Genomic DNA, 232,242 nt, shown 5'->3' with positions numbered 1-232,242 from the left:
TAAAGCTCACTAGAATGCTTACCACAAGTATATATGTTCATACATATATGTATATGTACATAGATATGCATATTGTAATATCAATATAGAAATATAATATTGTTTCGTTTCTGAATATTATAATAACATTGCCGCTGAATGGCCAGCCGGGAAAGCTTTAAGCTGCAGAGCGGACGAAAGCTTCGAGTGACTGGCAGCAACAAGTGGAATGAATCTCCAGCAGCTCATTTGGAAACCGAAGCTCGCGGTGCACGAATCTGCGGAATCCGGGTCCGCGAGTTGAACGCGGATTTTGATTTGTCGCCGTTGTCGTGGCTCTTTAATTCAATTGACGATTTCGAGCTGCGAGCTCTGAGCTACGAACTGCGATCTCCTCCGGGCGGCTGGTGTGTGTTTTTTTACTTTCAAGTATACATTTCTCTGCTAATAAATTATAATTAACGAATGGGTAAAATTATAATTAAAGGCTAAATTTCAACGAAAATCACAATAAGCAGATAATAACAGCCAAGAAGATGAGAGCCGCCAGTTGTGAGGCAAACAAAATAAACGAAAATAAAAAAGTGCAAAAACAAAACAGAATCAAAAACACGTTAAACAAGAAATTGGTTTAAAAAACCTATATAAATTTTAGTATATATGTGCAGAAGTAGGTAAATGATTGAATGTCGGTGCGTAAATGTAAATGTAAATACAATATCTATGTAGCCAAACTTTATGTCGAAGGCGGTCTGGATTTGGATTGGAAACTTTTAGAAACCGATTACACAGATCGTGACATTATTTAATGCATTTGTCCGCCCGATTGACTGCGACTCGCATCTGTGTGGGTGAGCAAGTGCGTGCGTGCGTAAACATGAATGCTCAATAATTGAATATCGAATCAAGTTTAAACTCGACAGCGTTCTTTTCGATGACTGGTTTTCCGCTGAGGCCGCTTTTATCGCCTTACGTTTGTAATTTTAGCACACTTTCAATATTTATTGTCGGTTTCTGCTCCCCTTTTGATAATTGCGAAAAACAAACTAAGTAAACAAGATTCAGCAACGATTTTTCTGCTCTCCGCGCTATGCAAATAATAATAACCACGAAGCGATAATGACAACACACAGAGGCAAACAACGCCAACCAAAAGCTCATCTGCAGTTGCCATTATACGGCTGATAGTTCCTCCTTCGGCGGCGTCTACGTACAGCAGCAGCATTGCAGCCCAGCAGCAACCTGCAACCCCAACAACGGCAGCAACAGCCACGGAGCGAAAGTTTCGCCAAGTCGCACGCCGGTTATGTTAACAAGTGTGGGTTGTTGTTTTTCCCCTTGCTTTTTCATTCATCATCCGCACTGTGTGTCAAGGCACTGCGAATCTGAATGCGAATCCGAATCTATAAATCTGTGAACGTCTTTTCGGCGACACAGTGACCTGCAGGCTAAACAAGCGATTTAAATGCTCCCACTCACACGTCGCAAGGTTTCCCACAAGCACAGAGGTGGACAAATTAGTAGCACTATAAGTTGCCTTTTTTCATCGTTTAAAAATCTGCAAAATTCAGAAGAAAAACATTTTAAAAGAGATTCCGATATTTTAAGTTTATTTTTTCTAGCGGCCAAAGGCTGAACGATTTATTTTAACTATTTTTAAATGTTTCAGTTTGTAATGGCAAAGTTTATTTTAAAATTAACAAAAAGTAACATATGAACGTAAAGACAATATTGAGCTGTGGGCGCTATTGTTTTGACCGCTACTGTACACAAGTGTACAGTGCGAGACCCCTAAGAAAGCCGAATGAAAATCAAGATAGGAGTTATCTACATTAGATGGCCTTTCACAGCCGGGGGAATGTGAAACATTGAAATGCAAATACGCCGCCTTGCCAGATTTGGTTTGTCAAACCATTGCGGGGGATGTAGACGTAGTCTACTGGATTAGGGCAAAGTCTGGAACTGATCGATCGGTGTGTAAACAATGGCTCGAACTAAGTACTTACCACTTTCCCACACTTTTTAATCGCTTCCAGCCCAGTGTCACAGCTGTGCGAGCTTGGGCAACCGAAAATTTGACGACGACCGTCTATGAATACATAAGGAAATGTTGCATAAATAATAGCTAGTCCCGATCGCGTGAAAAGGGAAAACAGAGTTCCAGCTGACTTTTCAGTCTTAAGGCAGCTCACGTCGATACAAAGTCTACATGTGTCACAACAGCAACATCGGCCAATAATTTAAATGCTCCGCGGCGGCAATTGAAGGGGCAGCAATTAACAAAGACCACTGCAACTTAGAGGAATAGAGGAAAATCACTTATAAGCATATAGATATTTAGCTCCTGCAACAAAATGAAGAATCGCCAGCGGCCGCGCCGAATATCGCTAAATGAAAACCACAACAAATACTTGGGCAGCGGCAACATCGATGTACAAATATTTACCAATACAAAAGAGCCCAATCAAGTCAATTTAAATTCATCGTCAAAGCTGCTGACAACTACAGTAACGACGACCTCAGCGGAGAGGCTGCTCTTCCCGCTTCGCTTCCAGCTGCCCAGATAGCGCAGCAGCAACCTCTGAAAGCACAACAGCAACATCTACAGCAGCAGCAGCAGCAACAACAGCTGATTGTGCCGCCCACAACGATGACGGGCAAGTATTTTCCATCGCACGCCAAACTGCGAAAATGCAAATCGACACCGAGTCTCATTTTTGATGGCTTGGAGCCCATGAAGGAGGACCCCCACTGTCATAGCATTTCCCCATTTCCACGGAACCCCGTCTCGGAGGCTAAACAAATGCAGCAAAATGAACAATTATCACGCATCACCAACAACGATTGCTGCTGCAACGGCATCAATGGCAACATCGGCAACAGCAACAAGTGCAACAGCAATGCGACGCCAACGACACCGGAGTCATTGCGCTTTGGATGCGCTCACTACAAGCGACGGGCTATGTTTGTGGTAAGTGCAATAAGTAGTAACTATATATATGACTTGCCTATCAATCGAAGGTTCTGCGGAAGTTTTCCTGAGCAATAAGTGAAAATAAAAGTTTCAGATACAACAGTGGTTTAGTGTAGAAATCTTACTGTTTTGTCTGACCCAACTTCGTATCATATATGAATACAAGCTTAAGGAAGCGAGGCGGGCGCGCTAGTATATAAATAAAGATTAATTTAAATTAAGAAAGGGCCTATTGATAAAGGTAGTTGTTAGATGTTAGCAATGCGCTTTACAGATTCCATTTGAAGGACATATGGCCTTTTAGGTGGAAAACAAGAAACAGTTCTGACATTTTAAGATACGTACTGGCAATTTCAATAAATACATTAGGCTTATTAGTTTGCTTAGAATTTTTATTGCTAATTATAAATTTGTTATTTAATATTAATAAATATTTTATTCAATAGGTGTGGTTCTTACGTTTAATGAATGTTAATCAGTTGGTCAGTTTCTAATAACTGCAGCGCATTCTGCATCTCTGATTAACATTTTTTCTTTACAGTTAAATATTATCTCAATTTATATAGCTAATAAAAAATACCATCTGAAGTTACATGATTAATAGGAAATGCCTTCAAATGTAAATTAACACGCATCATGTTAACGAAGGCAATTTCTCAATTGTGTGAGATATGATGCGGGTGTACATATTGCATTATCTTAGGTCAGGCATAGAAATTCAAAGGGTTCGAAATTATTTTTTATGAAAGTGAGCCCTTATATCTCAATTAATTCTTTCAGAAATAATAATTCAGTCGAAGGGTACCAATAATTACTTATAAAAGTGATATAGTGAATGAAGTTGGGGTTCAGAAAGTGTCTATTGTCTACTTTTCATTGAATCATAACAAATTAGAAATATATAAAGTTTGAAAATCGAATGAATCTTATAACAGCTTTAGGCATTAGGTCGATAAGATCCATTAAGCTTTATTTATTAACTTTGTTTATGACATTACAATAATATATTTTGAGTTTTATCAAGATATTTTCACTATATGGTTAATGTTTAAAGTTTCTTAAACAAAATGGCATTTCAAGCTACTTACATAAGGAGAATGTTTGGAAAGGGTTTGTAAGGCTAATTCATTTTATGATTTTTTTTTTTATGATTAATTTTTAATTTTAAAACTATATTTCCTTATATTCTATTACTTTTAGACTCAAGAATATTTCAATACCTATTCAAGTTTTTGGAATTTTTCAAGAACGTTATGATGGCGCCTTCAGAAGCCATCTGTGCTTTCTGCACATTCAGTGGTGGCTTTATTTGGTCGGCGTCTATCCACCGCCGCTGGAATGGGCATTTAACTTTTATTTATTCGTTTCTAAACAAACAGCCCAAATAAAGTGTCTGAAGTCTAAACAGACACCTTTGGCAATGATTCTTTTGTGCACGGTGTAATTTTAATTCAATTGAAGGGAATCACTAGTTGCACGGCAATTGTTTGGATTGTGTGGACACCATCACTGTGATGGGGTGACTCTGGTGAGGCACACATACGAGTCTGCTAACCAATTAAACCGGATCGGTCTGCTCCAGTTCCGATTCACGGCACAGGAATTCTCGGTGGGCAGTTGCCCGGAGGCGAGTGGCCATTTAACACCTCCATTCTCCATTCATCTGGGCAAACAATGCGTTTATCTTCACCGATCGGTCGGGTTTGAATAAGAAATTACGAAGGAACGTAAAATTGTGTGTGCATATAAAGCCATCGTTCCAGGTATTTACCTTTCCAATTAGGAGGCAGCAGACATAATTATCGGGAGGTGATAAGTACAGGATGTGATAGTACCAGTATAGAAGTTTAAAGGTGAGAAAAGTGACTCAAAGTAGAGGAAAGTATTAAATTGAGAAACGTTTATTAGTCTGTATTAAATATATTTCTTTTTATAATGCAAAAGGTTATTATGGATATATTTATATGTATATATTTTAATTTGTATTATCTTAATGCCTAAGAAAAATCTTGAGGAAGACAGCAATTTGTGGAAACATATGGACAGGAGGATAAGGATTAGGATTAGTATTCTTTATAGTAGCAAACTAATTCCTTATTTCACATTTATAACTTAAATCGTGTTTCCGTTCATTGTAATACAATCATGAAATAATAACTGAAAGCAACGAACTTGTGTATATTTCATTAGATTTCTTTGAAGTTTCGCGATAGGGTAAACAGAAATCAGAGTTTAAGTGGCAATAATTATAAGAAAACTAAAAGCAATCCGTCAAAGTAACTGACAAACTGAAGCATTCCAATTTCACGATATGAATTAATAATTTGACCAAAATTCATTCTTATGCGGACAGCTATGTATAAAGCTCTCCCAAAAATGTCACGTAAATCCGTCCACGCCCCAATCCGTCCTACATTTTCTATAGTCCGAAGGGTCTTGCGATGTTTCTGGCTTTGTGTATTCACGTTTTACACCGAAAGAAATTCGGAAAAGTAAAAGTTGAACTTATTTGCATTGACGAGGGTCGCATTAATTGTTGAATCAGGTGGGGTATTTCGTACCCAAATATTTATATTCGCATCACAATGCGTGAAATTAATTTATACATACCTGTGGACTTAATCCCAATGTTAAGAGCAGTATGGCAGAGTATGTGCAATCCCAAGTGGAGCAATGCCCGCAATTACTGGCTCCTCAGAAATATCTGAGCTTCACCAGAACTTGTATCAATTTGTCTTAGAACCTTGTATTTGCCCAGGGCTTTGTTTCAGCTAATAAATAAAATTGAGATGTCTGGAATCAGCCAATTGCAGGAACAAAAGCATTATAATACGATCATTAGTGAAGCTCGGCAATAAACGAGGGGAAACACAAAGAAACCGGATTCGAAGATTCTACTCCGCTTCTGCACTTCAAGTCTTATCATCTTCTGGCAGAGTTGAAATAAATACTTGTATACGAAAAAGTGTTGTCAAGCTATAAATAATTCCGAAAGATAGTGGAGATGTATGTGAGGCTGGGTGATATAAATAGTTGGGTGTTGGCTGTAACTAGACTGAAGTCGAGGGCTAACTCTGTTACATAACTGACAAGGGGCATAGAAACAAGTCTATCTGTTTAAGCACACAGATTTTTAACGTTTCTAAATGCATCGGCAAAGTCTAAGATAAACATGAGAAACCGGATCGATCTGAATACAGTTTCTATCGGTCTTTAACCAAATTTTTATAACTCGAGCTATATGGATGCGTAAACTAATTAGCAACAATCTAATGAACCGACTCGAGGGGCTTTCGACATCTTTAGGATCGGATTTATTTTCACCCGTGTTTTGATTAGGTTTTCAATTCGTAGTTCATAAAACCCCGATCTAATTCCAAGTGCAATGTTTATGGAAATGCTAAGTTTCCCAAGGAGTTCAGACGTCACTCGCCAATTTGACCCCCCAATTTTTTCAAGTTTCAGTCACCAGGCAGATTGTGTAAATTAGCAACTCAATTTGGGAATTAGGAACCGTGTCACCGCTGGCTGCTAATGAGTTATGCTGCTAGATGATGGGTTTGCTTGTCCTTGACTGGGGAGATTTCCATCAGAAGAGTGGAGTGGAAATTTGCTAAATTTTAGGTGGAATTTTTTATCCAGCCTTTTCTCTTCAGTACTAATTTTGTTGCTTTGATCTGAATATCTGATTCAGACCCCCTGCTGCAACAAGTTCTACAAGTGCCGCTTCTGCCACGACGAGAACGAAACGCACCACTTCGATCGCAAAACCCTCACCGAGTTGATCTGCTCCGAATGCAACACGCGGCAAACAGTCCGAGAACAGTGCGAGAATTGTGGAGTAAGATTTGGCAAGGTAAGTCCTATCCTTCTTGGGGTATATTTCTAAGGTATTTCTCTACGAAATCAATTTTATATTTACTTCATCAATTACAGTACACCTGTCTGATCTGCAACCTCTTCGACGACGCAGACAAGCAGCAGTACCATTGTCATGGATGTGGAATTTGTAGGATTGGAGGTGCCGAAAACTTCTTCCACTGCGAGGTTTGCAACATGTGTCTACCAATCCAGTTGAAGATCGATGGCCACAGGGTGAGTTGGGATTTGTCTGGGCACCGCATTAGGCCCTGGGATTGTCCACTTGGAAAACATTTGGTCTGTAAGTGCGGATGGTGACCTCCGCGATTTGAAAGCAAGTTAAAGAAATAGCCAGCCGGCAAGCATATTCATTTTGTGTCAATTCACTGCCGAAACCGGTTGCCTAATTGCTTTTTGTGGCGATCCGCGATCTGTGATCTGCGATCCAGTTGAGTGGATATGAATGTCAAAACTGTTCGAGGAATAGCTTAATTAATTGGCCAACATATTGAAAGTGCTGTGCAGACGGGTGACAGGCACCGAAATGGGTCGAAGATCTGGTGTGGATTTGCATAGCTGGTGTTGGGAAATCTTTTTGATTAACGCCCTATTCTTTGTCTATTCCGTTACAGTGCGTGGAGAACATTTCGCGATCCCACTGCCCAGTCTGTCTGGGGGACATCCACACCTCGCGCATTCCCTGCCATATTCCCGATTGCGCCCACCTTCTCCACAAGATGTGCTTTGACCAGCTGCTGGCCTCCGGCCACTACACCTGTCCCACCTGCCAGACCTCTCTCATCGACATGACGGCTCTGTGGGAGTACCTGGACGACCAGGCGGAGCGAATGCCGGTGCCGTTGAAGTACGAGAATCAACGAGTGCACATATTCTGCAACGATTGTCACAAGGTAATGAAACGATTTAACCTTAAACAACATTATGATAAGGTTAAGTAACCTACCATCGTAGTACACAACAGCACATTAAAAGCTTAAATAATAATAGCCGTCTAATTTTCAGACTTCAAAAACCAAATTCCATTTCATCGGGCTCAAGTGCGTGCATTGCGGCGCCTACAATACAACTCAGGATGTGAAGCGTCGCCTGTCCTTGGTCACAGATGAGCCATCCTCGGCCTAATGTCCACTGATTCACCCCACACTACTCCAGTATCAGCCTCCACAACAGCATCAGCAACAGGAAATCTCTTGCCATGCTACCCACATCAGAAGAAACTAATTTGTTAGTTAAACACAAACACAACTGAAATCGAAACGCATTGAATTTAGACCGAATTCGAGCTGGTATCGAATATAAACCATATAAACACAATCAAAAGGCTCCCTAAATCGTTCGAAGCCCCTGGAGGTTTAAAAATCCTAATTAGGGTTACTGGTAATAGTTACTTTGAATATTGTGATAGGCCTATAACAAAAATTGCATCCTAATTAGTTTTCAAACCTCTAGGGAGTTCTGAACCCTTTACATTATGTACACCTTACACATTGGTAACTACTAAATTTCACTCGAATTTTAATTTGTTCTACGTGCAAAACATATTTCCTGTAAAACTCGAATTTCTCAGCTCAAATTTAATTTTAGAAAAGAAAGTTCTGAAGAACCTTTGCAAACTCACAAAATTCCGTTACTATGAATCATAATAAAAAACGTAAAAAAACAATATTTTGTATATTTCTTTTAAATATTTTCATTTTAATTTGCAATTCAGTGATCATAGCAGGAGTTATTGACTCGATTTCTATTTGCTTCGGTTAAAATATATAGTTATAGTTATATAATTATCTTTCTTAGTAACATTTAAGATGCCTAATCTATTTATTATTTATAACAATATCATCACCTTCCCCAGAAGAAGTATGGATGGAAGAGCGTAGAAGGCATAACAAGACCACTTTTGTACATAACTTAATTGGTGATTTATACTGAGAACTATGATCTCTCAGAGGAAAATATCGTTTGATCATCATGATTTACAATAGAATTGAACTATTTTTGAAAAAATTTCCAATTTCTTTGATAGAAAATCTATTGGAACACTTTTAGGAAGTTGTCCACGAATCGAGCTACCAATTATGAAGTAGATCACTAGTAGTATAACTACTGCGCCTTCTCCTTCTCTACAGCAGCAGCGATTCCATCTCCGCCAGCAGCTTTTTCTGCTGCACGATTCTTTCTGCGTTCGGCAGCCTTCTTCTGACTGGTCAAGTATAATCCTAACGCAATCATCACCGCCCAGCTGATGTAACCAATATGATAGACCGAGGTATAGAACCGCCAAATATTGCCAAACGAAGAGAGCAGGAAGGCTTCGCCCAAATAACTAAAGGCGAACCACTTGAAGATCCAGAAAAGGACATCGATTACACTGCGCCGAGTGCCGGTGGCGTTCTTGCGAATCAGCTTATCCCACATGTCCTCCAAGGAGACGTAAAAGGGAGCGCCCATGATGCAGAAGTAGTGTCCCGGCCGGAATCCGTGCCAGTAGGCAGAACACAGCAGAGTGGCGCCAGTCCTAGGAAGGTTTTAAAAGCAAGTTAGTATGGAAACATAAATTTAGGTCTTAACATAAGTAACTACTAGGAATACCTGCCAACTCTGCAATCAGTAGCAAAGGGAAAGAACAACAACAATAGCAATTATACAAGAAACAAGCAATAAAATAATTACAATCTACTACGACATTATGAAATAAGTTAATTGAAAAACTTGAATTTTAAGTTTCCAATATACTTTACTGCAATATAATAATGCCTAAAATATTTAAATTATACCTGTACTTCTTGCTGGGGAAGAGTTTGTACACATTGACAGCCAACCAATACTGGACACAAACATTCCAGTGCTTCATGCCCTCGCGGAAGGTCCAGCACCTCTCCACCTCCAGAACTCTTGTGTTCACAATCGTTGTGAAGTTGTAAGTGTGCTTATCCGCATCTCGTTTCAGATGCTGGTACCGTTTCCGTGGTCCCTCACCATTATTGGGGTCCGACTCATCCGGATAGGCTCCAAAGCCGGCCATTGTGCAGACACATTCGCTGAGGGTCAGTCCGGTGTAGATGCGAGCACGGAATGTAAAGAACGTGGGCCACACGTACAACAAGCGGTAGACGAAGGAGCGGTCGTTGAAGAACTCATCAGTCAACGCATACTAAAATGTAAATTCAAATAAGCAATGTTTCGAAATACGCCATAAAACTCACATCTAGTGGCCAGATATAGTTGGTGGTCAGGTATAGAGCGCAGTAGAAGACGGCATACTTAAGCTTTTCCAGGGTGGCTTCGACACTTGGAGCATGGGTTTTGAAGGGCATCTCAAAGTAGTCTCTGTATGTGCGATACCGATAGTAGGGACCTGTAAATGAATAAACATGAGTGATTACGCTTTAAATGCAGATTTCCAGCAGTATATTATCTACTGCTACCCATGGAAAGCGGAACAAATCGATGATACGCTTGTATGAGTAAAGGCTTACAATCAGTAATTGAAGTGGACTTTGATATCTACATGTGTTCTGCGTAGAGACACGATTCGATTGCTTATCTGGACCTGATCTTCACCTGTTAGAACTCCGATGTAGTTGAAGCTGTAGTGCAGGATCTCTGCGGCAGTCAGGGTCTGCAGCTCCTCATCGTAGTCGGTAACCTCTACAAGACTCTCCTGGTTTACATCCCGCTGGTCGTTCTTTTTCTGCTCGTCGCGTGCCTGAATCCGTTTCCAGGCAGCTGTCTTTTCAAAAGCAATGCCCGAGACCTGCCGATGCAAGAATTGATTGTCAAGTAATTCATGGTTATCATGGTTATGCAACTCACCTTTAACGTCAGTATCATTTGTATCATGTTGGTGTGGCCGGGAATGCCGAGGTAGAAGTCAAACATGCGGAAGAACACTAAGTAGCCGAACATGACCGCAAAGGTGACCAGATGGCCCTTGCTGTAGGTGGAACCATATTGATTATTGACCAGATTGAAAGAATAAGGATGACCCTACTCACCTCGGATGCACCAGAAGCACGGCGGATGTTCCCAAGGCCAAGGAAGCAAAGCAGTGCAGGCTGTGAAGCCCCGACACAATCACAACAACAATCACGCCCAGAGCAGTGGACACCAGCTTTCGCTGACCCTCGTCCGCGATCTTCTTCACATAACTGCCGGCTCCTATGCAGCCCAGCAGGCAGATCACGTAGATCACGTCGTCGATACTCATCGTGCAATGGATACTCCAATCCCGGCTATTGATTTTAGATTTGTTTTGTTTTTCTCTGTGAATGCAGCGCAACCAATGTTACCAGAGGTTTTTGACCATCAGCGAAAAGCCACCTATCGCTTAAAAATGTTACTATGATGATTTTTGAAGTAAGGTTTCAGCGATGTTTTTCGAAGTTAGCTTTCCTCATACATATATGATTTTTAAGCGGGAACAGTTTTATTTTCAACAATGCGGATTTTAACAGATGTTTTCGAAAGATGCTCTAAATATATTCTTACTTTCGTTTAAATTCATTTTGTCAGCAGAACAACTCTGAGGTTGTTGTCTTCGCTAAACATAGCATCAACCCAAATAGTTTGCAAGAAAACAAAAGTTGGCTGATATGAAGCATCAAAACGTTTCCGTTATTTTGAAATGTGGAAAAATAAAGAACATTATTTTTCTTAAATATACATCTCATTTACCTTTTTTTGTGGGATATTTGATTTTAAAAATGTTTTTAAACTTCTGCTTATGTTTATTTTTGATATAAATAAATAAAAAGCCAAATCAGCCCCTGTGCACAGAAGAGAACAGCACGTTCATTAAGACGCCTATGTGCTTGATTTACGAAGCATAACACTCCATATTGGAGCTTTGAGTGTGTCAAAAGTGTGTTAGCTCCGATTCGACTTGATAGTTTTCGGTTGACTTCCTGCCATAATTATCATAGATAAGAATTTTGGACGGCTTTAGATTGGTCACCACAAATGCTCTGTACGCCTCGACAGGAATGCATTTCATTTCATTCTTGGTCAGACTTTTCAAAGTACACCATTACCACGGTTTTTTCATTCTTCGTATCCACAAACTGCAAGGAATGTAGGGGAAATCGTAATTATTTTTTATTTATCCATATTAACTAAAAAATCTCACTCACCCGTACTCGTTCAATATCCAGAATTTGTTTATAGCTGGACTTGTCCGAGATATATCCTGAGGGTAGGGACACCTCTAGAATGGCCATACCGGACTTCTTTAACTTACTCTTCTCCACAAAATCCACGCACACGTTTAGCTCCAGTTTGGATGATGAAGTCCTTGGCTTAATTGTAGTCTGAATCCTATAGCTTGGATTGGCTTCCTTCTCCTCCAAATCATACTGATGGCTTATCTGGATGAGAACAGCACCAGTACCCTTTGCCTGAATCTCAACATACCTAGTGTCAGAAGAGAAGCCGACACTTTGGCTTATCAACTTTGTATCGTGCCTTAAAACCAATTTATTGAATCTAATCTCGTTGCTGATGCTTAGTACCCAACCATCTGCGTTATAGCCAAATTTTTGAGCGAACATAATCAATGCTGTTAGACCCACAACTGTTTGTTGACTGGAGGCAAATTCCCCGTCAGTATTTCTTTGGGCCAACAGCCAACGAACTGTGTTTATGGCGGATTCTGCCAAAATCTGTTCTGATTCCATAAGGGAAAGCAAGGCATAGGATGTGATCTCGATATCTTGATGGCTGGGCTTCTGAACATCCTCAGCCCACCAAATTCGATCTTCCTCCTGTTTGGAAAGGGATTTAAGTTCGGCCGCAAAACGACCTGAGTCTGCGGCCTTTAATTTTTGTATGGCATAAATGGCAATTGACCCTGGCAATTGTAGATTATTTTTTTTGGCCATCTCTGATCTAAGAAAACCCACTGCTTTGTTTATAGCTTCCATGTTGGGATTGTCCTGTGTCTGAAGACCCAGGAGAACACTCGCTGTAAAGAATACGGGCCTGTCGGCCTCTGCAAAATATTCAAAATCATCTGTGAAACTTCCATCATCTTTCTGACGGCTCAGTAAAAATTTGAATCCTGCCGATAAAACATTATCATCTATGTATATGATCTTCTTGATTTCGGTTAAGTAACGGACGACGTAAGAGGTTAACCAAATGGAGCCGTTGCCTGTCGGTGGACCAAAATAACTGAAACTTCCATCCTTGTGGCGATAGTTAAGTATATTCTGATAGCCCTCCCGTAAGTTGTTTTGAATTCGGGTGTCCAAATCATCATCCAATTTTTTGTTTCCCTTGAGGTAGTCCCACACCAGAAAGTTAATAACCATTTTGGACATAGTCAGTTCACCTGAACCACTGGGCAATGAGTTATCCAAATTTGAGAGGATCAGGCCTAATGGATCACCAAATAAACTAAATCCAACGTAGTCTGAATCCAAAATCATTTCCTTGGGAAAATCTATGTGGAACGAACTATTGTATTCCTCATTATCTCTGAGATTGATTAAAATAGCTCGGTTTCTATATTGAGTATTACCTTCTGAAGTAACTCGAAGTGATTTATCCACAGTAGTATTTTTGGCTGAAGAGATTATGGTAAAATCGAGTGGAAAATAACCGACCCATTTTGGAAAAAAATTCGAAATCCACACTTCTTGCTCCAAATTCTTCGATTTCGTATGCGTACGTTTCCTTGTCCATTACTATCTCAATTTTCAGTGGATCAGGAAGATGGTTAACGATCACAACCGGAACATTGATCGATTCGCCGAATTTCACTGAGATGGGCAAAGGCATGGAAACGGAGTAAGGCTGCAGTGCTTTGATTTTGGTAACGTTACTTTGGAAGACACCCAATCCCTTTTCCGGGTGTAAAGAGATACCGGTGATTTCCCAAGTGCCCAAGGAGTCGGGCAACTTCGTTACCAGTTCCGTCATCTCACTGCTTGTCTTTTTAATATCCGTAAATAACCAAATTTCCAAAGGGTCTAATGGGGGACCCAGAGACTTAACATTTCTGACAAATCTCTTGCGAGCGGAAACGTCTCTATCTAAATAAAAATGTTGTATTTTATAAAATGCGTATCAATAATGTAGATTAACTTTTACCTATATCGAACGGTCGAAATTGTCTTCCTTCAATCTTAGCATTAGTCATGGTAATAAGTCCAAGATTCGATCCAGGAACTTGTTTATAGGTATGCAAATGATAATCCCGTAAATGCTCATCGAACCCAGAGATATCTATATGATAATTACTTAAATCAGAAATCTTTTCATTAAGCGCTAAAACACCGACGAAGGAATCGGGTTGTGTTTTAATTTTTAGCTCGATTTCTTCTCCTGGATATCCAGTATTCGGTGCAGATATGCTGATTTCATTTGGAAGGCTAACCGTGACTATATATTGAGTGTTGGTGTACTGAAGGATTCCCTTGTCATCTACATAATACGCATAAATATAAAAATGGGGCGAAAATAGATGCGTAGCCTTCAGGGTGAAGTTGTAGACCATCTTGGGTTCAGGCAACTCAACACGTTCAATGTGCAGTATAAGACCTCGGGCCACTATGTTATATATAAAGTACTTGATCGGTTCTTTGGAGTTAACTGTCACCAGGAACTCATCTCCAACAGACAAAGCAGCTGGTAATCCCTTGCTATCTTTCGGTCCATGGATCTGGAGGTAAGAAATTCACGTCTATCCGGGGCGTGAAATAGGCATTTGCCGCATCTATCATAAAGCCCACGGCTTGCGAGACTGTTTTCTCGAGTTCGTATCTTTCACCTTTGTATTCCGCAAATATATCATAGTATGGCCATTCGTTATCTTTTGTCTGTGGTAAGTCAGAAAGGTTGGCTTTGAAGATGTACAGTCCTGACTTATCCAAATGTCCGACAAATTCATAAACATTTTTTTTAGCATCGTCTTTAACATATTTCCTGAAATAAGGTTGAACTTTTTCCGTTCCCTCGCTGTAAATTAACTAGAAAATATAATCAACAATAGGATAACGAAGGTCTTTCTATGCTTATAACAGTTTATCACCTTAACAACAGACTGAGTATCGTTCACCAGAGATCCATCTAAATTTGCTATTTTTATGAAAACATTATTATCCTTTGCCTTCCAAGGTCTCAGGCATGAATAATCAGCACATGTTATGATATGGCGATGTGAAAGTATGTAAACCTTTGATACTTTTGAGATTTCTTCCCCGGTAATATCATCTTTCACTGTAGCATTTATTGTGGCCAAATAGATCGATTTTATAGGGCTTAAATGTTTGGCAACATCCGTGAAGATTTATATTAAACACCACCTGACCTTTGACTAAGACACCTTTGGCTGTTAACGTCTTATTTAATAAGTGATTCCTTTTCTCATCTGTTTTAAAATTAACATTTATGATACCTTTTCCATTTACGGGGCTGCCATAAGAGTGTCTTAAAAGGGTAAAAGATATTTAAACTAATAATTTTAAAAAAGACTTGCCCTTCAATACTCACTTGGCTATAACCACAATTTTCATTTCGTCATCTTGTATACTGACATACTTTGGAGCATCTAACTGAATAGAGAATCTTGGCACTTCGTCAGGAATTACTTCAAAAAATGTAAATGTACTTGTATCTGCCCTGTATTCTTCTCCTTTGGGAATCTTGGATACTAAACTCCCATTGCCCCAGAGCTGCTTTTTTAGACAACTGGAAGTTACCAGAGTATACTCCGTCTACTACTTTGCTATTTTTAGCTTTATCTACGACGATTCTTTTGGGATCCAGTAGGCAGATAACCAAATCATCGGCGTATAAATCTGGTCGAAGCTGTTCGTTTAATACCAAAACGCGGTAGTTTATTCTATCGCCAGGCCTGTAATGATTCTTGTCTAACAGAATAAAAACGACTGGATCATCGCGTTTGAAATAAAGACCAATTGAGTCCTGAAACTTTAGTCCTGATATGCCATCAGCTGTCAAGCTATAAACGCCCTTGGTAAGATCTGGTACTTGAAAGGTGACGCCTTTAAGTTCTTGGCTTGTTTGGAGTTCCACTTCCTGGGATGCATTGTATGAGGGTCCTGTAATGCCAACCTTTATGGTCACTGGCTCTTGGATCTGATAAACAGCAACTGTTATTTTGAAGTCACGATTGGGCACTATTGCTCCAGGTGCCACTATACTATAAAGTCTGAGTGGAAATAAAGACACGTTAAATATGTATTAACAAAAAGTTTATGTCTTGAGTTCATTTTGTCACTAAAATAATAATTGAATAATTTCAAACTTGCCCATTGCCACATGCGAATCCAAAAAGATGAAACCACAAATAAAAAACAGCAGCAATAACTGTTAAGTTATTTATTAAACTCATTTTGATATACTTTTATAATTGATTAGACATTTTTAATTGATTTCGTAGAAATGAAAAGCAACCTACGGCATACACAGCAGAACTTTGACTGTTCAAATGGGAATGGGAACCCTTCCACTTAGGATGTGGCACCTCCCATCCTCCAATACAAGTCATTCCTGTTCTTCTAGTTTAGACACTCTTTTCTGGATTCCATTGCATTGAACTTTGGCTATACTGCATATTATTATTTGCTAGGGTCTTTTATAAGACGACATCAAAGACTCTGTTTATGTACTTGTTTATATTTAGCAAAATCAATTTATATTTTATTGTTACCTATCAATCAGAAATCTTAATTAATCCCTACAAACTTTATGTTTATTTCGATCTTATTTATTATTTTTATATAAAAGTCTCTTTTGTTAAGTCTGCTTGATATTTGCTTTTGGACTTATGATCTTAAAAAAAGCAAAGAAACTTTTTGATTGATATTAATAATTATTCCGTCTTTCAAGACGGAAACTGATAGGGTTTCGTGGAGGACGGTGGACGTGCAAAAATCAAAGCCTCAAGATATGAAATCACCTTTTATGGTTTTCCCATTAACTAACAACAATTAAATTTCTGATAAGTAACCAAATCGCAAATAAAGTTTTTGGATTTTATTTTTAGATTATTCAGTAATACATTTTTAAATATTCTTGACAAACTTTATATAAGTTTACAAAAATGTGAACTAAGAGAGAAATAAGAAGTATAAAATCTTTTTTCATCAAGAGCCCTGCTGGAAGGTTGTAACCTTGACCATTTCCTTGGCAACACCCAAACCCTTTTCTGGATGCAATGAGAAGACTGTAAATGTCCAGCTACCCAGTTTGTTTGGCAGGGTTATTGGATATTTTGTAACTTCATTTTCCGTTCTCTCGATATCAGCAAATATCAAGGTTTCCGCACTGTTCCAAGGAAGGTCATCTCCAACTGCAGATCTTTTCGGACGAGTTACAGGTTTTAAAGAAGTCTCAATCCGAGATTTTGTTTCTATTTCAAAAAAATGTGTAAAATCAATAGGTATTATGGTAATAATTAGTATAATCTTTCTGGCAACTTACCAGTGTGGATAGAACGGGAACACCTTTTCTTGGTCAAATTGGCATTGGTCATGAGGAATAGACCCGATTTCGAGCCATCAAGAGAGGAGGCAGTGTGGAAATTAATTAATCTTTCATCCAAATCATGGGGTGGAAAATCACCAATTATGTAATTAAAGTTCCTTAACCTTTCATCGACAGCCATAATACCAATAAAAGAGTTCGGTTCTGTTTTAATAAGCAAATCAATCTTTTCCCCGGGAGATCCACTTTCAGGAGCAGATACAGTGATTTCATTTGGTAGGTCAACAAGGACCTGGTAGTTTGTTTCCGCATATTGCATAACTCCTTCCTGATCTACATAAAAGGCATGGATATACACCCTAGGCGATGTTAGATGAGTGGTCTTAATGGTGAAGTTGTATTCCCTTAGAGGTTCAGTAAAGTCGATTCGTTCATTGTGTAAAATGACTCCACCCCGACCAACTAAGTTATAATCAAAGTATTTAAAGGGACGTAGAGAGCTAAGTGTGACTTGATATTCGTTTCCAATTTTCATTGGTACTATTTCGCCTTTGCTGTTCCTGGGTCCATGTATCTGAAGGGTTAACTCTTTCTTATTCTTTACATCATTCTGAGTTTCAGTTGGTGCTGGATCTGGATTTGAGCCTGGATAGTATAACTGCACGGCAAGTTCTTCACCAGCATATTCCAGCCAAATTTTATAGTCTCGTAAATAAAGCTTGTCATTTGGAGCTTCGGGTATCATTACCTTGAAAACAGCTATGCCAGATTCATTCATTTTACCATCGAAATAGAAAGTTCTATTTTCAATCTCTGGAATACGAATACTTCGCTCATACCGATTAGAGAGAATCGTTAGTTTCTCTAAATACTTAAGCTGTAATGTAAGATATTATATTCAAAGTCAAAATCGAAAGTCTAGGTATACGAAAATAACTTACCTTCAGCGGTGCTGCAGTATCATTTACCAGTGTACCGTTCAATGTTGTGATCTTAACAACAACCTCAATTTCTTTATTATACGGAGGTCGAATACAGGAGTTGTTAATACAGGTAGCCTTATTGCGGTTACGAACTAGATGCAACAGTTTCTCCTTAGAAACCTTTGCTCCACCTGGATATTCGTTTATGATGGCCGTTACGTTGGCCATGTAATAGGAGTTTGTAAGATTGAAATGATTGAGTAAGTCTTTAAGGCTGGCGTCAATCTTAGCCTTTCCATCGATCAGGTTGCCACCGTTGATTGTGACTGTTTTCCCTAACGGCTGATAATTGTTAAGTAGTTCAATGACTACCACAACATCGCCATTGACACGAGGTCCATAAATGTATCTAATAAGTATCAACCTTAAAACTAATCAAAGTGTTGCATAAGATAAGGCTACTCACTCTGCATTTATTTCAAATTGCAAATAATCGTTATAGGAGAAATATTCTGGAGGATTCATGGTCACCACAAACTTGGGCAATTTATATGGAATGACATCTACCGAGATGTCTAAATGATCATCACTTTTGTACTCATGTCCTTCAGAGTCCAGGATAATAATTTGCCATCGTCCCAAGTCGGCGTCTTTTGGTATATTAAACTTTCCTGTGTATACTCCAGTTTTTGTTTTTTTCGGTCTAACTACTTCTACATTTTTATAATTGTCGTCCCTTAGAAGTACAACAACTTTTTCCGCATTCAGATTTGGTCGCAGTAGCTCATCTAAGACCAGAACCCGATAATGAATCGTATCACCCGGCTGATAGGTAAACTTATTGGTTTGTACGTATACGATCGGTGTAGGGGACTCCCAAATGATGTCCCTTGTGTCTCGATACTCCAAACCTAATATTCCTTCTGCTCTTAGATTGTATTCACCTTCTTCAAGATCGGGTAGTTTGAAAGTAACTTGTTTGTTATTGTCGACCTTGTCAAGTTTGACCTTTTGGGACACGTTGTACGAAGTACCGGTGATGGAAATCACAAGGTTTATCGGTTCTTTGATGTCGTTCCCGACAACGTTAAGAATATAGTCCCGGTTAGATTGTAGGTAACCGGGTGCCAAAACAGTGAATACACTCCAGGTTAAGAAGAAAATAAATTTTATCAATTTTTCAAATCTCATTTAGGATTTATCGTTACTTACCTTTTGTTTTCCAACGATTTTGCGGTAGGCAAGTAGACACAAAGGAACAAAATCCCCCATATAAGGCAGTCATTTTAAAGTTAGTAAGCTAATAAATCACTTAATAAAAGAACACAACCAAGTGCGCTCAAAGTTGAGCAACGACTGGGACCAAGATTCCTGCGACCTTAACTTAAGGCTCTAGAAAACCATTGTAATTCTTGTTATTCCTGTTTTTGCGTGCTTTGTTAAGGCTGTCCTGATTAAAAAGTAATACATTTTCTAAAAATAAACTGTAGGGCAGAAGCATACTGATTGCCTATTTTTAGAAAGAGATTACATTTTCTTGTGGTTTCTCACTTTTTCAAGGCAACCAAGACTGGGTCTGACTGCATATGTTTATTTTAAAATAAAAATGATAAAATCGCCCTTTTATATACATTATAATCACAATATTTTATTTGATGTTAGACAGAAAGTATTATGGTTTCATTTTGGTTTGGACAATTCAGCACTTAATCTTACAATCCTCTCCTTCGCAAATATCGCAGAGCTTCGAGTCGATGGAGTAGTATTCGGTGGCCTTCTTGTTCGTGTCATAGTAATCGTAGAGGACCACAGAGGATGGCTTCTGGTTGGCCACGGCATGTGTTCTGAAGGCTTCAATGGGAATGCATTTGTTTTCGTTCTTGACCAGATTCTCAAAGTAGACAACCACTACGGAGTCACCGTTCTTGGTCTCAACCAACTGAAAAGGCAGATAAATGCAATGTTATTTATAGAACTTAATCATAAAGAAATATAAAACTTACCCGAACACGTTCGATCTCTCGGATGTCCTTGAAGCTTTCCTCATCGGCAGTATAACCCGAGGGCAGGGAAACCTCCAGGATGGCCATGTTGGATTCCTTGGACTTGCCCTCTTCTACATAGTCCACGCAAACGGAAAGCTCCAGTTTAGCTGGCGTTGTTTCTGACAACACAGTGGTGTCAACTTTGAAACTTTGCTTTGGTTCCTTCTCCACCACGTTGTACTGGTAGCTAATCTGGACTAGAGCAGCGCCAGTGCCCTTGGCCTCGAACTCCAGAGATTTGGTACCTTGCGGGAATTCGACTGTCTGGAGCAGCAAATCATTCTCCTCCGATGTGGTTAACTTTTCGGTCTTTTCCCGTTTGCCCTTATTGGAAACAGTCACGTCCCATTTGGCTGCCTCGTAGCCAGACTTTTCAGCAAACTTGATCAGAGCCGTGAGACCCACAACTGTGTCCTGGGTAGAGGCGAATCCTCCGAAACTATTACGTTGAGCCACCAGCCAGCGAACCGTGTTCAGAACTGTATCAGCCGTCTCCTCGTCGGATTCCAGAAGGGAAAGCAGGGCATAGGAGGTGATCTCCACATCCTGACTCCAAACCCAACACCACCAACGTCCGCAGTTCTTCGAGGTGCGCAGCTTATCCAGATCCTCGGTCCACCAAGTGCGATCATCCTCCTGTTTGGCCAGGGATTTGAGGTTTGCCACCTGCTTGGCAGCTTCTGGGGCCTTTGGCCTTTTGCAGGGCATAGATGGCAATGGATTTGGGCAAAAGTTCCTCCGATTCCGCTGTATTGGAGCTCAGATAGGACACTGCTTTATCAATGGCAGCCTGGTTGGGTTTCTCCTCCTCGAGCAATGCCAACAGGGAGTTTGCGGTGAGGGTCAGTGGAGATCGCTGAGAGCCATAGAAGTACTCTCCCTTCTCCGTAAAGCTTCCATTTTCCGCTTGGCGGCTGAGTAGGAACTCATACCCCTTTGTCAACATCTGTTCATCCAGGTCAACGATATCCTTGATCTTACTAAACGAGCGCAGGACATAGGCAGTCAGCCAGGTGGATCCATTGCGTTCAGGTTCATCATCCCTCCACTTGTAGGGTCCAAAGGAACTGAAGCTTCCGTCCTCATGGCGATAGTGCAGCATGTTCTGATAGCCCTCCTGCAGATTCCTCTTGATGCGGGTGTCCAAGGCAGGTGTAAGTTTCTTGATGCTCTTCAGGTAATCCCTGACCAGATAGTTGGGCACTAACTTGGACATGGTCTGTTCCCCACAACCGCTGGGCAAACGCAGAAGGTTCTCCAAGTTCTTGACCACCGGACCGAGGAGATCGCCTACTACTCCGAATTCGACGCGCTCCGAATCGGGAACCACGTCCTCTGGTACTTGTAACTCAAAGCTGTTCTTGAACTCACCGGTATCCTTGAGATTGATAAAGAATGCCCTATTCTGGTATTGGGTGATACCTTCGGGGATTACCTTGAGTGCCTTGTGCACAGCATCGCCGGCTAAAGGAGAGATCGCCGTGAATTTTAGTAGAATATTGCCAATAACCTTTGGTCTGATCAAGAATGAGGCTCCGGCGGCTTCGTTGGCACCCACACGGATTTTCTGGGATCGCTTTTGATCACCAATTACCTCATTTGAGGCATCAACGAAGTCGTATTCAGCATCCTCGTTATCCAGAGTGAGTTCCACATCCAGGGTCTTGGGCAGATAGTTGAAGACCAAAGCTGGCACATTGATCACCTCACCTCGTTTCACGGAGAAGGGCAACCGAACGGAGACGAAGAACGGCTGGAATGTCTTGATGTTGAGTTTATCATCTGTCACACCTAATCCCTTGACCGGATTTAGCGAAAAGCCGGTGACCACCCAGTTGGTGATAGTATCGGGAATTGTCTTCACCCACTTAAAGACCTCCTCCTCCGTGCTCTCAATGTCGGCGAAAATCCAGGTCTCTGCAAAATTCTTTCGTACAGTTGGAGCTGCTGATGCTCCCGCGCCAGAGAATCCCACGGCTTCAGGTGCAGCAGCTCCTAGGGCGGCGGTTGTAGAATGCAACACTGCAGTATCTTGTTGAACTGATGTTTTCCTCATGGCGAACACGCGCCTCCAGAATCCAGCGACTTCTAAAAAATGGATTTAATAATTATATAGGGGTTTTCCATAATACCTTGTGTACTTACGTAAGTGATGGACGGGTGCGGTGCGATTATAGAAGAAATTGGCATTGGTCATAGTCACCACACCGCTTCGTTCCCCAGGGAAGTAGGAGTAACCACCCTGCCAGGGAGTGGTGGTGTCATAACCGTTCAGACGCCAGTTAAAGGAGTCCTTGTTCAAGTCGTTATTGTTGCCCAGCAGGAGCACACTCTGATCGACGGCCAGCAGTCCAACGAAGGACTTTGGTGGCGTCTTGATCTGGAGTTCAACTTCCGCACCCGGTTTCACCTCCTCAGGACCCGTGATTTCGATCTTGTTCTGCAATTCCACCTCCACGCTGAACGTTTCCTCGGCGTATCGGAATTCTCCAGTCTCATCCACGTAGTAGAAGTAAACACGACCATTAGGAGCTGTTAGGAAAGTGGGCTTCAAGGTGACGTTGATGGTGTTTTTAGGTTCAGACAAGTCGACGCGCTTCGTTTCCAGGATGTTACCGCGTCCAACGATGTTGTAAACAAAATATTTAAGTGGACGACTGGAGTTGAGAGTCACTTGATACTCCTGACCGATCTTTAGGCTGTTAAAGTTAAAAAGTTCTCATTGATTAAGGTTTTTAAAAAACAGAAAAATGACGTGCACTCACTTCCAGCTGTCCTTCGGCCTCTGTACTTCGGCCTTAAACCACTCCTTTTCTTCCTCGTCAGTGCTGGGATTTTCGATCTTCTTTGGCTCCCTATAGGGATAGGTAGTGTAGAGTTCGCGCTTCTCGTCAACGAACTCCAACTCAATGCTGTAGAAACGGGTGAAGTTTTCGATGTCCGGCAAGTCGGGAAGAGTCACCTTGAAAGGCGCCACACTGGACTCATTCAAATGGCTTTCAAACACGAAAGTTTTATTTTCAATCTTTGGCAGTTCCAGATGCGGTGGCTCATTTCCATAGCCGTAAAAGCCGTAATTGCGCCGGATTCCCTCAGTGAACTTGGCCTATAGTTAGGAATTATGTATTGATAAGTAATAGATATTAAGAGGTTAGAATAGTTAACCCACCTTCACCACAGACTTGGTGTCTGTGACCAGGGTTCCGTCGACAAATGTTATCTTAAAGGATATATCCTGTTCCTGGTCGGGCTTGAAAGAGAAGCAAGTGGAATAGTCTGTGCAGGACATCTCATAACGATATGGATACAGTTGGACACCGCCCGTTTCGTTGAGTTTCACGCCGGTGAAATCTTCCTCCACGGTTGCCGTTATCTGGGCATATGAAGATGATGTCTTGTGTGGCAGATAACCAGCGAAATCCTTGAGATCCAGGGTTAGTTTAGCCTTTCCACCGACCATGTCAGCGGTTCCAATAACCGCATGTCCGGGGAAGTCTGTACGAACGGTCTTGCCATCAACATTCTCCCAAGTGCTCGTCTCATCCAGATGAACATTTACCAAAACTTTACCATTTACTGGCTTGCCATAAGTGTAGCTGCGGGATAGTCTTAGTATTAGAAACTGATATTGGAAAACTAAATAAGCGGAATACTTACTTGGCCTTAAGGACAACATTAAATTCACCATCTCGCACTGAGACCTGCTGCGTGGCATCCATTTTAACGGAGTACTTGGGCAGTACGTACTTCTCCACCTCGAAGTTGACGCGTTCATCCGACTGACGCCAGAAATGACCAAATCTTCCGAAGGGCCTACGACCGCCATTGCCTGTCTTCTGCTCACCATTCTGAACCTGTAGGGACCACGAGCCCAATGTGGCGAACTCAGAAAGCTCAAACTTGCCAGAGTAAACACCACCGGTGATCTTGATGTGCTTCTCCTGCTTAATGCGATTCCTCTTGGAGTCCTCAAACCACACCACAACCTCATCCTCCGCCGTATCTGGCAGCAAATTCTCGTTGAGGAAGATCACACGGTAATTGATCGTATCGCCGGGCTTGTACTTGCCCTTGTCGGTCTGGATCTTAATGTACGGCTTGAAATTCTCCCATGACAGTTTGGTGGAGTTCTTGAATTCCAGTCCCTTGACGCCCTCGGCCGTAAGATTGTAGTCACCCGACTCCAGGGGAGGCAATTTAAAGGTGATCTGTTTGAACTCATCGGAATTGACAAACTCTAAGGTCTGGGTTTCGTTGTAGGAGGGTCCAGTGATGCCCACTTTCAGGGTGACAGGCTCCTTGGTCTGGTGAACAGCCACAGCCACATTGTAATCACGGTGGGAGTGGATAGTTCCGGGACCCACAATGGTGTATTTACTGTAATTGGAATTGGAAATAAGGTTATTTCAAATTGAAATATAAAATTCGACCCAAATAAAGGTTATCAATGTTTAATATATAAAACTATTTTCCCCATTTTTAATTACTTTCAATTTTATAAATTTCTTCTAATCTCAAGGCAAAACCCACACATATATAAATATGCCCTAATATTTGGTTTACGTTTAAGTGACCTTTAACCTGGTAAAGATAATGAAGCTTCTTTTTATGATTAAAAACAAAAAACTGTTATTTGTTCTTTGGCAGCAGTTTGTATGTACTTAAACATGAATTTATAAAAGTCCACAAAGCGAGATAACGGTACACCTTCCAGGAACCTGATGTGCTTGAGAAATGTTTGAAACCGGCTCAGAAATTATATAAGCCGCGTTTTTTGTTAACGAGCAGCCATTTTTCTCGCACTTACAGTCCTCGATCACGTACACAAATGTTTTTAACTCAATCATTCATCATTCATTTGTTTATGATGACTTTGCTTCGCTTCAGGCCTCAACTGGTATTATTCTAGCTTTTGAATTGTTTAATTCTATTCAATAATCCAACTTTATATTCGTTTCTAATTACTGATAATTACCTACAGTGTAAAAAGTACAGATACCAGATGGTGTCACGGTATTAATGAGGTAAATTCATCAACAAAAAAAAGCATTAAATCAAGCAAAATATGTGACGCGTTAACTTGTTTAATTAAGAAATATAGAAATCTGTGTATAAACGGTTTACTTTGAAATTCAATTAGCATCAAAAGTTCATCTGAACAACAAATTCAACTTAGCGAAGTGATAAAGAAAACGTAATTGATTTCCATGTAAATCGTTTGATAAGTACGTCTAGCAAGGCTTAATTTTACTTGAAAATATGTAAGGTTTTTAAATAAAAATTTCTATATATTATATGTAAACTAGAGCAATCACTTAATTCTGATCTCGGCAAATAAAATATTTATAAACCCTCCAACGAAACCCCAAGGGCAATAAAGATGAAGTAAAATTAAATTAATAAACGATTAGGCATTTAAAAAAAGGGAACACAAAAATACAATTTTATTACCTCGACATTCATTAAAAAACGGACCTATCTGCCTATATACATATGCATAATAAGTATGCCTTAATTATTTAAAATATACACCGAAAGCCATACAGTTACTGCTGACCTAATAGTAGCCATAAAAATAAAATGTAGGAATTATGGTTTCCATTTCAGTAATTTGTGGGATTTTTAAATATGCCATTTAAGAGACATTTAAGATTTTACTTTTAGGTAAAAATGGAAATAATATCTAATGTTACTTACTGATTTATTTTTAATTATCAACCCGTTTGATATTAACCATAAAAATATATAATTTTAATTCTTAAATTTCGACCAACTTTCTTAAGAATTTTTCAACACACTAATCTGATTTTGATTATCACCTATGTGTTCTACTATTATTTTTACCGCAGCTGTGTTTTTCAACCGATTCGATCACATAGTATATTAGAAGTTGACTTACCCCTCGGCCTTTACCGGTTCCATCATCTGCAGCAGGGCCAAAATCGCACAAACCGTGACAGCAAAAGCGTCTGCGCGACGCATTTTGTTTACGTTGTTGGTCCAAGGAGGGCAGGAAGAGAAATATACAAAAAAAATACAAATCAAATCAAATTAGGTGTGTGTTGCGGAAAATATGGTAAGCGCGGCTACAACCGACGGGGCTCAGAGCCGAGCTGAGACTGGTTCGAGTTGATGCCCCACGGATTTGTTATAGCATCGAGACTCTACAATCGCAAGCCGGGCGGGCGAAGCCGACTTCCCATGAGTTGAGCAATGTCGTAAAAAAAAAAAAACTGATAAAAATTAAAGTAAATAAACCTGGGAGTGAGAGCGGTGTATATAATCGTTTATGTGCCCACTGAAATCGATGACGAGTTGGGCAAACAAAACCAAAACAATAACACTGACCACAAAAAAGCCGGCATTCGGCACTTGAATATCAATATTGGTGGTATGTACTACGAGTATATATTCTTGGGCCACCTCCAAAAATATATCATTCATAATTGGTTCTGAGAAGATTTTCGTTTTCATGTTTTTATGAAACTGATCTTGAAATTGCGTAATAATACAAGAAACTTTTATAAAACAAATTGAAAATTAATAAACATTCTTTGCAGCAGAATAAAAATGTTGAAGATGGTGAAATATTTCAGAATAAAGTAAAACTTATCAAAAGAAATCATATTCAAGTCATATGTATTTATTTATTTTTAAATCCATTGACAAATTTCTTATTTCGTCACATCTGGAAATGGAATATAATGTAAAAAAAAAAACTGACGTGCTGATCGAAAATGTTTACATAGAACAAAAGAATATAGGTAACGCCCCATGGGCTTAACTGATTACCCATGAATGATATTTGTCACAGAACTACAGTCATGCAATAATGAAATTATACTGGGGTTTTTCAATAATTAACACTTTAATTGTCACTAATAACTGTCGCTTCGTGTTTTCCGCAATAGTTTAAAATTTAGATTTTTCGGCCATTTAAATGATTTACGTACATGAGCAGGCAGGCTTCTTGAAAAACCCAAAATCAGTTTACCAACAATTTATAATACTCGCGAGAAATCCGAATGTATTTTTATTGGAATACAAATATTTTTGTTATTTTTTGGGTGTCAGTAAGAAGGGGTTGGGTTTTTTTCTTTGGACTTGTTGATTAGCAGTGCCAACAGAACTGGCGTCTGAATCGGAATACTGTGGCAAACTGACTAGGCGTTATATATAACAAAACTCTCTCCCACTTTCAGAGTCAGCTGTTGTTGTTTTGGTTGCTTACCTCAGTGGGACGCTATTTGTGGCTCTCTCTTGTCTTGCCAAAGAATGACGTCACTTGCCTGTATTTCACATCGTATTGCAAATGAAGGAGGGTAAATAATATACAAATGACTAATGCCAGAGAGATATGTATCTTCCGTATATATAAGAGAGCTTCGCCGAACTGGATTTCTGCTTGGTGATTCCCCTTGTACTCTCTCTCTATCTTCTGCGGTACATTTCCTAGTAATATATGTATGTATGTGTAGGCATTGCGTTTCTGTGAATACCCTGCATTCTGGAAAAGATCACTTCAGGTCGTAAGAATTATGAATATATTATGATTACAAGAACTTCGCCTTGAAATATTTACATACCCAGTTTGAATCGAAGAAAACATATTATATGTGATAATAGGTTGTAGAAATGAATAAATTTTTTCAACGGAAAAAACGATGCTCCATTTACATTCTTAAGAAGTTTATTTTTGTGTGAAAAAGCTATACAAACAGAAAAGATAATATACATATTTATGCAAAAATAAAAAAAGAAAGCCTTTAGCATAAAAGGAATAGTTTGCATAATAACACAACGGAGTGGACCAATGATAAATTTTAAAATTTCTAACACAATTATTTATTTAATACAAAATGAACCTAATCTTGTGTTTATGATTAAATTAAGCCTGCATCAGAATTCCGTGTAATCACCTTTATAAATATAATATAACCTAATCAATCATTGAGTTCACAGAATTATCTGTATTTACTTTTCATTATTATCTATGAAGATTACAAAAATACGATAGAGCTCTTATAGCACAAACATTCATAATACCCTAACTTGAAAAATATAAAGCATACGACATGTTGACAACTGTGACCTTTTCATCTTTTTGGTCTCGCTTAAGTTATTATTATTATGTATGCAGGTACAATGCTATGTACATATCCTTTGTAAGAAGTTCGAAATCTTGGTAGGGGAGTGTTATTATTGGATTTCCCCACACAAACATTTCTCGTTCCTTATCTATTTCTCTTCGCTTGCCTTTAGCTGTATATTTATTAGGCATTTGCTTTTGTTCGACATTTCACAACATCGAACACCAACTTTGTGTTTGGGGTGGACCAAAGAATTAATAGGGAAACTGAATATAATACTACTATTATATATTATATATTATTTTTTTTTTTTTTGGATATTTAAAATGCCTTGACACTGATTTTGGGAATCACTCACGGTTATAATCATGATTAATTCCGGACACTTGGCACGGGCCACTTATCCAAACTGGTTTTAGAATGCTCCAAAAATAACAATAATCACAGTCCGTCCAGCTGGAGAGCAATGGCAATCAATACCACCTGTGGCTGCTGCCGCCTTTCCCGCCCCAAGGTAAAAACACGTGAACGGGGGCGCTCCGCTTAGTCACCTTTTTGCAAACGCCGCGCTCCAATGGCTTTGAAAGTGTGATTTTTTCGGAACGGACTACGCTGGCAGAATTCACCGGCGAGAGCGAATCATGAGCTTTCGATGGCTTTTTTCCAGCTGTTCCATGCCGTCAGGCCGTCAAAAGCGTTCTAACAGTCGCTCCGAGCGGTCGCGATCTTCGGTTTTTAGAGTGCCAACAACTAGCTTATCGCTTTTACGTGCGCATCTCACGTAGCAGATAAGGGGATTTTACCATAACATCCAATACATAATGATAAGTGCCGAATTACAAGGCTCCTACGGATGGTTCTACTTTGGCTTTTGCACGTGGATATCCCACATTCTTCTGGCGGGGATCACCATAGCCATTGTTTACAAGTGTCTGGTGCTCAAGCTGGTACACACAGCCGGCCATGCGTTTTATTGTACGATCGCCGTGAGTACTCCAGTTTATATTCGCAATTAGATATTAATAAGTTATTTATGAAAGTCACTTTAAAAGGGAAAGGTGGAGGTCACATGTATAAACTTTTCCTTTATAAACAAATAATGCTTCTAAATATTTCAAACCACGTTATGCGGTTGTTGTAGGAACGATTTTGAATAGATAAACTTCGACTCTCCGAAGTTTAGTTCCTTTCTTTTTTAGCTGAATCACGATTACAAACATCATCTAAATTCTCTGTTATATCTCCATCACAGTTTGTTTTCTTCATGGGCGAGGCGCTGCTTGTGCGGAATAGCACATATCTGGAGTCCTGGTTGGGTCCTCTGAACCTTAACCGCCTGCATGCAGCTTTGGGGCTTTTGGCTTTCGTGGTCGGAGTCGGTGGGATTGGGATCAAGACATGGCAGAAGCTGGAGCGCAAATGGGAAGATCCCAATGCCAATGTCAGGCACTTTAAGAGCAACCACGCGTTTTACGGTGAGTTTTGCCTGATATTTCTCCAAAAACCATGATAATTTATTCCTCCATCTCTTCACATCAGGTATTGTCGGCTGTGGTCTTCTGCTAGGCAGCGTTCTAAGCGGTCTTCCGCTGTATTTCATCAACGGTGGCTTCACCTTGAAACTGCTTCATCGATTTTTCGGATTGTCTGGATTCATAGCCCTAATGGTATCCCAAATGTTTGGCTACAACTCCGGATTTGGTCGGCGACAGTGGAAGGCCCATCACCAGAAGCTCTTTAAGTTTTTCACATTTATCGCTACCATAACGACTGCCAATTACGAGTTTCGGAGATTTGTTCGGGATGTTGCTGGAGTGGCCACCAATTACTTCATTGGATCAGATGTAGCTGGTGCTAGAGAAGATCTTTGAGGCTATATCAGGGTATGAGTATTTTGACTCTGGATCCTCATTACTTCTGGGCAACTTGGATATCGAATTCCGCAACCAAGTATTGTAGATTTATCAGTCACTCAAAAATAGTTTATGCATAACGCGGAACTGATAAATATCCCAACACATAAACATTCTTCATTGTGAATTGTGAAAAATGTTAATATTAAGTTCGCAAATGATTTGCACATTTTGTTATCTAGTTTGAGAGGGCTTTGGTTGTCAATCGTTCTCTACTTAACCATATCATTAGCTAACGAAAAACTAGCCAAGAACATGACTCATTTTGACTTTGTGCCTTTATTGTAATTTCACATACATATGATATTTTGTTGATTATTTAAAACATAAAATACACACATTTTCACTTTTTTTTTTTGGTACGATTATTATCAAGCACCATAGACAAAAAACTAAAGCTACTTAGTAAACAGATACGATAAAATAAAATCCCTTTTTCTTTGGGTCCTATAAATATTGAAGATACATAATAGATATATGGATATTGAATATGCATATTTAGTTGCGGTTCTGCGAGACATGCATGATGTCCAATGCGGCTGGAATATTGCCTTGAACCGACTCCAGAAGCTGGGTGAGCCAGGCGCCCTCGTTGCTGAAACCCATTGCCATCATGGCATGGATTGATTGATTGATGCGTTCATCTAAAAGTAAAAAAAAGATAATTAATAATAAGCTTACAAGGCATCATATTGCGAACTTACCAGTATGGTAGACGGGGATGCCGCGCTTTCCCTCGGGAGCTGCTGGAGAAGTGCCGACGCTATTGGTGGACACCGATGTGGTCGAAGTCGACGTACTCACCGTATCTACTTGAGAAGTCTGGGTGTTGGCTGTTGCTTGCTCCACACGAGCCTCCTCATTAATGTGCTGACGCAGAAGTTCGCCCAGTTGACCAAAGTCACGCACCGGCTGCTGTGGAGCAGCTGTGGGATTGGTTGTGTCCAGATTGATCAAGTTGCTGTTGTTTGCAGAGTAAGCATTGTCGATAACCTGCCAGTCCGGGTCCAAGCTGTCTGAATGGCGCCTTTCTTCCTCCGGCTTGCTGGTCGAAACCGAAACTGATTCAGCCTCAGCTGGCTTGGGAATTAATGGCTCTGTCTCAAGAGGAGCATCAGAAATGGATCCAGAAATAGATGGATTAGCAGAGGGAGCAGCTGAGGCAGCAGCTGAGGGAGCAGCTGAGGGAGCAGCTGAGGCAGCAGCTGAGGGAGCACCTGATGGGGCAGCTGAGGGAGCAACTGATGGAGCAGCTGATGAAGCAGCCGAGGGAGCAGCCGACTGACTGGCCGAAGTTGATGGTGATTGAGCCTTCTCCTCCGGTTGCTTGGTCTCAGTATTAGGAGTCATTGAGGGAGCAAATATTCCCGAATCACCTGCCTCTGTGGGATCGATCATCTTGGCAAACATTTCGCTGAAATTGTTTAGGATTTCGATACCAGCGCGCATGTACTCGGGTGGCACGATCTGCGACAGGTTCTCTAGATTGATCACTGGAGTAGTTGGCTCTGTGGAGCGTGGAGTAGTCACTGGGTCCTCGGAGGAGGGATCAGTTGGAGCGGTGTTCTTCTTCGGCTCAGTTGGTTTGGCCTCGGTTTCGGCTGACTTTTGAGCAGTTACAGTTGGCTCAGCTTGGGGAGCACTTGGTGATGGTTCTGGAGCCTTGGGCTTTTCCGGTACAGCTGGTTTTGCCTGTGCAGTGGCCGCAGTTTCGTTTAGCGGTAAGTTAGTCATCATCTCCATAAATTGAGACAAGACACCACCATGGCGACGGTGGTGACGACGTTCTCGACGACTGTCTTTGGAGGACTCACCAGTTGGTGTTGCCTGGGCTGCCTCCTGGAATACACAATGACCTCTGGAACGGCGACTACAGCGTCGACCCAACGGATTCGACCCGGTTATCCAGGCATCGATTGTACTGGGACCATTGTTCGTCGGCATGCGAATCATCAAGTGCTCAGGATGCTTGTGGGCCGCCTCGCATTTCTGGCAAAGATCAAAGTTGCTGCATTGGATGCACTTGTAGCGAAATCCAATCAACGGAGCCAATCCGCAGCCATCGCACTCGACGGAGTCATGGATAGTAAAATTACTCGGATCATCGACGGACGGAGCCGAAGAATTGCTTGTCCTGCTTGGTGGCATTCGGCTCCTCTTCAACGGGCATTAAAGGCGCCACCTGTACATGCATATTGTTCTCGCATTTGGCCAGGAAAATCTCATAGTCATTTTGGTTGACAATTTCGATTTCATCCTGATCGTTATCTGAAAAGTTGAAGGAAAAATATATGAAACAATCATGAGTCATGAGTACGTTTGTTATCACAGGTGAATCATAGAGGGGTTAAGCTAGAAAAATTAGCTATAGTTGTTGTTATACCGGCATAACGAATTTAATATATTTGTTTCCAACGATGTATATATATAATATGATATACATTTTGTCCACGCCGATAATGAATAAGTAGTTTTAAAAACGGAAATAATATACCGTCATTGCTGAGTGCAACTGATATAAGAGTCTATAAAAACATTTATCAGTTAATCAAATGTGTCAACGCATTTCTGCCATAGATAAGAAAGTATAATATTATTTATGTGAATCCCACACTATTGTGTAAAAACGCAATTAATTTGGCTACTTTAATAAAAGAAAACAGCTATATTTAAAAGCCGAATTGTCAGCACAGTTGGATGCAGTTACATTTGTACATATGTACACACACATACATATATGTATAAAAGGTGTTGCAATATTTGAGACCCAAATGAAATTGTCTACCTGAATGCTTATATATGCAGTTATTTTCAAAAGAGTTTTCATTTTAAAACTTACCAATCCAGAAGGTCCTAATATCGCATCTTGGCAACTGACGTTCTTGGAAAAGATAGAGCTCTATTTCGCGGCGCAGTATGGTGTAATTCTGAGAGGGCATACGCAAGTATGCATTAATTTTCTTCGGAGGACCAGTGATAGCGGCTCCCTGATAGGTGATTTTCAAGAGCTTTTCCGGCATTTTCGCAATATCTTCAATAGTTTCTGTCGATTTTTCTTTAATATATTTCGTTTCACTAACGCGTTATATTTCTCGTTTAACTTGTTGCTGCGAATTTTTGTGATAGTTTATAAAAATTTGGAGCTCTCGACTACTGCGTCGTAGTTCGTCGGGTGTTCGGTTCTGTATACAAACACGGCTGCAGCGACAGCAAGTTTATATGCTGTTCGAACTAGTTACTGGAAGGTTCTTGAACGGACTGACTCTGAATTATTGCAAATCACGGTCCTATTTGCTAGGCCCACTGGGTTGATCTGTCCCGAAATTTTGTATAGTAATGCCAAAGCTGGTCTTTGACAAAGAATAATAATATTTTGGTTATCGATAATTTGAATATTTTTATTTTTATTCGAGTCACTACTTTTGGTATTCACGTCTTCGTTCGCCTGAAACAGCTGTTATTGAATTCGCCATCTCGCACCTGACTATTCTTTACACAAGGGTTTCCCAGTTGGCCAAAGTGGCGCTTTGATCGAAAACTTTTTAACAGGGGCAGATCACAGGACATTGTATCTTAACATTTCACTTTGTTGAATTCGCCGAGAATTAAAAGTTGATTTGCAATGTGAAAAAAAATCGTAATACTATTATATTGAAATCATTTATAAGGTATTTTCCATTTTTTTTTGCTTTTTTACAAATTAATTGCCGATGGTAGTATTTACATATCCCATGTAAAAATTTGCTGATTCAATTCAGTAGAGTCACCCAGTTTTTTATTTTAAAAATACCGTTATTTGGGATGCAACGGATATTTAAATTTGTAATCGATTTTTTATTCAAAATAAATCATCTAATCAACTTTTAAACATACGTATTTTTTCAAGATATCAGTTTCGGCTCTAGAATTTTCAACATTTCGAGTAATACAAGCAGTTGAGATGGAGTCCTGAAATGGCAATTAAATAAATTGCAGTTTTAATGACAGGTTTAGTTTAATACTAACCGAATATAACTTTTGATATCCTTTTTGGATTGCTCTGGAAATTTAGTAACACTTTCGGGAGGAACAGACTCTGGATCTATAACCGGATCCTTCTTCGAACATTTGTGTTGCTGAACCCTGTTGCCGTAACATCAGTTCACCTAAAGGAGAAGATAGTTTACATAGAGAATTGGCCTTTCTTCACCAAGTATTCACTTAAGTAATATTCGGCAATGAACATAAAGTTGGAACCCAATTGCGGAGCCACTCCAATGACCATCCCATCAACTTTTAGCTGATAGTTCTCATCGCCCTTTTGCCTTTGATCGTACAGAATATCCTCCCGTTGGAAACCATCCTCGGAATAATTATCCAGGAAGTCGCTGATTACGTTTTTCGAATTCCCCGCTCTAATCTTACCACCAAAGGGCTTGGTCTGTATTTCAGCAAATGGCAGAAGCAACAGGGCAAAGACAAACAACCGATTGGTGAACTTGCACATTTTTCCCCAAGCGAAAACAAGGCAGGACCGATGTGCTTGAAATGCGTGCGGTGAATGATTCCAGGTTCTTAGCTGTAGTTAAGACGAGCCCACCTGGACCAGAAGAAGAGAAAAAACCATGAAAACCCGATTTCTGGACACAGTTCAATGGCCACCTATAGTCCCAAAGACTTCCGCATTGCCATGCTGCTATGGGAATCTGCAGCTGAGCGCATTTCTAATACTTCCCAGCAGGCAGCCATATAAGTTAAAAGTTCCATTCGAGAGGTGCTATCTGCAGAGCAGATCTGTGTTTGGCCATCTTTTATTCCAAATTCCTTTCTAATAATTAAACAGTTTTATTTTCTTAAGAGTTTTTATTTGTTTCCTTTAGAAATTAAAGAGTTCTCTACTATCAGCTAAAGAAATTTTGTAGTGAGCTTGATACCGAAAAATATTAACCCAATAACCTCGATTCAAGCCAAGACCAAAAAGAAATAGAAAATCTTCATAACTATACTAATTTTCCCGCTTGCAACATACATACGAGGTGTGTTCAAAAAGTAAGGTGACTCTTCAAATTTCAAATTTTCAATTTTCATTATCTTCAGTTTGGAAGAAAAGTCACATGGGCAAATGGTGAATATGGTGGCTGAGGCATTATTGTGGTGTTGTTTTGGCCAAAAATCCAAATCCTTTGATCCATATTTTCGATAGAAAAATCCCGAGCTCGCAAAATAACTTGACTTTACGCCTCTCACAACCAAACAAAAGAGGATGTTCCATGAAACTTGAGATGTTAGGAAGAGTGTACCAATATAACAAAACAAAAAAATCGATAATCGAAAAATTTGAAATTCGCAAGTCACCTACTTTTGAAACCCCTATGCGTCAATTTAATGACTTGACCGCAGGAAGAGGCTGGTCTGGTGCGCCCACCTGCAAACTGGTTGAGCGTAGAAAACATGCTCATCGCAAATTACGGAGCAGATGACCTTTATCTCTGGAGCGCACAGGGGTTCCCAGTTGGTCAAACTGGCGCTTTGATCGGAAAAATTTGTAACAGTGGCAGATCACAGGACATTGTATCTTAACATTTCAGTTTTTGAATGTCACTGAAAATTTAAACCTGATTTACTATGTGAACATTTTTACTTTTATATGAGCTAAAGTCGTTTCCCAACTTTTGGTATTTTGTAATATGTTTAGTACGAATGTTCACACTAAGCCTCCACTATATGGTATTATACATTTTTAAAATGTTCCTTTAATAAATATATCGAAAATCGTAATACTATTTTATTAATATCATTAATAAGATATTTTGCAGTTTTTTTTACTTTCTACATATTAATTGCCGATGGTGGTATTTACATATCCCATGTAAAAATTTGTTGATTCAATTCAGTAGTCACCCAGTTTTTTATTTTAAAAATACCGTTAAATGGGATCCAACGGATATTTAAATTTGTAATCGATTTTTTATTCAAAATCTAATCAACTTTTTAACATATGTTTTCAAGGTATTATTTTAGGCTTTAGAACTTTTATCATTTTGAGTAACTGAAGCAGTTGCGATGGAGACCTGAAATGACAATTAAATAAATTGTAGTTTTAGTGACAGGTTTAGTTTAAGACTAACCGTTTAGAACTTTCCATATCAGTTTTGGATAGCTCTGGAAAATCAGTAACACCTTCGGGACCAACAGACTCTGGATCTATAACCGGATCCTTTTCGAACATTTGTGTTGCTGAACCCTGTTTCCGCAACATCAGTTCACCTGAAGGAGAAGATAGTTTACATAGAGAATTTGCCTTCCTTCACCAAGTACTCACTTAAATAATATTCGGCCAACGAGTACATCAAGTTGGAACCCAATTGCGGAGCCACTCCGATGACCATCCCATCAACTTTTAACTGATAGTTCTCATCGCCCTTTTGCCTTTGATCGTACAGAATGTCCTCCCGCTGGAAACCATCCTCAGAATAGTCATCATATAAGACATCCAGAAAGTCGCTGATCACGTTTTTCGAATTCCCCGCTCTAATCTTACCACCAAAGGGCTTGGCCTGTATTTCAGCAAATGGCAGAAGCAAAAGGGCAAAGACAAACAACCGATTGGTGAACTTGCACATTTTTCCCAAGCGAAAACACAGCAGGACCGATGAGCTTCAAATGCGTGCGGTGAATGATTCCTGGTTCTTAGCTGTAGTTAAGGCGAGCCCACCTGGACCAGAAGAAGACCATGAAAACTCGATTTCTGGACACAGTTCAATGTCCGCCTATAGGCCCAAAGACTTCCGCATTGCCAGGCTGCTATGGGAATCTGCAACTGAGCGCATTTCTAATACTTCCCAGCAGGCAGCCATATTAAGTTAGAAGATCCATTCGAGGGGAGCTATCTGCAGAGCAGATCTGTGTTTGGCCATCTCTTATTTCAAATGCCTTTCTAATAATTAAACAGTTTTATTTTCTTAACAATATTTATTTGTTTACTTTATAAATTAAAGACTTTTTTACCGAAAAATATTAACCCAATAACCTCGATTCAAGGCAAAGACCAAATAAAATAGGGAATCTTCATAACTATACTAATTTCCCCGCTTGCAACATATGTGTGTCCGAAATCTATTGACTTTTCCAGTTATCTCGTCTGGGTGCAGTTCTGGGCGCAGGTTCAATGACTTGACCACAGGAAGAGGCTGGTCTGGTGCGCCCACCTGCAAACTGGTTTAGCGTAGAAAACTTGCAACATCGAAAATTATGGAGCAGATGGCCTTTATCTCTCTGGATAGTAATTGCTTGGCCCCCTAGCTGTCAAGATTGTAGCCTTATCCTTCAGCGCATTATTAACGTAGTCTAACCGTTAGATCCAATGCCCACTTCCGCTTTTAGCCTAAGGTCAACCTCCAATTTGTGATTGGCTGGTACAAAGGAATATGATTTTAACTATTAAATGATCATAGTCCACTTTCTAATTAACGAATAAAATTGTTAGAGATTTTCTACATTGGCGAATATGTTTTTGTATTTATTGGTAAGACGATTTCGTCGGCTTAATTCTAGATTTTTCAAAGTATGAAACTAACATTTAGGCTGGCAGTCTGGCGGTTCTCACTCCTCCTCCTAGTAGCCCTCGATCTGGCGACAGGCTCCATAGCTATCCCGCCGCTCTCCACGGGCACAGCGAGCCAATCCGTCTCGGAGAAGGGTTCGGGATTCGGCCAGATCGTCATCGGCCAACAGGTCAAAGCTAACTATCTCCGGTTCCATGGCTTGTGCCCTGGTGGGCTCCTCGTCCAGCTGCCAGGAGCGAGAATGATCCGAAAAGTAGGATGGAACATCTATTGGTGGGTAAATACCACTAGCGCTTCCAAGATCGCTGCGGTATATTGGAGCACTTATGGATCTCGGGCTGGGAAAGTCACCACCTGTCAGACGATTGGTATCCAGATAGGTATCACCTCTTAGAGAGCGGGAATTACGGAAATATTGTGTTCCACGATGATTGTAACTCTCCAGAAGATTAGAGCCTGCACTGCTGCTGGCTGATACGGGTGGCAAGGCCTGAATTAGCTCTGGTTCCGCTTCCAAATGAAAAGGTTTTATCAACTGCGGCATGGGAATCAATTGGGGAGGTAATACGTCTACTTGCTGACGCTGCAGACGTTGTGCCGGCTCGGAATCGCTGGCTGAGATATCAACGTGATACGGCGAGCGACCCTCAATAAATCCTGGTAGAGCTGCCGCTGGTAAGGATTGTTGATGATTCTGTTGCTCTTGCAGCTTTTGGAGCTGGCTCTTTTGGTAGAAGGACTTTAGGGAGTTGCTCCTTAGGGGATGTTTGCGCTTGAGCGATCCACTGCCCTTAGTGTTCCCGCGACCTAGCAGTCCCAGAAGGTTAAGGCCCTCCTGTGGTCCTGGTGGGATCAGTAAGATCATAAAGTTCTCAAGATCAGCGCGAATGTTGTACTGTCCCTCCTGGCGTTGATCATATGTGATAGTTCGGCGTCTCAGCGCATCCTCATCTCCGTTTGGAGGAATCGGTGGAGGTTGCAGTAATATTGGTTGGCCATTGGAACCGCTGGCCTCGATAGCCTGAGGCGGAGCCATTGCCGGAAAGTGTTCCTCCTTGATATCTTGAATCTGCTCGTTATTCAAAGCTGGTTGAGTAGCTGGCTCCGTTGTAGTACTCAAGGGATTGGCCAGAGCAGCTGCCCATATCAGGGGTAAAAGCGTGAAAGTCTTCCAGGCCATCTTTTTTAGTTGATCTCAGGTCTCCTGGTCAGGTTGCTCCGCTCGGCGTTCTTGACTCGCGCGCTTCTGCCTCGCAACTGATTCCCAATCCGATGGGAGAGTTCCGATGTCAGCGCAGGCGCAACTTTCATATTCTGGCGCTGCCGTCGTCGGTGCACTGAGAAAAATTACATTAAAATAAGTATAAGTAAAATCGTTGATTAAATACTTAAGAAAAATAATAGTTATTTAGAATTAACTTTTTTTTTAATATATCAAACATATTTGTTTAAAATCTATATTTAAAGAGTTCTTCTCATCTTTTCCGTACACACTTTTCTTACAATGTAACTCCTCTGCTACGGCGGCTTTCTTCTCTCTTCTCGATTCTCGTTCTGGTTTTGCTTTTATTTATGCCATTTACTTTCTGACCGTCTCTTTTTGTTCGACCGTGCCCATTTCGACGGCGTGACTTGGTAGCCGGTGTCCATCTCCATCTCCGTTTATTGATATTACCCAGCCGTTAGGCGGGGTGTGGCGGAGGCGGGTCTGGCGCTGTCACCGCGGTTCCCATCGCCCGGCACAGTGGGGTTAGTAGTTGCTTTTCACGCCAATTAGCTAATGAGGAAGCGTTTTGTTCGTCCATTGACTGGGCTAACAGCCACCTCACGTACGCATGCCAGAACAAAATCACCTGAGCAAACGATATCAATCCGATCATGAGGGTTCTATTAAATTGATTTATGCCTTGGCCAAACATAGGCGCAGCATTTATGTACTTACAGGTGTGGTCATAAATAGAGTACAGATTCTGACAATAAGTTAAGATGATCAACAGAAGAATTCTAACAAATTCAAAATCAGTCGCAGTTAGCCTTAGCCAATTTTCATCCTTAAAAATTAAATATTTTAAGTGCTTCGATAGATACACATCACGTACAACTTTTTAAATAGATGTTAAGTAAATCCAACAATCTAAATGTTGTTTTAAACATTTAATCTGATTTTAAAATGAAATCCAAATGAAATTAGGGACTTTCAGCTGTCATCATGGCCTAAAAATGTATTTATAAGCAGGCAGAATGTTCACTTTGAGATCTGAAATCTCGATGAATGCGGTCAGCTTATAATCATAAATCAAATGACGAACTCATCTCAAAACTCGGCGTGATCATTTTAAAATATTTTATTTTTATTTGTATACTGTCTTGACTTTTACACATGGTAAGGGGCGAGATAGCCCGGTTTTCGGGGGGCACATGAATAGATTTAATACAATAAAGCGTGCAGTGGCGCTATGGACGACGTCACATTTCAGTTGAATGACATTGGGGTTTGCTTTAAAAATAATGAATATGTTTATGTGTTTAAATAATTAGAGGTCTTTGCGGTTATTTTAGTTAGAAATGTTGCTGTGGTGAGTGTATTTGTTTTTGATATTTTTTGTTTTTTTTTTTTTTGGAACAGTTAAAAGTAATACAATGGAAATAAATTAAGCATAACGCATGGAAATTATTCGATTATGTCTAGACGAATATAAAACATTGAAATATCGATTGACATTTTAAGGTCAGCGGAAGCGAGCGGTATTTTTGTTTTAGTTTAAGGATTATGCGTAACCACTGCAATAAAATTGGGAAGCTAAAGGCTACAATAAGTAGTAGTAAACTGCACTGTTCTTGCATAATTGAGTTCATGGACTGGAACTTGTCTGGCCTCTATTATAACCTATTAACTAATACTTATTTGATATCTTAGCAGCCGATCAAATCACTTGTCATGCTTACTTGTTCATAAAATTGATCTATTATGGGTCATCAATGTTTAAATACAATACAGATAACGTCAAGTTGGGATTTAAAAATTATCATTGGAAGAGAGCATTACGTAAATAGTCATTGGGAATATGCCGAAACAAGCTCCAATATTACTGTAGCACTAGGATAAAGTCCATTTTTAAGTATATTCTAACTAAGACAAATTATACATAATCTCACAAGAATTGTTTAACTAAACAGCCTCCTTGATACACAAAAAACTTGCAAAATAAATCGCAACTAAATAATAATCGCGCAATCAGATGCCCTAATCCGTTTTTTTCAATAACTCTTCGTTTTGATTTTCTGACTGACCGATATCCTCTGCCAGCAGAGTCTCCTTTTTAGAATGCTCCTCCTGCGGCACACGCTTGTGGACAGTGAAACAGATCCGGTTAAAGTGCTTACACATCTGGTTAACAACGCTGGATCCATATTGCCAATGACTTAAGGTAGTCACAATCAGGAGCATGTACAGCAAAGGCCTCTCCAGCAGCGGCAACCACAGGCTGAATAGGAAGGAAATGACAAACATGGGGGTCTGCCAGTGAAACGCCTCACATCTCGTCACGGACATTTGAGAGACAATCAAACGGCACTGCAATAAAAAATTAAACAAATATATTACTAGATGTGCTAATGGAGGTCGGTCAAAACAACAACTTTTTACACATTTTTAAAGCCATAGAAAAACTCATTAAAGGTATGCTTCAATCTGTCGAATCGGAATTATATTTCTATTAACAAACTAAAATTTTAAACACGGCTAAATCTTTAAGAGCGTTTGAGCTTGTTTCTTAAAATTTGTTCAATCATTGGATCATTCTCGTGGGGAAACACGAATGTTCCCCGATCACATTTAAGATAGCGGGGAGCTCTATCCGAGTACCATCCGTAGATCTGATTGACTGTCATTGGCTGCGGCGTCAAATGCTTCAATTCGTATGCCTCCTCAATACCCTCATCGTGGCTGGCTATTTTTTGGCTATTCTTCAGTGACCCCGGGTCAAGTTTCTCCCGTAAGTGCCGCACCTCTTGGCTGGTGCAATTGAAATATGGCCAGTCGTGGCGGGCGTAAAACTTAAGGGCCAGCGGACGTTCATATTCCGCAGTCGTAGTGTATATAGTTTCCCTAAGTGATTCGCGACCACCTTCATTTAGTTCTTCCCTTTCCAGATCCTTCGCACAGCGTCTGCCACCACAACAAAAGGGTGGCATTTTGGTGTTTTTTTCTCAGGTGTACGTTTTATCAAAGTCAAATGCCGATATGGGGCAGCCAAGTCAAATGACTCATTTTAAGTGGTTTGTAGCTGTTTGGCAGTAAACTCTGTGCCAAGGGGCCAGGAAAAGATGTAGACACACCCGCTCCTTATCTTGATTGCGTATGATTCAATACACACGCGACACGGTTTGATAAGTGGAGTGGAACACCAGGGTGACTGATTACATTTCGAACAATAATCATAAACAATTTATACGAAATATATCCAAAAATATATCAGAATATCTAACAGATACAAAAAACAAATATGCAATAAATGAAGGTTTAAAACGGAAAACTAAAGAATTTAAATACTTGCTATCAAATTTAAAACAAGGAAACCAATAAATCCACATTTATACTTTTATCTGTTCAAAAATCTAATATCTATTCATTAACTTTATCATCATATCATATCAAATGTTTTTTTTATACCTACAGCTTTTATCCCCATATTAAGTTTGAAGTACTTACGCTGACATTGGAGAATATGGTGCCGCTGAGCATGAATATGGCGCGTGGATCCTTTTCCATGATATCGTTTGGCGAGACATATGGCCAGACCAGCAGGATGACGAAGTAGGTGAGGAAGGGCCACATCGGCCGAATAGCCTCCCAAAAGGGCAGCAGGCGTCCAGTGCGATGCGCATATGAACTAAAAATGTTAATAAGTAAATAATAAAATAAATCTGTAACTAATTAATATGCAAAATAAGTAGTCTTACTTGTAAACATTAAGGATGACTAGTGGAAGATTCGCCATAGCACTGACATGCAGCACCGCCTCCATGACGTTGCCCAAAGGCAGGGTTCCATAGGATCCCAGTGGCAGCTCAAACTTCCAGCGTTCGAAGCCCATATACCAGGTGACCAGGTACATGGCCGTGCTGCCCCACATACTGAGATCGTAGCCCCAAGGCAGATATAAAATGCCGGTGTTGTATTTTTCCCAGTGGGAAACGAAGAAGTTAAAGTACACTGTCAGGCAGACATAGTACATCCTCATTGGCCGCACAGAATACACCCGGCTTCTGCCAAAAATGCTGTACAAGCACGTGGGTATCAGCATGGCGGTGTATGAATCCAATCCGTGATCGAAGAGCTCCCCCAGCGGGCCAGACAAGCCAATTCGACGTGCCTGTTTGCCATCAATCCCATCCAGCGTGTAGGCCACAAAGATATTGATGCCGGTGCACAGCCAGACCCATGAGGGAATTGGCGTAGTACCCTCCTCCCCGGAACTGGCCTCGAAGTTCCAGTCATAGTACGAGAGCAGCACCAAGTTCATGGCGCTGAACAGGAAGCCCAGGAAGGTCATCAGGTTGGGTGCAAACCAGCGCGGGAAGAACTGCAGTGGGTGGATTGTTTGGTGGGTTGATTAGTTGGCAGCTCCCTTATGAATATTGATTTTTGCATGATATAATTCTGCGTGGCACTCACCTTGACTAGCCAGTCCCAAAAGGGATGCATCACATATTGACTCAGCGGCGAGGTATCAATGGCACTGTACTGTAAGTAAAAATTTCTGATTAAAGTGGTGAAAACTCATCATCATCATCCGTTTAACGACTATTTCAATGGCTTTCTTTTTTTTTTTTTGCTGTTTTGCTTTGTCCGGTCTGCTGGCTTTCTATAAAAAGAATTTTAATTGAAAACAAGTACGGTGTACCGAGAACAGGTTCTGATTTCTCGGCCTTAAGAAGGTCACCCCCTCTCGAAGGAAAGTACAGCCGCCCACGGAAATCCTTCTTCTTTGAATCCTTTTGCCCACCTTGTAGTTGTCGAATCCATTGATCTGGTCCCGCGTCAGATATTGGTGGTCCATCAATCGTCTGAATAGTTTCTGCATTTCGACAGGGTTCTTTATAGAGTACCAAAATGAAATCGGAATTTCAAGTATTTTAATCTAAGCGGAAAAACACGCGACGGTTTTAAAAGGAGAACGACGGTGGCGGGGGTTTCTTTTGATAAAAGCAACACCTAAGGCCAAAACGCTTTAGTCGTTAATTAAACATGATGACAGAATGGTAACCAAACTTGAAGCGAAAATGCTGGGCACGATTTTCAGCTCTCGGCTCGCGTTTATTTTTATTGCGAAAACTGTTTCTTTTCTGTTTTCTGCCGCTCTGCTGTTGTTACCGCCGCTGCTGCCGGCTGTTATTTTTTTCACGCTCGCACACGCACAACCACCAACACTGATGCACACCACTTGACTGGGGATGTTTTGCAACACTGAAACAGCAGTGCGCGCAAAATTAGCAGTGCTGCAATTCATCACATTTAAATGTGGGTTTCTAACGGTTTTCCCTAGTAAATTAAATGTTAAAGCTTTAATGAGGCATTTTATTCCATTTGATATTTCTTGCAAGAAAATTAAATAAAAAATAGAACTGTTATATTTGTATGTACGCAGGTAGTATATAATGTATATTTTGAATTTCGAAACATGTATATTGTACCTATTTGTGAAAGACAAATGAAAAAAAACTTCTAATGCTATGAGCTGCAGCTTTTCTATTTCCATGGCCGCACTTGTTCGCAAATAGCCATCATTTTTTAATCAATCATGCAATTGTGTTGCATATGCCTTATATGAAAAGCAATTAAAAATTTATTAACGACTGCGGGTTCAGCATATAGATGCGCTTTAAACTGGCACGTTGGAGAGAATAAAGTAATTGTTTATTTTTGATTAAAACAAATTGAAATCTATGTTTAAAACTGTATGGATGGGCTTTATTTATTGTAAGGACGTTTCGAAAATTCGTGTTACAGTTAACAAATCACATTGCTTACAAAAAATACAAAAGAATGCATATAATAAACCTAACTAATTGGCTTAACAAAATGTCACTAAATGAAATGTTGAAACAGTGAATGTGAAACAAATTGATTTAATTAACTAAATGATTAGGTCTACTGCGGCTGCATTGATTTAGCTCATTAAAGTAGGCCTCCTGACTAGTATAGTTGCTCTAATAAATTCGCTACGCATGCCAATAGATCGGTTAATTTTAAGATGCCTAATTTGACTTTTTGAGATTCTTTTTGCGTATGTTCCCGGGACAACCGCCGGCGCTGAGGAGATGCAGTTTCCAGCCGCCATCCTGGGGCAGATGTACATCGTCATGACAGAGGGGACATCTAGCCGCTCCCGTTTTCAGTTCTGGAAAGGAACAATTATTAAAATATAATCCTTTAGAATGGATCAAAATTTTCAGATCCTACCTCGACAATAGTCCTCCATCTGGTGCAGTTCATATAACTGCTTGTGCACAGATTCAGTGCAGCGGGCACACACCACATAGCTCTCCTTGGCATCGCATTCCGCTGTGGAAGATAACATTATATACATAAGTTATATTCCAAAGGGAAAGATCAAACTTACTAGTTAGGTGATAGTTTAGGGCAGCCACCTCCAGCACTTGACTACATTGTGGGCACTTGGTGAGGAATGGGCAGGCCTTCCAGTAGTGTCGGTCCAACTGACTAGCATCACTGCCAACACAAGACCAGTCACAAAAGGGACAACGTCTAAAAAATAATTATTATTATAATTTACTATAAAAGGGATTGGGTGACCCTCACATTTTGGGTGTGTTATCTTCGGTGGACTCCGAGTTTGAAGCGGACCCCTTGCGCGAGTTGGAGACAGAAAGCATGGATCGCTTCAGCTGCTCGTTGTACTGCTGTTTTCCATTGCAGCTCGCATATCCATTATTGGAGCTTGTCGCTGGGACCAAACCATGTGCACTGCGGCTGTTCATCAACCGAGGCGCATCCGAGCTGGTTGACGCCGCTGGCGGCGTGGCTGCATCTCCCGAGCTGTGACCACCTCCGTATTTATTGGCCTCTAGCAACTCCTGCTTGCGGTCCAGATCCAACTTATCGAACTCGGTGAAGAGTTGACGGTACAAGAGATTGCGGCGAGTAATGTCGTCATCTGGAGGCAGCTGTTTACGCACCAGTCGAGGATTAACCTTGTAGACAAGTAAAAGAATACGTTCAGCGACCTTTCGCACAGGCTCTGCGGGATGATGGATGCCAGAGCAGCCACACTCGGATAACGCCCTGCAGGTGAGTCCACTATGCTTGTCCGTGCTGATTCCCTGAGTGTGTACCAGCTGCTCCAGCATCTGCAGCCGGCTCATGGCCAATCGCTGGTGCGTTCCAGATCCAACGCTTCGCGATAGTGCCGGGGCAACCAGATGTTGTTCTGCCACCTCTGGACAAGCGGCGATGCTGAGGATCGTGTGTTGAGCCAGAGTATGCAATCGAGCAGATGGATCGCCGGACTTAGCCAGCAATTCAGGCAGAAGGCGATCCACACAACGTGCCACCTCGTTGGGTGAAACGCGTCCGGGCACGTACTCCAGGAACAGCATGCGCACTGTCTCCGTGGCCTGCCCAAACACGGAATAAACAGCGTCCCTCACAGCACGATGAAGCAACAGAGCTGCGCTGCGTGCCACTTTGTTGGGACTGGCGGCGTGTTCGTTACCCGAACCCTCTGCCAAGTCATGCTCCTTTAGGAAGTTGCGCAGACGCAGCAGGCCGTCCTCTCGATCCTGAAACTGACGGGAATAGAACTGCTCCACCTGATGGATGAAGTCAAAAATTAGCAAGGGAGAGCTACTATATTATTTTTTGGAGGACTCACCAGCTCACTGCCAAAGACCAGTATGGGTAGGGCTGCCTGGCGACGTTCGCGATCATTCAGACGCGAGCGTCCCCGGTTTGGATCTGCTTCCAGTAGGGCGTTGCCTTGGCATTCCCTTAAAAATTCATTAGTATTTGAACTGTGAGCGGTTTGTGTTTGGATGTTTCGGAATGTCAACGTTTACGGATGCGGTTACAATATATAGAAGTAGAAAAGTAAACACACTTTAAGATAAATCAACCAAAACAGTATTAATAATTGCAGTTACAAAATTAAACCTTTAAAAATATACTAAATTTAACTATTTTCGGAAGATAAGTTAGTTCCTAAATGCTGAATCTATAAACTTCATATAGAAATAAAACAAAATTATAAGCTAAGATAAAAGAATATTGGCCATTTACCTAAGACTAAGCTACTAAACATAATCTTCTTGAGGTTTTTAATTCAAAATTTGAAAAAATTGACGGTTAGTGTTGATCTATTCGATTGACTGAAAGTAGCCAGTGTTGACAAATAATCATACTAAGGCTACGAGTATCGGAGTCGTCATGCAACCATTAATCGTCAGCAATGCTGCGTAAACAAAACAAAGTAATTACTGTTCCACAATTGTATACCTATTTACTAGACAACCAGACAACGACTAGGCCTCACTCTACGCTTGGTACTCACTGTCGCAACGTGGGAATAGCCCGCTCCTCGTAATCCTCGTAGGAATTTCGCGGAACGCTTTTGTTGCGCCTGCGCAGCGACCCCTGTCGGCTGGACATGGGTGAACTGTGTCTGGAGGGCAGCCGCGGCGACTGGGGCAGCTCATCGTGGGACTTGCGCCAACCACCAAGTGTGGGGGTAGGCGTGGCCTGCAGGGAAGAGGGCGCGGGCGCCGTTGTGGGAGCTGTCACCACATTATCATTACCAGGTTGTCCCTGGGAGCCATCTGTAGAGGATTTGTCATCCAAGCTTAGACTGGTCAGACTCTTAGGACTAAAAGTGGCTTCAGCTAGTGCCTGGGCCACATCCTGCAAGCTTGGGGCCGCCGGCAAACTAGGCTTACCACCAGCATAGATCTCGCAACTCTGGTCATTGGAAATCAAAGCCACGCCTTGCGGTTCCAGCAACTGATGAACCTGCAATTGTCGAAGAACTGCCGCGCGGTACATTTCGATCTGCTCCTTTCGCAGTCTTGCCGTGGTAAAATCTTCCTGCTGGACAGCTTGTCGCTTGGCAAGAGCATAGCGTCCCAAACGCTCACCGGCAGTCCTTAAAGCCGTCATGCAAAGTTTTAGCTTGCGGGCGTACTCGAATCGCTCTGCGCTCACGGCCAAAACCTTTCGTTGCTCCAGCTCCCGGATGGACTGTACAATGGACTCCTCAACGTACATTGAGAAAAGCAGGTCGTCGCAGATTGACGCAAGGGCCAGTTCACCAGTGGCTGTGTCCAGTGGTGGGGCTTCGCTGACCAAGTGTTCCTCACCGTTTCCATTGTTTGGCCCTACTTCTAATTCCTCACCCAGGACATTCACTGCTAAAAGGGATATCTGACCGGTACCATTGTAGTCATTGCCTTGTACTCCAATAAGACGCAATTTAAGATGTGTGCCACGGCGGGGACACACGGTAACGCTCTGCAGCTCCCGGGACTTATAGTTTGTGTTTGCATTGTCCGCCAAAGCAACGAAACCCAAAAAGTCAAAGTATTGCGAGGAAGGAGTGCTGGGCAGGGATTTTGGCGAGTAATGCAGCCAGAGCTCTACTTTCTCAGCTGTGAAAGAAAGAAAACATCTTATTTGGGAATCTTTAACATCACACTAGCCTATCTACAATTTTTTGGGAATCTTTGTCCCTCTACGTTTATTTAAATGGTATCTATTATTTATAGTAGATTAACTTACGTATTAGATACTGGTGGGCCAGAAGTTGGATTCGATAGATCTTGGCGGGCTGCTGGAAACGGAGGATAATGTCATGTGAGGTGAGGCTGCCGTCCGGAGCACTCCGCCATCCGTGAACAGTAGGTCCGTGATTGTTAAGCTCGCTAGCCGGAAAGTTAACATCCTCGTCTGAAAGGCAACAAAATAATAAAATCATCATTACTTGCATTCGATATTTAATAATGTGGGCAGGTGACAAACATTCTCTTACGTGGCCTCTTTTTAGCACACTCAGCCTTAGCTTTTTTCTAACGATATTGATAATACACTCTTTTCTTTTCTCTTTCACACTTAATAACAACTGCGGTCAACACAAGAGAAATAAAACGATGATAAGTCAGTAAAAAATTAAAAGTTTATACACATATAATTTTTAAAAGACACAGAAAATATTTAAAAAATTATTAAAGTAAAACTACGAATGCTAATTGAATATTCGAAGAAGAAAAATATAACTTAGAGTATGTTTGCTGGAGCTATTATATCGACCCTATCTGTTCAGCCATATCTCACATGTTTTTCTCTCTTTCTCTCTATCTCCAGGTCTCACGTTCTCTGTTTTGTATTTAAGCGATGGCGAGCAACATGTTAGTTTAGTCGTTCCGTGCTCTGTGTATGTGATACTTCAATTACCTACGCTATCTTTAGTATAAATAACTGACTTAAAATCTATTAAAAAACTGAAAATGCCGGAAGGTTATACGAAAGCCACTGCGTGGCTGCAAATCCAGAGCCTGCTGAGCAGCGTGAATCACATGCTGATCTTCCTGGTGGCTGCCTTCTTTTTCGTCCTAGCTCGAAGTCTGGAGTTCAAGGATACGGCCATGCATATGTTTATGACGGGAATCGGAGTAAGAACCGCACGATAAGCATTTGACAACATAATCAATAGTATTAGATTGACCTGGATAACGTTCTTATACACATGCAACGTCACTTGTTATCTTATCTGTTAGATTTAAAAGGCTTTCCCTGCTCTCCACAGTTCCACGTCCTAATCGCCCAGGCCATGATGTCACACTCTAAAGTGAATCCGCTTACCCGCTGGATGTCACACCGCAACAAGTCGCGTTTCCACGCCATCCTGCAAATTGTGGGTGGCTCTATGGTTCTGTTGGGCTCTCTGGGCAAGTTTTCCAGCAAGGAAGTGCACTTTAACACCTGGCACGGTCGAGTGGGTGAGTATATAATTGAGTTGTACTCTTCTGGGAAATTAATTAACGTTGTATTTAATAGGAGGAGCTGCTGCTTTTGGCTGTGCGGCCAGTATTGTTGGCGGATTCGTGAACTATTTCCAGCCTAAGGTCGTCCTGAAGGTGATGCCTCCTTCGGAGCTTCGTTTCCGCCATAATCTATTTGGCTTGGTCACCTTCAGTCTGGGCATGGGTGCCATCTACCTGGGCTACTACTCCAAATTCTTTACCAAGCACGTGGATAACGATTTTATTCCCGGCATGATGCTGGTCACATCGCTGGTTTACGGACTTACCATTCTTGCGCCGGTGTTGTCTCTCATAACTAAACTTAAATATAGATCCAAAAAGAAGGCAGAGCAGAGCCAGTAAGAAAAGCTGGGAAGGATAAGGCCATTGAGGCTAACAGGAATTTGTCAGGTCCTAGTAAATAAATAAAGAGCTTGGCATTTAGCCAAATTGAAATCTCTTGCTGCCACACAAATTGCATATGCAGACGCAAAAAGAGTCGACAACCGGCAATCTGTCAATATTATAATGAAATATTATGGTCATCGTGGTTGCAGTGGTTTAAGACCGTGGTAAATTGGCCGAGAATATGGTAAATTGATTCTGCGACAGACAATATGGAGAAGTAAATACTGCCAGCAGATTAGCTGCAATTAAAAGGGCAGCGCAATTGTATTTTGAATCCCAACGTCCTGGCGCACTAGGCGTATGCGTGTTTTATCGATTTCTCAAGTGCAGTGGGCTTAAGAGGGAAATGGGAAAGTAGAGAAACTTCAGCTTTCAGCCCAATCCAGTCGCAACTAAAACATAATTAAAAACGTAAAAAAACTATAAAATACGGAAAACAAACAAACAAACTATAAAAAGCAAATAAAGGTGTATTTGCTGTGTTTGTGTTCGAAAATACACCAACGTTCTTTTACCTGACGCAAACACCACGTTAAAAGGAATTTTTTTGGCCATGCTGACGACGTCAAATGCGCAAAACTTTGCCTATTTCTTTAATCGCGAACATAAAGAGAACAATTTCTTTTAGCGGCCGTTAGCGAACTGAACTATCAGCAAGCTACAGGAAATTCCTTCACAAAATCGCACAGCCCGCATTGCCAACTAGCTGATAGTTATCGATGGGTCATTGTTATCGTAGACAGCTGTTTTATAATTTGGCTTTAACCAACACTTCTCTAATTCTAATTAGAATTATTTACACGGTTCAAAGAAATAATTAGCCATGCCAACAAATGGCCATAAATACAGCATACTGCTGCCCACCTACAATGAAAAGGATAATTTGCCCATTATAATATGGCTAATTGTGAAATACATGAAGGCCAGGTAAGTGGCGGTTTTATAATGGCAGAAAAAGATGATTTAAATATATACCCTATTGCAGTGGCTTGGAATACGAGGTGATTGTTATTGATGATGGCAGTCCGGACGGAACCCTGGATGTGGCTAAGGATCTTCAAAATATTTATGGTGAGGATAAGATTGTCCTAAGGCCTCGGGGCTCTAAGCTGGGCCTAGGGACGGCATATATACATGGCATAAAACATGCCACCGGTGATTTTATAGTTATCATAGATGCGGATTTGAGTCATCATGTGAGTATTGATAACAGGGTAAACATTATGGAAGAGCTGAATCTAATGATTGTTTATCGTTCTTTAGCCCAAATTCATTCCGGAGTTTATCAAGCTGCAAAAGGAGGGAGACTACGATATTGTATCAGGCACTCGGTATGCCGGTGATGGCGGCGTCTTTGGCTGGGACTTTAAGCGCAAGCTCATCTCGCGCGGTGCAAACTTCTTGTCGCAGGTTCTTCTCCGTCCTGATGCTAGTGATTTGACCGGATCCTTCCGACTCTATAAAAAGGATGTCTTAGAGAAATGCATCGCAAGCTGCGTCTCTAAGGGTTATGTTTTCCAAATGGAGATGCTGGTCCGGGCAAGACAGCACGGCTATACTATCGCCGAGGTACCCATCACCTTCGTGGACCGCATTTATGGCACATCCAAGCTCGGTGGTACTGAGATAATCCAGTTTGCCAAGAACCTGCTGTATTTGTTTGCAACCACATAAAGAACACCCACCATCAACTGAGTAGATTTTTAAATTTTTAATTTTCTTTGGATTTCCTTTGCTTTGTACATTTGGTAAGATTTGCTCAAAGAATTTTACATACATCTAATGAATTATGCATGAGAAATTTGTTTGCCATATTTATAATAATTCAGAGTTCGACTTTTCTTGGGCTCTCCCCCTGATAGGTTTCATTTATAATTTGAATAATGATAACTAGCGTTAATTGATTTAATTACTCAAGTCGAAAACTTTGTGCTGGTTGTCCGGATTGCCGTAAAGAGTGCCGCAGTCATCGTCTAGGGCGTCAACTGATCCCCCGCCATAATTCTTCAAAGCTAAGGTCAACAAGGAGTTGCGATCCTTGAGTGCCAGAACCACGTAGGCACCGTTTGGAAGGATCTCACAGGTGCTGACCTGTGCCGGCGGCTTGAACACGGCTAGGGATTTGGCTGGAAGAAAGAAGTGACTATGTTTATGCAGTTAATTGTGAAGAATCAGGAACGTACCCGAGTTCAACTCCCACATGCGAACGGCAGAGTCTCGGCCCTCTTTGTCATAGGACAGCAGCACCTTGCCCAGTGGATCCAGCTTCAAGAATGTCACGGGAGCGTTGTGGCCGATCAATGTGCTCTTGCAGTTGCCCGTTACGAGATCCCAGATCAGGATCTTGGCATCTTCTAAGCCGGCAATTACACAGGCGTTAACCTGGGAGATGGCCAGGGAGACGGTATTGCAGGCCGGCTTCCACTTCTTGAACAGAGTGCCGCTTTGCAAATCGTATACCACAATAAAGTTGGGCGTTGTTGGCTCATTTAGCTCCTTGGCCACAACGCAAACGTAGGAGCCCTCGTGGGTAATCGCCGACAGAGAGGTGATAAAGTCATGATGGGGGATTCGGAGGTCATAGAGCAACTTGCGCTGCGAAAGATGCCAGACGAGCAGCGGGAAGGGTTTTTGGGTCTCATCACCGCAAACCAATATCCTGAAAGTGAAACCGGAAATAGGAAATTTATTAAATATAAAATATTTTCATTAAATACCGTCCGTCTCCAGAGACCAAAAGGGAATTGAGGAAGCGGTCTTCGCCCGCCTTGAAAGTTGTCACACAGTCTCCCGATTCCAGATTCATGAGATTAACATACATCCGGTTCCGAGACAAGCAAACCAAGTGGTTCTGATCGTGCAAACCGAAATATGGCATCTTTTGGTTCATTACGCCTTTGAGAGTTACCTGTAATCGAAAGGAAAACCGTATTTTATGCCAAATTTATATTTTAAAGACTTAATTTAGGTATCAAGCAGCACTCACCTTAAACTTTCCTTCGTCCAAATTGATGACACGGATCTCGCGACGGCAAAGAACTGCAGCCTCGTAGTTGCCCACAGGACACATCGCCGTTGGCTGTTGAATACCCTGAAGTTCCCGAATACGGCAGCAGTTCTTAACATCCCAGATGCAGATCTCAGCGCGCTCTGTGCACATGGAAGCTACATAGCATCCTGGCTGGGGTAAATTCATTAGGACATCATAACCCTTTACCGGTGTCGAGGACGGAGCATCGTCCTCTGACGGCTTCTCCTGCCCCTGATTGCCATTCTCTGCATCCAGATCGGCGTTCAGAATCTCCAAAAATGCAAACTCCAGCTCGTTGGTATACTCCCACCAGGAACGTATCTTCTCGTCATCCTTGAGCTCTGGTGCCTCCCTGAAGCGTGTCTTTAGATAGTACTTCATCAATGTGTAGAACTGCTGGCCATCGTAGCTCAGCTCATGAAGATACTGCTCGAGGAATTGCTTCAGGAAGTGGATGTGAACGTAGCCGGTGGGGCAATTGTCGCCGCCGGACTTGGCTAGCCACTCTGCCTGCAGAATGTCGTGAAGCAGGTGCTCTGGTCCTGTAGCATGTACCTTGTTGGCGATCCACTGCAGGTCCGTAAAGTAAAAGCAGTTGAAGAGTATGTCGATCTTGTGCGGTGCCGGATTATCTTCGATCACGGCACAGAAGTGATGATAAGGCAGTTTTAAGTACTTTTGGTAATTGTAGCTGTCGAAAGAAAAACTTTTGTTTAGTAAGTTATCTAAAAGCTGTTAACTATGTTGTATTAATTACTAAATTAAAGTGATACTTACGTGTTGGCACCCTGGCTACCCTTGAACTCGCTGTCCTGCCGGTCGAAGTAGTCCCGCAGCGCTTCATGTACCAGCCACTGCTTCTGCGCGTACCTCGCCAGGACCGCTCGTCCAAAGCTCCTGTCCGCTATCCTAATATTCTTAAGACCTAACAACATTGGTCCCATCAGCCAGCAAAACTTGGACCATACCTTGAAGGCGACCTGCGCCTCCAACTGGGTCATTTTCTGGAACACGCCCAGGCAGTCGCTCTCACGGATTCCCCAAGGTGACAGTCGGACGATAAGCAGCAGGAGTTCCACCTGATCAGCGGCGAACTTAGACTCCAGGACCTGTAGTATCCGTCCGGAGATGTCTCCGATTTCGCTTATGGGCTGGGCTACATGACCAAGCCAGGCGAGCCACCACAAGGACTTGGCGTGGTAGGGAGTCTTTCCGTGCAGCGTTTTCCATTCGTCTGGTAGTTTGAGAGCCCCATTGGCCGCATAGAAATCACCGCCACCAGAGCTAAGGATGTCGTGCCATTGGCGTTCCGTGAATTGTCGCAGTCGTAGGAAGCACCTCTGTGGTATGCCCAACTGCGCCAGCGCAGCGAGCATATCAAAGGAATCCTCAGATTCCGTTCCTTCCCCGATCCTCGCACTCATCCTCGCTGATGGTGAGAATCAGTTTGGCACTGCCCAGCTGCTGCGGAATCCAGTCGAGAAGTTCATCCCGTTGCAATTCATCCACTCCGTCGATGATCAATACAAAGAAGCGCTGCTGTCGGTCCAGAATCTCTCGAATCACTCGAGAATAGGCCTCTAGTTTCTAATTTGGAAGAGATCGATGATCATTTTGTCTGTGACTAAAGATTGATATCCTTACGTGTGGTACTTGGCATTGATGACCTGTCTCCAGGACCGACATCTGATTTGCCATTGAACCTAACAGTGAAGTGAGATCCGAGGAGCGGGCACTGAGATTGGCATATCTGAAGCGGTAAGGATTAAGATTAGAAATGATAACAGCGTTATGAAATCGATAACTAACCTTAGTATGAGCTGGGCCTCCGGCTTCCAGCGGTGCACGTTCTCCATAATTTTGGAGACCAGGACGCTTTTGCCACTACCCCGGGCGCCGGATACGACCAGAGGTTGGGCGGTGTTGTCCCGAATATAGCGTTTCACGTCGTTCATAATGTCGAAGTTAGCAGAGTTCTGGGCAAGCAACTTCGAGTAGTGGCCCACTAGGCGGAGCTCCTCGAGCAGCACACGATCCACGCCCAGCGTGTTGTAAGGGATGCTGCTCTTCTGCTGGTGCTCCTCGAAGATTCCAGCTAGCGCCTTGTCCAGTAGGCTCTCAATTACCGCCGACAACTCCTCATCCAAAATGCTCATCGTGGGCAGCAGCCGGATTAGGTTCTTCTCGCTCAACTGGCTCTTGAGACCGGAGTAAACATGGCTGATCCTCCTCTGCACCTCAAGTTCTAATTGGCTAGCATTCTCTGCCGGCCGAGCCATCTGACTGCCCGTCTGAATCCAGATGCAGCGCTTCGCGAGCTCCTGGCTCATCAGCACCGTATTGTTGATCTCCTGCTCCACCACGGTGGTCAGATAAGAGTCCTTAACGTCATCGGAGAATAGACGCAACAGGACGGCCAACAGTTCATTTAGTTCACCGTTCGCCTGGCCGGAGTACGGATCCACCTGCTGGGCATGAAGACGATGGCACATTGGCTGGTATGAGTTGTCAATGGTGTACCATTTCTCAAGAAGCAGTCGCTCTGCCTCACTGGCGGTGCCCAGCACTGAGGTGAAATCCTGGCTCTCTATGGTCAGCGGCAGCATCGGAGTTCCTAGGGTGGCACCCAGGAATAGAACCGGCACAACATACGCTCCAGCCGAATGACGCGTGATCTCGCACAGACAGTTGGCCGCCTCCTCGTGACCACCCTGCGCCTCCAGAGGTGTTTGGGTCCAGCGTTTAACCTCCTGCAGGCGCGAGAAATCCTTTCGGGCATTGCCATTGCCTGGCTCAGTTTCCGGCTCGCTGTCGTGGACATCGGCGATAATGAAGTCGAAGCCACGACTTTGGCACTTGCTTTTGAAGTGTTTGTAAAGGCTGTGGACGACTCGCTTGTGCTTCTTGTACTCGGTGCTGTTGTCGGCCAATATATAGACCACGATCTTTTTGTCCCGCTCAATCTTGCGGCCGGGTGGCGGCTTACCCTGCAGCACGCTCAGGTTTCCGGCTCCGGGATTGGCATTGGCCACGTCACTGGGCGCCTGCGCCCCCTGCGGTGTTGTGCTATTTGAATCTGTTTATGAAATTTAAATAAGTATTTAGGATTAACAAATACATATACTAAACATATGTTAGTGATGAGTCTTAATACCATAATCCATGTAAGTATAAGAAACATCATTTGTATGGACAATGTATCTTACCCTTGTCAGCTCCGCCCGTCTTGCCCGAGGCCGAGGGTTGCTGCTGCTTCTGCGGCTGGTTGCCATTGGCCTCCGGCAGTGGAGTCACCTCTGGCAGTGCCTCCACAGCCGCCAAGGGAGCCCGCTTCTCGTCGCCAGCACTTGAGTCGGTGGATATTAGGTTGTCCTTCTGCTCCGCCTCCTGGTATGGAGGCGAGCTGTAATTCCAATCAAAATTAGTTTGATTTATATGATTATTTCCTTGAGCCAAGCTAACTTACTCATCTGACTTCTCGGAGGCACTGTCCTTGTCCTTCTTCTTCTTCTGGCCGGAACTGCACACGTTGCCCATTGCGGTCCTTTGATTCCCTACTCTTTAAATTACAATTGACTATTGATGACCTGGAAAGGGTAATAAAAGATATTTATGTTTTAAAGTTGAATCAGGAGTAAGTAGAAGCAATAATGATTAAATTCAGTGTCAGGTTTTATCCTTTGAAAAATGTAAGTCCAAGAAAACCAACGTCATAGTTATCTTTTTCAATCAATGGATGAAATCCTTATAGATGTACATATGTTGTTTGGTTTTCCAACTGTTTATCAAGCTCTTTATTAATTATCCCGTTTATTTGCTGAACATTAATTAGGTCCCACAATTAATGTTCAATATCTGTGTAATATATGTGGGAATCCCCAAGCTGTTTACATTATCTCCTCCCCATATCGATAAGGGAATAACTTTTTTAATCACTTTCTGAAATTGTTTTAGAATCGCAGTATTAAATTGTTAGCTACTGCTATCAGTTTTGGGCATATCACTAAGCTCTTAGTAATTGCTCACAGCTGTTGCAGGATACCGCAAGCCCATATCGATTTAGAAACACTTAAGGGGGCAGATTTCAGAGATAAATCCTTCTAAAAAGATGAATCCTTATTTTGCCAGTATAGAGCCTTTAATGCTTTTTAATGGTTTGGTTTGGTTGGTTGGTTTGGTAATCATGGTCGTGAATAGTTGATAAACCTGCCATATATAATTTTTTTCACAACAGGTCAATGACAAAAACAAAGTGCTTGGGGGATAACGGGGCACATCCTGTGCGAGTGAGAGAATGCGACACGGGGTAGAAAGAGAGGTGGCTAGATGAGAGAAAAGCTTTTCTCTGAAGAAGCGAACGCATGCTCTCTGCGGGAACTTTTATAGAGATTTTCTGCGTTGAATTGGCATTGGCGTTAATCAAGTGGTCGAGTGAACTGGCCCAAGTGGGTGGTGGTGGGTGGTTGTGGGCGTCGGGTGGTGGGTACTGTTGGGTCTGGGTCTGGGTCTCGTCTCGGATTTATTGCGGGCAATGCGCTTGGCTGGATTTTTGTGTACGCGCTTGAAAATTGTTGACGCGCGAGCCCCTCTTTGCCCATCGATAGCACCTATGGATGCTCGACCATTTCCCCCCCTTTAGTTAATCATTTATTGGATATTAAAATATTTTCGATCGCCCGACCCACAAGACACATAGCATTTGTGTTTCGCGACCGATTTAAATTCTTTTCAGGGGGGTATGGGGGTGTAAAAAAACGCTAAAAATAAATTCCCCCCTATATACACAGAATATATGTTTTTGAATCTGTTAGTTCGACATTTTGTCGCAGCGGAATTTCGAAATGGTTCAATATCAATTAATTTGTCAAAGATGCCGTGCATTTTTCGCTGGCAGTCTCATTTTTTTCGCATATGCCATTTGCAGAGCACTTAGCTTGGTTCGGTGTGTATGCATCGTTTAGTTGGTTATTTGATTTATTTTAATACACAAATTTCCGTCACTTACTTTTCTTTACGCGCTTTTCACATGCGCCCCCGGAACACCCGCCGCACCCGACCCCGTCGTAATCTGGCGAAACGAACCGAGTCTAAAACATTTTCCACCCACTGCACTTGCACTTTGCTCAATTAATTGCCTAATCAAAATGTTTGTTACACACACGCCGCGAAGACATTTCGTCCGAAAAGTGTATCTTTCGAGTGCGTTTTTCGTTTTTTCCGCTCGATTCTTTATCGTTTTTTTCCTTTTATATTTCCTTTTTTTTGGATGGCAGTGCGCGCCTCGGCTAGTTTTTCCTTGTCCCGCCGCTGTGCGTCGACGTAGTGCTCGGCGCTCTGAGTTTTCACTGCTTTTGATTCCGTTGGAAAATCGGTCGCCAGCGAGTGCGTATTGCGGAAAGCTTCGGAGCTTTTCCGACCTTCTCTCTCGAAGCTCAATTAAGACGAGGGCTGCATTTAGTTCAAAGAAGTGGCTATAATGGGCTTCCCGCGAATATCCGTTAAGCGGTACGATGCAAACAATGGGTTTTTAAAGAACTAATATCCTTATTTAAACGTATTTTAAGGGTTAAATCTATCTAAGATATTTTCATTTAAAAGCTTTATTTAAAAAACCTTAAAAATATTGTATATGTGTTGTTGCTGAAATTCATATAAGCAATAATTTTTATGAATTCTTTCTTAAAAAAAACGAAAATTAGCATTTTAAACACCATCAATTCAAAATACAACTCATTTCCTATATCATCGATAGCTTTATTCGGTGTAAAGAGCAATTTAGGCCCCACTAAGTATGCTTACGTTTTGAAAGCATTCGAAACCTTCTCCAGATTTCCTTTCGTCCACTTACCTTTACCGTTAGAATGACCAACCACCATCATGAGCTGTCAAATCGGTGCTTCTCGCTTGATCTGTCAAAAGGCCAGAGCCAAAAAGGGGAGAAAGCAGCTGGCGTGGCTGCATTTCGTTTCTTTGCCTCAAAGTGAGAAGTTTCGGGGCGCCGAACTTGTCGGAAAAGTGTCCAAGAAATTGGCATAGCAGAGAAATTTTCCCAAATTGAAAGCTAAAATGCTATAAATGCAAAGCCGATTAGGCAAAAATAGTTAAATCAAAAAAGAAAAACCCATTCAAATATAATCAAAATGAATCGTCTACTGCTGCAGTGTCTTGTGACAACCATTCTGGTCTACAAAGGTCAATAAGTAAACCTAAAAAAGAATAATGCATCCATTACTTTAGTCCTAGTGGAGTAGTTAAGAGGATAATCCAACTAATAGCAGGGTTAACTTGTTTTAAATTTTTGGTAATCCTCGAAAATGCCAAGATGAAAAATGTATATGCTACTGGATTATATAAGCTGGTGTCCAATGCGCAGACTCCAAAAGAGTCTGGGACCGAGCCATCAGACATCTGGACCAGTCATCAGGGGAAATAGGTCAATGTTTTTGCCCGCACGCAAGGCGGAGCAAAATAGACGCGAATCCGTAACCAAAACAGAAGCCTTGATAAGGGGTGGATTTCTTCTATTTGTGGTCATAGGGTTTATTTTCCCAGATGACTGACAGCTGTGGTTTCTATGCTTACAGTGATTTCGGTTCCAACCAGCACGATGAGTACTAGTATCCAGACTACTTCGGAGATTCCGCAACAGGATGACGATGATGACGACTGGGAGGAGGATGATGACTCCTTGGAATCAGACGACGATGGACGAGTCTATAAAAATCCACGCAATTCGCCCTCAACCGAGTGCCCGCGGGATGAAGAGCAGGCCACTCTTCTTGGCCAGAAGTGCTTGAGGAAATGCTCCTCGGACGAGGACTGCAAGAGCAAGAAGAAGAAGTGCTTGTGCGATGGTGTCTGCGGCAACTCTTGCATTAAACCAGGTGAGATTAATATCTTCTTTAATCCTTAGATCACAGGAGAAATGTATAAATATATATTTTCTCCAGATCGCGAATGTCCTGAGCTAGCCCAGCCCAGTTTGGGTCAGGTTACAGTCGCTGGACGCCACTTTGGAGCTCGGGCCTCCTATGCCTGTCCACATGGATATCATGTTGTGGGTCTCCAGAGTCGTCTCTGTCAGGCCGATGGCAATTGGGCCGGTGCTGAGCCAGCATGCAAGCAGAACAGTGAGTAAACTAATTTTAAGCTCTTAAAAAATGAATTTAAAACATTTAAAAACTTTTTAGTTTACTGCTTGAAGCCGCCGCAAATAGAGCATGCCCGAAATTCAGCGTTGCCGGAACAGGAAACGTTTGATCTGGACTCTACGGTGCAGTATCATTGTCACACCGGCTATGTGACCAATGGATTTCCTCGAGCCAAATGCCTGGCCATTGATAACCTGGCCAGTTGGTATGGACCGGATATTCAATGCGAACGTGAGTAAAAAAGTTACTTTAGGAAGGAATCCTTAATACAACCTGTATAACCATAACCAATTTCAGCTCGATCCTGTGGTCAGCCACCGGATCCGGCCTATGGATGGCATGCCGGCGAGTGTTATACCTATGGATGCAAGATTACCTACAATTGCGGAACCGGATATGAACTGGTGGGCAAACATGAGCGATATTGCCAGTCGGATGGATCATGGACGCCCAAGGAGCTGCCCACGTGTGTCTGTGAGTATTGCGATGGCGCCTGTAGAGTTTGTAACCGAACCTATTTGACCTCTGACCTTTAAAGCGGATAGCGCAAATGTAACCACCACCCAAGCGTCGTTGTCCTAGGCGAGGCGACCCTTTGAGTTTCGTTACCGACTCCTTGGAGCTGGCAATGGCACAGATCCCCAATATCCGTATCCGAAAAGAATATATATTAAGCGTACTTTGGTCAGGGCTCAAGTTCTCCAGTCGGAGTTCTCCGATCCTGTTAACCACACACATTCTCTCTCTATCTCTGATTTGATCTAGCGTTACAAACCGATTGTTCAAATTTTATGCAATACCTTGTTGTTGTTGTTGGCCTATTAATGTTGAATGAATAAATAAAAGTTACCGCAAATCTTGAGCAAAAACAAAATGAACAAAAAATAAGAAATTTATTCAAATCGAAACCGTAACCATGAAGTTGTTTTATTTGGTGGATCAATCACGAGCTTCTTCTTAAAGATTTGTGGTAACTTTTAGCGTACCCCCCGTCCATCCATCCCCAATGCTAATCAACATTCTTCCGCTTCACGCACAGTGGTCACCTCGGTTGTTTGTCCGACTCCAGAGAATCCTAAGAACGGTAAGGCCACCTACACTACCCTGGCCTACAACTCGGTGGTCAGTTACGAATGCCGATATGGATATACGTTGATGGGCGAAAGTTCCAGTCGCTGCGGTGCAGATCGAAAATGGAGCGGCACATTGCCCACCTGCAAGGGTAAGTAGGCTCAAGATCCTTCCTCTTTCTTAACTCCACATGGATCAATGAACTAATATCCTAACACCTTCAACAGAGATCAACTGTGGCCATCCCGGAGTGCTTTACAATGGCTGGATAGAAAACATAGAGGCGGGTACTGGACTGGGTGCTAGTATTATTTTCCGATGCCAGCCGGAGATGATGATCAATGGACTGGGTTCCAGTGTCTGCCAAATCGACGGTAGATGGCGAAATGCTCTGCCCGAGTGTTTGGCGCCTTGTGTGGTGCCCACCATTTCGCAGGGTAATGTCTATCCTATTGAAATAACCACGGATGAAAACGGGACGACGATCATCCACCCGCCTACCACAACGACGCAGTCACCCATTCATACGCAAAGCATTGGCGGAGTGGAGAAAGTAAAGCATGGAACGGCATTGGAAGTTAAGTGTGATGAAAACTATGAGTTCCCAGTCTCACTGCTCAGTCCGCCCACGTGCAATAATGGCACATGGAGTATCATTCCACGCTGTGTGCCCGCCAGGTGCAAAAGTATGCCAAGGCCACCTAAGCACGGAATGGTGATGGCACCCAAAACAGAGCACGGCATGAAGGCACGGTTCAAATGCAAGGATGGTTTTAAATTAGTTAGTCCGGAGGGCAAGGATGTCACCGATCCGCATGACTATGTTCTAACCTGTTCCTTTGGCAACTGGACCGGAGAAACACCAAAATGTGACGAGGTTTTCTGCTCCTTTCCCGGCTACATACCCAATGGAAAGGTACTGCTCGTGGGCAACATGGGACTGTACGACTACCGACCCTATGTGAAGAAGATTGTGAACAATAAGCAGATCATGTACGATTGCGACAAAGGATACGTCCTGGAGGTATCTTAAATGGAAAACCTTATAAAGTATAAGATTTTAATCTTTCCTCCCTTAGGTTGGTCCTCCCGGGTGCCACCTGTGTAGGTGGGAAATGGCGACCCTTAGATTTGCCACAATGCCTTCTGGGTCAGCATCCTCGACTCCGATGGAATCGTCGCAGACGTCGTTCTTTACAGATTCGCCAGTTGAGATCTATGTATCTCCTGCGTCGCCAGAGACAGCTTCAAAGGCAACTGGCGGAAAACCAAAACTATATCAATGCAGGTAAGTAATATACTTTGAAACTGGTAGGATAGGAGCTTATATTGTCTTCCAGTTATAAATACAGTTCAGACTCCAGTCCACCGGGTAAAACGTAGTGCCAGTCCCGACCCGAATGCGCAGCCCTATCACTTCGGATATGGATCAGGCCTACTCTAAGTACATCCAAAAAATCAAGGAGCGATATCAGCGTTACGTGCGGAAGATGTTGGGTCATGACCGGATCTACCAAAAGCTCCACGCCCAGGACAACGTTGGTAGAGTGGGAAACAACCTTAACTCACACGATGGGGGACAGGTTACGATGCGTGGCAAGTCCAACTTTAGGGAATTCGAAAATGGAAACAATTACCTGGGTGGCGGTGGTATTGGATCAGGAGGAGGAGTCGTTGCCTTACCTAACATCAACCAGGCATCTCGGAATCATAAACTTCACATAAACCGCACTCCCAAGGACGAGCTACTGTCCAACGGATCTCCGCCGGTAGCATCGCGTAGCTTTCACTTAAATGCCACCAGGTCTTACATGGATCAATTAAAGTCCCAAATAGTTCGTCGGAGGCGCAAGAGGAGCTCCAGCATTGGACAGGCACCTCCTTCGGCAGCAACTATTCCGGATGCAGAGGTTGACATTAGTGATGGAGGAGAGGCCGGAAAGGGTGGTGGCAAACGGTTACGAGGACCTTGCGAGGATCTTGACTGGGATTCGTTCGGAAACGTGACCACTGTTCGACCCGGTAAAGTTCCGGGCAGAAATGCCGTTGGCATCATGCTGCATCTTGAGTGCAACGCTGGATTCAAACTGAACATCAAGGGGGAAAATGCCACGGCACGCTGCATCCGAGGAATCTGGAAGCCGGAGACACCCAAGTGCCTATCTGCTCCTTGTTTGGTTCCTGCCGTTGAGCATGGGCAGTATTACAAGGTGGAACCTCACACAAAGCAGTTAAGCGATAAACCTTCGCTGACGCCGCTCTCCACTTACGAGGAAATCCAGTCAAACGAATTCATTACCCTGGAGTGCGAGGATGGCTTTAATATCCAGGTGGGACAGCTTTAATCTTATGAGACAATGTAACATAGTTTACATATATAAATTCCAGGGCTCGGCTCAACTGCGTTGTGCCCATGGATCTTGGTCGGTGAACGCCTTCTCCGAGTGCACATCCGTACCCTGCACGCTGCCCAATATTCCAGGAGTAATCTATGATGTAAGGATTCATAAGGATTTATCTTTTGATCACATTTACATATTATTTTTTTTTAGGGAGGTTATCGGGCAGGGCTTACCATTGGACATGGAAGCAGTGTCAGCGTGCGCTGTGAACTTTCTACGAACGCCAATCCTATAGAGATGTCATGTCACAAGGGCATCCTCACTCCTCCCAGTATACCATGCGAGTCCGGATTAAGAAAGTCTCGACAGGAAGTAGAGCACGTCACACCCACTTCACATTCCAAAGTAGAGCACAACGAACTGGACAATGATCATGATCACCATGACAATACTACCGATGAACACGACGATATGAAGATGTGCGGTTCACCCATGCTATTGGAAGGCGCCCTGGTTTACAAGTTAGTTTTTATATATTTTGGTCATGATGTCTTATCAGTCTTTAATCCCTGAAGGAATGCCGATCATCCAGAGCTGGATGGGGCCTACGAGAGTGGCACGGAGATCTTCTTTAACTGCATCCCAAATGCAGCCGGCGATCGGCAGACATGGCGCATCATTTGCGACAACGGGCTGTGGATAGGACGATCCTATAATTGCGGTGAATTTCAAGAACTATTGAAATATTTTCCAAATTTATGAATTATTTGTATCCCCAGAAAACGGAACGTGTGTTTTCAGAAACAACGAAGCTAATGTAGTTAGTTTTTATAACGACCTGGAGATTAGGGAAGACGTTGTGGACTTCCCTCCAGGAGCCACAATCATATCTAGGTAAGTTTTAAGTATAAATATTGATTTATAAATTATTATTATTATATAAACTTCTTTCCTTTCAGATGTATGGACATTGGAAAATTTTCGATGACGGGGAGCCACGAGAGGACCTGCATCCACTCGGAATGGACCAACACAAAGCCCGTGTGCTCCGGCCTAAACCAGGAAAACGACTATGCAAGTAGGTATTATAAGTTTATAGAAAGGATAAGTAAATCTGACCAGTCCTAAAATACAGTGGAGAAGGCCCCGACAATCCTGTTCCGACACCAAAACGGACCCATCGCCCAGAGCAATGATGGCAAACTGATTGTCTATCCAGGAACAACTCTCCACATGGAGTGCCTGTGGATGCGACGCTTCGGAAATCCAAAGTGGAACGTCAGTCATACGCACAAGTGGGTATCGGGGGTTTTGGTATACTTACTCCTAAAGATATATATTATGCCTTTTTTTTTACTGACTATTTAATTTTTCTTAAAAATGCTGGACCAACTAATTTTTAGTCGTATTAGGTACTCAAATTATTTTAGATCCTTTTTGATTTAATGGAATTTTTAGAACTTTTAGAGAATATAAAAAAGTTTTTATTAGCAACATCTACTTTAGGAAACCAAGGTCTATGTGAAAGACTAATCGACTTTCGTGATTTGCAGAAACTACACGGAGGGCTGGGTGACTGAGGCAGATGAGGGCCGCGACTCGACGCTGGAATATCGCTTGAGCATTGTGGATGCGGCCAGTGACGACTCTGGGTTCTACTCGTGCATGACTCCGGCTCGCCATGAGCACGCAGTAGAGGTGGTGGTGCGGGCTATTAACTGCCCGGAGATACCGATGCGGCGTGGCCTGATCGTGAACACCAACGATACCAAGCTGAGCACACGGGCGCTGCTGTCCTGCGCGAATGGGAACTCCTTGATTGGCGCCTCGGAGCTATTCTGTCTGCCAAGTGGCAATTGGAGCGCACCGTTGCCAGTTTGCGAGAGCGTTGAGTGCGGCGACATCCCGCTGGGGATGGGCAGCAACGCGAGCTCGCCTCGCGTCTCCGTGCTGTCGCGCGAGGTGGGCGGCCGGGCGGCCTTCTCGTGCTCCTCCGGTTACGGACTGCGCGGACCGGCGGAAGCCATCTGCAATCCCACGGGCGAATGGTCAGCGCCGCTGCCCACCTGCGTCGAGGTGCAGTGCGACAATCCGGGAGCGCCGCAAAATGGTTACGCCCAGGGCTCGGCACCTTATCGTGCCGGCGATGTGGTCCAGTTCAATTGCAATCCGGAGTATATGATGCAGGGCCAACCGATCATTGCCTGTCAGGACAATGCACGTTGGTCGGGCGGCCTGCCCAAGTGCGTACAGGCCTGCTCGTATCCGGGTACCGTCATTAGCGGAAGGATGTCCTCCGTTAAGTTTTACTACGCTATCGGTGAGAGCATCACGTTTACTTGTGATGCCGGATTAGACCTGCGCGGGTCCAAGGTGCTCAAGTGTCTCAAGAACGGCAAGTGGTCAAGCGCCATTCCAACGTGCGTGACCAACGAGGGCCCCGTTGGAGGAGGATCCGTTACCTCTAACAAGCACCTGGCTACCACCATGGGTTAAAGGGATACGAATATAGGTGTCTTTAGCTGAGGTCGAAATTGCACATCGATCAACCGCAAGAATAAGCGTTGCACCAGAGTGATACTAATACATATTACCTACTAACTAATGCACATTCCAGGCGCACAGTCACGCGTTTACTAACTAATAACGACATTCTTGCGATTCAATTGTAACTATAACGTAACTGTAGCCCCGTACTGTATCGCACGGCCATCATTTTACTATAATTAAATGTTCGTCAAATAAACACTTCTTTACACATGTTCTTATTTTTAACTCAGGAGATCTCCACTACTTTGACGACGATAAATATTTAAATTTGAAAATAAATTTAAATATAAATTAGTGTTGATAATGGTTATAATTCCACTTGTACTTTACATTACTCATCATGTTAAGTGCCTTGAAATTTTAACAGTACAGCGATGGTCACACCACCTGTTTGTTCTGGCAACAACGATAGTATCGTAAAAACAACGATTTTTGTTCCAGCACTATCTCAAATCGCATTTAAATTTTAAAACGCTGGCAAAAATCTCACTAGCTTAAGATTCTATTTAGTTTTCGGTTAAGTGCAACGGAATATCCTCCCTCTCCCTGCTCGCAAAACCTTCGTTTGGTTTTATCGTTTTCGATTTCTGCATTCCATCGCCCACGCACTGCTGTTCTTGTTGCTGCTGCTGCGCTGCCTTGTGTTGTTGTTATTGCTGATGTTGTGTGGCTGCTGTTATTGTTGTTGTTGGTGCAAGGACGAGTGACGTCCTTCGAAAAAGGCGCAACAATTTACCCCGCGCAACAAGGTGTTCTCGGGGGGTGGCGGGAAAATCAATAAATAGCAAAGAGCAAGTGCATACACAAGTGCTATTTCGCTGTGTATGTATGTATGTACCTACACAAATATACGTCGCGATTTAGTGTGTGTGCGTTGTATACTAAAACTTTCTTTTTCTAGGCAGCCAGCTGTAAAATAGAACAGCCAGCTAAACAAAGGAAATTTAGCCCAGAAAAGCTAGCCCTATTATGGACAACACGGGCGATGATAGCGACAATGATGTGGTCACCGATTTCCTGAACTCCAACTGCAGCGAATCCTTGGAAGGAGTGGTAAATGGTAGTATTGCTAACCGCAGTGCCTCCATCGAAAGCCAAAACTACTGCATACCCGTGATAAACGCACCAACGCCTGCTCCAGCGCCCGCTGCAGTTGGTCTTCCTTCCACTCCTGCTAGCATTATCAATAACAACATGATACCCACTATCAATGTGACACCACACAGTCCGGCTTTAGCCTCCAAGTACAACAACATATTCGAGGACACGCTCAGCCAACTGCAGAACATTCGTGAGACGGTCGTTCAGATGAAAAATTCCTCCTCAGCGGGTCAACACGTGCACGATGGCAACTTGGCCAACAATGGACTTCTTAACGCCGCTATACTGAGCACCTCGCTGCCCGATCTCACGGGCACTGGAGCAGGACCAGCTACTGGTGGCGCAAACTATGCCATGTGGTCGTCCACGGCACCGCAGCAGTGTTTGCTTCTTCACACAGACCGTAGGAAGTCCTGGACAGCAGTAGACGATGCCAGTGGCGGGGGCTGACTGCACCAACAAAAGTGTAAGCCTATCCAGCCTGGACAGTGAGGAGCAGGAGACCATTCGCGTCACCGAACAGCGACGAAGGTCGGCCAGAAACAGCACTGGAGGTAGATATGCACTAAGGTTTCGGGGGTGGGTTTCTCTAAGCCATAAATATAGAATGACACTATATATTTTAGTTGCATAGATAGTTTGGTGCCCCTAACATGCCAGAAAGAAATCTGTAATTTCTGCAATTATGAGGAAAATTACAAATTTTATCGATTGTTTTTTGGTTTTTTGATGACAAGTGTCGGTTTGAAGTGATTATACACGGAATATTAGATAGCATTGAGTGAATGAAGTTACTTGAAAAGGTATTGTAGCTGCCTTTTATCTTTATACCCCTACTGGGTTTGTTTTTATGAACGCCAGTTAGGTGAAAAAGTAATTATAAAAACTGAAAATATATTTTCAATAGCTATAGGAAAGTTAAAATGCCCTACAGAATTCTATGAAATATTTTAAAACATATTAGATAAGTATTTTGAGGACTTCATAAAAAGATCTTCAAAAACATGATTTTAATATTATGGATAATAGTTATTAAACATTTTTTGTTTGAAAAAGATATGCCTCCGATCCAAAGCGTAGGGGCTGCTACCAAGTTAGTTTCGATTTCGATAAGAAATTCCACAAAAGCCCGTTATCTGGAAGCCCCTATAGAGCTTTGACATTGGTAGCTCCGACCAGAGGCATGAAAATAGAAGCCCCAGCGATTAGTTATTACTAACCAACTCTCTAACTCTGATCATTTGCAGGCATTTCAACGCACTCGCTAAACGAGGCGGAGTTGGCCCGCGACTTTGAGAGGATTGCAGCCAAACGAAGCCTGGCCACAGAAATCATCAGCCGGATTCCATTGCAAAAGAGCATATCGACGAGCTCCATTATCGCAAAGGAGGATATCAAGGCGATCGCCCGTCACCTTACGGATAGCGAGGATGAGAACCAAAGTTTGTTGCGGGCTCATGCAAAGATCGAGGTGTATGATAACGTAGAGAAGCGTCCGAAGCGAGGTTCGATATTCTTCCGAAAGAAGAAGCCAAAGGCAAAAGCGAAATCCTTAGTAGGAGGGCAACTTAGTGCTTGCGACGTTTGTGGGGCTGCCATCACACTGGCGCAGATCAAGGAGCACCACCTGGAGTGCAAGGTGAAGAAAATGGCTGGCGGCCAGGACTTCTATGACGGACCGGATGCCACCACCTTTAGCAACCCAGAGGATCAGCCGCTAATTCGTTCCGACTTGCAGTTCCTCAACGAACCGCCTATCGAAGCGCAGGATTTAGGTGCGGATCCCACTCTGGGCATCGTTCTCAAAGAGCATGACTCCTGGACCCCAAACGTGCCCAGGGAATTACTCAAGACACTAAAGGAACTGCAAATCAAGCGACAGGAACATATCTATGAGTTTATTATGACCGAAAAGCACCACTGCCAGACCCTGATCGTCATGCAGAAAGTGTTCGTGGAAAGTCTGGAAAGGCACTTCCCATCTCTTAATCTTAACAGCATGTTCCCACGCCTACAACAGCTCACTGATCTGCACACCTGTTTTCTGCGTCAGTTGCGTCTTAAGCAACGTGAGCAGCCTATGGTGGACAGCATTGCCGATATTCTGCTGGACTTCTTCTCGTTGGAGCAGGCCCAATGCCTGCGGTTGGCCTATGGAGAGTTTTGCGCAAACCATCGCAGCGCTCTGGACCAGTTTAAGCTGTGCCTAACCGAACCGAGTTTCGCCGAATGGTACAAGCACTGTCTCCAGAATCCGTTGCTCAAAAAAAAGGGCATTCCCGAGTGCATCTTGTTCGTGACCCAACGCCTAACGAAGTATCCTTTGCTTATCGAACCGCTACTAAAGAGTGCCAGGGATAACAAGTTGGAAACAGACAAGCTGCAGCATGCTCTCAATCTGGTCAAATCTCTCCTGGTCGATGTGGATGCATGTGTAGCGGAGAAAGAATTGCGTGAGCGACAGTTGGAGATCTATGGACGTGTGGATGCCAAATCCTTTGCGATTTACAAGAATAAACCCTTCCGTAAAACTGAGCTTGGGGTGGAGTCTCGACGACGTCTTAAATTTGATGGACTAGCGACCCTAATGCAAGGGAGGGCCAAAACCCAGCTAGTTCTAGTGGTGGTCCTCACTGATTGCCTTTGTTTTCTCAGCGAGAACTCAGGTCACAATAAGTACTCCTTCTTTACACCGGAGCATAAGGCTGGAGTTGTTCCACTCCAGAAACTTCTCATTCGCGAGAAAGCGGGCACCGAGTCCAGAGGAATATATATTATTAGCTCCAACCCGGACTTTCCCGAGATGTACGAACTGAAGGTACAGACACCAAAGGACAAAAACACTTGGATTCAGACTATTCGTCAGGCAGTACTCGACTGTCCAGCTACTGATATAATCGAGGCGGAGGATTTGACTGCAGAGGAAAAGCTGCGAATCGGCGTAAATAAGAGGGAAACCATCGAGAAGATGAGACAGAAGGACATTGAACAGGCTCTACTGCTAGAGGAGAAACTAATGCTTCAGTTTAATTTGCTCAAGGAGCAGCAGCCCTTTGGAGATATGCCGGGCTCCAATTCCAATAGCAGTGCAGCCAACTTTCTGGCGGCCTTTGGCTCCTACAAGGATCTCGTAAGCGCTGATTGTGACACGGCGGAACTCTGGCGTAGAGTACTCAACACGGTGCAGGACATCAGCCAGCTAGCGTCGACCGTCTATTCAGCGGCAACAGGCCAACCGGTGTCTAGAACTCTGAGTAGCGTGGGCGAGAAACAAAGTGAGCAGTATGCTTCGCCCACTCTACCGAAACGGGCCGAAACATTTGCGGGCTTTGACGAGAAGCGGGGTAAGCTGGCTTCAAAGCTGGTGCTTACTCCCCGTCTTCAAGAACTGGAAGAAAAGCGAGAACCAAAAAGCGTGACAAGCTCGGTTGCGGAGCAGCCACTAGAAAACAACTATGCTGTGCTACAGGTGTCGCACCATCTGCAGACTTTGCTATGCATTATTTCCCAGCAGATGACAACCATCCATAACTTGCAACTGCAGTTGGCTCTTTACCGGGAGAGTCCTCGCTCAAGTGCTTACACGCACAAAGATCAGCTGGAGGAGTTGCGTAATTTGCAGGACAAACAGCAGGAGGAGAAGACCGCTTGGCAGCGTCAGCAGAAGCAGCAACAAGAAGAACTCGCCGAGATGCGAGCACAGCAGCTGCAGTTACAGAAACAGATTAAAGCCGAACAGGAGGACGTGCGTCAGCAACGTGAACAGTTGTACAAGAAGATGGAACTACTCTCCAGTCAGGGCCTGCTGCTGTCGCCCAGCACTCCGTTACCCCCGGTTAACACCAATCATCATCCTCCACTTGCTACACTATTGGATGATAATCATGAGACGGACAATGGATTTAGTGGAACCGGGAGCAATACTCCCAGTATAGCTGGAACCGTAGATCGACGAAAGGAGAAGTGGCTAAGTGGTTCCTCCAACTGCAAAACTCCACCTGTAAACTTGCTCAGCGCCAACAATGCACCCAAAGCTAACTCCACTCTGGTTAAACAGAAGCTGCCTATGAAACTCTCATCGTTATCGTCCACCGGCAGTTCTAGTTCCCGCGTGGACAAGTCCGCTAGCTTCAACAGTGCCTCGCCGGCACCCTACTCCTCCTCTGGCAGTGTCCAACAGATGTTTCCCCTAAAGTTGGCAGACCGAAGAACTGCCACGCCCTCCAATTGCACCCCGACCCCCATTGGAATAGTTCCGCAGCACTCGCGAACAGGAAGCTCGCCGGCGATCATCCAGCAGACAACGACAACTGCAACACCCACTCAGAACCGCGGTATCAAGAGCAGAATCCGCAGCCCAATATTCAAGGACACCAACGAGCAGCCGGACAGGAATTGCTAGGACGACAGGAATCGGCGTGACCACTGGCACTGCTCCTCGAGCAAAGCCCGAGGAAGAGGAAATCTACTTCTGACGCCAGTTCACGCCGGAAGTTGAAATATAAATGTTGAATCATTTAAAATCAAGCTTTCCTATGTTCGATTTCATTCCGATCGACATAGGAGTTCTTTCAAACCGAAAACCTGAATATCTTAAAACAATAATTCGATCCAAAAGAATGGCAATAGAAAACCATATCTCTTAATCTGTACTTAAACCATTCCAAATCCAACAAAGCATATTTTCATACTGCCCTTTTTAGGCTCAACATCGCATATATTATCATTAATTTAGGCAAAATGTACTGTACTTAATGGTATTTTCACAGACTCGCTACCAATCCAATGCATCTCAAACTGTTCAGTAATTTATTTTAAAATTTATTTATTTAACAATTATTTATTTTAAAGCAATTGAACTTCAGACAAAAGCAAAATTACATTAAGTGTGATTGTTTTCTAACGAATTTTACTTCTTCCAATAAAGAAACCTATTAAATATTTATTATATAACCAAAACGAAAATGTAATGTAAAATGCGTTTAAGCGTTTATCCAAATTAGGTTTAGGAACATACATATATACCTGATGTATATGTTTATATAAAAATATATAATCGCAAGTAATGACATTCCATCGAGATTGCTCCAAACTTTTTATTATTTTAAACCTGTTGTTGCGTATCTCTGATTTTCAAGTTTCGCTTTAACAAAATTATACACTTTGTACATAAGTTTTAATAACTGTGTGTATTTTACATTTCTAATCCTCGCTATAAGTGTTTATGTATTGAGAGGACACTCGAACCTGATCCTAATCCCTCTCATCTACGCAATAATTTAAGCTCGCTCCAATAAATGTTTAAAATTATAAAATCTACAGTTACGTCTTTTTCTTGTCAATGGTAATACGTAAATTACATAATTAATTAAAACAAAACATGGACATTCGATTTCGCTAAAACGGAGGCCATGAGTAAAAGATTCTATTGGCGCAAGATTCATTGCTTGTAGTTTTTGGAAAAGCAATGATTTAATCATATTAAGAAGGGAAAAACAAATTTAAAAAAAAAATCATTTCATAAAAACAACTTACTTTTATATTAACTTTATATACATTGTAGAAGGAAATACACCTCAGGCTGTTCTTGCATTTGTTTCTCAACTACATATCGAAGTCATTCTTGCGTGGACACTTGGCTCTGGTGTGGCCTTCCTTTCGACAAAGTCCACAGCGGCGAGATTTTGGAGCATCTGAAGTAGAAGCCGTGGGTTGACTGCGGCCGGGCGGATTCCGGCTGCCCGATCCCCAAGCGGAACTGGAACCGCTGCTGGAGGCTAAAATAAAAAAGGAATAAGGTTATTCTGTACATTTTCGATTTAAAAATCGTACCTTGGTTCTGGTCCTCATCTCCCCATTTAAAAAAGCCACAGGATTTTTCTCGCGTAGGGCACGCAAAAAAGGGCCTACCCTGGTTGGGTCCATCCTTTCTTACGGTCAAGCTACTGGCCAACTGCCCGCAATTGCACATCACCTCATCACCATCGCCTTCAGACGTGGCCGCGGAACTTTTTGGCGGATTTTTCGTTTTCGTTTGAGTGATGGTAACAGTGCTGCTAGAGTTGGATCGCATTGATGACTGTCCGCGCTGTGAATTGCTCTGGCTAATGCTAGGAAGTGTGACTACACGGTTGGAGCCCCATGAGGAGTTACTAGTTGTGGGGCGAGCGGAGCTACCCCTTGCTGGCTCATCAGCCCACTGGAAAAAGTTGCACTCATCTTGGTTTGGACACTTGTAGAACTGCCTTCCCTGGTTAGGCCCATCCTTACGAACAGTATTATGTCGAGCTGGCTGCTGGCATCCTGTACAAAGTACTGTTTCCGGTTCAGTTGTTGATGATGGTGGTGCATTCCATTCGGCATTGTCCCACCTCGCTCTTTTAGCTGCTGGTTTTGGAGGAGGAGTGGGAGCAGCAGTGCCGAAAGATGCTCGTTCCCGACTTCCCCAAAGCATTGGGCTCTCATCCGCTTGGTCTATCTCCTGTACCCATTCCGACAAACTTTTCTCAAGGGGATCGTTCACATTCCCCCCGTTTACCAGCGCCTCAAATTCAGCATCATCATCTGCGGCAAATGCGGCGGCTATGTCGTCGTCCAGAGGTACCGTGTTAGAAATTTTGGGTTTGTCAGTACTCAATTCCATGGAGTCAGCAGCAGCCAACATAGCATCCTCAAAGTCATCGTTGCTATCGAAGAACCCATCTAGTCCGATGGTAGGAGAATGCGTTGTACTTGAACTGGTAAAGTAGCTGCGAATGCTTCCAGAAGATTTTGTACTTGGATTTTTATTGGCAGTGATTTTCGGGGCTTTTTTGGGCTTTGGCTCACTTGGAGGTTTTTTGCTTGCTGGTTTTAAGGGTCCCTTATCAGGTTTTTTGCCTTTTTCTTTTGGATTTCCGCGATCACCTGCAGAGCTCGAGTTACCACTTGAACCGCTGTGCCACCCTCCAGAACCACCTCCTCCGCCGGAACTGCCTCCTCCTCTCCCGGAACCACCTCCTCCGCTAGGACCTCCACCACCTCCTCCGCTAGGACCTCCACCACCTCCTCCTCTAGGACCTCCACTTCCTCCGCCGCCAGGACCTCCACCACCTCCGCCTCCTCCAGGACCAGGACCCCATCCACCACCTCTTGCTTCGCCCACGATTCCACCCACTCTCTTCACCGAATCCAAATTAATGTTGAAACGTGGTTCGAAAAAGATTATCGCAGGGCAGACATGTTTTGTACCATCCTTGAGGAGTATTAAAAACTCCACGATAGTAAGGTGTGCTTAGGCGGAACTTTAGCATTCGGTGGCCATCGCCACATTTGGGACAACACTCGTCTAGCACGGTAACGTCCTTACACTCCGTTGGGATCCAAACGACGTTTTTGCAGTCAGGAAAGTTGTTGCAGCCAATGAACCAGCCCTGCTGGTTCTTTTTTGGCTTTAGCGCCAAAGGTGCCACATCACATTTTGGACATTGGAAGAGCGTTTGCATCGTGTGTTGACTCTGACTACTTCCATCGGTTCCCTCCTGACCCGAAGGATTCGCTGCAGGCGTTTCATTGATGCGAGCCGATATTTTGGCATCCATAGGCGGTGATCTTGTCGGTTATTTGTTGATAGGACTGCTTGTATTTTGCTATCTGCTCGGTTAAAACCACCTTTGGATCCTTCTGTCCTTGGCAGATTAATTTTAGATCCAACTCAAAATCTGCTCGCAACTGGGGTTTCGCCAAAGCCAGTTCCATAGCATCATATCCCTCGTATAGACCCATTCCAATAACACCGGGCACTAAGAAACCCTTGTCTAACACCCCGATATAACCACGCTCCTTGATCGTATTTATATGTTCGGCGTGCGTGGCGTCCGTGCCAATACCATGCTTTTCCATTAAGGCAATCAGATCAGCTTCCGTCAACAAAGGTGGGGCAGTGGTGGCTCCTTCGTGCAACGACACCTCCGTGGGCTCGAAACGCTGTCCGTTTTCGTAGTGGTGGATCTGCTTGGCACTCCACTTGTCGTATACATAAACGTCAAGGTAGTTGCGCTCGTGAATGACCAGACCATTGGCCGAGAACTTTTCACCGGCAATATCTATGTGAACAACAGTTTCAGATCCGATGCCGTCTTTGCTGACACAGGCTAGAAAATGTCGAACCACCAGTTCATATACTCGAGCCTCGTTTCCCTGCAGATCTATAGAATAATTTATAGTGTTGTTTATTGTTTACTGTTGGTTTACTCACTTTCTGTCATCTTGGTAGGATGAATGGGGGGATGCGCCTGATCCGATTTGTTACCGTTGCGTGGATTGGGTCCCCACTCAATTACTCTCTGGGCAAATGCTCCCCAAACGCTGTGACCTGTGTGCATTTCAACGAGAGGCACCAGATCGAACTCCTTGGAAAACTGATTGGTTTCCGTTCTGGGGTAGCTAATAAAACCCTTGCTATACAGTTTCTCTGCGATGGTCATCGTCTCCTTTGCAGACAGTTTGAGTTTCCTTGAGCCGAGTTTTTCCATTTCCACGGTATCCAGTGGAGTTGGACGCCACTTGTGTTTCGGCTTCACCGTAACGTTTTCGACGAGTGCCCTAGGTTCTGGTTCGGCCAGGCATAGTAGTAGGTAGTTCTCACAAGCCTCTTTATCAAAGAGACGGTTTCGAGACCAATTAAATTCCACCGTTAAGTCATCAATTGTGTGCAGAACTAAAAAGAATAGAAATATAATATAACGTTACAATATTAATACTCTTACCTTTGATCTTCCAAAATGGCTCGGACACAAAGGCCTCAATCTCTTTGTACCGCTCAGCGACGAATCCAAGAGTGGGAATTTGGCAACTTCCATACGAGATGAGTTTGTTTGCAATCTTCTCGGGAAAGAGTCGCTGCAGACGCATGGTCTGAAAGCGGGTGATGGCTGCTCCCGTTCGTAGATCTAGTTCAGTACGGACATCCACAGCATCGCTTTGTCTTTTATCCGGTTGGCCTAGTTGCTGGAGAGCCCGACGCACTGCCACAGAAGTAATCTCCGAAAAGGTTGCACGATACACCGTAAGATTAGGCTTGATAGCACGACATACATTAATAATCTCATAGCCAATGTTTTCTCCCTCGCGATCGCAATCCGTCCAGACAATCAATCCGTGACAGCCGCGCACCTCGCGTTCCAAGGTCCTTTTTATAGGTTCATAGTCCGGACCCACAGCTTTCTTCACCGGTGCGTCGAATAAGGACCGTGGATCCACCACTTTCCAATTTTTATAAGACACCAAAAATTCCAAATGCATTAGATGACCGGATACGGAGGTCATGACCATTTTTGCATTCTGCCCGCGCACAGGGGCCTCGAAATCGAAGACCTTGTTGTAGACCGAGAAGCCCTCGCGCTAAATGCATATAAACAAATAACACATTACTTAATTTTGACCACATTCCATACCCTTCGTGCTGCGCCATTTGACAGCAAGCCGGCAATTGTTTTAGCAGCGTCATTCTTCTCCGCCACGTTGAGGAACTTCATCTCCTGGCCGGGACTAGCGCAGTAGCATCTGTGTACGGCGATGACAGGACGAAAACATTTTAAGACAGCTTTCATTCAAATAAATTCGCAGGAAACCAAACATTAAATCGCGCCATAAGAAAAAGAAATAATATCGATATTTGCATCTGTGTTTTTGGTATAAATATCGATGTTTTGGCAAGTCAGCTGGTCCCACCAAACATCGGCGCTAGTTTTGAAAAAATATAGTAGGAAAAAAGTCATCATCATATCATATGCAGTCCGACGACACATTTAAAATCAAATATGTTCCCCTCTTCTCAACCCAAAAAAAGATTTGTTTTCTCCTGAAATACGAAACTATTTATTTTATTTATTATATCTCTCTATATAACTTGCTGTTTTGCATTCACGTTGATACGTTTTTTTTCTTGTTTTTGACTTCTCATTGCGCTTGTTTTTGGGGATTTTTTCTTTGCAATTTTTTTGTTCTTTTAGTGTTTTATCGTTTTAACTCAACATAAAATCTTAACAATTATATATCTGCATATATATATTTGTATGTAAGAAAAGGATAGATTGAAAAATGTGTAAATACAAAGGTAGTTTACGATTGTTAACCAATGTTTCGTCTCGCGCTTATTTGCATCGAGCCTTGGAGTTGGTTTCATTTCGTTTTTGAAATTGTAGTTTCAGTGTTATTATTTTGGACTTAGACTTAGCTAAACTCATTCGTATTTGTATGCGGTTCATAACTTATGTTCATTAAAATATTAGTAATATTTAGAGCGTTTAATTATGCAGTAAATGTGCAAAGTGCTTTTCTTCTTCTCAGCACTTACCGCACACTCCGCAGTTAGATATAGAATAACAACAAATACATGTTAAGGGTTTCTTAACACTTGTGAGCCAATCGGAGTTTCCCCGGCCGCATCAGCAGCGCAGGGCGATGCATCAACGACGCCAGGAACGATCCTCTGACTCCTCTTCCTCCTCCTCATCTTCCAGACGCAGCTCCGGCAGCGTGTCACTGCCCAACAGACTCTCGCTCTCGCTGACGGACTGAATCAACTGTTTTGGGTTCTCTAGGCTAACGGCCATGGCAACTGGTGCATTGGACTTATCGACCGGTGCCGCCATCGGAACCGGTGCAGGTGTCACAACGGGCGCCCAAGAAATCTAAAGTTTCATTGCGAATAAATAAAATGTTCTGATATGGACAGAACCTTTCCCCCATCATTTACCTGCAGACGCTTGTCTTTGTACATTTTCCCTCGGAGCACGGCCTGTTCGGCGTTTAGACGGGTTGCATACGAAAGAATTAACTGTGGAATCTCACGGTCAACATCATGCTTAGAAATCTCACCAAAGTTCTGTGGATACATACAGAAAAATTGTTATTATTATTTATATTTCTTAACTTTTGATTGTAAACAATGAAGTTAAACTGTTTCGGTATGCTTACTTTGAAGTGCCCCAGGACAAAGTCGGCCTCCTCGGCTGCAAAGCCAGTGACTACAATAGCCTTTGGACGCCTATCGACCCGCGTTGGACCCTCAGGCAGATTCGGGCGTTTTCGACCTCCACCGCCAGGAGCTCCAGATGCTGCTGCAAAGTGAGGAGACTTGTTGTTTGCGGCTGGGCCAACGCCAAGATTGCGCTGTAGCTCTTCGAGCCGTTTTTGTATGGCCGTAGTGTCATTGCCCTCTTGCTGCTGGGCAATCAGCTCCAGCTCCATGTCAAGCAACTCTTTCTTCTGCTGTTCCTTGGTCTTCTTAACGGGCGGCTGTTGCTGCTGCTGTTGTTGTTGAATTTGTGCCTGCAGTTGGTCTTGGTCGGCCTGGATCTCCTTGCCTAGTTTGTCGATTGTCATCTGCAGCACTTTGATTGTCTGCAGGGTGGGGGCCCTCTGGGCATCCTGCTGGTCCATGCGTTCCACGAGTTCTAGGGCAGTTTTCATTTGTTTCATGTAGCTCTGGAGCAATTCCTGTTTGCGCTTGCGGAGTCCATTGGCTAACTGGTGTACCGCCTTTTGCTGCTCCTCCTGTTTCTTACGGATGATGGCGGCATTGGCAGCCGGATTCAAGGGACGTCCCGATGCTGCTCCACCCGCACCAGATCCTCCTACAGGTGCGCCTCCCGCCGTCGTTGTGTTTAGTTTGAGACGCATAGAGGCAGGAGCCGCTGTGCTGGCCTGCTCCGTCGTAGGTAATCCGATGTTTCCTGCTCCCGCCTCGGTCAGAGGGTTGGCGTTACTGATCTTCGCACTATCAGCATTAGGCGTGGGTACTGCAGGAACGTTATGAAGGTGGTACTGACTCGCGTTTTTACGTCCACCACCTCCTCCATTGCCGCCCATTTGATTCATTTGTCCCACATCCGCTCCGTTGCTATCGTTGTGCCAGAATACCTTAATAAATCGATTGTTCAGCACTGCCTCCGTGCTCCTGTAGGCCACATTTGCTTCGGCATGGGTGGAGAAAGTCACAATAGCTGCCTCCGGGTCACCTTCGTATGATACCTGAATATTGACGATCTTACCAAACTTGGCAAAGTGGTTGTTTAAATGAGCGATGGTGTTCAGTCCTCGCGGTACTTTTCTCAGCTCCAGCGAGCTGTTGTGCTGCTGCATGTTTGGATTAACCCGTGGACCAAGGCGACTGTTAATTGGCACTTTACGCTTGGTGGGCACATCGGCAATGGCAACTGTATCCTCTAGTTCGAAACGACGCTTACCAATCTCCGCAACGCCTCCTGAGGGAGCGCCATCAACCACGGGAATGGGTATCAGTTGACGCTGAAGCGGAGTTGTCACCGCAGTGGGATTAAATGGGAATGGCATCATGGCAGGCTGCGGCGGAGCGCCTGGGTTGCGGGCATAGTCAGCGGGATTCGGAACACCCATCGGATTGGGTCCAGAGCCAGTCATTAACGTACTTGGTCGCACATTACCGCTAAATGGATTAATGGTCGTTTGCCCCGGCTGCGCTGGCGGAGGCACTGGTCCTTGGCCAGCACCTGGTGGCGGTGCTCCGCCCCTCGCCCATATTTCAGGGGCATCCGGATTGTACTCACGCATGGACATCATTAGGGCCGAATTGTTGATTCCCTCAAACACTACTGGGTTGATTCCGTGGTCCCAAGGACATGTTTCGCCTCTGACACAGTAGCCCTTTTCGTCAAAGTCCCGACACCGCTGGCGAGGATGAGCAGCGGGGTGCTCTACAGGGAGCAGGCGGAGCCACTGGAGCGGGAACTTGATTAACTTGGGCTGCTTGTACTCGGTCGGGGGAGTTCTGGTTGCGTCGAGCGTTTCGCTCTGGTGACATGGATCGACTATGGGAGCGTCGGCTCTTGTTGTTTCCAAATCGAGGACGTTCATCTGCATTACCACCGATGCGCCGCCTATCAAAGTTGCGGCGGCCATGATGCCGATTGTCGGTCTGAGAGCCTGGTGGGGATTTGTTGCGGAACTGTCGTTGTGTTTTCTCGCGTTCGTTTACCCTTCGGTCACGTGACCTGGATCGTCGGAAGGCTCGCTCGTTAGAACGAGATCGGGAACGAGAACGGGACCGCAGAGAAGCACGTCGCCGACGACTTTCGCGTGGCTGATTTTCCTTGTCAGCATAGCCTGCCGTCAGACCCGCTCCTCCTCCACCAGTCCCACTTGCGCCGCTGCTTCTGCCTGGTGGACTCGCACTGCGCACATGGTGGTGTTGGTAGTTGGAGGCGGACTGTGTATTGTGGGACTCTTTGGTTTTGTGCTGCTGGGGAAATAAGGCAAATTATAAACCATGCCACCACTAAGGTTCATTAAGACTCACATCGAAGGCTGGCTTGGCATCTGTAGAGGCGTGCGAGGCAATGCCTGCCTCCTGGCTGATAAAGGCCAACGCCTCAGCTTCCCTGGCATTGTGGGTGGCCTGCTCCAACTTGCCCTGGTTATCTGGGTTTATCACATTGTCTTTAGGCGGCGGAGGCGGGGAATCGGCGGCCAGAGCGGCCTCGATATCGTCCTGGGCCCCATCGATGGCCAGGGCCAGTTCCTGGTCGAGATCCAGCTCAGCAGCGGAGGCACTGGAGGCCGTTATCAGGGGGGCGGCAGGCACCGTCAGGTACTCCTCGCTGGCAATGGCATCGAAGAGGCGCTCTACAAAGCGCGTCGTTTCCTCGGAAAGGAAGACATCAAGCTGCTCGATCATGATCCGCTTGAGGTCCTTATCCGATTTGTCCTTTTTCAACAGCGCGATGACATAGCGCGCCAGGGCCGAGGAGTCCGCATCGCAGCTGGAAGTAAGATTTTATTGTAAAAATGTTCGCAAAAATCAATGATTGTAAAGACTTACAGTGGCTCCAGGACCACGCTCAGCCAATCCTTGAGCTTGTCCGAATTCTCCAGTATCATGCTGAGGCGGGTTTTTAGTACTCGATGTTGTATTTCTTTTTTTTTTTTGTTGGTTGGGGGCTACTTGCGTTGGTCTGCGTTAATCTGGGTGGGGGTAATCGTGCTCGGGGGGCACACACGCCCGAAAATGTATTTTTAAGATGACCTCTGCCGCTCAGGCTACGATTCTGAGGGGATATGGGTGGATTTTTGACTTCCGTCTAACGTATTTGCTTCTGCTTATATCCTCTGTAATGAGATATAAGGGGTTATTTCAGTTTTTGCCGAAAATTTTCCTGCCCTTTCAAGTAAATGTCAGTGCTGAGCTGCTTCTTCTTCTCCTCGCTCGGCTATCGTCAATAAGAAAGTTTCTCGATTTTGCTACCCGATACTTTTTGCTTGCGTACGAGCACGAACCACACACATACAACCCCACCGCACGTACACACACAGGCACGCAGGCACTCACTCACACACATTCATATCAGCAGCACCCAGTTTTTTGCGCCCAAATTTCATTACTTTTCCCGACGTTTTTTCCCGAACAAACATTAACGGCACATACCTTAAGCCTTAAATATAACTTATTAATACTATTTGTACAACAAATTTAAGTTTAAACAGCTATTTTTGTAATTTTCACTGCACTTTTCCTGTTGCAAGGTTGCTTTTTGACGACTCTAGGCTGCGTAGTCGATATATCGAGAAGCTTATCGATACCCTCAGCGAATGCCCTCGAACCAGTGCAGTCAGCTATCGATAGCTAATAAAGTTTCAAAATCTTAAATATTTTTTTTATATGTATAATTAAGAATGACTTCTAAATATTCAAGATTCATAGAAAAATACGATTAATATCTTAAGTATTTATAAACCATTTAGTATTATAATAAGAGTATTATAATAACATGTATTTATGTCGCTTTGTCAGATTAAAATAGATGTTTTGGCTTTAAAGCAGCTAGATAATCAAAAAGTCTGCATCCCTGGTAATTTCGTTTATCTGTGAAATTAATTTTGTTGATGAACAATAATAGCCATGTGCAGCATTGGCGAGGATGATTTTGGAGACGACGGGGCCACCCATGGAATGGTGGCAGAATCCCTACCTTCGGGGATCGTTCTAAGCCCAGGAGATTGCAACAAATGCGGCGTAACATCCAGCGAACTGTATAAACTCAACTTTCGGACGGCTGAGTGCCGTGACTGCTTTCTGGCATACGCGAGGCACAAATTTCGGGCCGCGTTGGGCGCAGCTAAGATCCTGCCAAGAAACGCCGAGGTGCTGCTTGTTCTAGACGGCTCGGCGGAGTCTCTGGTGCTCCTGGACATGCTTCACTTTGCCCAAACACAAAACACGTTTAAAAGACTCCACTGCAATGCACGTGTAGTCTACGTGGAGGATCAACCAGTGCAGGGCCGTGATCCAGTGGACGTGGATACGCTTAAGACTTTATCCACACAATATACACCTTTTGAGTTCCATGTCATTGAGCTGGGTGCATTTCCGGATTCCCTACGACAGATCCATTACTATAGTCCTAACAACGAATCGAACGAGCTTGCCCAGAAGATCAAAAAATTGCGAAGTCTCACAGCCCGACAGGATTACCTCCAGCAACAGCGCAAGAACCTAATTGCTTCAGTGGCCCAAAAGCTCTCATGCAGTCATGTCTTTGAGCCCAGTATAAGTGTGGATTTGGCGACTCAGCTATTGGCTGCTATAGCGCTGGGACGTGGGGGCAGTGCTGCCTTGGATGTGGCTCTCCTGGACGATCGGTTAACTGGTGATGTCAAATTACTGCGACCCCTTAAAGACCTCAATGAGCAGGAGATTCAATTCTATATACATGCTCAACGACTAAAGCCGCTATTGCAGAGTGGATCACGATATGGCCAGGATAATGGACCGAGTGCCAGCTTACAAAACCTCACATTCGCCTTTGTGGCCAACCTGCAACAGAACTACGCCTCTACCGTGTCCACAGTTTTTCGAACTGGGGACAAGATAGCTGCCAATGGCAATCCAGAGAAAGTCGTTTGTATTCATTGCCAGTCTGCACTGGATTCTCAGCTTTCCGAAACTTTACTGGCCATTGAGTATTCCAGGACCGTTTCGGGGGCTGGAGCTAGTCTGTATAAGAACGGAGATGACCTCGAGGGTTTGGCCAAGCGACGCCTAGAGTTGCAGGATGGGCTGTGCCACGCCTGCCGTGGCATACAGGCGGAATTTGAGAGCGGTTAATTGTTGTAGGTGATCAGAAAATATATATTTTTCACCAGAACCCTACACTTTCATTACAATTTTGCTAGCTTAGTGTTAACAAGTGGCTGCAGTGTAAGATGACCATCACAGGGTGGAACATTGGAGGCCAGCACGACCTGGTGAAAGTCGTAGACTATATAGCGATTGTATTGCTTGGCTTTTCGATTAAGTTGATTCACTGATCCTGGCAAGATGATTGTTTGTGTACAAGTGCCGGGCTGCTTGGGATACAGCTCATCCCCAGGAAGTACTCCAAACATGCCATCATTGCAGCGATAGTAAACGGGCTGAACCATTGTGCCTCCTTGCAAACTTCGTTTGCGGGTAAAGTTGAAGAGCTTCTGCCAGCTATGTAGGTTCATGAGACGAGCAACGTCGTAGAGCAGCATGAATGGAAGCCAAATAGTGCCGTTTTGCGAATTTAACCAAGCCTCTGTTGGACTCATCCAATGAACTGATGCCACCTCGTTCGGTTCCAGAAGCAAACTAATATCCTTAGCCTGCTCATCCAGCGTGGTGACATAATAAACAGTGTCATATTTCCGATTGGCAGTTGCTGCTGTCCTCCAGATAGACCACTCCTGTAGCGTCCAAAGGTTGGGAATGACATTGAGGTGCCTGCAGAGTTCAAGGAACTGTGAGGCATTATTGTGAACTCGATGTTGCCATTCAGAACGCTCGCTTGGCTCGAGGAGGAATGTACAAGGATGACCTGATTTAGAATCCCAGTCCCTAAAGCTATCTTGATTGGTGCAGATAAGAATGCCAACCTCCTCAAAGGTCTCTCTGAGCGCAGTCAGCCGAAGTGCAATGTCCCTCGAAAAGTTCTTTCCATCGCAAAGAAATTGAGGTCTGGGGGATTCCTGCTTCTGACTAAGAATGTTTAGTTGCCCATCGGTCACCCCAAAAGATTTAAAATATGTTATCCATGCTGGAGATTCATCTTCTCTGGGATCGAAGACTCCGCCAGGAAAAACACAGTGATTCAATGCGTAAGAAGTACTCTCAGTTCGCTTAATCAAAAGTAGCTTTAAAGAAAGGATCATATAATATATAGATCATATACATAATTTTAACAGTATTTCACTCACTTTGTAGTCGTACTCATTTAAAGAATCGTCTTTGGCAGCCAGTATTAAGCTAGCTGAAGGTCTATAAGATCCAGTTTGTGTAGTAGCCCCCATAGTTTAGAGTCCAGTGTCATTTAATTCCCTTTTCTACTTCCATAAACCTTTGATCTTAAGACCCATCCAACTTTAGTGACTACGTTGAGAGGTTAGACTAGTCGATACCCCTGTCGATGGATTTACTGATAATATATTTTAAATGTATACAATATGACAAAAGGCTCTTAAAATATTTAATTTGATATAGGCGTTTTATTTAAACCAGAAAGGTCGATTAAACGAATATTTTTTGTAATGAACGCCTGTTAGAATTTAAGCAGCATATTCCCTTCTCCAACAGGTAGTCTGAATTTTATAGATGTAAATAACAACAGCTGGTGAGTAATCGATAACTTTCCACAATGCTATCGATATCGCCGTGTTACCTAAACAAAGATGTCCAAGCTTTTGCCCAAAATTCGTTCCTCCTCCAGCTTGATCCTGCTGTCCAAGAACCAAGCTCCAAAAGCCAAATCATTTGACTACAATGTAAGCTTTAATGTATCTTGAATTTAAACGGTTGTAACAAAATCTATTTTACTACTTAGGCCTTACTTCTCACGCGAACTCAAAAGTCTAGTTTCATGCCGGAGTCTTCTGTATTTCCGGGGGGAGTTTGTGATGCCTCGGACAGTTCTCCCGCCTGGTTAAATCTCTTTCAGAGAAACAAAATCAGTGCCTCCAAACTCCAAAATATTAGCCACATAAAGGGACCACGTCCGGAGATTTTCCAGACCAAAGCAGATAAGGAAGCAATAGAACCGTATGAAAACGAAAGGTTTCCTTAGAAGAGTATCTTGATCTCTGTATGGATGTTTTATAGATCCCTAGCCTTGCGTCTAACTGCTATACGTGAGACCTTTGAAGAGTTGGGCATCCTACTGTGCAGGGACAACAAGTCATTGACCTCCACCAGCGGCTATGGAAAGTTCCACGATCAGTTTGATCGCGTTCACTGGCAGCACACCGTCCACAATGATGCCAGCCAGTTCCTGGAGCTCTGTAAGGAGCTGGAGGTCCTCCCAGATGTTTGGTCACTTCACGAGTGGTCTGCCTGGCGGACACCATCCACTTTTAAGAAACGGTTCGAGACGGCCTTTTTTATGACTGCTCTGGAACAGGAGCCGAGCGTACATATCGAACCCAATGAGGTCAAGGACTGTGCGGTAAATGCAAAGAACACCAAAGAATATTATAATATTTATATAAATAACTATACTAGCTTAACTTTCTAGTGGCGCTCACCATTGGATTACCTTCAAGCGTGCCTGAGAAAGGAGCTTTGGTTGCCGCCTCCACAGTTCTACGAGCTATCACGCTGCCTCAATTTTTCGACCTTAGAAGGTTTGCGTGAGTTCGCCTCGAAACGTGAGGTGAAAGGGATGGGGCTTATTCATCCTGTGATGTACAAATGCAAAAATGGAACTGTACATCTTTTACCAGGAGACGATGCGTATCCTGCAGATCCTGATGCAAGTAGCGATAAAATCGAGACTGGTTTATCTGTAGAGGAATTTCGTTCGCAGTCTAATGGGAAGTTGCATCGATCGGAGCACTGGAATCAGCATCAGTCGCAGCTTCTAATTAACTTTGACAGGGAGGATGGTCAAGTCCATCCCGTTGACCCAACCAAGCTTTAAGGACTTATCATTTTTTTGATATCATGTGCATTTATCTAGGTTTAATATAAAATATAATCTAGGTGAATATAAAAGAATATAAGTGATTTGAAGTTTGAAATTTCGTAAATGAGGTTAAAAAAAAAGAAAGTAGAACTTTGTGTAACATATATATATGAATTGGTTGAATGACTTTACTTTTATTTAGTTTAAATATGCTTTGAAAAATTAAGAATAAGCTAAAGAAAAATGATTTTTAAAGAATACAGAGAAAAGCAGCATTTAAATGCATTTTCTAGGTTTTGACACGGTTATCCTTTTTTACTGCTGCTGGCCCTTGCCGTACCACAGTTTGTAAAGGTATTCAGACTCTTCTTGGGTGGCATAGCTGTTCTCGTATCCCAGTTTATCTTCTGTTTTCGATCTTTAAAAAAGTAAATAGTTAATAGCAGTTTGAGCATCAAGGTTAACTTAGAACTTACTGGTAACTTGGGACATATTCCGGATGGGTCCAGACCTCATGCGGCTTGTGGTTAGGCGGATTTTTACGCTTGCATCCTTCCACCGTCTTTTCAATGCTTTTCTGGTTGTCTAACAGGGCAAGAAGTTTATGATCGATTTGGGAGGTGGCAACCTGCACTCCATGCACAGTGCTTTCGATATTATTGAGGCTTTCAGACTGGGTGCGATTAAGTAACACTAGACCCCACTCCAGTTGATTCACCTTGCGATTGGCCCGATCAGCCAGGACATTTAGTTGTTCAAGATATCCCACTTGACCAATTATATTGCGCTGCTGTTCCTGGAGAACATTGGCTTTGTTGTCCAGACCGATAAGCTCCCCAATGATACCTTGTGCCAGAAGCTGCTGGATCTCCGATAGGTGCGATTCGACGGACAGGGCAACGGCATCCAAATCCTGCTCATATTTGTTTTGGTTAACAGCTACTTGTCCAAGGACACTCCTGATGTCCAGCTCCACTTTGGTCAAGTTCTGAATGGACTGTTCATTTTTGCTTTGAATTGCCGTGACAAGTGCTGTCAAATTTCCTACTCCTGAACCTGTAGCCTCAAAGCTGTTTTGAACCTTTTTTTCCAGCTGAGCTAGAGCAACCTCCAGTCCGGCAATAAGTTGGATCTCATCCCGCTGATGTTTGAACTTCTCTTCGATGCCCTTTTGTACGTTTTTCACTTTCTCCAATCCCAAATTTAGCTCCTCTGTTCCTTTTAACAGCTCTCCGACTTCACTTCGGATTTCGGGAATTAAGTCCAGATCAAGTGCAGTGGCAGTGCCAAGGTACATGCAGATCGTTACAAATATCAGTTGGACATTCATAGTGTTTCTTTGATGGTTGTTCAACGCTGTGTGTCTTCTTTCCATCTGAACCACACCTTAAGTAGCCCAACTTAAGGTCAGAAACGTGTCTTAGACTGGGTTGAGTTATATCAGTTCCAAAACCACCGACTTGCTCTTTAGTGAGTGCAGCTGCAAACGGTACTCTAATCTTCATACTTTCATTTCATACTTTCAACAGATTACTATCTATATTTTTAAGATAAAAACCAAGTTGCAAAGTTGTTTTTTGGCAAACAACCATAAACGAATTATGTTCCATGTTGTTATACTAAATAATGTTAGTTCATCGACATTTTAGCTAATTTAGAGAAAATCTAGGGATTGTCACGTCTTGAAATTCTTCTTTGTTTCCAAACAGTTTTCTTGGTGCAAAGATTGACCTGGTTTTTTGTGTGTAACAGTAGTAATGATACCACCGACAAACGTGCCCCAGCTGCTTCTTGTTATAGTTCATTCAGAAAATAGGTCTTCGTAGGTATGATAGTAATACCAAAATTTTTAAAAAATCTGCGGGTTATCTAGAACATTTTTGAAATGGTCTAAAAGTCTAGAAAAAGAAAATGTTTCTTTGTTCTGTAAACTCTTAAATGGTTTATTAATAACCTAAATATAATAATTTTGGTAAAAACGCCTAAAACTCAATTCTGCCATCTTGTTTTCCGTATTTCTTAAATTATAATTAGAATATTGATTTTAATCATAAGATTTAAAGTTAAGAAAAATAAAGTTCATTTATGCTTCAGAAATATACCGGTAAATTGTCGAACCTTTTCAGAAAACTTAGCTATTAATTTTTAATAATATTGCAATATGCACCAGTTCGTCATAGACTTTCTAAATGTAAAAAATCTCAGATTTTATTAAATATTCGATTTTATTTAGAAATTGAGGAAAAAATGTTGTTAATTTTTTTTAAATTTAATTTTTAATAATTAGTCTTTATAATGCGATTGTATATTCGTTTTCCCCCTTTCCCATTTAAAACTTATACAAATATTTAATCTTTTTTTGCATTATTTTTTATTTATCAAAACATAAAAATGTATTAAATCGGTTATTAAAGTGTTATTTTTGAGAAGTTCTATTAAATTTTACTAAACGTTTCGGGTATCGGTTTCGGGAATACTATTTGTGCCAGTTTGATCTATCCTCAGTATCCTTGCGGTTGTGAACTATCTCCGTACCAAATCCTGTAGGACTCTCCAGGCTGAAGGGGTTCTGGCTTGTAGGTTTCTTCCTGTTGAGGTTTCGGGGATTGGTCGTGGTTTGATTTCGGCTTATATCCAACAGAAGTTGGGTAGTGGTTCGGGGTTAGGAGATGGGTGGACAGGAAGCGGAAGTCCATAGGTTGCTGGAGAAGACTGCTGTCCTTTGGGACATGGTTTTGACTTGTCATTGGAGATGGGTCCGTAGGCAGGAGCTGGTTTCCATGGCTGGTGATGATGAACTGGAGCGGATTGGTATGGAGAGGGATTCTCCCAAGGTACCGATTGCCGCCAGGACACGGCGCTGGAGCTCTGATGATTCTTCTTTGGCTCGGGGGATTGAGCATAGGCAGAGACCCTATGGTTTCCGGAATATTCTCCTGGGAAATGGAAGAGCGTATTATTATTAAACAAATTCAAGGGCTGTTATAACAAACTTACCTTGCTTGGGCTCCTCCTTGATGCTCCACACTTGCTCCAAATCTACCTGCTTGGGCTTGGGCTGGGAGTACTGCGGCTCTGGAATCTCAGCTCCATAGCTAGGGAGATATGACTCATCCTGATGGCCATATTCCGGATATGGCTGGTGCCGACTGCACTCCTCCAAATCCAATTCAATGCGTTTCTGGGATATGATCAATTCACGCAGAGCTGCCTCCACTTTCCAAGAGCTTTGAGGCTGCAGGCGCTTCACAGCGTCGATCAGGGAGTCAAGGCGCTGCTCTTGGGTGCGATTCAACTGCTTCAATTGGAACTCAAGCACGTCCAGCTTGTGGTTAGAGTCCTCGCTAAGTTCCTTGACTCCTGCCAGGTTCTTTAGCTCCACCTCCACGTTGATTTGGGATGTTTCCAGGTTATTAAAGGTGCACTTTAGCCCATTAAGTTGGGGGAGCACAGTCCTAGTGATCAGTTTGGCCAGCCCATCGATGCTTTTGTCAATGTTTCGCGAACTGTTGAGAACATGCCTCTGGTAGGCTTCCATTTTGGCCTCCAGTGCATTGAGCAGCTCCTTGGTGCCTTCCTGGATACGGACCAGTTCCAAAAGCTCTGCCCCTGTGCGATTTCCGTACTCTTCGCCTTGCCGAGAGAGGTTCAATAGGGTAGCCACCAGATTCTGGGAGCTTGTTTCCAAGGACAGAGTCAGTTTGGCCAGCAGACTCTCAACGAGAGTCAGAACTTTCAGAGCCTCCTTTTGCTCGGCCAAGCCAACTTGGGTCTCCTCGCTAACTACTGCGATCCTGGTCAGGAGCGTATTGGCAGCCTCCACGCCTTTAGCATTATCCTTCAGAAGGTCAGCGATGCTTTCCAGCTCGTCCTCCGCTGGGATGCCACTGAAGCACAAGCCCAGAAACAAGAATGTGATTAAAACTTTCATTTCAACTGCAAGTTGCTTTCGATTGGGAACACCAAATGCAAGTGTTTCTTGTTGGTCAAGGGCAGAGCTTAAATATGTTTGCGACGTGTGGAGAGTAGCTAATCTATGTAGGTTTTTTGTTCTTTTACACAATTGTTCTTTGACTGTTCTTTCGTGGTTTAATCTGGTCAAAAGGTAAAAGTTTGAATTTGGCACGAATTCAAATTTCAAATATTGAGCTTACTGATACGCGGTTATCGATCATTTCCTAGAGCAGGAGGCGGAATCGATAGACATTTGGCAATCAGCTGATTGGAGGGAACAACTTTTTGATTTTGTTTTGCGGTTGGAATTAAATAGTTTAGTCCAATATTTAGCTAAATATTCAAGGTCATGAGCCAAGTAGCTTCTGCGACCAAGTGGCGCACTTCGGCCAGTATAATCCTGGTAACTAGGGATGCTGTCAAAAGCGAGGAGTACAAGGTAAGTACGGGAAATCCTTATCGAAAATGGATATATGTTTTAATCCCCATCTTTCAGTTGCTAATGCTAAAAAGAAGCGATGCCACAGCCGTCATGGTCAACCAAACTGTATTTCCCGGTGGCCTTCTGGATACCGAAGCGGATGAGAACGTGGCCTGGCTACAGTACCTCGAAGAGTTTGGTGTCCCGCAGGAGGCACTGCGTCGCCTAGTGCTCATCCGCGACGATCGTCCTGCCATCCTGGCACCACAGGGAACCGGTTGCTACGATCGGTTCTTCAAGCGCTCCCGCATTTGGGCGCGGTAAGTACAAAGGTTGTGGTTAACTCTGTCAGATTAGGAGTTTAATCTTTGACCTTCGTTTTTGTTTAGGGAGATTACGCTACGACTCACTGCCGTGAGGGAGTGTTTCGAGGAGGTCGGACTACTGCTTTGTCGCAGTCGAAGTCAGCTGGATTTCGGTGCAGTTTCTTGCGTGCAGGATGTTCCTGATCTGGAAGCGTGGCAGCGTAGAGTGCACGACAAGCCCAGTGAGTTCTTGACCCTTTGCCGAGAGCTAAAAGTGGTGCCGGATTTGTGGGCACTACACGAGTGGTCTGCTTGGGCGAGTCCGACATTCATGCGGAAGGGGTTTGTATTTGTTTGAAATCTTAAAAAGATTTTAATTTACTACAACTCTTTTATAGAATTTGTGAATATTATTTGAAATTTAACTTCCTACAGCTATGAAACTGTTTTCTTTATGGCTTTTGTGGACAAGCAACCAAAACTACTCGAGGAACCTTCTGAGGTCAAGGAGACGCTAGTAAGTTTAACCTGATAATGATTTTATTTTACTTTTATATAGTTCTTAATTTTAATAGTGGCTGACGCCAGTGGAACTTCTGCGACTGGTTGATCTAGGAGAAGTTTGGTTCCTGCCTCCACAGGTCTATGAATTGTCTCGGTTAATGGGAATCAAGGAATACCAAGGTCTGCTGGATTTTGCCATAAAACGAAGTGCATTAGGCACGACGATGTTCTTGCCAGTCTCTTATGACTGCAAGGGTTCAATGGTTTTTGTCCTACCTGGTAAGGATTAGAAAGGAGTCCCTAAAGCATCCATAAAATACTTTTTACTCTTTTTAGGTGATGACTTCTATGTTCCCAGAACCAAATTTGATTAGTGAAATCATCAGTTTTCCCGGCTCCGAAGATGAGTTTAGATCTCGTTCAAAGCACCTGCATCGCTATACTTATGGGCCTTCAATTCGTAGCCTGGAGTTGAATATTCCTCCGCCCAATGGACACTTGAGACCACTAAAATTCCATCAGGAGCGCCAAAAGCTATAATTACATTCCATAGCTGGCTGGCCTTTCAACGGGAGCGGTGACCGCAGCTGCTAAGCTCTGATAAGATGCTAAATGTGACCTCTGAAATGACTGGGTCACAAATTGTTGTTTTGAAATTATTTTAAGCGGCTTTAGCCGGCCATCAAATTATCAAGACGCTGGCTCTAAAGAGCATTAATTATTATTTTATAGGCGAAATTTTAATTAAAAAATATACAATTTAAGTTAAAGTTGGTCGTAAGTTAGCTAACGAAGATGTTGTCCCCTTTTGGGTTATACTTTCTAGATGGTTAGCACATCAAAAGCGCAAATCTATGCATATTCATGTCCTCCCCTTGAAAACCGCAAATTGGTATGGGCACGGAATTGGAAGAGGAGGAGGAGAATACCACAAGCTCAGACTGTATATAATTTCATCCCATTAGAAATGCATTTAAATCACTTTGTGTCCTGAGACACTCGTCCTCCCACCCACGAACACCACCTGCCGTGTGACTTTGTGCGCTTTACAGCCTTGTCTTGTTTGAATCCCAACCAGTCTGCACTTCCACCCCCCCCGGGTGGGCCGTTTAAAAATCAAAATCTCAACGAGCTTCGTTTCCCCACTTTTGTTTGCTCCGTGCCCGCTCGACTGTTTATTATGCATTGTAAAGGACCCAGCCAGGACAACCCTCCTCAGGGATTTTCGAACAGCTAGAGGGGGTCGAATTTCAACGGCTGAGGCTGTGTAACAATTACTTCGTTTAATTTAACCTTTTGTGGCTGGCTTCCGGCGTTTATTGTTCCTTTGCTGTTCATTTAATATCGATTAATTATGCTATTATGTGGACCAGCGGAAGTAACCATTATGGAGTGTAATTAATAGAGTACCCCCCACGTATTATGGTAGAAAGGAGAGTACTCCCACGCATCAGGAGGAGAGGTTGGATTTTAGAGCTGCGGAAAACAGTTTGTGATGAAGGGAAAAACCAGTTTATTGTTATTAATAAGGTTTTTAATAATAATTGAGTACATTTTTAAGAGTCTGTACTTGCTTTGACACTTTATTTAGCCATTTAGAGTAGTAAATAAATAACATGTTTATAAAATATATTTTTTAAAATTAAATATCTTATACATTTATAAAACTAATTCTTCTACAAAATTGTGCCCTGACAACACTGCTACCAACAGATTTTCTAATTAACAGACATCGCAGGCAAGAAGGTCGACAAATCCGCCCATAAATTACACATTAAATTTAAATGCATAATGTGACAAAGTGTCCGGGTGAGTTATGAGCGGGAAAGCCGCTTAGCATCTACTAAGAAATTTCAGTTCCCGGGTAAATTAGCATCTCAGGCCCACGACTCCAGGCAGCCAGAACTCTTGATTTATGCAAGGGTGAGGAAGAGAGGTCTTACGAAAATGAAGAAGACAAGGCCTGTAATTGAATTTAGAGCTCATTTTCATTGCCCACGACATAATGCTGATTTACGTGGCCAACGATTTGGAATTGCCTTATTAATTGCCTAGAAAGGTGGAAATGCATATCACGTACGTAGCTCACCATGTCTTCTCGGATAGCGACCAATTAGAGTGATTATTCGAGGTGGTCCCGGTAACCTGGCGGTGACATGAATGCCAAAACAAAACTTGGCCAGATCGATTCGCAAGTAATTGACAACTTCTCACCCGGACTTCCCACGGGTGTAACAAAACACACACTTGTTCCATAGAGATTTATTTTTATTGTTTGCATTGTTTGCACTCAACTCGACTCGAGTCGTTTTTTTACCCTGTTCTGGTGTATTCGGGTATGATGTATGGTATAATATATATATCTTATATATGACTATGATTAGTTCATTATTAGATATCCATCAGAAATTCTTGTTTTTATTTTTAATTTAACTTTCCAATATTTTACAAAGTTTTGGCTTAGTTCTTTAACAGAAATGTCTTCAAGATAACCATTGGAGACATTAATGGGAATATCGTTGTCTGATCTCTCGTCTATAAAGTACTTTCTTCTATTTTTTTTTTTTTGGTTCCCCTCGGGGCAGGTCCGCTAAATGAGTATTACCGCAATAAATCGCCGCAATTCATTTAAGGGCGAACCGGCTGGCTGGCAACCCTTAAATCACCAGCAGAAGCTGCTAACTGTTGATGAGAGCAGGCGGTCGGTATCGTCGCCCCCTACCCTTTGGCCCACTTCAGTGTATACCCCGGCACCCCTGCAGGGCACCACCCACTATTCGTCAGACCGTGAACCTGTTACGGCATGTCAGATTGTCACTGGGGAAATTGCCCCTGGCCCAAAACGAACGAAAACTCTCCTCTCTCCGGCTGGTCGGACAAATTGCATCAATTGACTTGCGTGTTCAACATAATGGCAATTGCGGCTGCCCCCGGGTGGGCGGGGGTCTTTGGTGGTGGAGTGGCACATGGAGTGGGGGTGTGGCGACGACAGTTCGACTAATGCACTACATGATTTTCTAATGATGTCTTTATTTTGCTTGTTAAGAATGAGCTGGATCCTTAAAAACTTTACTAAGTCGGAAGCGGATGTAAGGGTGTAGAGTTTTATAAATTTTAAATTAATTTCTTAAGCCTTTTTTGTTCACTTTAATTCCTATAAATTGGTTTTAACAGTAACAGAATGTTAGTTTCGGTTTGTAAACATTTCTCATCCGCCATGTAGGCGATCAACAGTATTCAGTTGGTATTCATCTCTCTCTACCTGATGCCATATTCATAGGTTTATTTAACTTTAATCTTCATATATTTATGAAAATGACAAACGACGTTTCTTAAGAAGAGTATCATTCAAATTTTGGAGACTTTGGAGACTTCATTTAACTAACTAATAGGCTGTAAGATTTACAAAATAACTTAACAAAAAGTGCAATTTTGTAGGTAGCCTTATATCTAAATTTCCTTTAAAAAAATATATGTGGAAACCTTTTAGTAATTTGTTTACTTAATATGTCCAGGGTCCAACGCAATTAGCACTGAAAATACATGGGAACATATGTAGGCATCTCTTTATGTGCAAAGAAATTTACTTCAACATTTACCTGTATTTGTTTAACATTCCCTTAGAAATAATTGAAAAGCACCTGGTGACAGACGCATACACGCACCCTTAAACCTGCAAGCACACAAATGCAAAGTGGGCGTGGGCGTTGCTGGTAAAATATGAATTATGCGCTTGCTCCAATGGGTTTGTTGTTGTTACCGTTAATTCCTATTTAGTCCTTGCTCTCCATCTCTCTCTCTCTCTCTCACACATACTTCTTTAAATGCTCTCCCTCTCTCTTTGGAGATTTCACACCTAAACACGGCCACCATTACAAAAGACACGCACACATACATATACAGACACCTAAAGGAAGGGGATTCCCCTCCCTTCTTGGAGGACACTACGTAATTCATTTTCCAGTTTTGGACCTGCGCAAAGGAAAAGGTTCCGTTGGAAAATTAAGCTGCTGCCTGCATTGGGGTAGGTGTATAGAGCATTATGTTGTCACCGATTTCGATTGCATTCCACACACATATATATATCTACATATATATATATATATACAGACATGTATGCTTGTATAGTTTACAACATAGCGTTGCATTTCGGTACATGTGCATAATTTGCAATTTCGTTAGCGGCGCCACTTTTTGCATTTTTCTGTTATCTGTGCAAAAAACGGGTGACCTTGTAACATTGTTTTAATTGCAATTGGCAATACAAATTGGATACTCGTGGTAATGGCAGCAGCAGGAATATCTATATAGCTCAAATCATATATTTACTTCAAACGAAAAGTTTCTCTTTTGTCTTATCGCTCTACCCAATAAACTTTACCAGCTGTCGAACAATCGAGAAAATAGATTCATCTGACTTTGTCCAAGAAACTCCAGGGACCCTTATCAAAATCGCAGCTACCATCTCATATTTCCATTCCGGGAAGTCCATCAGCGGATGGGGTGGCATTTAAGAAACCATAAATTTGACGGCAATAACGGATAAAGTATGTTTATTTGGATATTAGGCTAAGCAGAAACAACGAAACGGAAAGGGCCCATAAAAGGGGTAGCAGGGCAGGGCCAAAAAGAAATTGCGACACAAGACGCTGTGAAACCAGACGGAGATGTCTCTCAAAAAACTCTTTAACACTTGACTTAACCCGTGTGCGTACAGTGCAAGACATGTATGGAAGTCTAAAATATTCTATTTAAAGTGATCTAAAGGTTGTTGTCTTCTTGAACTGAACAAATCTTTGACTATAATTTTAACTTTCTTTTTCTATTACTTAAATCATAGCTAAATTCAAAGAATATATTTTAAAATCGAACTATGAAAACTACCAGTGAAAACTTATCCCTACGTTCCGCACTGTTTTTCCTTCCGCCAAATAAAAATGTTCCATAGAGGAGGGTGGTTATCAGTGTGCTCGGCATATAAATATGAATTGTAATAGATTTAGATATGAATCAGACATACCATATGTACGGATAGATGGTAACCGAAGGACCTCCAACAAAGGTCTGGTCAGTTGAAAGGACCAGTCCCAGCGTGAAAGCCAAGCAAATTGATTGAAGTAACCGTTTGCTTTGAGGAATTCTAAAAGAAAATTACAAAAATATTCTGTAAAATGGTACAAAGGGAAATATTAATTTTCCATTTGCTGGTGAATGAGGATAATAAACTTTTAAGCCAAATGAAATAGTCGCTTCAGTGGAAAGCTCACAGCGTAAAAACGACAAACGAAAAAGTTTAAAGTTTCCGCCGCTGGAAAAAATTGTGAAAAAATTCTTGTGCAGATTGAGCGTATCGAATTCGACACCCAGCTAAGATTTTGGGGTCTCCTTGGCCCTTTTTTCGCTGTTATAAATTTTATGGCACTTGCCACGTGTCGCTGATTTGTACACGGGCAAAGTGTGAAATATTCCGGAAAGGAGTCTATAATATGGTTTACCTCCCCTTCAATCGTCAAACTGTCGAAGCGTGAAATATTCTTTGCTTCTTCACTTCTCCAGGAAAAAATTTAATTCGTGCGGAAATTCAACCAATTTAAAAGGCGAACACACACACACGACCCCCCTTTTCTTGGTTCTGACTTCATTGTATCCTTTTTTTCTTCCAGCTCGAAGGAACGGAGGGCGAACTGCTTAATCCGTTTTATTGTGGTAATAAAACTACGATACAAATTGTTTGAATGAGATTGAAAAACATTTGAATTGAGCATGCCGGTTGTTTGACTGCTGATGTTGGGTCTTTCTATATCGACTCGACTGCTCGAACGATTCAAAGTTGATATTTATGGATTTTTTGTGGCTCATTTTGAGGGTACATTTGGGCAAAAATGTTAAAGTATTGCCTTGTATTGTTCTTTAAATTGTTTGCCCTTCGATTCTGATTTAGTTGTTTCACTTTGAAGGGGTAAAAATATATGAATGTTATTTAAAGGAATTTTGGAGTCTAAAGGCAAATAGTTTCTTTCTTAAATTTAGTGAAAACACAATTAGTTTTAGCTTGGTTTTCATTAAGGTTTCTTCCAAGTCAACTCCCATAAGTATGCTAGAAAATAAACCTAATAAAATCCCACTTACCCAGAGTTAGTCAAATATTTTCCTTCGACATTATCTTCGATTGCTGTGCATAAACAATCTATAAAACTAGACTTTTAATTACCAGTAGTCGAGAGATTAATATGCAAATATCCGCCTGCCTTGTGGACACCATTAAAGAGTTTATACCCAATAAAACTTCCGGGAGAAACAAGGTCACACGAGGCGATGATGGGACCTGGTCAATGGGGATTTAATCTACATGTTTATGGCTATTTGCGTTTTGACCTCCGCCAAGTCGACACCATCCGAGAGATAAGCAATAATTTGATTAAGCCGGACCAGGCCACCTTCCCACACATACATACATTCATATATATCTTCACCCTTGCACCCCTTTTTTCGTGTTAAGTGAATAAAAATATGTAAAAGCATAATTCAAACAAGGTCTACAAAAAGGGATCCGTGAGATCTGGGACTTAGGAGGCGTCACCAGAAACGGTTCAGGGCCGTAAAACCCCGGGCATAAACTGCGGTCAGCTTGACCAGGCATGTGTGAGCGGTCTTGTTTAACCAACGATTATGGAAATTGTCCGGACCTTGGAGCTAGGAAGAGCGGGCTGTAGCGGAAAGATTTGCTTGACCAGATAGCACAAATGACACGTAGCCGGGGCTGGAAACGAGAACACCAGAGCACCAGAACAGAAAGGACACCAGTAAGGACCCGCATAAAGGGCGGACACCCTCTAAAAAATATTTGTTCACACATGTGGGTGGTAAAGGACAGGAGGGCGTTGGGCGTTGGGCGGTGGTCAGTGGGTGGAGAAAGCAACGTTCACTGCAGTCACGTGTGACTTTCTTTTTTTTTTTTTGTTCTGTTTGTGCTCTTCCCCCAAAACACATAAATTGCATTTTCCGGGAGATGGTCTGAAATGACACTGAAATTTATAAGGATGCTGGAAAGAAGTTTTTCAAGGTAAATTCAATCATTTCGAAAGATGTGTTTAAAAACACATGTGAGAATTACCTTTTCGAGACAAATACAAATTGAAAAACGGGGTTTTATCTTCAAATTTTAGATGTAATTTTTCCGAGTGCAGTTCAGACTATCTCCCTTAGCGCTATTTAAACTAAATCAAGTCCCTGTATATATCAGCGTCAAATTGGCAAGCCAAAGTCGAGTCGAGTCTCGAACGGATGAAACATAAAAATAATCATAAACGTTTATCACATGACCAACGGACAAATGCAAAAGGATAAGGACGACGGGCAGGGCGAGGAGAGATTTGATGAAAAGGATAGGGACAATTTGAGGCCAACAAAAGGAACATGAAAGGAAGTCGAAACGTGATGTTTGGTTTCATGGAGTTAAGGATTCAATGTGGGTCAGTTTCCTAGCAGGATATATCAAAATGGGAAATATTATGTTAGAAAGAAGATGTAATACATATGTTTTGTAATCTGAATAAACCAGCAGTTAAAAACTTTAAAATCAAGTACAGCTAAGATTAAAACAATACTGTTTTTCCTAAGACTTTGATAAGTTTTACATATGTCCATAAAATCACCAACCAACCACCCAATCCAACCACCCAAAAATCTGCAAATTCAAAACCGAAATTGCACTTAAGTGATTTTCAACTGGCAACTTCCGCTTTGCATTCGCCATCGAGACAGTGGCAGTCAGCACATCACATGTGACGAGAGGGGGCCAGTCAACATTGTTGGCGAAACAATGAGCACTTAACAAGCCAGAAGCAACAGTGATTTCACCTTTTCAGACACACCAAGACCAATCTGAGTGCTAACCACATGTGAAAAGTCTCCTTTGACCCGGCAATTAAATTTGGCCAGAACGAGAAAAGGGGACTGGCCACCAAGTTCCAGCAAATGAGGGTCATTACGCTGGCCAGTTCGGTTCGGTTTATCGATGGGTATTGTAGATGTAGTAGGTATTCCGCCCCGGAGACATTGTTGTTCCTGGCCGATGTGTGCTAATCTCTTAATGCGTTTAGCGCACATTTCTATTTGCTTAATGAATTGTTACCAAATACATTCATGGCGAGTTGCCGACTTACTGCTATTCATTTATTCACTGCGCCGGGTCATTTGTCGACGTTTGTCTTTTGATTTAGAACGGTTTTGGTTTGGGTTTGAATGTGGGTGTGGATATGGGTTTGGGTTTGGTTTTAGTTCGATATCGAATGGTAAGGGTGGAGGTGATTTGCTGGGGGAGACAGTCGGTGGCAGAAGTTGGCCAATGGGGCAGCTCAATTAGGTTGATTGCTGAGCGTGCAGCATGGTCATGGTCAAGTTTTCCTTTTCGAGCAAATACCAAATAAGATAAAATATACATAAATATGTTATTTTAATAATAAATAAATGTGATTTATCAAAAACTCTGTTAGTAACTTTTATGCAATGGAAATTGAAGGACATATTCTCATTGTAAGCTTAAGGAACTTAAGGAAAACTTAATTTAAACATTTTCTAGTCAAAACAACTTATAATGAACAGGATGTTATTTGATTATATCCTCTCTCAATTGTCTAAAAGTCAATTTATATATCATAAAATTATATCGTGACCTTCATAAAGCAGACATTTAAGTGGCAGATATCGACTATATAACTCCCAAAGATAAGTTTTAAAACAATACATTGGAAAAACAACATAAATCCACCTCCATACACATATACGGATGTCCTCCTACCCAAAAAGCGATTTCCATTTCAAGATCACGCTCCACTAAACAAGAAGAAAAACAAGAAAAGCCAAATCGAAATCCGTAAGTGACTTAGTTTCCTTTTGGCTTGGCTTAGCTTTTAACTGCAGCCGCAACATCTATCTATAAACAATAATTTTATTACCCCGTCTGTAAAAGGGAAGGGATGGGGGGCATGATGTGAGCGATATGCAGCGATTGGCTACGGCATAAATTACAATCAAAATGAATTGATATGCGTGTTAATAAAGGGGAGCCGGGAGCCGGAGGAGTAACACAGCAGACAGGACAGAAACAGAAACAGTAAGTAGTCAGCTTGGCAGCCACCACGGGGAATGGCGGCATTTCGATTTTACGCTTTTATGATTTCCCGATTTCCGGACGGAGAGATGGCGGGGGGGCATAGCCATGGAGGACATGGAGGAAACTGTGTGTTCGTCTGAGTCTACGGGTCGCTCTCTTAATTAATAAGCCAGGCCAGGCCAAAGTTGTGTGTGTTTGTTGGCTAAATATTTGCCCTGGCATAAATTAAGGCGAACATTCCGGCCAGGTACAGTACCACCCCAACACATTCAGAGAGAGAAAAAGGGTAGACAGAGCTGCTTCCCAGTCCTGTAATCGAATTGCCCGGCTACAGATTGTATAATTATCGGGCCGGTCTTAATGGCAATGTAATTCAATATTAATTAAATCATCAAATTGCATTTACAGCCGTCGACGAGAACAATAAATAAATTAAGCGGCGAATTGACGGAATGCTGATCCCTGCAATCGATTCACTTTTTTTTCTCCTTCTCGACTTTATTGCCAATTCAGCAGTTTGATTTTTTGCGCAAAAGTTGTCTCTTTTTTCTGTGTTGTTTTCAATCATTTTTTTAAGTTGCTTGCTCTGATAACAATATGTTGGCGAAAAACGCAAATTGATTTATTTAAAATAATAAAAAAAAATATACAAATATATTAAATGTTTTGTAACCTCATTATGAGCGCAAGTCGCGCGTGCAATTTGTTGTAGTCTTTTCGCAGAGAAAGAGCTCGACTTGATATTGCTATTTTGCTATTGCAATCACTTTTGTTGTTATTTTTGTTTAACGCTTTTTTTTTTTATTTTAGTTTTCCGCCATTGAGTTCATCGACCGACAGCGTCGACCTCAGAATGCTGACACGAGCGGTTGAAAGTCCCCCCTCATACGCCTCGTTTTGCAAACTCCGGTATGTTTTTTTTTTTTATTTTTTGCCGTTTTTCCTAATCAGCACTAATCGAGCAGCACTAAGGTGATACCTTTTCGTGAGTAAATTAGTCTCAGGAACTAACAATGATTAATTTTAATCGCTTGCTAAAGTATAGCTGTGATTAATCAAGATTTTGGGTGCTATGAATCTAAAGAAAAAACTAGGAAGTTTGTCTGAAACATATCCTTCTTAAAATGTTTTCAGATATTCCAATAAATTCATTCTAAAGTCATCAAAGATCACATGAAAAGAGTCACCTATATAGCAAATGATATCAGAATTTTGGCCATTTGATTTCAGCACCCTGATCGACGATCAGTAAGCTCTAATTGCACTTGTCTGAGTTGTGTAATGTCTTTAGGTTTCATTTATACTCTAAAATATTTATTTATATATATATGTTTATATATATATGCAAACGGAACGTGAGGAAAGCCGCTGTTTATGTTCCCACGGTTGTTCTACACTTTTCGAGGTAACCGAGAGTCTACACAATAATCTGAAAATTATTTTATGATCGTTGTTTACAAAAATGTGGGAGTACTTTAAAAATATTCATTTCTAAGATCTTTTAATATACCTGCAAAATATTTCTTAACTTTCCAAGAATACTAGCTATAAGACACCCATTTTATAAGTTCCTAAATTTCCATTGTCTAGACTCTAAACATTTTCTTATCAACGAAACTTTTTGGCTTATCTGTGAAAGATGGCCTGGCACATTCCACCAGAGTTTCCTAGAACCTTGCTGTCATTATAAACAGCACTCCTAAGATATATATAAATATGCATATCCGATCTTAAGCCATGTTGAAGTGTACTCATTACTCATCTAGCTTTGGCTAGCGGTGGCATTTTGTTTGGCTTTTTGCATAAGCCACTCCAAAGGGGAAAAAAGAACAACAACAGAATAAATCTGCCGAATCGGCGGAAAGAAAACACCCAGCTCGGAGTGAAGAAAAAACAATAATACTAAAAAAGAATATAATACACCGAAATGAAAAGCGAAAAGAAAAACTTAATGGAGGCAAGAAAAAAACAATTTTGATGCACCTGTGTCGCCAGCACTACCTGGTTCTTGCTTTTCGGTTCTAGATTGAGGCTTCGGCGGCGGCGACGGCGGGGCATTTACCAACTGGTTCAACCTTCTGCTAAAATCCACAGCTCGTCGAAGGTTGCCCCAGAATAGTTTCGCCCCATCACCCAACGACCAAGCCACCGAACAGTGGACACCGCAGTTCTCTTTTTCTTTTGGGCCAAAATCAAATTCAACCAATTTGTAATGGCCCGGAGTCGAAGGCAAAGGCAAATGTCTTCATATGCTTTATGCTACGGACTCGCCCTCCACCACTTGCCTCTTTTTATGGGCCACAGCCAATGAACCGGAGAGCCATCATGCAGGGACCCACACACATGGCAGCACACCAAGTGAGCTAAAAAACGGAAGATTTTCTTCTTATGGCGAAGATTTAAGTTCGCTATCTGACTAAAAATTATCAATACACTTACTTACTAATTCTGTGTAAATATGTTTATATAAAATATAACAAATTCTACCTTTTTGACTACCAAACTTCGACTTTTATACTTTCTTTTTGTTATTTTCTTAAATTATTATCAGTTTAAGCGATAATAATCTTGAAAATTGCAAACCCTTAAATCAAATAACTAACAACCCAACCTTTATATAGCTTATGTAACCCACAGTTAGGGTATAACACAAAGAAAAAATTCCGAAATGTGATTTAATTTATTATTACAAACGTTAAAGGAGTCGAAGTCGTCCACGTCCAGGATAACTTGTAACTTGGAGCCTGGGGAAGGGGTGCAAAGCGATTTACGGCAGCGCATCAATACAACAGGGAGCCAGGGAGCTAGCGAGGGGAGGGGGCTACTGGCAAATGAGTTCCATTTATATCATTGGTCATTACGGAAATTATGCGACGCCGAAGGAGTCCATGTCCTGGCCACGGAAGCGGTATAAAACGATAAAGATACATTGCAAACGGATGTCCAAGTATGAAAATCGCCTTGGGGACGACCGATAGAGCTGCACGGCCAAGGAAGTACATGGATGCCTTTGGAAAAGATTGGAACTATGGAGGGGATGACACTGAACACTGAACACTGAACACTGACACTGACCATTCACCACCAGGCCGGGGTGAAGTCGTAAAAAACAGTCAAGGCAGCCCATCAATAAAAAAACGCAAGACAATGGACCCAGTTTGATGATGAGGATGAGGATTCTTTGTGGGAGAGGAAGAACTTTTGGACTCGTACAAGATGCCAGCCCACAGATTAGAAATGGGAGGAATTTAGTGAGGAAAGGAGGTGACAGATGTAGAGATTAAATTTTCCAGATTAACAATGGTTGTAAGGAAATTCTTTGAGGATTTTATGGATTAAAAATAAGAAAGTTCTAGAGTAGATTAAAGTAGGTTTTATTTAGTTATATTTTTGACTTAAATACTTAGCCATTAATAAGCTAAGATACCTAAATAGTTTACCAGCCTCCTTTAGATACTTTTCAATCTTTAAAGGCTTCCCGTATAGTATCAAAAATATCCACACACACATCAATGATTGATAGGCTTTTGGTGGAAAACTTTTTGGCACTTGTCCTTTGGCGAGATAAATTTCCCTTTTTCCTGCCTGCCAAATCGAGATTTACGAGCATATTTTGGTGAAAAACTTTCGAGGACAAAACAATTCGACAGCTAATGAGCTTCTGAAGGACTTGGTCGCCGCTCTTCATTAAGCTAATGAGTCGAGTGACTCGGCAACTAAGGCTGGAAAACTAATGTGTTAACGATTTAAGGTTAAAGTCAGATCAGAGAATAGGAACAAGACATACCCCCAATCCCCACCCATTTCAATGTCAACGCTACGTGTTTGGCATGCAAACCGAAAGAAAAGCGGAAAATCGGGTAGACAAGGAGTAAAAGTAAAATGCAGGAAGAAGCCCCCCAATCATCGGGCCATGCGATTACATGTGTGAACTATCGATTGAATTAAGACCAGTCCACAAGGGAGGGGTGTGGGGCGACGTATGCGAGCCACTTAAGCGTGTCGTTCGACGCTGCTTCATCCTCGTCCACTTGAGGAGCATCATAAAAAAAGCACCACCCCGCAAACCAAGAAGATATTCCCCCTCCAAAAACCATCAGATCTGAAAGCTACACTTAAAGAAATCTGATTTTTTTAATTAATTTGATATTTTTTATGTATTTTTTCGAGATAAAGATTATTAAATATTTATTTTTAAGTTTTTCAAAGAGTTTATTTTAACTGCTTAACTGCTTAATATTAATAAAAGTTTCTTATGGTTTAAAAAAAAATGAACATTTATCATTTCATAACTTGTAAATTTAAGTATCTGATTTCATGTTTAAGCTAAATTATCTTGATTTGTGATGTTTTTACTTTATAGTAAGTTTTTCTCCCAGTGTATGTCTCATCAAAGCCGTCACACGTCGCAGTGCAGGCATAAAAAGAGTGCCCCGAATGCACAGCATAATCAAACGGTGTGTGTGTGTGGACCATAATAATGTTGACAATCATCCCAGTTGTCCGAGATGGTTTTTTGGTTCGGGTTAGAGGTACGATTATGGGTTCGGGTTCTGCCCCTAAGCACTGATTATGCCCAAGATGAACTTAGCCCCATGGCCATGACAATTTACCGATTGTCATTGCCGTGTCTATAAATTTGACAAGATGCCGGCCACTCAAAGCATCTCTCCCCGAAGACCCACTCCTTCTATTCATCCACTCTTGACATCCACTCTGGCTGCCTGCCTTTCTCTCCTCTGGATTTCACTCGTGTCTGGCCTGGGGCTGGAAATATGACAAGAAGTCCATGGTAAGGGAGCCGGGGGCAAGGAGACTTTCTGTCGCCGGCGATTTGCATCAGAATTTCATAATTATTGTTTAATCTGCACTTGAAGTCGATTCACAAAATGTCGCAGACCTCAAGAGGAATAGGAATCCGAGTTGAAATTGCCATCGGATTGGTTCTGAGCCAGAAAGTCTAAGTATGCGATCAATGAAAGTGAAATGTTGAAGGGCGGGGAAAAATTTTGAAATATTTTTGGTTTGTTTAAAAATAAGTAGTCTAATGTACCAAATAGTAAATAAACAAATCTCTAAGTAATTTAAATATTATGTAAATGCTTCAGATATTAGTGTCTCTTAAAAAGAAAACTAAGTTTAATGCCCCAGAAAACTGCAGATAATGAAGGATTTTTAACACCTTAGCCATATTTCTTGATTCTCTGAACTTTATACTAATTTTTAATAAATAACATATTTTCCATACCGTTAAAACTCTTTCCTTGCCTCCCTATCCCTTGATTCCAATTCTGTCTAAAGTTTTTCCATCATTTTTATTGCATGCGCAAAATGAAATCGAAATTTGACACTTCCTGCTGGCAGAGAATTAAGCTAGAAAAAAAATAAATAAAAAGTCCCAAGAAAACAAAGTAAAATGGCCACTTGATGGCGATCGCCATCAGTCGTACCCCAAAAAAAAAAAAAACCAATTTCAACAAAAATTCTTGTGCAACTCTTCGATCGTCTGGTTACATAAACTCCTAAGTCGTGGGCTATCGTTGGGGAGGGAGATTCGAGTTCGAGTTCTTGGTAGGGCAGGAAATTCATATGATCAAAATAAAAATAATAAATTCAAAACCAAAATCTGAAAAGACCGCCGCGAGTGCCGTTCAAAAAAAAAAAAAAACAAACAAGCTGGAAGAACCTAATTTTTGTTAATGAAGATTTACAGGGAAAGGCGGGAAAAGCGGAGGCTAAATGTAGATATGGGCCTCATCTCATTGCCGAATTACGCCGCCTCCATTGAGTCTTGGTGGCATTCAAAGTACCCAGATTGCAGATTGCCTCTGATGTTGATCTCCATGTTGATGATTGTAATTCAATGCTGCAGCTCGGCTCCAGCATCCTCCTCGATTGCTCCTGCATGCGCCGTTACGCGACCAAAGTTTGTTGACAGAACTTATCGGAGGGGCCTCTAGAGAGGGTTCGAGATGTTTGTTTTGATTCTTAAACTGTTGCCCGCGGTGGTCGTCGTCGCCGAAAGCCCATTTATCCATGCCGACAGACCACACAGAAAAGTAATCTTCTTGGAAGTCCAAGAGATCTGAGCCAATCTATGATGGAAACGGAGAACTAATCGGTAGTTTTTAAAGTCTAGATTTGAGTAGAAGAAGATCAAAATCTTTTGTAAAACAAAATTTGATTCCAATTTTATCGCAAACATAAGAAACAACCTACAATTCAAAAACTATAATGATGTTATATCAAAAATTCTTAGTAAACCAACCAAATTATTATTTAATCATCTTCATCTAAGAGTAATATTTTTCAATGTGAAACCTTCAAGCTGAGGTCTTAGCGACCATCCAATCCTGTACCTTTAATGTTAATCAACATTACCATCTCAATAAAATACATCCATTTATTTTATGCTTTAATTTAGATTTATTTATTACTAAATTGTTTTATGCACACTTATCGACTACTCACAATTGTTTTTAGTTATTAAATTATCTTAAATTTTTTGCGTTCAGTATTCGTGTTTTTCTTTTCTAGTTTCACAAAGACAGAAATTTGAATCGTTTCAAAAAATCTTAAAATTTACAAGAATGTCTGGGTGTATTTACATTTTCCATTATCGTTCTCAGTGCTTATTACAATGTATAGGACTTGTTTGTTTAGTTTGCTTCCAGTTGAGTTTTCCTCTTCGTTTCGTTCCAGTTTCACTTTATACAACGTCGGTTAAGTTAAGTTTTTTTCTTTGCGGCATTTAAACGTAATACAACCTTTAGTTTTATTAATTTTATTGCTTACTGAAGGGGTGTGTGGGGTGGTGTGGCGGCTTAAACGGAAACGGAAAGACGGCCTCTAAGAAGAACTATCGCATCTATGATATTATTATTCGCTTCTGCTCTCGCTTAATACTAGTAGAGAAACTAAGGCTAGAACTAATCAACAAATAAGCGTGTGTTACTAACTCGTAATTTGTAATAATGTAGCGATTGTTAATCAGAAGCTGCTAGTTTTAATTTACTCTGTTTTTTTTTGTTCTTTCTTTGTTTTTGTTTCTTTGTTTTATACAATGTTTGTCCTTTATACATACGAGTTCGAATTAGTTTTATTTATAATCGATCTTTGCCTTAGTCAGACTGATAATCAGCAAAAGTTCCATCCAAACATGCACTCTCTCTATCTCTCACTTTTCTCCCTATCTATTTTCAATCTCTGTCGATCACTTTCGAAGTTCTCAAACTGATATTCAATCGGAATTTATTGTCGCAATTAATATAGTAAAGATTTAAACGCTTGAAAAAACCCCATTCAAAAATTTCGTAGTAAAAAAGTTCAACAGAATTCCTTGAAAGAGGTATATTTTCTAGCCCTAATGATTAAACGGAAATGTTTTTAAATTAATGTTTTTCTGCACATGCATTTTAAAGATGAAAAACAAAATGTAATTTAAAGAATTTTTAGTAAAATTATTTATAATTATAAAAACTATTCAAAGAGTTTTTAACATAGCTAAATCGCGTGAATAAATATCAACAGTGGTGGTTATGAGAATGGGTTTTTTTAGTTGAAAAGTTAAAATCAAATTTCAAAGTAAAAACTTAAAGTTAATATGTATTTCCCTATAAAAATTCTAGGCATATTAATTATTTTGAATGTAAAAAAGAAGTTTAATATATTTTTGGAAATAAATACATTTTATTTAAAACTCTTTGATCAAACCCTTTAAATTTTTTAAAAAATATTTTTGAATATCTAAAAATGTACTTTAAAAATTTACTTTAAAACCTAAGAAGAACCTCTAGAAACTCCCAACTCTACTTGGACACAAACTTTAACCCTTTAAAGGAATACCTTAAACCCAAAAAGCTTTTCATTTAGTTAACCAGCTGCTGGGTATTCCATTGCGCACCCCGATGCTGGAGATGGAGTTGCTGGTGGTGCTGCTGCGAGGAGGATGATGATGATGCGGAAGAGCCGCTGGCCGCCGCCAGTTGGCGTCAAAGGTAGAATTCCGGGGAACTTTGGCTATCGCCACCGGTGGATCCACCTGCACCGCCATTTGCAGCGCCCACCCGCTGCAGCCGTTGCATGAGGGCATCTCGCTCCTGACATACCCTCGAGTACTCAACTTTCAGACGGTGCAGATCCTGGTTGAGCACGCGATTGGCCTTCTCCAGTTCGTGGCGCTGATGCAGACGTTTAGATCGGCAATTCTGGGCATAGCCGCGATTCTTTAGGGTGCGCCTTTTCTGCTTCAGACGCACTACCTCCTCGCGTGGGCAGCCATGAAGGCGTTTATTTAGCTCCCTGACCGTCAATGTGGTCAACATGTCGTCATTGAGGCAATCCTCCAGCGTGGCATTGCTGTAGGCACCGGAACAGGTTCTAGGGGACATGTTGTTTGAGGATCTTGTTGAGCTGGCAGAAAGTGGTCGGCAGGGTTGGAGGGCAGCCCGAGTGATTACGCAGGATCCACCACCCACGCTGCCAGGACCTCCGCTGCCACTACCAGTGCCTCCGCCTCCTCCGCTGCTGCCACTCCCATTGCTGGGCACTTGGGGCTGGACGCAGGTGGGTGTGAAAGGGTCCAGGACCACTGCCATATGAATTCGCATGGACATTGATGGGTGTCAGTTCTAGATTGTGGAAGTGGTGGTGATGATGATGCGGATATTTGCCCTGCTGCAGCATCACCTGATGGGGATGTCCGCCGTGGCCATGCGGATGATGTTGTGCTTGCATCAGCGGCTGTCCGTGATGGTGGTGATGAGCCGCCGCATGCAGGGCGTAATCCCGCTGTCTGTCCCACTCTTCTGCCTCCTCCTGGGATCCCGGATAGGGCAAAGGTCTTAGGTCCAGAGGCTGTGGCTCCGCCCGTATCGAATTTGTCAGCCACATCATGTCGTGGCTCAGTCCGGCACTCACCGAAGCAGCTCCGGCGGAAGCGGCAGCTGCTGCGGCGGCTGAGGCAGAAACGGAACTAACCGGGTTCCGGGCATAATGGTGGGCATAAGTCTGTGCCGGACAACTGCTGCTGCCCGTGGGCGAACCCACTACGGGTGGTGTTTCCGGCGGCGTTGAGGGAACTCCGCCCGGTACTCCCGCTGCTCCCGAAGATGTGTTAACCAGGATCGCTTGGCCAGGCAATGGACCATATTGCTCCGGTGGCGGTGATAGTGGTTGCAGGCGCCTCTCGTCCATGTGCCAATTGTGACCGGAAAATGACCTAAGCTTGATGTGCGGCGACGGGGAGACCTCTACGGCTCCGGCGGGTTCTGGTCCAGAAAGTGGCAGCGATTCGGCTTCATCATCCGGATTTGTAGGCTCGCCGTGGATCGTTGTCCACTTAACGGCCACCGGTTGCGGCGGACTGTGATCCTCGCGCTTCACATGACCAATTGTGGTCACTTGGGAGCCCGCCGTGAGCCTGGCCAGCTCCATTTCCGCCCACTTCCAGGTGGTGCAGATCGAACTCCTGCACATACGTGTCGTTTATGGTGGGATCTTCCATTTTCATTGGATCGACCAGGGACCGGAGAGGGTCGATTACGGGTCTCACATGCAAGGGAGTGGCCGTGGTGATTGGTGGGTGGTTTTGAACGTCAACTACGCGATCAGGGCTAACGGCAAATATTTATTGGTTTTTTTTAAGTTTTAATTTGAGTTAATCATAAAAAAGATGATGTTTTTCTTTTTCCTGACTTAATTATTTTTCCGCTCAACAAAGATTTTTCTTAAGATTTCTTTGCTTAATTACTGAAGTTAAGAGTAATATGGATTATTTCTTAGCTTTTTATTATTTAAATTTTATTTTTTTATATTTAAATATCAATTTAAATTGAATTTTTGCGATCACTTTCCACACTTTGGGGCTTTCTTTATAAGCTCGCTCTCTCTCTCTCTCTCTTTCTAACTCGGTCACTAGTTTCCCGAACGCGCTTTTCGCGTCCAATTTGAAAGAGTTAACGGTGGCGACTGAACTCCGGGTCCGGTTCAACTACGGCCGGACTGACTCTGACTGAAGGGTGGCACTGCTCTGGAAGCTCTGCTCTGGATTCTCTGCTCCCTGGATGTTAACTTAGTTAGGAATGGCAGCGAAACGCGCGCACACCCAATCCCACACCCATACACCCACACCCATACCCATAGCCATACCCGAACCCATACTTATACATCCATTCCCATAAAGCCACCAGCCGACAAACAAAACGACTTGCCAAAACCGAAAAGCCGACCAACACAACAAAAACCAAACCGAGCTCGAACGCCATTCGCTGATGGCTTTTTGCTCCGAGGGCTCCTGCTGGAAATGGAACTAGATGTGGAAATGGAAGTGCCATTGGAAGGGAAGGGAAAGCACTTGTCGGCGAGAGAGAGAGAGAGCGAGCAAAAGAGCGGAGAGCTAAGGCACCCTTTCGCGATACAGTTATTGTTGTTGCTGCCTTTGCCGGCTGCTTCTCTCTCACAACAACAAAAGCCAGAGCCAGGAAAGCTTCGTAGATAGAGGGTACTGCACAGTGGGACCAGATGTTATAAATACTTACATTCAATTTGGAATATTCTTATAAATTTAGGATTCGAGCTTAAAAATATGATTTATATATAAGGTAATAAGATAAGATAGTTTTCTATCTGAAAGATATTTTTTGAGTTTAATAATAATTTAATCAAAATATTAAAAAAAACAAATCAATGTTGCCATGACGGATCCACTGTGCAGGAGCACAAATCTATGCTTTGGGGTGGAATTCCATCTGTTGTTGTTGCTGTTTGTGGCTGCTCGGTTCATTTTGGCAGAGCTCTTGAAGTAGGCGTTTTGAATTGCCATGGAGCGCATAAAAAATGGCACACATAGACACACAGACACACCTTATGCTGTGTCGGCTCCGCCCACTTTGCCCTTGTATCTGTGTATCTGTGCGCTCTCCCCAACTGCTTATGTATGGGTGTCTGAATATTTATGAGCAACTACCACGGAAATTCCTACATAGCCCCATTCGCCAATTTCCAGTCTCATTTGGCTGGCCATTGCCATAAGAAGTCGGAGATGGAGATGGAGATGGATATATATCCATATAACGGTATAGGAATGTTTCCGCAGGAATGGGTCGCACAAACACAAACTCAACCAGGAACCATCCACATCCACTGTTCCATTTTCCAGTGCATAAGTCAATGGGAGATGTTTTAGCCGAGATAAGTCGCTCGATTTGTTTTGGCTCGTATATAATACACTCCCTACTCTATATGGTATGTGTGTGTGTGTGCGAGAGTGTGTGTGTGTGTTTGCTTTAGCCAAAGGATTCCATGGTGCACAGGTGCATTTTCTAGCTGAGCCAGCGAAATCGGACATGCAGACCTTACCAGCCTCCAAACAACCCATCTTGGACATAGGATGCTCTTGTTTTACTTTAATTTGGTCTCCTTTTGTTTTTTTTTTCTTTTATTTTTGATTTGAGCAAATGTTTTGGCTTCGTTGGCCAAACAGATTTCTGTGATGTAATATTGTTGTGAGATATGAGCAGAGATTGAGAGGCTCCTGCTTTGTTTGTGCAACAAGTTCTGGGTCGCCAGAAGGTGCGGAATGGAATATGTGCTAGCAAATGCTTTCATTTAGACTAACTTTAAATTATTATAATATTTTGTTATTATTTTTCGTGTTTAGTACTAAGATATGCATTAACCGTTGTGATATTAAAATTAATTAAACTTTAAACATAAAAATTGGACACATATATATTGAACAATTTTCTTTCTTATTTCCTAAATTTTTGCTTTTTAAACACATATTTTCCTCTAAAAATCCGTTGATAATAGTATTACTTTGAAAAGTTGAAGTTATGCCTTCAAATTCAGATTTTTTAGATATATAATATATTAAATTAAGAATGTTTCTTCCAACTTTTGCTAATAAAAATTAAACTATCTTAGTTACAGTTATTAATAATGGAAATCCATTAAATTTAAAGACATTGATATTCAAACCTTTTTTATTCTCCAGTAGAACATTTCAATGAACTACTTCCCCCAGAGAACTATTCCCGTATCTGGCCAGCTTATGAGCCGCAAAAGTGACCACAAAAACTTTGTTCCACTTGCTGCTGCGACAACTGGGCCTTGTAGCCGTGACCCCCACCACCCTCGACATCCCCTGGCACACACCCATTCTCCACGCAATTGTTGTGTCGAAGGGAATTGCGAAAGGGGCGGATGGAGGCATAAAACAGGATTCTTCTTGGCCGCTTTCTGCCAGCAGGAAAAACATAAAACAAAATCAAATCAACGGCTGTGGGAGGGGAAATGCAAAGGAAAATGCTAGGGTGGAAAGGGGGGTACTAGGCTTCATTGAAGCTTGTCAAAATTAAATTGAACACAATCGAATTATCCTCTGTATGCTCCATTTGGTTGTCTGTGTTGATTTCCAGTAGATGCGGGGTTTAAGGGCGCTTAACCAGAGGAAGACAGAAAAGCTGGGATGGAAAACCGAGGAAGAGAGAGATGCATAGTCCGGTCAGACAGGAGCAGCACTTAAGCATATTAAAAAGGGTTAAAGGTGTGCAAATATTTATCTGCGGCCAATTAAAAATATTTTTAATAACCAACTCGAAAAGAGTCAGTTCGGTGGAGTTCAGGGCTTCGGCCACGTGTTAGCAAACTTTTCGATTCTCTTATTTGCACTTAACCCCGTGCCTGAAAGTATGCAATGTTTTTGGTGGAATGAGGGTGCTCAGGGGTTTTGATTTTTGGGTAGAGGATAATCCCTTCAACATCAATGATCTTTAAACCTGAAACATACTTTTATCAAAAATTAATAAATTGTTATATTACGAGATTAAGAGACCTTCAAGTATTTCTTTAATTTGTCACTAATATTGTCATTATAAAATAATCAATAACCTAATGTATTTTTCAGTCGTGTTATCCAGCCAAGATCTAACTCGTTTTTATATCTTCTCATTTGCATCCATTTCGAAGGGCTGGCATTGTCAACCGCCGTTGAATCCGAGTGCAAATATTTGTACGCGATTCCTTTCAATTGCATTTCAATTGTTGACGACGATGATGATGTGTATGTTGATGTCAATAATGATGTCCTCCCGCATCGAGTGAACGCATTTGACAATGTTTATTACGCCGGATTAGGCAGCATTACAACTTACTGCGGGGAAAAAAGGCGCTCAAACGTGGCCGCCATTCTGCCATGTGGTGATGTGATGTGATTGATTGTACCCGGCAGTTCCTCCCCCCGCAGATTCCCACAGATCATCGCCTGAAGTGCACTTTAAGCACGAAGTAAAGTCGTGTTTTATCACAAACAATTTCTGGTAAATCTACAGAAAATCGATTTTGAAAAAAGAGGAAAAAACAAAAAACGTTGACATGCTCATGTCAATTTACCTTCCGTACCCCAGTGAAAAGCCACCGACCTCCTGCTCTTATCCACATGTCTCAGTGCACATCTCGGCGGGAGTGCAACTCGATTGGGGGTCGCCTGTGTGCTAGGCAACAATTTTTTACCCCATTTCGAACCCCACTTCTTTACGACGGGTTTAATGACTTGTAACTAGAAATCGAAGAACAAGAACAACCAAATGTTATTAGGCAATTAATACTGGATAAAAGTTATGAAATTTAAGATTTTTAATATATTAAATATTTAAAATCTTACCTTTTCTTTCTCTAATAAAACAAAAATCTTATTTTTCTCCTTCTTGATGTTTCAATATCACTTAATACGATATAATTTCCATTGGCACACACAGTTGGCACAATCGGTAGTGCAAGGAAAATAAATTTCGCAACCATTTATCACTTGGGTGGTGGTCGGTCGTTCGTTGAGCAAACAGGCTTCGTCCTGCGGCAGGACCTTTGGTAATCGGTGTCTGTGGCAACAGGACCATAACGATCCACCATTTATACAGCTTACACCTTCGCCTCGGGCCCAGAACCATCGTCTTCCGGAGTCAACAAATTGACAGCAAATATTTCAATTATTCTGGTCTGGTCCTTATTTATGGAAATCCCCACCGCCAGAAACAATCTCCATTTCGCGGGGCTGGGGGTATATTGACCCCCGTTTAGACCAGTTGATGTTTGTTTACAAATCGCTGGACATAATTTATTTGTTACCATTGTTTTGCTTTTAGCTTTTGGACCTGCCTGCCAATCGCTGAATGATAAACTGCTTTCGATGATAAGGAAACCCGAAAAGGGTGTGAGTGAGGGGTTGATTTTGGTCGGGGTCACCCTTGCCAGCTCATTAGGAAGCAATTATCCGTTTAGGGTTGCAAACACAGACCCCACCCCTTTCTGGTCTGAGGGAAAAATTGAAGGTCAGGTACACAGTCAACGGATGTCAACGACTGTCAGTTTGACACTGCCTTCGGTTGACAGTTGACAGCCAGAGAAACGCCCCCAAATGTGTCGTCTGGATAATATGGCCAATTTCGGAAGTGAGCTGTAGATGAGTACGGAATAAGGAAGTTCTTAAAGGGATTGGTGTTATATGTCTATAGAATAACAAATCAGAGGCTTAAGTTTGAATGGATATTGAATTTAGAGGTCGCTAATAAGGCAGATGACAACTTTGTATTATAATTAGTAACTCAAAATGGGTGAATCAAAAGATTTATCTATTATAAAAATAGTAATATTAAAGATGAATTTATAACTTGAAAGCCAGTATAGAACCTTAGCTCCTTATAAGCGTGTGCCACATGTTAGAGAAGGCAAATCCTTTGCCCCTTCTGTCCGCCTTCTTCTTTCTTTGTTTTTCAATAAAATTCGAATAAATTCAGTTTGCAAGCCATAAATTATGTCCAGTTCGGTTTCGACTTACACACGTGTTGCCAAAGGCCAGAAGCCAAAAAGCCAAACAGCCAACTAATAACGCGCAACGGTCGTGCCTCCCAAAATGTAGGCTATGCGATATGTGTTTTTTGTCTGAATGTTTTTTCCGTTCGGACTGCCACTGTGTGTTACTGTCCCCCCATAAATATTTGCGCAATAAATTTTTTAATCTTGTCGCTTTAATCGCACAAATGTCGCTGCCTTTTATACGCACTCACACAGAAGCCCAACACGCACACAGATTATGGACAGCCCTCCTCCCCCAATTCAAGCTATAATGCCAACCTCGACCCCCGGTAGCACGAAAATCAATTTCACTATCGTTGACCAAAGGGCAAAGCAAGGCCACAGAAGAGGGAAGCGGAGATCGGATCTAGACTTCGGATACCCTTCACTTAGATGCAAACTATCGCTGGATTAGAAACTATTTTTTACAGAAAATTTAAGTCATTTTTCAAAAATGTATCTTTAAAAGGTGTTTTAAATCAAAAATCATAAGTTATTATTAAAGAATAACAAAACATGAAATTTTATCCAGCTTTAAATTTTATTAATTTTCATAATTCATAGTTATTATAGAGTATCTCATAGTCGCAATCTCAATATTTCCTAGTTGTGTTCTTTACCGTTTTATTTTTTATTGTAAGCTGTTCGCAGACGGCAACGACTTCCGGAGGCCGGGGGATGATGTTGAGACAACGGGATTCAATAAAAAATATCAAACATATTCGTAACGGTCAAATGGAGGAATCTCCACTGTCCATTCCCTTCTGCTTTGATCTCCCCTCTCATTCATATCCGGACATAGGACGAGTGCAAACATATTTATGGCCACCGACTGCATTTTATGCGTTGTCCAACACTCAATTACCATAACGGCAAATGACCGAATGCGGCTAGTTGTCTCGCTCTGGCACCTAACGCACTTTGCATACGAATCTCATAAAACTCGAAGGACCAATATGCTATACTTTCCTGACCGAAACGAATCTTCTGCGGGATTCTTTGGGCCATTTGATTCGGTTAGGACCAAATTTTATTGCCCCGGGACTCGGTCGTCATCGGTCATTGATGTGGCCGGCAAATGTGCGAAGCATTATAATTTATGTAGCTTCTAACCTCAAATGGTTGGGACCTAACCTCGAATAGGGTATGAAATTTGAGGAGACCTAATAAAGATTTGTCCGTCAAGCGGGTACTTGACTTCTTCAAAAGAAATTTTTTTAATTTTTAAAATATAACCTAACATAATAATAGCTTTTATGTTTAATCTTCATAAGAGTAAAAAATTACAAAAATATTATAATTCCCTTTTAATATTTAAAAAATCAATTGAGAGACCATTAGTGCCTGGTGAAGCTCATGCAAGTATATCGAACTAGATTAAGATCAAAGCCTAATCAAAAATAAATCCCAATTGCTCCATATCCTTTTGGACCCCATTACCAGAACATTGCTCCTTCAGCATGTCCAGCCAGAGTGTATAGGAGTAATCCTCGTGCAGACCACCATAACTGGAAAAAGAGTATAAAAGTAAAGTTATTTAAAAAAAAAAAAACACATTAAAACTCACCGCTTTGGCAGATGTTCTGGATTGATGTGCTTGTGGAGAGAAGTCATATCACTGCCATGGATGTAGAGCTTTTCTCGCATGGCCGAGTTGAGGAAGGGCTTAAATATCTTGAATGCCGCATTGAAGACCCAATTCTGGTTCACAATATGGAGGGCGGATGTCCTAATTGGCATGGAAGTCTAAAAGGGTAAATACAATTTTAAGTAACAAATAAATAATCTTATTTACTACACACTTACCACTAGGAGGGCAATCATCTTTTGAGCCACACTGGGACTCAAATGGAGTATGTGTTCCAGACCCAGATCTTTCAGATCAAAGATTCCCACTCCTCCGACGATCTGTGAAATGGGTTCCAAGCTGCCTAACTCCTGTAGGACAATGGTGGCCCGGAAAATATCATCAACTGTCACACGGTTGGGTCGCCACAGGCCGAATCTATAGATGAGTATGCGGTGACCATGTTGATCCCGGTAAGGAGTAACTGTAAGGATATCCGACTGGCCAATGTGACGCAGATCTAGAGGACGAACCTTCTCGTAGAAGTTTTTGTTGTGTTCCCGGAACTTATAGTAACTGCATAGCTGAGAGGAAATAACTTTAGTAAGTCAAAGTAATTGTTTTTAAAATCTTTTCTTACCAATCTGTAACTGTTTTCAATTTTCCAGTAGCGGGCTCTTAAAAATTTTTCCAAATATTTTGCATCGTTACGGTGAGGCTGGCACTCATTGCGTTCTGCAAAGTATTTTTGTTTTTAAAAAAATCAAATTTGCTTTAATAAATAGTAGCAAACCTAAAATGTAGCTGCGGAATTGTTCGATGATCTGATCCCTGGAGCTGGGACACTCGCCCTGCTCCTCAGCAAGTCGACGAATATGCTGTGGAACCTCCTCTTCGGTGATGTTCAACTTGTGCTCGATGGCGGGCATGGTGCGGGATCCACTGAGGGTCGTCTAAAAAGCCAGATAAAGTGGGTGTTAACAAGCCACATTAACCTTAGATACAAAGTGGCTATAAAGTAGACGGCCAAAACGATATTCACACGCGTTTCGCCCCATCACAAAAAGTTCCGAATAAATAGTTAATTAGTAAGTAAACAAAGCACCGGTTGTGAAAAACGCCTATGACTGTTCGCGACCTCTGGGAATCTCAGTGTTAACAACATTTTCCCCCACCGGCTGACATTTCAATTGCAGGTCAGATTGGCATGCTATTGATGGGTGATTTTTCTTTTTACCATTTGATGGGCTGTGCGATCCGCTCGACTTCAAGTGCGAAACTGAGCCCCCGAACGGAATCAGAATCGGGCCAAATGTTCCCAGTCCCATGCAAAATGATGTTTGTCGTTACACATGTATGCGACCATTAAATATATAAATATTAACTAGAAACCGAACAACAATGGACATCAGAGAGCTCAGCGATAGCGGAAAGGAGACAGCTAATCGCCCGATAACAGTATGTCACAGAACTCTAGTTATTTATAGGAAATCCCAAAGCCAATTGATAGGGCTTTAATGAGTGCAATTATTTAAACGAATGTATTATAAACTATTAAGTTAGTTAATTTGTAAACAAAAACTAAAGCAGCTTTCTTGTTGCAAAGTGTATTCCGTCGTGCCCTTGGCCGGGATCCCCGATCCCAATCACAATCCCCGAATCGCAGTTCCAGACCTAGCCTCGCTCCCTCGCGAACCCCGCGATTACGTTATATTGGAGCCCTGATAAGCCACTATCCACAAACTTTGTCAATGGCTAATCAGGTCGCTTGGGGTCCGTTGCAATGTTGTGACTTCGACACATGTATTTATGAGATAATGATGATGCCACCACCGAGATCTCAAAGTGCAGCACACACACAAAATATCACACGTGGTGGATCGTGCAAAGTGCCTAGGCCAATATTTAATCATATTCAACAAATTCCGACTAATTACACACTGCTAGGCGTTATCGAGGGTGTAACCTATTGTAATTTTCTAACTCAACTACTTCGGCACTACTTCGGTTCAAATGTTAATGAACTCTCTATTGTTGTCGTTAATTGTCTTCGCACAACTAACGATAATCACAAGAATAGTGGGCTCAATTAGCGCTTTTGATAATGAGTTATTATATCAGCACCTGCTTGATCACCCCATTAGTTAGAGGTCTCCACTTTCATTACCAGGTAATATCGCTATCCGAGTTGTGGTTACTGTTTCTGGTCACGGTTTTTTGTTAGCTTGTAATACGGGGAATCCGACTCAACAAAGATCGCACACAAGTGGCATCGCAGAAGTTTGCTTTGAAACTGAGCTGCGGATCGTTTAGAACAAAACATTTTATGAACAGAACCCAGAATGGAAAAAGTTGAGAAAAGACGCTGCATTAATGACTACAAACCAGTATGCGAGATCGAGCAACCAGCATCAGAATAGGGAGAAATATTTCACTGAACCGAAGCTGAAAACACCCTTAACTATGGACTTTGGTTAAGTTTTTTATTTGCAAATTTGCTAATTGTAAGGGAAAACAGTTTGGATGGAAGTTTTCTAATAGGTTCGAGCACTCCTAATTAAAATGGGCTCAGGTTATTATTCTCTTTTTATTTATTTCACGATTATATTTAAATTAATTTAAAATCCTAAAGGGTAAGGTTCCATAATATTAGCAACCATGAGTTAATTAGGAAAATTCTATCTCAATGATTTGCCCATACAGAATTTTTGCATATATCAGCTAAAATTCCCAGCTCTGTAGAGTACAAACTGCAATGCGCATATATCGAGATCTCAACTGATGCTTGTCAAACGAGAAATTACTGTGTTTGTGGGGGAGAGAATATTTCTGGGCAAGATTTGATACTGGATGGGTTCAATGAGCTCTGGTGACGTCACATTGTGAAGGGTTCTCCAGTACGTTTCCCAAGTAAATAACAAAGTGAAACGTATCAAGCATAGCTGGGGTCTCCAGATTGTTCTACGCATTTTAAACTTGTGTCTGTTTTGCAGTGAAAATGGCAACGGGATGGTGAGGAACATGCCCCCTTTGTGACGTCTTGTTGGGCAAGGTCAGGCAATAGCAGAAAGAAAACCTGTTCGCTTTTAGCCATGGTCTTGGCAGAAATTGGCTTTGAAATATTCAAACTACCAGGTGGTTAATTGAAAAGCAATCTCCATTTCAACTGCGAGAGAAATAATTGATCAACATTGTATTAAATGCAACTTTATCTCTAATCATTGCTTTTAAACCAATTAGCTATAATTAGAAAGGTAATTTATTTAAGATAGATACGGAAAATGTATAGAACAAATGTGAAAGGAAATTATTTCAGTTACTTTGTTAAGTCACACTTTATACAATTTTTTAGCTTTAACCACCTTCCGTTTATTAATATAAAATTTAAAAAAAAAAAACCGTTTTTTTATCCAATAACTGGGTTTGCGTCCAAACTAAAATTGAATTTCAAATGATCGCCATGCTAGCAAAGTATCTCACCGTACTTAGCCTGCCATAATTTTCGGAGTTGACGATATTACGACGAGTTAATCGATATCGCGGTCACAGGTATTTCTTTGTGCGGTATTTTTTCTCGAAACTGGGGCAGTCACATTAATTTCGTTTTTGTTGTCGGTTGGGTTGTGCAAAGTTGATAATATAAATGTTCTGTGCATATTTTACTAATTAGCAGGGATCTGTAGTACTAAAGTTTTACCGAAAGGAAGAAGACGCGAGGGCGCACATACATTGCAATATTTGTAGTGCGTCGCCTCGTTAATCGCCAACAACAAGTTTGGCCGCGTTTTGATTGCCGGCAAAACCAACAAAAAACAACAAGTACTTTGCAATTGTTTAATCAGGTAAGAAGAAAAAGTTCTTAGGTGTTTATAAAACTCTGTTTAAATAGAAAAAAAACTTAATGTTTGCCAAACACGTCGATATAATGATACTTTATAGTTTTTTTTTTTGCCGACGCTTGCAAATTAAAAATGGCGCTACCGGTATACATAGATAGCAAATTTTTGTGATTTTACGCAGCAGAAGTCTAGACCACGTGCCCTGACCCATCCCAAGCTCAAATTCACAACTAAAACTATAAATATTGAAAGAAAAAGCATTGCAAACTTTAAGGTAGAGATTAAATTTCAACTATTGCCGGCAAAATCCAATAATTCCGCACACACATACGCGCACCAAGGCACACAGACAAGGGAACGCCAAGCGTTGCCGCCAAAAACCAGGGCTGTTATTTTGAAATGAGCCAACAATCTGTTCCCAGTACAGTAACACCAGGAAAAATATAAATAATCTGAATAATTAAATAGTTTCTTGGTTTCGTAGACTCAAAAAGAGTTTTCAATTATCGCATTTAACACGTTGCCGGTTATCCTAGTCCCATTCCCAAGTGTGTCTGGGCAGAATATACCCATTGCGCGTGCGCGCGTTTGTTTTTTATTTTGCTGCGAGTACAGTATGTCTTCCTTAAGGCCGAAGAGGCGGATACAAATAATAGCTCATAGTTCTGTATAATCCTTAAAGTTACATACAAAAATGTTAACAGATCGCGAATTTCAAGCAATTTAGTAATATAGCAACATTTTTCAGCATATCTGAAGTACACTGTATTTAGGTTGTTCTAAACTACAACAAAAAGAAATCGTATACAAAGTGATTAATAGCTGTAGCCGGGGGGAATAGCTATGGGTACAGTTGCTTCATTGAACTAACGATCTTTTTTTCTATCTTTTAAAGACCCAGCTGAGGCACAGCAGCAGTAGAATCATGGAGAACGGAAGCAAGGGAGCCATGTCCATCGAACAGATGTACCAGAAAAAGTCGCAGCTGGAACATATCCTACTGCGACCGGATTCGTACATCGGATCGGTTGAGTTTACCAAGGAACTGATGTGGGTGTACGACAAATCGATCAACCGAATGGTCCAGAAGGAGATCTCTTTTGTGCCCGGCCTTTACAAGATCTTCGACGAGATTCTTGTAAACGCAGCGGACAACAAGCAGCGCGACAAGACCATGAACACTATCAAGATAGACATAGATCCAGAGCGGAATGTGGTTTCCGTTTGGAATAACGGCCAAGGCATTCCGGTGACCATGCATAAGGAACAGAAGATGTACGTGCCCACGATGATCTTTGGACATCTGTTGACGTCGTCAAATTACAACGATGACGAGAAGAAGGTTACTGGCGGCAGGAACGGATACGGAGCAAAACTCTGTAACATTTTCTCAACCAGTTTCACTGTGGAAACTGCCACCAAGGAGTATAAGAGGTCCTTTAAGCAGACCTGGGCGGACAACATGGGAAAGGCGTCTGAAGTCAAGGTAGTTATTTACTATTATTTATACGTCCAGAACATCATCTAATTATCTTAATAAACCCTTAGATCAAGGACTTTAATGGTACCGATTACACTCGCATCACATTTAGTCCCGATCTGGCCAAGTTCAAGATGGAAACTCTAGATGAAGACATTGTGGCTCTAATGTCGCGTCGCGCTTACGATGTCGCAGCCTCATCAAAAGGAGTATCTGTTTTCCTCAACGGTGAAAAGCTGGCGGTGCGAAACTTCAAGGACTACATTGATCTGCACGTCAAAAGCACGGACGAAGACTCTGGCCCACCCATCAAAATTGTCCACGAGGTAGCCAACGAGCGTTGGGAGGTTGCCTGCTGTCCTTCGGATCGCGGGTTCCAACAGGTTTCGTTCGTTAACTCAATAGCCACCTACAAGGGTGGTCGGCATGTGGACCATGTGGTCGACAATCTTATCAAGCAGCTCCTGGAAGTGCTAAAGAAAAAAAACAAAGGTAGGCTTAATAATCATATAATAGAATTCTAAATCGAAATCTAATTATTTCGTTTTCTTCTAGGTGGCATTAACATAAAGCCCTTCCAAGTACGAAACCATTTGTGGGTTTTCGTTAATTGTTTGATTGAAAACCCAACGTTTGACTCGCAAACCAAGGAAAACATGACTCTACAGCAAAAGGGATTCGGTTCCAAATGTACCCTCTCCGAAAAGTTCATTACTAACATGTCCAAGTCGGGCATCGTGGAATCTGTGCTAGCATGGGCAAAATTCAAGGCACAAAATGACATTGCCAAGACGGGCGGTCGCAAATCGAGCAAGATTAAGGGTATTCCCAAGCTGGAGGATGCTAACGAGGCCGGTGGCAAGAACTCGATTAACTGCACTCCTCATTCTCACTGAGGGAGACTCAGCCAAATCTTTGGCTGTCTCTGGTCTGGGCGTCATTGGTCGTAATTTTTACGGAGTTTTCCCGCTTAGGGGTAAACTGTTGAATGTGCGTGAGGCTAATTTCAAGCAGTTGTCGGAGAATGCCGAAATCAACAACTTGTGCAAAATCATCGGGTTGCAGTACAAAAAGAAGTATCTCACTGTTGATGATTTAAAGACGCTGCGCTATGGTAAAGTGATGATCATGACAGATCAGGATCAGGACGGCTCCCACATCAAGGGTCTGTTAATCAACTTTGTACACACCAATTGGCCAGAGCTACTTCGTCTGCCGTTCCTTGAGGAGTTCATTACGCCACTTGTAAAAGCAACCAAAAAGAATGAGGAGCTCTCGTTCTACTCACTGCCCGAATTCGAAGAGTGGAAAAACGATACGGCCAATCACCACACGTATAATATCAAGTACTACAAGGGTTTGGGTACTTCGACCTCTAAGGAGGCGAAAGAGTATTTCCAGGACATGGAACGCCATCGAATCTTGTTCAAGTACGATGGATCTGTGGATGATGAGAGCATTGTGATGGCATTCTCTAAGAAGCATATCGAGTCAAGAAAGGTATGGCTTACCAACCACATGGATGAGGTGAAACGACGGAAGGAGCTGGGATTGCCGGAGCGCTACCTCTACACAAAGGGCACAAAACACATCACCTATGCTGACTTTATTAATCTGGAATTAGTCCTTTTCTCTAATGCCGATAATGAACGTTCTATACCCAGTTTGGTGGATGGCCTGAAACCAGGTCAACGAAAGGTCATGTTTACGTGCTTCAAGAGAAACGACAAGCGGGAGGTGAAGGTGGCCCAGCTTTCCGGTTCAGTGGCCGAGATGTCGGCCTACCACCACGGAGAGGTTTCGTTACAGATGACCATCGTCAATCTGGCCCAGAACTTTGTGGGTGCTAACAATATTAATCTGTTGGAGCCACGCGGTCAGTTCGGTACTCGGTTGACAGGAGGCAAAGATTCCGCCAGTGCTCGTTACATTTTCACCATAATGTCTCCCTTGACTCGACTTATTTACCACCCCTTGGACGATCCCCTGCTGGACTACCAAGTGGATGATGGCCAAAAGATTGAACCTCTGTGGTACCTTCCAATCATACCGATGGTGTTGATAAACGGAGCGGAAGGCATCGGAACTGGTTGGTCAACGAAAATAGCCAATCACAATCCCCGTGAAATAGTCCGAAATATAAAGAGGCTGATCAATGGGGAAGAGCCGGCTGTGATGCATCCGTGGTACAAGAACTTTAACGGTCGAATGGAGTATGTATCGGATGGTCGATATGTCCAAAGCGGAAACATTCAAATTCTGCCAGGCAATCGGGTGGAAATCACTGAACTTCCTGTTGGCGTTTGGACACAGAACTATAAGGAGAACGTACTAGAACCACTAGCGAACGGCACCGAAAAGATTAAGGCAATTGTATCCGACTACAGGGAGTACCACACAGACACTACCGTTCGCTTTGTTATATCCTTTGCGGCTGGGGAGTTTGAACGCATTCAAGCGGAGGATGGTGGCTTCTATAGGGTATTTAAACTTACTACCACGCTGTCCACGAACCAAATGCACGCCTTCGACCAGAACAACTGTCTGCGAAGATTCCCCACCGCGGTCGAAATTCTTAAAGAGTTTTACGTGTTGCGTCGTGAGTACTACGCCCGTCGGAAGGACTTTTTAGTAGGCCAGTTGACGGCCCAGGCTGATCGGCTCAGTGACCAGGCGCGCTTTATTCTCGAAAAGTGCGAGAAAAAGCTGGTTGTGGAGAACAAGCAGCGGAAGGCAATGTGCGATGAGCTGGTGAAGCGTGGTTACCGACCTGATCCCGTCAAGGAGTGGCAACGCCGTATCAAGTTGGAGGATGCTGAACCGGCTAACGAAGAGGATGACGATGAGGAGGAGGAATCAGCTCCCAGCAGTAGCTCAAAGGTTAAAAAAGAGAAGGAAGTCGATCCGGAAAAGGCGTTTAAGAAGCTAACGGATGTCAAAAAGTTCGACTACCTTTTGGGAATGTCCATGTGGATGTTAACGGAGGAAAAGAAGAACGAGTTACTTAAACAGCGTGACGCCAAGCTCGCTGAATTAGAGAATCTTCGGAAGAAGACGCCAGAGCTGCTTTGGCTGGATGATTTGGATGCATTTGAGACAAAGCTAAATGATGTAGAGGAGAAAGAGCGCCTCGAGGAACAGGGCATCAATCTTAAGACAGCGAAGGCGATGAAGGGCCAAAAGGCTACCTCAAGCAAGGGCAGAAAGGTCAAGTCATTAGGCGGTGCACCGGGCACTGGTGACGTTTTCCCCGACCCAGAGGGAGAACATGTAGAGTTTAAGGTCACCGATGACATGATCAAAAAAATGGCACAGGCTGCCAAGATTGCCCAGGCTGCTAAGGAGCCAAAGAAGCCCAAGGAACCAAAGGAGCCCAAGGAACCTAAAGTGAAGAAGGAGCCAAAGGGAAAGCAGATTAAAGCGGATCCCGATGCCAGTGGCGATGAAGTGGACGAGTTTGATGCAATGGTTGATGGCGGCACTAAAGCCTCCCCTAAGGCTAAGAAGGCTGCTGTCAAGAAAGAGCCGGCAGAAAAGAAACCACGTGGCGGTCTCAAGCAGAGCAAGATTGACTTCAGCAAGGCCAAGGTACCTTTTCCTATGAAATTTATTTATTCTCCACATTAAAAACCTTTTTATTACAGAAAAAGAGCGATGACGATGAGGAGATAACCCCACGGGCGGATCGTCCTGGACGTCGGCAGGCCAGCAAGAAGATCGACTACAGTTCGCTGTTTTCGGATGAGGATGGAAACGGTGGCAACGTAGGATCGGATGATGATGCAGGTTCTAGTGATGAAAATTCGCCCAAGCGTCCTGTTAAACGCACTCGAGAAGATGAAAGCAGCGGAGGAGCCAAGAAGAAAGCACCGCCAAAGAAACGGCGCGCTGTCATCGAAAGCGATGATGAGGATTTCGAATCTAATGATGATGATTCTGATTTCGAATATTGAGACTAATTGGCACAAAAGATTTTGGAACGATTTGGCAAGCAAATCCACAATGGAATTTAGCAACCCAACTTGGGAATCTCGGGGAAGAATTTTCATGAGTGGACTTACTCGCTAAGATTGTTTTTAATTTCTTAACCTTTTAAACTTCTCTCTGAGGTTTATGTCGATGTTTTAATTTCCGTGTTTTAATTTAACTTTAGCTAACAACTTCGCTACATTCGTAAGTTGGCAAGTTAAGCCACTAAGAGGAATTCCCAAACATAATATCAACGTATTACTATGTTTCATAAACATAATTTGTAGTCTCATAAAAGTTTTCTTCATGTAAATAAATCAATTTTACCAAATAGCTTGGTTTTCTTTTGATTTAGGGTCGGGTTCACAAAATAAAACTAATTTGTTGAAGTTTAATTAAATATTAAAATATTAATATTCAGTTTTATTTACCAAAGACGAACGCTTTATAATGGAACGTAGGAAATATAAATAATTTGTTAAGTCTACAAGTTTTACACATCGACTGCCTCAAGGTAAGTCTTGAAGGAGTTCTTTATGTTGTCATTGGCGAACTTTGGCTGTTTCAGGGCCTCGCGAAGTGCGAATCGACAACTCTTGATGTCATAGTCCGACTTGAATGGTTCCTCACAGCGTAGCAATCGCAATTGCATCAGGACATAGTTAAGCACACGGGTCTCCTGCTTCGTCTTAATGGCATAATCAAAGGTGGCCTGGTACAGCGAGACAGCCAGATCCAAGGCAGCTTTTGATGATTGCGACAAATGCGCACATTTCAAAGTGGTGAAGACGAGCAGCAACAAATGGTTATCGCCGGTGAATTGCTGTAAAGAATATTAAATATAAGATTAATTATTTATTATTACGCTTACATAATGTCTAACATACGTCTATAATGGATTGTAGAGCCTCGAATTTGTTGTCTTTATCGAGGGATTCAAACTGTTGCTGGGAGCAGGGCGTCTGGCTCAAGCAGAACTCCTCTGGTGTGCAATTTTGGTTGATCGTTTTGTTGGCGACTGCGAAAGTATCGCTGGCCTTCGAGTTGTTGGTGTCGTTGAATAGCTGTGAAATATGTAAATGCATTTAATTGTAATTTCATATTGGCAATTTTTGATTAAATAATTGTAAAAATAATTCAATGAAAATTGGCTCAAAATAAAGGGTTGCGTTTTGTCCGTAATTTACTTTCAATAAATGAAATTTTTGCAAGTAGTTATGCCTAAAAGTTTTCGTAAATTGTAAACTAACTTTGGTTGTGTAGGCATTGGTGGTTACATAGGCAGTCTCCTCGGCCACGTTGTTATACTCCTCGTCATCCTCATCGGCTTCCTCGGTGGTATCGTTAGCATGCCCATGTTCGTTGTCCTCATCGTCATCATACTCCTGGCAACCATCCTCATTCTCATCATCATATTCAGCGTCTTGGTCGCCTGCCTCTTCCTCGTCCTCATCCTCCTCATCCGAAGAACCGTTTTCGGAGTAAACTTCATCAAAATTTTGAAGGGCAGCAGCATTAGGAAACTTATTCATTTCTTCTTTGATCTGTTCGGCTCCTTCTTCACCAAAGTTATTGCCATCGAGGTTGAAGAAGCGCAGCTTGAGCTTGTTTTTCATGGCGGACACCAAGACCATACCTCCGTCGCTGTTAATTTCATTGAAACCCAAGTCGAGCACCTCCAGTTGATCGTTTGAGTTCTCTAGAGCTTCACCAAAATGGTAGGCACCATTTGTACGGACCAGGCAATCGCCACAATTTAATTCCCGCAGCCTGCAAAGTATAAATTCTTAAAGAACATTTTTTTTAGATATTCTTTACAACCGACTCACATGGGCAAGAAGGGCAGAATCTCTGCGATCTTTTCCGCACCCTTAGGCCTTAGAGTATTATCGTTCATGTTTATCACCCGCAAGTGCGGGTTCTCCTTGAAGGATTCGGCGAGGGCAGAGACTCCTTCGAAGTAAATTGAGTTTTGCTGCAAAACAATTTCTTCAAATGTCTTAAGAGTTTTGAACGCTTCGGCCAGGGCTCTGGCACCTGAATTCTCGAGTCGGTTACGCGCACCCACAAATACACGGAGCTGAAGCGGAAATCCTGCCTTCTTGGCATTGGCATGCAAATCTATCAGAGCCTTGGACAGCATACTTCCACCCTCGGGACCCAGACCACAATTGTATAGCAGCAGCTTTTGCAGCGAGTAGCAGACAGGCGATCGCAAGAACTCCTCCAATCCCCGCATGCCGTTCGGTCCCAAAGCATTATCGCTGAGATCTAGGACAGTCAGCTTGGCCCCAGCTACATTTAAAGCGGCTCCGAGGTGTTTTAGAGCTTCTGGAATCTCTGATTTAAGCCGACGCGTAAATAGGTTCTTCCACAACGCCTTCCGGAACTCTGGATGACGCTTTAGGCCCTCGCCAATCGCTTTGGCCGCCTCAACGCCCAGGGTATTTCCGTCCAGATTGAGGTAGTGCACCGTGGTCTGTTTGTTGAGAGCGTCCACAACATCTTGAACTGCAAGGAAAAATTATTCAGCCTTCTTCCGTACAGAACTGATAAAGCGTCTTCCAAACTAACCATCGGCAGCTGTGTCCCAGGTGAGCGCCTTGTCTTGGAATGAAATGCCTTGCTCCTGCCCCAGTTGGGACGCCATACTGGCAAAGTTGAATGTGGACATCGACATATCAAGTTTATTTTTTACACGATTAATAAATTCAACAACTGGCACTGTACTTTGCAATTGCAGCCGGCTCGCAAATTTATTTTAACCTCGCAAAAAATGGGCGCTAGAATATTGGCATTTGTTGGTATTATTAGCCACTAGCTATGGTCACACTATTGATGACAGATGTGCTCAAGGCGCAACAGGGTGACGAATTACAGGAAAAGCACCTAGCTACAGTTCAATTTCTAAATTAAAGCTCACTCAGATTGGTAACATTAAGACAAATATAATAATTTTCTGAATTAAAAATTAAGTTAAAAAATGAATAAGTTTGTTTAAGAAACAAAATATATTGCGATGGAATTCCGCTATTAACTATCAGAAATTACTCATCTCTGATTTGTATCCAACTGTGTATCCAAGCCGCAACTGACCAACACTGTATCAAGTAGGGTTGTCGAATATTTTTAAAATATCGTATCGATGATATTTTTTTTATCAAAAAATATGATGATAATATTTTTAAAAATCACCGAAAAATATCGATATATTTGATATTTTTGATATTTTTTAATGAAACAATTTTTTTTGCATAATAAAAACTAAACAAGTTTTATAAATTTATAAATTTTTTAATTATTATTTTAACTAAAGCAAATTTAACACTAAACCCAATTTGCGGAATTTAAAGAATTTAAAAATACTCTTTGTTTGATGTGTATGTCGGTCATTCTGCTTCTAGCGTCGCTAAAAATTAAAACAAATGAATATATTGTATTTCTTGTATATTTCATTGGAATTGGAATTTCATTGGAACCCATAGACGCACATACTCATACACACACATGCCTTACATACATACATACATACCTTTTTTTGCGCGCATTTTGCAAAAACTTCGCTATGCTTATTGCGCAAGTGCGACGACAGATTCGATGTGTTTCCGCTGGTCTTTATTGCTTTAGTACAATGAATGCACTTGGCGGTGCCGCCTTTTATATTTGTGTAATTTGATTTAACATTCATTTTTCCGTTATCTTTCTATCTAATAAAGTAATCAACGCTTTAAAATGGAAAGGAAAAGGAAAAAATATCAAAATAATATCAAAAAAAAAAATAAAATGATTTCGATATTTGGCCAAAACAAATATCACGATATAAATATATCATTTTTGGAAAAAAATATCGATATATTGATATTTTGATATATTATCAACAACCCTAGTATCAAGTGGATTTTATCGTTCTTCGATATCGGAAGGCGAAAAACAAGCGAAACGCCATGAAATTATGCTGAAATAATTCATCTGTAATGAGCTGCAGTGTTCAGCACTAGGCAAACCGACACGAGGCATGTTTAGGAAACTGCTCAAGATGTGGATTCTGCTGCGACCCACCCACTGGCTAATTTTGATAGCCTTGTGTGTGCTCACTTGTGCGGGGTACTGGTTCCTCTTGTCAGAGATTCGCTTGGAACATGGTAAGTAGAGTCTTGGATATCAGTTACATTTTTATTTAAATAGTTTTTTTTTTTTAAACACAGCCTTCAAGCCACTGTCCAAGCTGGGAGAATCGCTAACCCCCGATCAGCATGCCTCATCTTCCACGGATGACTTTGACTTCGAGGAGCACCTGGTTGTGCTCTACAACCGTGTTCCAAAGACAGGATCCACCAGTTTCGTAAACATTGCATACGATCTCTGCAAGCTGAACAAATTCCACGTGCTGCACATCAACGTGACTGCCAATATGCATGTCCTTTCGCTTCCCAATCAAATCCAATTTGTCCGCAACGTTTCCAGATGGCACGAGATGAAACCAGCCCTTTATCACGGCCACATGGCATTCCTAGACTTCTCCAAGTAAGTACATGCTCTAAACCCGCCATAACCAATTTAACTAAAAAATGTATCTTGCAGATTCCAAATCGCCCACAAACCCATCTATATTAATCTGGTGCGAAAACCATTAGATAGACTTGTTTCCTACTATTATTTTCTACGCTTCGGCGACAACTACCGACCGAATTTAGTGCGCAAGAAGGCTGGAAATAAAATTGTTAGTGTTATTATATTATATATTATTAAGCACTACAATAAATTTAACGAGCTTTTTCGCAGACCTTCGATGAGTGCGTGGTGCAGAAACAACCCGACTGTGATCCCAAGAACATGTGGCTGCAGATTCCTTTCTTTTGTGGCCATGCTGCCGAGTGCTGGGAACCCGGTAGCAGTTGGGCGCTGGAACAGGCCAAGCGCAACCTAGTCAACGAGTACTTCCTAGTCGGAGTCACCGAGCAGATGTATGAGTTTGTTGATCTACTGGAGAGATCACTGCCCAGGTGAGAACAGAACAAAAAATGCATTTCATGCCCATATTAATCGACCTGATTTCTTTTGCAGAATTTTTCACGGCTTTCGCGAGCACTACCATAACTCAAACAAATCTCATCTCCGAGTAACATCTTCTAAGCTGCCACCGAGCGAATCAACAATTAAGGCCATTCAAAAGACAAAAATCTGGCAAATGGAAAACGATCTGTACGAGTTCGCGTTGGCCCAATTTGAGTTCAACAAGAAGAAACTCATGCAGCCGGATAATAAGCACGTGCAAAAGTTCATGTACGAGAAGATTCGGCCCAAATGATTGCAAAGAAGGCGACGCAGTCGCAGAGCAAGAATCCGGCCGACTTCAGTGATCTAGCCAGGAGTCTCCGGATTTTTGTATTGTAAATACGCAAATTCTCCCACTTAGATTTGATCTGTACTTAAGAGTAACTAAATCCGTACACTTAAGCGCTACGAAAGACTTTAGCATTGAATATCGTTGACATATTACTAACCGAACATTTTGTATGTAGTCTAAGCTTTAATCTTAAAAACATGCGAGAACGCTTTTGTAGTTTATCGTAAGCAATATCTAGCAAAAATTGTCTGCACAATATCTCTTCGTTTTAGTCAAATGTACGTTTTATACTCGACAATACAATGGAATGAATGGATGAATTTAGGCCATAGAACGATTTTTGTAGAACTAGTAAGTGTATATTCATACGTTATCGACTCTCATTAATTGTAACTGGCATAGACTAAGCTCTAAATCTGAATTTGACATTCAAATTAAATGCATGTAAATAGTTGATAATTGAGTGTTGTTAAGGCTTTGTGCGTATCAACAGCTGTCGTCTGGGATTGCGTGTTCGTAAATTGATTAATGCCATCAGTGGGTTACTTTTAACTTTCAGCGTTCTGTACTTTGGGTAAGCTAATTGCAATTGCTCAACGAAAATCCGCCGGACTTTAAAGGCTGACGTATCTCCATGGGCGAAGGTGACTGACTGGCGGTCTGTTCGACGTATCGTCGATCCAAGACAGAATGGGCTCAAGCAAGTGCAAGAAAATGAAATTGAAATACATTTGGAAACGGCAAGCAGTGAAATACTTAATTAATTGCTCGTGCTTGAAACTAAAAGCAAATGAGCTCGCAATACCCACAGCCCTCGTCAGTTGATCAGTTGATCGTGAAACGCGGACACGCAAGTCGAAAGTAGCTACTACCTGCCAGAAAATCATTGTGGTTGAAAAAGTGATAACCAAAGTATTAACTACCCGTATATAAATAGCTGACCACATTAACGACCCGTAAGAGAGATTTGAAACAAGTTTTTAGGTTCGTTACAGTGGCGATTAGTCTTTAAACTACTTGTGTACGGAGAGTTCAAAAGTTCAAGTCTAATTACGTTCACGTCGCATAACCATAAGAAAATTTACCGCGATACACTGTGCAAAAACCTAAGAATATTCCACTTATCCCTGCCGAAATGCTATGAATGAGTTTTACAGTCTTGAAAAGCTGTGTTTACGCGATGGACTTTTACTTGGAAAAATAGTATGATTGTGTCGAAACTATAAAAATGTTTCTCGCTTAACTTTCTAGAATAAATAAAGCAAGTGCAATTTCGCATATGTTTGGATCTGTGTTTCTTCGAAAATTGAATATAAATAACCCAGTGAAAATACAAATTTAAGAGTGTGAAATGATCTTCATGGTGAAAAATTCTGCCATTTGTCAGGCAAATATTGCAGAAGAGATTTTTAAGATTTACTGATTCTTCTAACTGAATAAAAAGTGCATAAATTGCAGAATATTAAAAGATTTTATTGTGTTTCAGTGCATTTAATAATGTTAATCGATGTAGGGAATCGATTGAATACGCTACACTGTGAGAAATTGAGTTAATCCGTTATTTTTGTTAAGCGTTATTAAAACAATGGGAAAAGTATACATTTTATGCTGAGTTCACGAAACACTTTTGAACTTGACTTGTGCAAAGAAACCATAAAAAATTCAAAAGATCTCCATAGGCGATTCGCAACGTGATCTTAACGCTCTTTGACTCGGGTCTGGTCGCTTATAATGACCTATTAAATCGCGTTGGCCTTTTATAAATGCCCGACTATTCCGTCCGACATATATTTCTAGATAACTTTGTTATATTTATATATATGTAATGGACGTAGTACATAAAAGGGGCGGCTATAAAACGGTTTGACAAGCAGCTTTATATTTTCAGTCTATAAACGCTACCCGAGCTCAGTATATCAGTGCATGAAAGGAGACCCAAAAAGGATTAACAATATATAACTTTGGATTAGCAGATTTTTTATAAACTAAGGTGAGTGAATGGAAATTAGAATTTATTCCCTATGTATACATGAGAGTGGTTTATTATTTTTAGTATCTTTAAATAATTAATTTGCTTAGAACTATTCTAAAATAATATGAATTGAACATGAGTTTTTTTTTTTTTTTAAAGTCTTATTTTTTTGTCAACTAAAAGCATATAAAATAAAATTTAAGTAAAAATCGAAATTTTGTTACAGCTATATTAACTAGTGCTCTTTACAGAAGTCTTACTGTCTGTCTGCCTGTATTTTTTGCATTGCCTTTTCCTCATTATTTTTTCAAGCATTCCTTTTTTGTGTTCGTCGGTCAAGAATTTCAAGTAAAGTTCAGTAACTCACCGACATTGACCCATTTACCGTGCCGTTCGATCCGATGCTCCCTGCTTGAACAGTTCGAAAAAATATTAATTTATTTGCATTTGCAATACTAATTGTGTTCGGCAGTGTTTTTCTGTAATTTTATTGTGTTTTTGATTTGCATCGTCATGACAATGTTGACCGCTGCATCGGCGATGAGGTGTCTGCCCTCCGAAACGGCCCCCTCTTTTACAGCAAAAAGTGTACGCTTTGGTAAGGCAATAACAAAAGCTTACTAAATCATTTGCATACTTTACATATATGTAATTATATTATTAATTATATATTAATATATTGCCTTAGAATTATCACCAATAAAGTATAAAAGGGAAGCGGGGGCGTAGATAATGCGCGTGCTTGCAGTTAGGGTAAAAAAAATAATCCCAATTGGCCCTTTATATATATGCAAAGTTATCAGAAATTGTTAGTTATCTATTATGATATGGATACAATGTTTAATGTTTTAGAGATCAAAAAATTCGTGTATGTTTTTTATTAATGCTTACTTGTACTTTTTGTTACCTATGGTGTAAGGTCAAAGCACTTTGTACATTGGGCTCGCCTTGCCATTGTCAGGTTTTTCAAAATCAAGTTTCCCATGTAGGGTTTTTTTAACCATTTTTTTTTCGCAAGAAACCGAAGGGCGAAGGTTGACATTGCAATGGGTCTTAACCCCAGAATTACTCATACTTGATGACTTTGCTGTTGACCAAGTCGTTTTACAGCACCCAGTTTTCGTCAGCATCCGCTTCAAGATCGCTAGTAAAAATAGATCAAAACCCCGAACCAGGCCCAAATGAAATCGAGAGTATAACGAAGCGTAAAACCATGAATGGCCGAAGTCTTCGCACGTGCGATGGTGCGATTGAACCGATTTGTCCAAAATCGGGCGGCAAAGCATTTTCTGTCCACAACGAACAGGGTGCTGAGCTTTGATACGTGTTAATTATACCAAATATGTGTGCCTGTTATACACATCGGTCTACAAATGTAGCACCTGTAATAATAGCAAATTTAATTGTTCTAAAAGTTGTTCATTTATTTATTTTTAAGAGTTTTCAGGCTAAAAAATAAACTTGTTTTTGCTAATGTGTTATGTTTTAAGATAATAGAAATATATACTTCTGACTATTAAGTGATTGCAATCCCAAGCATTTGATTTTCTGTCTAATAACTTTGATTGACATTGCTATTAACGTGACCCCAAGTGTACGTTTGGCTGGACAGGTGTAAGCACTAATTGGCGTAGAGCGAGGCAGCATTGAAACCGGATAGCTCAAAGCACGGAGTTTCAGGGTCGCCGTAGGAAATGCCTATACCAAGGGATTTTTGACCGCCCTGTGTACTCTGAGCAATTACACTCGAAGAAAACCCGAATAAATTAGGTAAATCAGTAGTGGCTCTGACAGCGTTGAAGTTGAAAGCGAAACTGAAACCGGCTTGAAGTGGCATCGTTTCCCAATGACGATGCAACCAGATTAAGCTCTCTCTCTCTCTCGGGGTAAACTCTATATATCGCACTTCTCTCCGATCGACACACGTGAATGTCATGCTCAAGTTCAGATTTAAATAGTGTTGTCTACTATCGATGTAATTTAATAGTTTTTTAATGGAAAATAACCTAAAATATTATTATACTGATATTAAAAAATATTTTACTTTTATTCCTAGATAACACGAAAACTTATAATCTTTCAAAAATCCATTTTTTGAAACTTTGTTTTGAAAAATTTCAAATATTATATAAAAATAAAATAAAAAACTGAGTATTTTTGGCAACACTGGGCTCGAGGGGCATCGCTCGTCAACACCCACTCTCTTGGCGCTCTCCTCAGAAATCCAGTTTCGATTCTTGGCCTGGCATAAAATCTCCGGCTCGCGCTTTTGGCCGCAACAGTTTCATCTGGGCTTTCGGCTCCGTTGCACGCGCAACTCTCAGCTGGTTTTTTTAGACCGTCTTCGCGGATTACTGTTAGCCATTAAGCCAAACAAGTTTCGGTTTGTGTTGTGTTGTGTTGTTATCCGCGTGTACTATTTAAGATCTTGTATTTTCCCAGACAAAACACATTAACAATTCAAAAATGTTCACTGTGTCATTTTTGAATGCGAAAATAGTCAAGATCTTTAGCATATCACCTGGCCCATCTACTCCAAAAATATTGGTAGAAATTTTCAATGTCAACTCTTTGGATGCTAATTTCCTATAGTCTTTTGTTTTCGAAAACCTTTGGAGCTGCGCAACAAGATGGAAAATTTATGGCGCTAATTACTAATTTGATTTCATTAAGCAACAAGACTACCTTACTATATACCCAAAGACCCTGGGTACTAGTTTTATTTTATGTAATTTAAAACTTGCCTAACTAGAATTTCGTTCAAGTAGAACGTGTCAAGAGTCTCGAGAATTGAGTTCAAGGTTTCGAAAAATGTATTTTCCAACAGAGATGCTACCATCTTTGCAAAAACAAAAAAATGCATTAGCTATTTATAATATAATAATGGTCATCTTTAAGGGTCAAAGATTGGCGAATTTCATGGCTTCGTCTTCCGTTATACATTAGTTTGCCAATGTCAAGGTGAAGGTTGGTCAGGTGATCAATCGATTTAACCGGATCGTTGGGGAAGTCTAGAAATTCAATGCAGTTTCTCCCTTGAGCCGGTTCAAAGGCACTTGTGTCTCATTAATAAATTAAATCTCTACCCACTTTCCCATACATAGAGTGCACAATTTGTCATTAGGCAAACTGAAACTTGAGATCGCAAATATTAAGAACAGCCAACCGCTTAAAGCGAATAAAACTGAAAATTATCGCAGAATAAATCCAACAAAAATTGCAAAATGAGTAAGTAATTGTGAAGTACCTGCAGGTCATTATATGGGCAACTAATTGGCAATTGTTGTCAGTTAGCTTAAGTTATTTAGTTGGCCGAAGTTCCAAGTGCGCTTATGGCAAAAATAAAACCTGTCGCTCAAGCTCAAAGTACAGAAGCTATCGCTAATTGAATCTAAATTGCTTCCCTTCCAGGAGTACCCACAATGTTGTCGGATATCGACCAGCTGCCCACCCTCCAAGTGGGCGACTATACGCTTCAGTTCGAACTGGGCGAGCCAACGGCCCAGGGAAAGGAGGTGGCCATCAAGGAACTCCGGGAAACCCCTGAGCGTCAAAAGGAGGCCACCAAGGAACTGGCACGCCTCTTAGAGGGTAAGAAATTTTGATTAATTTAATAAGTCATTTCTATTAAAAGGCAAACTAATTAATGTCCATGTCAAAGAATCAACAAATCGGATTATTTAATATATTTTATTGTTTAATACTTTTTTTTTAGTTAATGAAAATTTTTATACTAAATACATCGTGTATAACAAGATATTAGATTATATTTTTTATGTAATCAAAAGTTCAGGGATCTCCACTTTGTCATATAATTCGCAGCGAAAGCGCAATATTAAACAGCAATCTGATTTTGCATATATTAAAAACCGATTTTTCCACTTGTTACTTATCAAGAATAAGCAATGATCTGAGATTAATGGAATCAAAAGTACATTTGAATTATTTACAAGTAAAAAGAAACTAAATATTAGCAGTGACAGTTTTAACTCAATTTATTTGTGTTTCTTTTTTTGAGGAGAACCCAAGTAATTCATCAGCCATAAATTTCATGCACCTCTTAAAGCTGCCTGCAATAACTTAAACGCTCGTTAAATATTGAAAATCCATAACCGAACGAGTAGTTCTATATTATTAGTTTACGATTTCATGTCAATAATAACAAGCTAAGGTTAAAAGTAGCACGCCCTCGAGAGGATTTTATTGCATAACGTAAATCATACGTTAGGGCATACAAACCTTTGCTTCTTAATTGTTAACTTGATCAACTTAATGTCAGTGGACTTATGACTTTTAAGAATAAGAGGCGTGGTCGATTAACCTATTAATATTATTTCAGCGGAGACGGATTTGCTGTACCCCAAGGATAACGAGGAGTGGCTGATTCGATATCTGCGGCCCTGCAAGTATTATCCGGAGAGTGCTCGCGATCTGGTGAGTTAACTGATTGATAGGAAATTAAAATGAAATACTAACTTATATTTTATTTTTCTTTAAAACAGATCAAGCGCTATTACTCCTTCAAGGTGAAACACGCTGATGTGTACAACAATCTGAAGCCGTCGAACGAGGCCAACATTTTTAAGCACAACATACTCACCGTCTTTCCCAATCGAGATCAATGTGGGCGTCGGATTTTGGTTCTGGAGCTGGGAAGTAAGTAAACAAAGGCATATATAAATTAAAATCAAGTTTTTGATGATCAACAAAAGTTAATAAGCGTAGAAATTTTTGTAAATATCCCTAACTAATGACTTATAATCTCTTATTACAGAGCGCTGGAAGCACAAGCAGGTCACCCTGGATGAGGTTTTTAAGGGAGCTGTGCTCTTCTTGGAGGCCGCCATGTTGGAGCCGGAAACGCAGATCTGCGGTGCTGTGGTGATCTTCGACATGGATGGTCTTAGTCTGCAACAAACATGGCAGTTTACACCGCCATTTGCCAAGCGAATTGTGGACTGGTTGCAGGATTCGGTTCCCCTAAGAATCAAGGCCATACACATTGTAAACCAGCCGAAGATCTTCCAAGTGGTGTTTGCTTTGTTCAAGCCCTTCCTCAAGGAGAAACTTCGTAGCAGGATCATATTCCATGGCACTGATCGCGAGTCCCTGCACAAGTACATGTCACCCAAGTGCCTGCCAGCTGCCTATGGAGGAATCCGGGAGGCTAATCGTATTGATAGTGATCAGTGGTACGAGTTGTTGCTGAAGTGCGATACTGAGTTTGATACCATCAACTCGTATGGCTACAAGAAGAAGTGATCCAAGTTTCCAGCTGCTGCAAGTGATAATTAACTTTCCCAAGTTTCAATCTTAAGCATATTCTGTGCTGAAATCAACGCACACGTTATTGTTAAGCACTCGATCTGTCATACGCTTGTCCTGTTAGTGAATAGCGCCTAGAGTTTGCCTTAGTCTTAATCAGAATTGGAGCCTCGATCGCATCCAGATAAAGTGTTATACCTACATATATTTTATACTTAATCCGGGGTAAGCGTATTTATATCATTTTACTATTGTACATTTTTTAAACAAATTGTTGAAATATATAAACAAATTCGTATAGAAAGTGCAATTTTTATTTTCTTTGTAACCCTTCTTTCGGATAAAGAGATCAAGGCACTTTGGAATTTTGTCATATTTTCAGATATTTATTGTACAAAAATGATTTGTGTAGCTAATACATATCCAAAACTAGCGAAACTCTGGTTGCCTTAAATATTGTATAAGTTCATATAAATTCATATGCTATATAAGACACCAAAAGCTTCTTTAAGACACTTTTACTGTTATACAGTATAAGACTATTCAATTGGTAAGTTTTTTATACTGTATAACAGTTACATTGTTCATTACAATTACCAAAAAGGGATGTTGTATAAAACATCTGTATCCAATTTGCCGATATAAATAATAATTTAGTAAGAATATTAGATTCTTTTAGGAAAATATTCGCTAGTATTCGTCTTAAAGCATATGTTATAACTGTTATACAGTGCAGTTAGCTCTTAAGTAGTTCGTTAAAAAAACAAAGTTCCTTTAGAATATCAACTCCAGGCTAATCGCTTCAAATTTTAGCATCAACGATTGATTACTTTTTGGTCTTATGCACTTCCCCCTCTCGGAATGGTCTGGAATGTAACGGAATGAAGGTCAACCCGGTGGGGTAAGTGGTTAAATTAAGCGTAAGTTCCCTGACAGCTCCAATCTGTCTGCTCATAGTCGATAATTGGTGGCTGGCGCCTTGGCGGCGTTGCGTTTTTGTCCGAACATTTTCTTTCCCGGACTTTGCATGGCAGAATCACTGCCATCTACGTCCTGACCCCCGCCTCCGCCTGTGCAACAGATGCGACGCTGCACCAGTCTAATGGGGCGGGTTAGGTCAATAGTGTCGCCATGCTGTCGCAGTTCTGCCTCCGCCACGCACTCCATGTGCCGCCATTGGCGAAGGCCAAGGACGAAGGCATCTGTTACATTGGTGGCCGCCTTTGAGGACGTCTCGATGTGGCAGGCAATCTTCTGCTCCGCACACCACTGCTGCACAACCTCGAAGGTCACTTGCCGTTTCTGAGCTGGAATATCGTTCTGTAAGCCAAAACAAAATATTATTAATAATTATTTGAAAAAAAAACTAACAATATTCCGAAACTAGTACCTTATTTCCTACCACGATGAAGGGAAACTTGTCTTGGTCGACGTCTGCGTAGTTCAGGAACTCATTGCGCCACATACCCAATCCCTTCAAGCTGTCCCGATCGTCGAGGGCATAGCACAGCAGACAGATGTCCGATCCCCTGTAGAAAGGTGTTCGCAAAGCCCGAAATCTCTCCTGTCCAGCAGTATCCCATATCTAAATTCGGGAAAAAGCACATCAAACAAAATGCAACAATTAACTTTAATTGATTCGGTGATTCAATTAGCGTTCTATTGAAATTTGCATTTGATTTGGAACACAACTAACTGAGAAACAGACAAATTCTTAGCTGAAACTTTTTGGCTGTTTGCATGCCTGACTCACTTACATCAGAACTTACTCGCCTTTTTGTTAGCTTAACAAATATTTAGATTAGAGGTACGCAAAACTGCCAGCTGATAAGAAAGTGGTAACACTGATAAGCAACATGCCTTTAGAAATAAATCTTTGATTCTGAACTCAGACAGTAGTTTAAATTCCTTACGAAATTCAAAAATACATTTTTATTGATTTTTATAAATAAATAAATGATAAAGGTATTTATTTTAAGCGACTTTAAAGCAATTTTAGCACTGTTATCACGGGTATACAAATTTTTGACCTTTAAAGCCTTGAACAAATTGACCTTTTTAAACTGTTAGTGCTTTCCATGGTAACATATGTATGTATGTAAGTAAGTATATGGACAATAAAGCCCCCAGGAAATTAACTATTTTTTGCAACACAGCCTGGGGAAGCCCTGCGAATTATTCTTTGGCTCAGCGAACCGTGAAACAGAATAATTTTCTGGAATCCGCCATTTAGGGGAAATCTCACTTCAAGCAATATAAAATTCCTCTAGGATTAGTCATACATCCATCTACATTCCTGCCCTTTCTATATACCCAGTACCATCGGTTCAATTAGAATCATTATTCCGATTCGCGGCACCTTGGCTGGATTTTGCTTACTCACTGAGACGCGCTTGCATATTCATAAGTTTTCCGAGCTTGGCGAACTGTGAACAATATTTTGTTTTGGCTTCGATAATTTAGAAGACAAGAGACACGGTAATTGAAAAACAATTACAAAAACACATGAGATTGAGAACTGAAACTACGGCGGCGGATAAAACAAAGTCTCTAGTACGTTACCGAATACTGAGGTACTGTCATTATTGTTATTATTTAAGTTTTTTTTTTTTGTTTTTGCAATGCCAAGCTCAACGTTAATTGAGTAGAAATTTAATGCCTATATGTGTGTGTTTGCATGGGGGCAGATGGAAGAGATACAGCTATAAATGTAGGTACGGGTACAGTGGTAACTTGTGGTGGTGACTTCATTAGTTTAAGATCCTTAAGCATGATTTAATCTTCCTTTACAAAAGTATATCTTAATAAAATATTATAAATCAGAACGATGATAAATTTGATATTCCAAAAATATATATTAAAAACTATTATCTGATAAGCTTATAATATATTGTTTAACCACTGTACCACGAATGATAGGCAGGGAAAAACAAAGCCAATCGTTGTTGAGTTTTTAAGTGTTTGCATGAACAAAATGCCGGTGGATTGGATCGAGAAACCAAAATTAGATGAGGGGAAATATCAAGTGGGGGAGAGGGTGTTGGAAAATAAAGGAAATACGCTTGGCTTGTCATTATCTTGCCCAACTTGTTGCATTCGAAATAAAAAATTGCAAAAGTTCTTCGGCCCGAAAAGTTACCGTAATATTTTTTATTGATTTATGATATTTACACTAGTATTTACTGGCATTACATAATACCACTATGGAGTACCCAACTTTACCTGCAATGTGTAGTGTTCTCCATCAACTACTATATCCTTATTCATAAACTCCACGCCTATGGTGTGGAAATTGTTTTCCTCGTAGCGATTTGAAACGAAGCGGTTGAGAAGGGCGGATTTTCCAACACCCCCGTCGCCCAATATGACGACCTTCAGCAACTTGGATTTCTGCGGTGGCCGCATGTTTGTCATATTGGATGTGTTTGTTTATTCTTACAATTAAGTCCGGCAACAGTCTGTAGATGTCTTTAGTTTTTTCTACTGCGCAGCTGAAAACTACCACTGGTGATAGTGACTTTTCGATTTAATTTCACTCACGACCTGCCGATCGAATTACTTGAACTTTTACAATTACAATCGCTGTGTTCTTTACAAAAAAACAAAAACTGCTATTAGTGGGATTGTTTGAACAAATGAAAATCGGAAAGCTCAATCGAAATCCGCGCCGTTGAGCAGGTCCAATTGAATGGGCTGTCAGCTGACAACTAACAGACCGGCGCTTAAGGCATAACATTCGGAAGTTAAAAGATAGCTTTGCTGTTAACAGAGCTTCGTTTTAGGGTGACCATTACCTTTAAACTATCACAATTTAAATTGGGTATATAAGGATGAGAATATGTTTAAACATTATTTCAAATCTCTTTATGCATATATTTGGGAATTTGGTCATAGCTGCAGTTTTTTGTGATAGTTCAATTATATTTTTAATATAATTTTGAGGAAATAAATATTTGCTTGATCACATCTTAAATAGAGAAGTCAAACCAGATATTTATAAATCATTATTGAATTAATTACAAAAATTATAAAAAAAAACTAAAATTATCCCTTGATGACCGCAATAGGTCGCATTTTTATGCATTTCTTGCTTATGCCTGCCGCATGGCAGGTGTCTACCACGTCAGTTACGTCCTTATAGGATTCAGGAGCCTCCTCCATAACCAACTTCGGCGAGGCCACACGAATGGCAATACCCAACTGATCCAGTTTGTCCAGTACCTCCTTGTAGTCCAGATTACGACGGGACTTGGCACGAGATAAGGCTCGACCCTAGAGATAAGAAAAAGAAATTAGTTTAGGGATAAATCAGGTGTTTGACTTTAACTTCATCTCTTGATCTTCTTGGTCTTTATCAAATTGCATATACACAATAAGTTCACAACAAAGAATCAAATGATAACGAAAAGCACTATAAATTACGATTTCTATTGAGTGCTTTTACCATTAAGCTTTTTTATTATGCAGGATAGGAGAAGTGAGTCAATATTATTTTTGTACTTTTAAATATAGAATGTGGTCAGGAAATTGATAACAGAAATGATAGGTTTTAAATTGACAAAAAAGATATGTAGATACATATTAAAACTTACCGCTCCATGGCAAGTGCTGCCGAATGTCTCCTGCATTCCTTGCTCCGTTCCAGTCAGCACATAACTGCAGGTGCCCATTGTTCCACCCACCAGAACAGGCTGTCCTGTTAGCTGATAATCTACTGGTATGAGAGGATGGTGTGGAGGAAATGCACGCGTAGATCCCTTTCGGTGGACCAACAACTTCCGCTCCTTGCCGTCCACAATGTGGTTCTCCACCTTGGCAATATTGTGCGAAACATCGTAAATAACGTGCATGTCGAGATCATCTGGGGTCGTGTTAAACATCTTGGCGAATGCCTGGCGGGTGAGGAAAGTCATAGAGCTGCGATTGACCCAGGCAAAATTTGCAGCCGCTGCCATGGCCTTTAGGTAATCCTGTCCCTCCACCGAGTTGATCCTGGCGCAGGCGAGCTGCCGATCATTGGTCTCGATCTTGTCACGCTTCATGGCCTTTTCCATCTGGACCAAAGCATCGGTTGCGACCTGATGGCCGAATCCCCGGCTGCCTGAGTGAATCATCACCACGACCTGACCCTTTTCCTCGATGCCCATCTTGGAGGCGCTCCACTTATCGTAGATCTCGTCCACCACCTGAATTTCGGCGTAATGATTTCCAGCACCCAGGGTTCCCAGCTGGGGCAGTCCTCGCTTCTTGGCTCGCATGCTCACCTTGGCGGGATCAGCATTTAGCATTCGACCGTACTCCTCGCAGTGCTCTTTATCCTCTGCCCACACATAGCCCTCCCTAAGGGACCAGTCCATGCCCATTTCAAGAGCCTCCTCCAAATCGCGGGCATTCATTGGGATGATGCCCTTGGAACCAACTCCCACGGGGATGTGATCAAATAGAGACTGCGCAAGTTGCTCCTTCAAGGGCTGCACATCTTTCTCAAAGAGATTCGTACGTAGCAACCGAACGCCACAATTGATGTCGAAGCCCACACCTCCAGGACTTACGATAGACAAGGGATCATCCATATCAAAAGCAGCCATGTTGCCAATGGCGAATCCATAGCCCGAATGGATATCAGGCAGACCGATGGACCGACCCACTATTCCCGGCAGAGCAGCCACATTGGCTATCTGTTTGACTCCGGGAAGGAATCCACCTACCGCTCCTGGGCGACATGAGTTCTTCAGCTCCTCCAGCATCAAGCGTTCCAGGCGACTGTTCACATAGAAGCATCCCTCTACGTTCATATTCGGCTGGAAGCCCTTTTTGATGCGCCAGCAATGGTCGCTCACCTTCTCGAGGTACTTGAGCTCATCGTTGTACGGACGCACCACCATCCTGATTTTCCGGGGGTTTACTATACCAGCTAATCGTTTGCTATTTATAAGGTCGCGATTTCATCAGTTTTCGCATTTGCGTGCCGGCATGAAATAGAGATGGCTCAAAAACCGATACCAATCATGTCGATGCTGCTAATCGAAAAAATACCAAAATTTCCATTATGCCTCTAAGAAACATGCCAAAATTTGAGTATGTTGTGAAAAAGAAGGTAACGGAAAAAATTAAACGATTTGGTATTCAAAAAATGAAGTCCAAAAAAAAATAACCATTTTTTTAAATTTATTTATCAACATCTTTTCTATATTAATTTTGTCATATAAAACTCAATTGAAATTTAATAATAAAGGCAAGCTATCTTGTAAAAATAAACAAAACTTTAAATATAATTTAAATGCATTAAAAATCTTATTATTTATAAAACCAGAGTATTTTTTTTAACATTTTGGAGGTATCAACTTCCGATTTCACTGAGATCTTTTCGTATGACTTTAAAGAGCATTTAAGTCATTTTAAAGTACTCATTGTAGTACTTGTAATAGTTTTGTAAGTAAGCTGGTGGACCATATATCTTGAAATCGCTTTTTATTAGGTCCGTGATGAGAAAACTGATGTTTGGGCACTGCTGTGACAAGTTCTCGGGGGAGAAGGGTTCAGGACCTAAGATAGTTATGTGAATGAGTTTTAGGGAAGGCAACCTGTTGAGTATTTTTGGTTGCAGATAAGAATCACCCGTCTGATTGTTGACATGAAGAAGAGCGAGGGCCTTTAACTTATCTGCCGATTCCAAGAGCTGTTCTATCTGGAAATCTCGAACATCGCAGTGACGCATGTCCAAAAATAGCAGAGATGGAACGACTTTACCTACGGCTCCTAAAATATCAATTGACCACTTGGCATGGTCCAACTTTAAAGCTTTCATTCGACAAGTATCCGAGGCACCTTGGCACAATGGGTTCAGGTATCGGACAACATCTTCATCCTTGGTGGAGTAGCCCACGTTGATGTGGAGGCTGTTTAGATGACGACCAAGCTTTATAATAAGATCTTCTTTGAAAGCAGGGGGTTGTCGCATGCTGAACTTAAAATCCTTAAACCGATGGAGTTGTCTTTCAATGGCCTCATTGAAACCTTGAACTTCATCGTAGAGCGACCATAGTTCATTAAAGCTTAGGTAGCTAAATATAAGATCCAAACAATCGTCGTTTAGTTGTAGCAAGTCCATTTTAAACTAAAAAAAAACAATAAAACAGTCATATTTAATGAAAACACTGTAATCAAGTTTATTTTTACTGACACAAGCCTTTGACGTACAATTAACTTCTAAACAAATCTTCATATTGACTGTTAAGATAACTCATTTTCTTAGGAAATATTTTTTAAAAACATACTGAAGTATTAATTTAGTAAAAAGTATTCACTCAACGAACTTATTTCTTAAAACCTTCAACATTAACATTTGTTCCTTTATAAATCAGGTATTAGCTTCTCCTGCATTTCAGTAAACCATTTCTTATTCTAAAGTCCTGTTCTAGTTTTATTAATATATTTTGTAAGCTTGGCAAGGTTAAATTCCTTATAAATATTTCTGAGGGTATTTTTCTATATAGGCGTAAATTCAGCTAGAGTTTCGGCAATGGAACTATCACGGAAGCGTCCGATTCTCAAAGCGTAGGATATCGCGTGTGCTACATAGCTCTGTTCATGGACTCCGTGGAATAGATAGGACATGGCACCATCAGCGTGAATCGTAACATCCGACCCACCGTGAAGATTTTCATCCGTGTTTATCGCAGCCTGTTGCGTGTATTCCCAATCTGTTACATTGTCGTCTGTTGGATCTCTGCGGTTCTGAGTGTTGGGATCCACCTGAAATCCCTGATAGCTGGTGCCATACGTCAGCGTGGTGTAGGGCGTCTGTTCTGTCTTTGAATTTCCTGCGAAGCCCAGTATACTGGATCCCCGTTCTGGGTGTCCATTTATTGTCAGACTATGAGAATGATCGGCGGTTACTATAACCAGGGTTTCTTCCAAACGATCTGACGATTTAAGAAAAGAAAGCGTTGACTCTACAGCCTTATTTAGTTCGAGAACTTCGTGAAGTGCCTTTCGAGCCTTTCCCCGGTGATGGGCTTGATCGATTAAACCAGCTTCCACCACCAGTAAAAATCCTTTATCGCTATTTCCCAGAAACTTCGAGTGCTTTAAGGGTCATATTAGATAGTGAAGGCATTCCGGATTCACTTGGATCTCGCTCATGGTCGTACATAAGGTGTCCGTTGGCGAATATGCCCAGTAGATAGTCAACATCCTGTGCATTGAGATTCCATAGTTCATGATTATTCTGGATTACTGCATGTGATACGCCCTCGTCCTCTTTCTTACGCTGCCAATCTTGAATGAGATTTCGTCCATCCATCGATTTCCCGGCCCAAGTATCTAGGGGATCAGTTGGTGAATCGGTGACATTAGATACCAGCATCTGGCGACCACCACCCATGATTACATTAATTCTTTGACCGGTGGGTTGCTCGATCAGCTGTCGCGCTATATCCATACAACCCTGATCGTGGGCATCTGCAGGCATTCCCGATTCACATTCCCAACGACGATCCGGAACATGGGCATAGAGGGCAGCTGGGGTGGCATGAGTTACCCGTGTTGTGGTCACAAAACCCGTTCGCATGCCGTCTTCTTGAGCCCACTTAAGGATTGTCTGAACATGGTGATCCTCCTGCAATGAGGCGGCACAGTTTCCCAGCGGTACATTAGAGTCAACTCCGCCAGTTTCATAGTTAACTTTGACTCCGCCAAAAAGAGCCGTAGCCGTGGAGAAGGAGTCCGGAACTTGCTTATCGGCACAGTAGGTCTTCAGTAGTCCCATGTCCGGAAAGTGTTCCCATCTGAGGAGTCCTTCTTCCTTGAATCCATAGATACGCGCTGCTGTCACCGTATTCGGTCCCATTCCGTCGCCCACAAATAATATTACGTTCTTGGCTCGACGACGATTGAATTCTCTTGAAACGGCCTTCTTTAGCTCATCTATTCCTTGATCATACCACTCCTGCTGCTCCTTGGGCAATTTTACTGGCCAATAGGTAACCGTGTCCATGTCGCCAACATCGCCGGACATTCCACGGTGCACTACAAAACCAATACACATGGCTGTTATCAATAGGGCTGAGAAAACGATAGATATGATAAAAAGTCTGGATCTGAACCATTTCGAATGTTGTACGGGATTATTTCCATTGAATCTGGAGTCATCATTTCCCTGGGAGCTACCGACTTCGATATTATCCTTGGTGCACTGGAGTCCGTCAAAGTATTCAGCTGAACCTCCGTCATGTCGGCATCGCTTAACTTTCGAAACTTTGTACTTTTTATCGGCGTTTCACTTCTCTTTTCCATTTATAATTCACGTCTAGATCGGCCTAATCTTTATACAGACTGAAAATGCGAGATATATTGCAGATTGTTAACTAATCATTGTTTACCACAGATAAAAGGCAATTTATAGACAGAAAGACGTAACTGGCATTGATATTTGGTATTTTTCGGTTGGTTTTAAATTATGAGATTTTATCCGTTACTTGTGGACTTTTAAGTCTCGAGACTTACTGAGTGTAACATATATTTTATGATAGTTATTATAGTTGTGTTCAAGATCGTTGTGTTTTTTAATGGTTTTAAATTACCAAACCAAAAAACAAAAGTGGTTTTAAAAATGTTTGAAATAATTTAGGATTTTATTGTTGAAATAGTGATCATCTCATTGAAGACACTGGGATCATTAACAACCTCTACGATATGTTTTTAGTAATTTTAAATCAGCTCAACACTTTTGTTTTGAACACAACTACGACTACCTTTGGTTTCACTTGACACAATGTTTTAAGACTAATATACAATTTTATATCTATTAAAACAGTTAGAATTAGTTAGAACAGCTACTCAACTACACTAGTATATTTTTAAAGTCGATAATTGTTATCTACAACAGTCAAATTGGCAGAAATTTAGTAAAGTTTACCACTTGGATTCTTGTTGGATATTGCATCCGCCGCGACAGTTCCGAACGATACCGATAGCACTATCGATAGACGAACAGCTGTTTTGGCTCTCCCGGGTGCGATTGTGTGTGCTTGCGTATATGTACGTGCTCCAATGTTTTTTTGTATTGTTTATGACCGCCGCTCCAAAATTAAAGTGATTCATATATAAAACTCGTCTCCAACTCGCGGCGAAATCCACCGATACTCGCCATTCGACCGCTGGCAACAGCTTAAAATTAGTCTCAATTCGAACTCCGCGGTTTTCCAGTCGCGAGTCAAAAAAAAAGTGTTTGCGTGGATTTGTCGCTTTTCGCCTTCAATCAGCATCAATTAAAAACGCGTGTGCCTGTGCCAAATTTATCCAGAAAACTGAGCATTCCAATTGGAGAAGAGCGGAAAACGCCAGCACCAACACAAAGGAGCGAAACAAAAACAATTCAACGCCATGGATGATTTGGGTAAGTGGACCACTTTTCCTCAGCGAAAAACTAAAGAGACTTCCTGAAAGAGTTCCGCAGCATAAAAAGTGTGACGTAGACAAAAAAAAACTCTAAGATAATGCTCCAACTTCAAGGTCAGTCGCTAATTGGAGTTAATTAGCATGCTGCGGGCGATTCTAACATTGGCCGCTAGGTGGCGACACCAAAAGTCGGAAATCTTATGGATGAATAATTTTCGTTTACAGTAGGGAGCGGCTAAGAGAAACTTTTCTTGCTTATTAATTTTCATGAATAATCAATATTTACTATGATGAAATTTTTGGTTTAATGACCTCTTTCTCAATGTCCAATATTTACTGTATTTCGAAACTCTTATCGTTAGCATACAAGCATTAATCACGATTAAAATTGGTTGTGTTACGTGCCGTATAATTCTTGATGATGAATTTCAAGTGCACGTCTTATCGTACATTTTACATTTCTACATATATTTTTAATATTTGTTATTCGGGAAATGGCTCCCACACACTTCGTTTAACCCGATTTTTGCATTCCTTGCAGTTTTATGATTTATCAGAATTCCTGGAAATCGAACATAAAACATCAAGGCCCGAACTTCCAGTGTGAGATCATTCACAATTCCCCAAACTCAAAGTGGGTGTGGTTTTTGTTATAGCTCCAAGTTCTAAACCCTTGGGCTGTTAGTGAATGATTTGATCGGCGAGAGCACGCTGATTCGCCGGTCAGCTTTATATGTTTTCTTTCGCTGCCACCGCACAACGCTCTTTTAGTCACCATCAGCAGAATAAAAGTGTATACGCCGTCTTACTTTATTTTCTTTATGACACAATTCTTTGCTGTTTACAGTCTCTCTGCGTGTTCTTCTGAATGTCTTTTGATAAAGCTACACAAAAATGAAAAATAAAATCTCGCTCATGGAACTGCAGCCAACTCTCCATGTGGATATGTGTGTAATCTTGTTATTTTTTTTTCTGCCCAGACATTCTTATGAAATGACTAAAGGCCAGGTCACCAACACTCTCGACAAATTCCAGCTGACTATCGCTATCACTCCTACGCACAGTGGTCTGGGACTCTCAAGAAATTAAACTTGCAGGAGTTTCAGCTATGTCAACTCAAGTTTTAAGAGTATATCTATACCATGATAGATTATTTAACTGATCTTTGCTTAAGCAGTTTTACAGTAACTGTCAATGAGATCGCACAGGATGTTGGGACTTCATCAGCCTCTTCATCTTGATCTTCTTCACCGGCTACAATTGCATCAATTTTACTTATGCAGCTATTAGTGAGTGCGCGCCCACTTCAACGCCCACTCGACACGCAATGTTTTCTGTTCGTGTTGCGTGTGCGCACTGTAACGGCAGTGACGAGATGAGCTGTCGAGATCGGTTAAGTCTGGGCCTTGAGGGTCGTCGGCGTTTTTCACCGAGAGTAAAACTCCAGCTGCTAAGCAAAGCAGCCAAGATCTTTTATGGTTAGGGAATGAGGTCTGCACAGTGGGATGAAAGGTTACAAATTTTATGTAAAACAAAATGAGCTATAATAACTGTTAATACCATAAAAACTTCCAAGAAAAATAGTACTTTACTGTGAGTCCCTATCCAAATCCCTAAAATATACTTAAGAGTCTCAAAATTTTGTAATTATATAAAATCTTTGTAATTTATGAGCACTATTTGGAGGTCTTATTGATTTTATTTGTTCTTGACTTACGTTTTTATATTTTTTCACAACAAATGAAATTGTTATTGTTTGTTTGGCAACTGGCCCACTGTTTACACACCCAAAGGAAAGCTCCAAATGGGCGACAATTTTTTTGTCCACTTTGGTTTTCTTTCCTTGTGCCTCCCACTTGCGGTCGAAATGCTCTACAGCAGGCCGCAAAGCAAAATGAAAAGCCACTCCAAAGGCGAATGAAAAGTGACTTTATGGCGAAAACTGGCGATGCCTCTTGCTCTCTTTTGTTTATTGCCTCTCTTGGCACTCGGAATATCAAACTGAACCCTTAAGGTAAAAGCGTAATAATAAGAAAGTAAAAGATAGACAAAAGTTTGCCTTATTAAAGAATTTATTATTAATAGGGTTAACTGTTAACAAATTATATTTGTTTTTGTTTTTTATCTACGCTAATATATATATATTAAAACAAAGTAAAACAAATTTAAAATATATTTTTTGAAGTGCACTTTGTTTACCTGCTCTCAAACATTGGGGCTCTCTTGCTCTCCCGCTCTTTATGAGCAACTGCGAGAGCCACAGAGAGCATTTCCAATGGAGCCCGAATATTGGATCCCCTTTGGATTTCAGTCGATTGCGACGCTTTTACCGAAACGCGAGCGCAGCGCTTGGTCTCTCAGTTAATTTTTTCGGTCTCCCAACTGAGTCCTACGATCTCTAGGAATAATATAATAAAATATGTGACAACACACTGCCAAAGTGCAGGCAAAAGTGCACAGATAACGCGGCTGTTGAAAATACAAACAAACAAAGTCAAGCCGAAACAAAAGAAAAAGGCAATCAATCAAGTGCTTGGTGGAAAACTAAAGCGTGGAAAAAGTTGATTAAATATTATTGGAACTGTGTTAGTGATATTGCGGCAGGTTGAAGCGTGGGAAATTGTTTACTACGAGTGTAAGAAAAATTTGCAGTAAAAAAGTTGACAAACATCAAGAGAGATAGCAAAGAACTGAGATAAACGATAAAGAAGGAATGCCAGATAGTTAAAAATAATATAATATATTTTCCAAGATTAATGGATCGGTGTCACTCGCCTTAAGATTCCACTAATTCTTGGCAAATATTTTCGGCAAGTTGTTCGCGAAACATTTCAATTTCATTAGCATTTCCACTAATTATGGAACTAATTATCAACGGACAAGACATCCAGATATATGACTTATTTGCCCCGATCTGGCGGAGCATAGAATTTTGGTTAGCCCCATTAATTTTCGCCTCGGGGCACCAAAACGGATTAAAATCGTAGGCGTTGAGATGAAAATTAGTTTGGCATTTTTTTTTGTGGTTTTATATTTCTGGAGGGAAATGTTCGAAATAAACAAAACTATAACAACAAACAACAAAACCAATTAAATTGTGCCCATTTAATCTATTAAAATTATGACATTTTTCACATATTTCAAGCACTCGAAGCCAAGTGCATTTGTAAGAGGGGGGTTTGACTTCCTGCCCCTTCCTCGTAAAAGTATCTCGAGTTACGACAGCAAATGGAAATGCTGGAAAAATGATGTAAACTCGGCTGACATAGTGCTCTGCTCTGCTCTGCTCACAAATAAACATTTCGTTGTGAGTTCTGCACTTATGAGAATCCCTTTCGTTTTTAGGGAGAACCCCCCAATATCTTTTTATCTCGCAGATACGCTCAGTTGCTGCATTTTGTTTACGACCGGACAGCTGCTGTCTTTGTCTTTCGCGATCCGATCTGAAACCGCAAACTATCTATAGATCACTGATCTCTGGATTATTCCAGCCTCTCCCCTTTTTTTTCATTTGAGAGTTTCCGTTTGCAAACTCAAAGCCCGTTTTAGTTCCATCTACTTAGCACCTCTTGATTTCTCTCTCATCTTTATTTGAGCTGCAATGAGTTCATCATCAGGTTTGCGTTTGAGTTTCTATTGTGTTCAGCAAGTCCCTCTCTGTTCTGCTCCCTGTTTATAGCTTTTAACAACATGATTCTTATCGCCCAGTCATAAAATTTCAATTAGAATGTGTTGGTTCGATGGCTCGGGGAATATGAGTGGAAAACTTGGACAAATCGATACTTTAATAGAATTTGGAAATCGTTAATTGTTGTCAGGGAGTTGATGGTAATTGAAAACCGACACTCAGAGTTTTTGAAGGCAAGTAAGCCATTTCTATCCATAGTAAATCTTTTAATAGCGTACTATCTCATTTCAATATTGAATTTCAAATTGATTGGTTGGCAAATAAAGGCAATTAGCTTTCATTGAACCAATCAATAGCCTCCGATCTTTAATTCCAGAGAAGACTTTAATCTACGCCAACATAATTTGATCATCGTGTAGGCCATTTCCCAACAGACCCTTTATCTTATCAAGACCCCAGAGACCACAGAAGTCAGTGGGCGATATCTTAACGTTTTGTTCCGGCAGTCTCATGGAAGTGGAATGTGTAAAATACATTTTACAGCGGCATAAATTGGCCAAGTTTATTGAAAGACCTGGCCAAAGGCCACTAACCGGAGAAGAGATCGCCCATTGCGATCAATATCACCCACATGAATTTTCCCTCGGTTTTTCCTCTTTTTTGTTTTTTTTGGCTTGGCCACGCATTGCGTTTTCACCTTAGCGCCTTTAGCAAGGTCAACACTCGCATTCACACACATTTTATCTACTTACTAATAAAATATTTATATTGAGATCGTGGCGATCGTTCGACGGTAGACCGCTAGGAATTTCCTGCGAAAAACACACGAAATCGTGCCTTTGACTTTTAAATATAGAAGAAAGACGGGGCCCGAAAAACAATTGCCCACAATTTTCTGCCCGACGTCATCCCAAATACATCGACTGAGTAATGCCTCAGGTGTGGAGGGAAATAGATTTGCTTTAACGAAAACCTGGAAAGAAAGTGAGATTTTCGCTAAGTTCACAGTTTTCTTAGCATGGCTTTTATTTTTTTGGCAACGCTCTGCGGAAATCTCTCGTCGTATTTTCAATTAATTTCCCCCATTTTTCCTAGTTCAGTTCTCCCTTCATTAGACGACGAAACGTCGCCTTTGATTTCTTAGATTTTTTCTCTTTTTTTTTTCTTTTTTCTTTTTTGGATATTTTTAGTTAGCGATCGTGGTGTTGACGTAATTTGGCAACCTTGATTCCCCGTTCCCTCCTCGATTTTAGTATTTTTGGCCCGTTTTGCTTTGTTTTAGTCGGTGAATTTATGTTTATTATTTTTTACCTTTTTCCAATGTGTCGTTATTTGTTTGAAACAAATCTAAAATGTGGCCTGCATGTTCGTTTTGGTATTTTTATGATTCCATAAATCTGTCTTTATAGACCGTTTGGCTCAACTAAATCTAGAGACCACCGTAAATTTTGTTAGTTGCATAGATCATCTATTGGAAATCCCACCCACACACTTCGGATTAGGGAGTCTGACTAAATGAATGGAATATTTGGTCTTTGTTGCTCTAATTTATCCATCTAGTTTGTTGCCTTTTCATCTTTAGATCACATTATTTCTCTTTTTGGTAATATAATGCTATTAGGTATCGCTATTAAATCAATCATTTAATGGTCTTCAACAAGTTTCCTTTGATTTTATTGACTTGACCATCTATATTTGATAGCAATTTGGGTGAAATTTGATTTAGATTAATAGCACTCCTAAAAATGAAGAATGACGGATTGATGGCATGCATGCCTATTAATATTCTTCAAGAATATTGCATCATATGCCTGGGATCACTGATCACTCACTCTTCACCGTATCACTTTAATCCTATAATGCCGTATTTTGTCAGTCTCAGTCAATTAATAGCAAATGCACAAAGCACTCCCCAGACAACAATTTCCAACATTAACTCACTTGGTCTTCCACTGGGGGCAGGGAACTAGTTTTTTTTTTTCCTGTATTTTTCTTTCGTGGACTGGGGCAAAGCTCTGATAGACGGGCTGAGAGACAACGACAACATCGACAACGACAACTACAATATCCACTCTGACAGGCTAACTCAACGCAAACAAAAACGACAAATCCGTCGCCGTCGAGCCCCGAAAGGCCAAAAATAAAAATGCGCTTATAAATAATTCAAATGAATCTGTTTTTGCCGGTAGCAGTGCAACAATATCAAACGAAACCTAAAGATTTTCAGTATAAAAAAATGTCACTAAGCTGTTCCTAGACTAATCAGTAACATTTCAATCAATGATCAGTGATCGAAAATACAAAAACAAGTGAATCTCTTAAATCATGGATAGAACAATGTACGGAAAGATCGATCCGGGAGCCCGGCAACCTTATCGCACTGTTCGGAGTAAGGGTATTCTACCAGGCTGTAAGTATTCCTAAAAGAAAATTACAATAAAGGGTTGAAACCCTGTAAAAAAGTATTATTATTAAATAGTTGATGTTACAGAAATTAAAGTAGTTTGATTTATGTATTTTATAGGGTTAAAAGTGCATTGATTCCCATGGACGAATTTGATAACCTGATTGACTAATCAGTAACAAACTGATAAACATAGCCTTTCTGTAAGTTTTTAAGACTAACATTACTATCTATAAATATTGCAAACTATAAGTCATAGATTTATTTCCGCCTTAAACTTGTAGATATATAGTTTCATGTTGGGAGTTTAAAACTTTATAGATCCTAGTTCAACTGGCAAATAAAAGCCACCTCCATTTGGCAGGATAGATCGTTCATCTGAAAGGCAGTAGTTGATAGCCAGAGCTCAACACATCGATCGTTGCCACCGCTGTTATCGGGTTGTCCCACAGACCAGTTAATGAAAGGAGCCTCTCGACCAGTAGCCTCCGATACGTATACGCCACGTACTCCAAGATCATTTATCGAAAGCCAGTAGCTGTAGGCTGGATGAAGATGAGGGCTAAGTAACTCCAGTTCCTGCATGCTCTCTAAGTTCAGCAGAAATCCACCCTTTTGACGACAGAGATTGCTAGCCTCGAACCAGTTGGATTTTTCCAAAGAAATGTAGTAATACTTTCCATCGATTTCTAGAATGCCTAAAGAACTCGATCGTTGAATGGTATTGGCAAGAAAAGCTTATCTTTATAACACTTACTTTGGTTATCCAAAGGAAAGGCCTTAGGAAGTAGAACATTCCATAATATTAGACAAGTTAAAGCTACTCTAAACATCTTTCCACAAGATTCAATTCGCTACTGAGGCTAAAATAGGAAAATGCTTCATTGGAAGAGATAGCACTTTCTGATAACACTTTTTGAAGATAACACTATGATTATTGGCTGATAATTTACAACAATTGGAGGGAATATAAGTATCAGTTTTATAATTTAAAGGCGTGAACTTTTTTATAAATATTTTTATAAAGTTATTAGCTAGGAAGAAAAACAAAGAAACCCAATCTTTTAATGTTTTTTCTTTACATTTATTATAAATTTATACATTTTATCTGTTTATGCATTTAGAAATTGGAACTTGATTACTTGGATACTTCACTTCCAAACAACAATAGAAATAGTTTCTTGCTCAGGAGCTTCACAAACGTACTTGAACAAGCTGTTGTTATCATTATTGCAGGGACGATCGTTCAGTTGAATATCCGTTGAGTCCTTATATACGTACCCCAGGTGAATGCAATGCTCTTTTCCTCCAGCATTGTCGGGTTGCCCAGGGGCCCAACGATTTGTATTCATGGGCTGGGCATTGGTAAACCAATTGTGGGTACCAGTTTTGCCCAAGTCATTGCCGGATGTCCAATGTTCCGATCGTTCGCCCTTGCTCTTCAAATGACCCGCCACGGCATCGAATTCTTGGTCAGTCTCGAAGGCCACCAATTCGGTTCCCAACTTGCGGCAGTTCTCATAGGCAACATACCAGTTTACCCTATCCTGGCCAAAGTAATAGTGACCGTTGTTTATTTTGGTAAAGGGGCTAGAGTTTATAGCCACATTATTTGGATTACCTTGAAATTTTGGAATGAGAGTGTAATGAGTGTGTTAAAGTACAACAGAAGCTTACCATTTTGTATTTTGGTAGTGAATTTTTCGTAAGAATGTCCCTTCTGGAAACTGACGATAACCAGGAGGAGGAGTAGAGCTAGTTTCTTCTGCATTTTGTTTATTACTGACAAAATGTGAATCAGTCGAAGACGTATTTATACGAAAAGGTTTTATTTGCAGTTGGAAATAGGGCGCAATAATTAATACATCTTTTTTGAAATTGTGAAGTGCTGCTTTTATAGCCTTAATAATCACAATCTAAAAAGTATGCTCAAATATTTGTATTCTTGATTACTAAGTACTATTTCCTATTAATATGAACGTAAATCAAAAGAATAATCCTTGTCGATTGATAACGACCAATAATGTCAACTTTGTAATTAATAGTTTCCAAGGCTTGGAATCTACTTCACTTTACTTCCACAACACAATAGATATGGTTTCCAACTTTGGGGCCTCGCATATATATTTGAACAAACTGTTGTTATCCTGCGAGCAGGGACGATCGTTCAGTTCAAATGTCTGGGAGTGGCCATATATATAGCCCAAGTGGATGCAGTGCTCCCGTTGGCCAGCATTATCGGGCTGATGTACTGCCCACCTGAGGGTACTTATACGCTGGCCATTGGTGAACCATTTGTGAGTTCCCGTTTTACCCAGATCGTTACCCGATGTCCAGTAGTTCTCCCGCGATCTGTTGGCCATCAAGTGAGCGGAAATGGCATCAAATTCGCCATCTGTTTCGAATGTTACCAATTCCGAATCTAATTCCCTGCATTTCTCGTATGCCTCGTACCAGTTCAAGGACTCCCTTCCAAAGAAATAATATCCACCGTTTATTTTCACAAAGGGTTCTGCCTTGAGTTCGGCATCAACGGTATTGCCTACAAAAATGAATAGGCTAGTTTTAATTTTTATTTTACTTAACATATAATTACCCTCTGCTATTTGAATCGTGAACTTTTCGCGAGCCCATCCACTATTTGCCAGGGCTAGGAATATAAGACTTAAAACCGTAAGCTTCAGCATTTCTGTGGTTACTGATTGAAAGTCGCAAGTGAAAAGACTTAAGTCATTGAAATTCCTATTAACATTGCTAATTTTAATGTTTGTTTTCTGTTGGCTTTTAATTTTATTTTAACAGGGAAGGTTCACAAAAGTTGTTGTTTTATATTTTTAGTAAAGTTTTAAATACAAATTTTAGACCAAAAGCCTTTCTTTAAATGAAGATTAAACCCTCTACTTCCATACAACTATAGAAATAGTTTCCTGTTTTGGAGCTTCGCAAACGTACTTTGTTGAGGTGCCGCATGGATGATCGTCTAGTTGGAAATCCGTTGAGCTTGGGTATATGTAGCCAAAGTGTATGCAATGCTCATTTCCTTTATAATTATCAGGTTGTCCATGGGCCCAGCGGTTTATGTTTATGGGCTGAGCACTGGTAAACCAATTGTGAGTCCCTGTCTTTCCCAGATCATTTCCGGATGTCCAGTGCTTTCGTTCGTTCTCCCTTGCTTTTTAAGTATCCAATAACAGCATCAAACTCTTCCTGAGTTTCAAAGGTCACCAATTCGGATCCCAACTTCCGGCAGTTCTCATAGGCGACATACCAGTTCACCTTATCCTGGCCAAAGTAATAGAATCCTTCATTTATCTTTACAAAAGGATCTGAGTTAAGGGCTATATTGTTTGGGTTTCCTTAAAATGTTTGGCGATTAATAATATGTGAATTATTTCTCAGTCAGAGCTTACCATTAAATATTTGGGTGGAGTATCTATCGTAGGAGGATCCTAGCTTAAAACTGGCGAGGACCAAAAGAAACTGAACCAATTTCTTCCACATTTTCTCGTTGACTGACTGATTTGTTAAGATTTTTCATCTTTTTATACCTTATGTTTGGCAGTGCTTATAAAATTGTTCTTTGTTATCATTCTTAAAAGACATTAACCTTTTTACATTTTGATTTTAATTGGTAATATTTGCGTCTTGTATTGAGTTCTTTCTTCTGATTGCTTTCTGTTGGCTATGAACAGGTTTCATCTTAACAAGAGATTTCTTCTTAAATAAATATGAGTTTGAGAAATATTAATAGATTAGATAAATAAGGAGTTTAGTTAAAGCTAAATAACATTATTTAATAATCGTAAATTGTTTTCTAAAAACGAAATGTTATATTACGAAAAATATAAAACTGTAGCATGTTTTTAGGTACCAATTACAAAATGAAGTAATATTTCTTTTCTTAGCAATCTTTTCGGCGGGGATTATTAAAATTGCCTAGAGCATTAGGAAAATCATAGGAAATCATTGTTAAAGTTGATGTAAACAATTGCACCACAAACACCCAGCAGATGAGGTAATCAACTATACAATGTATACAAATGCATAGAGTGTAAAGTTAACAAAACTAGCATTATCTTGCCAGTTTTTTTCCATTTCCAAAGGATAGCCCTAAGCATTTTTAGAGCCTATTTATGCATACACTCGAAAAAAATCAATGTTTCTAATTAAAAAATTGAAGACACATATCGATTAGTTTGTTTTTTTAATGATTGCCAATTAACCTTACAAAATTATTTAAAAAAAGATTTAGAAGAATGATATTTAGTAGTAAATATTTTTGATATGGCTCTCAAACTCTCAAGCAAAACTCGTTTTTGAAAGTGTATTTGCTCAGCATGTTTGTTTACATCTGCTTGGAGTAATGTTAATTGCACACAAGCCAACACCTTCGATTGCACTGGCATCGCATTCTCCAGTTGTCAGCACACGATTTGAATATTCCCCATTCAGTTTGCATTTCGACGTTGTGCGGTCTTCATCGGATTTTGTTTAATAAGCGATCTGTGAGCAAACAGTCAGTAGTCGATTGACATGAAAATCGGTAAGCCTCATAGTCTGACGAGCTTTTGCGGTGTGGGACTCGCTTTACAATCTGTAGACTGGTAGTCGCTGACCTTACTACGCGTTTCATTCATTAGATCATTAGATCATTGTTCCCATTGAGACGACAGCGGAGCCATGTATCCAAGTATCGAAGCGGTGGGCGTCAGTGGTTTTCAATAAACTTGTGTTCTATTTATTACCAGACACGACACTTTGGCAACAAATACAGGCATAATCCGTGTGGATAAAGTGCGTTTCGTAATGATAGGGCTAGCAAGTATATCAAAGCGTTTGGAAATTGATATTCCAATGAAAGTTCTTGGGAGTATTAATATATTAATATCTTTATGAATCAAAAAAGTTAATAACTAAAAAGGCCGATTTATAGTTTTGTCTGGTTGTGTCAATTGTGACAGCATATACTACACCTGTTTAGGTTGGCATTACGCAAGATATTCTAATTGCCGAGGTGATCTCCTCAGGGCATCCGATATCCGTTTGATTGATTACATTGGCGGTTAATCTCATAAAGTGGGAAGTGACAACAAAAAATAAAACAACGCCGTTGAGAGCTTATCGATAAAGCAGAACCCGTTTTTATGACTTTGAATTGGCACAGGTCGGGGCCATCTGTTTATTATTAGTTTCCACCAATAAATAATCTCTTATACTGTGTGACTCCAAAGGTGGAAATTGTATTCACCTGTTAATACTTTTAAACCAAAAAATCAATTGAGCAAAATCATCGCCCCGTTGAAGCGACACAAAACAATAAAAGAATAAAACAAAAAACACTTAATTCCGTACAAAAGCCATAACAATTTGTGACTAGATGTTGCTATTGTTGTTGTTATGCTACTAATTTTAGTTTTCTTTTCAAAGTCAAGTGATTCATTCATTTGGCCAAAAAAAAAAAGAGGCAAAACACTCGGGAATTGAGTAAAAAGGCTATTGCGAAAGGCAGACGCCAGGTGGCGCCACCAACTATGTGACACACTCGCCTACGCAACAACAAATGGCCATAATTACTCAACACCTCTATACTCGGAGAAATATTTCCTAAATTCTAAGGAAATTAATTTTCATTTTCGGCAAAGATAAAGAAAGAATTCTTTCTTTGTTTTGAAAATATCTTACAATGAACGAGTACTCCCTCTTTATAGTCGAGTCAAACCAATAAAAAGAAAAGAAAATGTATCATTTGGGTACTGTATATAAACAATATTTGCTAGTATTATTTAAAAACCAATTGTTTTTCTGAGTGCATTGCGTGTGGTGCTGCTGCTGTGTTGCTTCAACTGTAAATGTTTTGCAACTGAGCGCGTGAGTTGCACTCGAAATGAATTTCGTTTTCGAGTGAGTGGCTATGCTTCGAGTGCGAGTTCGTGAGTGATGAGCGTGAGTGGGAGTGAGTGAGTGAGATGAGGGGTTGAGCGTTGAGTGCGCGCAGCTTCAGCGGAATTTGTTGTCGAGCGTCTTGTTCAGTTGCTTTTAAGATTTTGCCGAGCGAAAATAATTTCTGTGCTGCTACTGCTGCTGCCCCGTATGTGTGAAGTCTTTTCGCGGGTGTGTTAGTGTGTTAGTGTGCGGGAATTTAATTAAGGCAGCCACAATCGATCAGCAATATCAACAGACGAAAAAAAAAACACAAAACAAAAAAAAACCGCAAACAAGCCGCCCAAAATGAAAATCGAAAGTGCTCCCAAAACGAGCCAAACAAAACCAAAAACAACATAAATATGTAACAATGTCAACAACAGCAACAGAAACAACAACTACAACGAGAAGAGTGTGCAAAAGGGAGAGCGGACAATAACAACAATTCGCGCGAGTGTATTTACCTGCCTCTCTCACCCACGCTCTTTCGGTCTTTCCTCCTGCTCGCTCCTTCGTTGCATCCAGTTGTCATTGCAAAATTTCAACAGCTGTCATGTGCAGCTGTCTCCCTTCCACCACCTCGCACTCCCACTGTACTGAAAACTAAGTTTGAGTGCAACTCCGCCTTGGAAAATAATAAATAAATGGCTTATTCACTCGGCTGCTGGCTCTTAATTGATTTTAATTGCATTTTAATCAAGCCACAGGCTTCTGCCAATTGCATTCTACGAAACTAATGTGTGAAATGTCTTTTGATGGTATCTCCCCTCGTTAAGCAATCATGTTGGTTATTGGACATATTTTTATACACTGAGATAAAAGACAGTGGGCGTCTAATAACTAGTTAACTAGATTTGAGAGCAACCAGTACTATAGTGATGCATTTAGCTTAAATACTTCAAATATTAAACTTCAAAAGTTTATATCCTAAGATTTCCTACCAATTCTTATTAAAACCAAATCAAAACTTTTAAAAAATGATCTTTTTTTTTTGTCTTCATTTGACGGTGCATAAGATTTATGTAAGAAAAATGTATTTCCGTTTCGGCGCCATAAATTTCAAAATCCCGTTCATCTTTTTTGTCGGCTTCTCTTTAGACGCGTTGACCCAGTGAAGCGTGACGTTCTGATAACCCTGCCCTGTCCTATTTATAGATGATCTCCCCTTCCATCCGTCTTTCCCAGCCGGAGAATACTTGGAAATGGGAGTACAGAGACCCCACATATGGTCGTTCAAATCATTTTCTCGTCAACCACATGTTCGATCTTTCGGTTTTGGACTATTTTTAAAAATATTGCGAAATAATTTGGCTGATTTTCACAGGCCAATATTGAATGCAAAATGTTTTTCGAATATAAAATCGAGCATCGGCGGCCTCTTGATGATTTTTATACGAACTTGTTATGAATTTGCTTGCCAAAACGAATGAATCGCGTCACACCTTATTTTCCTTTATATTTCATATACATAACTCAAAGTGAGTGATATACGGTTGAGTTTTCACTCGATGTTCTAGCTGCTCGAGACGCTCTTTCGATTTTGGCATTGGCCCAGTTACAGGTGTGCCTTTTTCCCAACATTTTCCCTCCCGCCCCCGGATTTTGAACTCTCCACGCGGGTGAAATGTTCGGATTTTGTATGATTTATTTTCTTGCCTTATGGCTTAATCGCTTGCTGTCATGTCTTCCTGCTGTTTTAGTGGCTTTTGTTGTTGTTGTGGGTGGGTCAAATGAATGGCGTTGAGTGCGATTATATGACAGCTGATGATACAAGACATCCAATAGATACTTTCGGCAAGCCTCAAAGTAACTTTAAGCACACTCAATCTAATGTTTTTTGTACACGGGGAAAAATGTTCAAGACTTTCTAATTTACAAAATAAGATATGTAATTCCTATTTGTGATAGGTAATTTAAATGATACATTTAAAATTTAGCTTATTAAACAACCTTTGATCGGAATTTAGAACTAATATTATTTTTCCCTGTGTTCTACAACTTATCGGCAACTTTATTCATGCGCTATTATCATGTTTATTTAGCCACTTCCCTATCCCCCCCCCCATTGCTCTTAGCTGAATTATAAGCGAAAAGAATGCAAACAACATTAATTTGATCAAATATGTTTTCCATGAGGCAGGCGCACATTAAAGAAACACTAATACACTGGCCAAATATTATGGCATCGTGTTGATGCGATATTTCTTGACTTGGTGCGATTTTTAGCCCGTTCGACAAGTTCGTCCCACCTAAACTGAATCAAAAAAAAAACGGTGTATAGATGTTAGGTCCCCGCTCTCTGTTGATTTTATATACATTTCTATATAATCACCCTCGTACTCTGTGTGTGTTTTTGGCTAGTTTTGGGCTGCAGTGTGGGTGTCTTTTTGGCCTGACTTTGTTTGGCCCCGAGTTGATTGAGTTTTTGGGTGCTTTAATTTGGTCAGTTGGCAACTGAACTTTCGGCTTAACTGTTGTTGTTGTTGCTAAGCCGGTGAAAATATTTAACTAAACTACCGTTTATAGTGATCCAGACATAACGAGATTTAGCATATCGCATCGGTAACTGAGTGACAATCAAACGAAACTATCGATTCTGGCCAAATTTAGTGCGAGAAATGTCTTCCAAACTGATATCATCATCGTTCCACAGTTCGCCCCTCAGCGATTGTTTTAAAGTGGGCGAGTTTGAGAGACGTCTGGGTAAGTTTGTTTAATGGGAAACAAATGCAGCGTGGGCATTAAAGGGTTAATAATGATGTCTTTGAAGGCCTAATTAGAGGTGTCTTCTGGGGTCAAGTTCAAGTGTGATTGCACCTTTTTGTGGGTGCTTCATGGGTTTTCTGTATGAAACACATTTTTATATATAAAAAATATCAATAATACTAAAGTTTTCCAATGAAAAATTAGATTTGTCATAAGTCTCAAGAGTCATAAATTGTTTGGTTCTTGTGTAAGCCTATTATTCCTTTCGCTTTTGTTAGCAAAATGTATAGCCTATAGAGTACTTATCATTTTGAAGCGAGCTTTCGATTCTGCTCTGTACCAGTTACCCTAGACACAAACCACAGAAGTAATTCTAGGTATTGGGCGATATCTCTCAAGACAAAAGAAAACAAACAAAATGTTATCAGAAACTTTTTTGTTGCGATATGTGACAGCTAACGAAGGTAAATGGCACCGGAATGGGATCTCCGTTTAGTTAGCTATGCGTCAGACGCGCACTCACAGGTGCTTCAAGTTTGGAATTTAAAAAGAAAATTAACTGAGACATACCGGAGGAAAAAGTGCTATGGCCAACTATGGGGATTACGACAATCTGGGTATGGACTTAAAATGGGTGTTTAACTAAGAGATGATCTGAAATATGTACCAAAACTAATAGATAACAAAAACGAAAGTAAAAAATAAAAGAAAGTTTAAGCTTTCAGGAAGGGAATTAAAAGCGTCATGTAAAAAGACAATCTTCAAATACTACCTTTGAAAAGAGTAACGTAACGTAAAGCCCAAAAGATAAAGTAAAGTCTAATCAATACTATATATGTTTATTATCTTTTGACTACCCAAGATCTAACTTTCTTCTTCCCATTTCTTCTTACAGATGCCCTTTTAGCCGATCTGCAGAACAGTGTGCCGGGTCAACCGCAGCAGCCCCAGCCCCAATATGGTACTGTCCAGCCCAAGCATCAACCCTTGCAACATCAACAACAACAGCAACAGTTTGTAGACAACACGCCTGGTTATGGAAGTCTCAGGGGCAAAGCCCAGCCCCAGGTGGTAAGTTTTTATAGTTATTTATAATTTAAAATCAATATTAAGTCAGTTTTTTCTAATTTTCTAGTATCAAGAGCACTACAGCGTAGAGACACGTTCCCCAACGGGAGGACAGGACTACAATGGCTCCTCGACGGTGCCGAGTTACGTTAACCAGGGATCTCTGCCACGACAGGCGGCGGCAGGAAACACTGGACTCTCAGAGCTAGACTCCTTGTTGCAGGATCTGCAGAGTGCTCGTTACAATGGGGTGGACAAGAAGGGTGAGGGAAATGATAGATTTATTGGCATTACAGGGTCTAAATTTAAGAATAATCAGTTTTGAAATGATCTGTTTATTTATTTCTCTGTCCAATCTACCTTTCTGATCTGTTAGTAATCACATACTCCTTTACTCTCCTCAGATATCGATATTCCGGTGAACTACAGCACTCCAGTCTCGAAATATAATACGATTAATAGCTATGCCACCGTGGAGGAGCGTCCCACAATGGACAGCCTGCTGAATGAACTGGACAATGCTCATATCTATGCTGTGCCCAATGGGTAAGACTATTAAGATAAAGCCTATCTACGGAAATAGAGACTAACTATGAATCTGTATCTATGTGCTTCACAGATCTGCACACAAATCACCGACGCCGGGACGTCATGTCACCATCACCGTTCGTGAAACGAAGACGGAGAAGCTGTCGGGACCCGATGGACCAGGTATTAAACAAGTTACTATAATAACTTCTTGATTCTAATTTTCGTTTGTCTTTGTAGTTGGCACTGTGGAGGAACAGATTGTTCAGCAGAAGGATTCCTATACGCCCAACCATGCTGTTCCGGGCCAACAGGTCCATCAGGCTTATACATCGCAGGCCACCAAGGAACTAGATGACTTGATGGCATCTTTATCCGACTTCAAGGTAAGTCTTATAGACAGTCAAATTAGCTATTAAAGGTTTCTTAAAGTTAATATAATATGACCTTAAATAGAAAAAGTTTCTAAAATATATTCTATCTATATTTTTAAATCAATATTTTTTATACATTTTTAATTGAAACTTGAAAAATAAACTGACTAAACTAATAATAACCAAAAATTATAATTAGATAAATATTTTAAAACTATTTCATTTCAAAAATATTATATTATGAATTTAACTCGATTACGGGATAACTTAAAGTTAAACCACGGCATTTTATGTTTTGTTTAAAAAAGCTGTAAAGTTGAAAAGCTTTCTAAGTTGTTAGAAAATAGTCTGCGTATTTAAGGCTTTTCGTTTCATTAGAGATCAATATTTAATTTTGTTAATAAGCTGGAAAACAAATATATTTTGATCATATTTTTATAGGAATGCCCAAATGCTTAGTTCGTGTCTGATAGCCGAAAGTAATGTAATAAAACTTAACTTTTAAAACACGATCTTGATAGATCTGATATTGGTATTACATTTACTTAAAAATATTGCAACAAAACCATATTCCGTAAATGCAGAAATAAAAGTATTTCTACAATTTGCCATTTAAGTCTTCCCAAATTCGGCTAATACTTACAGTGTAATTAGATTGTTGCAAATCTAAATCTATCACAAATGTTTTCACTTTTTCACCTGTCTAAGGGATACGCTCACTTTGAAAAGCGTCAAAACAGTTAGCATATGGCCGAGGGCTTTGTATTTTCCTACCACCTCATCCTTCGGCTTTTCTACTATGTATTTGGATATTTTTAGCAGGAGACAGCCCCACTGCTTGGTTTGGTTGTGTTTTGTAATGAAAACCATAAAATTAGCAGATATATCATCGTAAATCGTCTGACGCATGGCAACCGAGCGAATCTAATGACACTGCCATAGATCCATAGATCCCCATGCTCATGCCCATGCTCAAGATCCCTTAGAGAAGTCACAGAACAGCCGAGAAAGATCTTGACTTTGACATCTGCCATGACAAAACGAAGGTGGACTGATATTGGGTATACTTTAATGGGCCACATAAATTGATTAGGCTAATGAAGTCTGATTATGATGGCGAGCATTTATAGTGGCTGTCACACGATTTATTGCACACGGCGCCAAGACATTTAAAGCTTTAGATATATGCAGCTTTATTATATATTTTCTAACCGTACCTCATTAGGCCATCAATCAATTTGGCTGGCAATTGAATAAACAAAGATAATGTGCACTGCACATCTCCTTAGAATATATCCAAAAAATAGGAATTATTGTTTCCGTTCATTCGGATTAGCCTGTTTTTCGTTTTATGGCCATGCCTCTACGTCTCTTCCTCTCACATGGCTGACATTTGTTTTTAGAACTTTCTGACATCTTGAACGGAACGCCTATTTGGATGATGTATTCTAGCAGATGTCTTTTGCATTTCGTTTGGTCTTTTTACGCCGCTTTTTATGATCTTTTTTTCTTGATATATCAGTATGAGTACTGCACTGAGGCTGCTCCTTTCTTTCATTGAAATGAATTTGGGTCAAGGCTGCAGGGAGAGTTTCCTTTTATTGAATGTCCTTGGCTTGGTTCGTTAATGGAATGCATCAATCATTGGATTGGAACCGAAAACAACATTTCAGTGAAGGCTAAGGAATGCGATTTATATATAGTCTGTGAATGCGGTAAAATGCTCCCTCCCTTTTCCCTTCTCGTTCTGGGCGATTTATTTATGCAATTTCAAGACATTTTTTAAGTGCCCTACTTGTGCATAAATAAAAATACTAAAATTATTTTCTTTAACCCATAAACAATGCTAAATATTTTTCTTTGAAAATTCATTTAAAACAAGACTTGACAGGCAGATAAGCAAAAGTGTTTAAAAACATTTTTGGGACCATAGACCCAGTGATTTATTGGCTATCTTTTATTTAATTATACTATATACTTTGACAGTTAGTGGCATTTCTGCTTAAATTTTTATTAAATATTTTAAATGATATAACATATTTATGATCTAGAAGTTTAAGACCTACCCTAGCTCTAGTCTTGACCTTCTTTTGCCTTAAATTTCAAGATGTCAGCAGGGAATGCCGCGAATTGTCAGTTTGTCGCCGCGGCATTCGTTTTGCATTAATTATTAATTAATTACTAAGTGAAAAATATTTATGCACATATCTTTTAGTTTGTTGGCAATCGATTCGATGGCCACAGCAGCAGACATTCAAGTGGGGAGAAGGTGAATGGATTCTTCAGATTTTGAGTAAATTGCAATTCAATGTCATTGACGAATGGCAGGCGTGCATATAGAAAGTATCGCGTATATGAGAGGTCGGGCCGCCTGGTAATTATTTAATATCATTTTCAATTTTCTGCCAAGCGTCTGCCAGGGGGGCGGCCAAACGAGGCAAGAGGCGTGGCAAGGCGTGTCCGTGACTTTTGTTGATATGATAAATATGAAAATTAAATAGAAAAGCCTCTTGGCCCCTCCGTTCTTTCTGTCTATATGTATGGAAAGCGCAAATATATAAAAAAAAAAAAAAATACAAATATATTCGGATATAAACAATATTGCACACGGCCCGTCGGATTTTCCCGGCACTTTTCCTACCCACACACAGACGAACACCACAAACGGACAGTTAGTCGCACCGCCCACCCTCCTCTCCCACTTGTCAACGCGTTTTCCACAGCGCCGCGTTTTGCTATAGTTTTTCATTGCAAATCATTTGCATGGCTATTTTCGAAAGCGTTTTTTATTCTATTTTCCCCCTTTATTTCTATAACCCAACCAATCCATTTTGCTATAACTGTGTGCTTGTAGAGTGTCTGATATATTTTCTATATTTTTGTTTGCGCTTTCATTGCCATCCATCTGCCGTTTCAAAACCGCATTCGTATTCGCATTTACCGCCCCTTTCCGCCACCCGCGCCATATTCATTGATCGAGATTTCCTCTGCGCCTGCTTCCTGTCCCCCCTGGATTCTCCCTGGCTTATTGGCCACGACTGGAAACGTGTGCCGAACACGCTCATGCGCTTTTTATGGGGAAATCCTGTTGACCAGCCGGTCGACGTTCATTTTTATACTCCACGGCAAGCGACGAATTCAGCAGTTCCACTGCCTTGTGTACGATTTTGGTCTTAAAATAGCCAACGAAAATATTGAAATAAGAAATCCCCGCCAACGCTTTAGGCTATGGCAATTGGCGCGGTAGGGGAAACAGGAGCGGAGTTTCAGTGGAACGGGTGGGCGGGCATATGTTGTTAGAACTGTGAGATATCTTCAATTTAATAGGAAATAAAACTTTATTTTTAACAAGGCGGGTAATATTTATATTTATTTTTGGCTAAAGGAATTCAAATTTTTCAAAAAAAATCAAAAGTTTGAACTATGCAAGATTTTTGGTTGAGGATCTAGGCATCCTGTAGCCATCGTAGTTCAGATCTTACTATGGGTTTTAGCTGTCCACGCTTAATGGTTTTTCAGGTCTAGTCATAAAATATTTTGAGTTATTTTATAACTTTATCATAATGCATATTTTCTTTTTTAAAAGTTTCATTAATAGTGTTAAATGCAAAGACAGTTAGTTATCATTGAAAAGAGTCAAGAAAATCTGAATTGCTAAGCTGAAAAACCTGTAATATATATTTAAAGCTTTCTATAAAAAATATACAAAATATTTAAAATAAGAAAGGGTTTATTTTAATGCCAAAACACAAAGAATTTCAAACTCTCAGCTCTAGATTATAAGCCCTTTGCCTTTCCCTTACTGATCCTCCCCCTGCCAATCTCTGAGGACGCTCAATTAGGCATCTACTTAGTTAAGCTGAAGCAGGCAGAACACAAGCACGCCCAATGAAAATGCAAAGTTTATGAAAGAAAAATTGAATATTGAAATGGAGACTCGACAGACAAGATCCACACACACTCTCACCCACATTCACATACAAAGGAGAATCCCCTTTGGCCGCCCACTCCTCCCACTCTTCCTACGTTCTTTCGTATTTTTGGCAATGAACGAAAACTACGTCAACGTAGAAGAAAAATGCTTCTTTGCATATGAGGAGAGCGTCGTGCGCAACGAGGTCCACACACACACTCGCACACACACACACTCAGATATATGACTATATAGTTCAGTCAGGAGAATCTGTGCGAAGAGGAAGAGAAACATTATTTTTGATATTTTGATTATATTTTTTTTTTGGTGGCGGCGGCTAAAAGCAAAAGTTTTTGTGCTAGCGCTCACACAACTTTTGATTCAGTCGAGGCAAGCACATCGACGTAAGACCACCGCCGCAGGATCACCAGAGGATAGTTGGGATAGTACTAATCGGGATCGTTATTCACATTTACAGGTTAGCAACGGAACAAACGGCATCGGAAACGGAAGTCATTCGCAACAGCATTCGTCGACGGTGCAACATCAGACGGTAACCGACTACGCCAGACCGAACAAGGGTAGCCAACAGGCCCATCTCACCCAGACGATCGAGGAGACGACCATCGTCGAGGACAGTCGCGAGGATCAGTTGGATTCTATGCTAGGAAATTTACAAGCGAATATGAGTCGCCAAGGAGTTAATACCGTACAGAAGGGCTGCTGCAATGCCTGCGAGAAGCCCATTGTTGGCCAGGTGATCACCGCCCTGGGCAAGACATGGCATCCAGAGCACTTCACTTGCAATCACTGCAGCCAGGAGTTGGGTACCCGCAATTTCTTCGAACGCGATGGCTTCCCCTACTGCGAACCGGATTACCATAATCTGTTTAGCCCACGTTGCGCCTACTGTAACGGTGCCATTCTGGACAAGTGCGTAACGGCGCTGGACAAGACCTGGCACACAGAGCACTTCTTCTGCGCCCAATGTGGCCAGCAGTTCGGCGAGGAGGGATTCCATGAGCGCGATGGCAAGCCCTACTGTCGCAACGATTACTTCGAGATGTTTGCCCCGAAGTGCAATGGCTGCAACAGGGCCATCATGGAGAACTACATCTCGGCGTTGAACTCGCAGTGGCATCCGGACTGCTTCGTCTGCAGGGTAGGTTTCTTTGCCCTATCTATATGCTATAATAATCCATTCATATTGTCATTTTACTTTAGCCCAGAAGATAGAAAAGGGGTTTTTCAGCTTTTATATCATTTTTCATGTTTTTACTTTCACATTCACTTCCATATCAAATGAATCATTTAGAAGGCTGAAGAAGAATCCCTGGAGATTCTAAAATCTCTCATTTGCCTTGTCCTTTTGCTAATTCTGATCATTTGTACACTTTTTAATCGTTCATCCTGATCAAATTTATCCTTTAGGATTGCAAGAAGGCCGTTCGCGGCAAGTCCTTCTACGCCATGGAGGGCAAGCCCGTATGTCCACAGTGCGTGGGCGTCGATGAGGAGGAGTAGAAGAGATCCAAAAACAACAACAACAACAACAGCAGCAAACTTGTTGCTGAAGTTCAGCAGCCAAAACGAAAATAGAACCCGGTGGCAGCGGCTTCAGATACATTTTTGTATCTAGCTGCGTGCCACTTTTTTTTTATTATCAGCGTCATGAAGATTTCGGGCGGCCAAAACAGCTGCCCGCCGTCCGTCTCGGGCTATTTTCGTTGCGGGTCTAGGAGCAACACAAAAGCAACATATACACAGCAGCAACACGCACAGCAGCAACATCGGCAGTGGCAACAGCAATTTAACCCCCTTATTACCCCCTTTTTTTCGCTCGCCCAGCTGGCCCGCTCCTCCCGAAGGGGCAGGTGCCGCTGGGGACAATGAGTCTCGCGAGTCCCCGAAAACCAGCCCTCTATGATGGTCTTTTTGCCCCCCTTTTGCCCCTGAACTCCCACGACTTGTTGAACACTTTTCTATGCAATTTTTGTAGGCTTAAGTTAATAGGTACTTTTTAAATTTGAAATCATTTATGAAAATGACCAACAATATTGTAATTTGTTTTTGTAAATAAAATTTTAATAATTAAACATTACAAAAAATAGAAACAAACACAAAAAAAAAACAAACAAACAACAAAAAACAAGAACAGAAAATGGGGATTGGAAAAGTTGAAAAGTGTTTTTTGACTTTTCAAGGTGGCGGCGACCTTCGGGCGGCTATAAACCGCCCACCCAAAGCCACCCACCATAGGACCTCGTGTCAAGGTCAGTGTCAGTGTCAGCTGGCCTTGACACATGTGTCTGTTGCTGTGTCCCACCTCCACCTTCTCCTCAGTTTTTTGTTCTTGTTGCTATTTTTCCGGTTGATAAACAAATTACAATATTGTAGATACGATTTTCAATTTTCAATTTTCGGCTTTCGATTAGCGAAAGCAATAATTTCCACCAAAACTAAGACTATTTTCGTTGCTGACGGTTGTAGTCAGCATTTATATGCTCCGCATAGTACTTGGCCATATATCTGTCTATAATGGACATAAGACTAGCACTGTTTATTGCCAGTCTTTAATGGGCATCCCAGGGTGTTAATTGAATTGATTGGCCCAACTAAATTTATAAAAATCTCAACAATATCCCAATGTACGAGTATTGCCAAAAATAGATCAATTTCAAGAATGCAAAAATGCAATCACTATATAAATATATAAAATACATAATTGAAATTCTCCATTGACTGAAGGAGAGAATTCGTGCCATATATATATATATATATATATATTTTTGATTTATTTTTAGTTCATATCGTTATTGATTATTTGGTTAAAATTTTCTTGCTGTGCCCCACTTATGAGTTTCCTTTCATATGATCAACAAAGAAGTATTACGAAATGGTTTTTTGGGTTGGAAAATTGTTGCACCTGTTGTTTATGGAATGATTGATTTGTCTGAGGTGGTGAAAAGCGAAAATAGGTATTCGCTAGCAGATATCACGTTCTCAATGATCCTTAGTTCCATGGTTCGATTGCTGTTGCCAGTTGGCTGATATCGTCCTCTGGCCCCTCTCTTTCTTTCTAACCAATCCCTCGCTTTTGGATGCTGGCCAAAAGCGTGCGCAAAATGTTATTGTCTTAAGACAATTGTTGCTGTTCTGGCTGCTGAAATGTTTTTCCAAAAGCCCCTAAAAAAACAGAATGAAACAAATGTCTTGGGCACTCTTCTTTCATATATTTATCATATTTAAATTTCCTCAAATCTTGTTTTCTGTGAAATGTACAATCTTTGTTTTCCAATTAGCTTGACACTCAGGCACAGTGGTGCCAGGGTATCAAAGTCCTCCATGCGACACTTTTGGTTGCTGACAAAATTCTAATTAGGTTTTTCAGGCCAGGCGTAAAATTTTGCACAGCGAATATTATGTTGTCGACTCTCGATCGGTTTTGGCCTGGTCCGTCATGCTATATGGCAACTAATTTATGGTCGTAATTAGCCTCAGACGGGGACTGCAAAAGCCATTTGGCCCACCATACATCATCCTCGTACCTCGCATATATTCCCGAAACACACATTATCATTAGGTACATGGCTAGTGCCAAGATGGTGTAGTTTTGATCTTGAGGCGTAGTAACCGTTTCTAGTTTTCATATACTGCGTTTCTACAAGGTTCTTGTGCATCTATCATCCCTCTTCTAATGCCTTTACTTAATAAATATCTAATTTTAATGTCAATTACTAAAATCTTTCTTTATACTATCGCTCACAGGACTGCCGACAGCCCTTCCAGGGTGGCTCGTTCTTCGACCACGAGGGTCTGCCGTACTGTGAGACGCACTACCATGCCAAGCGAGGATCACTGTGTGCCGGTTGCTCGAAACCCATCACCGGACGCTGCATCACGGCCATGTTTAAGAAATTCCACCCGGAACACTTCGTCTGCGCCTTCTGCCTCAAGCAGTTGAACAAGGGAACTTTCAAGGAGCAAAAGGACAAGCCGTACTGCCACACCTGCTTCGACAAGATATTCGGATGAATTCGCAGCTGCCAAACTATAGTTATGGATATAATACTGTTTTTTATACGATTTACGAACCCAAACCCACACGCACATGTGCCCCCATTACACCCCCCTCCCGTACACTTACTTACCGTGCATCTGTGCTTTGTATAACCGAGTCAATTTAGTAATTTAATTAACGCCATTCGAGCAGGATACGATAATAGAAAGCAAACGTAATCAATTAGCAGACACTAATCCTAATCAATAATGTTGGTCACTTTGATATTGCTACTCGTTCGATAGGAAAAGACCACAGAACAGAATGATAAATAAATATGATAAATCCAAAGTTCCGTGTTTTCTATTTCAAATCTCAAGGTACATCCTCTGTGGGAAAATTTTTTTCCTTGTGTTTTGGCTATAATTTTGGAAACAAATTTTGGCTATAATTTTGGAAACAAATTTTACAGCTTGTGTTTGCAAGTGTGACGTAGTCTACTTTTGGGCGTTAGTTTATTATAGTAAAATTCTAGATCTCTGATTTCTAATGGCGCCCTTTCTTTGAAAATCCTTTATGAACCTATTATCCATAAATAATATAAAAACAGTTATTTTCTTTTTTTAAACATACTTGAAATGTTTAATAACCTGAAGAATTGCAAAATCGAAATAAATCTCTTTAAGGCCAAGGACAGCCTTGATAAGGCCGTTAGCCGAGACTCCAACCCACACGTAGTTTCCCACTTTCTGTATCTTGTTTGCGCATTAACATCTTTGCACATCTCGCTCACACTCCCCGATACTTTTGGATACTATACTCACCCACACAAATGTACAACGATGCCGGCCGGTTAACCACGGTTCTGTTGCCTTCTCACTCTGACAACAGCCACTTGACATTGAGGCAGAATGTGAAGAAGAAGAAGAAGAATCTTGGCCAGCTCTCAGCGAACCACTGCCCACACCCCACCAATGCCCCCCGCAAATCATTCAAAGAGACGGAAGAGAGAATCGAGTGCACTGAAGAAAAAATCTCAAAAGCTAAAACAGTTGAGTTTAAAAGATGAGAAGTACTTTCAAAGCAAAGTTCAGAGAATAAGTCCTTGCTTTTGTTATTAGAATTAATTTTAAAAATGAATTATACATATAATTCAAAATTCAATAACCCCTCAGGATTTCTCTAGGTGTGCGTGTGGGACTCGCCCCTATGAAAGACCGTAGGGTTCCCATACTTTGATGAATCAGGCGGCGTTATTCTCGCTCTGCTCCGCTCATTCACTTCCCATCAGTTGGCCGTGTCGGTTCGTAGTTTCCCCAATTCTCCAGTATTCCGCTTCCCGATTCTCAATTCTCTCGCGGTCGTGTGCCGGTTGTTGTTGTTCTCGGTTCTCTTTGAAATTCCGCTTTCGTGGGTGTGTATGTATAATTTTGTTTAATTGCCATTATTCCATGAGCTCAGTCGGTTAAGAGTTTTCATTTTTCGGATCTAATCAGACCGAAATTCCCCCGGGAAAAATAATAATAAAAAAGAAAAGATAAAGGTAGGGCCAAAAATAAAAGAAAAGAAGAGCCACAGGTTGGTGTTTCGCATACAGATGAGCAATGAGAGCATCTCTCACGTGGCCCAGAAACTGAGTTTCTGACTCCGTTTCTTTTGACTTTTCTCTCTCCCGCCCTATGGGCAAAAAACAGTGCCGTGTTCCTACCTACTTGTTGTCTTCGCGGTGATGTAATATGAGCCAGCCCAGAAACAGAAACCGAGTCCTTAGCCAAACAAATCGGATACAGGGTGTGTTGGCCTTTAGTACAGTGAAATTTGGTGAAAGAAATTGGCCATAAATGTGTCAAATGTAGATAATAAAATAATTTGAATAACTAAAAATAAATGTGTTATTCCAACTTTACGCATTTATAAAAGATAAACAAATTTAAAGTGAAATGATACTCAAATAGTTAACTTTCGAAATGTATTTTAAGAAGCGATAAAGTGTGACAAATTCATTTAATTATGCTTTTAATGTGCGGTTTTATTAAGAATCAGTTTTATAAATATACTTTTTGAGTTCAGTGAATCATTGAAGTACTTCCATAAATGGAACCTTTCACTGTGCCATGTTATCCGCCTCAATTGGGGCTTGATGAGGCCACAATTGAGGGCCCTCTGTGCCAGAGTGTTGATTGTGCGCTAATTTGTCTGGGGTGTGTGTGTGTGTAAATAAAAGTGAAATTAGCCGCTGCAAATTGCATTGTAATTCATTTAACAAAAAAGTCGCTCGGGTCGTCCAGCTCCAGTTTGATTGATCGAAAAGGGAAGAGTGTATACGCGTAGTGTATTTATAAATATAAAACTGCGGCTATTTTCATGTTCAAGGTTGACTCACAAATAGAAACCCCCACATGATAGGGTGGTGGTGACCAACAAATTGTGACAATTTCGACCGGCACGCAACAGCGATTGGGTCGGGACTAATGGGTTTTGCTCATTACAACCTCACCTGGCCACAAATTTCGAGCGGGCTTATCACGTAAGCCAAAAGTTTGACTATTACTTTGCCGGCCAGCTGTTCAGTGCTGCTCCAACTGTTATCAGTTTTTGGGTTTTTCTCTAATTTTATGAGTTGGTTTGGATTTAAGCTGCAAAGTAAACAAGATTCCCCCTTTTCTTTTAATAATACAAACACACGCCCCTTTTTACGTTTATCAACTTCAGTTTCCGCTTAAAATTATAATTTATTTTCTTTACTTTTCAAATGCCTTAACATTGCTTTCTTAAATTCGAGTCGAGTGCAAGCAAATAATTTTGAGTGGAGCGCTGTTTCCTCGTGATTACGCAAATTTAGATTGTGGGGGACACTTGGGTACGAGTACATATCTGAGATTGCGAATTGAGTTGTGCTAATTAAGTGCGGCAGTAAACATTCTGAGAGATCCATTAAACCGGTTTATGGTCGCTTACTCGACCATTTCGTCAAGTTGAAAAGTTCCCGAACCTAGACAATAAGAACTTATCACTGTGACTGCGAGGCTTGCTGGTATAATTATTGATAATTGTTATAATTAGCCAAGGGCTGACACCGAATCGGCCATTCGCTGCCGCTTTTATCAGAGCATGAAAACGAAACATGTGCTACAAATTAGATAAATTCGATGGACAAATGTTTGTTGTCAAAATGAACCAGAATGGTGTCTCGGGGAAATCATGACCAAGCAATTGTTCAAAATTATAGATAACAGATAAGTCTTATCATATTAATTCGACTTCTTAGAACTCTTTAAGTGGCCAAATCAAAGTCCATATATGCGTATTAATGTGACGCATAAGTGAAAAATACAAAAGATAAGATGGTCAATAGCAATTGAAAGTGTCGAAATGTCTGGGACTTAAAATCTAACAAGATTATCCATATCGATGATATTCCCACCATTGATACTTTCTGTTTTAGGAGCTAATACTTTTTAATATTACTACCGCATGACCAGTCCATGTTCGGGGCTTTTGGGTACTTGAATAACCGTGTGGTCTCCAGTTCACGTAACTCCATTTGTATTCCAAAGATAGCCTTGCAATACGGGGCGAATGCGTGATCAAATACCGCAGTTATCGAGAGTCAATAATTACTTGCATTCTTCTCAAGATTTAATAATCTTCAATATGCTTAAGTACTCGGGGCATTTATGGCAACACCTCAACAAGGGGATTCCATAGCCCCAATGAGTGGTAGACATTTGTCGGAAGCGTGCAAAGAAGCTTAGTCAGATGGTCAACAAGTTACCAAACAAAGGGGATAACTCCCTTTCTAGTATAATCTCTTACTAGTTGATATTTTCTCAAAAGATATCCTTTGCTTGCTGTAACAATTTTAATCTAACATTAATTCACATTAAACGATTCAATTTTCTAAACTCAAAAGGGAGTTTTGCTAACTCAGATGTCTCCCTCGGCCAGCTTGAATGTCTTGAGATCGACATCGTCGTAAAGAGCCACTTCGTGGCCAGGATCCTCGTTCTCCTCATCCAGCAGGCAGTAAATGCTATCCGTTTCCTGTTTGATAATCTCATCACCCAGTCGTTTCCAGAAAGGACGACAGCGATTTTTCCACTGACGTAGATTGAAGAAGGCACAGTAGCGTGTAGTAGAAGACTTCAGCATTGCCATGTAGAGTGGTGTTATCTCGTCGGCCATTAACTTGGCCTGAAGATAATTGGCCATCTTGCGGCTGTGCTGATCGTTGAAGTCCACGTAGATGCGTTTGGCATGCTCGTAGCACTTCTTTGCAATACTCGTCATTTGAGTATCCTTGGCGAAGATCTTTCCCAGATGTAGCAGAATCTTTGCTTCCAGATCCCGATGGGTGTAGAGACGGGACAAGCGGAGAGCACGCTTGTAAGAGGAAATGGCTTTGTCCACGTGTTCGAAGCTTTTTTAGGGAAAGTTTTACCTTACATTTAGTGGTATCAAAAGAATGGTTTACTTACATTTCGGAGCATTGCCCTTGAAACAAATAGTACTTAATGTTAAGCTTGACAAAGCGGTACTCGGTGCAGGCCAAGACCTGGGTGCGGATTTGGTCCAGACACTGCTGAGCCGAGTTGTAGTTTCCAATCTCCATCAGGAAGTAGGCTCGCTCAAGAAAGGTATCACAAAAGATTTCCATGTTCTTTTCTCTGCCAACTGAATGTTTGATTAGAAATATGATACCGAATTTTATTTTATTGCTTAAACTATAAACAAAATAAGTTCTTCCAAGAAATTGGATTTTACAGGCCCAGAGAGAGTTATCTCTTTGAAGTTTAATATAAGGACCATAAATTAACCATTAAAAAATAATTAAGCAATAAAAGGTCACGCCCATTTATCATTTGCAAATAACTTTAAACTTGTTTATGATTTGTTTTTATCATAAATACCCTTGCAGGTGGTTTCAAAAATCATAAATAAGCATAACCTTTGGCAAGCCCTATTTTAATGAGCTTAATAAATCTTTTTAAGGCTGACTGATAAATAAAATCATAAAAATATAAATCGCATGATGGTACTCACTTACTTTCCGCTATAAGGACTGTCGCCCGACGGGCCATGGCCACAGCGTCCTCTGGATGTTGTCGTACAATTGCCTTGCCTTGGATGAGCAGTTGCCTGGCTAGATTCTGGGCCACCAACTCGTGGAGCGTAAGGCTGCCAGCGGGCATTCCCACCTCTGCGGTCCAGACGTGACCTCTCACAAGATCCATGGCAATTTGCAGATATTTGATAGCAGAGACACGCTGACCTGTGTTCACAAGATACATGGCGTAGGAGTAGTAGATACGCGATATATATTCTGCGGCGTCACGTTCTTGACCTTCGATATTGTGGCATAGAGAGATAATGTGCTCATTTAGGGACACCAGGGCGTATCCGTATTTCTGGCGATACGGCTCCAGCAGCTGCATTGTCTCGAAAAACAAAGTGAAACACTGTTTCAGGCCACGATGTTTGTTCAAGCAAACTGCCAGTTCGGCATCTCGGAGACGATCCACCATTCCGTAGAGCAATTCCGAGTCATCAGATAGCCGTTCCCTGATGTTAAGACTCTCGAAAAGTCCCTGCTCTTTGGTGGCCAGACAGTGCAGAAATTCCGGCAGCATGGTACATCCCGCACGACGTAACTCATCCTCCAGGGCCTCGAAAACAGGACCCTTAAGTCGTCGAGCCTCGTCGTATGTCAGTGGCTTAATACCTTCCCTTATGGTCTGGCGATCGAAGTTGATCTCTCGGAAATTTCGATGCGGAAGATTTCGCTTCACCTGGCGCGTAATCCGCACCTTCTCATTCTGAAACGCAGTGTTCATGATCTTCGATTAAGTCTCAAAAATGTGTATACATTTGTTTTGGTGAATGTTTTATTTTCGAATGTATTACATTAATATCAAGGAAAACTTTAGCAGAAAACATGGAAACAGTTTAATTTTTGGTTTAAGACCGTACTTAAACTATTCCCAGTGGTTCGGAAACTTGTATTGGCAGTTTAATGTAAACGGTTCTTATCTTTAGTTATCTAGGATCAGTAGTCGTAAAACTGCTTATCAACTGTTTAGTGCCTCCAAAACTAACCTCTTGACGTTTTCCTTTCTACGGCTTCAGTTGACTGCACGCTTCCAGATAAAACAGTTCGAGTGCTCCACTTGTTGGCTGTGCTGTCTGTTCGGTTTAGGCCATTTAAGCATTCGCTTTAGATCGCATACGTTCTGTAGCCTCTCGATCGTCAACAACTCCACTGATCCGCCAAATTTTCCACTTCCTTTTGTTCGTAGAAATCAAATCAAATAAAATCACACAATGGCCAGCGAGGACACGAGCTTCATTCCCGATCTTCCCAACGGCGGTCCCTTGGCCGTATACCGAAAGAGGGCCAATTTCGACTGGAAACGATTGCGCCTGATTTTTGAAAAGGAACAGGGATTGCGTATTAAGGTAAGTGGGTTGCTATCTCTTATAAAGTGAAGTAGTAATGGATGAGGTTTTTGCCTTACATAACAGCTTATCATGTCGTTGAGATTTGGCTTAACTTTCTAGACTCAATACAGTCAATACATTGATGTTGTTATCCAATAATTGGTTATAGAATTTTAAAATTAATTTCTACCATGACGCTTAGTAACAATATAAAGTGCAGCTGTGACAAATTAATTTAAGAAATTTGTTTTTTAAACTGAAATCCAGACAAAAAATGTCTAAAATAATGGTTTTTTTTTGTGTTTTCTCTGAGATGTTAAAGAAATGTAGAAATCAATTAAGTTCTTAATTACGAATCCTTTTTAATTCTCAGTACAAAGTCTGGCGCTGCCTGGAAAATGATCCCCTTTTTGCCCACTCCTCCCGAACGCTGCCAATGGACGAGCAGAAGCGCCTTTGCGCCATGCAGGTGAATCGCATGAAGCACTTGGATTTGGTGCCCAAGGAGATCGAAAAATTGAGTTTCTCTGCAAAGACCAAGTACTTGATGTACATCAACGAGGCATTGGCCTGCTATTCACCCAGCTTATCGGTGAAGATTGCTTTGGGCGTGGGTTTATTCAACAATGCCATTCGTGCCATGGGCACTGAAAAGCACACAAAATATATCGAGGCTGCTTGGAATCGGGAAGTGATCACCTGTCTGGCCATCACGGAGCTTTCGCATGGCAGTAATACGAAGAGCATTCGGACGACGGCCACCTATGATCCCAATACCCAGGAGTTTGTGATCAACACTCCCGACTTTGAGGCCGCTAAATGTTGGGTGGGAAACCTGGGTAAAACTGCCACTGTGGCCATGACTTTTGCCAATCTCTACACAGCTGATGGTGAGAATCATGGGCTTCATGGTTTCCTGATTCCCATTCGTGATCCCAACACACTGCTTTCGTATCCCGGAGTCCTGGTTGGCGATATTGGAGAGAAGTCTGGTCTGAATGGCATTGACAATGGCTTTGTGGTGTTCACCAACTATCGCATTCCCCGCGACAATCTCCTCAACCGCACCAGTGACGTAACGCCGGAAGGGGTTTACGAAAGTGTATTTACCGAACCAGGCAAGGTTCTTGGAGCAGCACTCGAAAGCTTCTCCGCCGGACGCATAGGCATAATGCAGGAATCGGCTAATACCTTGTGTAGTGCCGCCGTAATCGCTGTTCGTTATGCCGCCGTGCGAAAGCAATTTGGCCCAGAGCGACAAGGCGAGGAGATGGCCATCTTGGAGTACCAACTGCATGTAAGTAAGATCTTTAAAATGAATTATGATTATACTAACCCATTTTTATTCCAATCCCAGCAATATCGCATCTTCCCCTATCTGGCAGCTGCCTGCGTCCAAAAGATCGCCACTGAAGAGCTGACCAACACGTACATGGAGATCATAGCCCGTTCCCAGGCGGATTCCAATGGTTTTGATATTTTGGTAAGCTTTCTTAGTATCTTAACTTATATTAAATCTAATGAAAGAAATATTTTAGACTCAGAATGCTGCGGAGATCCATGCCTTGATCTCTTCTTCGAAGCCTTTGATAACTTGGTCAGCTCGGGATGCCATCCAGGAAGCTCGTGAGGCTTGTGGTGGTCATGGCTATTTGGCAGCGGCTAAACTTGGTAAGATGCGCACTGATCATGATCCCCTGTGTACCTACGAGGGCGATAACAATGTGCTGGGACAACAGGCTTCCAACTGGTTGCTTCGCCAGTGGAGCGCCAAGCAACTGGAGACGCCCATTGGCAGTGTGAAGTTCCTGGAGCAACGAAAGGAATTGCTTGCCCTTAATTATGCATCCTTGGTGCAGAAGACTCCGATAACCAGTTGGCAATGTGAGTGAATAAAAATAATATATAGATTCCTTAAATAATGAGTTCTTTTCCCTTTCAGTCTCCCTCAGGTGCTACGAGTGGCTGTTGTGCCATTTGATGGCTCAAACCACAGATCACATCAACGGCCAGTTGGCAGCGGGAAACAGTCGCTTTGAGGCCAGAAACAACTCCCAGGTGGCCGGAGCTCGGGAGTTGTCTTTAGCCTATGCAGAGTACTATGCCCTGACGAGCTATGTGGATCATGTTAGTAAACTAAAAGTGGAGGCCACATATGCCTCAGTGCTTCGGCTGCTGTTCGATGTCTATGCCATGTGGCTGCTGGAGAAGCATATGACCAGCTTTTATGTGGGTGGCTTTGCTAGTCGGGATTTCTCGGCTGCAGTGCGTCATCTGCTATTGGATAGTTGCCTCAAACTGAAGGATATGGCTGTGAGCATAGCAGATGCCATTTCGCCACCCGATTTTGCCCTGAATTCGGTTATTGCCCGGGCCGATGGTCTGCTTTATGAGAATTTGCAAAATGAATTTATGACCAATGAGGGGGCCTTCCAACGGCCCTCCTGGTGGCGTGATGTCATTCTACCGAGGGCTCAATCAAAACTTTAAGGATTCCCACCGAGTTGTCCAGGAGACGAGGATGAAGACAAGTGCCTGACTTGGAAACTGAAGCGTTCGGCTGGCGCGAAGCAAACCAAGTTTAATTCTAATTGTTGTTGCCTCAATGGTGATCAGGTATTATGGCAAGCTACATTCGCAACGATCCTAGTAAAACGTTTTTTTTATCATATACCAACTATATCATACATTCGAGTATTGTAAGATGAAATCTGTTACTAGTTTACGTTAAAATGAGTTAAAGTGAAATGTATAAAATGAGTTAAATAAAATGTAAAAGAAAAACAGATAAAGGTTTCAATGTTACTTTTCCTAAAAAGGTGTCTAGAGTTAATAAAATTGTTTTTAAATAAAGTAAAAAGAGGTAGTTAAAGATGAAAATGCAATTAGTAAGCTTGAATAAGAAAGTGACACAAACCTAAATACTTTTTTGCAATGTTAAAAAGTTGATGATTTTCTTTAAGCTTTTTTAGCTCATACTAAAAAAGATAGTATATTGACCTAAAAGTTATATCAGAAAGAAGAAACAAAATACCTATTTTTTATTCAAATTTTACTAGCTATCGAGCCTCCCTTTTCTTAACATTAATAATAAATCCCCGCGGCGAGTGATTCGGTAAGCGGTACGAGACTCTCTAGTCAGATGTCATCGCGGCGTCGTCATCGGCTGCGGGTCAATCCACAGGTAACCGATCGTTTATAAGAGGACCTGGACCCACCTGATACGAGTCAGACGTTGCCCAGTTGTCGCCCAGTGAAGAAGATCGGAGAGTGCGAGAGTGAAGCCCCGAGTGAGCCCCGAGATCGAAAAACAAATAAAACTGGTCAAGAATCGAATCATAAACAAATCAAGTGAGTCGCGCTCGCTGTGTGTATGTTTCTGTATCTCTTTTTATGAGAACTGAGAACTGTTTGGGATTCTCTATCTGCCAAATATATACAAAAGTCCCCTCTCCCGGCGATCTCGGCAATATAACATTGATAGTTTTGCCAATTTGTGGCGCAGTTTTGGTTCCGTACTGGGAAGTGTATGTGCTGTATATTAGTCGTTCTTATCAGTGAGATTTTTTAATGATGTTGTATGGAAGTTCGCATTGAAACAGTTCGGTGATCATCAAAGTCAGGGTCGGACTAAAAACAAAACACGTTCGTTCATCGGTAGTGCTCCTCAGATGAGTTCCTTTGTTTCCCCAGAGTCGTGCAAAAAGTTGTTAATTATTAATATTTTATGTACTTATAAAAAAAAAAATATAAGAAAATTATTAATCATTCCGAGACCGGTTGCTGGGCTTCAAAAGTTATTCAATTAGAACACCCCAATTGCTAAATGCAAAAAATCCCCGATCTTAATGGCAACTTGATAAACTTCTGTAAAAAATGACAAACAAAAGGGGTAACAAATTGAAATATAAATGGCGCACCAAAAATATATATGTGGCAGATGACACTGGCGGAGGGAAAAAAAAAAAACAAAACAAAATAATTCAACAAAAACATTCAATATCAATTTCTAAACTCTGAACAAATTAGTGAGAACCGGTTTGTTCTTCTCTTTCCCGCCTTTGGCTTTGGCTTTTGCAGTAGTCAATAAAATACCAAGTCATATGGGGATCCATTAATTTACATTTTGGGGTTTTCTGTTTTCGATATGCTTGGCCAGGCCCTCTTCCCTCTGCCCGTTAACTTCCCACCGGCTCCGTGATTTCTTTTCGCCAATTCATTATTGAAAAATCGTGTAAAGCCAATTAGTTTGTGGGTTGGGCTCTGGAAAATATATATGAAATGCTTGTAATTGCCGACTCTGGGGGTGTAAATATATCGTGGCTGGTTAGGCCGGAACGGGGGGATGCAGTCAAGCCAATGACCCTCGGTTAGGCATCCAAGAATCGATTACTGCGAGTGCATCCCCCATCCTTCATCACTTCCCGCACAGATTACCGGCTTATGCAAGCGGATTTATGGATTCTGCCCTACGGCCAGGCTAATGACAATGGTTGGGAAAGTATCTGGAAACAATGAGCCAGCAGATCCCAGTCATTAGCAGATGCTACTAGGCAAACTTCAGATCAGATCTTATATAAGTCTAAGTCATCTTGTCATCCAGCTGCGAGTATATTCATTTCCGCTTTAGTCCTACATTCCGACTAAGTTAATAGGCTCTAAAATATGCATCGCTGCTCGCAAACAAGTTCTATTTACACTAATTTTAAAAACCAGTTCTTAATGATTTCTTTGTTTTTTACACCACTCAACCCCACCCACAGCTCAAAGTCAAAACGATTTTGGCATACGCAGATGTCAGTTAAGTAAGATGTGGAAACTTCTGCTTATTTGTGTGGTGATGAGTGCTCTGAATGAAGAATCATCTGGAGGTAAGTAAACTCATAAATATTTGAATGATTTCCTGAATAATGACTCTGATTCTTCTCTTTCAGCCAACACTGGACCAACCCGGAGACGCCGTGCCTATGCCGGAGGTTATGCCGGAGGTTATGCCAGTAGTGGTGGAGGAGCTGGTGGCTATACTGGATCGTATAACAGCGGCGGTGGAGGCATTGGACATAGCAGCTATGTGGGTACTGGCGGTGGAGGTGGTGGTGGTTACTACGATTACGATGACTATGGTGGCAGCTCGCCCAACTTTGGCATCATCGATCCGTATCTTTTCCACCAGCAGCTAACGAATCACATCCTGGCCCAGAACTACGCCAACCAACAGTAAGTTTTGATCTTATTCCTGGAATTGTAATGGCTTGGGGTTGTGCTTGGGTAGTCATATATTGGGTGGCTAAGGGTTAACCTAACGCTTGAATCTATCTATTCCTGTAGAGCTATAACGGGTCTGGCCACTGCTGGCAATGCTTATGCATCTGCGGATGCTTCTCTAGTCGACGACAACGATATGTAATTACCTTTAGATAGTCTTTAACTAACTAAATACTAATTTACGGACCTATTTGTTTAGTATATACTAATCATTTATCCTTTGCAGTCGCATCCAGCAACAGATTGCCGCCCAGCAGGCCTACCATGACAATCTAGTCCGCCAGAATCGTTATCGGGGAGGTTCGAGCTCGAGTTCGAGTTCGAGCTCGGGCACCGGATCTGGATCTGGATCGTATGGTGGATCTTCCTATAACTCACATCGCTATGCACCAAGCTATGCCTCCGCCTCGGGCTCCATCGGACCCAATGGCTATCGCCAGACGGCCTTTATTAACCCAGCCAATCCGGTAAGGGATTACCTTTTGTTCATTTCGAAAGGAACTTAATTTAACTTTGATTTAATCTGCAAATTAAAAATCATTTCAGTTATATTTACCATAGAAATAAATCTGTAAATAAACTAATTTAAATTCCTTATCTACAGGCCTCGCCCAACATCGTGAATCGCTTTGGAGGCGGAAGTGGTGGCGGCTCCTCGTTCTCCAGTTCCAGCAGCTCCGGAGGAGGCGGTGGCGGTGGTGGTGGCGGCTACAAGGGTGTCTCAGTGTCATCCTACAGCCATAGCAATGGAGACGGAACCAGCCGACGTGGCGCCCAGACCACGGTCAACGACAATGGAAAGGTCACCTCGTACTCGGTGCACTCTTAAAGAAAATCGAAGGATATCCTTCCTCCGACACCTTCTGGTGGCTAGGCTAATACTTACTCCGGTCTGACGAAGCAAACCGAACCCATTTAATATGTGTAAACAAAATATATAAATATATATGTATTTTATTTTATATTCACTGACTTTCTTATCGGATGAGGAGAGGTTTCCTAATTCAGAGCTTTCTTTGATTAGAAAGTTACGCTCTCTCTATGCTAAGTTCGTTTAAATATATATTTTGACCTTGATTATGTGGCATTCAATTGTTATACATAGAGTCGAATTTTTTTATTTATTTTAAAAGATTATTTGTATTGCTTTTTATTTTGTTTCTTTGTTTTCATTTTACGGTGAACGGATGAGAGGTTCAGAGGTCACCGGGACTAATCTATCTCATTGAAAATTTCAATATAAAGTGGCTAAATTTCAAGATCTTATTATTTGTTTGAGATTGAGTGGAACGGCAGACAAGAACTGGAGGTGTTTACAGAAAATATCTAAAAGAATATTGCCACTAACTTTATCAAAAAGTAAAACTTTTTGTTTTCAATTTTCATAGAATAACTGATCTGCCGATTAGATTAACCAGACTATAGATTTCCATGTTTTTCTATCGTAAAACGCAATATTGTTTACAAAACTCATGACAACACAGTTTCCAGAGGCTAGTTTATTTTTCAAACACGTCGAAAAGCGAAATTATTACTTCCTGAATTTGAGCCAGAGCCCAAGGTTGTCTTTATATATTCCTTCACCTTGGTCACAGTTTTTTCTAAGTTCAAAGTGAGCTCATTACCATTGTCTTCCACCTATAATCGTTTTGCTATATATGTTTGTAAGCAATCAGTATAAAGCGATAATGCTCAGTGTCGTACATGGCAACTATATAGTATATGCCTCTTGAGCAAGGTTCCGCCAGTTCTGATGATGTCGCAAGTAACTTTCAGCATTCGGCTTTCTGCACTAATTCCGAGCTCCAATTCGATGTCTATGTGGAATAATCTGTAGGTCAGAAATCAATCAGTTCAAGTCTGAGTTATACATATATATATATATATATATGATTCTTATCATCACCAATTCGGAGGCTTTAAAGCTGAGCTTCATCCGCTCGATTGCATCAGTACAATTTAAATCGCGAGTGCCGAACGTTTTTCCGGACAAAAGTTAAAAGTAAAATTAACCAAAATGAATAAGCTGCTGATTTTGGCCCTCTGTCTGGGTGTGGTCTGTGGAGGTATTGAAATTTTCCTCAATTGAAAGCTCCTTAAAAATGCAAACAATATATGTTAAGAGTGTTTTTGAAATCCTGCGGATCTGGCAAAAGTTTTTTGAGGCTGCTTATCAGCTGCTTATCTGCTGCTTCCGAGTGTCGTCAGCGACTTTTGGGTTTTTCCTGAATGAAATTTTTACACAACACCTTGGGAAATTGTGTAATTTTCTGAGAATGTAGCGCGTGCAGCGATAAGAGATTGTAAATCTTTTGAAGGGGTATATTAGCATTATATTTTTGGGAATACGCAGTTTGAAAAAGGACGAACTTTATCAAACGAAAATAAATTTTGAAAGTTAGAGGTTGAGATGTGAATTCAAAAAGCAGAAGTAAAGTTTAAATACTTTTTGTAAAGGAAACATTTATTATTAGAAGTTTATCTTATTTCTCAAGATTAGGTATATGATTTAGATTAAGATTTAGACATTTAAAAATATATATTTGCTAAAATCTTTTGTATTATCTGCCAGGAATCTAATAGATTTTTCTTGTTTATCATTACAGATTTCCAGGCAAGGTAAGTTGGCTTGTGGACTTTGTAATTGTTTCCAAAACTAATGGTCTGTTTTTGTTATATAATATTATTTACACTCAAAGTAGATTCAAACGCGACAGTTTTCACTCTCGGTAAGTGCCTGGTGGCAAATGTTAAAGATTTTTCTTTTTTTGATTACAAAAAATTGAAATTTCCCCATTGGCTGGCATGGCACTTCAAAATTCCAATCGAAATTAATTCGAATTAATAATAATTTATGAAATTGTTGTATTATTTTTGTAAAAAAAGTTAACTAAGTTTATTCCTTGATTATCTAGCCACTACAGTTCCCACCAGCAGGCGGTGGAGCAGGCACGCAAGAATTCCGGTTACGATGGAAGCTTTGGAGGCGGCTATGGAAGTGGCTTCGGAGGTAGCTTAGGCGGTGGCTTCGGAGGATTTTCTGGTCAGGTTGATGGATCTGCTAACCTGGGCAAACTGGAGGGCTCCTACGACGTGGTGGGTGCAACTGAATCCGCTGAAGGTGCCAGCGCTGGCGGTGCAGGTGGTGCCGTTGAGAATGTGGCTGGTGTTGGTGTGGGAAGCACTGGATCCTTCGGTTCCGGTTTTGGTGCCCAGAATGCTGGCTCCTTCGGCTCCCAGAACGCTGCCTCCTTCGGTGCCCAGAATGCTGCCTCCTTTGGCTCATCTTTCTCCAGCAACGCCGCCTTCCAGACCAGCTCCGCAGCCAACTTCGGTAGCACCGCCGCCCACCAGGTGGGCAGCAATGTGGAGTTTGCTGAGAACTCCAATGCAGGCAACAAGGTGGACTTCGGTGGCGGTGTTCAAACCGTGCAGACTGCTCCTTCTTCCGAGTATTACAGCCACGAGAAGGTTGTGAGCACCCCACAGCAGGTGACCTACACCATTCCCGGCGCTGAACAGCGTTATTATCATCATGAAGAGCGCATTGTCGCGCAACCCACCCAGCGGATAGTGCAGACTCCAGTTCAAACCGAACACTACTACCAGCGCAAGGTCACCACCACCGCCTCGGCACCACAGATCGTGCAGCCAGTGGCCAGCAGCCGCTTGATCTATGGATCGAACTCCGCCTCTAACTTCGGTAGCAACTTTGCCAGCAATGCCGCCTCAAACTTTGGAAGCAACGCCGCTTTCACATCTCAGTTTGGCAACTCTTTCGGCCAGAATTCCGGATATGGCGCCAACCACAACAGTGAACTGACTCACCTGGTCAACCAAGCTCATCAGGGTGCCCGTCAGCAAGCCGGCTCTCAAACCAGCTCTCAGGCCACCTCAGGCAATCTTGTGCAATCTGGCAGTGGCTTCAACGCCGGCCTCCAATCTGCCCAGCAATCCGGCTTCAACTCCGGCTACAACAGCGCCTTCAATGCCGGCTCACAGTTTGGCTTCAACTCAGCCAGCTCCCTGAACTCTGCCAGCTCCTTGAACTCTGCCAGCTCCTTGAACTCTGCCTTGAACGCCGGAAGCAGTGGCTCTCTGCTGAGTGGTTCCCTGTTGGGCGGAAGCCACGGATCTCTGCTGAGCGGACAGGTTGGCGGACAGCAGTCTCTGCTCAGTGGATCCCTGTTGGGCCAACAACAACAGTTGGCTGGATCGGGCAACTTTGGAGCTGGATTCGGAGTCGGTGCCGGTAACTCAGGCAGTGGCTTCCAGACCAAGGAGTGGGAGAAGCAGTCCAAGTGGTCTTCCCAAAACTCGGTGAGTCTTATTTATAAATATTAAAAATTAAATATTTAAACTTATATTTTCTTCCATTTCAGTTCGATTCCAATGGAAATGTGAACAACTACAAGGATCTGGCCACCGGTGAGAGTGAGAATATCAACATCAACGGAAAGAAGTACGGATACCATGCCGCCACAGCCTCCGTCGATGACAACGGCAAGATCGGCACCCACAGTGTTCACTCGTAAATGGCGACTGAAACTCGCATCCAAAACTAGAAACCTGTCGTGTTCTTAGGGAGTGTTTCGTAATTACCTCCAAATGTTTTTGTAAGCCAATGTGAAAGTAAAATGAAGTGTTTAAATGTCAAAATTACATATTTTATTTGGAAAAGTTGAAAGAAGAATGTCTACTTACCAGTATTCCCAAGGTTATCTTTGGGGATTGATGATAACAATGGGATTGATGATAACAATGGGAATACTGGTAAGAAATAGTCAAGAAAAAGCTATACAAAAACCACCAGGACACACCAGCTAATCCCAGTGGCGTCCCAGTGGTTAAACAAAAGTTAAGTCCTTTTAAAAACTACATCGACTGTTTTATTTTAAAAAACAATTAGTGACTAACTTAAAGCTAGGAAAGGTGAAAGAATCCAATTAAGGAGAGTACCTAATCCTCACGAAAAGGGCCTCTCCAGCTTGCCGTCCACCACCTGGACGACGCCACTATTGATTACTTCCCTTATGCTGATCTGTGGGATCTCTTCTGGCTATTTTGCTATCTCGACGACGTCGAAAATCGGCGGAGGACATGCAATAACAAGGCTTCCAACTGGGTCGCCGATAAATCTGTCCCTGTTCCTGAGGCACTCTCTCCGTTGTCCAAACCGGGACATAGTGCGTCCAGGTCTCGCCGTTCCTGTAGATGCTACCTGTACCAGAATTTCCACCGCTATACTCGGGATAGTATTGAGGATAATATTCTCCGCGATTCGATCCCTGATAGCCACCTCGATTGGTGCCCTGGTAGCCACGTTGCTCGCCGGAGAAGTTGGGATTCCACTGGGATTTTGGATCATAGGGTTTGCGAGTTTTGTGCTTTGAGTCGCTTCCGCCACGACCCTTGTAAATGGGAACACTGGCGTCCTCTGTTTGTGGGGATTTGGGAAAATCAAGGCAGAGGGAAAGTAAGTCAGTGAGTTTAGTTAAAGTAAGCAAGTACGATTAAGGATCTCAGTTCTTGATTTGTTAAGAGATCTAATTTCTTCTAAGTTAACTTTCGAGCAAAGATTAACTTTTCACGTCACCACTGCAGAGGTGGTTTCCCCTAATTAAATTCCCCAAACTGTGACCCCTTATTGATATTGGAGCTAGGGGAAAAGTGAAATTGAAAGGAGATTTCGATGGCTACTCACCCTTGTCGCCCTGCTGCTGAGCGGAACTGGTTTCATTTCCATCCGAATCGGAGGTTATTTCGAACGTGATGTCCGTGTGGATGCCCACACGCTTCTTGTGCTTCCCCAAATCCGTAATTTCCACGCTCTCCTTGGACTCTGTATTTGTTTATTTTTTTCATTTAGGGGTACGCCCAACGGGGAATCCAGTTTGTTAGTTTTTTTTTTTTTTTTTTTTGGTGTTTTGCATTTTTGCAGCTGTGAATGAATTTAATTACCTTTCGTTTGCTGCTGTCCATCGCCTGTATCGACAGTGACCCGGACGCCATGGATCTTAGGTCGATTGCCACCCGCTGGATGTTCCGCTGCTGCTGCCTCCACTAGAACCAACTCCTCCTCCACCACCACTTAAGCCCCGTCCCGTTCCTGGGTCATAGCTCCCATTTCCAGTTCCGCCCACCTGTCCTGGCTGACCGGGTAAACCCGTCTGATTGTTGCTGCCATCGCTCTCATCGAAATCCAACTTGGAGGACACTTTATTCGCCTGACCTGGTTGCCAACGCCATCATCATCGTTGTTTGTTTTCGGTTTAGCATGGAAATTAGATTTACCAGAAATTTAATTAAAGTTATGCAAACACTCCTATACCCATACCCATTCCTAAACCCAATCCCACACCCACAGTCATCTCCAGCGTGGACTTTAATCGGACGAATTGGAGCGTGCTGCGGGTCCGTGGCATATAAGTGATGCAATTAGCACACGCTGACTTATTTATGGATATGCAACGATTCAACCGACTGAACTAATCTGGAACTTGAGCTGCCGCTGACCGATTTGAGGTTGCACTTCAATATGCACGGCCACAGCCAAGCCCACAATTATGGGATTAGTCGCAATCAGAATCGGATTTGGCTGGGGGAGTACCAATTAGACTACCACTTCAAGGGGGAGGGACAAAAGGGTCCGACCTCGGGGTGCGAGTTTACGATGAGCTAAGGATTTGCCGAGTATCGCGTCCATCCAATTACTAAGGATTGCTCAGTTAATTCTGCGGTAAGCCTATCTCTGATTTGTATACTTTTGGGGTGAAATATGATTTTAAGGAATAGGTTTTAATTTGAAATAAATATACTTTCGTATTTGCTAAGTGAATTGGTTGGGATTTCATTTTAATTCAAATGTTATTCACGAGTGGAATGTCAATCCAAAGTGTAGGCGAATAAATGGTAGAAAATTGATTTAATATACTTTCAGGATTTTCAATTTGTTAGCCTTAAAAACCTGAAATAAAATTTATATTACTGGCGACTTGATTTAATAAATATAGTTTAACAGACTTTTCAGCTATTTTAGGCTGATCCCCGATCTGATCTGATCTGATTGGGTTGCTTAACTTCGAAGTTCCCCTAAAACTGGAATTTCCCTTCAATGGAGTGTACACGAAACCCCATCTATTCCCGAAAATTCCAGCTGACTCATGGAGGAACTCCATCTTTCACCCGCCGCGTGATTGATGGCCAACCAATTACTCGAAACAACCTTGGACACAGTGATGAGTTAACAGCAGGCCGCCAAAAAGTATAAACACAAGGTGGGCGGTGAAAGAGCTCGTTGTTGACAGCATCTCGCCGTGAAGAACCGAATTTAATAATGGGTATTTCCCAAGGAGTTTCTTAATAAGAAAAACAACAAAAAAATCACTAGAATGGAGAGCGTTTCGTGTGCGCACTTGAAAACCGCCGACTAACAACTAAGCGAGGCAAAACAAGCAAGTTGATTTCAAATATCTACGGAGATTCATTAAGATTAACTGGCGAAGCTGGAGAGCAGAAAAAAGTTGCTTTTGTTTTTAATTCTACTTAAGTTTTAGTTACTGTTGATGTTCTTGCACGGCACAAAAAAATGTGGAACGAAATTTGTAATTAATTGGGTTTAAACTTTTTCTAATATTGATTGATTGGATGGAAAAATTCCCGTAAGAACAAGTTTCTTTAATATTAAGAATTTTGTTAAATAATGATGTGATAATTTTAATTTGATGATCGTAATTATGAACAGTTTAAGCAAGAACAATGCAATAAGAGCTTTTGTATTAATCAAGCACGTTAAAGTAGTAATTCCAAATCCTTGACTTTTTAGGTTAAACGAGAAAAGATAATAGAGTATAGATTTTATTTCTAAGAGTTAAATAACATTAAATATTAATTTTTCTGTAATTGTATTTAATTTTTTAAAACATTTTCTTTTAGTGTGCTTCTGTTGTTGACGGCTTGTTAGAGCTTCGCGGATAAGATCTTGACCGTGCCTGGAGTGAGTTGTTGCTGCCGCCGTTTGAGATGCACTCGTGGGTGGGGCCTGTTGCATCTGAGCGTTATGCGTAGATCAAAGTAGCCCCGTACCCCTGGTCCAGTAATTGGACCTAATCGGTTGGCTAGCATCTTTTGTGATTGTTCCGATGTAGTTTCCGTTTGTATCTTGGAGATTCCATTGTATCGAGCTGGCGCTTTTTGTTCTCCACTCAGGTCTGTGTTTGTTTTTTGGCTTTTTTTCATAACGCTCTCATCGTTAATCATGGGACGTCGAGCGCTACTCTATGGCCAGTTGGCAATTATATTCTGCGGCAATTTTGACAGCCACCAAGCGATTATCGTCATTAGCCCCCCTTTGGAAGCTCGAATGCGAAGTTCATCTCGTCTCAAGTTCAAGTTGGCTATGAAAATAAATTGCGCTGTATTCGTAGGTTTTATTGAGTGGATTTCTTTTGGGGGTCTTTCTTATTGGTTTTTGTGTGTTTGGCCTGCATTATTTTTCCTCCCCTAAGCCCATTGGTGGTGCACTAATGAAGCATTTTCTCATTTGTCAAGGAACGCCCCCGAATCAACCACTTCCTCGAGATAGGAAATTGCATTAGTTTGGATCTAGATCTGGGTCTCCCCATAACCGCACATGTTGGAATAATAATGTCGGGCCAAACAAATGTATAAGCCATAAATTTCATCCCCACATCACCGTTCTATATACAGTGGGCCCAAGGCAATTAATTAGCAATTGCATTTGGCGCTGTCATTACGTGTGATAATTAAAAGGACTTCCCGGTTAGCCAAAGTATCCTGGCAAAAGAAAACGAAAGAAATCCTGCACAAATGTATGGCCATAAATTGTATGGCCACTGGGCCAAAAGATCCTGACCCGTCTGCAAATGCACTTTAATCTCGAATTTATCAAGCGTAATAGTTTTGCCCCTTCACTGCGGTGTGGGTTTGCCCGGGAAGGCTTTTGTAATCTCAGGGATTAGACAGGCATACATGTGGACACGTGGAGAAAGCCACATATCAAGTAGAAGTGGGTGGGTCCGGACTGTGGGTTGGCCCGAAACCATTAAACAGATGGATTTCCTTGTCAACCATTTCATCGCCAGGTATGAGTGGTCTCGAAACTAGAGATGTTCAGGGGTATTCTGTTTTCTGAAGATATTGTTAATCCTTTCCAGTTCACGATTCTATGTTTGGTATGTTACCAAAATGATAAATCACTTTTTAATCTAAGACTTAAGAAATATTAGAGGTAAGTTATTTTAAATGATAAATTGTAATTACAAGAAGTAGCCCCTTAGTGATAGGTATAAAGCCGTCTAAATATTAATTCCTCATCATCCCGACTTAGTATAGTGTCTTTGTTGACTCCACCTTAGTGGGTTTCATTTCCAATCCAAGCCAGAATCGGTAACCCCATTTTAGTCTCTGCACTCGACTGGGTGACGGACAGCTTCTTGCCAATGCTACTGTGCGTTGTTATGTGGTGGCCAGCGATTTGCATAAAGTTTTGCATTTGCTTACATCAACTTAATTTTCATTGTTTCTATGCATTTGTGCTGCACTGGACGGACGGACGGACGGACGGAGGAGAAGTTCAAGTGCGTTTCCAGCGAGTTGCTTGCATAATTCTATGGGCCCTTCAAGACCAGAAAAACTTTTACACTCGAATATCTGGTGGTGAGTGGTGAGACACTGAAAAATCTCGCACGGACAAAGGCATACTTTCGGGCTGGTCCTGTTGAATGAAAATTGGATTTTTGATATACTAACTTTGATGATTTTCGGGGGTATCCAAGCGGAGTTGTGTGTGTGTTTGACTTGGCTACAGTAGATTCTTTGTCCATAAATGTTAATTACACAAAATATATATGCATAATGGCCGACAGAAGCCTAAGCGAAACACCTATCCAACAGATGCAGATACAAAGATACAACATGTTTGCCTAACCAAAGACAATTACCATTGTTTTCGGTAACCGGACAAGGGCCGGTTTGGCAAACAATTAAACTGGCAAAATCAAAATCGAAATTTACTAATTTATGCGTCTAGCTGCCATTTGCAGTCTATACAATATTACAGCCATTTCTCTTTCCATATCTTATATTCCAGACCCGAATAAATTGCACAATTTCGAGGGGCCATGGGCCATGGGCCATCCTTGAACTAATGAAATAATGGGCCAGCCGAATTAAATTATGGCCAAAGCAGTCCCAAAGGATTCTCGACTCAGGACACGAGTCTAAGGGATCAGGACAATAACTAAATTTGCACCCGGGTGGGTAACGAAATTTTTTGATTGCATTGTTGCCGTTTGATTTGCAACCACTCGAGGAAAGGCCACCACTAGCGGTGCCACCCCACCGAAGGGCAATTCGACACCTTGCTGGAACATCGCCCACCCACCAACCCAAACACCCCTCATCTTCCGCATTGATCCCACCGATCCACATCCGCATCTGCACTTCCGACCCTCATTGACTATTCACACCCATGTATTTCTATATCGCGTCCTCGTCGTCGTCGTATTATTATTATTTTCTTCTTCTCTTCTGGCTGTATATAAAATTTTTATTATTTGCTCGTTTACGGCTTTAGCATTTGCTATTTCCCTCACTCAAGCGCTTGCTTTCTCTTTCTTTTGGTCCTGGTCTGCCTGGGTTTATCGTTTCTCGTGTAGTGCGAAATTATCACAAAACGCATTGAATTTGCTTTTATTGTTGGCGGGTGTCGGCTGCCTTTGGTCGCTTCCAAGTGGAAATCATTTTCCACCCCCTCTTCATCATTTCCCTTTCCATAACCCTGAAAATTTCCATGCACTGCACGGAAAATGTTTAACTGAACTATTTAACATTTTATATCTTAAATATAAAAACATTTTTTATACTTTTACTTCTAAGTTATAGTTAATAGTCTCATCCTTAAACCCATTTATATTATTTTTCTATAGTTATGCCTGATACTAAATTTCAAGTGTAGCTGCAGCGGAAGGTACGAGAGCCTGCTGCCTTTGCTTTTGCCATCGTCTTATCGTCTCTGCGTCCTTTGTTGTGTCGCCACCGCCATCGCTGCTCCTGATGCTCCCGATGCCGCTGATGTGGTGATGCTCTGTCGGTGGATGGCAACCACAGTGGTTGACTTTCTATTATAATGCGGCTAAAAACCTAGGACCGTGGTAAACTAGCAAATGTCATATTAAGGCGAGAAAGTTAGGAATGGAAAGATCATTACTCGGATTTAATTTTTTACTAAAACAATTTCAATAACAAATGGATAAGCAATAATAGTTCGTACCTGCTTACTTTATTTTACATCAATTTGAAGATTTTATCACTCTTTTGCACCTCAACCCACTGTGCATGCTAGGGTTTTCACCTTCCCACATAGACGTAATCTGGCAGGTTGCTTGAGTGCAAAAAAGTTGGTTTAAGGCCCTTGAAAATGGAAATGTTGGGTTCCGTTTCGAGGGCTGTCGCTGCTCCTGTGGCTTGTTGACCGACCGTCCCACCCTCCAAGGACGTCCCCCACCTCCTCGACACTTAGCTGACAATGAGCAGTGACAGCGTCGAAGGGGGGACAAAATATTGGGGTTGGTATGGGGGTTAGCTGGGGTGGCCCTTTTTAAGACCCTCTTGCGGTCGTACCACAAAACCCTCAGACCTCCGTTCCCCGGAAGTCTGCACGTCTGTTGCATCTGTCGCATGCCGGAACTAAGCGAAAAATTTAGGAGGTGGGTGTATTATTTTGGAAGGAGAACGTTAACCCCCTGGGGAAAATGCAGTCGATAATGATGAGTATTCGCAGTGGCGATTATGATGAGTTCGATAGAGCTGGAAGCGGGACAACTACTCGACTTGACATGCATGATTTAGTGTCCCGTCTGCCGAGTTCCACTTGGCCAACCCTGCTGCTGCTATGACCTTCATCCTCTTTCGCTGCAGCTTCCATTTCGCAAATTGCAAATAAGTCAGTACAAAGTGCCCCCGAACCGTGTCGTGTGACAATTCTCGCAAATTATGTTTTTTTTTTCGTTGTGCTTCCCTCCAGTTGGGTAGGAAACTGCAGCCAGCCTAATCCGATTACACTAGGCTACAAAGATTGAGTTTTATGAGTAAATATAGAATGTATCGATATTTACTTGAAACTTTCTTGGCGATATTATGTATTAACTGATGCAAAATGAAACAAATATGTGTGTATTTGAGAACTGATTTCTAGACTGTGAAATCTTTGTTGCATAGTGTAAATGCACCCATTTCTATTCCAAAACGCGCTGCACTTTTGGATATCTCGCTGCCAGCATATGGCACACTTGGGCTGCAGAGGATTCGAGGTCCTCCTGCTTTTCGGTTACAAAACGGATCTGGAACCGGTCTCACACACGCCCCATAATTGGATTTCGATGACTGCAAATTGGTGATAATTTCGATTCGCTTCCGGGCAGCTTCCACCGAACGCACGTGGTTCGTGAAAATGCGACCATCTGCGCCCGATAGGGCAGACTCTTTATGTCTGGTCGTGACCGGCTAAATGCGGATTTTACAAATGGACAAACGGATTGGCGGCTCCCAGTGTCCACAATGGCTCTTTGTGTCTGGTCAAACAGCCTCGCGGTTGTGGACCAAAGCTAAGCCCACAGAAACATTTGGAAAAGTGGGACGCGAAAAGCAAACGAACTTGCGCCTAATACTTGATAAGAACTACTATATAAGTGTTTGCCACACATTTGGGGATTGCAGTAGGCAACTACTTTATCATCATGAAGACCTTAGTGATTCTGGCCAGTCTAGTGAGCTTCGTCCTGGCACAGGATGGCACTTGCAGTGCCAGATTTGTCCAGTTGGGCAATAGCGCTTATTTCTTGGAGAGAAACAAGGTAAGCAGAAGGTAGATAAATGATTTCATGAAATAATTGTAAAATTGTTTATTTATTTCCAGTTCAACTGGTGGGATTCCTCACGCAGATGCATGGCCATGGGAGCCCAGTTGGCTCACATCGACAGCGAAGCGGAACTTAACGCGATCTCCACCTATCTTAATCAATTGGGATTCTCCAAGGATGAGGGCATATGGTTCTCGGGCTTTGGCATCAAATCAGGAGCCTGGATCTCTATTGCCAACTCTGAGATCCTGTCTTACTTCAAATGGGGTCAAAATGAGCCGAATGACTACGCCAGCAGCGAGAACTGCCTAGGCATCAAGGTCAACAGTGGCAACTGGTTTATGAATGACATCAGCTGCTTCCTGGAGCACTCGTACTTGTGCGAAAGTGTTAAATAAAATTCGCTTTTTCCTTTTCCAAATAAACTTGTTTAAAATTTAATATTATCTTAATTCATTCTTTTATAATCATCAGTTAGTTGTTCTAACTTACTTTCTTAAATAAAAACCCTTTGCGGAAAATAATGTAAAATTTATGTAACCACGTTTGATATGATAGAATGATAGAATCTCTTAAGATCACGACTTTTAAAATCTAAATCTAAATTATAAAAAGTAGTAAAAAGCTTCAAGGAAAGTAAGTCCCAAATTGTATAAACAAAATCTTTTACCGAATACAGATCTCATGTCAATTAGCTTTCATTATGTTAGTTTTACGTGGAAAAAAATATTTCCATATTTAATACGAATACCTTCAGTAAAGAGATGCAGTGCTATGATAAAAACGAGTTTTTATTTATTTTTATCTTGTATGGTTATATATCTAGCACCTATTTCATTCGTTATATAAATAGTTTATCTAATTTACGTACACCCTAGTCGTATCAGCTTCGCAGATATAGGACAACTTGGAGCGGCAAGTGTAGTCGTTCATGAGCCACGGTTCTCCAATTCGGTAAAGATTCATGCAGTTTTCACTGTTCATGTTATCCGGCTGTCCGATGTTCCACTTAGCATAGGGCAAGGGACGAGCTGGTCCGAACTGCATCCAACTGCCTTGACGACCAATTGCACCCACCCAGATCCAATCCCCGCGATAGCCCATGTATGATAGGAAGTCGGCTAGCTCGTTGAACTTGTACTCGGAGTCCACAGTGGCTAGTTGGAGTCCCGCTCGGATGCAGCGCTCGTTGGCATCGTACCAGTTGGCCTAATTGAGAGTTATGAGTAATTATAAATAATTCATGAAGCCTAAGAACTCACCTTATCCTTGCTCTCCACAAAGTATTGCTTTTCGCCGACCCTCATTAAGGGAAGCGTGCAGTTTTGGGCCTGAATTTCAGCTACTCCAAGAGTAGCCAGCAAAATGACTAAAGCCAAGTGCTCCATCTCTAGCAATCTGTATTAAATGACAATCTTCTCAGCTAAACTAGTGACTTAAATAGTAGTTTCTCTGGAAACTCGCCTTTGTTTGGCTTATTTGCACGAAAAATAGTTTTCCTCGTTCTCAACCTCAATCGATAAGAATGAAGAGAGTGGAGTGGGTCAGTACTTTCGATGTCTGAAATACTCATTACATTGGATTGGATGGGATTGCGCCCACGGGGCGTTGCGTGTCAATTTATGCAACTCTCCTGCAATTTCCGGGGTATTAAAGCAATTTCCAACCCACTGGCCACAGCATACGCCCGTAAACATGGGCATGACTTAATGGGGAAGTCCTGCATGTGAAAGCTCCCTGCTCGCCAGTTTGGGTGTGACGGAAAAGCCCTTTTGGGCATTGGAGAAAGCGAAAGAGTGGGTGAATCCATGGCATCGAAAGGAGAATGTTTCGGTAGCTCGTCGAAAAAATGATATCACATTTGGATAAGGTAAAAATGGGCGGAGACGTAGCTTTATAGGGGCTGAGAGTGTTAAAGTTAATAGTACTCAAAAATCAAACAAGGAGTTAAAAATTACATTCCAAGAGATCACAAAACCAATTTTAACTTTCTGATCCAAACTTGGTTAGGCAACTCATTATATTCCAATTCCGATAATAATCTTTTGAGAGGATTTAGCATTTAAATCAAAGTTTTGGCGCCCTGTAGTGAACCCTTTTTGCCCTTTTCCACCCCCAGTCATTATAAAGACAATCCCAAAGTCTTCCTACGCAATAAAAAATAGTCTTCGAGAAGTGCGTATAAAATGTCAAAACGTTTTACCAGGATGCTGAATCCGATGGCATTACAATAAAACGAAAAATTCGCAGCAAGTAAATGCAATTTAGCCAAACGGGAGGGTCGTCAAGTGACGCTGCACCCAGGGGGACTGTTTGATTTACCGTCAACAGGAGATTGAAAAAAAAAAAAATAGAAATTCAGAAATAGAATCAAGCGGGCGAAAAAAAAACACGAGCCACCAAAAAGTGAATTAAGAACTTGTGTGCTGGAACGATGCGAGGCCAGCCCAATGAGGGGTGTTTTTCAGATGGGGTGTGGTTTTTGGCGTGGGGGGCAAATTGAGTTGCAACACTTGGCAGGTTTTTATCTACGCACCACAATCAACCAGCCAGCCAGCCAGTCAGCCAGGCAACCGGCCAACGAGCCGGGCCGGGGGTCTCAGACCCTCTGTCAGCAGGTCAGAGACCATCCAAAACCACCATCCCATTTCAAAATACACTGGAAAATATATTTTAAAGTATTTATGAATGAGATTAAATCGGAATATAGACGATAAATTATATAAACAGCTTTAAGATCTGATCTAGCACTATGTCCTTATTGTCCTTAATATATTGGATCGACTTTTTAGTTTCATAATTTAACATTTTTTCTCAAAGCTTTCCAAGGAACAAAAAGATCCTCTCTGTGCATCCCAATTCCGATGAATTAAGGCAGTTAAATGTGCTGAGTGTAGGCGGAGTGACCGACTGCCTGGCCAGAAACCGAAGAGGAGCAACTGTTTCGTGTTGGTGCCCGTTGATAACAAGATTTGTTTTTGAAAATTTCTGAAGGGTCGCCCTTAATTACGCCGAAAAGCGCAATGAGCAATTTGGAAATGGCAAGTGAGCGCGATGGCGGCGGCATAAGCAGAGGTCTACGTCTAAACCACATCCACCCTAAGCAATTTAGGTAAATTAAATTTAGAGTGTGCCCATCCTTCGATTTTCAACGGAGAGTTGCGTAGCAGAACAGTGCTCAAAAGTCAAAAGTGTATGGCCCGTTCGGCTGATTTAAGCCAGAGATAAGGGGGAGAATCCCTGACAGGATAGTGAGTCGCAGGAGGAGCAGGCGATCCACCCTCTCCCGAACACGTATCCTTAGACAAATGCTGCCAGCCAGACCAGACACTCGACACTCGCTACACGGAAATTCCATTAAAAGAGCAAAAGCGAATTGAACAATTTTCTCTTTATGATTTATTGTAATGAGGTTTTTATTTATGGCACGACTTCTTCTATTTGCCAGAAACAGTAAAACATAAAAAATTGTATATGTATTGCAACGTCTGCTTTTATTTGTTTATCTCCGGCCGCCTTTTTTGCGTTTTCGAAAATTAAAAATTAATTAGGCATTTATCACTTGACTGTCTAACAGATGGCCGTGTTCCAGGGGGTCTCGGGTGGTAAGTCGTTGACACAAGTACGGGGTAAGTGCAGCCGAACATGGATATTCCTTTAGGCAAAAAGTCCTCCTACACGGAAATATAGTTAAGGTGGAGATATTTACATGAAAGTTACAGTTTACAATGTGCCCTTAAGGTTTAGATATGTCTCTTAATGTAACTCGATTCTATGTTCTAATTGGATATCTTTGCTATGCCATAAAATACGTGATTGTTTAATGAATTTTGTAATTGAGACTTCTTTCAATTCCTATGAAATGCCATCCGTTCTACAAAAGTAGAATCAGTAAAAGCTAATTGGAATAAGCATGGCGTAAGTTCTTCAGAAAGGAATGATTAAATAATCTAAACTGCGACAGCAACATCTATAAATATACGTAAAGAGCTTTGTAACTTTGTAGGCATTGCCCTCAGCGCTATATAACATACTTATAGTACCCATTAAAAAAAAAATTTTATAATTCCTTTGAATATTTTCACCTAATAATTGAATGCAAAAATTTAGCCTTTACTCATCCCCGATTTAAAAGTTTACAAATTGCAATTTGGCAGCTTAAACTTGTTCTCAAAACTCAGTTAACTGGTAACGCTAACCAAAGAAAAGCAAATCGGCAAGCGGAAGACTCAGGGATCTCGTGGCTGGGGTGCCTCGCATTTTGGGAAGACGCTGCTTTCGTACGTGGGCACCATGTACTTGATATTGATGAAGGCATTGGGTCCTCCGCAATACTCCAGCAACTTGAGGGTGTCCTCGATGACGTCGCCGATGCGGCAGTTGCGATCAGGATCGATTCCCTCTCCCAGATTCACATTGATGTTCTTGTAAAGATTGCACACGGCCAGCAATTGACGGTAAAAAGGGACGAGGGCTTGACCCACACAAGGACCTGAGTATTTTAATCAAATTAGTATGCATAAATGTGTAAACGTGTTACTCAAATTCGTCTTCAACAGAGTTTTACTATCGTAAATACAAGAAAAAGTGCAGATATGTAGTGACGCTTTTGTGTTGGTTTGCTGCTGTGCACTGAGAGAAAAAAAACCTTTTTTTTGCTAACCGATTCTTAGCTAATTTCAACACCCACATCGAAGAAGTTCTAAAGAATAAATTCCAGTGCAAGTGTTTATAAAAAAAACAAGAACAAAATACATTAGAGTTGGCGACGGAATGAGGCGGAAAGAGGAAAACGAAAAATTGTTGGTGGAATAGCGCCCCAGCCCATAGCAGCGAGCATTTACAAAAACAAAGTAGCATAGTTTGCAATTTACAGTTTATTTCGCGGTGAGCCATTAACGGGAGTATTGGGATACAATTTTTGGCAGAGCAGTGTAATAAGTGATGAATTCGTTAGGAAATAATGAAATAGTTATACTGCTTTTCTTTCTCTCAGTGCACAGCTCTAAAGCGTCAATACATACATAAGACGAATTTGAGCTCCACTGCAATGGCAGTGCATTGCCATAGGAGTTGATTACACTTGATGTACAATATAATAAACCAGAAAAAAAGAAATGGCAATAAAGAATTCTGAAAATACATATTGTGTTCCCATTCCGTAATCACTTTTCTATAAAATAAACCATATCAATGAGAGAACGGCAATCACGCATATATAATGACTTCCATGTGAAATGAGTCAGTTTAGTATATTGCAATCGAGCGAAGGACTATTTTTTATAATCATACTTAATCATACAATACTACGCAAAAAGTTTTAGTATATCCTTTTGTAATCTTAGTTATACTGGTAAGATGCAGTTTTTGTTTATTTTACTTAAACTAAAACCTGTAAATACTTTAGTGCACTATTCGGATAATTTATTTTTTTGGAATTGAAAGCAATGATATAGACAACCAAGCAGCTACGGAACTCTCGGATCTGATCAATGAAGCAAAATTTGCAGCTAAACAGTTTGAGAAAGGAGTAATTGATTTTCATAACGACGATTTAAAAGGCCTTTATGGCATATGGCCAGGCTTTGAACCAGAAACAAAGGAAATTGAGTTGGATTCTAGTGAAAACCCAAAAGTTACATCGGAACCAAAGGAGAATTTGGAAAAGATTTTATATCAAGACTTTATGAAAATCGGTAACAAATATATGGAAAATCCGTCGGTTTCGGAAACTTCTGATCCCAGGGTCGCCACCAATCAGGTGGACATTTTTTCTAACGAAGAAGATAATACAATGCTAAGAGAAATTCTAGGCATGAGGGAAGTTAAATTTACAGCCCTAAATCCAAATGATTATAAACCAGAAACCAAGGAAAATGAGTTGGCTTCAAGTGAAAATCCTAATGATTTTGAACCAGAAACGCAAAGGGAAAATTGAGAAAATTTGGATATCAAATCAGGTGAAAATGAAACCAATATCAGTTCAAGACCTCATTTGAGTTATTTTTTGGGGAAATTGCCATAAAAATTTTAATATAAAAAATTTAAATTTATTTAAAAAAAAAAAAAAGAAAAAGAGTTTGTTTTAAGTAAAAAAAAAAAAGTTACATGGAAAGAAGTCAAAGAGGTACCAGACTTTAAGCAAGTTGGAAACAAATCGTATCACATCGAAAATAGTGAAAAACGGGGTTGGTATAAAGCTAACGATGAATGTGAAAAAATTGGGGGAGAGTTGGCAACTCTGCAAAGTGAGGAGGAATGGATTGCTGTTAAAGAAAAACTGCAGATGAAGTTGGACTACTGGGTGGACATCGATAATGTTATTTCGGATGCTAAATTTATGACTGGATTTGAACCAGATTGGGCAACAAAAATTCGTATTAATATAAATAACTGCATTGAATTGAAAGGAAATAAAAATCATCAAGTCAACGGGGAAAACTGCGATGTAAAAAACAATTTTATATGCGAGAAAAATGATTCATGAATATAAGAAAGAATGTGTTTTACCCTTAAATAAAAGTGTAAGTGTATAGCTTTAAAAACTTACCCAGGCGAACCATCAGCTGAATGACCTGAAGGGCGGATATGATGATCCGCTTGTCGCGCGTCTGAAAGGCCCTTTTGAGCGGAAGGATCAGTTTGGGCAGGACTGGTAGAACCTTTTTGGGTGACCTCATGATGAGGTCAATGGCTCCATTGACAGCCAGCAACCGGGTGTCATAGTCCATATCCGCCAGTCCATCCACAAAGATGGGTAAATAGTAGCAATAGTCGAGATTCTCCGGAACACAGTGCCATTTCACCGGGCGCTCCTTGGTCGGATCTTGTTTGCTAGTCCGGCCGGACATTACACACGGAATGTCCCCGCGATTGAAATAGATCTTGAAAACGGTTTCCTTCACTGGCTTTCGCTTGAAGATGTCGATTCTGAAGATTTCAGATTACAAAATATACTAAAATTCTGTTAGTAAGAACCAACTCACTTTGGGGGAGGCTTTACTACCGTGTTGGGCTGCAGTGCCTGATAGGTAAAAGCAGGAACTTCACGTACAGGCTAAAAAAATACAATATACCTGACATCTTAAGATCCTTATCTACGATATTTACCATCTTTGATCTGAGGTAGAGCAACTCCCGACAAACTCTTCCTGGCTCATGGAGCCTAGTTGCACGTTCATTGGTTTTGGAGCACATTGTTAGTAGTATTATAAATTACTTGCAACTGAAAACTAATAAATAAAAAAAACCAAGAAATGCGTAGAGCCTAAGGCCTCAACTTAAGTAGTAAATACGATTTGTAGACTAGATTTTTAGATTTGCTTTAGAAAATATTCACGGATGTTTTTTGAATGGGCTACTGTGTAAAAATGCCACTCCAAGCATTTACGAAAAGTGGAAAATCGAAAGTTCGTTGACAGCATTCTCGAAAGTCCCAATAATAAAATGTAAATAAATTATGCGTTTAAATGGGAAAATATTTATACACATGTTGTTATCAAGACGTCAACACTCGACCCCCCGTCCATCCGTGAAACCCAAAATAATTTTTTGGGGTGCCGTCGCGCCCTTCGACTTTTCACACCCAGAAGTGTTCGGTGTCTCTAAATAGTCATAAAGGGAAAGTGCAAACATTTGCGCACTTTATCATCTTTTCCCATTTCCCGCCCCACCCACTTTTTGTAGCGGTAAATGTAACGGTAAATATTTTGTAACGCCCACCAATTAAGGCGTCTACTGTAAAATCCCCCGACCATTGCCAAAAAGCCCACCATCATCTCACAGCATTAACCTACTTAAAACGGTGAGGAAACGAGACAGATTCCCCAGTCGACCTATCTCCATCGCAGTTCTTGTGTTTCTGGTGCCCTGAATTAATTAAAATCCGACATGCGAATTACTCGACTGTCCTTATCTGACTCCGTTTTCCAGCTTCGTCTTTGGCTTTTCCAGGCTCCTGTTTTTAATTACCCACGCACAGCTTTTCACTTTCGCCCAACACATCGTTGCACGTCGCGATTTATCCGTTTTAATAATGTCGAGAGAGACCCGGGTTGGCGCTTGCTATCCCTTGAATCCTTCCTTAACTTGGGCTCCTTAACTTGGCCCAGCCTTTGGCCCGACTTAGCTTCTGTCGCTTTCTGGCATGTAAATTGAGTTAAAGGCATTTAGGATTATGGAGCATAAGGACGAGTCTCTGACTTACTCGCTAATTGCTAAGCATTTCTCCAGGGAAATATGATGGGGCCAAGGGGAGAAATTAGGATATATGTGGGAAATAGTGAGGATTATAAAATTAAATGCATCTTAGTAGGGTGGGGTATAGTTTTTAGGTTTAATTTGAGGTTATTAAGGAAGGCTTTGTTGACTTTATTGGTTATTTTAAACTATATCATTGGCATATCCAGGATAGTATATATTTTAAATATTGAACCATTATTACGCTATTATAACTAACAAACCGATGTTTTCTGATAAATCAGTTATTATAAAGGCTAAATATCAAATCAAATCAAAACTCAATAGACCTCCCACTCTCAATTCAATTTTGTTCGATTTCAGTTGATCAGCCCCAAAGTATGCAATATATCACATGTGAAATAATTATGAAATTTTCCCCATTTGGCAGACGGCTGCTCAATGGAAAATCGAAACAAAAGATGCCGCTGGCAGAGACGACAACTCGCAAATTCGCACTGGAAGCGAACGCTTTTACAATGGCCACAACGCAAATCAGCCGGATCATAATTTATTGGACCCAAAATGGGTAGTATTCCCAACAAGAGCTACGGGGCACACAAAATGGACAAAAGGCCGTGGCTTTCAAAAAGGGTTTTAGGTGAGGTGAGCCATCGGTGAGTTTGAAATCCAGGGGGTTTGGGGTGCGTTTGTCTAGCTGACACTTTCATTAACAAAAAGTCAGAGCGATGACAACGGGCATATCAGAGGGTGTGGTGTTTGGGGAAGGGATCCTGTCTGGTTGTTTTTGCATTGTTACAAAGTGCAATTCTGGATGGGGAATGGGGGGGAAGGGTGGATCGTTGTGGCAGTCATCCCAATCCCAATGACTTGTGGGTGGTGGCCATTCGGCTGACATGGCTGCAGTGCGGCACGTAAATCTAAACAGCCACTGACAGCTTTCAACTGGCACTCACTCCCACTTTTTTATGTGCCACTGCTGTTGCTGCTGCTGCTGCTGCTCGAAATGGACAGTCGTCGGGGGAGAATGGAGTCGAGCCCATCTTGAATGTCATATAAGCCATATACATATATATCAATATCCTGGCCATATATCAATATGCACACGCGCTCACATATATCTACTTTCGTTGGCTTGTTTGTCTGAAATTGACATCGCTTGTATGGTGCCCTGTATTCAGTAAGCTCTCCTTCCAACCATCCCGACCATCATGGACATGGCTAACATGGTTTTGGCCTTTTGTTTTAGACCCGGTCTACTCTCCACTACGTACTCCTACGGTCCGGCCGAGATTTTATGTTCGCATACATTTTGAGCGCTTTATTGTTTGTCCAATTTCGTGCAACATCGCCTGGTCTGAACGACAGAGAGAGTAATCGAGTATCCGTTGTCTGTCTCGTGTCAGGAATAAAGAGCTCCATCCCGTTGGCCGTTAGGTGTTAATCTAATAACTGTCAAATGCAGGATGTTGGTACTTCAGATTGCTAGCAAAATTGCTGCTAACTCGCTTCTAGTGGCGACTAAATTGTAGTTAAAGGAGATGAGCTGGAGGACACCTGAATGGATTAGGTGAAACAGAAAGGACTGCTCTGCTATAACAATTTATATAAAACGATAATGTTATTTTCTGTACAAGTACTTGCAGTATTTGAAAAAGTTTCTTGTTCTATACAATCTGCAGATACAAAGTTGGTTACTTAAAGTATCTGCTCTTAAAATTCTTTCCTTACAATTTAACTATCCAGGCCAGCCATTCAGAGTTCAAACTTATAATGGCTTTCACTGTGTTTATTTGGTTCAATTGCGCTTCTGGCAGCCTAAGAATAATTTCTGCATCGCCAAAATCCCATAAAAATCAACAACTCTGAGACGGCGTCCATATGAACATCTAACTGCTAACTGCAGGCCCGGTCACAAGAGCAGTCAAGCATTAAATGGCCACGACCGAAGGGCCAGAGGGCCGTGGATCTCGCCGTATGGGGGTCTGGGAATAGCTTACTACAGCTCTAGCACATCCCATGCAGACAGATAAAAGTCCCGCTCTGTACTCTAACATTTTTATGAGTCGTAAATCGAAGCGATAAAATCACAAGAAAATGGAGATACAAAAACAAACAAGCCTGCGAACTGAGAGAGAGAGGTCAGTCCGAAGTCTAGACCGGACTGAGTTAGACTTTTGGGGCCCATCGTATCTCTCATAAGTCACACGATAAATTCTGCAACATTGCGCTAATGACAACAATGCACTTGCAGAAAAGCCAGTAACTAAATTTTATTTTAAAAATATCTACTTAGATTCTATATAACACAGAAGAATAACTGAGAAGAAAATACCTTTACTAAATGGCTAATTTTTCCACCCTTTTTTGAAAAGAACACCCCCACAAAAGCTGAAAATGTTTTCCTAGTGCATTTGCCCAGATCGAGAGAAGTCGTCCTGCATTCTGAAACGGCGGAAGTTCATTATTGTCAGTGATTAATGACAAGAAGCGCGGATGGATCCTGGGACTGGGATATGGCCGATGGCTCTGCATTTGACTCTGGTTCTGAGCCACATAAGTTAGCTGTTGCTGTCATCTGGCCCAAACCCGAAGCCGACTGGCAGAGAACAACAAAAAAAATCGACATCCAGAGCCTGAGGCCGGGCACGAAAAAAAAAAAGAAACCGTAGACCATAGGATCGACCAGGAAGGATTGGGACGAGGACGAGCTGTTGACATCACTCCGTCCGTCAGTTAGCTGGAAAATGCATTGCTGCCAGCTGCCAACATGATTAGCGCGTTGATTTGGCAACCGATTGCCGAGTGGAGTGCATCCGAGCCAACATTTCAGCCATCCTCAACAGAGTTTGACTTGCCAACTTCGCTCCTCCGTTTAGCCATCCCTCCTGGAATGTCCTTAAACTTATGCAGTGCTAAGCGGCATTGACAACGGCACGCACACATCGTTTTTGCAAGGGTAGGAGAGGGGTTTTGACGGCTTGTGGGGATGGAAAATGGGGGGGCTAGGGCCGCCCTTCTGATGGTTCAATGTACGACAAGTGAAATTAATTTCAAACAATGCAGCAAACTCCGAAAACAACAAAGCTGGAGAAGCTAAAACCCCACGACAGCAGAAGCAAATTAAATAAAAATTCCAGCATGAACGTTACCGGGTAGAGAGTTGAGCTGCACTGAAAACAATGGGTAGTAGGTTATTGGGATGAAATATAGGAAATAAAGGGGACTCTTATACTAAAAGCTTTAAGTCTTAGGTTGATCTTAATGGTAGTTAGTAAATAATAATATAAATACTTAAAATATTTTACTTTTATAATAGTTAGCTAACTTACAGTGCACTTAGCTTAGCATCCTGTTAAGGAGTGGATTGCCAGCCATATGACAGACTCAATCTACGTGCCTCGATTGGATGAGTAAGCCAAGTTAGGACCAAGCAAAAAAGCCAAGTCGATGCCAACCGAACTTGTCGAAAATTATTTCGTTTTAATTATGCCAAAGGGCGTTGTCGAAGGACGTGTCGGAATGTGTCGCCGTTTTGGATGCACTCAAAATGAAATCACGTCACCGATTTGCCCCGCCCCCTGCCAAAACCAGCATCCGCCCACATCCACTAGACCAGACCAATTGCCAACACTTCAGGTTGCCTACAACTTTTCCGCTGTCATTATCAATTTGAGTTAATTGCCGCAGCCATCCTGGGCAGAACGTTGGCATTCTGGGATGACGACCGCCATTGCTGTTGTGCTGCTCGCTTCCGGTCTGGGGATCCCCCTCTTTATTCCGCCCGTCGTTCCTTTCCAGACGACGCGACGTCGCATTGTCTGTGACTGCTTAAAAGCGTTTAGTCCAAATTTATTTATATTACATGCCAAAAATTGCAGTCGTTCTCAAGACCAGCAGCTAGGAACAAGGTCTAAATGTGAAAGATTAGATTGAAAGTTAGTTCTTTTTTGATTACGTCCATATACCTACTAGGCTCTAAGGCTCTGAACTGAAGTGGTATTTATCAAGAATTAGAACTTAGAATGACCAGATTATAAAACCCTAGATAAAAATAAACCATTAAATAGTTTATATTGTGCTTTTTGTTTCCGCTTTGAAGAAACTTATCAAACCACAACTTATCAACGACGCAGTACACATGAACCATTATAGTTTATAACCACGATGAGAACCAATATCAGAAAAGAATTATAATATAAATTATTAGAAATTAAATAGGGATTACTTTTCCCAAGTGTAAGATTTCTTTAATATATGCCTAGTCAGCAATATATAAGTAATCTTGATTAGCAAAAAATATTGATAGTAGAGTAGATCATTAACTTGTTACTGACTGCTGAAACGACGATGTGGTATCAGCTCTAAAATGATAATAGTACTTTATGACTCTTTTTAGTTCACTAACTAATGGTTATTTACACTGCTCTCAAAGGGAATTACAAACAATTCCAATTTGTAGACCTTCCAATCAATTTAGTTCGCAAACGAACGCTATTTTTCTATCACACTTTTCCACGCCCATTACCAGCTCCTCTCCCATGAACTCCAGATAAACACAAAAGCCATTCTCAAACTTCCGTTGCGGCTGCTCAGTGGGCACAAAATTTGTAAAGTTCATGGGATAGGAATCCTGGTGCCAGTAAAAATCCTTTAAAGTTCCATGATCGACGTCCTTAGAATCGGACAGCCTTCCTCGATGTCCGCCGCTCCAGAATATGGCATGGGTCTGGGCGTGGGCCCGATAACGCATATAGTCCGAGAGTAATCTCATTTCATGGAAGCTGCGTATAGTCACTAGTCGGGCTTGGGGATCAATCGTCTCGCAACCGAAGTTCGCGTGCATCCAATCCATCTGAAAAATATTTATAAAAAACTTAACTCGCGGAACATTTGTGATAGACCTTTAGTCTAGTAAAGCTTTCATATTTCTTACTATAACCGGAACGCTGAATACGCGGTCCTTATAGACCATTCTGTAATACTCAAACGAGGGCTGAAAAGGGAATACTTATTAAAAAAAAAAGGTTTTAATTTATTCTCTTACACACCGGCTTATTGGAGGAAAAGAAATAGCAGCGATCTCCAATCTCAACAAAGGGCTTCAAGCAGCGAGCTGGGATATTAAATATTCAAAATTGATTTTTAAAATTTACACAAAGTTTACGTTGCCAACAGTCCTTGAAGATGTAGATATATCCGATCGTCAGGAGTAGTAAGCCCGTAAGACCCACAAATGATTTTCCCAACGCTGACATTTTCTCCAGGGGCTCTCAATTGACTGAAGCTTTACTTAAGGTGCTTTCAAAATATATGAGCCCTACAGGTGTAGAACATTTCCTTAGAAGAAATTTGATGCCAAACATTTGGTGAGAAAGCCAAGAGATCAGTTGACTTAGGCTTCGGCCACGCATTGAGCGATGAGCGACTGAGCGACTGAGCGACGCTCTCTCGAGCGACGTAAAATATTAAAGCTTAAAGAATTGTGGGGGCCACGTAGGCGCTGAGCGACGAGCGAAGTTCTTGAGCGTCAGAGCGTCGTCGCTCAGATTTCTATTATCGCTCAGCGACAAAATGCAAACAATGCAAAAAATATGCCCGGAAAGTTTAATTTCGGCTGTTCAAAGCCGAACCGTTTTATGGAACGACATTCATAAAGAGTACAAAAATAGAAATGACATAAAGTAGGAGTTATTTGTAACTGTACAGGAAGCTTTTATTTAACGTTTTTATTTTTTTTTTTATTATTAAAATATAATTTTTTTTAATATGTGTATATGAATATATATATTTATTTAAAGTGTCATTATTTAATCAAATGACTTAATATCAGTCGCTCAGTGCGTGGCCACCTCACTCAAAGCGATCGCTCATTAACGTCGCTCGAGAGAGCGTCGCTCAATCATCGCTCAAATCAAAAAATTTGTGGAAAAATATAACATACGAGGTGTGTTCAAAAAGTAAGGTGACTCTTCAAATTTCGCGAATTTCAAATTTTTCGATTATCGATTTTTTTGTTTTGTTATATTGGTACACTCTTCCCTAACATCTGTACCAAGTTTCAATGGAACATCCTCTTTTGTTTGGTTGTGAGAGGCGTAAAGTTACAAGTTGTTTTGCGAGCTCGGCGATTTTTTGCTATCGAAAAATATGGATCAAAGGATTTGGATTTTTTGGCCAAAAACAACACCACAATAATGCCTCAGCCACCATATTCACCGGATTTGGCCCCATGTGACTTTTTCTTGTTCCCAAAACTGAAGATAATCGAAAAATTTGAAAAATTTGAAATTTGAAAAGTCACCTTACTTTTTGAACACACCTCGTATAACTTCTAAAAGGTTTCGATAATCGAAAAATTTGAAATTCGCGAAATTTGAAGAGTCACCTTACTTTTTGAACACACCTCGTATTATATTTTTATAACTTCAAAAACCAATAACATCAATATACACAGTATAATATTTAACAACACTGATGACTTTGGCATCCATCATACCTTTATTATGTACTTATATTCAAGCGGATTATTATTAAAATTATACGTTTTACTTTCATCTGGTATGGGGTGTTGGTTGAGGAGTTTGTCTCCTTTGTTTGGCATTGATTTCATTCTTCTAATAAATTTAAAGAAAAGTAATAATTGTACGAGCAATAGAAAACAACAAATTAAGGTAATGACAGTCCTTGTCTGTGTTTCAAATGAGACCCAATATTGCCAAGGGGTGAAGTTGTACTCGCAGATATAGTAGTCATCTATACCACTAGATCGTCTCATGTACAGCGAGGAGTTGACCAGTACCAGGCTTAGGTAGGTTTTCTCAACATCAGGCTCCGTGCCAGGCAGCCAACGGGTGAAGTTCAGAGGTGTATTCATTTCGTGCCAGACATAGGGATAGGTACTTTCGAAATTGTGGCCTGACGTGGCAAAAGTACTACCCTCCGGAAAGCCTCTCGATACGATAGTTTCCTCCAGTTGACTCAGTTCATCTGACGTCTCCACGGACACAAGTGTTGACACTCTTCTCCAGCAGTCTTGCCTCGCAACAAACCAGTCGAAGTAGTGACCAGTCTAGGAAAATCCCAAAAAGATTGTTAAATTTCCATAAAAATTATAATAAGAAACAAGATGTATTATTTTTTCTAACCTTTTTTATATTTAATGACAAAACGGTAAACGTATTTTCCATTTTATTTATTACTTTCACAACTCACATCCTTTTCGTTTCCAATATAATAAAATCCATCTCCGATCCTAATAAAATCATCTTCACTTCTACACACAGCTATAAGTAAGAGCATTATAAATATTCTCGATTGCATTTTGCGTTGTTTTCCCGTTTGAAGATAATTCCGAACTGAGCTTTGACGGAAAAGTGCACACAGCTCTTTGCCAGGCAAGCCTTATCGTAATAAACTAACTTAGGGTTATCAATGAACATTTATACTTATACTAGTATTTCAAAAACAAAAATTCCTTAGTATTTGAGGACTTACAACTTGTCATTTGAGTGTTAAATGAGACGCAAAAGGTAGCAATCAATTTACAAGTGTAAAATAAAAGGAATAGAATTGTTATGGTTATTGATATCTCGTAATCGGAGGCTTCCATTTTAAAAATCAATTGAAATTGTTGAATTGAAATGTATCTATATGCACTATCTCGCTGATCACTCACTATCTCGCTGATCACTTACACTTTGATTAAACTTTCCATAGTATTCATAGTTCTTAAAAAGAGCCGATTATTTTGAGATTTCGCCACTTTAGCTAGGTACATTTGTAGATAATAAATCGTTGGATGATCAGTGTATCACAGAACGGGAATCAGTGCCGTTCAGAGTTTGTTCGCAAATATCAACCGCTCGGGTGTAGCAGGATTCACTGCTCATTATAAGCTCTCCACCGCGAAGCGTGAGGATCATGCAATTGCGACCCATTTGGGGAGTCGGCTCATCCACCGCCCAGTTAGTATAATTTAGGGCCTTGGCTCTGCCAAAATAGTTCCAGTAGAATTGATTATCACCCGGCCAACGATGACCGGCACTCCAGAACTGGGTGCCATTCGGGTAGCCCAACTCGTACAAGTGCTGGGACAGAATGCGCATCTCCTCATCACTGTCCAGGCAAACTCTCGAGGTGCGCTTGTCCTGGTAGCAAAAGTTGTGGAAGGATGTGTGCTGTGGACCAAAGTAAGAATAAATATTTTCCATTGATTAACCTTTATAATAATAGTTTAATTAAGTGGAGCTTTTTGTTTTTGTACAAACTTTGAGGAAAAAGCTTCTTTTGGTAAGAACAAAGCTCTAAGCACCGTTAGTTTGATGATTTTAAAAACTTTTAAATAGCCATAACGGTCGATGAACTTGGTACCCCTTAAACTAACTAACCGAGATCAAGTCATAAGAGGTTCCTTTTTGTGGCTTTTAACCAACTTTTGAAAACAGAAATATAGTAATATAGTAAAGTGTAGTAAATATAATATAAAAAATGAATGGGGTGTATCTTGCTTAATCCTAGGTTTTATTTGCTAGCAATATAGGGTATTCCATAGTCGTTAGAGTAGATCAAGACTCGAATAAACATTATAAAGAATGTATGAACATGTAGAATGTCTGTGTTTTTCTGCTGATAATGAGAATACAAGTAAGGAAAAACAAGTATTATATGAAAATAAAGGGGAATTTATCAACATTTTTTAAGTTCTTATTAATTTGGAGTTTATATTTCTTTTTGTAGAAATTTTATAAAAAAAACTTTCTAAATATTAAAAGTTTCCAAATATAACAGTTAGGCATTTTCTTGGTTTCAATTCGAGTTTAAACCAAGTCTTTGAACAGTGTAGGGAGTCTACCAGCCGGCTTGGTCGAAAACGGCTGGCTTCGATTAGGAACGGCATTTTGCGCTTTACGCCTATCCGTATATATATATTTCGTATATATAACATGCATAATGACAGTGTTTTCCTGCTGATATGAGACTTAAGCCAATTCCGTTGATTGACAACAAAGTATTGTTTACTTACAAAACGAGAATAAAGTCGATTCGAGAGGCTAAGCATTGTGAAAAACATATTGTTCTTAAGTAAGTTCTTATTAATCATCACAGTTGAGACTTCAAGGAACCCTATTCGAACATCGGACTCTACTTTAAACATACCTCACCGAACTACTGACTCACCAGCGGTTCTTCGTCGGCAACAAAGTAACAGTAGTTTTCGCGGACCCTCTCATAGGGTATTCTGCACCGCACTCCATTCACCGAGTGAGCCAGGAAAAGGAGGAGCCATAAGGATAAGCCCAAAATGAACTCGAATCGAAATTTGCAATCTTTTTTCCGCGTCCGTCGTTTCGGCATTGTGCTGAAGTAAAACTGCCAGCAGTTCGAATCAAGGCGTTATCGCCACGCATTATCACTGTGAGCGGGGTGCTCTATCAGTAAAGCGCTTGATTTGGCTTTTTTTTGCTGATAAGGCTTTTTACTGGGCTACTTCAAGATCACGAACATTAAAAGCTCTAGTTCCTTCCCTTCCCTTTAGCCTTCCATAATACCGAAGAACGTTAAAGCTAATGTACTTCAAGTTCGAATCATATTAATGATACTTTTTAATTTCTGCCTGAAGTGTTGCATGCTTTTATGGGTAAAGTTAGAAAGTAGAAAAATAAACGGATAAATATAAATATTAGTACAAAAATTTTACAAATCATTAACGTCCAGTTTTAAAACATAGGTCTGTACATATTTAAGGACGATCTGTTTAGTCTATTGGTATTCCTTACACATCCATATGGTAATGGGTAATCCGCTTTGCAACTCAGTTTGGGATCCACAGCGAACCCATCCGAATGCAACTTATCTCTTCCCTCAAATTTTGGACCCACTGTAATAATTTGTTTTCCCCTTATAAAACTGTTATATCGAATATGCTCTTTCTTCGAACATTTGGTATGTACATATATGTATGCAGCGCCTGCCTGCTCGCAACGCCCACCAGGTGGCGTCTTGCCCTTTTGGCATTTCCCTTTGATTCGCTCATTCGCCTAAGCCAACAGTTGAAGGAGAGCGAGAGCAACATACATCAAACGAGCATCGAACAACGGCTGCAACTTCAAGCCGCCGGTTCGGGTAGAACTAAAAAATAAATGATTTAAATATTAGCCGTTTAAATTTTGTCCCTTCTTTTATTTAATTTGAGCGTTAAAAATTTGTATCAAAAATGATTTTAAATATAATGAAATCAAAAAGCAGAAGTTAACTCATTTAGTCGAAGGCGCAGAATTATAAATTTGCTATCATAGATCGTTTTACAAAAATGTATCAGAAATGCATAATATGGGTGGTGTTAAAGTTTTTTAATTATTGGTATCGTTAAAAGTTTAAATGGATCGCTTATCCTTGGTTGTATTTGATGTTTTATTTATCGTTCTGTGAAACATACCTTGTATTTTTAAAATTTCTATAGATGTTTGACCTGTTTGATTCGAACAGTTTGAACCGAACTCGGCTCGAACTCGACTCCGACACAACCCCTGAACTCGTCAAACCTATAAATATAAGTATACCATATACTCTCAATTTTTCTTTCTCCGTTTTCGTGCCGCGCAGAAATGTTCGTTGCTCCGTTGTTAAAAACAGTGAAAAACTGAGGGAAAAGCGTGTAAATTGAGCTAAGAAATAACAGTGCGTGCATTAATAAGCAATATATTGATAAATATAACAATTTAACTGGGATATTCACGGTTAAACAATGTTTTTGGTGCTTTTTTGGTGCTAAAACGACGCCGTCGCACTCGCACTCTCTCTTTCTCTCTCTTGCGGCGTCTGTGTCTCTCTCCCTCCTCCTCTCAACTTACGATTTGCCTTTATGCTGGGCATTCGTTGAAGATTGTTTACGAATAGCTGTGTGTGATAAAAGTGCAAATAAAAAACAAACTTGCAAAAAGTAAAAGAAAATAAAATCCTATGGAATCTGTGAATTATTGCGGTAAAAGCACAACCACAAAAAATATTACGAAAATGAGCCGGAAAATGTGGTGGCTTTCTCTGCTGACGCTGGCTGCGCTGCAACTGCGCTCGGGCAGCGAGGTAGCGGCACATTTGAATGTTTTCCTAAATCCCGTGGAAGTAATGCGTTTATTAGGTGAGTATTTCCCCTTTTTTTTTTTAATTTCTTCCCTAAAAACCCTCACTTTCTGTCTGTGCAAAGTAAACAAAAGTTAAGCAATTTGTGTCAACCAATTAAAAAGACAACTTTAAGTTTTCATTCATTTATTCATTGAAAAAAGCGTACTTCCCTTTTAAAATTATGTTTGTTTGTTTGCCCTCGCTCTGTCGCCTCTCTCGTTCCCTCCAACGTTCTCCATCTCTGTCTTGCGCATGCCGCAGGTGTTGTTAAACAGTAAAACAAATAAACAAACCACCCACAACAACAACAGCAAAGCCAACAGCCAACTTTCGTTTGCTTCGTTAGGAAATTTTACGCTTCGTATAAAAACAAAAAAACAGAAAAGAAGATGAAGATGAAGAGGAAGCAGCAGACACGGCAAAATATAAAGACAACAACAAAGTCTGAAAATCTACATGCTGCATTCAATTTATCTCCCTTGGTGGAGAATATTTTTGAATATTTCTTGGAACTCAAATTCTTTAGCTCCCCAAATAAAAAAACAGCATGAGAGCTTGCTGAGAATGAGATGGAATGAAGAGGGGGCAAGAGAAAGAAAGAGAGACGAACATGCAAACGAGATGACAACGCAAAGGCGACAACAACAAAACCAAAAAAAAAAAAAAAAAACAACAACGAAAACGTGACTGCAAGGAACAGGGTGTATAAGAAGAAGAGAAGTGGGTGCGGGTGGTGGTGGGCGGGGAATCAGCTGTGAGGGGCGGAAGAATGCACAGTGGGGTGGATTTCATAAATGCCATGAAAAACAGATACAAAACAAAAGTTTCAAATTCCTTTCCTCGAATAATATCATTTATTTAGAAAAGTTTTAAATTAATTAATAAAATGTTCTTAACTATCAATATTTTACGTATCATATAATACAGAAACATCCCACTGTACCCCACCTTCTTCCCCCCTCAGAGGGCTCACTGTATTTTTGGCAGTATTTTGCATGACAAGTCTGCCCACTGGAGTTGCTGTTGCTGCAGCACCAGATTTTGGCATGCAACGTGCCTTGTTAAATCGAAGTTTTCTTTATCTTTTTCTAACCATGTGTGGGAGCAGTTTCGCTGACGACGACGACTACGATGACGATGCGCATAATTTTGCGTATGCATTTCGGTTTTGCGATTTCGGGGGCGTGAAATCAAGTATACAGAGTATTCCGGGGTCTGTGGGCTGCACTTTGCCAGCAAAACGTTGCAATTTGTAGATCCGCGGGGTAATTAAGACAAAGTCGAAAAGTTTCGCAGACTTGCGTAGGATATATACATATAACCATGGTCATAAAGAAATGCGCAAATGCTTTGTACTCCTCACTCTGTGGGCCATAAATCAATTAAGCTGCATAATTTGCATTTGATTTGTGTGCGCAAAAAGGGGTTTATGGGTTGGGGGTGGGGATAGTGATGGTGGGTTCTGCGCGGTCTTTAGCCAAAGTTGGCGGCTTAAATAAATTTCATTTGCATTTACGCGTAATTTATAGCTCGCCGATGATCGCACAAGTTAAGTTCCTTTATTTTTTATCATCCCGACAGGGGTCCCGGCAAAGTTCAATGCTAAAAAGTTTGAGTCATAAAGTCCATGGGATCTGACAGTCATATGAAATACGATCCAGCTGAAATGGGTTGGGCTCACGATCGAATCATCATTATGTACATTTTCCAACTTTATTTTCATTTCGATTCCAATCATATTCCTCAGAAATAAACCATCACACTCGCCGTAGAAGAGCACCCAGGGAAAAGTTTAACGACTTTTTTGCCTCTGTGACACGCGCTACATTTTAAATAGCCAAAAGTGCGTTATTTAAATTTAATTTTATTGCCTGTCCTTCCCTATCCCTGCTACAGTTTTCGTAGTTTTCCCTGTTTCAGTACGTTTTATGGCATTTTATTGACGATTTGGAATTTTTCCAACTTTTTATGGCGACCGTTTTTGGGGTGCCTTGATTTCATTTTACTGTTTCTTGCTAATGCTAATGAAGCTGCAATTAAAAAGAAGCAACTGAATTGGGGAAAAGCGGAGATTGTAGAGACTTTGCCAATGGCTTTGGCACGATTTTCACACTCTCGAACCAAAGAATGTGCTAAAATGGCCACGCCCCCTCGCGAATGATCGATTGGTAGCCGCTTTGGGCCATAAATTAGCCGCTATGAAGTCGAAGATGATACTGTAGAGAATAATGGGTGAAAAGGCCAAGTTGGATGTGTTAAATTTACCACCAACTGTGCTAAATGAATTGAGAGCCCGAGGGCCCAAAGTGTGTGCTGGCTTTTGTTTAGGCCAATTTAAATATTTTCATATTTGCCTAGCTATCGGGAAACATGTATTGATGGCTTTTGTTATTTGAAGTGAGCCGCTGTTGCTGCTGCTGCTGCTGCTGCTGCTAAGCGGCTTACAACGCAAACAAGCTGCCAAGGTACAGAAAAAAAGTATCTCGAAGATACACACGACGTGCTACTGTGGCAACTTTTAGCACCTAACCGAAGCTAAAGATGTTGCTTGTATCCATCGGACGGCCGTAACAAGCCAGCCATGTATCTCGTTTACTTCTCCGTTGTTTTTGTGTTTTATATTTCTTGTTGTATATATATTTTTGTATCTTGTGTTTTGTTTTTCCCCGCAGCCTAGAGTAGAGACATTTGTGCGCTTCTCCAGTTTATGGCTTGTTCTTGGCTGCCTTTCCAAGATCTCGCCATCCGATAATTGTAAACGAGCAGGCCGTTTCATCTGGTCGTGCTAAAAGCCTTCCGAGAAACGCCACCGATCCTCACCGTGGTGTCGGCTCCCCCTGCTAACGGTTTTGCTTTGGCTTGCTACTTGCTACTTGGATATGATCAGCAGGCATGATCTATATTTTAATTGGTGTTTGGCAATTTATTGTCCAGCTTCGCCTTTCGTTGGGTTAGCTAGTCGAGTCACACATAATGAAGTGGCCATTAGCTAATGAAGCTGTCCCCTCTTTGAAAGTAAAAAATGGTAAGAAAAACTATATACAAAGAGAGAGGGTGGGGAAAGTTTATAGACCTGATCGTGCCAGTTTTTGCTATACGATGTGCTAGCATTAACAGCTCACCTGACAGATCGTAAAAAGTGCTATCCTAAGGAGTTGACACAGCTGTCCCGTCAGCCGATCTTATCTGTTCAATTAGTGTGACCGCGAAAGCGGGCAATAAACTGGAAAGATCTTGATTCGGGGTAACACCTCTTAACTTGGAAAATGTCTTTAGTTTTATATCTCACAATAAATTAGTTGTTTATTTAAATGTTTCAATTTATGGGTTGAGCTGGGTGTTAGATTGAAGATTCCGCCGTATAAAATCGATTTAACTTTTTTAATATCTTAAAAAGCAATCATTTGGTTATTAAAAAGAAACTGAAATCTATTGCTCACCTGATTTTTATCCGATCATCTCTGACTGCATTAAATCTATTATCTTCTATGGCCTCGGTTTATCACGCTGTTCTGTGATCATTTCCGCAGCAGCTTTCTTTGGTCCACGATCTTCGGAGATATTTATCTGTTCGTACGTGACTTATGAGCCAGTCCCAAAAGTTCGTCGTGTCCGGGCATTGGGATCAATATTTCGATTTTATTTTCAATCTATTTCTAAATGCGATCGAAGATCGTGCGGCCTCGTAGGCCTATCGATTTCGAATTGATGGGCATTTGGCGGGTCATAAAGTCTCCTCCCCAAAAGCCCAAACAAGATCTCTCCTCCTTCTCCGATTTCATTACGATTATTTGATAGCAACAGAGTGTCGCATTACCCGTCGACGTGTTTGACATTGGGAACTGCGATTTGATTAGGCTTGGTTTATCGACCAAATGTGAGGCTCAGGGCCATTTGCATACTTATTTTATGGGTTCATATGTCTGGTGACTGTAAACCGCCATAAACTTGGCTAAGCCCCGGCTTAAAGCCATTTCCATTACCATCCAAAACTATTGACAAAAAAATTGGCATTTAAACAAATGAAAATCGCATAAACCGATTGCAGGCAATAAAAGCGACTGACTGCAATAATTTTTTCCTGGCAAATAATAATAAACGTTCAATGGAGTGGGCCACGATTCTTGTCAAAGGCTTACTGAGAGGTGGAGGGGAGAGACGATGACGATGGCTCCTCCGACTGCTGCTACTGTGTGGTTATCACTGGGAACTGACAACTCTGATAACCCCGCCGGGGGCTGCACGATGCCAGATGCAGAGCAACGATGAGGCAGTGGAGCGTATGTCAATAATAAATATCAGCCATTGTTTGCCCGGCTTGTGCTCCCTATACAACATATATATATATATATATAGTTGAATATGCATGCATATATTGTATGGCGAAAAAGGAATAATCATATTTACTTTAAACAACAACAAGCGGCATCAATGAAGCCCGATTTCTGTTTTTCCAGAGAGAGAAAACGGAGCTTAAGGGGCTATTTTAGAAACAAAGAAATCTTATAAAAAAATAGTTTTTTAAGATTTCAATGAATAAAGAGTATAAGGGGTGAGCCTATTTTTTCTTTACTATTTAACAAATTTTTAAATTGAAATTCTAAAGAACTATTTTCCTAATCTGTTTTCAAATCCAGGCTTATGTAAAAGCTTTTCAATACCATCCTTTTTTTCTCTGTAGATTTGTCGCAGGAACCGAGTTTATTTCCATGTCACTATGACATGTGGGCGCTGCAAGATGGGGCGTGTCAGCTTTGGGCAACTGCAGGGATGCAAAGATGCAAAGATGCAGATGCAGTGGGTGCATCTGGTCTTTTGTTGTCGCTGCACTGTGTTTATTGAGTTGTTCGGTGTTTATTTGGGTTATGCGCTGTGGGAGTTTTCCGTTGCAGAAAGTTACATGGAAAGTATTGAAGGGATGGCGAATAATACCCATAAGAGTGGGCGGTGTTGGAAGGGAATCTGTATAAAAACAAGCCAACTGCTTGTTTTGTGGCAACATCTAGATGCATCGCTAACTAGGCATACTATGGCAATTCGTGAGATGAATGTGCTGCTAACACGATTTCGCTGACATTCCCACAATGGGAAAATTCGTGATACGCTTTGAAGTATATTAGTATAGATGGCATTGCTAACTGGCAGATAGTGTGGCATCTGGAAGATACTTATCTCTATGGAATTTATCTTATACATATGACTTGAAGTTGTTGAAGAAAAATTTAAAATTTAGTACTGCTTTAGGTTATTATTGTTTGGGTTTTTTGGAAACTTTGTCTTAACGAACAGTTTTAGCTTGGCCAGCTGCAGCCTCTCGAAGCTCAATTATCTTCACACACCATCACTCTTGACCCGCATCATTTATTCATATTTTTAGCAGGCTGTCTGTCCTCTTCGCTGGCAACTCAACACTCGAAAGACAATAGAAAACTGACAAAAAAATGAATAACGATTAAGGTTAATTACTATTGATTCTGGATATTACAATAAGCCGGTCGCTTCTTTTATTTTTGTTGCTTTTGTCAGCTGGCCAGCCAAACTGTTTGGAAAACGTCAACTCTTGAAATTTGAATGATTAATTTGAGCTAATTTTCGGTGGGCCCCAAAGAGCCAAAAAAAAGAAGAAAAATAAAATCTCCGCGTTAACTGTGCCAAAATGGCTTCAGTTGGCAGAGATTTTTGCCCTAAAGAGATGGCTAATTTTGCTGGCACAAATTTGTTACAATCAAAAGCCGAAACCGAGAACGATGAGCCCGCGGCTGGAAAAAAGGCCAACCAAGCAAGGAGAAAAAAAATATTAGGCAAAACAAAAGGAGCAGCATCATTTATCATAACGACGTGAGGCAACTAAGAAACGATTCACACAAAGATACGGATGCGAGTGGGGGGTTTTTCCAGGGGGGTTGGAGTGCCAGTTGGAGACATGGCTCAAAAACATGTTAAATGTTGACATGTGGTGGGCGTTCGTTTTGGGGGTGGTGCCCAGAGCTTGTAAGCGAGATTGTTGTGCGTGATAAGCTTGAGAGAATGCGGGGGGGAGGGACTTCGGGGGTAAGCTTTGAAGGCGGTTCCCGGCAGGCGCCGATCATTTGTTTTATTTATTTTTCGATTTGGCCACAAACTGCACAAAAGACCCGGAGCAGATTTCAAGCCAATGCAGCCAAAGTGACATATTAGCCATTAGATGGTGGGCGGGGAAGCCGGAAAACCGAAGCCTGGAATATTGGCCTGGATGGTGGGGTTGCCGAGTCGTCGGTTCAATGCGGTTACGGTGCAGATGGAGTCGCTGGGCCATCATTTATCATCTATTGCAATTTTGTTTGCCTGGGAGGATTGGACAAGATAAAAGACGCCAGAGATACCCAAAGACCCCGGAACAAGCCAAGGGTTGTCCATCTGCACCACGTACAAGTCTGTTTGCTTAAGCAAAATTACTTGTAGTCACAAGCTGAGCCTGGGATATTTGTCAAATGGAGATAATGGCCAACGAAGCCATGAAGTTGATGAAGGAATACGACAGCAAATCGAAGGTGTTGCTACTGCCACTACTTTTCATAAATTACCCATCACTTTGGATTCATTTATATACATCAGGGATCTATCGTCGATATAGCCTTAATTTATCTTACAGAAGACCTAGTTAAGAAGTCTATAAATAATGTAAAAAAATATCTAGTTTCTTTTAGGTACGAAGTCTTTCTATAAACTATACAAAATTTAACGAAATTAAATTGCAAAAAGTTAGCAGAAAATTTAATTTAATGGAACAGCCTCGTTAACCTCGAGTAGTTAATTTGAAAAACAAATATTTTTAGCCTTTGGCCTTTGGAAACTCCCATTCAGATGGCACCCCACACCCAGCCACCACTCCCTGCCCAAAAAGAAAAACAAAGTTATGAGATGGCCACTGCCAAACCGCTGACCCCAAAGAATGACCCCAGCGAAAACTCTAATTTTTTTTTTGCTAGTCTTTGTTTCGGTTTGGGAAAAATCAGCATAGGAAATCGGCACAGCGGAAAGCACTTCACGAATTGCAACGCTAATTACATGAAAATGGAAACCGAACCGTAGACATTTTTTCCGTTTTTTCTTGTTTTTTTATTTTGGTGTACTGCCGAGTGTCTCCGGCCAGTCGTTTCGGCGGTTCTATGTGGATGCCCCACCGCTCCTTGGAAGCGGTGTAACAATGGTCACGACGGCGACTCTGAGCAGTAGCAAGCTATTAAAAAGTTACAAAAAAATACTCGCAACGACAGCATCATGACTGCACGCTCCGAAAAATTCGACATACGATATGGGAGACTCTAGACGCCGCCACCACCGCCACTTCTTTTTTGCAGCTCCTCATTGCAGGCACGCCCACACGGAGAGAAATGATTATAGATCTGTGGATAGAGTTTCATATTCTAGATACCGATTTTAAAAATCAAAAATGAAAATAGTTTTAAACTTGATCTTTTGTAAAATATCTTTGTATCAACTTTCTTTAATTCCAACTTCCTATAAAACTAATAGGATTATGTAAAGATTTAAAGATATTCTCTATGTGCGATAGAAAAACCAGCCAGTTATGAACATGGCGGATAATACGAGTACAAAAAGGTTAAAAAAGTTCAAGAGCCGACCCGCGTTGGGCGCATGCAAGTGACATTTGCTCGTGACATGAGGTAGACGACAACGAATCCACTTCAAGACGCGGCCCTCGACAATCCCCAACCCATCCCATAGCATATACCCTATCCGAAATCCCCAACCCCATGCACCTTATAAAAATGCAATAGAGCGGCAACTTTCACATGAACCTGTGAACTCTAAGCCCAAGTGACGACGACTCTTGGCCGGGACATCTTTCTGGCCTCGGTGAAAAGGGTCAAATGGGAGAGCGTGTCTGAGGCTGAAATGCTGCCTAGAGGGAAATTGCGACAGAAGGGTCGAGACGCGTTGCATTTGATTAAGAAGTCATGGGCGCTATTTTTAAAATGCTGCCGAGGAATTTGTCGTAGCCGCAACAGCAACGTGCAACATGTTGCACATTGCAAAGGAAGTCGGCAGGGCTCATTGGGGAGCCAAGTCTGCATGGCCCAAGTAAATAATGCACTGGAGAAAATCATGAGACTTGCCAGGAGACGAGAATAACCTCGAAAATAGCTTGGAAATAGAGAGAAATGATGTTAAAACATCTTTAAAAAATATGTTCATTTTAATATCGGTTTATTAATTGGATTAAATTAGTAGCTATATTCAACAGTCGTTTGTAAATCCCCTTTTTTAATTAATAGATTAATTTTTTCAAGTGCATCTGTATACCCGCATGTCTGACACAATTTATACGCCACCAAGTTGAGCCATTTGCCGGGTCTGCCTTCGCCATCGCCTTCAACCATATCTACTTCTACGTCTAGGGCGATGTCTGGCGAGGAACTCTGTCTACCTACAAGCTCGCTGATTTTTATTGTTATTGCCAGTTGTCAAAGGAAGTGCGCGTGGCGTTCCTCTACTGGGGTGTTCCAGCGATTTTCGTAAATTATTTCCTGTGCCACAGTTTGCCAGTTTTATTTTGGAGGAAAGTTGAATGCACTGAGTGCACTGATTGCACCCAAGTGGCATTTGAAAATTGGGCAACGACTGAGCGTCATTGTTGATCAATGTGACTTACTTAAAATTTCCGATTTGTGTGTGGTCCAGAAAAGTCTTGTTAGGGTGAACCTCTGGAACCAGTACAGAACTACCTGCTTGCATCATTATCATTAGCATAAGACGTCATAACAAACCAAATGAGTTGGCAATCGCGGCCAGACATCTCTACAAAAAAAAAAAGAGGGGAAAACAAAAAAAATAAATAAAAACACTACCGAAGATGCTTCATTAACTCGAAGAATCGGCCTGGGTCAAACCGCAATCGGCCAGACAGGCAATCGAAGTAAGAAAAGGGAACAAATCCCAGACATGGCTCATTCTGTTTGTCTTTACCTTGTTCTTGTTTTGCCAACCTCAGATCATCACGGTGTTCCATTGCCGTTTCTCCCTAAATCCAGTTCGTGCTGTTGTTCTACATAGATTTCCAAGCGGCCACAGTAGATACAGATACAAAATACAAGATACAACCGATGATAAACTCGAAAATAGTTTCCAAGGAATTCCCTAAACTCGAGCGGTTCGCCCGTGTTTATTTATATAAAATGTTGCCGGCGACCGTCTGTGGATCGGGTTGGGCAAACAAGCCTCTACAAAAACTCATTGCACTGAGTGCATTTCGAAAGATTTACATACAAAGTAGTGGATGAGTTTGTTTTATCAACTAGCATAGGGCGATGTTAATGTTCTTGTGGAGGATATGGAATGTGCATTTGTTTATTTTATAGAACATTAAATAGTACTACGAAATTATCAATGGAGTTTTAGAAGATTATCTTTATTATTATCTTTAAACTATAAAATGTTTTCGTATAATATTTACTTAACGAATTCCCGTATCTTTCTCATTTTCCAGGTGTCTCTGCTGAGGTTTACTACGTTCGCGAAGGTCATATAAATAACTACGCACTGAATTTCATTGTTCCGGTTCCGGCGAATGTCAAGGACATTAGTTTTACCTGGCAATCTCTGGCGGGACGTGGCCTTCCCTACAGCATCAATGTGGTTAGCTCTGATCAGGACGTGCTGCCTCGGCCAGCAATCAATGTGTCCCACAGTGGGGAAATCCCCACAAGCATTCAAACGTGGTCCATTGCCCTCAAGTGCAGCGGGTTTGAAGGCTGCGGAGGTGGATGTGACTGTTAGTCTGGAAGTGGTGCTGAATCGTTCTTTAAATAATGTGACTCACCTGGTATTCCGGCGCAAGAAGATCTGTCTTGTGAGTGATAATGCTGAAGATCTATCGGATGATATGGATGATCCCCAGCTACTGGAGACTGTGATGTTGCCACCAACTGGTTTGATCACCCTAGTTGTGGGTGTTTCTGTGGCCATGGGTTCTGTCTGCCTACTGCTGATGATTGCCTATTGCGTGAAAGGAGCAGCCAATAAGAGGCAGCATCATCAGCACGGAGGACAGCCGATGAGAACGTCGAGTTTCCAGAGATTAAACACCCACCCGCCTTGTCAGTCTTCCATGGGATCGGCGGCATATATGACACCCTCGATAATAGCCCCGATTCATGGTTCCTCGTTGCCTCGGAAAGTCCCAGTGTCCGTGGAACAACAACATCCGGAGGAGCTGCATCGTCGTATTTCCGAGTTGACCGTAGAACGCTGCAGGGTACGACTTTCCAGTCTCCTGCAAGAGGGAACCTTTGGCCGAGTTTATCGCGGTACATACAATGATAATCAGGATGTTCTGGTCAAAACGGTGGCCCAGCATGCTAGCCAAATGCAGGTATTGCTGCTTCTCCAGGAAGGAATGCTGCTCTATGGAGCTTCTCATCCGGGAATTCTTTCCGTTCTGGGCGTTTCTATTGAGGATCACACCACCCCATTCGTTTTGTATCCTGCTCTGAATAATACCCGTAATCTGAAGCTGTTCCTTTTGGATCCGGCTTGTGCTCGCACTGTGACTACCATTCAAATTGTGATGATGGCATCGCAACTGTCCATGGCCCTGGATCATCTGCACAGCCATGGTGTGGTACACAAAGATATTGCCACCAGGAACTGTGTGTAAGTATACTTAATTTTAAATAATCTTTTTAGTTACAGCAATCTTATCGATGACCATCCTTTAATTCCCTTACAGAATTGACGATCAGCTCAGGGTCAAGTTGTCTGACAGTTCTCTGTCTCGGGATCTCTTCCCCTCGGACTACAACTGCCTGGGAGACAGTGAGAATAGGCCTGTTAAATGGATGTCTCTGGAGGCTCTGCAGCACAAACAGTTCTCCGAGGCCAGCGATTCGTGGGCCTTTGGAGTCCTGATGTGGGAGCTGTGTACCTCGGCTAAGCAACCCTATGCCGAGGTAGATCCCTTCGAGATGGAACACTATCTCAAGGATGGATATCGGCTGGCCCAGCCCTTTAACTGCCCCGATGAGCTGTGAGTATTCGAATTGATAGATATCTTAAGCGATTGTTTTACTAATTTAATGGTACTTCTTTATCTGCTCATTAAAGGTTTACGATCATGGCCTATTGTTGGGCTCTTCTACCTGCCGAGCGTCCGACCTTTGCCCAGCTGCAATCTTGCCTCTCCGAATTCTATTCACAAATCACGCGCTATGTCTAGGACATCAAGATTATCAAGTTCATCCGCATGGAGATCGGCTCTTTTGAAGAGTCGCTGAGACTTAACCTTAGTTAAATAAAGTCCTGTAGCTTACTCTACTTTGTTATAAAGAGATTTGCCAAATCGAATGTTTAGCCAAGCCCTGGCCCATTATATGTACATATAGTTAAGATATTCAAAGCTCTTTAAGTACTTATCACTAAGCTTACTCTACGATAAACTTGACTTTTACCACATAGATCAAATAGTTCAGTTTGCACATCTCCCTCTTCTCTAATCCATCAAAACTAGCTAAAAACGAAAGCCGAAATCAAATATAGTGATATTTATAAATAGGATTAGTTAAGCCTAAGCCCTTAAGATAACACCTACATATTTATGATGCATATAATACATGTTGTATGTTTAGCATTTTTGACAATTTACCGTTTATATGAGAGATTAAAACATGATATACAAATATATACACACACATATATACACTCATATATATATATTATATGTATGCCAAAACAATTCCTGAAATTACCAATTTGTTTTTATCCGATTTTATGGTTTCGTCGTTAAGGTTTTATCACCGTTTTCTGAAGGGTTCTCTTTCCAGCACAAGTCACGCCTGGGTCCTCCTCCTGGAACCTTGAGGTCGTGGCTTAGGCTGTCTCCCACACTTTTCTGGTGAAAATCGCCCAGGCAAATGAAGGAAATTTACGGCTTTCCTACTCGAGAGCACCCAAGAAAAAGGCCTGGTAACAAAGTTACGTTCACGCACACAAATTAGCCATAAATTTTAATTTTACATGACAATGTTTTTTGGGCTCAAGAAGAGGAGGAGGTAGGTAGGTTTAACCTGAAAAGAATTTTCCCAGAGACCCTGGAAGATGAATCAATTTTTTTTCCGCCTTACTCACACCCTTGATGGTTCAAGGCAAGTGTCCTTGGCAGCTTAGATGAGCTCGGAAATGTATATCCTGGGTCCTGGGAAAAGTGTAGCCCGCAAATAGCATGTGCTACACATGTCCTTCGTCCTTTGGCTATTGTGTTTGTGTTCGTGGGCGGGCGTCCTTACACTTCGAAAGCCATTGCTAGAGAGACGGCGTCAACGTCGACGACATATCGTAAATATTTTGACAGAATCGCCTTTTGCTTTTGCTTTGGCGTTTTGGCCATTGTGTTACCAGCATCAACTTCCTTTATCCTTAGCACCTGCTGCCCCGCACTATACCTATGAAGGACAACATCAACAAGCATAGTTGCCTTTGCCTCCTGGTAATCCTCGTGTTTGTGCGACTTGACCTGCTCCGTTTGCCATGGCATTTCTGGTTATAGCCTTAAGCGGCTTTAAACTTGCTGCCTGTTGCTATTCCTGTTGTTTGGCTTGTCGTCATTGCTGCTAATATATATTCCACGTATGGCACAACAGGGCATTACGAATACGATCCCCCACGCAAACGCAAACGCAAACAGTGTACTTAAGCGCATAGTTTGTTTATACTTATTAGTTGATAATGTGGCATGTTGACTGCATTCAAGGGACCAATGCAAGCTGTTGGCCAACTTGGTTGAGGGCAGGTGCTGTCTCGTTGGAGTCGTAGGCCAACACGTTAGCTATTGATGAATGTGAGTTTAGGGAACATAAATACTTAAGTGAAGTTAACTCTATCTTTTCATGCACTTTGACATTATTTAGTGCTATATTTCTCAATAGAAAATAGGGGAGAGTAAATGTTATATCTTCATCAACTCTTGAGAGTAGATATATTCCTAAATTACTTTAGCTTGAAAATCTTAAAGTGATCGCTTCCGATATCTGTCCATGTTCAAATTCTGCACTTCCTCTCGACGTCTTTTTCCCCCTGTAAACAAGCTGCCCAGACGATAAGCAAAATACTGACTTGCATTTCCGGCTTCTGTTGGGGCGCCAACGCCAGACAAGAGCCACCAACATTGATTTCATTCAGAGGAGAGACTACTCCCAACCCAGCCCCACCTCATCATCAATGCCGATGTACTTTTCCCGAACATTTCCCGGGAAGCTGAAAAGGGGATACCCAACGGTTTGGGTGGGAGGCTTGTAGTGTAGCTACCATTTCCATTTCACATGGCCATGCGATTTCCATGTTACATCCACGTCTGCCTCAAGTGGCAGCCGCGCCCTCAATCTCCTCCGATTTCCCATCTTCCATATCGTAGAGTCTAACCCTACCACCCGCACTCGGTATCCGACTGCGCTTCGGTGATAATTTAAAAAGTTTATATGGCCAAACTGCCACGGATTGCCAGTGCTGCCGTTGCTTTGCACCATTCTAATGACAACTTAAATAAACATCAACAATGGGGCAATGCGAGGGAAATTGTTGGGAAGAAAATCGAGCTAAAGTTGGAAGAAATATGCAGGGAAACGTCGACTAGGAGATACCTACTAGTATGCAGTGCTGATGAAGATTTTGCAGTTTCTTATTGCAGAGTTTCTAGAAGTGAGTCACTAATAGAATTCAGTCATATTATGTACTTTATATATATAGATTATATATTTTCATATAACAAATAACTTCACATGCCTCACAAGCCCTAGAAATCTCTAACTACCCCTTATAAAAAACGATCCGCTAAGAAAATGGAAGTTCAAGTTTCTCATCGTCTAGGGCGGCCCATTGTGTGGAAATATTTATTTTCTATAAATTATTTTCGATTATCGCTGCTGGGCTACCCTTTCCATGGCCAGCGAACTAAATAAATACACAAGAGACTGCAATTAAAGCTAAACAAAATGCATAATTTCTGCTCATTTGTCGATAAGCCTTGGCGTTCGATTGGGGAAATTCAATCCTCCCGCAGTTTTCCATGGTGGAGGAGGGCACAAATTTATGTGCCTAGCTTCCGCTAATGGAATTTTAATGTTTCATTGGAAGTAGTAGTGCATAAATTTTGGTTTTTGGTCAAAAAACCAATAACAGAGTCCGTTGAAGAAAATTCCCAATGAGTTTCCCACTATATATATTTTTACAATCCAATAGCTAACAAGTGAGATTGTTGTTATGAGTAAAACGAGTTGGCCCATTTCGTTCATTGGCGCCGCAATTCCACAGAACTGGACAAGCACAAAAATAAATAGAAAACCAAAACATTTTGGAATTGGTTTTAATTGGAAGACAGCAGGTAACAGT

General features: G+C 41.4%; 51 protein-coding genes, 1 long non-coding RNA gene and 2 pseudogenes across 70 annotated transcripts; 18 read left to right on the top strand and 36 right to left on the bottom strand.

The window, feature by feature from the left end:
- Positions 1 to 1,754: 1,754 nt before the first annotated feature.
- LOC108107084 (RING finger and CHY zinc finger domain-containing protein 1) lies at positions 1,755 to 8,498 on the top strand. The gene is given in 6 exon segments (XM_017214461.2): positions 1,755 to 2,504; positions 2,507 to 2,950; positions 6,648 to 6,809; positions 6,890 to 7,048; positions 7,447 to 7,725; positions 7,838 to 8,498. Coding segments are annotated over 6 exon segments (1,335 nt in total). The 5' UTR covers positions 1,755 to 2,333; the 3' UTR covers positions 7,958 to 8,498.
- Positions 8,499 to 8,509: 11 nt separating this feature from the next.
- LOC108107083 (lysophospholipid acyltransferase 7) lies at positions 8,510 to 11,130 on the bottom strand. The gene is made up of 6 exons (XM_017214459.2): positions 10,831 to 11,130; positions 10,649 to 10,769; positions 10,397 to 10,589; positions 10,039 to 10,190; positions 9,610 to 9,986; positions 8,510 to 9,350 (listed from the first exon to the last, which is right to left on the bottom strand). The coding sequence occupies exons 1-6, from the start codon at positions 11,040 to 11,042 to the stop codon at positions 8,936 to 8,938; spliced, it is 1,470 nt and encodes a 489-aa protein (XP_017069948.1). The 5' UTR covers positions 11,043 to 11,130; the 3' UTR covers positions 8,510 to 8,935.
- Positions 11,131 to 11,768: 638 nt separating this feature from the next.
- Positions 11,769 to 12,412, bottom strand: LOC108106834. The gene is made up of 2 exons (XM_017214070.2): positions 11,965 to 12,412; positions 11,769 to 11,895 (listed from the first exon to the last, which is right to left on the bottom strand). Exons 1-2 carry the CDS (start codon positions 12,379 to 12,381, stop codon positions 11,830 to 11,832), a joined length of 483 nt encoding a protein of 160 aa, XP_017069559.2. The 5' UTR covers positions 12,382 to 12,412; the 3' UTR covers positions 11,769 to 11,829.
- Positions 12,413 to 16,944: 4,532 nt separating this feature from the next.
- Positions 16,945 to 19,398, bottom strand: LOC108106832 (C3 and PZP-like alpha-2-macroglobulin domain-containing protein 8). Its single transcript, XM_041819774.1, has 4 exons — positions 18,674 to 19,398; positions 18,226 to 18,616; positions 17,282 to 18,161; positions 16,945 to 17,210 (listed from the first exon to the last, which is right to left on the bottom strand). Exons 1-4 carry the CDS (start codon positions 19,396 to 19,398, stop codon positions 16,945 to 16,947), a joined length of 2,262 nt encoding a protein of 753 aa, XP_041675708.1.
- A 430-nt stretch (positions 19,399 to 19,828) lies between these two features.
- LOC108106984 (alpha-2-macroglobulin-P) lies at positions 19,829 to 27,223 on the bottom strand. The gene is given in 9 exon segments (XM_017214323.2): positions 19,829 to 20,146; positions 20,211 to 20,942; positions 20,944 to 22,340; positions 22,398 to 22,951; positions 23,018 to 23,358; positions 23,422 to 23,848; positions 23,910 to 24,629; positions 26,152 to 26,221; positions 27,206 to 27,223. Coding segments are annotated over 8 exon segments (4,437 nt in total). The 5' UTR covers positions 26,178 to 26,221; positions 27,206 to 27,223; the 3' UTR covers positions 19,829 to 19,906.
- A 1,804-nt stretch (positions 27,224 to 29,027) lies between these two features.
- On the top strand, positions 29,028 to 30,606 carry LOC108106988. Its single transcript, XM_017214325.2, has 3 exons — positions 29,028 to 29,328; positions 29,595 to 29,817; positions 29,882 to 30,606. The coding sequence occupies exons 1-3, from the start codon at positions 29,164 to 29,166 to the stop codon at positions 30,211 to 30,213; spliced, it is 720 nt and encodes a 239-aa protein (XP_017069814.1). The 5' UTR covers positions 29,028 to 29,163; the 3' UTR covers positions 30,214 to 30,606.
- On the bottom strand, positions 30,516 to 33,604 carry LOC108106987 (protein ref(2)P). The gene is given in 4 exon segments (XM_017214324.2): positions 30,516 to 30,899; positions 30,960 to 32,386; positions 32,388 to 32,523; positions 33,095 to 33,604. Coding segments are annotated over 4 exon segments (1,890 nt in total). The 5' UTR covers positions 33,276 to 33,604; the 3' UTR covers positions 30,516 to 30,753.
- A 532-nt stretch (positions 33,605 to 34,136) lies between these two features.
- On the bottom strand, positions 34,137 to 34,769 carry LOC108106830 (annotated as a pseudogene).
- A 1,469-nt stretch (positions 34,770 to 36,238) lies between these two features.
- LOC108106829 lies at positions 36,239 to 36,938 on the bottom strand. Its single transcript, XM_017214066.2, has 3 exons — positions 36,557 to 36,938; positions 36,363 to 36,501; positions 36,239 to 36,305 (listed from the first exon to the last, which is right to left on the bottom strand). The coding sequence occupies exons 1-3, from the start codon at positions 36,855 to 36,857 to the stop codon at positions 36,239 to 36,241; spliced, it is 507 nt and encodes a 168-aa protein (XP_017069555.2). The 5' UTR covers positions 36,858 to 36,938.
- A 794-nt stretch (positions 36,939 to 37,732) lies between these two features.
- On the bottom strand, positions 37,733 to 39,048 carry LOC108106875. The gene has a single exon (XM_017214122.2). It carries the CDS (start codon positions 38,977 to 38,979, stop codon positions 37,849 to 37,851), a length of 1,131 nt encoding a protein of 376 aa, XP_017069611.2. The 5' UTR covers positions 38,980 to 39,048; the 3' UTR covers positions 37,733 to 37,848.
- Positions 39,049 to 40,130: 1,082 nt separating this feature from the next.
- LOC108107133 (ethanolaminephosphotransferase 1) lies at positions 40,131 to 44,217 on the bottom strand. Its single transcript, XM_017214534.2, has 5 exons — positions 43,808 to 44,217; positions 43,477 to 43,545; positions 42,762 to 43,384; positions 42,511 to 42,691; positions 40,131 to 41,373 (listed from the first exon to the last, which is right to left on the bottom strand). Exons 1-5 carry the CDS (start codon positions 43,883 to 43,885, stop codon positions 41,044 to 41,046), a joined length of 1,281 nt encoding a protein of 426 aa, XP_017070023.2. The 5' UTR covers positions 43,886 to 44,217; the 3' UTR covers positions 40,131 to 41,043.
- LOC108107134 lies at positions 41,489 to 42,221 on the bottom strand. Its single transcript, XM_017214535.2, has one exon. It carries the CDS (start codon positions 41,991 to 41,993, stop codon positions 41,550 to 41,552), a length of 444 nt encoding a protein of 147 aa, XP_017070024.2. The 5' UTR covers positions 41,994 to 42,221; the 3' UTR covers positions 41,489 to 41,549.
- A 700-nt stretch (positions 44,218 to 44,917) lies between the features above and the next one.
- Positions 44,918 to 48,787, bottom strand: LOC108107121 (centrosomal protein of 104 kDa). Its single transcript, XM_017214514.2, has 7 exons — positions 48,592 to 48,787; positions 47,372 to 48,461; positions 46,697 to 46,811; positions 45,625 to 46,634; positions 45,425 to 45,570; positions 45,265 to 45,366; positions 44,918 to 45,202 (listed from the first exon to the last, which is right to left on the bottom strand). Exons 1-7 carry the CDS (start codon positions 48,785 to 48,787, stop codon positions 45,060 to 45,062), a joined length of 2,802 nt encoding a protein of 933 aa, XP_017070003.2. The 3' UTR covers positions 44,918 to 45,059.
- Positions 48,788 to 49,173: 386 nt separating this feature from the next.
- On the top strand, positions 49,174 to 50,288 carry LOC108107123. The gene is made up of 3 exons (XM_017214515.2): positions 49,174 to 49,481; positions 49,616 to 49,808; positions 49,867 to 50,288. The coding sequence occupies exons 1-3, from the start codon at positions 49,317 to 49,319 to the stop codon at positions 50,193 to 50,195; spliced, it is 687 nt and encodes a 228-aa protein (XP_017070004.1). The 5' UTR covers positions 49,174 to 49,316; the 3' UTR covers positions 50,196 to 50,288.
- A 724-nt stretch (positions 50,289 to 51,012) lies between these two features.
- LOC108107060 (dolichol-phosphate mannosyltransferase subunit 1) lies at positions 51,013 to 51,938 on the top strand. Its single transcript, XM_017214424.2, has 3 exons — positions 51,013 to 51,167; positions 51,226 to 51,436; positions 51,504 to 51,938. Exons 1-3 carry the CDS (start codon positions 51,064 to 51,066, stop codon positions 51,912 to 51,914), a joined length of 726 nt encoding a protein of 241 aa, XP_017069913.1. The 5' UTR covers positions 51,013 to 51,063; the 3' UTR covers positions 51,915 to 51,938.
- On the bottom strand, positions 51,937 to 58,601 carry LOC108107059. The gene is given in 11 exon segments (XM_017214423.2): positions 51,937 to 52,366; positions 52,424 to 52,899; positions 52,958 to 53,148; positions 53,227 to 53,962; positions 54,049 to 54,680; positions 54,682 to 54,858; positions 54,916 to 55,021; positions 55,081 to 56,347; positions 56,478 to 56,674; positions 56,738 to 56,858; positions 58,277 to 58,601. Coding segments are annotated over 10 exon segments (4,074 nt in total). The 5' UTR covers positions 56,809 to 56,858; positions 58,277 to 58,601; the 3' UTR covers positions 51,937 to 52,145.
- Positions 58,602 to 59,199: 598 nt separating this feature from the next.
- LOC108106956 lies at positions 59,200 to 66,583 on the top strand. The gene is given in 18 exon segments (XM_017214234.2): positions 59,200 to 59,463; positions 59,856 to 60,155; positions 60,222 to 60,401; positions 60,462 to 60,653; positions 60,720 to 60,896; positions 61,462 to 61,644; positions 61,721 to 62,517; positions 62,573 to 62,581; positions 62,583 to 62,781; positions 62,834 to 62,907; positions 62,909 to 63,823; positions 63,882 to 63,989; positions 64,046 to 64,356; positions 64,411 to 64,556; positions 64,615 to 64,729; positions 64,795 to 64,913; positions 64,971 to 65,130; positions 65,389 to 66,583. Coding segments are annotated over 18 exon segments (4,980 nt in total). The 5' UTR covers positions 59,200 to 59,411; the 3' UTR covers positions 66,332 to 66,583.
- Positions 66,584 to 66,794: 211 nt separating this feature from the next.
- On the top strand, positions 66,795 to 72,805 carry LOC108106957 (rho guanine nucleotide exchange factor 18). Its single transcript, XM_017214236.2, is given in 5 exon segments — positions 66,795 to 67,215; positions 67,287 to 67,933; positions 67,935 to 68,040; positions 68,734 to 71,813; positions 71,815 to 72,805. Coding segments are annotated over 4 exon segments (3,942 nt in total). The 5' UTR covers positions 66,795 to 67,215; positions 67,287 to 67,354; the 3' UTR covers positions 71,992 to 72,805.
- Positions 72,568 to 77,096, bottom strand: LOC108106959 (DNA topoisomerase 3-alpha). Its single transcript, XM_017214240.2, is given in 7 exon segments — positions 72,568 to 73,263; positions 73,319 to 74,672; positions 74,674 to 75,066; positions 75,068 to 75,672; positions 75,723 to 76,184; positions 76,234 to 76,867; positions 76,921 to 77,096. Coding segments are annotated over 7 exon segments (3,777 nt in total). The 5' UTR covers positions 77,077 to 77,096; the 3' UTR covers positions 72,568 to 73,090.
- A 224-nt stretch (positions 77,097 to 77,320) lies between these two features.
- LOC108106992 (zinc finger protein swm) lies at positions 77,321 to 81,858 on the bottom strand. The gene is given in 6 exon segments (XM_017214330.2): positions 77,321 to 78,159; positions 78,225 to 78,353; positions 78,446 to 80,209; positions 80,211 to 80,747; positions 80,805 to 81,267; positions 81,327 to 81,858. Coding segments are annotated over 6 exon segments (3,177 nt in total). The 5' UTR covers positions 81,386 to 81,858; the 3' UTR covers positions 77,321 to 77,934.
- A 493-nt stretch (positions 81,859 to 82,351) lies between these two features.
- LOC108106993 (cytoplasmic tRNA 2-thiolation protein 2) lies at positions 82,352 to 83,649 on the top strand. Its single transcript, XM_017214332.2, has one exon. The coding sequence runs from the start codon at positions 82,404 to 82,406 to the stop codon at positions 83,607 to 83,609; it is 1,206 nt and encodes a 401-aa protein (XP_017069821.2). The 5' UTR covers positions 82,352 to 82,403; the 3' UTR covers positions 83,610 to 83,649.
- Positions 83,616 to 84,924, bottom strand: LOC108106994 (nucleoside diphosphate-linked moiety X motif 19). The gene is made up of 2 exons (XM_017214334.2): positions 84,722 to 84,924; positions 83,616 to 84,658 (listed from the first exon to the last, which is right to left on the bottom strand). The coding sequence occupies exons 1-2, from the start codon at positions 84,812 to 84,814 to the stop codon at positions 83,663 to 83,665; spliced, it is 1,089 nt and encodes a 362-aa protein (XP_017069823.2). The 5' UTR covers positions 84,815 to 84,924; the 3' UTR covers positions 83,616 to 83,662.
- A 197-nt stretch (positions 84,925 to 85,121) lies between these two features.
- LOC108106996 (nucleoside diphosphate-linked moiety X motif 19) lies at positions 85,122 to 86,522 on the top strand. 2 transcript variants are annotated; one of them, XM_017214335.2, is made up of 4 exons: positions 85,122 to 85,285; positions 85,345 to 85,559; positions 85,620 to 85,962; positions 86,032 to 86,522. In XM_017214335.2, exons 1-4 carry the CDS (start codon positions 85,193 to 85,195, stop codon positions 86,434 to 86,436), a joined length of 1,056 nt encoding a protein of 351 aa, XP_017069824.2. In that variant the 5' UTR covers positions 85,122 to 85,192; the 3' UTR covers positions 86,437 to 86,522. The 2 variants fall into 2 exon arrangements, with proteins under 2 accessions (XP_017069824.2, XP_017069825.1); XM_017214336.2 differs by having other exon boundaries at positions 86,019 to 86,249.
- Positions 86,523 to 86,655: 133 nt separating this feature from the next.
- LOC108106903 lies at positions 86,656 to 87,775 on the bottom strand. Its single transcript, XM_017214152.2, has 2 exons — positions 86,898 to 87,775; positions 86,656 to 86,839 (listed from the first exon to the last, which is right to left on the bottom strand). Exons 1-2 carry the CDS (start codon positions 87,749 to 87,751, stop codon positions 86,737 to 86,739), a joined length of 957 nt encoding a protein of 318 aa, XP_017069641.2. The 5' UTR covers positions 87,752 to 87,775; the 3' UTR covers positions 86,656 to 86,736.
- A 1,008-nt stretch (positions 87,776 to 88,783) lies between these two features.
- Positions 88,784 to 90,388, bottom strand: LOC108106887. Its single transcript, XM_017214135.2, is given in 3 exon segments — positions 88,784 to 89,066; positions 89,068 to 89,357; positions 89,419 to 90,388. Coding segments are annotated over 3 exon segments (1,368 nt in total). The 5' UTR covers positions 90,353 to 90,388; the 3' UTR covers positions 88,784 to 88,922.
- Positions 90,389 to 90,644: 256 nt separating this feature from the next.
- On the top strand, positions 90,645 to 92,369 carry LOC108106891 (nucleoside diphosphate-linked moiety X motif 19). Its single transcript, XM_017214139.2, is given in 7 exon segments — positions 90,645 to 90,814; positions 90,872 to 91,116; positions 91,186 to 91,443; positions 91,537 to 91,618; positions 91,677 to 91,884; positions 91,942 to 91,958; positions 91,960 to 92,369. Coding segments are annotated over 7 exon segments (1,086 nt in total). The 5' UTR covers positions 90,645 to 90,724; the 3' UTR covers positions 92,146 to 92,369.
- A 16,075-nt stretch (positions 92,370 to 108,444) lies between these two features.
- On the bottom strand, positions 108,445 to 110,737 carry LOC108106854 (transcription factor MafB). Its single transcript, XM_017214097.2, is given in 3 exon segments — positions 108,445 to 109,299; positions 109,301 to 110,132; positions 110,134 to 110,737. Coding segments are annotated over 3 exon segments (1,518 nt in total). The 5' UTR covers positions 110,232 to 110,737; the 3' UTR covers positions 108,445 to 108,711.
- A 6,102-nt stretch (positions 110,738 to 116,839) lies between these two features.
- On the bottom strand, positions 116,840 to 119,418 carry LOC108106872 (alpha-tocopherol transfer protein). Of its 2 annotated transcripts, none has more exons than XM_017214118.2 (6): positions 119,305 to 119,418; positions 117,931 to 118,090; positions 117,778 to 117,872; positions 117,377 to 117,721; positions 117,138 to 117,316; positions 116,840 to 117,078 (listed from the first exon to the last, which is right to left on the bottom strand). In XM_017214118.2, the coding sequence occupies exons 2-6, from the start codon at positions 118,064 to 118,066 to the stop codon at positions 116,961 to 116,963; spliced, it is 873 nt and encodes a 290-aa protein (XP_017069607.2). In that variant the 5' UTR covers positions 118,067 to 118,090; positions 119,305 to 119,418; the 3' UTR covers positions 116,840 to 116,960. The 2 variants fall into 2 exon arrangements, with proteins under 2 accessions (XP_017069607.2, XP_017069604.2); XM_017214115.2 differs by lacking the exon at positions 119,305 to 119,418 and adding an exon at positions 118,375 to 118,480.
- A 1,315-nt stretch (positions 119,419 to 120,733) lies between these two features.
- LOC108106941 (DNA topoisomerase 2) lies at positions 120,734 to 126,756 on the top strand. The gene is given in 6 exon segments (XM_041819777.1): positions 120,734 to 120,979; positions 121,872 to 122,462; positions 122,525 to 122,948; positions 123,012 to 123,337; positions 123,339 to 126,044; positions 126,101 to 126,756. Coding segments are annotated over 5 exon segments (4,326 nt in total). The 5' UTR covers positions 120,734 to 120,979; positions 121,872 to 121,901; the 3' UTR covers positions 126,410 to 126,756.
- A 53-nt stretch (positions 126,757 to 126,809) lies between these two features.
- LOC108106935 (ran GTPase-activating protein) lies at positions 126,810 to 129,240 on the bottom strand. The gene is made up of 5 exons (XM_017214200.2): positions 129,000 to 129,240; positions 128,255 to 128,936; positions 127,676 to 128,195; positions 127,313 to 127,489; positions 126,810 to 127,248 (listed from the first exon to the last, which is right to left on the bottom strand). Exons 1-5 carry the CDS (start codon positions 129,103 to 129,105, stop codon positions 126,919 to 126,921), a joined length of 1,815 nt encoding a protein of 604 aa, XP_017069689.2. The 5' UTR covers positions 129,106 to 129,240; the 3' UTR covers positions 126,810 to 126,918.
- A 1,084-nt stretch (positions 129,241 to 130,324) lies between these two features.
- LOC108106938 (heparin sulfate O-sulfotransferase) lies at positions 130,325 to 132,228 on the top strand. Its single transcript, XM_017214202.2, has 5 exons — positions 130,325 to 130,567; positions 130,631 to 130,949; positions 131,007 to 131,145; positions 131,208 to 131,428; positions 131,490 to 132,228. Exons 1-5 carry the CDS (start codon positions 130,441 to 130,443, stop codon positions 131,731 to 131,733), a joined length of 1,050 nt encoding a protein of 349 aa, XP_017069691.2. The 5' UTR covers positions 130,325 to 130,440; the 3' UTR covers positions 131,734 to 132,228.
- A 1,417-nt stretch (positions 132,229 to 133,645) lies between these two features.
- Positions 133,646 to 139,313, top strand: LOC108106939 (alpha-tocopherol transfer protein-like). 3 transcript variants are annotated; one of them, XM_017214204.2, is made up of 6 exons: positions 136,020 to 136,127; positions 136,849 to 136,972; positions 137,156 to 137,335; positions 138,084 to 138,178; positions 138,247 to 138,400; positions 138,519 to 139,313. In XM_017214204.2, the coding sequence occupies exons 2-6, from the start codon at positions 136,969 to 136,971 to the stop codon at positions 139,004 to 139,006; spliced, it is 921 nt and encodes a 306-aa protein (XP_017069693.1). In that variant the 5' UTR covers positions 136,020 to 136,127; positions 136,849 to 136,968; the 3' UTR covers positions 139,007 to 139,313. The 3 variants fall into 3 exon arrangements, with proteins under 3 accessions (XP_017069694.1, XP_017069692.2, XP_017069693.1); XM_017214205.2 differs by lacking the exons at positions 136,020 to 136,127; positions 136,849 to 136,972 and adding an exon at positions 133,646 to 133,762; XM_017214203.2 differs by lacking the exons at positions 136,020 to 136,127; positions 136,849 to 136,972 and adding an exon at positions 134,109 to 134,342.
- A 61-nt stretch (positions 139,314 to 139,374) lies between these two features.
- LOC108106940 (ras-related protein Rab-9B) lies at positions 139,375 to 142,729 on the bottom strand. The gene is made up of 3 exons (XM_017214207.2): positions 142,232 to 142,729; positions 140,400 to 140,594; positions 139,375 to 140,329 (listed from the first exon to the last, which is right to left on the bottom strand). Exons 1-3 carry the CDS (start codon positions 142,421 to 142,423, stop codon positions 139,961 to 139,963), a joined length of 756 nt encoding a protein of 251 aa, XP_017069696.2. The 5' UTR covers positions 142,424 to 142,729; the 3' UTR covers positions 139,375 to 139,960.
- Positions 142,730 to 142,872: 143 nt separating this feature from the next.
- Positions 142,873 to 145,059, bottom strand: LOC108106936 (RNA-splicing ligase RtcB homolog). Its single transcript, XM_017214201.2, has 2 exons — positions 143,602 to 145,059; positions 142,873 to 143,281 (listed from the first exon to the last, which is right to left on the bottom strand). Exons 1-2 carry the CDS (start codon positions 144,892 to 144,894, stop codon positions 143,054 to 143,056), a joined length of 1,521 nt encoding a protein of 506 aa, XP_017069690.1. The 5' UTR covers positions 144,895 to 145,059; the 3' UTR covers positions 142,873 to 143,053.
- A 267-nt stretch (positions 145,060 to 145,326) lies between these two features.
- On the bottom strand, positions 145,327 to 148,962 carry LOC108106951. Its single transcript, XM_017214227.2, has 2 exons — positions 148,929 to 148,962; positions 145,327 to 146,126 (listed from the first exon to the last, which is right to left on the bottom strand). The coding sequence occupies exons 1-2, from the start codon at positions 148,953 to 148,955 to the stop codon at positions 145,398 to 145,400; spliced, it is 756 nt and encodes a 251-aa protein (XP_017069716.2). The 5' UTR covers positions 148,956 to 148,962; the 3' UTR covers positions 145,327 to 145,397.
- On the bottom strand, positions 146,154 to 151,296 carry LOC108106949 (alkaline phosphatase). Its single transcript, XM_017214219.2, is given in 4 exon segments — positions 146,154 to 147,085; positions 147,087 to 148,199; positions 148,202 to 148,345; positions 151,128 to 151,296. Coding segments are annotated over 3 exon segments (1,806 nt in total). The 5' UTR covers positions 148,307 to 148,345; positions 151,128 to 151,296; the 3' UTR covers positions 146,154 to 146,497.
- On the top strand, positions 149,220 to 174,304 carry LOC108106950 (leupaxin). 8 transcript variants are annotated; one of them, XM_017214222.2, is made up of 9 exons: positions 151,930 to 152,045; positions 155,231 to 155,448; positions 164,966 to 165,141; positions 165,206 to 165,401; positions 165,543 to 165,684; positions 165,758 to 165,849; positions 165,907 to 166,052; positions 170,432 to 171,115; positions 173,722 to 174,304. In XM_017214222.2, the coding sequence occupies exons 2-9, from the start codon at positions 155,364 to 155,366 to the stop codon at positions 173,986 to 173,988; spliced, it is 1,788 nt and encodes a 595-aa protein (XP_017069711.1). In that variant the 5' UTR covers positions 151,930 to 152,045; positions 155,231 to 155,363; the 3' UTR covers positions 173,989 to 174,304. The 8 variants fall into 8 exon arrangements, with proteins under 8 accessions (XP_017069713.1, XP_017069711.1, XP_017069715.1 ...); XM_017214226.2 differs by lacking the exon at positions 173,722 to 174,304 and adding an exon at positions 171,385 to 172,049; XM_017214221.2 differs by lacking the exons at positions 151,930 to 152,045; positions 155,231 to 155,448 and adding exons at positions 161,470 to 161,530; positions 163,891 to 164,067.
- LOC108106955 (C-type lectin 37Db) lies at positions 155,690 to 156,341 on the bottom strand. The gene is made up of 2 exons (XM_017214232.2): positions 156,200 to 156,341; positions 155,690 to 156,140 (listed from the first exon to the last, which is right to left on the bottom strand). The coding sequence occupies exons 1-2, from the start codon at positions 156,273 to 156,275 to the stop codon at positions 155,767 to 155,769; spliced, it is 450 nt and encodes a 149-aa protein (XP_017069721.2). The 5' UTR covers positions 156,276 to 156,341; the 3' UTR covers positions 155,690 to 155,766.
- Positions 156,505 to 157,085, bottom strand: LOC108106952 (C-type lectin 37Da-like; the record flags this gene model as incomplete). Its single annotated transcript, XM_017214228.2, has 1 exon — positions 156,505 to 157,085. A coding segment is annotated over one exon (492 nt), but the record flags the coding sequence as incomplete, so codon positions are not given.
- On the bottom strand, positions 157,469 to 158,251 carry LOC108106953 (C-type lectin 37Da). Its single transcript, XM_017214229.2, has 2 exons — positions 158,039 to 158,251; positions 157,469 to 157,984 (listed from the first exon to the last, which is right to left on the bottom strand). The coding sequence occupies exons 1-2, from the start codon at positions 158,127 to 158,129 to the stop codon at positions 157,515 to 157,517; spliced, it is 561 nt and encodes a 186-aa protein (XP_017069718.2). The 5' UTR covers positions 158,130 to 158,251; the 3' UTR covers positions 157,469 to 157,514.
- LOC108106954 lies at positions 158,340 to 159,089 on the bottom strand (annotated as a pseudogene).
- Positions 174,305 to 175,243: 939 nt separating the features above from the next.
- LOC108107129 (peroxisomal acyl-coenzyme A oxidase 3) lies at positions 175,244 to 183,418 on the top strand. 3 transcript variants are annotated; one of them, XM_017214528.2, is made up of 6 exons: positions 175,244 to 175,256; positions 180,250 to 180,409; positions 180,765 to 181,688; positions 181,749 to 181,874; positions 181,930 to 182,275; positions 182,334 to 183,418. In XM_017214528.2, the coding sequence occupies exons 2-6, from the start codon at positions 180,275 to 180,277 to the stop codon at positions 182,879 to 182,881; spliced, it is 2,079 nt and encodes a 692-aa protein (XP_017070017.2). In that variant the 5' UTR covers positions 175,244 to 175,256; positions 180,250 to 180,274; the 3' UTR covers positions 182,882 to 183,418. The 3 variants fall into 3 exon arrangements, with proteins under 3 accessions (XP_017070017.2, XP_017070016.2, XP_017070015.2); XM_017214527.2 differs by having other exon boundaries at positions 175,245 to 175,367; XM_017214526.2 differs by having other exon boundaries at positions 175,245 to 175,371.
- On the bottom strand, positions 177,797 to 179,834 carry LOC108107131. Its single transcript, XM_017214529.2, has 3 exons — positions 179,001 to 179,834; positions 178,432 to 178,627; positions 177,797 to 178,373 (listed from the first exon to the last, which is right to left on the bottom strand). The coding sequence occupies exons 1-3, from the start codon at positions 179,785 to 179,787 to the stop codon at positions 177,881 to 177,883; spliced, it is 1,476 nt and encodes a 491-aa protein (XP_017070018.2). The 5' UTR covers positions 179,788 to 179,834; the 3' UTR covers positions 177,797 to 177,880.
- Positions 183,419 to 183,607: 189 nt separating the features above from the next.
- On the top strand, positions 183,608 to 186,618 carry LOC108107168 (loricrin). 3 transcript variants are annotated; one of them, XM_017214581.2, is made up of 6 exons: positions 183,608 to 183,742; positions 185,155 to 185,262; positions 185,326 to 185,608; positions 185,720 to 185,794; positions 185,883 to 186,123; positions 186,261 to 186,618. In XM_017214581.2, the coding sequence occupies exons 2-6, from the start codon at positions 185,202 to 185,204 to the stop codon at positions 186,483 to 186,485; spliced, it is 885 nt and encodes a 294-aa protein (XP_017070070.1). In that variant the 5' UTR covers positions 183,608 to 183,742; positions 185,155 to 185,201; the 3' UTR covers positions 186,486 to 186,618. The 3 variants fall into 3 exon arrangements, with proteins under 3 accessions (XP_017070070.1, XP_017070072.1, XP_017070071.1); XM_017214582.2 differs by lacking the exon at positions 183,608 to 183,742 and adding an exon at positions 183,871 to 184,014; XM_017214583.2 differs by lacking the exon at positions 185,720 to 185,794.
- Positions 186,619 to 187,595: 977 nt separating this feature from the next.
- On the top strand, positions 187,596 to 190,315 carry LOC108107103 (fibroin heavy chain). Of its 3 annotated transcripts, none has more exons than XM_017214490.2 (5): positions 187,596 to 187,722; positions 188,263 to 188,275; positions 188,359 to 188,385; positions 188,572 to 189,976; positions 190,039 to 190,315. In XM_017214490.2, the coding sequence occupies exons 1-5, from the start codon at positions 187,674 to 187,676 to the stop codon at positions 190,189 to 190,191; spliced, it is 1,647 nt and encodes a 548-aa protein (XP_017069979.2). In that variant the 5' UTR covers positions 187,596 to 187,673; the 3' UTR covers positions 190,192 to 190,315. The 3 variants fall into 3 exon arrangements, with proteins under 3 accessions (XP_017069979.2, XP_017069978.2, XP_017069980.2); XM_017214489.2 differs by having other exon boundaries at positions 188,356 to 188,385; XM_017214491.2 differs by lacking the exon at positions 188,359 to 188,385.
- Positions 190,316 to 190,522: 207 nt separating this feature from the next.
- On the bottom strand, positions 190,523 to 193,076 carry LOC108107105 (hyphally regulated cell wall protein 1). Its single transcript, XM_017214492.2, is given in 6 exon segments — positions 190,523 to 190,682; positions 190,684 to 191,093; positions 191,361 to 191,498; positions 191,618 to 191,690; positions 191,692 to 191,888; positions 192,882 to 193,076. Coding segments are annotated over 6 exon segments (963 nt in total). The 5' UTR covers positions 192,967 to 193,076; the 3' UTR covers positions 190,523 to 190,622.
- Positions 193,077 to 196,308: 3,232 nt separating this feature from the next.
- Positions 196,309 to 198,168, bottom strand: LOC108106896. The gene is made up of 3 exons (XR_001772412.2): positions 197,794 to 198,168; positions 196,950 to 197,744; positions 196,309 to 196,835 (listed from the first exon to the last, which is right to left on the bottom strand). It is a non-coding gene; the product is annotated as an uncharacterized LOC108106896 (long non-coding RNA).
- Positions 198,169 to 198,579: 411 nt separating this feature from the next.
- Positions 198,580 to 198,958, top strand: LOC108106880 (C-type lectin BfL-2-like). The gene has a single exon (XM_017214126.2). It carries the CDS (start codon positions 198,624 to 198,626, stop codon positions 198,933 to 198,935), a length of 312 nt encoding a protein of 103 aa, XP_017069615.2. The 5' UTR covers positions 198,580 to 198,623; the 3' UTR covers positions 198,936 to 198,958.
- A 421-nt stretch (positions 198,959 to 199,379) lies between these two features.
- Positions 199,380 to 199,958, bottom strand: LOC108106879 (C-type lectin 37Db-like). Its single transcript, XM_017214125.2, has 2 exons — positions 199,800 to 199,958; positions 199,380 to 199,746 (listed from the first exon to the last, which is right to left on the bottom strand). The coding sequence occupies exons 1-2, from the start codon at positions 199,923 to 199,925 to the stop codon at positions 199,396 to 199,398; spliced, it is 477 nt and encodes a 158-aa protein (XP_017069614.2). The 5' UTR covers positions 199,926 to 199,958; the 3' UTR covers positions 199,380 to 199,395.
- A 2,041-nt stretch (positions 199,959 to 201,999) lies between these two features.
- LOC108106874 (parkin coregulated gene protein homolog) lies at positions 202,000 to 205,923 on the bottom strand. 2 transcript variants are annotated; one of them, XM_017214121.2, is made up of 5 exons: positions 205,648 to 205,923; positions 205,524 to 205,594; positions 205,088 to 205,467; positions 202,737 to 203,029; positions 202,000 to 202,211 (listed from the first exon to the last, which is right to left on the bottom strand). In XM_017214121.2, exons 1-4 carry the CDS (start codon positions 205,732 to 205,734, stop codon positions 202,767 to 202,769), a joined length of 801 nt encoding a protein of 266 aa, XP_017069610.1. In that variant the 5' UTR covers positions 205,735 to 205,923; the 3' UTR covers positions 202,000 to 202,211; positions 202,737 to 202,766. The 2 variants fall into 2 exon arrangements, with proteins under 2 accessions (XP_017069610.1, XP_017069609.1); XM_017214120.2 differs by lacking the exon at positions 202,000 to 202,211 and having other exon boundaries at positions 202,604 to 203,029; positions 205,648 to 205,922.
- Positions 205,924 to 211,207: 5,284 nt separating this feature from the next.
- LOC108106904 lies at positions 211,208 to 212,028 on the bottom strand. The gene is made up of 4 exons (XM_017214153.2): positions 211,904 to 212,028; positions 211,788 to 211,852; positions 211,673 to 211,732; positions 211,208 to 211,591 (listed from the first exon to the last, which is right to left on the bottom strand). Exons 1-4 carry the CDS (start codon positions 211,992 to 211,994, stop codon positions 211,208 to 211,210), a joined length of 600 nt encoding a protein of 199 aa, XP_017069642.2. The 5' UTR covers positions 211,995 to 212,028.
- Positions 212,029 to 213,218: 1,190 nt separating this feature from the next.
- LOC121529668 lies at positions 213,219 to 214,498 on the bottom strand. Its single transcript, XM_017214380.2, has 2 exons — positions 213,952 to 214,498; positions 213,219 to 213,808 (listed from the first exon to the last, which is right to left on the bottom strand). Exons 1-2 carry the CDS (start codon positions 214,057 to 214,059, stop codon positions 213,230 to 213,232), a joined length of 687 nt encoding a protein of 228 aa, XP_017069869.2. The 5' UTR covers positions 214,060 to 214,498; the 3' UTR covers positions 213,219 to 213,229.
- LOC108107030 lies at positions 213,917 to 216,294 on the bottom strand. Its single transcript, XM_017214381.2, has 2 exons — positions 215,917 to 216,294; positions 213,917 to 214,916 (listed from the first exon to the last, which is right to left on the bottom strand). Exons 1-2 carry the CDS (start codon positions 216,091 to 216,093, stop codon positions 214,542 to 214,544), a joined length of 552 nt encoding a protein of 183 aa, XP_017069870.1. The 5' UTR covers positions 216,094 to 216,294; the 3' UTR covers positions 213,917 to 214,541.
- Positions 216,295 to 216,973: 679 nt separating this feature from the next.
- LOC108107029 (tyrosine-protein kinase Dnt) lies at positions 216,974 to 229,558 on the top strand. Its single transcript, XM_017214377.2, is given in 5 exon segments — positions 216,974 to 217,876; positions 227,351 to 227,604; positions 227,606 to 228,516; positions 228,593 to 228,889; positions 228,967 to 229,558. Coding segments are annotated over 5 exon segments (1,752 nt in total). The 5' UTR covers positions 216,974 to 217,698; the 3' UTR covers positions 229,079 to 229,558.
- Positions 229,559 to 232,242: the final 2,684 nt, after the last annotated feature.

Source organism: Drosophila eugracilis, unplaced genomic scaffold (genome assembly GCF_018153835.1).
Source record: "Drosophila eugracilis isolate 14026-0451.02 unplaced genomic scaffold, ASM1815383v1 contig_952, whole genome shotgun sequence".
NCBI classification, from domain to species: Eukaryota; Metazoa; Arthropoda; class Insecta; order Diptera; family Drosophilidae; genus Drosophila; species Drosophila eugracilis.
The sequence above is the reverse complement of the archived record's forward strand: the minus strand, read 5'-3'. Positions and strand labels throughout refer to the sequence as shown.

Excerpts from the sequence above, each read along its gene's own strand:
- LOC108106829 (XM_017214066.2), bottom strand. The coding sequence starts at position 36,857 with ATGTGCAAGTTCACCAATCGGTTGTTTGTCTTTGCCCTTTTGCTTCTG. Across the intron at positions 36,502-36,556 it reads GTTGGCCGAATATTATTTAA|GTGAACTGATGTTGCGGAAA; the intron begins GTGAGTACTTGG and ends CTTCTCCTTCAG. Across the intron at positions 36,306-36,362 it reads GATATGGAAAGTTCTAAACG|GTCTCCATCGCAACTGCTTC; the intron begins GTTAGTCTTAAA and ends TTGTCATTTCAG.
- LOC108106950 (XM_017214222.2), top strand. The coding sequence starts at position 155,364 with ATGGATAGAACAATGTACGGAAAGATCGATCCGGGAGCCCGGCAACCT. Across the intron at positions 165,402-165,542 it reads CAATGGGGTGGACAAGAAGG|ATATCGATATTCCGGTGAAC; the intron begins GTGAGGGAAATG and ends TACTCTCCTCAG. Across the intron at positions 165,850-165,906 it reads GTCGGGACCCGATGGACCAG|TTGGCACTGTGGAGGAACAG; the intron begins GTATTAAACAAG and ends TTGTCTTTGTAG.
- LOC108106951 (XM_017214227.2), bottom strand. The coding sequence starts at position 148,955 with ATGCAATATCCAACAAGAATCCAAGTG. Across the intron at positions 146,127-148,928 it reads ATCCAACAAGAATCCAAGTG|TTTAAAATGGACTTGCTACA; the intron begins GTAAACTTTACT and ends GTTTTTTTTTAG.
- LOC108107129 (XM_017214528.2), top strand. The coding sequence starts at position 180,275 with ATGGCCAGCGAGGACACGAGCTTCATTCCCGATCTTCCCAACGGCGGT. Across the intron at positions 180,410-180,764 it reads AACAGGGATTGCGTATTAAG|TACAAAGTCTGGCGCTGCCT; the intron begins GTAAGTGGGTTG and ends TTTAATTCTCAG. Across the intron at positions 182,276-182,333 it reads TCCGATAACCAGTTGGCAAT|TCTCCCTCAGGTGCTACGAG; the intron begins GTGAGTGAATAA and ends TTTCCCTTTCAG.
- LOC108106994 (XM_017214334.2), bottom strand. The coding sequence starts at position 84,814 with ATGGGGGCTACTACACAAACTGGATCTTATAGACCTTCAGCTAGCTTA. Across the intron at positions 84,659-84,721 it reads TAAATGAGTACGACTACAAA|CTACTTTTGATTAAGCGAAC; the intron begins GTGAGTGAAATA and ends CTTTCTTTAAAG.
- LOC108106955 (XM_017214232.2), bottom strand. The coding sequence starts at position 156,275 with ATGTTTAGAGTAGCTTTAACTTGTCTAATATTATGGAATGTTCTACTT. Across the intron at positions 156,141-156,199 it reads CTTTCCTTTGGATAACCAAA|GCATTCTAGAAATCGATGGA; the intron begins GTAAGTGTTATA and ends CGAGTTCTTTAG.
- LOC108106993 (XM_017214332.2), top strand. The coding sequence starts at position 82,404 with ATGTGCAGCATTGGCGAGGATGATTTTGGAGACGACGGGGCCACCCAT.
- LOC108107133 (XM_017214534.2), bottom strand. The coding sequence starts at position 43,885 with ATGCAGAAACTATTCAGACGATTGATGGACCACCAATATCTGACGCGG. Across the intron at positions 42,692-42,761 it reads GTCATCCTTAATGTTTACAA|TTCATATGCGCATCGCACTG; the intron begins GTAAGACTACTT and ends TAACATTTTTAG. Across the intron at positions 41,374-42,510 it reads CCATATTCTCCAATGTCAGC|TGCCGTTTGATTGTCTCTCA; the intron begins GTAAGTACTTCA and ends TTTTTATTGCAG.
- LOC108106953 (XM_017214229.2), bottom strand. The coding sequence starts at position 158,129 with ATGCTGAAGCTTACGGTTTTAAGTCTTATATTCCTAGCCCTGGCAAAT. Across the intron at positions 157,985-158,038 it reads CACGATTCAAATAGCAGAGG|GCAATACCGTTGATGCCGAA; the intron begins GTAATTATATGT and ends TCATTTTTGTAG.
- LOC108106880 (XM_017214126.2), top strand. The coding sequence starts at position 198,624 with ATGGCCATGGGAGCCCAGTTGGCTCACATCGACAGCGAAGCGGAACTT.
- LOC108107083 (XM_017214459.2), bottom strand. The coding sequence starts at position 11,042 with ATGAGTATCGACGACGTGATCTACGTGATCTGCCTGCTGGGCTGCATA. Across the intron at positions 10,770-10,830 it reads GTGCTTCTGGTGCATCCGAG|CAAGGGCCATCTGGTCACCT; the intron begins GTGAGTAGGGTC and ends TTCCACCTACAG. Across the intron at positions 10,590-10,648 it reads AAATGATACTGACGTTAAAG|GTCTCGGGCATTGCTTTTGA; the intron begins GTGAGTTGCATA and ends TTGCATCGGCAG.
- LOC108106936 (XM_017214201.2), bottom strand. The coding sequence starts at position 144,894 with ATGGTGGTGCGTCCGTACAACGATGAGCTCAAGTACCTCGAGAAGGTG. Across the intron at positions 143,282-143,601 it reads GCAGCACTTGCCATGGAGCG|GGTCGAGCCTTATCTCGTGC; the intron begins GTAAGTTTTAAT and ends TCTTATCTCTAG.
- LOC108107123 (XM_017214515.2), top strand. The coding sequence starts at position 49,317 with ATGCCGGAAGGTTATACGAAAGCCACTGCGTGGCTGCAAATCCAGAGC. Across the intron at positions 49,482-49,615 it reads TGTTTATGACGGGAATCGGA|TTCCACGTCCTAATCGCCCA; the intron begins GTAAGAACCGCA and ends TGCTCTCCACAG. Across the intron at positions 49,809-49,866 it reads CACCTGGCACGGTCGAGTGG|GAGGAGCTGCTGCTTTTGGC; the intron begins GTGAGTATATAA and ends TGTATTTAATAG.
- LOC108106940 (XM_017214207.2), bottom strand. The coding sequence starts at position 142,423 with ATGACAAACATGCGGCCACCGCAGAAATCCAAGTTGCTGAAGGTCGTC. Across the intron at positions 140,595-142,231 it reads GAGAACACTACACATTGCAG|ATATGGGATACTGCTGGACA; the intron begins GTAAAGTTGGGT and ends TCCCGAATTTAG. Across the intron at positions 140,330-140,399 it reads TCATCGTGGTAGGAAATAAG|AACGATATTCCAGCTCAGAA; the intron begins GTACTAGTTTCG and ends TTTGGCTTACAG.
- LOC108106872 (XM_017214115.2), bottom strand. Across the intron at positions 117,873-117,930 it reads ATTCCGCAGCTACATTTTAG|AACGCAATGAGTGCCAGCCT; the intron begins GTTTGCTACTAT and ends AATACTTTGCAG. Across the intron at positions 117,317-117,376 it reads AGATGATTGCCCTCCTAGTG|ACTTCCATGCCAATTAGGAC; the intron begins GTAAGTGTGTAG and ends TTACCCTTTTAG.
- LOC108106874 (XM_017214121.2), bottom strand. The coding sequence starts at position 205,734 with ATGTGCTCCAAAACCAATGAACGTGCAACTAGGCTCCATGAGCCAGGA. Across the intron at positions 205,468-205,523 it reads GTAGTAAAGCCTCCCCCAAA|AATCGACATCTTCAAGCGAA; the intron begins GTGAGTTGGTTC and ends TGAAATCTTCAG. Across the intron at positions 203,030-205,087 it reads TCAGCTGATGGTTCGCCTGG|GTCCTTGTGTGGGTCAAGCC; the intron begins GTAAGTTTTTAA and ends TAAAATACTCAG.
- LOC108106834 (XM_017214070.2), bottom strand. The coding sequence starts at position 12,381 with ATGTTCGCTCAAAAATTTGGCTATAACGCAGATGGTTGGGTACTAAGC. Across the intron at positions 11,896-11,964 it reads TGGATATTGAACGAGTACGG|TTTGTGGATACGAAGAATGA; the intron begins GTGAGTGAGATT and ends CATTCCTTGCAG.
- LOC108106832 (XM_041819774.1), bottom strand. The coding sequence starts at position 19,398 with ATGAGATTTGAAAAATTGATAAAATTTATTTTCTTCTTAACCTGGAGT. Across the intron at positions 18,617-18,673 it reads CAATTTGAAATAAATGCAGA|ATACATTTATGGACCTCGTG; the intron begins GTGAGTAGCCTT and ends GATACTTATTAG. Across the intron at positions 18,162-18,225 it reads ATACTGCAGCACCGCTGAAG|CTTAAGTATTTAGAGAAACT; the intron begins GTAAGTTATTTT and ends CTTACATTACAG.
- LOC108106879 (XM_017214125.2), bottom strand. The coding sequence starts at position 199,925 with ATGGAGCACTTGGCTTTAGTCATTTTGCTGGCTACTCTTGGAGTAGCT. Across the intron at positions 199,747-199,799 it reads TTGTGGAGAGCAAGGATAAG|GCCAACTGGTACGATGCCAA; the intron begins GTGAGTTCTTAG and ends ACTCTCAATTAG.
- LOC108106996 (XM_017214335.2), top strand. The coding sequence starts at position 85,193 with ATGTCCAAGCTTTTGCCCAAAATTCGTTCCTCCTCCAGCTTGATCCTG. Across the intron at positions 85,286-85,344 it reads CCAAATCATTTGACTACAAT|GCCTTACTTCTCACGCGAAC; the intron begins GTAAGCTTTAAT and ends TTTACTACTTAG. Across the intron at positions 85,560-85,619 it reads GATAAGGAAGCAATAGAACC|ATCCCTAGCCTTGCGTCTAA; the intron begins GTATGAAAACGA and ends GATGTTTTATAG.
- LOC108107131 (XM_017214529.2), bottom strand. The coding sequence starts at position 179,787 with ATGAACACTGCGTTTCAGAATGAGAAGGTGCGGATTACGCGCCAGGTG. Across the intron at positions 178,628-179,000 it reads GACAGTCCTTATAGCGGAAA|TTGGCAGAGAAAAGAACATG; the intron begins GTAAGTGAGTAC and ends TCAAACATTCAG. Across the intron at positions 178,374-178,431 it reads CAAGGGCAATGCTCCGAAAT|CTTCGAACACGTGGACAAAG; the intron begins GTAAGTAAACCA and ends TCCCTAAAAAAG.
- LOC108107103 (XM_017214489.2), top strand. The coding sequence starts at position 187,674 with ATGAATAAGCTGCTGATTTTGGCCCTCTGTCTGGGTGTGGTCTGTGGA. Across the intron at positions 188,386-188,571 it reads CGCGACAGTTTTCACTCTCG|CCACTACAGTTCCCACCAGC; the intron begins GTAAGTGCCTGG and ends TTGATTATCTAG. Across the intron at positions 189,977-190,038 it reads AGTGGTCTTCCCAAAACTCG|TTCGATTCCAATGGAAATGT; the intron begins GTGAGTCTTATT and ends CTTCCATTTCAG.
- LOC108106938 (XM_017214202.2), top strand. The coding sequence starts at position 130,441 with ATGTTTAGGAAACTGCTCAAGATGTGGATTCTGCTGCGACCCACCCAC. Across the intron at positions 130,950-131,006 it reads GCATTCCTAGACTTCTCCAA|ATTCCAAATCGCCCACAAAC; the intron begins GTAAGTACATGC and ends TGTATCTTGCAG. Across the intron at positions 131,146-131,207 it reads AGAAGGCTGGAAATAAAATT|ACCTTCGATGAGTGCGTGGT; the intron begins GTTAGTGTTATT and ends GCTTTTTCGCAG.
- LOC108107060 (XM_017214424.2), top strand. The coding sequence starts at position 51,064 with ATGCCAACAAATGGCCATAAATACAGCATACTGCTGCCCACCTACAAT. Across the intron at positions 51,168-51,225 it reads GTGAAATACATGAAGGCCAG|TGGCTTGGAATACGAGGTGA; the intron begins GTAAGTGGCGGT and ends ACCCTATTGCAG. Across the intron at positions 51,437-51,503 it reads ATGCGGATTTGAGTCATCAT|CCCAAATTCATTCCGGAGTT; the intron begins GTGAGTATTGAT and ends ATCGTTCTTTAG.
- LOC108106904 (XM_017214153.2), bottom strand. The coding sequence starts at position 211,994 with ATGTCAGCGTTGGGAAAATCATTTGTGGGTCTTACGGGCTTACTACTC. Across the intron at positions 211,733-211,787 it reads TCTTTTCCTCCAATAAGCCG|CCCTCGTTTGAGTATTACAG; the intron begins GTGTGTAAGAGA and ends TTCCCTTTTCAG. Across the intron at positions 211,592-211,672 it reads TATTCAGCGTTCCGGTTATA|ATGGATTGGATGCACGCGAA; the intron begins GTAAGAAATATG and ends AATATTTTTCAG.
- LOC108107168 (XM_017214581.2), top strand. The coding sequence starts at position 185,202 with ATGTGGAAACTTCTGCTTATTTGTGTGGTGATGAGTGCTCTGAATGAA. Across the intron at positions 185,795-185,882 it reads CTAGTCGACGACAACGATAT|TCGCATCCAGCAACAGATTG; the intron begins GTAATTACCTTT and ends TATCCTTTGCAG. Across the intron at positions 186,124-186,260 it reads TTATTAACCCAGCCAATCCG|GCCTCGCCCAACATCGTGAA; the intron begins GTAAGGGATTAC and ends CCTTATCTACAG.
- LOC108107030 (XM_017214381.2), bottom strand. The coding sequence starts at position 216,093 with ATGCCGAAACGACGGACGCGGAAAAAAGATTGCAAATTTCGATTCGAG. Across the intron at positions 214,917-215,916 it reads TTGCCGACGAAGAACCGCTG|CACACATCCTTCCACAACTT; the intron begins GTGAGTCAGTAG and ends TTTGGTCCACAG.
- LOC121529668 (XM_017214380.2), bottom strand. The coding sequence starts at position 214,059 with ATGCAATCGAGAATATTTATAATGCTCTTACTTATAGCTGTGTGTAGA. Across the intron at positions 213,809-213,951 it reads ATATTGGAAACGAAAAGGAT|ACTGGTCACTACTTCGACTG; the intron begins GTGAGTTGTGAA and ends GGATTTTCCTAG.
- LOC108107134 (XM_017214535.2), bottom strand. The coding sequence starts at position 41,993 with ATGCCACCCTTTTGTTGTGGTGGCAGACGCTGTGCGAAGGATCTGGAA.
- LOC108106903 (XM_017214152.2), bottom strand. The coding sequence starts at position 87,751 with ATGAATGTCCAACTGATATTTGTAACGATCTGCATGTACCTTGGCACT. Across the intron at positions 86,840-86,897 it reads GAATATGTCCCAAGTTACCA|ATCGAAAACAGAAGATAAAC; the intron begins GTAAGTTCTAAG and ends ACTTTTTTAAAG.
- LOC108107121 (XM_017214514.2), bottom strand. The coding sequence starts at position 48,787 with ATGATTTTATTATTTTGTTGCCTTTCAGACGAGGATGTTAACTTTCCG. Across the intron at positions 46,812-47,371 it reads GCTATTCCCACGTTGCGACA|GGAATGCCAAGGCAACGCCC; the intron begins GTGAGTACCAAG and ends TGAATTTTTAAG. Across the intron at positions 46,635-46,696 it reads TGGTCTTTGGCAGTGAGCTG|GTGGAGCAGTTCTATTCCCG; the intron begins GTGAGTCCTCCA and ends TTCATCCATCAG.
- LOC108106875 (XM_017214122.2), bottom strand. The coding sequence starts at position 38,979 with ATGGCCTGGAAGACTTTCACGCTTTTACCCCTGATATGGGCAGCTGCT.
- LOC108106935 (XM_017214200.2), bottom strand. The coding sequence starts at position 129,105 with ATGTCGATGTCCACATTCAACTTTGCCAGTATGGCGTCCCAACTGGGG. Across the intron at positions 128,937-128,999 it reads CTGGGACACAGCTGCCGATG|TTCAAGATGTTGTGGACGCT; the intron begins GTTAGTTTGGAA and ends TTTTCCTTGCAG. Across the intron at positions 127,249-127,312 it reads CTCTACAATCCATTATAGAC|CAATTCACCGGCGATAACCA; the intron begins GTATGTTAGACA and ends TATTCTTTACAG.
- LOC108106939 (XM_017214203.2), top strand. The coding sequence starts at position 134,258 with ATGACAATGTTGACCGCTGCATCGGCGATGAGGTGTCTGCCCTCCGAA. Across the intron at positions 137,336-138,083 it reads ACTGGCACGCCTCTTAGAGG|CGGAGACGGATTTGCTGTAC; the intron begins GTAAGAAATTTT and ends ATATTATTTCAG. Across the intron at positions 138,179-138,246 it reads CGGAGAGTGCTCGCGATCTG|ATCAAGCGCTATTACTCCTT; the intron begins GTGAGTTAACTG and ends TCTTTAAAACAG.
- LOC108106988 (XM_017214325.2), top strand. The coding sequence starts at position 29,164 with ATGATAAGTGCCGAATTACAAGGCTCCTACGGATGGTTCTACTTTGGC. Across the intron at positions 29,329-29,594 it reads CGTTTTATTGTACGATCGCC|TTTGTTTTCTTCATGGGCGA; the intron begins GTGAGTACTCCA and ends TCTCCATCACAG. Across the intron at positions 29,818-29,881 it reads GAGCAACCACGCGTTTTACG|GTATTGTCGGCTGTGGTCTT; the intron begins GTGAGTTTTGCC and ends TCTTCACATCAG.